Raw genomic sequence first — 288,358 nt, 5'->3', positions numbered from 1 at the left:
TTAAATTGTTTTCCCTTTATTCTCCCAGGTGCCTGTTCCAGTGTTGGCTGCTGTGACGGTCAATCTCTGACTATTCTTAACCTGTACTGCTGCTGCTCTGCTCAATGAGGTACTGGTGTGAGCATTGTATCTGTATTTGTGATTGTAAATATAACTGGTTAATGTTATCTTTACTCTGTCAGGTACAGAGGTGCTCAGATCTATCTCTGGGTTCATGGCTCATGCTGTCTGTCCCGCTACTCACTGCCTGGCAAACTCACTCAGGTACGAACCTACAGTGCTCTCCATCAGCCTGGTTCATCACCACCACCACCTCCAAACAAGCCTTCCCCTTCTGAAGGGAAAAAAGGATCAGAGCTTCTGAAGGAGCGTGCCTTGACTGTCTTACAGGTACAAAAAGGATCTTCTTCTTACGGTAACAACAGAACTTCAAAACACAATGAAACAAATTTGAACACTGTCATCCTTTTTCTCTCTTCTCTTATCTTTAAGCATGCAGGTGAGTTTGGGCGGCAGTGGAGTCAGAGGTCGGCTCAAGCAGCCACTGCCACAGTAAACCACTGGTGGGAGAAGTACGAGGAGTTTGTGGGGCTGAATGAGGTCCGCGAGGCTCAGACAAAGGTCACTGAGGTCAGTAAAAACACGGCGTCCAAGTTTAGTCTGTGCCGACATGACTTAGTGGATAATGAATAAGGAATGTCAGGTGCTTGTTATACAGTTCTCTGACAGATCTTTGTATTTTCCAGGCTGAGGCAGCATTCATGGTGGCCAGAGGGATAGTTCGTGAGGCTCATGCTAGCCTGGAGGCTCAGCAGGGCAGGCTGAAGGAGATCAGAGACCGACTGGACAGAGTCTCAAGGGAGGAGCCACACTACCTGGAACTGGCCACAATGGAGCACAAACTCCTACAAGTGAGCTGAAGCTATTAAAATACACAAAACCCATGTCCTTGAGTCATTAAAAATTAAATGTCTTAAATTTCATGTCGCTTTTGTTGTAATTTGTTTTTCAGATGGTTTGTTTAAAACAAACCAAAATCTCACAGACAGTCGAAAAACCACAGAGATTCACTTTACTGCCATGAGTGACAAGAAATAAAATTAAATACCGTACTGCAGGTATCACTGGTTTGTTGGAGACTATTAAGCATGGATTTAAAAACAAATTTTTTATTTATTTTTAATTGAGGTCAAGACTTCCATAACAACACGTGGTCCATCAACTGTTGGTTTAGGTTTTATAGTTGGTTTGAGGTCAGTAGTGGAAGTGGAAGTGCTTTTATTTTGAGTTAACCACAGTTCACATTATACAATCATACATCATTAATCTCCTAAGACCTGAACTTTTCCATGGCATGCATTTTTAATTACTCTTTGATATTTGGGCGTATTGGGACCCAATGAATGTAAGAACAAAGAATTACCAGGTTTTTATTTTTATTTTTTTACCTGATTTTGGTTTCTAACATTCGTTAGACATTCGTTTAAAGTTTCTATAGTTTCCTCGTAAGTGGATATCAGGCCCTTGTAGAGCAAAATTGAGTATTTTGGTCTAAATAACCCAAAGTGTGATGTCCACATATGTGGACGCCAGGTCCTAGGAGGTTAATGATGTCTGATAAGAAGATTGAATTGAACCCCACCTCTCTGTCACTGCAGGAGGAGCGCCGCCTCCGGACAGCGTACGAGAACGCAGAGGGTTCAGAGAGGGAGAAGTTTTCTTTATTCTCTGTGGCCGTTAGAGGAAGCCACGAGAAGGAGAGGACGAGAGCAGAACGCACCAAGAACTGGTCCATCATTGGCTCGGTGCTCGGAGCCCTGATCGGAGTCATGGGGTCAACATATGTGAACCGAGTCCGCCTGCAGGTGAGGAGGGGTGCTACACTAGGGGACCTCATTCAGTGCACCGATTCTTTTTTTTTTTATTTCTTTTTTTTTTTTTTACCTGAAGCAACTGCGCTGGCACTGTTCCAACACCCTCCCCTAAACTCTAGGTCTTACTAAACACTAACAACAATGTGAAGCTTTGTACCTGTTTTTGAAAAGTGTCTCATATTTTTTTATTAATGTTTTTAGCTTTACTGTTATAAATGCCAACAAGAAATAAGAAAATGAAAAAGATGAATGAGAACAGTTGACAAGCGTTGTTGAAACTGCGAGTCAAATGGAGTAAGTGGTGGACTTTCTCAGGAACTATACCCATACCCAATAGCACTGTAGTTCCTGTTTCTGGAAGGTTTGCTATGCAAAACCTACTGCCATGTTCCTTTAAGAGAGCCTTCATGAGGCCAATTTTGGACTTAAAAACAGGTTAAGTTAGAAAAATGACTGGACTAGCCTCCTTAATGTAGATTTTTCCTTTAATATGTCACCCATCTGTAATTAACACTTGCCTTTATCTGATCCTCACCAAGACAGCAGTTATTTCAGCTCATATACGTTCTCTTTTCTCCTCTGCAGGAGCTGAAGAATCTGCTGCTGGAGGCCCAGAAAGGTCCAGAGAGCCTGCAGGAAGCCCTGAAAATCCAGGCTGGAAACCATCGCTCCCAGCAGGACGAGCTCCGAACGCTCATTGACAGTCTCAGAGTTGCTCTGAGTGAAACCTTCGCACAGAGGAGAGCTGTTCGCCAGGACAAAGAAGGCACAGCCCCACACTCGCCCTCTGTGTCTGTTTCAGCCTTAAAAGATCTCCACACTGGAAGCAAAAGGACCGAGTCCCTCTTAGAGTCCCTGCCACCAAAACTGGGACAACTGGAACGAGGGCTTGGGAAAGTTGAAAGTGAAGTGTCAACCATGAGGAAGCTGCTGGAGACCAAACCACAGCTTCAGACACAAGCTGGTCAGCTGCTACATGAGAGACCAGAGAGAGCTGAGTCTGAGGCAGTGGTGAGGAGTCTGGAGGAGACTCAGAGGACTCTGGGAGAACAAATCAGGACCACCAATCTTTATAATGCAGTGTTTGCCTACACCGCCACTGCCATCACCATCTCTGCTGTCTACCTGCTGCTCAGAGGAACTGGTTAGATACGATACCTCCAGTTTGAATATGTAAATGTATGGGAACACTATCGGGCACTGGGACTAATAATCTGAACAAATGAGTGCAAATTACAAACCGCAGTGAACTCGGTTTATCTAATAAACTGGCTGCAGGTGTTGATTTGGGTTTATTATCTACCTCTGCTGCTTACTGCACTAATGAGGCTGAGGACTTATTTTAACTGCTTCTAAATATTTAAAATTCACTGATCTCAAGCTGGCAGATAAACTAAATGTTGGTGAATGTCACGTTTAGCAGCTTAGAAGAGAATCCCACATTACAACAACTAAAAATGATGTTTGTTGTCTAAACTGAACAAACCGCTGAATCAGACTTCTCAACAAATATCCACAAGAAACTTGAGTCTGGGTTATTATAGTTTAGCATTATAGGTTTAAATAAAAGAATAATAAGTAAAAGGTAGACTTCTGAAGGAAAAAAATTAACTGGTGTGATATTCTGTACTTTTACAGATACAAAACTATAGTAAGTCTGACTCGAGTTCTCCAGCACATTGTTTAGGTGAGTTGGGTTGATTGATTAGCTGATACAGACAAATTCATGGGGCCTTATTATTCCTGCTTCTTACCCATGTTCATTCTCTCGTGTCTTTTGCTGCTAAGTTTTCCACTACTTTTAAAAGCTGGTCTCTAAATGTCTCTGTGTGGTCTTTGGTACTAAGGAGGTCAATACACTTGAGAGCTTTCTCCTCTGAAATCAGCTGCCTGCTGTAGCTGAAAATAATGCTACAACGGCAGTAAGAGTGGACCACAAAGACAGAGTTAGATAAAAAATCTTTATCAATTATGATAACTTCAAGGCTGGTATTGACAAACCTTTTGTGGTGCATATATCCTATGTACTTATCTTTCCATTATACTTTAATTATAAATCAGAAAACACTGCCAAAATGCATCTTACCGTGCAAGAGTTCAGATTTTCTGTACTTTGTGAGAAGGCGGCATACAGAGAACAAAGTAGTAGCTCAAAAATAATAAAATCAAGACTTGTAGATGTCAACACCGTCAAACAGAAGTAGAAATGGGACATAATCAGATGTGGGGCCAGGTGGTTGCAGTGCCATGTGAGTTTTCAGCGTCTTGATTCAGCCTTATACTCGTCAGCCTTGGATGTAGTTAGTTGACCAGCTGAACCTCAGAGGGACCACATCACAGGTCATGATTGCACCACTGGCATTCACCTCCAAGCTAAAGCAGGACGGAAAACTGAAGGGAGCTGAAATTTTAGTATGTAAGGAAAGACATGTTCATTTTGATTTAGATCTGAAAACCTGTATCTTTGATTTCATGGGACATAATATTGTGTTTAAGATGAGGATAAATATAGAAACGAACAATAATGAGAACTGTGTTTTCATTAACATGAGAAAAGTCACTGAGATGGACTTCAAAATATATTTTGTTCTTTAGATAAAACTAAATATTTACCTGAGAACAACCACACCTATGCACTGCAGTGTAACACCCTCTTAACCCTCTCCAGTACTTGAACCCGTGTGCCGTCATGTTGGTGTCGGGCTGTTATGTAGCTGATTATTTGTGCTGAAATGAGCGATGATCCTTGTTTATTAAACATCCATATGAAGAAACTGCTGTTGCAGAGAGTGATTTGCAGGCTAATACTGAATGTCTGTCTTCCTTTGTTTACCTGAACAACTCGTGAAAGAAAAACTGTCTTTAAATGGCTCTTATGTCTGAATAATAACACTAAATACAAATATATTCAGTTTGTTATCATTCATCACAGCAAACATAGAAATTCTTTATGAAGAAAGATATTTTATACACACAAAAAGCCTAAGTTATACATCTGTCGCAGATCAGCTTTTAGAACTGAAACAAAACTTTCAGGCTTAATGTGTAATGCCCTCTGTCACCAGTAGGGGGCAGCCGCTTAACACTGATGGAGCACGCTGCTCTCAACTTTCTCCGGTCTGCTGAACAAGTCGGAAAGGCCGCTATTACGCTGCTTTTTATCGCTGCACAGCATATTGTGCTCATTCAAGGGAGGGGACGCTTATCCTGAATGACCTTATAGTCCTTAAAGACAACCTGCTATGCTCATTACCAGCTCTATATTTTTATTATTGGCCTTTGCACGAGTCACAGTTCAAAATAAAACTTTTTTATTGGTCTGAATTTATTCTAACAGTGTTGCTTCTGGTGACTTTAACTGCTGAAGCATTGTTCATGAAATCTTCACGGACAAAAAAAAACAAAGTTTGTTTTTTCCCAGTCTTGTTTGGAAGAACTGGTTTGTGCGCATTATCTTTCTCTTTTAAAAATGAAAGCGACTGTGAGTAAATCCTTGTAGCTAAAGCATGTCACGTGTTGTGGAAACAAGGAAAGTTTGCATGTTCACGCGTCCAAATTTGGCGCGTCTCTTTGTAAATCTACTGCAGCAGGTGTTGGTCTTTATTTAGAACAAGGACACACACTCATTTTTATTAACTGATTAATGTTGATGGTGATTTGGAAAATAAACTTGTTCTTTAAGCTCTTTGAAGCTCAATAAATATTTTGGGCTGAAAAGGATTAAAATTTTAATCATGGCAAAGACTTTTGGCTTAGAAACAAAGTATTCTGTCCGATTGGCCTCCCTGCTGCTGCGGAGCCTGGGACGGTCTGCTTGCCTCCACCCCGGGGCGAAGGGTAACATCTCTTGGGTCTGGGTTCTGTTTCCCCCTCTGGGGGCGAGGGTACCTGGACCCGGGTTATAGAGTATGTTTTGGGAGTGTGATTGTGTGTACATGTCCATTTATGTCAGTCCTTACGTTGGGTGAGTGCTGAGTGTTTGTATATGTGTGCATGAGGGTGGGAATGCATGTTTGTGTCTGTGTGTGCCTGTTTGTCTGTGTCTATATGTCAGGTCAGGTCTTACTCCACCTCTCTGGGAACTCCCAGGCCCTCCAAGGCCTATCTCCCCTCAGCACACTCCCTGCCGGTGACTGATGCCCTCAGGGGTCGGTGCATTGGTGGTTCTTGGTGTCCGGGGCTGGGCACTCAGGTATGTACCAGCTCACTCCCGGTGGCTACCTGGCGGGGCCTGGTGCCTGTTGCTCGGTCAGGCCTCCTCCGGGGTGCGGGGGGCCCTCGGGCCTCCGGCCTCTGGGCCTGCGGCTCGGTTCATTCTGGCACAGCTGGCTGCCGGCAGAGCCGGCGGGTACGCCGGTGCAGCCCCCTCTAGCTTCTGCTCGGTGGCTACTGGGTGACGCCTCGTCTGGGGATCCTCAGCCCTTCCCATGAGGGTGGCACGGATGCCCCTCCGGTGGTCCTCCTTGGGCTCTCGTACTCTGAGGCCTCTGGATGTCTGGGGCCTGGATCTCCTCCATGCCTGCTTCATGCCCTAGGGGACAGGGCTATGGCTCTCTACATCCTCTTGCAGACCATTACATGTGGAAACCATTTGAATACAAGCGCGCTGATCCACACAGGTGTGCACACGGGTGTTCACTGCTCGTAGACTTAAATTACACCTTTCTTGGCTGCTACTTCAAAGCACATTGTGCGCTGTCTGTCCTGCGTGCTGCACAACAACATTGAATTTTTAGTATTTACTGCTGTTTACACTTAGCTAGATTAATGTGATGGTGTTGTGTTTAGTATATTGCTTTGGGGGTTGTTTTTTTTTGCTTGTTTTCTATTCTTCTTCTCTCAACAGGTGATCCAGGAGATTTTTTTTCTCCCCCCCTTTCTCACTGTCCCTCTCCCCTTCTGTTTTTCTTTTCCTTCCTCTTTCTTTCTCCCTTTCCTATCCCTCACTCATGTCTGTCCCGTCTGTAACATTTGAAAATAAAATATAATAAATAATAAAAACAAAGGTCGATCAAATGGACCAATACGGCAATGCCACGATGATCCATTCGGCAAAATAAATCCATTGGGTATCCTTGTTGGTCTTCAGACAACAATTCTGAGGCTAAAGAACCAAATGGGACAGGCAAAGAAAAAAGAAAAGAAACAAAGTATTCATGGAGTGAGCTCATCAGACCTCTGACTGGGGCTACATTAGCTGCTTCTTGCACAACAAACTGAATCCCAGAGAGAAATGAAGACATTTGAGCATGGTGGGAAACACAGGTGCTGAGGAAGAAGAATGAGTCAAACAAAAACAAAGCATTCCTCCTTAGAGGAAAGAGAGTCAGCACTTAAAACTCAGTGCATGTTGGGTCATCTGTTAAGACGCAAAGATCTCAGTAAAATTTGAAATTGCAGTGTTGCAGAAGCAAATTGAATCGTATCACAAAAACACCACAAAATAAAGATGAGATGCATAAAGAAGTGTGATGCTCACTTTGTAAGGAGAACGTCTATAGTGTTTGACCTTTTCCCTTCTTGTTCCTGACTTCATGCCGAAAAAGGTCCCAAAGACTCACATCCAAGCATCTCGGTGCTGTTCTCGTGACTGAAAGTCTCTCAACAGCAAACATATTGTATGCTTGACTTTATTCCTTGAAACTATGCCATCACAAGTTTCTCTCAAGGCAGCAGCAGCCTCATGATGAGTTTACATCCTTCTGTCTTCTAGAAATGGCTTCATGGAACATGCTGAAAAGTGGGAACACCGCCGTGTTTGTGCTGTTGTTCTATTTTGGGGAATTTTAAATAGAATTGTCTGAATAATAACATGACTTAATGTGAAGTACTGGCCATCTCAGAAATATGTGCTTCAGTTTGTCCACCTGTTATTTAGCACTAATTAGCAGTTATTTGTGTCTGTACATTTTACCTGTGCAGCTCATCGACCAGCTAACCAAGCTTACAGAGTGTCATCTTGTCATACAACAACAAAAACAACACAAGTCCAGAGACCAGCCTGTAAAACAGCCTATGGATACGTTTCAGATTGACAGTTTGGCAAAAATGGTTGGAGTATTCCTATCTTCAGAATGAGGAATACTCATAATTTTGATGCTGGAATTGAAGCTAAAGCTGGAATTTCAGTGGTGCCTCATTCAGTCATGTAGCATGACAAAAAATGTTAATGATATGGTCTCATAATGCTTCATATATGCAACCCCAGTTCCAAACAAGATAAGATGCTGTGTGAAATTTAGATGAAAGCAGAATGAAATGATTTGCAAAGCAGTGCCCACTCCCACACACAGTGCATCCTTGGCACAGTGTCTTTTCTTAAACTTGATAAGATCAAACATTCTCTCTGAGGCAAATTCCAAAAGTTCTCAGACAAGTGTCGACCCTTCCTGAACTATTTTAGGTCATTATAATCTCATGATAGTGCGACCTCACTCCTCGTCCTCCCACCTTTCTGCTATATCTTTTCATTAATTCAGTTCTTTATTTCTCTGTTATTATTTATTTCTTCACCTGATTTTGAAATTAAAACCAAAGCACAGTAAGAGGGGGGAAATGTAAACCTGTCAGTATGTAAATATATCAAACTGAGCATGAAAGAGTGAGAATGCAAGTAAAACAATAAACAGAGAGGAGGACGAAGAGGAACAGAGACAGTGAAGGGCTCCGAATAATGTGAGGGGGAGGGAAAAGTCTAGTAACGTGCCTCCTCACATGACAGCGGTATCCAGGTCACGCACTTCAGCCACTCTGTGTGAGAGAGAGAAAACTCACAATCTGTTCTTTATTGATGAAACGATTTCACTGCACTGTCCTCTGAACTGCAGCGAGTCACACTCAAAGAAGGAGCACAAACCATTTTACTCACAGTTTGTGAGCTCAGGCTTTCAGTGTCGTCGCTTTGAGCCTACATTAAATACATTTAGAAGATTTTTGTCAAGTGCATTAAACGCTAATGCTACAATTTGAAGGGTTGCTCTTTGTGACAGCACGCAATGACAGAAACCAGCAGCATTTCAGCAAGACTCTGAACCGCACGGCTCACCTTAAAGAAACTCAAAGCAAAATCAGTTGAAAGTCAAATCTCCCATTTCTCCTAAAAACTACCTAAATGCCACATCAACTGTTTGAATTAGTTTCAGCAAAAACACTCTTCAGGTTCAGACTGCAGGGAAATTTGTATTTAAATTCAACGAGGAAGATCAATTTTCTCTCGTCTCTGTTCCTTTTCATGGCTGAGCTATTTGTGCTGCTCTAATCTCTGTTTTCCTACAGTGTCGAAATAGTCTCATTCAAAATTTTGCATCACTGCATTTATCCAATAATCTGTCTGCCTGAATTCTTCAAATTTTCTTTAAATTCACTATGATCTGTCCCTTTCCCTCTTGGTACAGCAGTCCTACAGCCTCTCTCCTATCATTCTCCACTTTTGTTAGGCTCATTTCCATCCATTCAAAATCAGGTGAAGATAAAAAGAATGATGAAAACCCTCAACCTTGTCAAAAAAGCCAATAAAAAGGTCACCTGTCACTTTGCCTTGTGCATGAGATACAGAGGAAACCCAGACACAGGAAACCAGCAAAGACGTTTCCACTGCAGATTACTGCTATAGATTACTACTAGCCCCACTACTACTACTACTACTACTACTACTAATAGTAATAATAATAACAATAATAATAATAATAATAATAATAATGATGATGATGATTATGATGATGATAACTTCCCTTACAATATAAGGTGACTGTTGTCATGATTGGGTGCTATGTACATAAAAAAGAATTGAACTGCCTTTAATTCAGCTCCTGGCATCCTTTGACACTGCTTTGATCCTACCCTTGGACGTGGAGAGGTTAGAATAGAAGACACTGATTCTGTGGTCAGGTCAGAATAAGGATCATCAAAGATTCATTAAACACAAAATGATGATGTTTGTAAATCCGTATTAATGGTATTAAGTTGTGCGTGGATACATGTTGCATGTGCAAAAGCAAATTAAAATGAAATCTCAGATAAACTGGGTGACAGTGGTGGGACACCACAGAGACGGTCACAGGAGTGGAGCAGAGCGGGAGCAGGGCCAAAGCCATGGAAGGAGGGATTCAAATAGCCCTGCAGAGCACTGACCCGGTCTTCTGCAATTCCTGTAATCTCAACACTTAACACACACACATACACAAACAGCAACCCTGCAAAAAGACACCACAAATCCAAGCTGCTACTTCCAGACTTACAAAAATGAAATCTTTTAGAAATGATCAGTTTGTATCACAATTTTTTTTTTGCTGATTTTACAATTAGCAAAAAATTTAGGCCATCAATTTATAATTTTTTTTTCATTTCCACTTTGTTGTGTCAACTATGGAACGCCAGGACTGCCATAATGAATTAATTAAATACACCATTAAATAATTAATTAAATGTGGCAATAATTAATTAATTACATGTGTCAATAATTAATTAAAATGTGAAATACATAAATAATTAATTAAATGTGTCAATAATTAATTAATTACATGTGTCATAACTATTTATTTAATTAATTAATTCCAATTTTAATTAATTATTGCCACATTTAATTAATTATTTAATGGTGTATTTAATTAATTCATTATGGCAGTCCTGGCGTTCCATAGTCAACAAACACTGCACAGCCAATGTTAATGCAGCATTAGTGTGGACACTACACAAAAAATTCCCCCAAACCAGCTCTAGCTGTATCAGAGAAAATGCACACTGTGCAACTGCAATAAAAGTCAGTGAGATGATTTAAAACAGCTTGAAAAGCTCTCTTTGCCGTTTTATCACTTAAGGAACATGATGGAAAAGTTTTACTGCTGTTTGAGTGTAAAAACTTTGACCTCAGTTGCTTTAGAGATAAAAACAAAACGACTTGTTCATAGCATAGTTCACTGTGGAAAAGTTTGAAAACCTCTGACTATAAACACAAACAGCACGTAGCATCTATTAAAAAATGATTAATTAGCATATTTATCTTGATTATTGCATTGTCCTCTTTTCTTCTAGTGTGTTTTATTCTAGTGGGGGGGGGGGGGGGGGTCAAGGTTATTATAGTCATAATATGTAATAAAAACAAAACAATTTAAGTCACCTTAAAGAAGAAAAACTAGACTTGAATTCAAATTAACTGAAAAGATATTTTCTAATCGAAAGCTAAAAAACCTACATGAGGTGTAACGCCCTGATTAGCAGGCACATGTGGGCTAAGTTATGAGCAGGCAGATGTTTGGTGAATGCTCTTTAGAGCAACATCTAGTCCACCAGGCTTGACGTGGGCGTCAGCAGGTTGTTTTGTGGTCCTGAAGAGCCCAAAATGGGACACATCAGACATGTCGGTGAACCTCGCTGAGCTGCAGCAGACACACACACACTGACTCAGCAACTTCAATGAAGGACAAATTTGACTCGTAGGGAAATGCAGATGTGGGCTACATTTGGCCCACTGACACATGTGCAAAGTCACATGTTTCTATCAAATGCACCTCTTAAACTTACAGACGCCCTTTTTGTTGACATACTTTAGATACGGTTTATGAACAATAACTGAACCAAGTACATGAAAACCGGTAGAAATACAAAACTGCTGATATTTTGTTACCTTTATGTTTGTAATACTGTTGTTAAACACCTAAAAAGCAGCAGTTTTGCTGGAGGCAAGGAGATCAGATATGTAAACTTTGAACAACAGATTGAAAAAAATACATTTCCAGTCTGTTGAAGTGAGGCACAGCAGTCTTTGTTTGCTGGATCAAAAAGTATTATTTATTCCTCATACAAGACTGACGATCAGTCTGTGGCAGCTACAACCTGGAACAGCTTACCACTACAGCTATGTTTTGTTAACTCTGTGACCTTTTTAGAAAAGCAGGTGAAAGCTTTTCTGCTTAACCAGGCCTTCTGTTCAGATTGTTTTCTGGTTTATTGTGGGTTTTTGCTATTATTTGTATCCATAATGAATGTCTTTTCTAAATGTGTTTTTTGTAAGGTGCTTTGTGACTGTATGCCTGTAAGAGGTGCTCTATAAAAAAATCGTTATTTACTTGACTGTTGATAAGATAAGAGTGCGGAAAGATCAGAACAGGGAACAGATGGGCGAAACGGAGACACATCAAACGCACCTCACTCCAAGCTGATCCAGAGCAACAATCAGGCAGGAGTCAGAAAAATGAAGCTTGCCTTTCATACAACCCCAATTCCAAAAGATATTGGTTGTTGTGTGAAAGTGTGTGTGAAAAAAAAAACTCAATACAATGATTTGCAAATCTCATAAACTCACATTTTCAAAATAGAACACAGAAAAAATGTTGAATGTTTAAACCAATAAAATTTTAAATTTGATGGCAGCACCAAATGTAACAGTAATCATCTAAGATCTGTTCTGCAAAAAATTCATTTGCCCTTCTGCAAACGCTGAAGATCAAAAGCACAACAGGTTTAGGGGTGTAAGCAGAGGTGAGGTGCCCACGAGAAAAACGCTTGTAGTTGCTTTATGTTCATGCCCTTTTGCAGCTGAGTTTTGAGCTTTTTTAAGAACCGTTTGGAGCTCAGAATCCACAAAAAGGAAATATCTGAGTTGAACACATGAATACAGAGGGTTTCACTTCTTTGTTGAAGCGCCGGGGTCAGCAAGTTCAGCAGGCTGAGGGATTAGAGAACTAGTGTGTGTGTTCTGCACGTAGCAAACGTATGTGCGTGTGTGTGTGTGTGACCTGTTGAAGTCAGCTCATTGACAAAGAATCACAAAGTCAAACAACAGAGGGAATATTTGTTTATGTGTCCGTGGGTGTTCCTCTACATTTCTTTTTAATAATCAGTTTAAGTACTGAGGAGTGGTACTGTGGTCTTTGAATGCTCAGGTTGCGTTCACAAGAGCCTTAACTCTCCACATAGCAACGCCATGCCTTTATTTGCTTGAACACTGGGGGCTCTGGAAAAAAACAGGTTGAACCAGGCTTTACATTTTCTGTTATGTAATGTGCTACATTACATATTCAAGTGCTTGCATGTACACATCCTTAGGTATTATGGTATTTGGCAGGTAAAGATCGGTTAGTGAAATTACCCAACTTGGAAGAAATCCCAGCTGGTTTGTACTCTGCGCTCTGGCAGTAGACATATGTGATCATGTGATCTGTTCTGGTGCTTCTGTAGCTCTGAGGGTCTTTGAGGATTTTGAAATGACCGTACAATGAAATAAGATAATACAAGTAACGTTTATGGGAAAAGTCCTTTGTCATAGTAGATGAAATAACAACATCTGCACCAGCATCAGAATTAGTAGCAATAGCAACAGTAAAAATAATATTTTAACTTGTCACAGCAGGAAAAACACAGGTGAGGGTAATAATGGCAGAGCCGGGTTTATTGGTAAACTCATGGAATAAACCAGGTAGATGTGGATATGTAGGGCTTGTAGAAAGGGCATGAAATTTCTGGTGTAGGAGTTTTTATCTTTCAGTTTTTTGGTCCACTTCTAGTCTGAATGCTCCTGGCTTGGTTTTCTTTTCCAGCCCAGGATATTATTGTTTGTACATACACCATGCTTAGACCTTGCATTAGTGCAAATCCATTTCCTCAGCCAATGCTGATTCCAGCTCTCGTACATACTCGCTTTCCAGCCAGTGCTTCAACAAGATGCTCGAAATATCAGTGTCCTTGAGTTTAAACTAATTTATTGTGTTCATAAATACTGTGCATGGGTGGGGCAGACGGGAAATAGGGTTAATATCTATTCACAGTAATAGGGGTGTTTATCTGTCCCTTAGCAACACTGTTGGCTTATTGACCAGATTTGGAGCAACAAGGAAAATGAGAGGAGATAAAAGAGCCGACTGGGCTGAGCTTCAAAAGAAGCAAAACACAAGAGAAATCCAAGCCCTGAACATTCATTTTGTTAATCTGTGTTGATCCATCCCCTCATTAAGACCTGCAGAGTCACCATTACATGTTCAGTCCTGTTGGACATTTGAACTTACCTCAGACTTTGGCTCAGTCCTCTGCAATCTAATGTTTTAAATTAATTGCTCCAATTTTGATTCTTTTGCCTAAGAAAAATATTCATTGACCCTAAAGCTCTTTACCAACATTAAGCAACTGTTACCTGCCAAAGCAAATGCCAGGTTTCTGCTTTGGTTTTGTTTTCGTTTTTATTATTGTAGTTTTCTCCTTCATGTTTCATAGTTTTTGCTCTTTTCAGTGTTTCCGTTTTCGTGTCTTTGATTTAGCAATATTCTGTTTTATTTTATTTTCATTCTCTTTAGATTAATACCTTTTTCCTCCTTTCTGATTGTTTGACCATGCACTCATTGGTTCTACCCGTTCTCAGGTAGTTTCCTGTGTATAGTATACAGTAGTTTTTTCATTTGCTGTCTTCTGTATTGTAACCCTCCTGTTGGCAGTCTTGTTTATGAATTCCAGTTTCAGTTACACTGGCCTTCTGTTTTGTGGTTTTTTTTGTATGTAAATCTGCTTCTGATCTCTGCATTTTGGTAGCCAATGCATTTTCTTATCATGTAATGGTTCATTTATTATTAACTCTAATAATAATATTTTGCTGTATTTTATAGACATGCAGTAAATCTGTATTCTGTTGGATTCTGTAATTCTGCAATCCTGCTTATTTTTCTCCAGGCGAGAGTTCGTGAGCCACATGAACTCCAAATACCCTCCAATATGATCTCAACGAGCTACACGAGGAAAAGTAGTTAAAGAAACACGTTAGAGCATAAAGAGGTAGAAGTAGATTATGAAAAATTGTTTTTCCATTGCGTTTTTCCACATTTAGTCAGACCAGTGTCCATAACTGCTGCTGCTGCAGGCTGTAAAACACAATGGTGATTTAGACTTCTTGCTCAGACAAAAGTATTCATTTATACAAACACTTTCTTGACATCAATTCTTCTTGCTTCCTGCTACAAAAGACAGTAAAAAGTCCAAAACTAATGACCTCCCCCTGCTTCTACAGAGCCAAGAAGTGGGCCTGAGTAAAGCACGAACTATTGGACTAGTTTGCTCTGTGAGCCTTAGTTTGACAACCCTTCTGGAAATGACACAAGTAAAATATTCTGCTTGAGCAGAAATTTCCCGTACTAAGTACACTTGCTTAGTTTTTATTCTGGAATCCCTGACATTAACTGTTTGTTTTTTTCTTTTTAACCATTGTGTGAACTTTCAAGATGAATCCTGCAAAAATACTGCGCTTCAAAACCACCACATAATCCAGAGGAGCCCAGAGATGCTCACAAACCTCCCTCCCTATTTTCAGTGTTTGGAAAAAACCTGTTGCACCACTGAAAAAGGTGGGAAAGCTTAGTGTTAGCCTGACAGCTCGACCAGAGAAAATAAAAAATCAGCTATAAAGACAGCTGTAAAAACTATGATAGTTTTTGTTTTTCTAACTCAGTAGCTACCTAAAAACAAATGAACCAGATTGGAGATAATAGTATTTCAGATTAAGTACAGATAAAAACAGATATGAGTGTTGCAACATTGGTCATTGCCCTCAATGCAGAGAGTAAAAGATCATTTAAAAGTAGAAAGGATGAGGAGGATCTCCAGTATATTAGTGGGGTTATAAGGACCACAAAAACACTCAAGTTGTTGCATAAAGACTTCATCAAATGATGGATTTTGTTTAATTTTTGCCCCTTTTAAAAAAAAAATAATTGAAAAAATGCAAACCTCACATCTAAGTTTGCAGTTGTAATCAATAGCTGACACACTGTTGAAACAATCAATCCAAACAAATTCACATGAACACTGAACTGAAGTCTTGGCTTTCACGAAAAAATCTTTAATGAGTAGCAGGCCCTTCAGTGGAAAAATCTAAGAAAATAGCCTTTTAATGATTAACACTATTAGAGTGGGGAAACTAATGCGAGCAAAAGAAACAAGGGTAAAAAAAAAAGTGCACTTTAGACTCTGAAATGTTAATGTGTTAATCAGATAAGCACAGAGTACTGTGAGAAAGGTCAAACCCAAGAATGGACGAAAGATAAAAAGGGAAAGGAGGAAAGGAAAGTTTGGAAAATTTGGTTTAAAATCAGCAAGAAAGTATTAATGAGTTAGGACGTGAGCAGTTTAAAATATCCAAGGAAATCGTTTTTTTACTCACAAAGAAAAACAAAGAGACTCAGAATGACCAAAGACAGGACAGAAGAGACTGCAAAGTGATTCAAAGCAACAATAAACTGCTTGTGCTGATGACAACAAGTCTCACAACTTTTCTAGATTACTTAGATTAAACACAGTAAGATTAGTTTTCACCTTCTCATCTCGTCTCCAAAAAGGCAAACACTTTGTTTAAAAAGCTGTTTGATGGAGTATTGGTTATATTAAGAGATGTGAAATCTCATAAATCTCTCTTATCTTCCACATACGGAGGCACCTGGCCAGCGTCATTAGAGACTCTAGGCTGCTTAAATTCACTGAAACAGAGATAGCTGACAAAAATATGCATCTCCATCCACTGAATCACAGTCTACAGACTGTAACCAGGTGAGGATTACACTGGAGCGCCTCATGTTGACCCTGGTTTTCCTTCATGATGCCCTGCAACTGGAATAGCTACAAAAATATACAGAAATATTACCTGTGATGTCAGATTACTGCGTATGCACTGCATGGGAGGGGTTTTAGTACACAACCATATGAAAATACATTTTTGGATAATTTAGTAAGAACTCCTTTGCATGCATTTATGTACATTAAAGGTATGCAAACTTTAGGCTGCGAGGGAGAGTTGCAGGGGGATGTGTGCAGTAAAAGATGTGCAGTACTGATGTTGCGTCCTGTGACACAGAGGTCACGTGAAAATTATCAGGTTTTTAAGTTATCTTCAGTATCGCAACAATTCGCTAATTGTTAGCCAGCATACCACTGGACGTATAAACCGGAGCTGCTAATAGATAAGCAGGCATGCTTTTCGGGGAAAATACATTTTTAAAAATCAGGTTCATGTTAAACTTCCTGTTAAATATGCAACAGAATTGCAATTCCCAAACTGGAGCTTATCATCAAAATTTATTCAGTCATTCTTATAGGAAACTTTTGTAAACGTTAATTCAGCATTGCTGCATATACATGTGCATCAAATGCTCTCTGTGTACAATTACTTTTAAGACAGAGAGCAACTTTAATATACTGAAGTAGGAAACGGGACTCATGGCATGACAGTTTAAGATAATATATTTATTTAAAATGAACAATAGTACTGTCCTTCTACCAACAACATGTACACACAGACCTATGTGTGCATGTCATGGGTAACAGAATCCTTTAGAACTTAATTATAAGTTACAATAGTTTTTTTGTGCCTGAAATAGTTAATCTGTCTAACAGAATTTTTTCAGTTACTTAATTACACATCAGCCATTCTAGTGAAAGTCTGACCAGTTTTCTGAAGTTACAAATATTCAGAGTCTCTTATTTTTCTGGTTTCTTTCTTCCAGTTATAGATCAGTATTTCTGTCATTTATTACCGTTTTTCCACTGAATCAATGATCCCAATTTTGAACCAATCCCAAACATTTCCAATAAAAAATAACCAGTAGTAGTTCCCAAAAAATAAAATAAAAAATCAGGTCCAAAAACTCAGGTTCACTGCCAGTGTTTTGGCACTGCAGCAAACAATAATGGCTAAACTCACATGGAGCCTGTGGAGTCTGGCTAGTGATTTTCATTCCACGTAAGTTACCCCAACTGTCCCTAAAAAACACATTAAAATGTTTGGTTCTCAAACCTGCTGAAATGTAGGCCAGCTCTCATGAGTCACCAAGGCCGAACTGGCTCCACACCTTTAAAAGAAAACAGAAAAAGTTAAACCTATGTGTGTTCTTCATAACTTCTTCTAACACTGAAAACACACATTAAGGCTACTGTAACTTTCTGTAATTAGATCTGTTTTCCTCTAATACTAATCTCACATAACACACCAAACAGGCTAGAGCACACTATTTTGTCACTGAAACCATCTCCCATACAAAGGAGAAAAACAAGTTATTTTTTCTACTTATGAAATAGTGATAGCTTAGCTTGATAATCAGACTCACTTCCACGTTGGGTCACTTCATTCAGCTTGTTTAAAAATCACTGAACAAAATCAGATGACTCACAGGTGTCAGGGCTTGAAAAGGCCCATCCTGTTTTTTGATTAAACGGCAATAATCCTTTCTGTCATCGTTGTATTTTTACTCAGTTGTATATAGTATTTGTATTTGTATTCTATTTTTATCTTATTGTATATTTATTTTATTTTATTCTACTGTATATAGTATTTTATTCTATTCTGTACAGTTGTGTACTGTATTTATTCTTATTGTATTCTAATTTTTGCCTCATAACTTTTGCACTGTCCACTTCCTGCTGTGACAAAACAAATTTCCCACGTGTGGGACTAATAAAGGTTATCTTATCTTATCTTATCTTATCTTATTAATCAGACAAGTAACTGATGTTGATTACAACATAAACATGCACAAAGCACCTTCTTAGAAAAAGGGATTCAACCATTTTAAGAAACCTGAAGCATTAAAGCAAATCACGCAACCCTTTCTGCAGACGTCAACCACTGCATTTCAGGAAGTGATTCAGCACAACGCTGAATAATTATTATATAACTCATCTCCACCTGCATAACTGTGGTCTGCTATCAGCTTCAGATCAACTTTTGAATTGACAAGCTGAAAGTTCTGATATGCTTGATGGGCTGGTGGAGCCAATTTAGTTGTTCTGCAAACTTTAAGGTGAATGCTTGCTGCCAGGGCTTCTAAACTTTGAAAGATGTTATCTAAAAGGATCCCTGTCCTCTTTTAATCTTTTAAAACTAAAACATTATATTATATATATTCACTACATCACAGTATTTATATTGTTTAAACTGTGTTAATGTTACTTAAGTAACTTTGCATTTTTGGGTGAATTAGTAATTTTCTGTGAACTGTCCATTACTCTGGAATTAAGCAATTACACAACAACCACAGTGTGAGAAAGATTATACCAAGTCAAAAACCCACATATGCACACTTGCCTTAAAATGCAGCCTTTTTAATTTGTTAAGCCTCTCATCTGCTGTCAGAAGCTTCATGACACCTAAAAAGGGTTGAATCCCTCAGTAGATTGACCGAGTATGAAGGACTGAAACTACTGATTTAAAATACATAATTGATTCAAAAAATAATATCCACGTAAACATAGTATAAAAATAAGTACTTTTTAAAATCCTATGCCTTTATTTTTGATTTTGGCCATTTTGGTCCTCCGTAACTTACGCACACTAAAATGAAAATGTTCAAGAAGCTCAATGCGAGTCTGAGAAATTTAAATGTCACACATTTAAATGTCTCATGCAAATATTTCTAAAGAACCAAGATCGATAGTTCAAACTGTTGCACAAGTTACTGGGAAGTGTAGCTGCTATGTCAACATCAAACATCAGACTTGTTCCCCTCAGCCAAGAGGAAGATGGTCGTTGGAAGATGGACAGTGTTAAGTTTGTGAGAAGGTTTGTTGCCAAGCACGTGGACAAAGAGTGCTGTTTCTGCCCCTACAGCAAAGAACTACATCCACACCAATCAGTCAGCCTCTCTGCACAAAGAAAAAATTAATACATAAGCTAATTTATATAATAGTTTAATCCAATTTTCAACAAACTCCTCTGTCAATAAGAGGGTATGAACCAGACTGAGGCTGGACTGAAGAGAGAGGGAGGGGAAAGGGGTCTTACAGGGTCAGGGGTCAGTTTAGCCTGCAGTCTGAGTAACTCCATTTGATCTACAATTTGATCGCCCATATACCTAAAAACAACTCACCTGGCTGAGCAGTCAGTCTGTGTACTAAAGGCTGCAGTCCTTCTCCAGTGTTCTTTCCATCTCACTCTTTCCCCACTTTCTGAACATGTCCCATGTAATAAAGAAAAAGATGCCCAAAAATATTATATAATTAAAAAAAATATTAATAACATTCCTCACACAGACCAGGCCTCAGACAAGTGAGCTGTCCCAGTTTTACAGCTCAGTCTTTTATTATACAAAGGCCATGTCCAGATGAAACCTGATCAGTTTACAGAAGTAAAAAATAATACATTCTCTTTGTAAAGTATAATATGTTTTTTCACTTTAATTTCATGTTTAATTAAAAATAGCAGAAGGAAACATGATTAGTGATAATACATTTCAACAGATGGTGTGTTTCAGAGAACAAAACTTCTGCAGTGTTTGATTTAACGTTTTTTTCACCAGTCTGAGAAAGACTGCATGAACAAAATTGTTAATAATTAGGTTTATCACAGTAAAATTGCAAAGAATTTGGTCATTTTTACCGCAGCACATAATATCATTAAAATACTTAGAGAATCCAGCGAAATCTCAAAGTGGTGAAAACAAGCACTGAGTGCTATGACCTCCAGTCTCTGCAGCAACGACTAATGTGATTATGTGGTTGAAATCACTGCATAAGTTCAGGAACTCTTTTGAAAATCATTGCTAGTGAACAAATAAATAATAGGAATAAAAATTAACCATGTAAAGAAAAACGCAGATATATACAGAATCCATAAATGTTGTTGTCTGGGTTAAAAAACGTGACTTTTTAAAAGTACCTTTTAATGCAGGATGGGTGAATCTTAATGCACTGCTGGTCCATACGGCAGACATCTTCACAACCTAAAGCTTACCACATTTTATTATCTGTTTTACTCTAAACAAAACCATCATTTACAAGATAAACTTCACAGTGATTAGAGGAAGACTTTAAAAAGAGCATTTAAAATCATAAACCCATCAAGAAAGTGTTTACTGGTTTCATAAATAAACTGAGAAGTTGGGTAATTTTCTCATAGATGTCTCATAGAAGACACTTACAAATGTGGATTGCACAACACTGGACATTATATTTCTTCATTTCCATTTAATACTTGTACAGCTGCTGTTATTGTTCTATATTTCTTCATGCATTCTTATATATTTCTATACTGTGTATTGTGTATTTTGTTGTACAGTTATTTTATTTTCAACTTTAATTTTTATATTTTATTTTATTCCATCCTGGTTAAATTTACCCTTTTTAATTTTCATATTTATTTCCTATTCTATTCATAGTCTTTTTTTTTTCTTTAGGTCACGAGCAGTTGTCTAAGCATTTCACTGCATATCGTACTATGTATGACTGTATATGTGATAAATAAAATTTGAATTTGAATTTGAGATGTCTGTGTGTTGAGATGTGGTTTTGCATGTAATTTCCAGGAAAAGCCTTGAATAAAAAGCGTTTAATGAAGCAGTCAGTAGAAAATGGTTAATTGCATATATGGAAACTGTTAAAGTGAACCTGAGAATCCTCTGACATCTTACATCGTGGCCATCTCGTGTGTGAGAAACCGTCACATCCGTGTAAAAAGTCTTACGTTGCATTTCTCATGTGTTGCTGTTTTCTTTGGTCTGTGTGAAGCTCATTCGGTGTCTGAGCATCACTGTACCTCGCTGTGTCTCCGTCTGTCCCTGGGAAAACGGCAGAGGAGGAATGCTTTGTGTACTTTTAACCCTTCACAGGCCCCTTTGTCTCGCTCTGAGCTGTTCATCCTCTGCCTGTGATCTCTGCTCTTTAAAGCAGATCCGGGTGACGTCAGCTCTCAAATGCCCGCTGACAGACAATAGAAGGCATCCTGGAGAGGATTACGCAGTGACTCACAGAGGATCGCTCGGTTACCAAAAGGCTTCTTTAAACTCACACCGCATTGCTTTTCACGGCACGGCCAGTGAGAGCTGTTTATTTGAAACCTGAATTATTTTTATGAATGGTAACAAAAATAACAGGTGTGTTGTAGATAAACTGAACAATGAAAAATATTCAAATACTCTCATGAGACATGTCAGTGAATGCAAGTCACCGTAAGTAAATGAGCTGGTCTAACGCTTCTCAGTGACTGTGCAAGTATCGTTCCTGGGAGGGTTTCGAATTCTATTTCACTGGAGACCATGCTTTGTAATGAAAATCCCATCAGGGACCAAATATACTGATTATTAACAGTTCAGTTTAATTAAGCAAAATACTTTTTGATTACAGTTGCACAAGCGGGCTATCCTGCAGCCAAGTCAAGCCTGAAGATAACATGATGACACACTGCACAACCCCACCAAAAATCTCATAAACTTGTATTTTCTCCACAATAGAACACAGAAAGCATATCAAATGTGTAAACTGAGAAAAATGTATCATTTTAAGAAAAATATCATTTTGAATTTGAACACATCTCAAACAGTTGGGGTCAAAAAGTAGCACAGCCATTATAGCACTGTGTAACATCCCACCTTCTTTTACCAACAGTCCCTAACCGTCTGGGAACTGAGGAGACTGTTTACTGGACTTCAGGGAGAAGGATGCTGTCCCCTTCTTGTCTGATACATTATTGCTCAAAAGTCCAGCAGTTGTCATATTTTTCATTTCATTGTGTCCCAAATGTTTTCCGTTAATGAAGAGTCTGGTCTGCAGACAGCTCAGTTCAGCTCCTGGATTCTTCTACTACAAAGCCATGTTGTTGTAATAAATGCTTGACGTTGTCTAGCTGAAATATGCAAAGCCTTTCCTGAGAAAGATGTTATCTGACTGGGAGCATTTTTCAGCATTGATGGTGCCAGTTCTATAAGCACTGGTCTACCCCCATACCATGCAGGCTTTTGACCATGAGCCAGACGGTCCCTCTCCTCTTTAGCCCGGAGGATATGGTGTCCAGGTTTCCCTGTTTCAAATTAACCTAATTAGCTGGAAAATTTTCCTCCAGCTGCTTTTATAAACCAACACCTACTTTTTCAGCCCAACTTGTTGGCCCGACGTGTTGCTGCCATTAGATTCATAATGAGCTATTATTATTTTTTCTTTAAATGGCAAAATGTCTTAATTTAGATATTTCATGTGTTTCCATTTTCTACACTCTGTTTTTATTTAATTTTACATTAGAATTGCAGGTGTAGTTGAAAGCCATGTAGCTTACCTGTAACACACAGCCCAGCCTTTTGCACAAAACTGGCTGCATATAAAAAAAGGAAACTTGGCTTTCGCTTTGAGATTTGGCTCAAATAAACTTATGGCGCAGTTGTAGCATTCCTTCCTTATCTGTGCCTCCATGTTTATGCTGCTATGTGGATACACACATCATAATGACCAAGCAAATTCTGTTCTTTGAAATTATAAATCATCTTTGGATCTTTACACTCTGTTAAGACACAGACTGCTCGGTCTCAGCAGAAAATATTTGCCTTCAGTATTTTTGTTTTGTTTTTGAGCATGGGTGCTGCAGAAGGTGTGGCAGTCTGTGTATTGGGCATGTGCACAAGACACGTGTTGCTGTGCCTGCTATATTTACACCTACACATGCAAATGTTTTTGAGAAAGTAAAGACATTGTAAGTTTGACATGTGAGTTAGTGTAGAGAAAAAGCAAATCATTTATACATTTGTTTCATGTTACACACACCAACACATAAAACTAAAGGTATTTTTTTTACCATCCATCCATCCATCCATCCATCCATCCATCCATCTTCATCCGCTTTATCCGAGGCCGGGTCGCGGGGGCAACAGCCTAAGCAAAGAGGCCCAGACCTCCCTCTCCCCAGCCACCTCCTCCAGCTTATCCGGGGGAATACCAAGGCGTTCCCAGGCCAGCCGAGAGATATAATCTCTCCAGCGTGTCCTGGGTCTGCCCCGGGGCCTCCTCCCGGTGGGACATGCCTGGAACACCTCACCCAGGAGGCGCCCAGGGGGCATCCTTGTCAGATGCCCGAACCACCTCAGCTGGCTCCTTTCGATGTGGAGCAGCAGCTGCTCTACTCTGAGCCCCTCCCGGATGGCCGAACTTCTCACCCTATCTCTAAGGGAGAGGCCAGCCACCCTTCGGAGGAAGCTCATTTCTGCCGCTTGTATCCGCGATCTCGTTCTTTCGGTCACTACCCACAGCTCGTGGCCATAGGTGAGGGTAGGGACGTAGATCGACCGGTAAATTGAGAGCTTCGCTTTTACACTCAGCTCCCTCTTCACCACGACGGACCGGTGCAGCGTCCGCATTACTGCAGCTGCAGCCCCAATCCGTCTGTCGATCTCCGGCTCCCTTCTCCCATCACTCGCGAACAAGACCCCGAGATACTTGAACTCCTCCACTTGGGGCAGGAACTCATCCCCGACCCGGAGTGGGCACTCCACCCTTTTCCGGCTGAGAACCATGGCCTCAGATTTGGAGGTGCTGATCCTCATTCCCGCTGCTTCACACTCGGCTGCGAACCGTTCCAGTGCGAGCTGGAGGCCCTCACCCGATGAAGCCAACAGAACCACATCATCTGCAAAAATCAGAGATGAGATTCTGAGGCCACCAAAGCGAAAGCCCTCCGCCACTTGGCTGCGCCTAGAAATCCTGTCCATAAAAATTATGAACAGAACCGGAGACAAAGGGCAGCCCTGGCGGAGCCCATCACCCACCGGGAACGAGTCCGACTTATTGCCGGCAATGCGAACCAAGCTCTTGCAACGGTTGTATAGGGATCGAATGGCCCGTAGCAATGGGCCAGACACCCCATATTCCCGCAACACCTCCCACAGGACACCCCGAGGGACACGGTCGAATGCCTTCTCCAAGTCCACAAAACACATGTAGACTGGTTGGGCAAACTCCCATGCACCCTCAAGTATCCTGGAGAGGATAAAGAGCTGGTCCAGTGTTCCGCGACCAGGACGAAAATCGCATTGTTCCTCCTGTATCCGAGGTTCGACTAACGGACGAACTCTCCTTTCCAGCACCCTGGCATAGACTTTCCCAGGGAGGCTGAGGAGTGTGATCCCCCTGTAGTTGGAACACACCCTCCGGTCCCCTTTCTTAAAGATGGGGACCACCACCCCGGTCTGCCAGTCCACAGGTACTGCCCCTGATCTCCACGCAACATTGCAGAGGCGTGTCAACCAGGACAGCCCTACAACGTCCAGAGCCTTCAGGAACTCGGGGCGGACCTCATCAACACCAGGGGCTCTGCCACCAAGGAGTTGTTTAACTGCCTCAGTGACCTCGCCCCCGGAAATTGGCGGGTTATTCCCCTCATCCCCAGACTCTGCTTCCTCCTCGGAAGACGTGTCAGTGGGATTAAGGAGGTCCTCGAAGTATTCCTTCCACCGCCTGACAATTTTCTCAGTCGACGTCAGCAGCGCTCCGCCAGCACTATACACAGTGCAGGTAGAGCACCGCTTTCCCCTCCTGAGACGTCTGACGGTTTGCCAGAATCTCTTCGAGGCAGTCCGAAAGTCTTTTTCCATGGCCTCTCCGAACTCCTCCCACACCCGAGTTTTTGCTTCAGCCACTGCCCGAGCCGCATTCCGCTTGGCCTGTCGATACCTGTCGGCTGCCTCCGGAGTCCCACAGGCTAACCAAGCCCGATAGGACTCCTTCTTCAGCCTGGTGGCTCCCTTCACCTCTGGTGTCCACCATTTGGTTCAGGGATTACCACCACGGCAGGCACCAACCACCTTGTGGCCGCAGCTCAATGCAGCAGCTTCGGCAATGGAGACGCTGAACATGGTCCATTCGGACTCAATGTCCCCAGTCTCCCTCGGAATGCTGTTGAAGCTCTGCCGGAGGTGTGCGTTGAAGATCTCGCGGACTGGGGCCTCTGCTAGACGTTCCCAGCACACCCTCACTACGCGTTTAGGTGCACCAGGTCTGTCCAGCGTCCTCCCCCGCCACCTGATCCAACTCACCACCAGGTGGTGATCAGTTGACAGCTCAGCCCCTCTCTTTACCCGAGTGTCCAGAACATATGGTCGCAGGTCTGCTGATACGATTACAAAATCGATCATCGACCTACGGCCTAGAGCGTCCTGGTGCCACGTGCACTTATGGACACTCTTATGTTCGAACAGGGTGTTCGTTATGGCCAAACTGTGATTAGCACAGAAGTCCAATAACAGAGCACCACTCGGGTTCAGATCAGGGAGGCCGTTCCTCCCAATCACGCCCCTCCAGGTCTCGCTGTCGTTACCCACGTGAGCATTGAAGTCTCCCAGCAGGACAACAGAGTCTCCAGGTGGAGCACCCTTCAGCACCCCCCCCCCCCCAGGGACTCTAAGAAGGCTGGGTACTCTGAACTGCCACTCGGCGCATAAGCGCAGATGACAGTCAGGACCCGTTCCCCGACCCTAAGGCGCAGGGAACAAACCCTCTCGTCCACTGGGAAAAACCCCAACGTACCGGCAGCAAGCCGAGGGGATATTAGGATACCCACCCCAGCCTGCCGCCTCTCACCAGGGGCAGCTCCAGACTGAGACAGAGTCCAGCCCCTCTCCAGGAGACTGGTTCCAGAGCCCAAGCCATGTGTAGAGGTGAGCCCGACTATATCTAGCCGGTACCTCTCAACCTCACGCACTAACTCAGGCTCCTTCCCCACCAGAGAGGTGACATTCCATGTCCCTATTGCCAGTCTTGGCAGCCGGGGGTCAGTCCGCCAGGGCCTCCGCTCCTGGCCGCCACCCGACACACAATGCACCCGACCCCTATGGCGCCTCCTGCGGGTGGTGGGCCTGCGGGAGGATGGGCCCATGTCTCCTCTTCGGGCTGTGCCCGGCCGGGCCCCATGGACTAAGGCCCGGCCACCAGACGCTCGCCCTCGGGCACCCTCCCCGGGCCTGGCTCCAGGGCGGGGCCCCGGTAACCCTATCCCGGGCAGGGTAAACTGTTCCCTCGGTGTCCTTTTCATAAGGGTCTTATGAATCGCTCTTTGTCTGGTCCCTCACCCAGGGCCAATTTGCCATGGGAGACCCTACCAGGGGGCAAAAGCCCCCAGACAACATAGCCCCTGGGATCCCTGTGACACACAAACCCCTCCACCACGATAAGGTAGCGATTCAAGGAGGGGTATATTTTTTACCAGCAAATATATTATTGTGTGGCATGAAATAGACCAGTGAGATCAAAAAATAAAGCAGTTATTGTAATTACTCAACTTTTTTCTTTTTAACATTTTCCTTTATCTAAAGCTGGCAAATGAAAGGAAAACCTGAACCATTCACTTCTACGGTGATTAGCTCTGTTATGCTGTGGTTCCAAATCTTTTTATCTAAACATGATGTAAAACCACATCTGCATTTGCCATTGTGTAATTTGTGGCTTTTCTAAGTGATCATTTCACAAGAACAGTAGTCTGATGATTCCCTACGAGGAGGTAAAAGCGGAGACGAAGAACATCTTTTTAGCTGGAAACGCACTCTTTGAACAGAAGAGGCAGGCACCTGCAGAAGCTGGTTGGGGGGAGAGAGAGAGACTACAAACAATAAACAGGACAAAAGACAAACTAAAGGAGAGAGAAGACAAAAGTTAATGACACGCAACACATGAAAATAGAGGACTGAAGGAGAAGTGCTTGCTGCATCTTGGGAAGTCCCCCTATAGCCTGAAACTAACTAAGGGAGGATTCAGCATCATATGATCCAGCTCTAACTAGACCAAAGCTTTGTCAAATATCAAAGTTTGAAGTCTGATCTGAGGGCAAGGTTTTTTTATTTGGATAATGTGGTGAAGTCTACTATAACCTTCTGAGGTTTCATGGTTAATGTCCCCAACCTTAAGCCCAGGGGCGTGTCTAGAGGGGTGCATTAGGTGGCACCATCCTCATTTGAAATAGTTCTCTCCCATCCCTCTTCAATGCCATTAGACCAGCGGTCCCCAACCTTTTTGGCGCCACGGACCAGTTTATGCCCGACAATATTTTCACAGACCGGCCTTTAAGGTGTCGCGGATAAATACAACAAAATAAAACTAGTACCGGTACTGAAAAAAGAAGATTTATTCATAACACACGTGAAAAGACCCAGAAAAACCGAGTTGACGATAAAAACGATAAGAAAATAACGCTAAAAACTGATAAAAACCCTGAAAACCATACATTTCACACCTGAGCCTCAACTCTCGCAGCCCGGTACCAAACGACTCACGGACCGGTACCGGGCCAAGGCCCGGGGGTTGGGGACCGCTGCATTAGACCACGCTACTGTTAATCTTACAATGCTCAAAACAGTTAAGTGAGAGCATGATGAGGACAATTGTAAATTAATACAGAAGGAATGTAAATAGACCCATAATAGACCCATTTCTGTAGTATACTTACATATCTATACTATTGCTAATATATATTGTAATATATCTATATCACTAAAGCACTTCTGGATGGATGCAAACTGCATTTCGTTGCCCTGTACCTGTGCATGTGCAATGACAATAAAGTTGAATTCTATTCTATTCTATTCTATTCTATTCTAAATTACTGTACTTTTGTAAAGCACTTATTTGAGTGCTTTACAAAAGTACAGGAAAAGTACAGCAAATGAATTGGCTGCTGTGTTGTCTAATGTTTGCACGTTGTAGGTATTTCCCCACTTTGTTGTGATCTGTATTTGAGTCTTACTCAAAAAACTAATGTATTATACATATTACACAGAACACTTTAATAATAAGTAATGCAGTGCATTATTTAATTACTCCCAGTAGAAAGTATTTTGTTAAACCACTTGTTACTTTACTTTCGCTGTAAAATGACCTGAAAACCACCGTCTCATAATTACCAATTAACAATATAAACCTGAGGCTACACACCGACAGAAATCCCTATCCTAACATATGATCTCTTTCTTTGTATTAACCTTTGAACACAAAGCCGAAAACACAAAGCAAAGATGAAACACAAAGCAAAGCGACTTCAAAACGGTCGTCATGGTGATGAACTGGTAGAAACGGAGGCTGGAGTCTGACTGCTCATGAGTTTGTTCACAGTTGAAGTTCAGGGTCTGGCTGCTGAGTTGGGGTCGGCATTCAGCTTTAACATCACTCTGGGTTCTTGGCTAACCCAGCGTTAGCATGCTGTCCGAGCAAGTGTTTGCAAAGAGCTGAAGTTGTGTTAACAGTATGATATAGTTGTTTCTGTCCTGGATGAAGTTTCCACTTTGCCATTGCACTCTCATCCTTTTGTGCAATAAAATATAAATAAAATGCCCATATCCACTCGGCAGACTGCTCCACTGTTTTCCTTCTCCAGCATATCAGCTGAAATCAGCTGATTGTAACTCAAGTGCAAGTGGAACAAATAGGCAAGCAGACTAACTAAAATGTGTTTTTTCAGTAAATTTGTTCCATTGTAAATTTGTCTTCTCACACAATTTTATTTAAAGGACTTTTACCTGCACTGTGGTGTAAAAATAACAATGAAAAAGGCTCAACTTAGAAGTAATTTTGAAAAGGTTTTTCCTTTAATTATTTATCTCAGGATAATGTTGGTGAAATTCCTGGAATGATTAGTACATCTATGAGTGACATTGAAAGTGTGTGATCATGTATAAGTTGTATAGTTTTAATGTTTTATTTAGGAACAGAATGGTGTGTATGTGTAAGTTTGGTGATGGAGTCTTTATTATGAATGAATGATGAATTTTTATGAATTATTATGTCTATTTTTTTATGTTTTAGGACAACAGATGGAAATTAGCCCTTGGCTATAATCTGGTATGTTTACATTCATGTAATTTTTTTTACATTTATGTTCATTAACGTACACTGTCCTAAATAAATAAATAAAATTAAATACTGAAGGAAAAACATAAACCAGCTTATTTTATGTTGTTGGTTGCATATAGATGAATACAAAGTTGTTCTAGCTGATCAGCTTTGTCCTGACGACACATTTTTATCCTCATGGGAATGATGTGTTTCAGGATTCCCCTCTCCGTGGAGCATGTGCGCTGAATGAGGAAGAAAATTAAGTTAATCGTGTCCTACGACCTTTACCATCACCTGTACGGGATTTGGTATTAACATGTTATGTCAAGTGAAGTGAAGTGCACAGACCTGCTCTGATTGTTCTGGTGACACTTTTTCTTCTTAGTTTGCCATCTTTGTTTTTATGAAATAGCTGAACTCAAACATTTGGAGCACTTGGTGATCTGTTCTGTTAGGAAGGGTTCACAATAAATGGTTTCATGTCACTAACAGTCCTGTTCGTGTTTAAAATAGAAACCCAAGAAGGCAAAATAACTTATTTGCATGGTTGTGCCTGGCTTCAAACCTATAGCTTGTTGTCTGATTATGAGGTCTGGGTGTTTTGGAGATGCTTCTCTGTCGAAGCTTTCATCTCATATTGACTTTTAAAGACTTTGTTTAACTGATTCTGAAGTCCTGTGTTTTGCCTGCTTGTGTTAAAACCCCATTGAACATGATGACCATCACAGTCACTCTTCTGAGTAAGACTTTGTGGGGAAAGTAAAAGCCAAACAAGAAAAATCAATATTAAGATTTAAAAATAGGTAGATTTTCTGTCCGCTCTCATCACATTGGTTGTTATGATAACGATTATAAGGAAAAAGTGGATTTTTTTGTGGTGATTAAAAAAACAGATTCTGTCAAAAATTGAAAGTTACACAAGGACAACCCTACTGCAGGTGTGCTACTGTTAATTTGCACGAGGATCTGTTAAAGCTTGCATAACAGTCTGACTAAAAAAACAACAATCTTGCATGACACAAAGTCATCTAACGTGTTTTGGGATGTATAGCTGTTATTCCATACCAATCACTGCAGAACGTGGAAGGGAAATAGCCACACGCACATCTGAATTCGCTTCAATTTTAGCTCTAATGTGTTACAAAACATATAAAATCGTGCTTTGGGTTCTCAAACGTTAATTTCCAACCAATATTATATATGAATGTAGAAGGAAAAGTGGCCCACAAATGTACAATCTCAGAACGATTTATTTTTTTTATTTTTTTTTACAAATGTATATCAAATAAATAGAAATAGAGGAAATGTGACTCCCTAATAATAAAAATATCTCAGAAACATCAGCTAGACATGAGACCTTTCAGGTTATTAAACTGTCATTATGCAGTGCTCTGTTTCAAGGGCACCTGGTGCTCTTAGAGGGGGAAGAAACAGAGGAGTGGCCACTCTGTTTGCATTTCCAGGAAACTCAAACGCCACATGATGAAATCTGTTTTTTCGGAATAAAACAGTCTTAGCAGAAAAGTTAACGCGACGTCGCTTTAACAGCAGGGTAAACAACAAAAATACACAACCACGACTAAACTTTACCAGCTGTGAATGAAGTGTGGTGTAACGTATGGCAGCCATATTGGAGGAACTCCAGTGTGAGTCAGCCATGAAAGCTTATAGTCTTTTTAGACAGAAGTGTGTGAGAGGTGTGTCTCTTACTACTTTTATTTACTCTATATGTGTACATGGATTTGCTTTATCTTTATGTAATTAAAGTTTAGCTGATTCTGATGATTTAAATAAATCTGAATGCTCAGGGATTATATAACTGTTCCAGTGCTTTGTGGTGATGTTCAGCATGTTGGTTTTGCAGTCATCAGCTTCTTCACAAGCATCAGGGAAGTTCAAATTTTAGGTAAAACAGTCGTTAGGTCTTGTGAAACGGGAACACATCAAATGTGGATCCTGCAAACAGCTAAACATGGGAACAAAGGTTTTCTCATCAGTATGCGACATTTAAATGCTAGTTTTTCATGATACCATTGTTTAAAGAATTATAAGGATGCTTCTGACAGGACAGAGATCAAAGTATATTATATTTAACTAACAAAAATGAAAATAAAAACTAATTAACTTACTGAAACAATCATGTACGCTTACGAAACTGAAATAAAAAAATTTCAAGGAAACATCTTTAGCTTTAGTTTAAGAAAATTATATTAAGGTTATAGAAGAAGCTACCAATAACTCGGAAAAAGTGAAAACTGGAGTTAAACTGAGATTCTCTAAATAATAAACTTAAACAAGCAGATCCACACTGCAAAACGACTATAAATACTGTAAGATTTTTTTAAAAGTCAAAATTTATAATAATCCAGAAGCAGATCTAAATTTGGCCTTTTTTCTCTCTTTTTTATTTATACAGAGACAATGACTATGTTATGCTGTAATAATAAAAGAAATGTGTCTTTTCTTTATTTCTTTTCTGTTTTCTTGTGCATTTATTTCTTAGTTATACAGACACGAGGACTGGCGTTTGTTTTAACAATAACGAAAGAAAATCCAGTCCATCCTGTCGTCGTCTCTCTCCATCTCGCAATATAGACGATTTTTGCTTCGCTTTACGCTGACGACGTAGCAGCGTAAAGATGGCGGCGTTCAGGGGGTAAAGCCGGGGCAGCGTCTAGGAAAGAGGCGTGATTCTTATTGGTCGACGGGGGAGGGGCCATCTGCACTGTTACATTAAACGAGTGAACGTGCTGCACGACGCAGGAGTTTGAGGCTCGCGTTGAACACGTGCGGGGGGAAAAAGAGAAGGCGGCTATAAAAGAAGGGGGCAGAGCCGCGACATGACAGACTGAGAGAAGAGAAGAAGCAGCAGAAACAGAAGACAGACGTGAAACCCTCGTGTCTCCTGAAAGGCTCAAACAGCACGCGGGGGACACAGAGCCTCACCTCCGGCGCGAATCAGTGAGTAGCCCGAGGCCACCATCTTTCTTCTTTATCCATTCATTTAGGTGAGCATCCATTGTGGCGTGAGTCATTGTCCTGAGTTCGTGGAGCGGTTAGATGGTGAGGGCAGGCTCCTGTCAGCCGGAGCTGGGAGCTGTGAGTCACGTAGCTGACCGGCAGGGGAGGGGCGTGGGTGGTCACGACCGGACCGAGCGGGTGCAAGTGCAACGTGGGGAGAGACGTTTCTAGGGTTTTCCTTAAGAATGCAGAGCAGATAACATCTGTAGCGCTCATGCAGACGTGCTGCACAAAAAATGGATTTTTACTGGAAAAAAGTATTTGTTCCCTTTATCTGAGTGTCCGTCATAATCCTGGAAAAGTTTCATCATCCAAAAGTACTCTCAATGCTGAATCATATACATTCACGTGGTACAGCATGCGTGGTTAACTTTAGATAAATACCGAATGATACGTTTATAGATTAATTTTTTAAAAGCACATTTGCTTCCTATACACAGCTATATATAAATACATATATATTAGTACAATTAAAAGTAGAAAATATTTCATTAAGTTTAATATATAAATTATTTTAGGGATACTAAAGATTATCACACCATAGCTAAACAGTATTTTTATAGGAAAAGTATATTTTTATAAGTTTACATTTTGTAACACAATAGCTGGTGAATGATTTGTTTTGGTACTTTGGGTTTTGCACATAGTTTTATAGTTGTTAATGTCAATAACTGCTTCACTGTGCTGAAACAATAGAAACAGCTTTAGAATTCAGTTGCATGTTTATCTTGAGGTGGAGTCGGTGGGTGGTGGTTTTGCTAAAACAGTGATGGCTGAGAGTTCACAGGAAACTGACAGGAAGGTCAGAGGGCTGTCGGGACACCCAGTGCCAAAATCCCTAGAAGGAAACTGAGTAACACAGGGAAAAGAGTTTAGTTTATACAGACAGGTGACAAAATTAAAGAGGGCTTTAATTTATGCTCTGTCATAAAGGTACTGCTACTGTGATGTTCTCATATTGCACCTGGTTAAATTTGACAAACAGGTCAGTGTATGTACAGTAAATTCTGACTGCAGACATTTGAACCCCACTCTTGGATATTTTATGATAATGACACCAAATAGATTGTATCAGGCACACAGCACTGGCTGTCAGCACACAGAAATCCCACCCACCCATTGTTTTAGCCTTTTGTTCATGAGGGGGAGCTAGTCAGAAGACAGCTGGCTGAAAAGGATCAAGAAGTGTGAATACTTATGTGTTTAGTGTTTTAGTTTCCAATACTGCACAGGAACCGATTTGGTTCTCCCTACACTTTGCAGACTGCAGCAGGCGTCTAGGCAGACATAACTGAAATCTCATTAGCCGTCTGGCAGGTGCATATGGCGGATTAGCTGGCCAGATGCTGGAAGCTTTAAGGTAGACGTATGCACAGGTGCCATATTGAGCATTTCTCAAGTATTTTCCACAGGTAGAAACAGATTCATGTAGGGCGTTGCATAAAATCAAGGGGCTCAGATTGAGAGCCTGTATTAAAATAGCAGCAGCAGTTGGATAAGAGTTTAGATAAGCCTTTGCTATATTTGCAGCCTGATGAGTAGAGAATCTGATCCAGTGTCATAGAGATTCAAGCTTCACAGGGGCACAAAAGAGGAGAAACTCACCAACGCTTTGTTTTTTCCCCCCTGTTTTTGTAACTGCTTTGCTTGCACCATTCATCAGAAACGTAAAGCAAAGACGACTTTGCCTGACCGTTGTTTAAAATCAGAAATGGTGCCTCAGTTTCACCCCCGAAGGGCCATCAGTTATTTAAAATATGTCTTTAAATAAGTGGGAGGTTTTCTGCTTTTTAAGTTAATGTTTCGATTTGCTGATTTGAGTCTTTTGCATGAGCAAAACATTTGATTATGTAATGGTGAGCAGCTGATTTAGGACAAGTCTTAACAGGAAGTTGCACCCTGTAGTTTCGAAATAATATGAGGGCTTTCATGGCTCCATATTGTTGTGGCTCTGCACACTGCACACACATACCTGCAGTTGACATAAGTCGAGACACAACTGCTGTGTCATTGTTATAGCTGTGTGGTTACTGAGTTAATTATATACGCCACCTGTGGCGGGACAAACTTTCCTTTGCAGTAAATGAGTCTTACTGCAAGTGTAACAAAAAATGCTTTAACATAAGCTTACGCTCTGTGTTGAAAAGCCTGTTTGGCAGGTAGACATAGGGAGATAGAGGTAGTGATAAAACATATCTGGTTTACAGTATTTGAATATTTGTCGGTATCAGCTGACTTACACAAAACATAAGTCTTACCGTAAAGGAAATACACAACCTGGAAGTGTAGTTGCTTCATTACTTTTTTAAGTATGCCTCTTCTCAGAGAAGGACTGAAAGTAAAACATCAAAACAGGTTCAACATTTAATTTTATTAAGGATTTCGATGACAGTAAAGGTGAATGGAAACCTCCTTTTGGGGGAAAATATAATAATTAAATCAAGGTGTAAAACCGAGGTCCTGTTTTAGGTTAAAAGCACTTCTTACTTGTAACACCACCACGTCTCCAGCTTCTTAAAGCAGTATTTGTAGTCTAACTTAGGACCTTTATGTCTCACTGGCCAATATTGCTTTGGCCAGTGCTTTGATACCAAACGACCTCTTATTACACCTGGAATGGGAATACCGAAATGAACTTGTATAACATGTAAGTCTGAAACATCCAATATAAAAATGGGTGTTTGGCACAATGACTAATGAAAAAAAAAAAAGACTATACTGTCAGGTATCACGGGTCATGAATGATGACTGCTATGACTGGTCAGTTGTGTTTTATCCAGTTGACGCAGTTAGAGTTTATGACTTTTATAACTGTAATATGACCCAGAGATCACTGCAGGTGTGCTGAAGTTAAGCAAACATGCACAGTACCTCATGGCAGACTCATTAGTTTTCTTTTTATATTTAGATTACAATTTAAATGAGTGTTTAATTTGAAAATAAGAGTAACTCTTTACTCTGATAAACTATAGTAATTTGGAAGTACCATACACAGAAGTTGGTACATCTCATTAAGTTTGCTTTTTTTTTTTTTTTTGAGATAACAACTTGGCATAACTGTTATATTTGGTACATTTAATGCTGTAGCTAAAGTCCTCTTTTTTGTAAGCATAAACACTGAAAATAAAGTGTTTAATGACGTCTGTGCTGCACATTAGTCACATTTCCCTGGAAAACACTTTTGGCATTTTGTGCCAAAGAAATTAAGGAAGCGTAATTATCCCCGCAGGTCAATCCCAGGGGGAAACACAGCTACTAGGCTTCATTTATTCATGGACTGTATGTGTGTGCAGCCCGCCTTCACTGGGCTCTCTGCCACCGTTTGGGCTGGATTATGTAACCCTCTATCTTTCTCGCAGCTACTTTTCTTTTTCACGCTGATTCTGGTTCAGTCAATCCTCTTTTTTTTCTTTGCCCCTTTTCAGTGCTTTGCTTATCTTGACCTTGTGTTTTTTGTTTTGAGTCATCCTCTTTTTCCCTCCATGTCCTGCAGTAACTTTCTTTTCCCCTGTGTAAGCATGACTTAGCAGATTATGTAAAGGGCAGGTCTGTGCAAATGAGTAACGTCATACCTTAGCTGACATCATGAGCTATATTACAGTTGTCTGTCTATCTGTCTAGAGTGTCTGCAAAGGGGTAAATGCATTACACTCTTGCACCACGCTTCATAATTTACTTATTGGGCATTCAGTTAAGTTTTAATGAGTTGGGTTAGAGACAAACAGAGTTTCTATGTGGAAAATGACTTGCTCCCATTTCCGTGATGAATAACTATATTTGCAAAGATTTCCTGGTCATTGCATCACAGGGGTGGGAAAAAGTAACTGCACACTGTTTTGGTACAAATAAAGGCACCATTACACCAGCCGCACTCCTGTGTGGCTGCTGAAACTGCAGTTCATGCAAGGTGTTTGGTGCTTTTTTGTTGTTGTTTTTTGTTTATTTTAATGGAAAAAGCCTCCATCCTGTCACCAGTGCATTAAAGATTTGAAATATTTCTTAAAGATAGAAAACAGGGACCCTTTGAGTGAGACCTTTATTAGAGCTACTTGATGAGCAGTGAGCTCCTTCTAATGAGGATGTATTGGAGACCATTTCTTTTACCACCATCTTTTTTTTTTTTTTTTTTTTCATTCATTCTGCTAATTTTGTTTAATTTTAGACTATATAGGCCTATATTTTGTGACCGGTGGAAAAGGGAGTTAAATTTGTCACTTTTTCTTGTGGAATAATTTTTCTAAACACTGAGATTCCAGCAGACTTGATGTTTATTTTAAACCACACTGAGAGGCATGTACCCAGTAAACACAGGGGCGATACGAAGTAAGACGTTCCTCCCTGAATATCAGTTCCTCGGTCGTTCATTTCTACGCTTCGTCCTCCTTGTCGTGGTCATGATAACAGCTGAAGGACACAAGATTTTCTCATTTAATGGAACTCCAAATATTTTTGTTTTTTACCTCCAAATATTTCCTTTTTTTTGTTTTTTCATGGTCACATTTTTGTGTCAGGCTGATCACAAAACACTCAGTTTGAGCCTTTCTCAGTGTCAGACCTGCAAGGCCAAAATAATCAACATCGTCTCATGCTGATAGTCTTTCCTGGAAGTCCTCAAAATAAATTATATCATTCGTTTGTTTGTATCACCTGAAACGGCCAGTCAGAGCTTTAATGAAACAACTTGTAATCGCCAAACTCACATTTTCCCTTTTTAATCGTGTGAGCTCCAGAGGTTGCCTCACTCGTCATGAATACAATCAGACTAAATGGCGCTTGGCTTGTGGTCCTTTAGTACATAAACTGTGCAAAAAATCCTCAGCAAGGTCTCCTTTCAGAAAAAAAAGAAAAAGTTGAAAGTGTGAATTGTTTCTTCATTTCAAACAGATTTTTATTTTAGCATTTGAGGCCTTTGGTTCCTTTAATAAATAAAGTTAGAAACAAAGCAAACACATTGATGCACATTAAAATGAGTGAAAGTGCTTAAAGATTAGCTTTGTGTTTAGAAAATTCCAAGCAAATAAAAGACTCTCCAAGGCCAAATTTGTTGATTTAATCCACAACAGTTAAACTTAACAGGTGAAAAGAGGCGCGCTGCATGTTGTGGGGGTAAAATATGATGTGAGTACAGGTCGTGTGCCCTCAGGCTTTTAAGCATCTTGTGATCTGAGTGAGTTATTACATTTGATTTAATGCCTTTTCACCCTGGGTTAATGTCTAAACTTACAGTGGATGTGTTTTAGTTGTAAAACTGATTCTCGCACTTGACCTACTGCTGTGTGTAACAGATCTAGTTCCTCTACAGCCGACCTTGATGTACTGAGTTGACCTTAATGTCTTGACTTGTTTGTAAACTCAGGAATAGTAAAGTACAGCTTCAAACTTGCAGGTTTGAAAAAAATTAAATCAGAGAGTAAACAAGGAAGAAATTAGCGTCTTCACATGAAGTCTCTCTAGAGACTGTCTTCCTGTGTGGTTTATGGTGTATGTGGCAGCGTCATATCTCTATCTACGCCATCTCGAGCTACGATGTCAAACTGAGGCTCTGCAGGGGAAGTGTGTGCATGTGTGTGCCACAGGTCACATGAAAATGAACTCGACTCACCATTGTTAATGCTGACTGGACTCAACAATCATTAACTGTGTTGAACTACTTTCTCAGTCTTGTATAAAAATGTCTTTTCTCCTCTTTGCAGTTGAAATGGACCTTCATGACAAAGAAATTCTCCCTGGAGACATCTTGCCTGTGGTGATCATTGGTAAGAAAACACACATGAAGAACTGCAGTTTTAATTGTTCGGTTACAAACCTCAAAGGAGCAGTCATTAGCTTTGTTTAGGGGTGTGCTCGATTAAGTTATTACAGCAGTTACTAATGAAGTTCACACCCTAAACATTAGCCAGTAGCTTTGAAATAAACCTGACAAACATTAAATTGGATCGTTGTGATGGAGCTCAGAGGGAACTGCATGAGAAGAAATATACTTCTGAAAGTGAGTTGTGCCAGTTTTGCTTTGTCTGCATTTCTATGGTCTTTTGCATGACTGTGGGATTCCACTTTATAGCCTAATAGTTAGCCAAGGTATTAATTGGTTATAGGCTAAATATGGCTTAGATTTTAAGAGATGAACTCGCCAACAGCGGGAAGCAGATGTTGCACAAAAGTGAGGCAAACAATGCAATACTTTAAAAGAAACCCACTGTGGTTTTCCTCATTTTCAGTTATAAATGCAAACGCTGGCTTTCTTATGGGGTTTTTTTCTACTGTTGGTTCAGGTGAACACTCCTGCAGCATTACAGCTCACTAATGGAAAAGAAGAGCTTTACTGTCCATGAATCAGTGATGAATCCAGATTAATGATTCACAGAAAAAAAATCAGAGTGAATCCTCGCATCAGCAAAGGCTGTTGTGTTAAAAAAAAAAAGGTTCAGTTGGATTACTTAGAGAGCTGAAAGTGGGATAACCTGACTGTGCAACTGTTGTACGTGGTTTTGCTGAATCATTGGCCTCTTGTATGTGCTGTATCCAAACCCCCTGAATCATGCAGTACACTGACTTTAATGTCCCCCTTTCATTGACAGGTTTTGTTTTTGTTTTTTGCAATGTTTCTGTTGGAAGTTAAATTGAGTTATTCAAATTTTCTTTTTCTTTTTTTTTCTGATCTGTGTTCAGCTGTGCGGTAAAATTGGTAATAACCAAACTGCATTTTTTCTGAATGTATAACCAATCACCACCTTACCTCTCATTTATTTTCAGGTAATGGCCCCTCAGGCATCTGCCTGTCCTACCTGTTATCAGGTTACACCCCTTACCTGTCACCTGAGGCATCACATCCAAATCCCCTGCTGCACAGCAAGCTGGCAGAGCAGCCTCACCTGTCGCTGCTGGAGCAGGTAAACGTCTTTCTTTTCTCGGTGAAGTTGTGAAGTTGCATTAGTGCAGTGTGAACAGAGCCTCACAGATGCTCCCTTTGTAGGACTTGGAGTACCTGTGCGAGGGGCTGGAAGGGCGGTCGTCCAACCCCGTAGCGGTGCTCTTTGATTCATTGTTGCTGCCAGACAGCGACTTCGGATTCGACCACACCTCTCCGCTGGAATGGCGATACGAGCCAGAGCGTGCCATTCCCCACCTGGTGCTGGGGAAGGGACCACCTGGAGGAGCCTGGCATGTAAGTTACAGAATAGGTTTTAAAGGCTAACCCATTCTGTTTTGTGTAAGCAGAAGGATAAACAGTCGTCTGTTTAGTCCTTATCATCATAAAATGTTATTTTATAAGATGGCCTGAATTCGATCGTAAAGTAGATATGGTTAGCAAACACATAAAAAAAATGTTTTGCCAGCTGCTTATTTACACACAGAAGTTGATGTGCACGCGATAGAAGGCAAACAGGATTTGAATAACAAAAGTGTTAACAATGTGTGTGCTGTGTGCAGGCAATGGAGGGCTCCATGCTGACGCTGAGCCTGGCTAACTGGATGGAGCTTCCCGGGCTGAAGCTGAAGGACTGGATGAGAGACAAACGCAGGTCTGCTCATAATAAAACCGCCACTTTGTGTACAGAGCGTGTACGACGTGTTGTTTAAACACTCAACAGGGTTCATGAAGTTTTCAACCGTAATAAAGCTCCTGGCAGAGAGGCTTGTGTACAAAAAGATGTCTCCACAGTGGACAAATACTATCTGATTACCTTTATTAATAACAAATCTTGACCACCCGGGCTTATGTTTACGAGCTGAGAACCTAAAGCTAAATGGGGTTTGAGTTTCAATGATGGAGCTGCTCTTGTAGTTAGCTTATACTTGAATTTAATCCCCACAGCCCTGATTATTAAGACTAGACTCAAGCTGTCATTGCAGTGAGGCTGCTAAGAACAAGAATGACTTTTAGGAGATGTATTGGTCATATAAATGAAAATAAATTGATAATGTAATGAAAATTGATGAAATTAAGACTTGGAGGCCTAAATTAATAAGTTTTTTACCACAAAGAAAATACAGTTACAGTACTCTTCTGAGTAAGCTGAGCAGAGAAATAAAAGAACAAAGCCATTGATCTTCATGCCACACTCTTTAATTTGTTTTTCAAATGACTCAGCCCAGCTGGACCCACTTGATTTACATAAAATAGCAATTTGTGACCATAGCAGCAGAACAGTGGTCTTTAATTTCTGTGCGCCACACTCAGACTTGTGTTTCAATATCGCCCCAACAACTCTTTCATTTACAGATTTTTTTTTTTTTAATCAAAACTTCGTTAGTAAATATCTTCTTTCTGATCCCTAATACTCGTCTTCATGTCCTGTGTCTGTAAACAAATACGTGTTTAACCTGTATCCAAATGTATTTTCGTGTTTCTTTCACAACAGAAATGTGCGAAATGACCGTGCTACACCAGCAGAGATTGCCTCCTACTACCAGCACTACGTTTCCCAGATGTCCCTGGAGCAGAACTTTGCCTGTGGGACTTTAGCCACCTCTGTGACCAGGCAGCCTATCAGCCAGGAAGGGTCGCCGCCCTGCTGGAGAGTGACAGGACTGCAGCGGAGAGAGGGGGAAGAGCTTGGAGGTACAGTGAATGAAACTCTCTTGATCACTGTTAAGATTTGTTGTGTTATAAAGTGTTAAAGCACATTGCCAGCTGAATATTAGGATTCTAGGACCGCACTAAAGTAGTTTTGCTTGATTCACTGCTCAAAATCATATTAATATGGACTTCATGCAGCCTCTCAGTAAAGCCGATTTTCACCTATTGATTCTTCTCTCCTACTTTTAGATGGTTCCACGCTTTCAGAGGAGGTACCTTTCTCCGTGTTAGCACGCAATGTGGTGTTGGCGACGGGCACGCATGACATCCCGGCCAGACTCGGTGCACAGGGCGAGTCCCTGCCCTTCGTGTGCCACTCATTCTGGGATCTAGAGGCAGCCATCGCTCGCGGTGAGCTCGACCAGTCGTCAGACCCAGTTCTGGTGGTGGGGGCAGGACTTACGGCAGCCGACGCAGTACTTGCCACCCACCATCTCAACACCCCTGTCTACCACGCCTTCAGACGCTCAGTCAACGACCCAGAGCTCATCTTCAACCAGCTGCCTAAACTGCTCTACCCAGAATACCACAAGGTGAGGAGAGCAGAGCCACTCAATTTCCTGACTGATCGTCATGGCAGCTGAACCGGGTCGTCTAGGATTTTAATCGCCTAACCTCTGTTCTGTACTTTGTCCTCCAGGTTCACCAGATGATGACTCAACAGCATCAACGCAATAATTCACAACAGGACCATACGCAGAATCTTCATCGTTCCAACCCTTCTTCTTCTTCCTCCTCTCTCCCCCGGTACCCGGGTTACCTGAGCTTCCCGCGCCACAGGGTTGTCGAGTTCAGACCTGACCGAAAGTGCGTTCTAGAGTCAGACGCTGGCGAGCGGACGGTGGTTCAGGTCTCTAAGGCTCTGGTTCTGATTGGCGCCCACCCCAATCTTTCCTTTCTAGACAATAACGGGCGCTCGCTTGGCATGAACCCTGAGGAGCCCATCTCATGCCGGAGGAACCCAATTGAGGTGGACCCGTTTACAAACAGGGTGATTGCTGCGAACGGGCCAGGCATGTACGCCATGGGGCCGCTTGTAGGAGAGAACTTTGTCAGATTCCTAAAAGGAGGAGCGCTGGCTATCGCGAGTGACCTCACCAAGAGACAGAAGGAAGAGGCAGAAAAAGGAGAAGGCGAGCTAAGCATAGACAGACTAATGGACAGATGTGTGGACAGACAGACTCGGGCAGATCCAGAGGTTTGCCTTGTGGATGTGTAGCAGATTTTTTTTTTTTTTTTTTAAACTGAAGAAAACCAACCAATCACCACAAATCTGTGATGTCACAGAGGAATCCACACTCAAACGCCATAGGTCAGGTCATTGTCGCCCATTAGTTGCCTATGAAACGGGCAGCAAGTGAGCTCTGACTGCACTCGCACTGGTTTGAAGACTTCTGATTTTCTTAGGTAAAGAAAAGCCTCCAGATGTGAGGCAGTTAGAACAGCTGCACTGTTTCCACCAGAGTCAGATGGCATTTGTAAGTAGGCGAGATGGAGAGATGAGTCAAAGGATGCAGTGGAGGACAGACAAGGGGTCTGTTTGTGTTGTCCCCATCAAATTGTATAGGTAGATATCACTACGTCAACATAAATTTTATTTATAAATAAAAAAGGTTTACACCTTACCTTGATTATTTTGTTTTAGTAATTGTAATTCAGTATAAGCACTAATGTACCCTGCGGCAGAATAACCAGTCATTACCTTTGCATGTCTGCGAGGACACAAACTGACGTGAAGAAGCAGAAAGGCAGACTTGAGCGAGGCAGAGAGTTTATTAAAGACTGACTGGGGACAAACTTGAGTGACGTGGTCCTGACAGCTCGAGTTTCTGGACACTCTGAGAGCCTTATTCACTACAGTAACCACCTGATTAAACTTTAATCAGCCAGCAGCACCATATGTGACCAAACCGACACGTGTCGTCTCATCCTCAGCCTTTTCTACAGTGAGGATAATGAACATGTTTCCATAGCTAATAATTTATTCTGTTATTGCCACTGTCCTATTTAATTTTGTAACACTAACAATATTGTTTGTATATTGAGTTTTGCTGTTTTCTGAACCCGCCAACCTCTCGTTTTTCTATGTAAAGCTGTAACTGTACCCATCTGTGTATCTTTTTACATCCTAAAGTATAAAAATATTTTCTACTTTATACAAAAACAGAACAACTCAGAATATTTTTGTAATTTCTGTCGGTGATGACCTTTAATCTGAAGCTTTGACAACATTCGATTTTGGCTTCACTGTGAGTGAGAACTATTTTAAGCCCTATTTGTATTGAAGTAGTACAACAGTGAATGTCATTTACACATTAATCTACCAACATGTGGATTTCTTCAGTGCACTTTAAAATGTTTTCACCACACAAAGTCTGATTTGCTTAATCAGGATGCAACAGCTCACCTGTGCATTTTTGTTAATACATTTTTTTTTTCTAAAGACTTTTTTTTTTCTTTTCAGTATTACTTCCACTGCAAATAAGGTTTAATGTAATGAGATTGTAGTTTATGTATATATAGATGGCCGGTAGTTTCCATGTCTTCCTCACATTGACTGTTCAAAAGAAATTTTCCATGCATCAAAAAGCTAACTATATGCAGTAAAGATGTTTTGGTTTTTTTTGTTTTGTTTTTTTATACTAATATTTGTTGAAGCTGTAAATTTCTTAAATTTATTTAACCCTCCGAGTTCATCTTTGGCAATCACAAGTACCTGAAACACTGTTTTCAGGCCTTGCTATCTGAATGTAAATTTTGGTTTTGCACATTGTGATTAGCTTGGTACCAAGCGAGGCTCCAAACCAACACACATTCTAAAAAGCATACAGGATCTGTTTCCCAGACAAGGATAAAGTCTGGTCTCAAAGAAAAAACTTTACAGAGGAATTATTCTTGGAATTGTTCCATTTGTTTAGGATCAGGATTAATTAATGTCTGTAAAGTGGTGGGTGGGTTAGACCTCACGGGGTTATCCAGGAAAGAAAGCTTTTGAAATTCAGAATATATTTTACAGGAGTGTTCTTAGCGTGTCAAGATCCACATAACCATTGGCCCTGCACAGGCTGCGTATATTTTCCTATTGGCTGTGCGCTAACCTTACTCCCTCAGACAGATGCATGTCGAGGCTAAACAGCTGTCTGCAAACACTGAGGAGTCCACCTGCAGAAAAGCTAAAATACTAAAGAAAGAATAAAACATTTACCATCGACTTAAAGAGCTCGGATTTTTTTTTTTAGTTTGATGCACTGTACAGACAGTCTGATTTAAACTTGTCACTTAACATGTAAAAAAAAAATGCCACAAATATGCAATTCAACTTCAGATTGAAAGTAGTAAAGAGGAAATCGTGTTTCTTCTTTAGGTGACTATGTTTAGCTGCAAACTGACTGGCACTGATTTTGTTTTCATGGGTTATAAAATAACGCCTGTTATACCATCGCTGTAGTCTTTTGCATTTAGATTGAGCTTCTTATTAGTATATGTACTAACATTTCTTTAAAAAAAAAAAAAACTAGAGTTTCTTTGCTAAGCGCTTAAAATTTAAACAAGAAATGACAAAACCAGAGTTAGTGGTGCAATATTGTAGTTTAAATGGTACAAAGATTTCTGGATCCAGATAACATCTTTTATCAATAAATTAAATTACTATATATATATTTAAGTTCATAAGTTTACAGAGCACAACGTAACATCTATACATCTGTGCGTTTACGACTGCTTCTGAAAAGTTGCGAAGAGATGATAAGTTTGATTTTTTTTTAATGCAAAAACTTAATTTGGTGTTGTGTATTTGGTCAGTTTACTAATGTATTTATTGGCTAAATATTTCTACAGACAGAGTTGGTGTTGTCACCATCAATTAGGTATTTTTGACTTGTATACTGAACTATGATCTATATGAGCCAGCAGTGCCTTAAGACTCATTATTCATGGCTTAGTATTTTGTTTCATAGCAGAGTAAAAACATCTGAATGTCTCTTTTCTAATGCAGTAAAATCACATGGTTGTCTTTAGATGTTATTTTTAAATCACAAAATTGTGTGATTTATAGATCGATAACTTTCATCTGTGTAAAACTTCAATTTTTTTCCACATTGTATTTGTGCCATGGTTTTTATTAAACAGCAGATTTTATGAAAATGTGTTTGTCCCGCTCTTTGGACCTTCCTTGCGTTTTTGTCTTTTTAAACTTGGAAAAAATACATATCTGCAAATAATTTCGCATCAGATCTTTATGATTATGCATACAAATTATTGTCATTTCACTGCAACAGTAGTTCATTACATCTTACATTTTATCACAGATGGCAAAAGTACAGACTTCCTTTACTTTAGTACAAGTACCTGTGTTTACAAATACTCTAGTAACAGCTGAAATACTGTAGCAGCTGTTTTTCTCAAGTAAAAGTGAAATACAGGCTCTGAAATGTACTCGCAGGAAAGAAAAAAGTACTTCTTTGAAGGACAATTCTGCTAACCATTCTTGTAAAAGATAACTGAACCATGCACTATATTAATATAATATAAAACAATATTAGTACATGAGGACGCAAATGCTACTCCAGTCTAAATTCTAATTCTCATGAAAGCTTGAATCTGTTATGTAGGACACATGAAGTGAAAGAGAGTTTTAAAAAATAACAATTTTCTGTTCCTTACATTGTAGATGGTGAATTCACCTCCACACCTAAACAGGAAAATTAGTACAATCGGGAGTTACAGTGGGATTTAGCAGGTAATGATCGAAACAGTTTAGTTGCTCAGCACACGGAAAACAATCACAACTCACAGTAATTTTCTACTGTGAGCTTCGGTAGATTTTCTTAGTGTACATGCAGCGATCAGCTGACCTGCTGTCTTGACTGACGTCCATCCCCTACACTGTTTACACTATCTTTATGCTAGACAGTATACAGTTGGTATAGAGATGAAATTTAGCTAATTAGTCCAAGCATCGTCAACCTAAATGCAATTTGCTACACTTGATGTAACCTAAATCTAAATGAAACCATGAGCACCACAACCACCTTGCATCAGTCCAACACAGTGCTTTACTGTGAATTCGCCACAGTACTGCAAACTAACCTGTTTATTTTGGACAAAACTACCCAGTATTTGAATAAACTAAGTTTGTATAGCTTTGTTTATTTTGCTGGAGATTTCACAAAATGAAAATACATAATTTATCATAACACATATAAAATCCAATAAGTAATTAAAATTATGACATTACATGTAAAATTTAAATCTACAGTTTATCATGTGTCACTGATAAAATTAAAAAGTTGTCAGAAAAATAAAAACTAAGATAAAGTACAGATACCTAAAAATTCTACTTTTAGAGACATATGATGCCACTTCACACTGACTCAAGTCTCAAGTTAGTTTTTTTTTTAAGTTGAAGATGCTACAAAATTAAAGAGTCTTGAAAGTGCGTTGTTAGCTGTTTGCTCAAACTCTCAATATGATTGCACTGGCAAGCACAGCAACATGAAAAGGCCTGAGGACAACTGCAGAAGATGATCACATAATTTTTTCCATGGTTAAGAAAAACAAACTTCACAATCTATAAATACCTTCATGAATGTAGAGGAGGGTTTACATCAAGGCGCAAACCACTGGTTACACTCAAGAAGAAGAAGGCCGGAAATGTAAAAGAGATTGCGCAGTTGCAGAAAAGCAGTTATAGACTTCTGACAGTCACTGACAACAAGAGCTGTTTCAAAAGCAGCCCATGTTCAAGGCGTTGGTTTGTCTAATTATATTTTGAGCTTGTGAAATGAGGGTCTTTGTATAAAAATCTATGTAATTCCTACACAAAGACTTTTTTTCATTAACTTCATTGAGTTAAATTTGAAAATCTGGACTTCAATCACATACTGATTGAAAAAAAAAATTTCGTGGTGCACAGAGGCAAAAAAAAAAATCATGATACATTATATGAACTCATCTTGGTGGATAGAGGCTAAAATAATCCACGGAAGATGATGCTGTCTCTTTAACTGATATCTTCAATACTATAAACAAATTTAAAGTGATGTAGCACCTCTGACGTATGAGCGCGCTCCACGTGTTTCCTGACTTACGTTACTAAAAAGAGGAAGCAGATCTTTTTCAACTGAGGGGAAACTTCAAACTCTGTAAAAAAAAATTCAATATTATTCACCAGAAGACAAAACCCACAGAAGGAGAAGAGATTTGGGATTACTTCACCTCGTTTACGTGAGTTTTTAGAGCCCTAAAAATGTGGAAGTACCTTCTATAGATTAGTAAGTTTCTAACTTCCTGTTTGTGTGGTTTGTTAACAGCGTCAGTCACAGATAAAATGTCGTCTGGAATCCAAGAAGAGCTGTCCTGCCCCGTTTGTCGAGACATATTCAGAGACCCTGTTGTTCTGTCGTGCAGCCACAGCTTTTGTAGAAACTGCCTGAAAAGATGGTGGAGAAAGAAAGAAATACGCCAGTGTCCTGTTTGTAAGAGTGCATCTAAAAAGAAAAACCCACCCTGTAACTTGGTGTTAAAGAACCTGTGTGAGAACTTCTTGCTGGAGACAAATCAGAGTGCTTCAGCAGAGTCCGAGTCGCTCTGCGGTCTGCACTCGGAGAAACTCAAACTCTTCTGTCTGGACCATCAGGAGCCAGCGTGTCTCATCTGCAGAGACTCAAAAACTCACAGCAACCACAGATTCAGACCCATCGATGAGGCTGCGCAGGATCACAGAAAGGAGCTCCAGATCTCACTGAAACCCTTACAGGACAAACTGAAGGCCTTTGAACGAGTTAAAGGAAACTTTGTTCAAACAGCAGAACACATTAAGGTTCAGGCCTTTCACGCAAAGAGGCAGATCAAGGAGCAGTTTAAGAAGCTTCACCAGTTTCTGCAAGAGGAAGAGGAGGCCAGGATCACTGCTCTGAGAGAGGAAGAGGAGGAGAAGAGTGCGAGTATGAGTGAAATGATTGCAGCTCTGAGCAGAGAGATAGCAAGTCTCTCAGAAACAATCAGAGCCACAGAGGAGGAGCTGAGAGCACGAGACATTGCTTTCCTGCAGAACTACAAGGCTGCAGTGAGCAGAGTCCAGCAGTGCCCCCAGCTGGATGATCCACAGCTGGTGTCAGGAGCTCTGATAGATGTGGCCAAACACCTGGGCAACCTGACCTACAATGTCTGGAACAAGATGAAGAAAATGGTCTCCTACTCCCCTGTGATCCTGGATCCAAACACAGCTGAATCACACCTCTCCATATCTGAAGATCTGACCAGTGTGAGCCTTGGAGAGAGGCAGCAGCTTCCTGACAATCCAGAGAGGTTTGATGGCTATCCGATCGTCCTGGGCTCAGAGTGTTTCGACTCAGGGACTCACAGCTGGGATGTTGAAGTTGGAGACAGTCCAAACTGGCTAGTTGGTGTGGCTGAAGAATCAACTAAAAGAAAGGGACAAACAGACTTTAAGTGTCGATTGTGGGCTGTGTGGTTCAGTAAGGGTAGTTATTTCATACGTTCCCCACTAGATTCGTCCTCCTTTCATCCAAAGAAAAAGCTCCAGAGGATCCGAGTTTGCCTGGACTGGAAAAGCGGGAAGCTGTCATTCTCTGATCCTGACATCAACATTTACACCTTCACACACACTTTCACTCAGAAACTTTTTCCATTTGTTTACACCAAGAACGAACTGCCATTGAAGATATTACCACGAGTGTCTCATGACAGTGCAGACTCTGATAGTGAAGGAGATCACGATCGAGGTGGTGAAACAGTTAATGGCATTCTTGATGACGACGATGATGTTATTCATGATGTTGATGATGATGATGATGATGATGACTGACACTATAGCCACATACCAATGTTTTCCCTTCAAGTGTAAAAAAAACCCTAAAACCTATAAAATACTAGGTTGGTTGCAAACTGCAAAAACTGCGCAAAGCAGTTCTTTCCTGCTAATTAAAGCTGATAAACAACAAACTAAAAAGAAATACTAGCTCAACAAAATTGGACCATAAAATCCATAAAACAAATGATATTTTGTTCTGCACTGAAAATGATCTGATAGCTAATTCTATTAAAATGCTAAAAAGGCACTAAGAGCACAGAGTAGTTAGGTCCAGTTCAATTAGTCAAGCACAGAGGGATTGGCTGCAGCTGTCAGTGAAAGTGGCCACAGCGATAAAGAAAGGTAAGTACAACAGAATAAAAAGGAACACAGGATTACACAGCCCTATTTTATGGTGCATACACAAACTTGTATAACACCTTAGTGTCATACAGAGACAGATCACTTAGACACTATAAGTACAAACAAAAGGTTGTATTATGAGGTTGTGACTGTCAAAAACACTGGCTGCAACACATGAAGTAGACTATTTTTTATCAAACTAACAATATTTGCAGCTGTTTGTTATCTTCTAAACGGTAAATATATTTCATTTTGAATTCATTTTTTCTCTGGTTACTCTGTTGCATTTTAACTGAGTATTGAGAGGAGCTTTTGTCTGGTAGAAGGTAAATGATTGAACTGATTTGCAGTAATTCTCATCGACCACTAGGTGGAGACAAACACAAAGTAAACTTAAAGAGGTGAACACGGATAAATCAGTGGACCCTTTGACCCAAAGGAACACTGAACCCCTTTGATGGAGCAGGTTTGACTCGGTGTAAACAATTCAGTGTTGTACATTTGGCCTCAGAGTTTTTGAAGATGTAAATGTTTCAAATGTCAAAAAATGATCTTTTTTAGCTCTTAAGGTAAAACCCCCAAATTCAACATTTAGTTGAAATGTGTAAATAAATCCATACAGACTTTCAAAGTACAAAGTAATCTTGTCTGATAATATTACATTTGGGGCTGCAATAGAAAATAAAACTGCCTTTTATTCAAAAAGCTGAAAGTATGAATCATGTTCACATGATGAGTCCCTAAAAGACTAAATATGCAACAAATCTCTTTTATTAAAAAATTACCTCACAGCTGAATAATTAAAACATTTTTGTTGGTTTTTCTTCTTTTTTCTTGTTTTAATACTCATTTTGTTACTCTGATTGTTACAAGTATTTTGAGCCATCCTACCTGAGAACATTAAGATCAGTGAATTGATTGTATTACACTGAATGTCTGTGTAACAGGGTCATAAATCACATTGTTATAATTACACAAAATGTGTTCTAAACCCCCAAACCGTTCCTTTTATACCTGACTTTTAGGACCTCCAAGCCTGTAGTTATGTTCATTATCAGTTAGAGCCCCTCCTCATCCTTTTCTTCTTCTGGCCGCCCTCCTGCCACGGGGTGAATGGACTCTGGTTTTCCCCCAGGAGCACCCTCCAACCGACTGCCTGTCCTGCCCGCCTACACCAGCCTCGTTCACGTGTGTTTGGGGTGGGGGGTCGGACCACCAGGTGGCTCCACTCACACCCAAGGTTAAGGGAAGTGATGGGGTGGAGGTTTGGCGCTTTTTGTATACGGAGTTCTAGTGAAGCCGTTAATAAAGTTGGAGTGAGACATATTGAGGCCTCTCCTGTAGTCTTTACATACCTCCACAATCTTTAATTTAATAAGACAGCTGTTGTTATTGTTGAGTTTATTTTTTGTCTGTTTCCACGTCTGAACTACTGTACTGCTGAAAAAGCTTTAAAATGGGAATAGTTTAGGAGCACTTTAAAACAGGTCACACCTTTGTCTCCGCCCACCTGACTACGCTCTTTCAGCTATGGGTAAAAAAACAAAACAAAAAAGGAAGCCTGGGCGTTCTTCCTCTGAGAAAAACAAAAGCGTTGTCTGGGTGAGAAATTTATCTCAAGGTTAAAATCAAAACAGAGAAAGGAAAACAAGGCGAAACTAGTATAGTTAAGGTAAGAGTTCATTTGTTCCCTTCTAAGGAGACGAAATATTATGTTTATAACACAAACCAAAAGTGAAAGTAAACCTGGCCGCCTTCCTGTTATACAATTCTGTTCGGTGCATTTTCAGCTTCTCTCTGAGAAAAGATGTCTTTCCAGTCCGAGGAGGATCTTTCCTGTCCCGTCTGCCATAACATCTTTAGGGATCCTGTTTTCCTGTCATGCAGCCACAGCTTCTGCAAGACTTGTTTGAAGAACTGCTGGGCACAGAAGCTGGAACAGCAGTGCCCAGTCTGTAAGAAAATGTCAGAGCAGAGTGACCCACCCTGTAACTTGGTCCTAAAGAACCTCGCTGAGGCCTACTTAAAAAAGAAAAATCAGAGCGCTTCGGCAGGGTCTGAGGTTTTGTGCTGTCTGCACTTTGAGAAACTCAAACTCTTTTGTCTGGACCATCAGGAGCCAGCCTGTGTCATCTGTCGTGATTCGAGAGCACACGTCGACCACAAGTTCTGGCCCATCGATGAGGCCGCGCAGGATCACAAGGAAGAGCTTCAGAAATCCCTAAAACCATTACAGGACAAACTGAAGGTCTTACAAAAAGCGAAGGGAAACTTTGATATAACAGAGCAACACATTAAGACCCAGGCTCAACAAACAGAGAAGCAGATCAAGGAGCAGTTTAAGAAGTTTCGCATGTTTCTAGATGAGGAAGAGAAGACCAGGCTGGCTGTTCTGAATATAGAAGAGCAAGAGAAGAGTCAGCAGATGAAGGAGAAGATTGCTGCTCTGAGCAGAGAGATGGCAGCTCTTTCGGCCACAATCAGAGCTGCAGAGGAGGAGCTGAAAGCTGAAAACGTCGCTTTTCTGCAGGACTACAAGGGTACAATGAACATGGTCCAGCTGTACCCCCAGCTGGATGACCCACAGCTGGTCTCAGAAGCTCTGATAGATGTGGCCAAACACCTGGGCAACCTGGGTTACAACATCTGGAACAAGATGAAGAAGATGGTCTCCTACTCTCCTGTGATTCTGGACCCAAACTCTGCCCAGCCAAATCTCCTCATCTCTGAAGATCTGACCGGTGTGAGCGTCAGTGAGAAACGGCAGCTTCCCGACAATCCAGAGAGGTTTGACTTCTACCCGATTGCTATGGCCTCCGAGGGCTTTTATTCAGGCACTCACAGCTGGGATGTTGAAGTTGGAAACAGCACAGACTGGAAAGTCGGTGTGTTAGCAGAGTCTGTCAAAAGGAAGGGAGAGCCGCAATCTGGATTATGGAGGCTAGGGTTTTATAAAGGTGAATACACCGTGCGCTCCCTGCCAGAGTCTTCCATCGTTCTTTTTTTAAAGGCGGTCAAGAAGGTCAGAGTTCAGCTGGACTGGAACAGGGGGAAGGTGTCATTCTCTGATCCTGACACCAAAACACAAATACACACCTTCACACACACTTTCACTGAGAAGATGTTTCCATACGTAAGTAATCTGAGTAAAATCCCACTGAAGATGTTGCCCGCATCAGTGAAGTAGAGTGGTAGTTTATAGCCATGAAGCCAGAAGTGGTGGAAATAAACACACAAATTGCATGACAACTAGTTAGAGAGCTCACATGATAAAACTATCCTTGTTTAAAATAAATAAATACACTTCACAGTTATGACACATTTATCTCATATTAATACTATTTAACTGTAGAGAAATGATTCAGCTTAGTCTAATGGGGCAGTTTGTTTATATAGATTTGGGGTACAAATCCTTTTCAGAGGACGGTGTTTTATAGCTTTATAACCATATGTAAGGTGGCTTTTAAATTCTGTGATACCAACTGTTACAACCTAAAAAACCTTGGGGCGACTGATTGTAACGAGTCTCAACTGAAATTGAATTTCAGTCCAATATGATGAATCCTTCTTTTGTGTTGTTTATGAGACACTTTGGTAATCATACAAAAGAGAAGTGATAATCTCAGCTTTAATGCTTGAATGTATAAAATGATGTGTTTGTGTAAGTAACAGATTATCTGGCATTTATGTGGATTGCTCCAGTTAAACAGTTTTCATTTTAGGAGGTCAACAGATATGTTATCTACTAAATGTATGAGGTCTGTCTGTTTTTATGTTTGAATTCAGTTATCCAATATGTGGCTACTAAAATACTTTACACTATAGCGAGTCAGCTCTTTATTTCTCTTATGTTGAAATGTTTTCCCAACAATGCATTTTGTTTTCATTTCCTTCTGAATGTTTCTTTCTATTTCAGTTCCTGTTAGTTCCAGGTGTTGTCATTTGAGTGCAGCTTGTATTTGTTTTGGTTTCCTGCACTGTAATATGGATGATTTATCAGGGGAAAACTGATGATGTAATAGGTTTTATAACACAAGTTATCATGTAGACATCCTATTCTCAATAAACATTTGCACCAATACCTGCTCGGTTGGTTTTGTTGACAAACTGGATTAAGTGGGACTAAACCTGAAAAAATTAGCTGGATATTTTATTTAGTTTTCTTCAAGTTAGTTATTCTGTTCCATCCAGTAACATCAAATCACATCTCCGTGACTACAGGACCAGAGGTTTGTGTTATCACTGTTATCTTTAATGTGCTGATTGGTTGGTAATTTAATGTTAATTTTCCCTATGATAAATGGCCTGTATTTGTATAGCGCTTTACTAGTCCCTAAGGACCCCAAAGCGCTTTACACAACCAGTCATCTACCCAATCACACACACACTGGTGATGGCAAGCTACATTGTAGCCACAGCCACCCTGGGGCGCACTGACAGAGGCGAGGCTGCCGGACACTGGTGCCACCGGGCCCTCTGACCACCACCAGTAGGCAACGGGTGAAGTGTCTCGCCCAAGGACACAACGACCGAGACTGTCCAAGCCGGGGCTCGAACCGACAACCTTCCGATTACAAGGCGACCTCCCAACTCTTGAGCCACGATCGCCCCATGTTCTCGCTAACATGTGAAACATAGTTAAAAATACTGGAATGATTGATGGAGTCATTCTGGTGCCTGTCACCAGGCATGGGAAACTTAAACCTGCTATTCTAAGTCTTTTATAAATCACAGGAGACGGCCATGTCGCCGATCATGCCACGCTCGGTCGGATTGCAATCATTCATCAGCAAAGACACTTCCACGGGTTAACCACTTAGTGAACCATTTCCACAAAAGCTAGGTATGACAGCATGAAACAAGAGATGTTCTCCTTTTTTAGTATCACTTCACTGTTCTCAAACCCAAATCTTAATCTTCAAAATGCACGTGAAGGATGGAAAACATTCATGATTTTGTTGTATCCTTGTTTTGGGTGGAAGTGGATATTTGAAGAACTTTGTTCTCAGCAGAGTTATTACAGTTTTGTATTTTCTAATTGGCTTTTATTTGAATTCCATCCAAAAAAAAATTAATTCAGTTTGATTTTTGGTTTGTTTTCTGAGTGGATCTGCTTAGTTATATTATTTGAAAATATTTATAGTTTAAAAAATTTTTTATGGTTACAGTATTAATTTTGGTCCAAACAAACTCAAAAAACAGTGGGTAAACTGACCCCAGGCCATGAAACAAGGACCACAAACAAAAGTAATGAAAGAGAAAAAAAATTCTGACAAACGTAAACATTTCCACAATGGCATACAGCAGTAAATCCAGGGAATTCAGCAACTAGCCAAAAAAGACAAAACAGCAAAACCCATAAATGTCCATGACAGGAACACTGACAACTGACCTTGTGCTTATTAAACTAGCACAAAACGATGCCTTCAAAGAGGACTTACAAATATTGAGTCATTTGTCAAGGGACAAATTTTGTTGGGGTAAACAATGTACTGTACCAGATGGTAAACTCAGTGAAATATTCAGTCTGTCTGAATGTTTGTTCCTTGATCTCATATATGTCTGCAGATCTACTGATTGCTATAAAACACAGTTTTATAGGTAATTAATGTTATGTCATTTATTTTATTTTTTTAAAAACCCATACACTTACCACCTTGCCTCCATGATTTCAGATGATTTCAGAGGCCTAGAGCCATATTACCTCAAACAGTTTACCTCTGTCCCCCCACCCCACACTTCAACCAGGAAAATTTGTCCCAAAAGATCTGCATGCTGGGAAAACGTGGCACAGAGTTCAGTATGTCAGAGGAAGTCGGGAGGAGATGGACTAATGAATATCTGTCAAACATCACCCATAGACACTTGTTTCCAGAGTACCAGTGTGTGAGTGTGAAGCAGTGTGATGATCTTTCCATAAACTCCACAGGAAACACATTCATTGCTCTAAATCAAATGTTAAACTCTAAAATGCACTGGATGGATGAAGATCATTTTGTAGGAGATTTCTTTAGAGATTTTCTTTATTTGGGATTCGATATTTAAAGAACAAGATGCAAGAAAACATTTGGCAAGCGTGACATGTTTGTATTACAGAGGCTTGAGCACAAGTAGGATAAAATGTACAACAACAGAATTAACAGATTGTAGCTAAATACTTAAAAAAACCTCATAAAACCTCTTTTGAAAATACCCTCTCTAGACTCTGTTGGATAATTTTAGAACCATTTCCAAACTCAATGTACTGTATCCATAAATTAAACGCTGGATGCCATAGAACTTCCTGCAGCTAAATGGGCAAAAGACAGAATAATCATGACTGGTTCTGATGTGTCCAACACACTCACAGCAACACTTATTAATGGCTACCTATCAATTTCTAAAATAGATTTTATTTGATGTTGCTGTCCAATCTGGGCTCATGCCACTATATATTTCAAATGTCCTCACATCGTACGAGCAGGTCGTAACCTGAGGTCCTCAGCCGAGGCTCTGCTATCCCACAATCCTGTCTTTGGAACAGTATCTCTTTCAGGCTTTTCCTGTGCCTCCACACCTCCACTTTGAGCATTTGTTGTCTTTCATAATTATTTAAATTATCTTGTCTCAGTGATCATTTTAAATGTAATTTATTTTTTATATTAGCTTTAATTGGCTGATTTTTCATTCTCTTTATTACTCATTTGTATCTCCTTTTACTTTTGTCTCTTGTAACTTTCTTTAGAAAGATGCCTTATAAAGTTATTATCATTTTTTAAAAATTCAACCATTTCCCATTTTTAATAACATTCATATAGCAATATAATCTTTAATGATTAGTCTCATAACTACATTAGCTAATTGATTTAATTGTGTTACTAATGGGAATAATTTAAGTCTTTCTAAAGTAAAAGTCAGACTATTCCCTTTAGCAGTTAATCACTTCAGGCTTTAGCGGGCTTCATGGCCATTGCGGACTTTGCAGATCTTGCTGCAGTCCATATAACCCAACAATGTGCGACAAATGAGGGCTGTGTTCTTCCAACGGTGCTGCCACTGAAATGGGATACAAAAACATCTCCTCACCAAAAGCCAAAGTGGGATGCATGTCAGGACCTGGGGGAGGACACATTATAAATAAATCAAATTGGTAAAAAGATGAGATGCTTGATGTCAGACTGTGTCACATACCACTCAATGCGGACATGCTGGCAGCACCAGCTGATGTGGCATGGACTCTGTAGGGTGATGCTGGGATGTCATCACCTCCATATTTTATAATGATGGTGTACCAGCCGTCACGGTTGAGGACGTATGATACCCGGTATGTACCGTCCCCGTTGTCATGGATGCTGGCCTGCTTATCTTTACCACCCTGGTCCTGAAGAGGAAGGAATGGAAGTTAAAGTGATATCTGTTTTACCGTATGTATATAAGTGTGTCTGATACAGACCACGACGAGCACGCTCAGTTCACCCTGGCCAGCATCTTTAGCGTCAATGTTAAACTCAGCGGGAAATGTGGCAGAGACACTGCTAGTCAGCCCAGGGCCGCTGGCTCGTACTTTGCTGGCATCGTAAGTGGACAGAATCCAAAACCTGAAGAGACCGAAAGATCAGAGACAATCAGCACAGACTCTGATTCTCAGGGCACAACAGTATGAACCACAGCAGCAACCAGATATGAAAATGCCCAGATATTTTAGCTACAACCATCTGACCAGTTTATGCCAACTGGCAAGAGATATTTCTTTACTGGTGTCCGTTTAAATCCAGAATATTATTTAAAATCCATCTCCTCACATACACGGTCCCAAATAATCAGTGTTCATCTTACCTTAAAGACCTGATAGTACCATATCACCCCATTAGAGTACTTTACTCTCACATCGCAGGCTTACTTGTTGTTCCCAGAATAATATAAGTAGAGTTGGAGGCAGACCCTTCAGCTTTCAGGCACCACCTCTGTGGAGCCAGCTCTCAGATTGGACTGGGTAAACAGAAACCCTCTCTACTTTTAAGATTGGGCATAAAACTTTGTTTTTGGCAAAGCTTATGGTTAGGGTGTGATCAGGTGACCCTGAATCCTCCCTTAGTTACGCTCCAATAGGTCTACGTGTTTCTTCTTCACTCACCTTGTGTTTATACCCCGCTCTACATCTAATCATTAGTTATTATTAATCTCTGGCTCTCTCCCACAGCATGTCTTTTGTCCCGTCTTCCTCCCCTTACCCATACCCAGTCACACCAGATGGCTGCCCCTCCCTGAGCCTGGTTCTGCAGGAAGGTTCTTCCTGTTAAGAGGGTTTTACCTTTGCACTGTCGCCTTCATTTGATCGTTGAATAGACAAATCAGAAGCACAACCTCTAAATTAGTTATTCATTATCACACACAAAAAGATTCTGATGCTGAACTTTTTACTGTGTCTAATTTTGAAAGGTGCTGAATAAAAAAAGAAAGTGAATTTTAACCCACCTCAAAATAAAATGTACAAAGAAGAAGAGACAGGACTATGTACTTCATCCAATACTAAAAAAGGCCCAAAACGTAGATCATCAGATGGCCCACATCAGATTAAACCCAGTGAGAATTAAGTCATCAAAGCAGGTAATAATAGTATCCTAACACTATCAGTCATTTGTATTTTTCTCCTAAATCCCAAACCCAGTAGATTTTTTGTTAGTATTCTCAGGAATATTGACCTTACTGGAGTCCACCACACCCTTTAGTGGGAATTCCTGTAGACAGAAAAATTGGATACCTTTCTGGCTTGTCAGGAGACTGGTGCCTCTCACTGGTCAGATCTTCGGAGACGGAGCGTTCTGGATGACCAGCGTTTGGAGTCCCAGGAGCGTAAAAAACCACCCCCTTCATCTTGTTCCAGATGTTGTAAGTCAGGTTTCCCAGGTGCTTAGCCATATCTATAAGAGCTTCTGAGACCAGCGGTGGATCATCCGTTGAGGAATACTGCTTGACACTTTTCAGTGTAGCGCTGTAGTTCTGCAGGAATGAGACATCTTCAGCTCTCAGCACTTCCTCTGCAGCTCCTATTGTTTGTAAAAGAGATGGCATCTCTCTGCTCAAAGCTGCAGTCTTCTCCTTCATCTTCTGACTCTTCTCTTGCTCTTCCTTCTTCAAAGCGGTGAGCCTGACCTTCTCTTCCTCGTGTAGAAACTGGTGAAACTTCTTAAACTGCTCCTTGATTTGTTTCTCTGTGTGTTGATCTTGGAATTTTATGCGTTGCTGTGTTATATCAAAGTTTTCTTGCACTTTTTGTAAGACCTTCAGTTTGTCCTGTAATGGTTCCAGAGATTTCTGAAGCGCTTTCTTGTGATCCTGCACAGCCTCATCAATGGGTTTGAACTTGTGGTCGACGTGTGCTCTCGAATCACGACAGATGACACAGGCTGGCTCCTGATGGTCCAGACAAAAGAGTTTGAGTTTCTCAAAGTGCAGACTGCACAAAACCTCAGACTCCACTGAAGCACTGATCTCTCTCCTGCAAGTAGGCCTCAGCGTGGTTCTTTAGGACCAAGTTACAGGGTGGGTCACTCTGTTCAGATATATTCTTACAGACTGGGCACTGCTGTTCCAGCTTCTGTGCCCACCAGTCCTTCAGACACATCTTGCAGAAGCTGTGGCTGCATGACAGGAAAATGGGATCCCTAAAGATATCATGGCAGACGGGGCAGGAAAGATCCTCCTCGGACTGGAAAGACATCTTTTCTCAGAGAGAAGCTGAAAACACAGGTTTTCCTTGTCGTCGTCTCTGTCGGTCTTCGGTCTTTAAGCTGAAGCTTCTCTCTCGCACTGCTTGTGCTTTTCTCAGAGGAAGAAGAAATTTCTGGTTTGGATAACCAGCTACAGATTGCAGTTTAACGAGAACAAAGGTGCGTTTTGTTAACCAACAACTGCGAAAAATATTTAGATGGTAGATGTGTCACTTATTTAATGTTTAACAGTGATTGCGAGGTACTGTCAGTTGATCAGAGCTCGTTAATAGTACATCCAATGTGGGAGAAAGTTAGAAAACTAAAACTTGACATTCCTGGCAGTGCGTTTGCTTCAAACTTGTTCATGATGCCTTTAACACAGCTGTTATTTTTTTTCCACAAATATTGCTTTAGCAGTTTGAGACAATCCTTAGGCACAATAGAACTGGTTGCCATGTAACAACAATCACTGCATAAGATGTTACACAAATTGTCAAACAATATAAAGGCAGAAACATGCTTCAATTATTTCCTAATAAAGAACCAAGATTTCTGAAATGTGTATAGTTAATTACCTTTGCCATCAAGTGAAGGTGGGTGGGTCTTTATTTTTTATATTAAGGCCCCCCCACTATCACATCAAACATTAGCTCCAACAGGCACAGATGGGTTTTTAATAGAAGAGGGAAATAAAAACACCACTCACCAAGCAATTTCCATAATACCCGAAACAATGAGATTTTCTGCTCTTACCTTTAAAGTACAATAATGTGCTTCTTGTAAACTAAGTCTTTACCTTTAAATGGCACTGGATAGATGAAGGTCATTATGCAGGGATTTCTTTAGCTCTGGGTGGAAAGGATATTTTAAAGTACGTACTTAATTTGTGATTGGTCCAAAAATACTAAAATATATTTTTCAGCTATTTTTTGTGACAGCATGTGACAGAGGAAAGAGGACCCCGTTTATGAAAAATTAGTGGATTATGGGATATTGACAGAGTACAATCAGAGAATTTATGTTACAATGAGGAATTAATAGGTGCGTCGATAAAATTTAAACTTAAAACCCAATGTAAATAATAGATTTTTCTCTTGCTCCTCTATTCATTTCTAATCCTGCCCACTCTGGTCACTCCAGCACAAATCATGGCACCATAATCCTGCTATACAAAATGAGGCACACCAACATTTGGCACTAAAGACAGTTGTAAAAACTCCTGCCTGCCAAATAAAAGGCAGCTTTCCACTTGCATTGTGTGCCAATCCAATAAAACTGGAAGACAGCTGGAGACATGACATCAATGAAATGAAACACTTAACTCTGACATTCTAACTGTTCTTTATTTTAATTATCAAATGTACATCATATCTCAGGGTTTAGTTTCACATTAAAACACCAATTCCCCAATACAAAATGAGAAGTTTCACCTTAAACCCCACAAACAAAAAACAAAAGAACCCCACAACTTTCATCTCTTAAGTATCAAAAGTAGCAGTGATAAGGCAACATTAAATTCATGTAGATTTTCAGATTTACACAAAAACTAAAGTTCTGGCCTTTAATTTTCCATCTTAGATCTGTTTTCAATCAAAACTGAGTCAGATCTGCTCGTATGAAAATACAAGAAGAAACAAGCGAGAAGACAGGAGGACATCTAAACTCCAGCACATAATTAAGTAGTCTGTTGAACAGTGCAGGAAACAGTAAGGCATCTTAAACAATCATTGACTCGTTATGGCAACCTTTAGTACACGTGGGACTCTGGCAGCTAGTTTAGGCGCAAGAAACATTAAACATCAGTAGTTGGCGTACAGTTTGACAGTTTAGTTTGTCTTGGAGTAAATTAATGACACGGACAACACAAAAAAAAAACAACTCAAAGACAAATCCAGTTCTCCTTTTTTGAGATGATCACTTTTCTTTTTTCCATCACAGTGGTTCAGTAATTTTGTTGAGGAAAGGTTCTGCACAGACGTGGTGATAACCGCCCGGTTCCCAGCTAAACCAGTAGCATATTCTCTTCATCGTGCATTTAAACTATAGGAAACCTCATGTCAAGGTGAAATTCCAGTTATGCATATATCTTTTTGCACATAGGTATTTAAAAGCTTCGGATCTACTCGTTTCACTTCAAACTTAACATATTCAGTTCAATACCAGCTGATGTGCAGGTGCATTAACTACCTGTGTAAAACCAGCAAACGTTAATTCACGAATCTAGGATAAAAATTCAAGTGCAAAATGAGCCAATTGAAAATTGCAGGGCAGTTTTAAAATCGACAGATTTTAGATCTTTTAACCTTCAGTCAGTTCAATCTAGTAAACTAGAGTACATCTACCATTCCGCTTCAATGATTCACTACCAGAAAAGTGTCTAAGAGTTCAAAGTCTCTACTCAGTGGTGCATTTATTTTCTCTAATGTTTTTTTTTTTTAATTCTGACATTGTTCTATATCAAGGAGAAACATTTCAAAATGTAAATGAGTTGCTTCAGAAAATCCTCAAAAATCATCTGATTTGAGCTGAAAACAAAGTTAGCAGAGAAAACGTTGCTCAGCAGCTTGTTCACTGGACAGTTATTTGTAGTGCAGCTAATGTGTCTTAACTCAAATGGGGATGCAAAATGGTGCTGGAGGAGAGACGGAAAGTTTCTTGGCTCATCAGGGGACGGCGACGTGGAAGGGGGAGCCCGGGATGTGGTCCTCACCCCACTTGACCACCAGGATGTAGTTGCCCCGTTCCTTCAGCACGTAGCTGACGTTGTACTGCAGGTTGCCCATGTGTTTGACCAGCACCTCATCACAGGGGACCTGTGGGCCGTGCACACCCACCAAAAGCATGTTCTTACCTGGGAGGAGGTAGAAGAACATGTATGATAGCAAATTAATCTTTAAATATGTGACTTTTCATCTTTGTGAGTTTTAACCTGTGCACTGAAAGGAAATACTTAAGTTATTCTCTTAAAAGATGGCTTCTACACGCAGTTCCTCCGTACCTGCTTTGCTGCAGTCGACAGTGAAGTTGCTCCTCTGGCCCACAAAGCCCTTGCTCAGGCCAGCTCCTCGGCTCACCACCTTGCTGGCATCGGAGTCACCCAGCCTGGGCATGGCGCTCTGCGTGAAGCTGCTGGATGCCCGAATTGCCGGATCCAGTGTCAGGGTTGATGTCTCGCTGGCGTTTGTTACATTCACAAGGCGAGGACCTGAAAGGCAGGAAAAAAGTTTAACTTTACCATGTGGTGCAGGCAGATTCAACAGCCATTTCTTGTTATGAACCACTGCCAGAGAGGTTATGTGAAGTCTGCAGTTTTCGATCCAGCAGTTTATATTGCTTTAAAACCAGAATTTGGGCTTGGATGAACTTGAAAAGTGATCCAAATCTGAATCACGGAACATTTGTAACCAGCTTTAACTAAGAGCAGCATTTTACCTGTGACTTTGGCCTTGAAGGGACTCCCAGTGATGTGGTTTGGGCCTCCGTATTTAATGCTGATCAGGTAGTTTCCAGGTGCCATGGGAGTGTACTGCACCTTGTAGCCTTCGGGAACCTCCTGACAGTCCATCTTTACTTTTGACGGGCCCTCGATGGTCACAGCCAAGGACCCGGGGCCTGCCTTAGTGTTGTTAATGATGAACTCTGACTGGGTACCTGCAAGATTTAAGAAGTGATGTTTTGTTGAACAACTCCAAGCTGGTAAAACCGAGCAGTGGATAAATCACACTGAACTTTGCTCAACTTTATGCTCTAAACAGGCTCACAGCAGTTATGAAGTGAAAAATTTAAGGCTGCAGCAGGTAAAACAGTTACTCACCTGTTGTTCCTCTCTCCAGTCCTGATCCGTATGCTGAAACCAAACCAGGCTCTCCAGTCTGTCCTGGTTCCCCGACTCGGACCTGGAAAGGACTTCCCGGGATGTGAGAGCCATTGAATTTGACATCAATGGTGTGGACGCCATTCTCCCTGGGGATGAACCGGATAGCGTACTTGTCTAGAAGACAGTACAGAAGGGTCTGTTAGCTGCAGCGATTTCATAGTATGTGCCTTTGTTCTTATTGAAGTTTCCATAAATCCTCTGGAAATCACTTTTACAATTAAAAAAAATAAACAACAACAAACAAACAAAAAAACAACAAAAACAGGCACGCGCACACACACACACACACACACCTCTTTCCAGCTCTGTGACGACACACTTCTCCAGAGCTCCAGAGGGACTGTGGACTTTGGCATCCATCTTGCCTTTGGCTCCATTTAGACGCACCGCAAAGGATGCTGGGTGATTCACCTTCAGACCAGACTCCTGTCGGTTTCGCACAAAGTCAGTGTACAGGACGGACATTTGACGAACAGGAAAAACATCTTAAACACACACACTCTGGTTTTTGAAGATCAGAGTGCTAAAGACAAATAACTTCAGTGCATATCCTCTGCTCTACTCTTACCTGAGCTCCACTTAGTGCAACTCCAGCAGACAGACTCAGAAGGGTTAGACTGTCAGTAGATTAGTCTTATTGTTTCTAATATCTCTGTAAAGCACTTTGAATCACCTTGTTGTTGAATTGTGCTATACAAATAAACTTGCCTTGCCTTATTATGAGGAAAAAATGTCATAAAGCTGATCTACTTTTTGGTTTAAAGTGTTTCCATCTCCTTGGTCTTACAGTAGTGATTCATTATTCTCATTAAGAACCGAGATCTTTATCTTCTGTCTGAACTGCAAGAGCCAAAATGAACAAACATAAATAATGCAGACTCAGAGCAGAAGAATGTCTCAAGCGATAGACAAAAACAAACTACAGTCTCTAAGAAGACACAAGGAAGTCTGTCTGCTGCAGCTGGGACACCCAGGAGCTGATGAAACGGATGATTGTACTGTTAAAAGCCTTTAAATGAAACACAAGAGAAACACCAACAGTTCCACACCAGACAAAGCGAGGGATGACCAGAGCCAGGCAAAACTGCACGGACGACTTCCTGACCACAGGTACCCAAACTCAGCCACTCGAAAGAGCTTTTTACTTTACATTACATAATAAATCTAGTACAAACCTGTGAAACAGTGGCCACCCTTAAGATAAAATGCACATAAAACTCAATTTATAAAAGAAATTTCTTCATCGTCTACATGATAAAGTCCTTCAACCCAACAAGCATCTGGAAGCTTTGCTGGGATGTCTGCCATTCAAACCCCAATTACCATGTTTATACTGTAGTATCTAAAAGTCCACACCTGACAAACCCACACCTGTATTATAATTACATTAAATACTAAAAACTGAACACTTTCAAACAATTAATAAGAGCTAAACTAAAATGAGTAAACCCACTCAAGACACCAAGTGAACCTAAAGCGGACTGAACCCTTTTTTTAGTCAAAGTGGAAACTGTATGCGTTTGCCTGGCTGCGGTCATATCCATGAGAGCAGTTGCATAAAGAACTTTAGTTTAACTTGAGTATCTGTGCAGCTGTTGAGGATCGACTGACTCGGGCTGTTTAAGATGTCGCTTTGAATCCAATTTAAAATCAATGATTAACAGCCCAAACCATTCGAGTCCTTGCTTTGGTAATGAAGTCACATTTTTATGCAACTGCCTCATCAGCACCCTTTAATCAAGCAGGGCAGGCTGGGTGTGGAGGTGTCTCCTCGTGCCTCACCTGAAGACCTGCAACAGAGAGGCGACGGGCGTCGTTCACTGGAGCGACAACAGGAACCAGGTAGGGGCTGTCGGGTATGTGCTGGTCGTTAAACTTCACCGAAACCTCATAATCACCTGGAAAAGGAGGCGGGAAGAAGGAAACTCAGTCTAACACATCAGCAAACAGCCAGCAGGTAAAGCGTGAGCGTGTGTGAATCATCTACCAGGCTCCTGAGCGACATAAGAAATGCCGCAGGATCCGTCCTTGCGGTCATCGAAGGAGATCTCAGCCCTGCTGGGTCCCTCCACGGCAACCGACAGACCACCAGCTCCTGCCTCTCTCGTCCAGATCGTGAATTCAGCTGGTGAAAAGATACAAGAAAACTGAAAATTCACAAGGCACAGATCCTTCTCCATCAGTCCACATTTTAAAAGTACTTGTGTAAAAACCAATGTAGCACTGTGTGAACCTTTTTTTGACAACAGTGTTGCCTGTGGCACAGAGGAACAGGATGAGTTTCTTTAATTTTGACATTTAATGGACAGACTTTTGGATCCGGTGTTCTGTGCGTACCTGGCTCTCCTGCCAGTGCTCCCTCCAGTCCTGGACCTCCGGCCCTCACCTTGCCAGCCCCGCCCTCACCCAGCGGCCCCACAGTGAACTGGAAGGGGCTGCCTGGCACGTGCACGCCCCTGTACTTGACGCTCACGCTGTGCACGCCCATCTCAGTGGGCACGAAGCGCACACAGTAGGCGTCGTTACCCGTGGCCACGAGCTCTGCTGGCTGACTGGCTCCAGAGGGGGAGGTGACCTCAGCAGTGACGTCCTGCATGTCGATCGCTGAGAAGAGAGGAAGGAGACATTTATACATTTACATTTGTTGACTGATTCACCACATGATCATTCATGAGTTTGTCATTTTATTTGTTATTCAGATCAAATTAAAGCTGAAACATACCAGAACCGGTTGCTGTGACCGTAAGGACAGGCATGGCAAATGAGAAAAGGAAAAGGGAGGTTTAAGGAAATTTAACTCAAATTAAACTGTGCTACGACCTCCAAGAGACATAATCAGAAGTAACACAAGGTCCTTCATACAGTGAACAACTGCGAGGTTGCTTGCACAGTGCAAACTTTACCATCCAGTTCACAACTTACTGATCAAATGCAACCGTGCAAGTTACCCAAGAACACCTACCTTGAGGGTCACAAGGGTTGCTTTTATACATCTTTAACCAGTTGTCTTTATCAATATCATAACACAAAAATAAAAAACTAAAGTTCCCCTAATCTTATATTGGTGCTGCTGTAGGTAGGAGCAGCCAAGCACTCCCTTGTTGCGTGTGTGATGCAGAAAAATTACTCTGTATCAAAACAAACTGATAAAAGATGAAGTGGAATCTTTCATGCCCACTTAAAAAAAATAAAGCAGTTAAAGCTAGTTTTACAACGCACCCTCCACCCTAGCACTGCGTCCCAAATAGGGGGCATCAACAACCCAAACACCCCTCACTGCTCTGGCTCCCCCTGCCAGCACCAGACCGGAGAGGCCAGAGACTAGCCGGACACAGCCAGGAGACAGGTTCTGATTCCGGGTAGCAGCAGAGGATTGAGTCATGGGAACGCTGGATCTTCCAGACCACCAGAGAGAGCAGTAGGAGCGGTAGGTGGTGTGAGAAAGGAGCTGCCGAGACAGGACGAGGAGGAACCAGCTCACTGGAGGAAAAAGATGAGGAAGAGAGCATACAGAGGAAGGGAAAGGATTGAGGGGTAGGAGAAGGGAACAAGGCAGTAGAGGAGGAAACGAGGAGAAGCTGAGGAGAAGGAGAGACATGATTGACAAGAGAGAAGAAAAAAAGTAAAAGATCGATGAAAGATAAAAGGCAGACAGGAAATAAGATGAGTGAAAAGTTCTCATAGAAAGGGAATGATAGAACAGGGAAATAAGAAAAGTTAAATGTCAAAGAGACTACAGAGCAGCAGCGAGGAAAACTGGGAAAAGCTGGAGTTTCAGACAGAGCAGCTCTGATCTACTTAGAGAGACGGCCCAAAACAAAAAAAAAAAATCCATTTGGTTCTATTTTTCCTGAAGTTTGTGTTACACACACGCAACATCATGAACATAGTCACCAAACGTCTGTGTACCTGGTATCTTTAGGCTGAGGTCGCACACACTCCCGACACTGGCGACAGACGCCGCCTTCTGTCGTCTGGTGATGCTCTCCCGAATACGACCCTCACCCGTCACCCTCACTGTGAACGGACTTCCTGTTGACGCCACACGTTCGTTAAGTTGCACGCTTCATTAGAACACTGAACAAACTGTTTTTCAGCTACTTTTGCTCCTCTCTACCTGGCACGTGCTCCTCAGCGAAGCGGATTGAGACGATGTAGTTTCCAGGTTCGGTCGGACAGTAAGTGACTCTACAGGTCCCGTCCTCCATGTCCCCTGTTTGGATGTCTACTTTACTGGGACCTTCAATGGACAGAGCCAGACCGCCATAACCTGGAAACAGATCGCCATCATTGGCATTGATGTCATTATTATTAGTGCTTCAAAGGAAGAATTTTGAGTTTATATTAGAAAATAAATGCATTGTTTAGAACAGGCTGACACTGACCTGCCTCCCGCGTGTCGACTATAAAGCTCGAGTTGCTGAAGGTGGTTCCCTGGACGAGGCCGTCACCGTGAGCTTTGACTCGACTGGCGTCGCCAATCTCAGACTGGACGACCATGATGGTGATGGGACTGTTGGCGACATGACGACCATTCTTCAGGATGCTGACCTGGTGCTCGCCCACTTCCCGGGGGATGAAGGAGATACCTGTGAGGAGGAGAAAAGAGTTGAAGGTGAGAGGAGCAATTTCGGTAAATGTTGTACTCATTTGTTTCAAATGTGCCTTTGTGGATCTTACCGATGTGGTTGTTGGCCATCCTCTTCAGCAAGCAGGGCTCGTCACGTCCAGAGGGCGACCTGATGCTGGCGCTGAGCAGGCTGAGGTCCGTCTCATTGATGTCCAGAGAGAAATCTGCAGCCGAGCCCAGTTTGACCTGAGAGCGCCGCTGGTTGTCCTCTGAAAGACGAACAGAAGTAAGAAGGTAAAGTGTTAGATGACAAAATATAGCAAACCCAGTGTAGACTACAGTGGCTAAATTATTGAGACGAGAACTGTAAAAACCCATTTCTTTAATGTTTAAAAAAAATAATCTGATTTCATGTCTACATCAGTAGCAAAATAATCACTTGTTTAAACAAGCTCAACTTTTTTTAAACAAGTGAGCTAACAAGCTACACTGGTAGACAATTTACAGTACTAATATTGTGCATTGGTGCCTGACCGGTAATCCTGGCAGTGAACGGGCTGCCAGCAATGTGCTCGTCATTGTATTTGACCAGGATGTTGTAGTCTCCTGGCAGCGTGGGCAGGTAGCTGACAGTGCAGGTCCCGTCTTTGTTGTCCACACAGCTGATCTCTGCTTTGGACGGACCCTCGATAGCCAGGTCCAGACCTCCTGGAGAGAGAGACGGGCTTGGTCAGCGAGACTGAACTGAGTCAAAACAGACTGTTAAATAATGAAAAATAAAATGTATAACCCGTACCTTCAGAGGCGTCCTCTGTGAAGACTGTGAAGGTAGCCAACTTGTTGGCGACACCATAACTCAGACCAGGACCGTAAGCTGTGACGTTGGGACTGCTGGCGTGATTCACATAGAACTGAAGGGGAGATTCTGCAACACAGAGTGAACCTAATTACAGCAAACTAAGTTTGCAGTAGTAGTAGTAATAATACTGTGAAATTCATGAGCCCTCAGTAAACCCAACCAGCCACTTCAGAACTCAATTCATACACCCCACCAAGATTTATCCTGACAAACCGAGGCCCCTGTGAGGAGCAAGCTCAGTAGTTATCACTATAAGGGTTCTAATCATGGTGCTAATGTCACATGAGTGTGTGTTTACCTGGGATGTGTGTGCCGTTGTATTTGATGTGCATCTCGTGCAGACCGGCCTCAGTAGGAGAGTACTGCACTGTGACCGTCCCATCCAGGTTGTCTGTGATTAGAGGCTGAGCGGATTTACCTGAAGGCATCAACACCTCACCTGTAAGAGAAGTTTCTTGATTAGCCATTTTTATAATGGAAGAGTCAGACTGTCCATTTATTGGTCAGTGTCTTAAACTCTGATCCCCTTTAACATATTAGTTTGTACAGACTGTGTCATTTCTAATAACTAAACTGATTATATTAACCCATGAATGTCTCATCCACATTTCAATTTACTGGTTACTCACATCTGTCGATTCACACACAAAAAAAATAATATACTGCTGCAGGTGGCAGAGTATGCAGGTTTTGTACCGCAGAGAAACCCAGAAAGCTGAAAATGTGTCCTCAGCCTCTGCTGATCTGAATAAATTGCATTTCTTGTGTTTAATCACTTACCGTGTGCAGTGAAGTTTTAAATAACTTATGAAAATTTTTCTAGAATTGCTGGTGCTTTTTTTTTGTTATGATAAAACCTTGTGTCTCTCAACACCTCAAATAAGCACAAATTCACTGAGACCATCCATCCCTTTCTTCCTTACCGGTGATTTCTCCCTTCCTGAGTGCGAAAGGAATCACCATGTCGAAAGGTCTGAAGCCACTGCCGTTAACGCTCGTACCATCTAGCTGGTAGCTTTCAGACTTCACCTGAATACAAGACAGGCACAAAGACAGACTTTAGCATGTCAGTGAGGGGGGAAAAAAATAAAATAAAATGTTCTCAGCAACCTGAAATGCAAGCATGCTGCCTCCAAGCCCCGCCCACACAAGGGCATCCTGAAAAGGAGTTGTGCAATGAAGGAAGGATGAGGAAGGAAGAGGTGGATGACTGTGATGATGGGGTGACTGATGCAGCCACAGTGATGAAGAGTGCACCAAGAAAGAAGAGGAGCAAAGGTTACCACCACAACACCTTTGTGCAATGCATCTCGCACACAGATGGTGGTTTGTGAACGATGGCATGGAGGAAAGAAAGTGTTTGAGTGAATACACTAAGGAGTGCAGTGAGAGAGAAGTTAAGTGTTCAACCAGCAGCCATTCACCCGCAACAGAGAGGGTGTGTGGGAATATAAAGTGTGTTCTATAAATACTGTCCTCCAAACAGTGAAAAAGACGACCTAAACCACACACTGCAGCACAGCCTTAACCAACCCTGGGGCCTGTACTACAAGGCAGGTTCAACATTCCCAGGATTTCTCTCTTATCTGGTTCAAGCCATCCTGACAGAGTGATCAGACTAAGCGGTCACATGAAAATGGACAGGTCTTAAGAATAAAGCCTATTCCAAAGGATGAAAGCTCTCAGCTGTCAACAGATTTATCAGTATCAACTATAATTACAATTGTATATTATCTTGCATCATAAAAGGAACATGGTGATCATTTTTAGTAGAAAAAGTCATGACGTGTGGGTTAACTGAGTGAGTGGATATCCAGTTTCATGTGACCGCTGATCCAATATGAGGCTAAAGGAATCCAGATAATAGAAAGATCCCTGCTTGAATAACTTAGTACAGCGCTCAGGTGAGCTGAAGAACATTGCAATATCTGTGTCTATAAGCTTACTGACAGACCTGCACCTCCAAAGAGCTTCTAAAACATCTGATTTCTTTTGCAGCTCACTCGAATAAAGACTAGCGTCAGTGATTATGCCCAAACTGGTAAGATGTAACCCTCCCCATTACCATTATTATTCAAATCATGAACCAATTAATGTTTCTAACCCCAGTTTAAGGCCAATTGTTCTGCTGCAGAATAAAGTTGGAATCAGATGTCTCCAAAGGACACTAACGATCTGCTGAAGGGCTTAAAAACATGTGTAAGTGTGTGTAATGGGGTACCCATGGCTTGAAGCCAGCCCCAGGGGGAGCGGCCCGTTGCTGTAGAGATGTCTGCCCTTTCATCATGGGTACCTCATCAGTAGCCTGGTGACATGACAGTAAGGATTAACACATCTCACACACATGTGGGAGTCTCTTTACACAAAGTCCATAGTTATGTTTGGAGTGGAAAGCAAACACCTGCGATCACCACCAGCAGTTTCCATTAATGGCTAGAAACATCTTACGTGTTCTGTCCTTAACATTAAGAAATTACATCAAGTTCTCATATTTCCACCCACTTATCAGGCTGGAATAAACTTTTTAGGAATATAAGAGAAGAATAGCATCAATTTCCTATATTTTTTTTGCCCTCCATTTTTGAGGACCTTTTCAGGATATTTATTTCTAATTAGTTATGCAAGTTTCTCTAAAGCAGAACCATTGTGCATTCGGCCTTTATTGTCCAGCCAAAAATTTAGGCATCAGACTGCTCTAAACACCATCTGATATGAAGTCAGATATCCCTGATATGGTCTGGGCAGGCTCTGGCTGTAAGCACAAAAGCCAACCCATTTTTTTTAATCCACTTAAAATGTAGTCTTCACATCTGATCACATCAGAGTTCAAGAAATACCATTTATCTGTCTGTGCAGCCTAAAGACAGCTGCTTTGTTAAGACTGAAATACGCATCAGTTCAAATAAAATTTCTTCCACTGTGACATGACTTTGTGGAGAAAATGATCCCTCCCACACAAACAAGGAAAGACGATGAAAGGCCCAACGAGCAGGAAAATCAAAGAAACAAAACAAACAGTCAAACTAAGATGAGGTTAATCAGTGTACAAGGACATGTTTGATACTCTGGATGACCGCGACATCTGCTTTCAAAGTGTTTGTCTAATATGCGTTCTCTTCTCACCGTGACTTTGAAGGGACTGCGTGGGATGTTTTCCCCTCCAAAGCGGACGTAGATGACGTAGTTGCCAGGAGCTGGCGCAGTGTAGAAGATGTCAAAGGTGCCATCTTCATTCTCCAGCACCTCGGCCTCCACCTCTGTGCCATCGGGCTGAACCACCACACAGCTCACTTTCCCTTTACCAGCACCCTTTGCATTCACCACCAGACTCAGCTCCTCACCAATGGCCACAGTGGGACCCACGCCCGAACCTGGGAGAAGTACACGTTGTGAATTAATCAGACTCCTAAAAATAAATGAGATTCCTTCTGTCAGACTCCGATCACATACCGGTCACGGTGCACTTGCTGGCATCACCAGTTGCTGTGGCACGGACTCTGTAAGGTGATGCTGGGATGTCATCGCCACCATATTTTATAACGATGGTATACCGGCCAGCACGGTCAGGGATGTATGATACCCGGTATGTACCATCACCGTTGTCATGGATCCTGGGCTGCTTAGGTTTGCCATCCTGGTCCTGAAGAGGAAGGAAGTGAATAACAATCTGTGTGGGGTCGACTTTAGTGTGTGTATGCTTATGTGTGTGATACTGACCGTGATGAGCACGCTCAGTTGGCCTTGGCCAGCATCTTTAGCGTCGATATTGAACTCAACGGGGAAGCTGGCGGGGACGCCGCTGGTCAGCCCGGGGCCGCTGGCTCGTACTTTGCTGGCATCGTGAGTGGGCAGAACCCGAAACTTGAAGGGACTGAAAGATCAGAGACAGTAAAGACTGATCAACGGTATGAACCACAACAGCAAGCAGATATCAAAGGGACAAAAATTACCAGCGATAGAGTAATACAGTGTTCACCTCTGGCTGTTAGAGTGAATCGACTCAAAAGGTCTGCTTTGCATGCATTTTTTTCTGGATAATCAGTCACTGTAGTTTCATATAATCTTAAATTTAGCTTAAGTCCATCATTTGAGGTGTCAGCAGTTCAATTAAAACAAACCAGAACAAATCAAATGTATACATTTTCACAAAGTTGCCCAACTCCTTCTGCTGCTGTACTGCTACAGCTGTGTACCTGTGTGGGACGTCCTCCTCAGCATATTTTACAGCCACCGAGTACGGTCCCTCCACAGACGGCGTGTAGGACACTGTGTGAGTCCCGTCTCCATTATCAGTCACTTCCGCAGGCTCTGCAATGCCTTTGGGAGCAGCGACTGCCACAGCCAGGGGCGCCACGCCGGCCTTCCTGCAGTCCACTGTGAAGGATTGCGGGATATTGGCCCTGACTCCTGACGCCACTCCAGGACCAGAAACTTTGACCTTACTAGAGTCCACCACATCCTTAACTGGGACCTTAAATGGACTCCCTAAGTACAGAAAAATAAATTAGGTGTAAACACAACTAGCAAGACTCGTAGCAGAGCGTGCTGTTTGACACTTTAATGTTTGTAGCACATGCAGCAGAGACATCACAGACATGTAGACAGATGTGCAGAGTGAAGCCACCTCTTAATAAATGCTAATAAAATGCACTCCTAGATACTGGATAACTGTCTGACAACATGTCTGTGAATCACTCCACAAATGCAAAGTTACAGAGATAACAGTGCTGCAGTATCTGCTGAATGACTCTGCAGAAACAAAGTCATCGCATAAAAGTTGTCAAACAAAGAAACATGAGAACTTTTCAGACCACAGTCGAAGAAATTTAAAACTGTGACATCTTTAAAACATTAAGCCAAAACCCTCAACATGTCTTCAAACAACCAATAACAGCATTTTTGTAATGTCAACTAAACATTAACTGCACCTTTTATCATTAGCATCTGTTTATAGGTACAAATGAGAGAAAAGGCAAAGATCTTTAAGAGATGAACACATGTGAAACAGCTTAGTGAAGCTGTGCTAAATTAGTTTATTCCTGTTTTTCATGTTGATGAGAACCATTCCTCCTCCATTCATGAGCCTTCTCACATTACCGGAATTAAGTCTGATTAAATTCTTCTCTCTTTCTGTTGTCAACAAATCTCAGAAAACTGACCCAAACCATCTGGATCCAGTTCCTGTTTATCTGTGGTCCAGAAATACTGATCTTTCCACCCTATTTTAACCAACTCGCACACAAAAGACTCAAATGTGATTAACTTGCAGTTGAAAATTGTCTCAAACAAATGAAATGCCTTCTCCATTCACTCCTTATCCAACTTTGAGTTGCAAGGGCAGCAGTCTAAGCTAAAGGTCTTAAGATGAAATACACTCAAAGAAAGTTGTTTTATAAACTACAAGGGTTGTTAAACTCAAACTCTTCAGGATGCTGAGGTGTTCCCTAAACTAGCTCAGAGAAATAATCTTTCCAGCGTGTTCTGTGTCCAGCGTGGACATGCCTGAAACACCTCACCTGGTTTACTCTGAACTGTTTCTGAATGCTTGTCTTTCCATTTTTAAAAGGTAGGGTTTTTCCTGCACGCTTTACAGGTTTAACCATCCCCTGTGCTACAGCTTATTATGCTAGTAAGGGAACCAAATTAATAAAAATAAAGATCATCTCACCAGGGATGTGTTCTCCTCCATAGGTGATGTTGACGTCGTAGTTTCCTGGTGTGAAGGGAATGTACTCCACACTGCAGCTGCCATCTTTGTTGTCTGTGCAAGACATCTTAGACTCTGATGGACCCTCCACAGTGATGCCAAGGCCACCAATACCTGCCCCTCTGAAGGAACACCACATCCAAATTATTTGTACTTTAATTATCTACCAAAATGTTCAAATGTTTGCAGATGATACAGGATGATTTACATGATTTGATTGCCAATTTTGTCATTTGCGCACAAATGTTGTGTGCAAATGACAGAATGTTTACCTTTTGTTTGTATTGGCTTAAAAAAAAAAAAAGAAAAAAGAAAAAAAAGACTGAAACAAAAAGGCATAATGCCTCGTCACACATGGTGCATTTAAAAATATAACCAAAGAGTCTTAAATTAAATATTCCCTGTAAAAGTGTAGTTTCAGTTTTCTGTCAGTTAACTATAATCTTTACTGACTCATACAGTTATCTACTTTATTGCTCCTTATTTATAAGGATATATGTGCATACTTTATTGCCCAGCAGTACCTGGTGAAGATGTTGAAGTTGTTGGGCTGGTCAGTCAGGCCTTGTTCCAGCCCGGGGCCAGTAGCCACCACCCTGCTCGGGTCACATCCCTCTGACACAGAAACCCTGAATGGGCTATTGGGAACTGGAGTGTCATCATACAGAACCTGGACGCTGTGGACGCCTAAAATAAAGATTGACACAAATGAAACGGACTTCACAACAAAAAGGTTTTATGTTGAGCAGTTCAGTTCTGACTGGATGCGTTACCATTTTCAAAAGGAGTGTACTCGACACAGTAGGTGCCATCGGCCTTGTCTGTAACCACACAGTCTGTCAGAGCTCCAGACGGGTTCTTGACCGCCGCCTTTATGTGGTCGCCACCCCGCCGGGTCAGAGAACGAGCATCCACTGTGAACTCTGTGGTGGCTTCTCTGAAAACAGCTGGAGGGAGGGAAACAGAGGAAGGCGTGTTTTAAGCAGAACTCTGACTGGGCACAAGAGGTTTTTTGATCATCACCAAACTTACTCAGGCTGTTAAGTCATCTCTACCTGTTGACTTATGGAGTTTTATCAAGTTGGAAATTACCCCGATATCACAAAGGGATTTAAAAACTATACTACATAAAATACACACAGTCCCTCAACACAAAATTCTTCAATTCACAAAAAATGAAGAGAAGCACTGAATATTAACACTTCAAAGTTCAGCACAATAGTGGAGTCTCTCAATTAAACCCAGTCTGACATAAGTCATTTTATCTCCTCCCCCTGTAAGGCCACCCTATTTAAAAAACTGTTTTGTGATTGGCTGCCCCTCAATTAAACATAAGCAGGTGGGTGGAGCTTATGTACTCTCAGCCGTGTGCTTGGGATGATCATATTAGGTTCATTAACCACTGTAGCGAATGCTATTAAGTTGTATAATTCACTTTCTATGACTTCTAACTTGTATAATATTCAACTGTGCAGGATAATGCAAAGCAAAAGAAACCAAACAGGAAAAAATAAACAGTACTGCTCAACTTGAACACCACTCATTTAATTATTCTTCCTAAACTGGATTTGTATCAAACTAAATATATACTGTACCTTGTCCCTCCACTCCAGGTCCAAACACTTTGACTTTGGAGGTGTCCACAGCAGGGTCCGCCATCACCTTAGCAGGGAAACCAGGGACCGTCTTTCCTCCATACTTCAGCAGCAGGGTGTACATGCCAGAAGTCAGAGGGATGTAGGTCACCGTGTAGGTCCCGTCTTTGTTATCCACAATCTCAGTCTTCGCTTTTGCACCTGGAATATGAAATTAGAATTTGTGCTACATGGAGAACCACCAAAATTTTTTGCTTTAAAACAGAAAACCTGGAGTTTAAACATACAAAATCTCACCAATGAACATGTCTGTTGACAAAGCCAAACGACAGCTTTCCAGCCATATTTCATGATATTAAATAAGCTCTACACTTACCCCCTGGTGAGGCATGTTAAAGAAGCAAAGGGGACGAAATGGAAACTTTCTTCACTTGAAATAACTGATCATCAAGTATTCTTTTAAGTCTCTAAATCCCAATTTTCATAAACAGTGAATAATGGCTGGCTCTGCCTTTATTTGAATACAGCTTTTTAAATGTGCTTTTGAACATGTATAACTTTTATATGACTGAATTAAATAGTTACCTGAGCCCAGGCCTGAACCAGTAGGGCTGCTTGGGGGTGAATCTAGCGCAGCCTCCAGGCTGAGTTCACCCGGTCCAGCTTGAGAGCAGTCCACATTTACAACACTGGTTTCCCCAACCTGAAGAGACAGTAACATGGATCAGACTTTATGACTTTCAGGACAGGAGAGTATTTTAAAGGATGAGTCAGACTCTAAAGCAGACACAGGACAGGATGAGATGAGATTAAGGAACTTAAAAAGCAGCACAACTTTCAAACAATGAAAAACTGAACTTGTGCCTATTGCATGAATAAATTCTGAGGAACTTGAAAATTTCTTCCTGGCTGCATTTCAGCAGAGTCCACCACATGGGTGCGTGTGGGTGAATGGGTGGATGACTGGATATGTAAAGCGCTTTGGGGTCCTTAGGGACTAGAAAAGCGCTATATAAATACAGGCCATTTACCATTTACATACATATTGGCTGACCGGGTGTCTCAGTTCATGTGGGACACCCTTTTTCATTCCCTAGTTAGTCACACATTTTGACTGGCACTACTTTTCAGAAGTCACCACTTCACACACACCTTCCCTAAACAGAGGAATGAATCCACTGGCTGTAAGAAAAGCAGGAAAGGCTGCCATCATGGATCAAGTGCAGGTCAATTTGTCACATTTCTCGCTGCTTGTAACACACCCAGTGGAGGAAATTACACCATACAGTCAAAAGCTATGAAGATTTTTGCGCAATATGACGGAAACTCCCACTAAGACTGGAAAATGCTGCTACAACAAAGACTGGAACATATTACTGGGTGAAGTGGGGAGGAGGAGGTGGTTCTGCATTCCTACTGAAACCCAGAGATCACCACATAAAAGAGCAGCTAACTTTACAAATTTAAGATTAACGAGCCAAAATTCTGAGCTGCAGAGAAATTCAGAAGCAGTGTTGTAGCAGCATATTTGTTGCACTCATCCAGATTTCACTCCCCCTGCAGACTCACCTTGGCTCTCTTCAGGCCCGATCCTGAGGCAACCACCTTGGAGGGGTCAAAGGGCATCTGGATGTCAGCTCTGAATGGCGATCCGGGGATGTGGACATTCTCAAACAGGATGTTAACCAGGTAGTCTCCAGGCTCTGTGGGCAGGTAGGAGACTGAGCAGGTCCCATCGCCATTATCTGAACATTCGATCTTGGCCTCGGTCGGCCCCTCCACCGTCAGCCCCAGACCTCCAGTGCCGGCACCTTTGGTGTCGATTGTGAACTCAGCTAGGTTCCCCACTAAGCCTCCCTTCAGACCAGGACCGAAGGCTTTCACCTAAAACAAGATGTAACGCATTATTAATCATAGGAGGTGTCTAACATGTTAAAACAGACCAAGTAAAATTGTCAGCTTACAGAACAAACTGATATTACCTTGCTGGGGTCTGGAGGCAGGTGGGCCTCCACAGGAAAGGGGCTTCCTGGGATGGGGTGTCCATCATAAGACACGTTAACAGCATACACTCCCTCCTTTGTGGGGGTGTAACGGACCAAACTGACATCTGCTTTACCGGGCTGAGGCTCAACTTTACAAGGTACTGCCTGCTGACTGGGACTCAGCTAACACCACATATGCAGAAAGAAAACAGATTTTCCAGAATTTAAAATTTTTGGAAAAAGTATTTTCCTTATCCAACCTTAATAAAAAGACTGACTCTTACTAACAGTTATATTTTTCCCCACACAGGTCAATATGAGGTTTCTCTGACACTCACCAGTTCTACCACCAGGTGACCTTGACCTCCAGCACCCTTTGTGTCCACCATGAACTGCTGTTCCTGGTTAACCTCCACTCCTGAAAGACATTAGTCACTTATAAGTGGCTGCTCCTGAAGTACCTAGAAACTTTCTGTTAACACCAAAACTGGTTTCAGGCCCTCTAAGGTATGGAGGCCTATCTCCCCCCACCACTTCCCCTGACAGACGCCCTCAGACATCAGTGCATTGGTGGTTCTTTGTGTCCGGGGGTGGGCGCCCGGGTACACACCGGCTCACTCCTTGGTGGCTGCTTATGGCCTGGAGCCTGGGGCTCGCTCGGGCCACTTCGGGGGGCGGGGTGCCCTCGGCCTCTCGGCCCGGGGCTCGGTCACTCTGGCACAGCTGGCTGCCGGCGGAGCTCACGGGCACATCACTGCAACTCCCCCTGGCTTCTGCTCCGCGGCTGCTGAGTGAGCCCTCATCTGGGACTCTCCTCAGCTCTCTCTGGGACAGTGGCGCGGCTGCCCCTCTGTTGGGCTTCCTTGGTCTCTTGTGTTCTGGGGGCCTCTGGATGTCTGGAGTCTTGCTCTCCTCCATACCTGCTTCATGCCCTGGAGGACGGGGCTGTGGCCCCCCCACACCCTCTAGCAGATCATTACATGAAGGAACCTTTTAAATACAAGCGCGCTCATGCTCACAGGTGTACACACGGGTGCTCACACACACAAACGACACCCTTTTTGGCTCCCAGCTCAAAGCACAATGTGCGCTGTCGATCTTACGTGCTGCACAATAATGTTTAATATTTACCGTTATATTCCCATACATCATTGCAATGTTGTTTATTGTATTGCTCTTCTTTTTTCTTCTGCTCGTTTTCTTTTTTCATTCTCAACAGGTGATCGATATATGTATTTTTTGTCTGCTTATTTTGTTGGTTTTTGTTTTTTGCCCTTCATCCCCGTCCCTCTTCTCCGCTGTTTTTCTTCCCCTCTTTCTTTCCCCAGTCAAGTCTGTCCCGTATTTAGCAAGTGAAAATAAAATAAACAATAAAAGGTGAATCAAATAGACCATTACGGCAAGGCTGGGATGGTCCATTTGGTAAAGTAAATCCGTTGGGCATCTTTCTTTGCCTTTAGACAATAATTCTGATGGCAAAAGAGCCAAACGGCCAAAAAACAAAAAAACAAACACTAAAACTGATGACTGATAGAACGGGAGCTCAACATCCAGATCACTCTTGTACAATTTCTGTTGACTGTCACTGTAACTTTAATTACAGTCAAACATTTGTACAATGCTTAACTTTGATTTCATCTCCGATGAAAAGTACTCATCAATTCTCATTAGACCCTGGAAGCAAAAACAAAAGAAAAACAAAACACAAAACCAAACGACTCATGTACCAGAAATGGGAAGGAACCATCCTGAAGTTCCTTGCATGTTATAAAAGAACCAACAGCAAATCTGCAGGTATTCTTTTTTTGCAGAAGCATAAGCAGTCATTTGTTATGCTTTACTGCTCATGTCAGAAAAACAAAATCTTGTATTTATTTTTAAGATATAACTTGTGTTCTTTCTTTGCCAGAGAACTTTTCTAAACAGTTGAGGAAGTTAACAGAAGAGGAAGTCAGCTTACTTCCATCCATGTTATCCACAGTGACTTTGCTGAGGTCCAGTGGTGCAGCGACTCCAACTGTGAAGGGGCTCTTGGCAATGGGGTCGCCTCCAAACTTCACCACGATTGTCATCTCCCCCTGCAAAGAAACTGATCATTTACTCTGGAACAAACACTAAAAGCACTATGTTCATTTACCATCATGACTTTGGACAGTTTGCAAGATCTGTGACACTCTGACATGACGAACCTTAAGTGTTCGGTTTTGCCAAAATATAAAAAGCACTAGAAATAATCTGATGTACCTGTTGTGCAGGTGTGTACTTGACAGTCTGAGAGTAGTCGTAGTTATCGATGATGTCAAAGTCTTTCACGGGAGAGGAGAAGGTAACATCCAGCGGTGCTTTACCTGCTCCTTTAGTCAACACGGTGAAATGAGTCGGTTTTCCGCTCTCCACACCTGGACAGAATAAGAGAAGGGGTTACTTGTAATAATGCTCTCTGTATACTGTCACAGTCTCGCCTACAAATAGCAGATCATATCAAGGACTAACCTTTGATTTAAAAGACTGGGCTCAATGACAGATTTTTGTTTAAGACCTATTCTAATAAATTTAATGTCCCATTAAATCCACTCTCTCACCAGTGCGAGCCAGTCCAGGACCTTCTGCTTTGACCTTTGATGCATCATGTGAAGGATCGACTTTGACACTGAAGGGGCTCTGAGGAACTTCCTGTGTTAAGTAACCAGAATAAAATCACAGTAAGACCTTTTTTTCTTAAAAGTGGACATTCTATAGCATAGCTTATGGAGCGAAAAGAAAAGCCCAAAAGGTAAACACATTTATTGGCACGTCATATTTAACGCAGAAAAATCGATGCATTTCTTCATACAAGCCTTAAATCATGAGGTCAAACAGATTTTAAGAGACACTCGCTCTTTTCTATGTTGTGTTTCACCAACATTAGACTTCTCCCGTAGAAAAAAAGTGAGCTATTTCACTAGTGGTATACAAGTAGGAATCAGAGCAGGTTTAGCAACTTAGAAATGATGAAAACATTAAAATAGAAAGATGTCTTTTTGGCACTCATTAATTCATCAAATCTGACTTCAAGCAGACTTAAAACACTAGGGGAAAAATTAGTATTTTATCAATTGATAGAAATTATCTATACTTTGCAGGCAGTTTATGGAGTAAATCATGCTCTGCATTCCACACTCATCTAAATGTGATCACTTCTGACTCCAGACTGTGGACAGCGAGCACTCAGACCAGAGGGCGATCCTTTCAGGAGTGTGTTTGTACCTTGTCAGTGAACAGGACTTTAATGGTGAGCCTTCCAGCAGCAGGAGGGATGTATTTGACTGTGAACGTGTCGTTGGCGTTGGGAATGATATCAAAATCCACGTCAGCCTCTTTGTCGCTGATCATGTTGGCGTCACACTTAATCCCAACGCTGACATCACCTGAACAAACACAGTTGACCATAACCATATCGTGAACATACAGTTATGACTCAGACTCCAAATAATCTCATTTCTTGGCCGATGATAGTTTCAGTGTATACACCGGCTGCCACAAGGTGGCGCTGCCTGCTTCAGTTTCTGCTCCTCAGTCAATCGTCTCTTCTCAGAAACACTTCACACCTCCGGGATGGTGCATTGCCAAAAACTCTAATATAAACAATAAGCCACCTGTGCAACACAATCGGCACTCCCTGCAGCACAAGACCCGAGCTATCAATCACAACAGAGGAATTCAGAGTATGAGAGATAAGAAAAGGACAAGAAACCATGTCAGACAACAGAAACTGCCCACCCCTGAAGGGAAACCACTGATAACCTGAAACCACTCCTGAGAAACTCCTCAGAAACCCTTTTTCTTTCTATACAGAGTGTTAGCAGATGACCTTCACAATTCTCTCTTGTCCCAAAGAAAAAGCTCAAATTACCCCACTGCACATACTGTAATGTTTAAGAATTTAATTCTAGAAGATTAAAACAAATGCAGTTTTTATGTGCACACACACACACACACACACACACACACTAATATGAGCATCACCACTGTGGCAAAGTTTTGTGTGTTTTTGGTGGGGGGGGGGGGGGGGGGGGGGGGGATTCATAAAAGAAGCGTTTCCTGTCATGAAAATGACATGGAAGAAGAAAAATAAATAAATCTACATAAGTGTTACTTTCTCCAGTTTGAACATACTGATACTATAATTTGAAAATAAATAAATTCTAGTAGCATTTGCAAATAATTCTTTTAGCCTTTTAGAGCAGTTTACTTTTTTGCCCCCAGGCTGAATTGAATTTCAACAGCTCTTTTGGCACAGAGCAGAGTAAAAAAAAACAAACACATTGTTTGTAACATGTGCATTCACTTTAAAATGAATGTAGCCTTTGAATGATACTACAGTAATATACCCTACACCCCGACCCCCCCTCTCTTTCCTCTGGTATGTCATGGCAATGATCTCAAGGCAGAAACATCCCAACAGGAAATTCATCCATCTGACCCTTCCTGAGTAGTAACACAGGATCATGCTTCATCACCCGCATGCACCGGCCTAAACATGCTCCCCACCACATTAAAAGAATATATGCACACTCAAACCTGAACGTGTGCTTTGTCTCTATTCACTAATGCAGTGACAAATACTAGTCGTCCTCAGACTTGTTTGAAGTGCAAGTTTAGATAAGAGTTCATAAGATGCAGCAGAATGGAAATGAATGTAGGAGTGGGTACCCTCTGATGATGAAATCAGAGGGGAAAAAAAAAGGAGAAGGCTACTCTCTCGAACGTCACAGAACAGTCAGCGTAACTTGTTCATGGAAGTAGTTTTTCTGCTTCAAATCTTTTCCAGTTGATTCATTTTAGAATATCCAAATCTGAAGTCTGGTGTTGAACCGGCATATTGGTATCAAAACCGGTTGTTTTACGGTTGTGATACTTTGTTAGCTTTTAATAAACTGCTGCTTGGACTGACACTGAAACAGAACACACCTTGCTTACTCCTAACACTCAAACCCCAAAGTTTGTGAAACAACTTGACCAAATACAAAGCACAAAATTACAATTCCCTCTCTCCCCCCCCCCCCCCCCAACTCTGGGTCTAAATTAGAAGCTATTATCTTGGTTAATGGCCACATCAGGCATATCTACTCTGTGACACCACAGAAGTACAAGTGGATCCACCACTGTTTAAGGTTATACATGTTAATGTCCCAGCCAAAGAAAAGCACATCCCCTTTAAGCAAGTTCTTTTGAAGTGTGATAAAACAGTCAGGATTTCCTGTCTAAATGATTCTTAGTGTGTTCGAGTTACCATCTCCAGCTCCTGAACAGTCCACAGTGAAGTGTGTGGGCTCGTTGGCCTTCAGTCCACTCCTCTCCACTCCGGGACCAAACACCTTCACCATGTTGGGGTGGCTGCCTTTACCCACATTTACCTACGGGCACCAACAGGAAGTGACATCACTTATTTCAATCTCCTTAAGGATGTGAGGCAGTCAAATTTTGTAGAAATAAAATAAAATTAAGACGACAATGAATGCTATAATACAGAGAACCACAAGGCTCCAAACTAGATGCACAGCTTTTCATTTTTTAAATTTATTCTTAGCATATTTACTGCAACACATTTCAACATCACGTTTATTAAATGCTGGCTTCACACAGCTATAACTTAAGAGGAAAGCAGGTGAGGAGGATTCAATGTTTCCAAAAAGCATCTGAAAGGTGTAGCAATAAACCAGGGTGGTGGCATTAAACAGTGAATTCTCTACAGGCAGATCACATCTACAATGTACACAGTTGTGCAATTTTACTCTAACAGTAAAGAGCATTTCTAATAAAACTAACTGATAATAAAAAGACACTGAATGAAAAGTGAAACACAGTAAATTGCCTAAGTGCAGGTTAACAACTTCACAGGTGCAGAAAACTAACTGCTGGGACTTCAATATGAATTTCTGGCATTTAAAAAGGGGGAAAAGTCCAACTAATAAATGCCATAAATTTACTTCATGATCATCAACTTGATCCCATATGAAACTCTAGTGTCTTGATGTGATATTAAAATTTTACCACCATCATAAAAACTTTTGTTTTTTAAGAAACAAAGTCTTAAATGTCCTTTGTGCCATTTAGATAACATCTCCAGTGCAAGACTGTACAATAATTATTCCACATCACAGCTACAGTTACTGGGTCCGATTCAGGATTCTGACTTTGTTTTGCCTGGTCTTTGGTCACTTCCCCCTTTCCCTGCATTTGCATGTAGCGTTTAGATTTTGTTGTACTTTGTTTTGCTTTAAACAAGAAATCAGTGAACGAGTGAAAGAAAGAAACTGAATGAGCAAAGCCTAAGAAAAAGAAATGAACCAAACAGAACAACATTTAAATAAAATGTTCATTTATTTTGAAATCAACTTCCACTTGTGGCAATTAAAGTGTTTAAGTGCTTTGTTGTTTTAGTACAGACTGAAATTAAAGTTGGTTTCAGTAAACACGTTAGTTACAGATTTACTGGGAATATTTTAAAACAAAAATGCAAGCACAGAAATCTCAAATGAGGTGCCAACGGAGGGGGAAAAAAACAATTCTGCAAACTTCTAAAAGCTGATTTAAAGGATTTTAAGTCACTACAGATGTTTAAAAAAGGAAATCTACTCATTCTATATAATAAAAGTAGAAATCAGTGCAATGAGTGCAAACAGTTTCTGCAACTTGTGTTTAAGCTGATGAGTGCTCTTTTCAGACTTGTTTTTAAAGCCCAACCCAAGCAGACTGTCAAAGGGTGTAGAGGTTGATTTATTCTGCAACTACTCCAGAGGATTAGTCACAAAAGAAGCCGGGAGATAAACGATACGCGCTCTGACACACAGCAGGCAGCGGTAAACCGTTCGGCTTAGGGAGCGACAGACACCATGTCCACTCACTAGTGGGTAAATTAGACAGCATAAAAAGAGCTGCTAACATGGTGTGGACTTTATGTCGCAGTAAACACTGGAATCAAACTGCTTTAGTCATCCGAGAGAACTTCTAAAAATAACTGCCCAAATAAGTTCCCAGAGGGATTCAGAGATGGACTTTGCACCTTAGATACAATGTGTGTATGGAAGCTGCCTAAGTGAGCTCATTTTGACACAAAAGAATCAACTTTCTGCTTCAGTTTCTGGCTTTTAAACAGATTCTTTACTCCCTCGTCTGTAGCTCACCAGCACAGCAGTGGACAGTTTACACTGAGCCAGATTTGAACCATGAACCTCTTTCCCATGCTGGATTCTTTTCCTACACGTTTGATTAAAAAGGTGTCACTGCTGTAGGCTCCCAGCAGTGCTGAGAGCTGGGTGCGTCTGTTTGCATTTTATCCACCCAAAGTATCTTCACTGAAATTCGAGAAAGGCGCAGTCAGAACGAGGAAGCCTGCACGCAAGTCGCTGCAGCTCAGAACAAGCCTGCTGAACAATCAGTGACTAAGACATCACAAGGTGTCCATCGGCTGAAGTGATTTATGGACCACCGTGAACACTACAGAAATCAGTCAGGTTGTTGCAAAAGCTTCTGAAAGTCTAGTCTAGCCCTAAACACTTTGAAAGGATAACAGACGTGCAACAAGCTGAATGTCTTTGCCTGCTCTTCATGCTTGCTGGGATCTTCATGAATCTCAGACTCTACGGCAGTTTCTCATGGGACTTGTGTGTAATGTATGTGGAACTAAACTTGTATCAAAGAGAAGGAGAGCCGATAAACTGCTTCAAAACAAACAGCAGCAACTCAAACAATGATTTCAAAAAGTAAAATAAAAGGTTTACAGACTGGTTAGTAAACATGAATGGAAAAAGAAAACCTTTTCACTCTCAGTTTTGCCCTTATACTCAAAATCATGGGTCAATTGTATCTGTGTTCAGAATGTATGTTTGATGTGGATGACTTTCACACGTCAGCAACTTTACACTGAAAGTGTGTGTTGATCTCATTAAATACACACATGGAATGAAAAGGTTTTCCCTGAACATGAACACATTTAACAGGAGGGAAAAACAACAAACATGCTGTTAAAAATTCACTTATCTGAACCTCTCTGGCTTTGCAGAGTATAAATGTGAACTCTAAAGAATGCTGTCATTCTTTAGAGTTCATTATTTTGAGTCTTATAATTTCTGGTAAACTGAGGCTAAATCCAAAATCTTTTAAACCAGCTACACCGGAAAGCTTTGACACGTTTATACCAATGATGGGAGTTGCTTTTGCATGATCTCTCCTACATTTTTAGTTTGTCAAAAATGAAAAGAAAACATTTTTCTTTCAATTTTCTGACAGGAAACCACTTTTGTGACTAAGACATTAGTATTTTGCTAATCCAATCCCATTAAGGGTTTTAAAAAAGGATCCACCCCCTTGAAGAAGTCTACTTTTAAATGATAACCAAACATTAGAAATGTAGTTAAATCTTAAGTGCATGTACTTAAAAAGGCTGAATGTAGTCCTGAAAGCGATGTCATCATGAGGCTGCTGCTCACTTCATGCCCAAAATCAAAATCTGAGATGCCAAAAAGCAGCCCTCGTTTCTGTGACATCATTAATACTTACAGTAAAGAGTTTGTTTTTTCTTTAAATCAAAACTGGAGCTTTATCTGTAACCCGAAGAATAAAGTTTGGCTCACAAAACTGATAGTTATTGGTATATAGCACCACAGGGGTCATTACATTGTAGACTATTTAGTGAGCACTGCCTAAAAAGTTTGAGCAAATTCAGTTTAGGATTCTTCTTAAGGGTTATGACCCATGAATCTAGCTGGTTTATATGGTGAGTACTGACATTTTGGAGATGATGACTGCTGATACGTCAAAGCTGGTTTGTAGCTGGGATCAGAAAGGTTCAGGTGAGTGATTTTCAGGTGGGACTCAAACCCAAAAAGTGTTACACAAAAAAAATAAAAATGCATGGACAGTGGTTACAGTGCAGAAGACTGGTTACATCAAGAGTCTACATAACAAGTTTTAAGATTAGGGGTTTTAAGTGATAATGTGAAGGACAAACAGCTGTTACAGTGACAACATTACTATGACGGAGTTCATTAGAACAGTGTAAACTAAAACATTTGAAAAGTCAAAAACATTTCAGCTTCTAAATTTTTGATCAGACACGAGATATTGATTCCTTCCTCTAACAACCATCTGTTGATGATTGTGACGCTTTACAGATACACGCTGAGAGAAAGGTTTGCTTCCTTGACGAAGAAAACAAACTCACTAACCCAAACTACAGATATCCTCCCACGTCCAACTGAACACATTTATGAAGGTATATTGAATACCAGATACTTGAATGTAAATGTAATGAGCAATCTACTGAGTTACAGGCTTATCCATGCATCTCAGTTTACCATTTCTTCATGTGAAGTGTTTAATTCTCATAATATTTAAAGTTTTTCTTAAATTTTTTGTTGTACGATGAACCTCTGTGCACCTAAACTAAGAGGTGTACCTCTCCTCGATAGATGTAGTTATGATAATCAGAGGCCTCTTAGTTTTGCAGCTCTCATCTGTACTTTTTACCTTCAGCTCTGACTGAACAACTTCTACTCTCTCTGTCTTAATTAAATGCTCCGACTGAACAACCTTGATGCTTTCTGCCATGGCAAGATGCTCAGATTTGGGCAGGGAATTATCATTTCCTGTAGTAACGGGGTTCTGTGATTGGCTGCTTACCCTGAAGGGGCTTTTGGGGATGCTGACTCCCGCCCAGGACACAGCCACGGTGTGCTTGAGAGAGGAGGTGGGTGTGTAGGAGCAGCTATACAGTCCATCACCTTTGCTCCTCATCTTGACCTCCACAGGAAGCCCCTCTGCGTCCTGACAAACAAACAGGAAGTCAGTTAATCAATAGGACAAAGATGGGTACAAAAAATATATTTGAATGAATTAAATGGTATCGTTTTCTCTTGTTATAATGGGAAATCTGATTAAAGTTTCTTTAATTGAAGGATTTGTTATGAAACCATAGGTAACATGAACATAGTTCAATCACATGACAGACAACAGCACCAGGAACTAAGCAGGCAGACAAACTTGACAACCACATCAAGCAAAAGCACATTTCATCCATTTGTTCGTTCATTTCCTGGCAGTCTATTCAGCAGGGCTAAGCAGACTCCCACCACCATCTTCAGGGTGACACTGAAGCAGACCCAAAGCAGCAAGTCTTCCCTGGGTCTGATCTCAGGGTTTCACACTCAAAACACCACCACATTGAATTAACAGCTTCAAAAACTGGGTCACCCCATGGCTAAGCAGTTTGAGTGGCAAATGGTCAAAAATGTCTTAACATTTAACTGCACTCACACACTTTGCATGCAACCTGTGAACTTTGATTTAGTTCATCTACATGTAGCTCATAAACCAACATGAACTTCACCATATGATCAAACTATGAGGAACTGGATGCAAAAAAGAATTCCACACGTTTATTCCCACAGTCATGTTTGGAAACTTTGTTACAGTAATTAAAAAATATAACTTAAAGGTGAACAAATATTAAGCTAATCTTTGTTTATAATGGTAGGCATTATTGCAAAAAAAAAAATATATATATATATTATTATTATTATTATTATTATTATTATTATTATTATTATTATTATTATTATTATTATTATAATAATAATATATCCTTAAAAGTTTGGGGCAGGATTTCTGCTTCTGACCTGAGCTGTGATGTTCAGAGGTCCTTTCCCAGCATGCTCAGCGTTCACAGTGAACTCGGCAGGCTGATTGACGACACAGCCGCTCTTCTCAAGCCCCGGCCCGTAAGCCTGGACCTGCAAACGCAAAACAAAAGTCATTCCCCAACTTAAGTGTTCATTGTTCAATTAAAAACACCTGAACATGTGCTCGTGTTTGTTCAGAGTCTCATTGACCTTATCTGGGAAGCTAGTGTTGTTATCAGGGATGATCAAGGCCATGAAGGGGCTGTGTTCGATGTCCTCTTCATCACAGGTCACATGGACGGCATACTCGCCAGGTTCTGTTGGCCAGTAACGAACGTCACATGACCCATCATTTTGGTCCTCGCACTCGATTTTGGCCTGTGAAGGTCCCTCGATGGCAAAACCTGAAGACACAGCAGGTTAGATTAAGTTAGTGAGGGTGTAAAGAACTGCAGGTTGGATACATTCAGTGGTAACATTTCAGGCTCAAAATTGCAACCAGTACTGAAGTGGCAACATCCATCTTTTATATGTAGCGTATGATTTTTAACCCCTTCACTTGTTTTCAAAGCCCAATCCCCCTTCGGGAGAAGGTTTATGGATGTAGTGAAGGAAATTATGATTGGTGAAAAGATTTGATGTCTTCTGCTGGTTCAGCAGCAGTTTGATAAATACAGGTGAACCTGAACCAGGTGTGATCACTCACCCAACACTCCCACATCGGTGCCAATGGACTCCACTACAAAGGTGGCAGGTTTACCCACAATGCCTCCTTCCAAACCTGGACCCCAGGCCCTGATCTGCTGAGGCCCCGCCTCCTGACCAACTGTTACTTCAAATGGACTGGAGAGGGGGAAAAAATAGAAATCAGATCACACAGTCTGCTGCTGTTTTGGTAATGTCACAACATATGCATAAAAACAGCATGGTATGTGTGTGTGCGTGCGTCTAAATACCGCTACACAGTTTGAAATCACCCAAAAGACTGTCAACAAACAAGCCAACCACAGTGCCCCACAGGACTGAAACCCGACACTGCAGTTACAGTGTGTGTGCACAGAGTCTGCTGTTCATGTCTGTTGCTCTCCAAATAAAACTGCCTGTGCGGATTTACAGTTTTTCCCCTTTAAATGTTCCACTTTCCCAGTTTTGTCTTAGCCTTTTGAAACTTATGCCCACCAATGGCACAAACCATGACTATGCTTACTGGGCCAAAGAGGTCACTACAAAAAAAACAAAAAAAAAAACAATGTACCTCTACATACTTTTGAGCATCAATCTTAAAGGGCAGGCAGACATCACTTCAGTAGAAAATTCCAAAATTTGGAAGTCTTAAACTGAAATAATGAATAAAAGCACTGCAGTACAGAGGCATTACGTGAAGGCTGAGGTCACCGGACTACCTATGCCTGGGAGTTTTGCCTCTCGGCTCATCCATCTTCTCCACATCTGGACTTACAGACACTGGTGAGATTCAAGATCAGCTATAGTTTATATTCCTTATATAAAGGAGTTTCTTCCTCTGAGCTTAGTTTAGCGAGCTAATGGTGAGTGCCGGATGAAACAAAACAGAAACCTGTTAAAGGGGTTCTCAACTCCCCTGCCCCAAAGATGTGAAGGCTGAGGGAAATTTCTGACCTGTTGTGACCTGTGAAGAGGTCTAGATTTTAAGACTGAACTACACACAGTTCAGTTTTATCCCTCAGATTCATGTACATCTTCTGATATATGTTCTTTGCTTCTCAGAAACCCTACACCATTACTAATATTCACACAAGGAAAGAGGGAAGAAAAAAGAAAGAAAAGCAATCTGCTTCACAGAAAGGTGACAAAAAGAAAACGAGGTCTTGAACATGAGGTCTCCTGAGGCCCCAGGAGACCCAGTCATTCAGATCAGATGAGGTAATGTGCTGAGGTAATGCCGTGAAACACACAGCATACAAGCTCACCTCTTTGGGATGTGCTGACCTCCCCAGGTGATGGAGACGATGTATTTCCCAGGACTGCTGGGGTGATACTCGTAGGAGAACACCCCATCCTGACTGGAGAGCTGCTTCACTGGCTCCTCGACGCCCTCTGAAACCACACACAGATAATGTGATATGTCTGCACATCGTGGAACGGGACAAACTTGTGTGCTGTAATATGAGGCTATATAAATAAAACCGAGTGAGTAACAAGCTTTTAAATCACAGTTGAAATAGCAATGTGACATTTTGGAAAACAAACATCCAGAAACATACAATGGAAACTGAGCCGGTGGATACAACATGAAGCCTGAACGTGAAGTCACTAAACAGAAAATGGACAAAAACTGCAGTGTCTGTATGAAACTGGGCCAATGAGATTCTGAAGGTGGCTCTTTGTTATTAGGTCTGAGCTTATTTCACTTCTCTTAAAAGCTTCTAAGATATTAACCGCACTCACTCGGTCCTTTGACTGTCACTTTCAGTTCTCCACTGCCAGCGTTCCTGGTGTCCACCTTGATATCACCGACCTGTTTGACCCTCAAACCTGATGGCTGGAGACCTCGACCTGTCGCCCTGCACGCTCCCGGCATGCAGGCTGCCAGTGAAGGAGACAGCACAAGTAAACAGGTGATGACTCTTTCATTTAAAGGATTTAAGCTGTGCAATAGATAAATGGGAAAAACAATGTACTCACCGGGGCCCACGTCCACACTGAAGGGGCTCTTGGGGATTCCAACGCCTCCGAAGGTGATTGTGATTGTGTGCGGGCCACCCTGCGTGGGTCGGTAAGTGCAGCGGTACACGCTGTCGCCTTTATCCTCCATCATCACCTCCACAGTGTTCTGCCGGCCCTGAGGATCTTTGATCATGGCTGTCACGTCTCCTGTACCGGCACCTACAGTGACGATTTTTTAATATCAGTGTTGATTCTCCATAAAAACACCACCTCTGTATGTAGAAACATTTTAAAGAGTGATTTTTCTTCTTGTGTCCGACTGCTCTTACCTGCAGTGTAGATGTCAAAGTAAGTTGGTTTGTTGGCGATGTTGCCCACAGGTTCGACTCCCGGGCCTTTCACTGTGACTTTGGAAGCATCTCCAAGCGCTTTATCCACATTCACCTCAAAGGGACTTTTGGGAATCTCTTGGCCCGCAAACAACACAGTGACCTAGAACAATTTAAAAGTAAATATCTAGATTCTGCTTTAAAAAATATATATTCATAATAATAATAATAATAATAATAATAATAACAATAAATAACAATATCATAAAAACAACTCGTGTAATTTTAAAACTTTTCATTACACAGCAATGAGAAAAAAACCTGGCATTAATTTTTCCAATAAATCCAAATTAAAAAACTATTTTTACTGGTACTGCATTTTCCAATTAAATTGAATACAACTGTATAAATATGTATAAATTTTCTTTAAAGGTTAATTTCTTAATAAGAAATACATCGAACCACAAATCTTCACTACAGTAAAAAAAGTCCATGTATTTCTGGACTTCTTCACTCAGAGTCGTAGAATAGAAAAACTTGACGTGGTGAAAATTAACACTTTCTAGGTAGGTGACAGTGTTTTCTAATTCCAAAGGTTTGACTAATACACTGCTTTTATCTGCTGGTCGTTTTTCTGTTGTTGAAACATAAGCAAATTAGCGTATTACACAAGTTATAATTCCTAATTAAACATCTGCTGAGAGGAACAATAACCTTTAGGTTTTGTTTTTTTAAATAAATACTTGCCCCACGACACACAGAAAGTGGGTTTCTTCTGTCCTGATTCAATTATAATAACGTGTTCACAGTCAAAACAAAGCCTACCTGGTGGGCTCCCATGACCTGAGGAATGTAGGTGACACTGTACGTCTTCTTGCCCTCGTTAAGCTCCGCATTCAGCTGATCGACACAAATGCAAGTGGATGTCATGCAAGTTTAAGGTAGTTAAAAGGGGGACCAATTAAAAGGAAGTAAAAGTATACACACAGGTCCATGAGTTTAGCGTTTGTGAAGTTAAACAGCTATAAACACAATTTCACTATTTTTTTTTCCTTAAACTTTGGCTCTCTGGGTTGCCCAGCACAGTCCAAGAACAAAAATGCATATCCATAAAGCAAAATATGTTTATGCCTGTCATTAGATGCTACTCTATAATGCGGAGGTGGATTTTACCTCCTCTCTTGTGCCGTCTGGATGATCCAGGTAGACTGTGACCTGCCCCTGACCCGCGCTGAATGTGTCCACTGTGAAGACAGCAGGTCGCAGCACTCTGTTCCCTGTGGGCTCGATACCTGCAGAGGACGACGGTCAATTCAGGAACTTTAGAGATCAACAAGCGGCACATTTAATCCCAATCAAAACCTTCTGCACACATATTTGAACCACAAACACACAGGATGGATTTACAGTGACATGAGTGATTAAGGGTTCTTCTATGTGCACCGTTTGATTTACAGAGTCCAGCATCAGATTCCATAATGAGTGGGTGTACATTTACTAATCTGGACGTACTGTGTTTTAATTGAATTTCACATTGTCACAAACGGGTCTCCGTACTTTTCCCTTTCAAATTGTCCTTATTAACATGCTCTCGCTAGTTCATCTCTGACCACAGATTAAAAGCTCAGCTGAAAGCATTCAAATACTGCAATTTTCAAATTCTAGACAAGAATCCTGTGAGGGAGCAGCTGCTGCAGCACACAGACTGCTCCTGACATAATCATTTTATTATTTTATAAATATTTAAATCTTTTGTGCTTTTGTTTTTCTAGCACAAGCCGTCAGTCTGTAGCTGCTGTGGGCGTGTTGATGTCTGTGTTGCCTTGTTATTAATTTCCTGGTATTTCCTCCTCACAGTCCAAGTTAAAGAACAAATGTTGACCTCACCACCTTGTGTTTGTGTGGATCAGATGTGAGTGCAGCCCATTGTTTAGATTATAGCTGCTTGTTTCCTCGCAGCGTGTCAAGTGCTCAAACACAGTGAGAAAAACAAATTACTGAATCGTAACCAGATGAACTCGAGTGTTTTCAGAAGTGTTAAAATCTTTATTTTGTGTTGCAAGTTTGTGCGCGTACCCGGTCCGTATGCGCGGGCCTTCTTGGGGTTGAGTTTGGGTTTGAGTGGAGCTCCGGGCTTCAGTTTGGCTTTGGGGAACTGGGACAGGTAGGTCATCACCGACTGTTCGTCCGCACTGGGGTCGATGATTTCCTCTGGAGCGATCACCTGCAATCGCACAAACCGTTTACAGCTGGTCCAAAATAAATAAACCCGACTGTCCCTAGAAGTCAGAACTTGGCTCTCAGTGTGAAGGCAGCTTTCCCTGAGCACTCTGGTTTGGTAAACAGGAAAGCAGAATCTGAGTGTGTGTTTATTTCTACCACCACACATCTCCTGTTCTGTTTAGTTCTTGAGGATGTCATTCACATGTGGTTATCTGATGATGACCAACAGGATTTGTTTGTTTTTTCCCTGCTCAGACACAAGACTGCCATTAAAAGCTGAGAAACTCTGCGCCATCTTCATAATTATGGCAATTTAACTGAAATAAACAAAATGAATTACATTTGATATTTCCTATCGCAAGATAAACTGATACACATAACTCTGCCATTTCCACGTTAATCTGCAGTCATCTCTACATGATATGGTAGCTTCAGGATACGATCTTTTACCAAGTAATCAGTCAGAATCGGAAACTGCGCAGCAACCACACAGGCAGTCAAACTAGATACAAAGGAAAAAAGCTAATAGACGAACATGTGATAGTCGAACGAGATTTTGACAAGGCGATAATCTGTTGTTGGTTTCACATTTCCTTCCAATTACAAACCATTTATGCACCAGAGCAGTAATGAGATCCAATGCTGGCGCTGCATGAGGAGATGTCACTTTTTTTTAGCCCAAATTTATTGAGCTGGCTTCATTTCAGGCATCTCTACAGATGAGTTCAGTTCATTCACACCAAACTGGGAAAGCCATTTCCTTCTGCGCCAGGCCTTGTTCATGAGGGCATTGTCATGTGGAAACAGGAAGTTGGGGGGGGGGGGGGGGGGGGGTGGGCTTTACTGCACCAAGGTTTGATGCATGCTGTTAAAAATATAATGAAGCATTAATATTTCCTTTCATTGGAACCAAGAGTCACTATCCTGGAAAATGGAGCTCATTGTTTGGAGCGTGTGTGTAAACAGGGTGTACACACAGTGTATGCTGAATAAACACACACACAACCAATGGTGGATGCATAAATTAAACATGGGCAATGTTTCAAGTAATGACATCAGTGTGTAGAAGTAACCTCTGTCAAAACCTCAAGTTTCATGCTGTTTTTTTTCTACTCTTGGATCTGTAAGATGTCATGAGGAAGAGGCAGACACCTGCAGCCAATCAGAAGAAGAGCACCAACATAAGACACGTAAAGATTATTTTGGACAGAATGATTCAAAGCTATTCTAGTAGCTTTAAAACAGATTAAGGAAAACTCAGCAGTTTTAGTGAGGAGTCAAGTTCATGGAAAACAATTCGGACTTGTTTATGGGGAAAATGTCCCAATGTTTAAAGTATGAAGCCTGAACTTTTGGTTCACAGGGGTTACTTTTACACCCCTTGCATCATAATTTGAAACGCTGGTCTAATGGGGTTTGCTCACATTAAATATGCGACTACTTCATCTATCGAAATGCAAACAGACTACTTTGGTCTGATATTCTGGCTCAGTCGCTTCAGACACAGAAGCATTAGTGATGACTTCAGGTGGAAATGTGGATGTGAATGAACTCTGACGCCGTGAGTCTTTGGGTTTTCGTTTACTCTCTAAAGAAGACTTCTGTTTGAGTGTCAGCTGACTGGAGGTGAAACAGGAAACACATCAAGCATCAACCATTTTCTTTCCTTAAGATTAAAAATGAGGCTGCAGAGAGAAAAGTATTTTGTTATCCTCAAACAAACATCTAAAACACCAAGTACCCACTTCCAAAAAGATGAAGACACTTTCCTAATCACTTCCTGTGAAGTTTCTTCATTACAGAAATGTTACAGCTGTTAAACTCTAGGCTTGCATTGCCTCAACCTCAGACAAGCTTGTGTTGAAAAATGAAAAAGCTTCCTGTGTTGCAGCAAAAATCAGGAAAATAATAATCTGACCATGTTCTTGACCTCTGACCTCTGGCAGCAGCTCACAGAGTAGCAGATTCTGCCTTAATTGGGCTGCGTGACACAAAATGCATGGCGTTGTAAGAACTGCAGCCATTGTGATCTGCTTGTTTACACTAAAAGCCTCTTGCATTCCTCACACTTGGATGCTAAAGCAAGCAAAGCGTTTGACTTGAAAAGCCAACTAAAGCTAGAAAACAAAGTAACAGTGAGTGTCTGAGGTGGAGACAAAAGTTCTGGCACTAAATGACGTCACCTGAATTTTTAATGTCACTGAAAATGCTTTAAAGGTTAATTTAAAGGTCAGAGCAGTGACGGCAAACAATGGAGGGAAAACCAACCTGCGGGATGCCCAGCCAGTCATCAGCCAGCTGCATGGCTTCGGTGGCATTCTCCACTGGTCTGACTGGATCCCAGGTCTCCCAGTCTGGACACAGGCCTGCAAACAACAGAAACAAAACAATTAGTTTACAAAGAGTTGGGCTTGTATTAGCAACACTTACATGTTGTACACAATAAGATAAAACTCATTATTCTTTGTTTAAAAAGTAATCTAAAAGACAGTGTTTATAATTCTGATGTTTTCAGTTTGGCATTTTTAGGAATCTCATACATAAACATGGAGCCTGGCTTTCACTTCGATTTCACACACAGGGTAATTAAAAATACCAGTGTGGTTAAACTCCAAAGGAAACACACCCATGCTGTGAGAAAGCCGCTCTTACAGGCTTGCTGCATGCCAAATAGTTCCAGCTTCACCCAAAAATGCCATCTGACGATACAGTGTAATAAATTTTTGCTAATGAAGTTTGTTACGGTAAACTTCCTGCACAGCCTGGAACAACAAGGCGTACCTGGTGCACAGCTGTCCACCAGTGCTCCCAGTACTTTGCCGTCCCTCCAGTCCTGGCTGAAGTTGGTGATTGGTAGATCGGGGACTTTGTGTTGGATCCAGCCCAGCAGACGCTGCTTGGGTGTCTTTGACTCTGCCTGAATACAAAAGCACATTGCAGTTAGAAAGCTCCTGAAGAAGATAGCTTTCCATTTACAGCCACAAAAACAAGTGATTTTTAAAAACCAAACCACGAGCTGGACGTTACCTCTTCATCCTCGCCTTCCCAGACTGGCATGGAGATGGAGTAGTGTAGGATCAGAGTCCAGACCAGACCCAGGATCAGTTTCAGGTTCCCATCTACAATGGCTTTAGAGTCTGAAAGAAACAGGCAGACCTCAGGTCAGATTCAGATCAGTTATTTGCCCCCCTCCTTTAAGATGTCACCAAGCACCACAATCCCATAAAAAGGTTCATCTCCGTCCGTCACATCCCTCCGTTTGTTCAGTTCAGTTCATTTTTATTTCAAACATTTCAAACATGTGCCTTCACAATCATTACAAAATATCATTCCATTATTTGTTTGAAAAGGAGTAGGCTGAAGTATTTACTTATTTGTCCCTACCCCAAGTTTTACCTCTCATTCATTTAAATTTTTTTTGTCTTAAATTAAACAAACAACATATGAAACATATAAACATATGAAGTAAAACAAAACATAACATACATAAATCAAAAACAAGAAATTAGCAAGCCCCACCACAGTATAGTTTCTTTCATATGAAAAATACAGAATGTGTATATTTGCAGATACACAAGTTATGGAAAAACAACAAACCAAAACAAAACAAAAAAACAAAAAAACAACCAAAAAAAGAACCGCAACACCATTACCAGCAACATTACCGTCCTGGGTTAACCCCGTTTTCTTCATTCTTATACTTATTTAAAATTAGGTTTTTATATTTTACTTTAAACTGTTTTATGTTTTGACTGTCTTTTATTTCTTCTGTTAGACTGTTCCATAATTTAACTCCTGCAATTGAGATAGACATAGTTCTTAAAGTGGTTCTAGCACTTTGTATTTTTAAATTCCATTTCCCTCTTAAGTTATACCCACCTTCTCTTTCTATGAACAATTTACAGATTTCTTTGGGAAGCAATTTATTTCTGACTTTATACATTATTTGCGCTGTTTTAAGCTTCACCAAGTCTTGGAATTTAATAGCTTGCATTTTGACAAAGAGTGCATTTGTATGGTCCCTGCACCCTACATTATTTATTAATCTAATGGCCCTTTTCTGTATTATAGTTATTGTTTGTGTGTTACTTTTGTATGTGTTTCCCCAGACCTCTACACAGTAGCTCATATATGGCAGTAGTAAAGCACAGTATAAAATGTGCAGTGCTTTCTGATCCAACATATGCTTTGCTTTCCCCAGGACGGCAATGCCCCGTGCCAATTTCCCCCGAACATAAGTAATGTGTGGCTTCCAACAGAGCTTGTGGTCAATGATCACCCCAAGAAATTTTATTTCATTTACTCTTTCTAAATATACATTGTCAACACATATTTCTACTTCGATGTTTTTCTTTTGGTTTCCAAACAACATAAATTTGGTTTTATCGAGATTCAATGATAATTTATTTATATCAAACCACTTCTTTAATATCGTTAATTCCTGTGTGATCATTTCCAAAACCTGTGGCAATTCCCCACCTGAACACAGTATATTTGTGTCATCTGCAAATATTACAAACTTTAAAATCTCTGATACTCTGCAGATATCATTTAAGTACATAATAAACATTTTTGGACCCAGTACTGAACCTTGAGGTACTCCACAAGCTATATCCATCAAATTAGATTTATATTCATTTATTTGTACATATTGTTGCCTATTCCCTACATAGCTTTTTAACCATTCCAAAACCACTCCCCTAAACCCGTACTTTTCCAGTTTTTTTAATAGAATTTCATGATTAACAGTATCAAACGCCTTCTTTAGATCTAAGAAAACTCCGAGCGCATACCTCTTATCCATACATTCCGTTATCTTTTCCATTAAATCTATCAGTGCCAAAGCTGTTGATCTGTTGTTTCTGAACCCATACTGACTGTCATTAATTCATATTTTTCCACAAAACTGTCAAATCTTTTTATGAAGAGTTTTTCCAGTATCTTAGAGAACTGGGAGAGTATTGACACTGGTCCTTTTATTAAATGTTTATTGGCTCATTTTCCCCCCCTTTAGTGAGGTTTCGTGATTGGTACAGTTTGTTAGCAGGATTACAAAGTTATGGATGCAATTACGAGAAGAAGTTACCACAGTGAGGCTTGGATGGACTTAAAATTAACTGGAGAGGAAACTAATCATGATCCAGGAATTTCTGTAAGGATAATTTAACACCGTAAGCCAGGACACATTTAATCCCATCTTCACACAAATATGACACACTGATCTGGGTCCAGATCCAGATCCTACTGTCGTTAACCTCCAACCAGCAACATTCATATTTACAACGTGTCCCACTTTCCTCTGCTGCCACACAGGACTGGATATTTCACGCTGCAGAATTCATTTCACAGAACTGTGCAACACTGAGCTTAGCTGCAGATCTGAAGTGCAAGCCAGCAACAAACCTGCTCCTGACTTTGTGGCTGTAAACCTTTTTAGCTCACAGTCTGAACAAAGCGCTGCTGGGTAACATTTCACATCAACCAGACCTTACTGTACCAGCTGGTACCACACAGCAACATGAGTTCATCTTCAGCTGCTGCACACAGAGTTCAGACCACAGCAGATAAAATCATTTTATTCAGAGTCTCTCATAACAGCAGCAAGTTGTTAAAGCAAGCGTGTGATATTTAAATGAAGGTTATATTTAAGTAAAAGGAACATGTTGGAGAAGACATGTTTATAATGGTGTATACATTTATAGTTAAAGCAAATGTAATTAATATTTTAAAAAGTATTGGACTAAACATCTTTAAAGAGTGTTTTATAGTTTGAGGTCAAACCTTTTGCCCATCATACTTTCCAGCCTCTCAAAGAAAGCCATATTATGGTAAAGCTCAGGCTTAGACTGCTCTAGAAACAGTTTCAGACTTTGTCTTTGAGTACTGGATCTGTGTGATGTCACTGAGAGTCCCCATTCCTAATATGCTCATCTAATCCAGCTGCTGCTCAACTCTGTTTGAGAGGTGACATTGGCTTAGATGGAGAGGAGGAAAAAACAACAACATTTGGTTTCAGACTGAAGATGAACCGATATTGATAAAGATCATTTTGACTCATACAAAGCCACTAGCAGAGATAATCAGAAAAACTTGTTCTAATGAGTAACTGCTTATAATCCCATTAAAACATCTGATATCAGGCTCTTTTGAAGCAGAGCTGCACGAGGCCGCAGTCTACCTCTGCGAAACGACTTGTTTCATTTTATCCACGCCTTATAAATGGCCTGTGTTGGCGTTTTAATGCGAGCTGTTGACACAGTCGCGACACAGCTTATATCCGCTAAACACGCCACCACAGAGTGTGGGAAATCCTGTGATCCACCCCGTGAAACTTCAGCTCCGCTCCACCGCCAGCAGGACAGCTGTAGTCCCAACATGTTGCGACAGCTCAGGTTTAGGTGGAGCTTTGCAGAGCTGCCGCCTCGCCCAGTGACAACATTTGACTGTGTGCATTGCGACATCCTGCTTTCTACATTTTTTAAAAAAAAAATTATTATCTCCCTTTTGTGTCCTTTAGCCCTCTTTTCCTGTTTCTCATTGTTCAAACTACATTTGCTTTTCCTCCATCCATCTCACTCTCCCCACCTGCATGAATTATTAACATACAGCTTCTTATCTATGGTTTCTCCCTTTCTTCCCTTCTTTCCCACTCAGACTGTAATGCCACACCTTTAAGTATGTGTGTCACTACGAACTGCAAACACTTTGCCAGTGAACTTTACCCCCAACTCACATATCCACCCAGCTTACTAACGGTTTAATCACACCAGCTGTGACACTTTCTGCATTAAGAATTTGTGAGTAACAAAGTGTTACATCAATGCATGAGAAATGCATGATTCACAGATCAAGACCATCCTTTTCTCTCCCACAGCGAGCTTTTGCACAGCCCCTCAGCTCATGAAAGTTGCCATTTAAGGCAGCTTTTGTCTGATTGGCTGTCTCTGACAATTAGAAGGTTTGTACAGAGGTGTGTACATGACCATATAATGACATCCCTACTTTATGATCAGATTCAGAGCAAAGACTAGAAATCAAACTGTCTGGATCAGAGGGACTTTTTAAAATTGTGCATGTTTCCTGTGTTTATATGGAATCGTGACCATGTGTAATGCAACGATCCACTGAACATAAACATTAAACTTCACGTTAAAATTGTGAGACAACAGATGATAGAGTTCGATTTGTGCAAATGAGACAAAGCTACCAGACGAAAACTGTTTTTACCTCAAGACTGAGCGTTGAGTGTTTCGAGTTTCTTGTGTACTGTGAGGTAAAAACTACCACTTTTGTCAATGAGTCTGGCGAAGTGGAACAGCTTATCTTTTGTCAGAACCAGTTCAAAGAAAAGCCAATGAGGAACCTTGAATCCATCTCAAGGCCAACAGATAGCAATAGCTGTAGTTCCAAAAACACTTCTTTTCCTAAAGAAGGGCACTGAAAACCAGCTTCTACACCTCTGTAGTAATTTTCCTGCTCAATTTATGGGCTCACTACTTATTTTGGACCATACCGAATAAACAGTTCGTAATAATCTTCATACCTCATTTCAAACTGGAGGACTAGCTGTAGTGCTAAACTCCACGCTCATTTTTAGGATGTAGGTTGGCTGAACCTCTGCTCTAACACTTCACATCAGGCTGGGAACTAAACACCGTGTGTGCGCCGTTGTCGACACAGTTTTGTGGGTAACGAGGCTATCACCATGGTACCCCCATTGTTCATATAAAGGTCGAGAGTAGCAGAAAGACTGGAGGGCTTGGGGGGGGGGTTTAAAAAGCAGCCAGTTAAAACGATGACAGAAGGAGCAGAGACAATAAACCCGAGGACCGTTTGTGGCATCTCCAGAGTTCAGCTCGTGTGAGTGCCACAGAGAGCAGGTTACAGACGGCTTTAACCGCTCTAATAATCTGCTGCATTGTTCCCTGCCGGTTAAAGTCTGAGCCCTCCTTTCCCTCCCTCGTGACAGACTCCAAGGTAGCGCTGAGGAGAAGACATTACTCCAGCAGCCAGCTACAAGTCTTCAGCTAATATTTCAAAACAGCAAGAGAAACTCATTATAAACCCTGATGTAACGTTCTGGGTTTGGTCCAAAGAACAAAGCCATAAATACTCCAGCAGCAGCAGCTTGCCAACTGAAACGCACACCTGGGCAGGTAAAGCCAAATTTTCTCACCAGTTCTTCATTTCAAGAAATGACTGAAGTTGTTAACTGTGGCAATGATTTGACTCCATCCAGCCCACAAACCAAGAAATATGAGTCATTTTGCAGTGGTTTTCATACAATGGATAAAGAGATTATAGCAGGATCAAAACAGTTCTGCATGACCCGACCTACAAACCTGTATATCAGAGCCCATTTGGCCTTTTTATTATCTGTACCAATCACACTCCAAACCCAATCCTCTGTTTTGCTCGACACTACTTTACCCTACTCGACAACAAATGTTTGTGAACTACATAAAGTCCCGATGCAAACCTCGTCACACCTACATACAGAATCTGCCGTTAAAACAAAACAACAAAAAAAAAAAAAAAACTATTAAAAGAGCTGACATTTTTAGGCTTGAAACTGGCCAAGACAGAAAACAAAAGCTGCACTCAAAAGAAACTAAATTTAAATCTACAGCAGCATTATTTTGGACCAAAGTCAAACTTAAGACTTTGTTTTTTAAATAGATGTGACCGGTAATTCTGTGCATGCGGTTTATGTCCCAGTGACCAGCAAGTTCATTCAGATAGTTCTTCAATATAACGGACCGTATAAACTGGTTTTTTTTTTTTTGTTTTTTTTTTTCAAGCCAGCTGCTGATATTTGAGACTCTTCTAGAACGACTGCCTTCTCTCCCATGCACAGGTCCCGACTTTGGTGTCACATTATCTACAATCAAGACTGAAACTGCATGACTGCATTAAGTCATGGGAAATATTTTCTCTTCAGTCAAATCCACTTCTGTGATTATCTACAGTTTAAAATACTTTTTTTTTTTTTTAAACCCCTTAAACAATATTTTAAATAGTAAATTGAACCCATCTCCCTTCTTGTACCTGTCCCTTACACCATGTGTAGAGCAGGTGAGTGCACTCAGTATTCACAGCTAACATGCCGTAACCATTAAAGGTTGACACGAGAGGTCTGCCTCAACTCCTGCGCCCCCAGCGATAAGAGACCACTGCAGTCGCCACCTCTTTTATTCTGAGATTCATCCATCCACAGCTCCATTCACAAAGTGGCTCACATTTAATACAGCCCGGATCTGCATCACATAAACAATGTTTTTGCCTCTCGGCAAGATGCTCTTCCTGCCCATACCTGCTGATTTGACCAGCTGCTATGGAGACAAAACAATATCAACACAACAAGGACAGGACTGGAGAAGCAAGTACTGGGATAGTTTGAGTTTGCATAAGGACAGACAAAGAAACGTGGAATTTTTTCCTTTTCATGAAGAGAAATAGAAAGCAAAAGAAGGACTGTGATAGCATAAAGGTGAACTGAACGAAACTAAATGCCTTTCTTATCTGTGAGTCAAACCTGGACTCTTACAGAAAGTTGCATAATGAGCCCTGAGCGCTTAAGCTGAACTAATCAACCTACTTGCTGACCTAGAACTCCAGAAAATCCTCATCTCACACCCAAGTTACAGACAGGATGGAGAAGTAAACAAAACGTTTACACATAAGAGCCACAATCAAACCCTGAGATCTCTCCATAACTGATTCAGGTTTCCTAACAAAGTAATGTGATGACCAAAGCTATCCCACCTCTACCTATAAAGCTCAGTGCCAGGTACAACAGGTAATTAAATGCAGGTATGGAGAAAAAAAACAAAAACCATTACTACCAAGTCAATTTGGTTACATTTTGTCGCCACAAAAGTTCTGATCTATTTAAATGACTCTATACTCATGACCAAGTTGTCTCCCTTCTAGGATTGCAGCAGGTATTTAAGCTTTCATCCTCACATTTCGCATAATAAAATGTCTGACTTCTAGTGAAACACGACTCATGTCTCAATACGAGTAGAAGCTCCATCATGCTGCTTTGGATAGCCTCAGCAACATCAATTCATTTACTGAAGAGGAGCTGTGTCCCAACTTCAATAATGGACAGTCCAGGATTAAAGTCTTTCGATAGACAGGAAGAACTGGGCACTGCGTTCACTGATGGAGTGGAAAACCTAAACGCCGATACAGTTCAAATCCAGAGATTTCACTTTTCTCCCATTAGACTCCGTAATAGATTCAACTGTATTTTACTGCTCTGTGTGGAGGCTTCAGTGGGGCAAAGAATGGTCCCAACAGTTCTTCCAGTGTAACAGATCAGCTTGTCTGGGGCACTGATTCAATTTTCACCAAGCCTTTTAATAGAGTCTCCCCTTTGCCCATCTGCTGTGGTGAATTAAGGAATGTCAAAGATCACAAGCACAGAGCATCTCCACTACGAACAAGTACGACTGCTACAGTCCTGGAAATCTGAGACAACAGACATCTGAGAGGTGGCTGAAAAATGAGGAAATGTCCTACGATTAGACAAAAATCAGACACACCCTGTCAAACAAAGACCGTTGCACCATGGCAACCAATCAACAGTCCGATCAAAAAGTTTAACCGTCTAACAGATATTAAAATGTGGATAGCTTGTACATCTTAGTGTTCTTGCATGTTGTACTTAAACTAAACATTAAACCTCCACCCCCAGCATTTTGAGCCAACTTCTTTTAATGACTTCAATTTAGGAAATATTCACACAGCTTCAAAGAGGTAGGGAGACATGATAGTTTCAATAAAACCATCAGTTTTAGGTCTACAAAGGAAGCAGAGCATCTGTTTTCTGATAATTCACTTAAGAAAATCACTACAATACAAACTTAAGGGTCATATCACGTCGGACAGCTGACCGCTCAAAACAAGTCCTTTCATATGAAAAGTCACCATAAACCTACGTTGTGATACCAGGCTCTTCCAGCTTTGTATAACTCAAATGCGCTGCGGTTGTTAAAATAAATAAAATTTGTCATAAGCAGAGGTCACTGCAGTTCACTTTCTTTCTAAGCATCTCGCCCTCAGAGGCACGGCTGCTGCACCGCTTACAGCTGTTCCTTTGCACGATGACTTGCAGACACACATGTTCAGCTTCCTACCCAATAATTTACCGCTCAACAGTAGAGAACAGTCTATGCCTAAAGCAGATCATCACACTGATCTCAGCCAACCACACCCCGCCTAAAACATTCACCTGGATGTCCAACACCGTAAGGACTGAACACTGAAACGGCAAATTCCTGTAAATATAATTTAAACCAAATCTTTTAAACCTGGGGCTCTTACAGGGTGACCTACAGGATGTCTGAGCAGTTTTCTGATGTTTTTGATCATTCAAGACAAGCTAAATTTTCAGTTTGAGTCAATTAAACGCTACTAGCCCACAGTCTCACAACAGTCCTGATTCTTCCTTTGGTGGAAGTCTAAAATCTCTTCAGTTGGTGCCAACATGCACGAAGACGCACGGAAGCAGCAACGATTTTAACGATGTCATGCGGTGAGATAACGGCAGAAAATCAAGAGAAATAGCCTGAAGACCAGTGGATGTGTTCAATTTCCTTTTCACCAACACACTGGCCTCAGAATTATAAACTCCAGCTTCAAACCATTTCAAACTTGTGCTTTGAGATTCACCACAGTAAACAATACGACAAAACTTGTTAACCAATTTTATCATTTCCACTTTTCTTGCTGTGGTTAGAGGCCACATGCCTGCTGTTAAATATTACGTTGGGTTTTACTTTGTGCTTCAGTAAGACAGAGGGGTGCTATTGTGGCAAATGTCTGCCAACACCCAAGAAGAAATTGTTAAGAGTACTTTATTACCCAAATACTCATACATTTGTTAATATAGTGTTTGGGGTTCCTCTATAGACTTGTTGAAATCAGTATTTCCAAAGAGTCGAAAGTCTCCAAATATCTTTCAGCATTAGTTGAATTAAACCTGCCCCAGCCTGTCAGGGAGTGACTGAGGTTATTACAAGGGGCATGAGCTGTGCCAACCAGACACTGCAAGGACCCATGTTGAAAGCGAAGTGAACGAATATGTTTTAACACAGATTTTAAAAGGAACCATTTTTATGGCAGGTTGCAACATCAGCAAAAAGACAAAAAAGTAAATTTAGGTGGAAAAATAAATTTGAAATTTGGTTGCAAAAGTAAAAGTTTGGGTGGAACTGGACAAAGGATACCTGCAGTGGTAAACAGGATGTGGAGCTACCGCGTGTGTGGTTTGACCTCTGCTGCACAGATTCCTGAGTGGTGAGATCATCAACTCCATCGCCCACCCCCCACCCATCCATCTACTAAGCCTGTAAATCACCCTCCACCCTGCTGAGGACCAATGGATGGTGGTAGAGGAACAAAAAGCCACACACACACACACACACACAGTATACATCTGAGCTTCAGTTTAAAATAACTATAAACACACACACTCAGCAGGAAGCCTCTGCTGCTGTCAGATCGATTATTAACACAATTCACACAACACACTGCCGGGAAACATGACACACGCAAACAAAGACACAAAGATGCATGACATTCCTCTGTGCTGAGAAACGGACGACACGTTCAGCGATAACGACCGTCATTCACAGGGTTTGGTTTGGGGGTGGATGTGGTTGAAATCAGGGTTGCAATAATAATTCCTGAGCAAAAATGTGTGCAAATGTACATAAAATAGTCTTAAAGTCTTCATTTTTGTAGAAACAAAGTCGTTTTAGGGGCTAAAGTTAAACCCAAACAAACTCCAATCACCACATCGTGGTGGTCAGCTGCAGTCACGATCCTGGAGCCACATCAATGACGATCCCACAGATGAACGTTTAAAATATAAAAGATTTTGATTGTTTTATTGTAATCAAGCGTTGTTTGCAGAATAAAATAAAATAGTTGGAACCACTTTTTCAAAAAAAAAAAAAATGCATTAAAAATAAGCCTTTTTCTCCGCAGACATATCTACGAAGTAGCAGAGATGAGTAAAACCTTTAGCAGATGTTTATAAAAATTAGTTTTTAGGTCTCCAGTGGGGGTTTAGTGAGCTTTAAAATGACTAGAAATCAGTTTTCAACTTCCACTGCTAGACATCAGGTCGGTGCTCCCAAACTGGGGCACCCATTGATGACATCACCGCATGATGCATTGGTGTAATAAGAGTGGCGCCTAATAGGAGTCACATGAATCATGCACCAGCAGCTCAGAAGGGGTGATCCCAGCAACAAAATCCAGATTACAGGCAGAGAGAAGAAAGCAAGAGGCTTTTAATGTCTTTGATTTGGGTAATGAGCGGTGAGCAGGATACAGAGTCTGTGTCATTCTGTCTCTCTCTCCGTCTTTAATCTGGTTTTGGTTGGGCACAAACAGCTGCACAGACACAGATCAAAGACTAAGTTTGCTCCCATGTTCTAGAGAGTCGTTCACAGGGATTCCGAGTGAATGAACCAAATGATGAAAACTGGATAGCGTCCAGCGTCTGCAGGCAGTTTACCAAGCAGCAGAAATGCAAGAGCTTGTGCACCACAAACAATAACAGGCCTAAAACTGAGCTTTGTGGGACACCGCAAGCATGATGTGCAACACAGCAAACAACAAGTATGATATGGACAAAGAGCAGAAGAAATCTGAAGGTCAGAGGAGTCACAAGAGCTCACTAACCAGCGCAGAGCTGCCCTGTCATTAACACACAAACATCTGGCATGACGTCTGCATGCATAAACAAGACGCACACTGACAAACACACTGCAGCGTTTAGCCCTGCATGACCTCACCCTGCTGGTTCCCAGGCAATGATGTCATCACAACCAGACCTGCCATGTGGTGAGGAAGAAGAGGTTGATCGAGAAGAGAAGAGAAAAAAGGGAAAAGGGGAGAAAACTGGAAAAGAGTTAAAGTGGACATGCAGCCACAAGCTCGCACACAAAGACGAAAGCAGCTGAAGGTTCAAAAGCTCCTTGAAGGGTTTGACAAAACCCTCAGGTGATGGTTGTGGAGGGGGAGGTTCAGACTATGTAACAAGTCCAAATATAAGAACGCACTTTTGTGCAGCTGTGCTTCATTTTCCACTTCGATGGATTACAGCTTGTGTGACAGAGCTGGTGATGAACATCAATTAAAATAAAGTCAGTAATAGAAATGAGTCAGTTAAACTACCGAGTACACCAACACAAAGTCCACTGGAGTGCACTGGACAAACCTGTCATTACCTCATATGTATTAAATAACTTGAGACCATTTGTCTTAAAATTTAAAAAAAAAAAAAAAAAAAAAAAAAATCCACCCCAGCCCAACATTACTCTACAGAAATGATCAACTTATTCACAGTTTCTGAAGTTAAGGCAGCCTAAAAACAGCCAAATCCTTTAAAACTCAGATAGGAAAATAACTAAAACCAGACTTGTTTAGTGACTGGATCATTTATTTATTTTTTTTAATATATAGAAAAACAGGAGGAAGAAGAAGAGGGGCAAAAGATTAAAAGATGAAGAAATGGAGTGAGTAAGATGAGAAGCATTTGGGATATTTGCAGCTGAGCCAGGCTGCAGGAGGTTCACCGCAGTGATTATCAGTGAACAATCCTCAGTAAACCATCACAACCCCCCCCCCCCCACACCTCTCAAATTAAACCTACAACTAAATCTAAAACACGCACTGAACTCAGTCTGCCTGCATGTGCATCTGTGTTTTCAGACCCAGCAGTGTATCGTCTTCCTGTCATTCTGATAGTCATCATTAACTAAATATTTGGCACACAGTGGCTGCGCTAAACTCTGCGTCATGTCTGCTGCCACTACACCCAGACAAAAGATCACACTTCCTGCATCAAAAACAGCTCAGCACCAATTCACAATGACAGACGACATGACAATAGCTCCCCTTCATAAATGCATGATCAGCTGTGAGACAGTCCAGCGTCTGTGTGAGTGTGGGCCATTTTTCACCTCTGATGATAACGCAACATAATTTAAATCGGTCTCCATTGTTCCTGTTCACAAGTTTCATAGATATCTGAAAACACCCAAACAGTCAGCTGATAGGATAGTTGGACACGACGATCAAACCTTTATTGGGTTCAGGATACTGTGCCATGTTTTTGTTTTTCCAACATAGCGCCACTTAATCTACTGTAGCCGCATCACTACAATACCCCAAAATGAAAAACAATCTGCACAGTTTCCTGTAAACTGAAATCCCTTTTTCTAATCATGTCTATTCAAACCAAACCAAAAGATTTCCACATGCACATGCAAGAGGTTTCAGTCAGAGAAACACATTGGGCACCTTCTCAAAGAGGTTTTAACCAGAGCTAAAGGGAGTTTGGGGTATTGTTATAAATCTTTCTTTACTATAAGTGAACAAAGTGTTGGTGATCAGCCCCAGAGGCTCACAGGAGTCCCAAAAACCTGGAGTTCGTTTTCTGTCTGGGTACCCAGCCATCGTTCAGATCATCAGAAGCTCCGTCCACCTTTTATGTCACCATTGGAAGATTCCTGAAAGCAGCCAGACCAAGAGGCCAGTAGAGGAACTGCAGCTTATAGTGCTTCCCACAATGGCTTCATTTTATTTTCCTCACAAAGGCACCAGTCTTTGTTGGAATCGGACTCGACAGGTGAGGAAGTGTGTGAACTTACCACCCATAGAGCCACAATAGCCTTATTAGGGGGAAATAAAAAGCAAATATCCTTAAAACGGCTGATTTTAGAGCGATTGTGTTTGTCATTCTGTTCCATGCTGACAAATTTCCTTCAGTGCTAAATAAAATTAAAAGAACCCAATTAGAGGAGCATAAATAAGTAACAAGTCTCAACTGTGACAACTCCAATCAAAAACAGGTGAAACTGTAGTAAAACCTCTAAATGTTTGGTGGATTTCAGCTGACATGTGCTTCTTTAAAGCTTCTCAGTGCAAAAACTTTTTTGTTGCATTTACAGCCGAAACAAACAAAGGTACTTTTCTGTGTGCAGAGAAGGGGCGAGCATGCGTGTAAGTCGATATCCCGGCCGCTCTCGTGTTACCTTTTCTGCAGCCACACTGAGGCCCGGGTCTCACACACATTAGCGTGGGAGGGAACGAAACTATAAACACCACAAACCCTTTATTTATGTGTATACATTAAACATCTTCAAGGTCGACATCAAATGCTACAACCGCACCGGGGGATCGTCCAATCAGAGCGCGCTGCCTCACATGTTCTCAGGCGCAGAAACTCGCCCTGGGGCCAGTTTTTTTTTCCTCCTCTCTCAAATCCTCAGTTTGAGGAGATTTCAGTCACATCTGAATGAGACATTTGGCACACGGACAGCACATTTTAGCTTTGTGTGTTGTTGTGAGGCTACACTGGATTTTAGAAATGTCAGCACTTTGTGTGTTGCATTGTTACACTTGTTATTTAACCTACTTTGTGCAAAGACAGGGAGGAAAAAAAAAAAAAAAAAAAAGACATCCTGTGAGAACACTGACATTTTTAGACAAGAGCCTTAAGTGCAACTCCTATAGTGCAGTTGACCAAGAAGCATCCAGTCAGACCTTTAGATACTTTGAGTTAATACGACATTTTTAACTCAAATTTTCACCACCAGGACAGTATTTTACTAGCACAGTTTTGTTGTCAGGGTGTGTGCTGCTGATATTTTACTTTCGTTATTTTTGTTTAGCCCTACCAACATTTTAACAAGAGGCTTTGCCTTTTCTTGGGTCAGTATCCCAAAGAATGAGTAATTTTAATAACATGATTGCTTCATACAGGCAGCTGTACAAACTCCCGGGACTCTGGTGAACCCATGCCAATAGTAACAAAAATAAATAAAACAATACTAATAAATGAATAGATGGACATTGAGCAGTTTTAAAAATTTAAAAAAAAAAAAAAGGGGGGCAGAGAACTACGTACTGGGGGAAATCCTCATTACAGAAATGTTCTTATGACTCGCCTGGTTGATTCATTCTGATATAAAGAGCAGTTTTTAACTTCTTCAAATTTCTTTAACAGCTTTAGATAATTCACAATGATTTAAACCTTCTAGACTTAACAAAAACTACCTTTACCTCTTCAGACAAACCAGGATTACACCAGTGAGTAAACCGACCGTCTATACTTAGACATTATTGCTTCTCAGCGAGGAGATGCGTAAGGTGGAGTTGAAGCTGGACCCCTTTGGATCAACAGTTTCAGCTGGCCTAAAGCCGAACGACTTTTCCCAGTAATTTTAGTATCAGACAAATGCTGTAATGCAATAAAATCATGACAGTTTCCCAAAGTTGTGCCACTTTCCCAACACAAGGATTTGAGCAAAATCGTGAAGAGCTCCTCCAGTTAAGTCAGGAATAGAAAAAAATAAAGCTCTTACTCTGAGAATCTTTGAGCGTTTCACAGAAAGTTACTTCTTCCAGTTTGCCACTTATACCATAACCTCACAATTTTAGACTAGACCAATAACACTGCAAAGAGTTTACATGGTCCAGAGTTACCCGGTCTCCACAATAACCTCAGTTCACAGGCTCTGAGGAAGAAATGTATAATTAAACCCACCGAATGACGAGGAGAACTTGGGGAATGTGCTGGTGTTTTTCGCACTGGTGGTTTTTATAGTGTGTTAGCGCGAGCTTGCTCTGACAGCGAAAACATGAAAGCAGTTTTGTCTTTCCCTACAAAAAGAGAGAAAAAAAAAGTGCTTTATGTTCCAACACCTTGGGTCATGCTTCCTTAATTTCTCTAATGCCATCCTTCAAGGTTGAAGAACCAAAGAATAAAACACTGCAGATGTTATCCAGATTTATCTAGTTATGCTTCTAGTTTTGGACTTATTGTATGTGACACATGCTGTGATCTGGTTGCAATTACTGATCTGGTTGCAGTTATTCTCAGTGATGACACACAACTCTACAGAGGCTGTAAACGGAGCTGAGGATGAGACTGCGGACTTGAAAACAACCTCATCTGGATGGCCCATGTTTCTGCTCCTCTACATGCTGACACAGTTCAGTCAAGCCACAGTAGCAACATCTGCAGCAAAGAGGAGCGAAGGCCGGAGCCATAAATATGACACCGCCATGATGGCTTGTTCTCCTCCTGGAGGATGGAAACCAAGGAAGTGAAACAGATGAAGGAGCAAACAGGTTTCGGTAAGAGTGGAGCGATGAGGTTTCAGTGAGCGCAAACACGGCCAACTTAAACACTCCTCCGTCCAATGACTCAGACACAGGAACCCTCCGAGAATCCTAAAAGCTCCAGTTTCCAAAGGAAATGAAAACAAATCATGAACTCTGCACTTAATTATGTTTTAAGTGCTGTGCTCAACTAAAAATCCACTGCTGTTAAATTTAGTACGAGTGTGAAACTGATTCTCTTAAAAAGAACATTTAATTTTAGAAACTTGGTTCTGGAGACTGACGCTGGTTAGTCAGCCCAAACCAAGTTTCTGTGAGGTCACCTAAGAAGATGTGCGAAAGCAATCCTCATCCAATCAGCAGCTTACACGACTGATGTGGAAACTTAAAACCAGCACAGACCTTTAGTCATTAGGCTGATATAGTCTAATAACTGAAAAGTTGGGTTTAATTTATCATTTGTAACTTTTTTTTAATATTTATTTATTTATTATTAAATGTAATGAACACCAAAGATCGATGGGCAGCTGTGGCTCAAAAGGTAGACTAGCTCATCACTAGATCCTTCAGGCAAGGATGCACTGAACAGATGTTTGGATCACCCATTGAGTGATTGGGTATCCGAGACAACGGGCCTGATGCAAGGTCTTTGTCCCTCAGAGCACATCAAGAACTCAAACTGATATCCACCCACTTACATTTGAATGACAGTAGGATAGCTCGATACTGTATATGAATGCATTTAGAGAAAACTGGCAGGTCTCCATTTCATCCACAACAGATTGAACGCATCTAATCCAAAACATTCAATACTGAAAGTGGTCCCCAAGTGTATATGGGGATAACGCTGAAGGAGAGGATCAGCCAAAGACAAAGTGAAAAGCATTACCTGGTTTCTGTCACAGAACTTCTACCATCACATCTCACAAGAGTTCTTTCCTGAACACCCTGAAGAAAGTCTTCTGCTCCCATCAAATACTGTAATAATTTTACACCAGTTTTCTGATTTATACAAGTATCACATACAGTTCATTAAATGATCAGAAATGACAAGAAGAGGTGCACATTTATTCAGATAAATTTTTTATACTTCTTTAATTGGATGCTACAAAAAGAGTGACTAAATGTTCTGTAAGGTTGTGATTCCCGTGTGCTGCAACGTCACCTGCATTTCCTCACAGAACAATCTCTGACCTTTCTCATGGTACCTGAACACATCATGAGGCATGCTCTTAATGCTCCAAGTTACGTGACACTTCCTGTTTATTAACACCCATACTCATCCGCCACCCTCAGGTTACTTCGGCCAATCAGCAGCTCTGTTTACTGAGGTTGCCATGACAAGTAGGAAGAATGCGTCTCACTGGCCCGACCTTGAGGCCTTTCTGCCAGTGTTATCAATCACTCCTCTGTGTGTGTGTGCGTTCAGCCCCCACACCTCCATCTTTGCCTCGATACCGACTGTTCTTCACAGTGATGAGACTCAACAACAATGTCACCAATTCAGTTTCAGCCATTTCTGGTTTCTATGAAAGTGTTCATTCTGGAGCCACTGAATAACTAACCTTAAGAAAGTCTGTCAGTGAGCCAAAAATCACAGAGAGAGTCTGTGGCTGAAACCGAACATAAATGAGGATATTACAGTTTGAATTACTGTGAACTAATCAGAGTCAGGATGGTTGGGTACCAATGCTGCTGCACTGTTTTGGTTTGGTTTTTTGCAGTCATGTTTTCCCCATTATTCCAGGAAAACTAAGAAATCTCGGTCAGAGACTTTCTATAAAGTCTCAGTGCCTCATGCCATCTTTCAACATTTAGATGGCAAAGCTAATAAGCAGCAGAAATATCGGCCAGTGGCATCAGTACATGCCATCTTAGTGAACCTGTCAGTAGTAGTTGCTAGTGTTAGCTGATAACTTGACCCTCTTGTACAGGTATGGTCACTTCTGACTTTAAAAATAAATAAAAATTTTACAGCAGCCAAAACTCCAATGCCGACACCACAGTGGTCATGTCCACCCTTTGCATTAAGCATAAGGTGTGGCTGATTCTCAGTTATTCAGGTCATGGTGATCTTACGAGCTTAAAAGGAAAATACTTAAGTCCAGTCACTTAAGTTCTAAAACCAAAAAAGGTGGCGAGTCCCATGTATTTACCCTAAGGTATGAACCCTACAGAAGGTCATTGACCCATTACTGATCATCTGTGTTATCACATCAGACAGCGTGGAAAAAGGTGGGCGTCATTACCACCAGAGGTTTCGGGTTAAACGAGTAGATATCCCACCAAATCACAAACTATTGAGGTCACCTGACACAAGTTGCGAGTTGGGGTTGAGATGCTTGAGAAGGGATCTCAAGTCTGCATTTGTAGGTGGCTGTGAGTTTGTGTTATTCAGGGGACAGAGACGGCCCGTTTCGCTCGTCTTTCAAACCAACCGTCTCCTCAGTCCAAAGTGTGAATTCTGGCATCCACGAAAGAGTGGCCTTTGTCCTTTAGATGTACAGCTGAGTTTGTCGAGATGATCTTCTCACACAGCTGCGTTTCTCCCATTAATGTACTCGCCAGTTTTGCTGGCATCAAGATTATGATCAGGTCCAGGCCGGCGGAAGATTATAAAAACCGCAAGTAACATGACGTGCATGAACAGTTTCAGAGTTTGTGCTTCAGTGACTCTTCGACTGACAGCCGTTTCTCTTATCTGTGTTTTGAGCTCTGATAAAAAGTTTAGAGTGGTAAACTAACACACAAAAATGAAAACAGAAAACACGTCAGAAACAGAACATCCAGAAATCTGTGTCAAAGCCTGAACTTTAAACCGAGACCTGGCAGACAGAAACCAAACATCTATCAGCTGTCAGAGTTCAATGAGGCGAGCTGGACGTGGACTGTTGTTGATACACATCACCATGGCAACAAATGGCCAAAAGAGAAAGGGTGAACTCAAGAGTGTGAGAGTGCGTGCACGGTGAGGTTTCTGCTCCCAGAGAGGAGCAGCCAGCCAGCAGATTAGCTAATATCTCACCGAGGGAGGCAGCACTAAATGCGCCGAGAGCGGCCCGACGCTCGTCAGCAGATATGAAGACGATGCGCATCTTCATTATGGATTTATCTGTCAATGATTAGTCATGTTACAGGAGTGTCAAATCCATTTAGTACAAAGTCAAGACTCAGAATCAATAAGTCTCGACTCCCGTTTTTCCAGGAAGTGTCAAGTTTTAAATTCTTTCATTGGAACATTTTTAGAAAAGCAGAAGCCTGACTGGATGTAAACGTAATTGCTGCGCACTCAAAAGAAAAAGTGAACATTTGTCTAAGATACTGAAGGGTACAGACTACACATATACAATATTGTATATTTGGGTCAGAAGGACTCAGTTTCGGTGTAAAAAGCTAGCTATTCCAGGTGGCATTAGATGAGTTTTTTCCCCAACTTTCAAAACATTAGTCAACATTTTCCTGTGACAGTTCCCAGAGTCCTAAGGCATTCCAGTCAGTCGTCCTTCCACGCAGGTAGCAGTAAAAACAGCAGGACAAGAAGAAATCTAATCTTGCAGATCCAACTTTGTGTCAAGGTCCAGAAAGACTAACACTTTCAATACAGGCGATTCTTTTTATACAAGTGTGGCAGCTCTGAATTCACTAAACGTCATACAACAAGTGTGTTGAGGTCTTCTATGAGTTTACTGAACTCTATTGAGTTCCATGTCTGATCAGTCACATTCAGGGGGTCACGCTAGGTGAAGCAAAGGATAAAAGCAGGATTTTTTCATTTTTCCCCTCATTTGTGTCTCCATCCCGCCCATGACCTAACAGTCAACCTCAGTACGCCATGCTCGAGTACAATAATTTCCTAAAATGTAGCTGGATGACAGGAGCCAACAGAGGACACAGCAGTGCATCTTTTGCAGAACAGTTTTAATCTTTGAGGTATACTGTCAATTAGGCGTGGCATCGAGCAGGACAAGAGGAGGAAACAATTAGTTCTTTGTTTTAATAAACCGTTTCAGTCCCTTCACTGTGAGTGTGGGGCATTTTGATTAACAGTAGATCAAAGTATAAAGATTTCACACCATCTCACATCTGTTGTGAGACATGAGAAACAGACTCGAAAGAGCACAAAAAACCCCAAAACAAAAAGCAGGACTGATTGTCTGCTGCCGATTGAACAACCAGGAAAGTTTGACATTCTGAAAATGCAAACAGAAGTGGAAAAATTCTCCCACTGAAAGCTGGGGTTGTTCTTGGAAAAACAGGGCCTGGAGGCACTACAGGGTTAACTCTGCATGTAGAAGAGGTCACGCCGCCTGATTAAGGTCACACCTGAAAGCTACAGATCCTGTCAGGCCTGTTCTCACCTGGTTCCTCTCACACTGAGGCAGATGTAGAACAGCACTGCAAACGGGGACAGAAACCAGTTGAAGGCAGGATTATTCAACTAAATTTACCAGCACAGGTGACGTCATATTCCTGACACAATAAATGAAGAAACACTAATCGGGGCAAGCACAGGCTAAGAAGAGCATGCAAGCAATGCTAGCTTGTAGAGTGTTAGTAATGATCAGACAGGGACATAAAACAGACTACAGCTACTTCTCCATTCCCAAACACAAGCTTCCATTATATGATTTTGTGCAATTACACAAAAGCTGCACTAGAAACAGGAAGCAGAGACATTTCAGGCTTCCATAAAAGAAAAACGTTATTTAGAACTTAAATTTTGCTCAAGTGACAGAACTGTCACTCTGAAGGCAAGGCTGTGAATATTTAAAGCTACACCTAGAGAAAGAAGCACCACTATCTTATGTGCTCTGGTGCAAGGTTATCCTGGTAGCAATGTAGCTATTTATCTTTCACAGCATGCAACCATCGAGGTACCCGTCTCGTCTGCATTTTACTTTAAACATAAAATGTTATGCAGAGCGTGTGAATTTATCCAAACAGTTCTTTTGTTCAGATGTGTGTTTAGTTTTCACACTTTAGTCACACCAGTAGCAGGAAAGCCACTCAAGGTAATTATATGCACTGCAAGTCATTTATGCAGCTTTAATGTTGGACATGTATAAAAAAAAAAAAAAAAAAAAAAAAAAAAAAAAAAAAAAGATTAAAAAAAAAAGTATTTGGCTCAAGGCTAAATACTTACCTCTGCTCGCCTTACAATTTGTCCCAGGTGGTTTGTTTAATTGGTGGCGTTTAGCACTTCTGTTATGCATTCACGCTGGTTTTGCACAGATTTCCATCCAGTGTTTCCAAATCCTAAATTTGTTTTTCCATGCAGTTATTCCTCGTTTCAGCCTCAGCAGAAACCTGATAAACTAGATGTACACAAACTGCTAATAACAACGCAACACCTCCATTACACCCATCGTGATTTTTTTCCAACTCCATATTGTTAGTCTATAAGCTTTGCATGATTCCCAGTTCACACTAATGCCATTTGTTTCATTCAGGGCCACAACACATCCCCTGGGTTCAACTGCCTGAAACTATTGCCTTTCGGCCATCTTTCTACTGTTTGGATGCCCCTCATGGTCAGACATGGCCCATCTTTATAGCAGTTTGAAGCAGAGAAGAACTACTTGTACAAACAAGCATGTTTTAATGAGCATGCGCTGTCTGCACACACGGGGGACTAATAAAAGCGCTATACAAATACAGGCCATTTACCATTTACTGTGTCACAATGTGTATAAGGCAAAGAACAGCTAAGAAGCCCCAGTGACTCAAACTGTTTTAGCCAACATAGGATTAACAGATGAGCAAGATAATCCAGATGTTTTTCTCCAACTTAAACTGATCACGTCACAGCTACTCCATAAATCCATCAGCTTTCCCAATCATGATGCAGCACACCGGTCTGCACAAGTGGATGGGCCAACGCCTTTTGTACACAACACCTCTCAACTCACTGGCCAATGTCCAAAAAGAGGTAGGCAAAGAAAGTGTGCATATAAGGTGTCGCAATCTCAGAATGATGATTCCAGCTCCAAACAGACACACAAGGTTCATTCAGGGATAGATTTCTCTCTAAGGCGGTAAAGATTTGCTTCTTAAATCAAACTCCTGTCAGAGGATAAACACGGCCTCTGCAGAGATTCGGGAACCTGCAGAAAAAGCGTTACAACACGGCAACTTCGCAAGCTCCAGCTTCATGAACAGTTTTCACCTGAACCATGCTGCAGAAACAAATTAGTCATCTGGACCAGACATTTAGCCGGCTGCATTAAATGTATTCATTCACACATACACAGAAGTTCAACTTTCAAGTCCAGTCAAAGTTTATTTTTAAAGCACATTTTAAACAACCTCAGTTGACCAAATGTCTACCAGTTAAAGAGAATGTACACTATAAAATAACCACTAAACACAATATACACTTAAAAACCAAACAAACCAAATAAATAAGAGACTGTTCTTGCTTGTTTTTGGGACTTGCTGAGCAGCATATACTGGCTTTTATTATCCACATAAGTTTTTAAGAGTGTTGAGGGCCTGGGCAGCTTATATGTGAAAAGGTGAGTTGCTCCTAAGATTAGGAGCTACCACTGAAAAAGCTCCATTGCCTCTGCTTTTAAGCCCGGATCTGGTAGGATTGTAGGGTTTCACTGCGGTTGCACTGCCTAACGAAGCTTAATAGTTATTCCGTAAACTATTAGGAGTTAAATATGAGTGATTTCACTTTGATTGTCCGGCATATCTAAAGGCCACGATGCATAGCTGAATTAAGTGGAAGCTGAGATGCAGAGGATGGGGACAGAGGCACAAAGACAAAATACGCCAGGAAACCGGTGGGTGTTCCTGTGTTTGCTGCTCTGCTGCCAGCTGAGGAGGAAACCCGCTGCTGTACAAAGTAGTGCTTTTTTTCCCTTCGTCTTTTTTGGTCAGCCAACCCAAATTTAGCATTGTTGGTGTGACATTAGCTCTGTAGGAAATAACTACATCTTCAAGCTGACGCCAGTGTACGAGTTTCCAATCGCCAGAGGTTAAGAAAAAACAAACTACGCCACAATCAAATGACTTTAACGTCTAGACGGCTAAGCTCGTGATCTCTCAGTTCAAAGTCCAGGTAACTTGTGTGACTCCATCCTCCTGCTTACAAACACCTTCTCTGTGACACTGCTTGAAAACTGATAGGCCTGTTCTAAAAATCATACCCTGCTTTATCCTCTTCGAGCACTAATGAGGAGGCAATATTTACTGAATCAACATCACCATGCTGTCAGTGAGACTTGAAACCAGCTATTCAGACAATAAACTAATCAGGAAAGTGTTTACCAAGGTCGTAAATAAGATTCAAGTCACTCCAATTCTGATTTTATGATAAAGGAAATTTCTTTGGCAAATTAAATAAAAGACAGAAAATTTAAGATTGCGGTGAGAATCTAAGCATACAAAACCGAGCAGCTGTGGTGTAATCGATGTGCTTTATTGCTACCACTGTGACATTTGGTGTTTAAACATGACACAGATGCCCTGAACCCCGGCAGTCACTGAAAGCAGTCGACTGAGGAACTATTGATCTGCCTGGAGCTCGAGGAGAGGCAGAAGAGAGCCTGAAAGCACAGCGGCAGCTGTCCCTGAACCAAAACTTAAAATTAAACAAAGTGCATTCAAGCTCTGAAGAGGTCGCACGCACTGAAAATATTCAGTGTGCATTAGAGACAAAAGCCAGGGGCCTTCTTCAGGGGTCCCCACACCACAGCAATACATTAACAGAGCTGAAAAGGATGTGGAGTTACATCACTTTGGCCACATGCCAGTCTGTCTTCTCCACCCTCCCAGTCTGATGAGCAACTCCGTGTGGAGTCACTTCTGGTTGCTGAAGGGTTTCCTAACTATGGGGCTGGGTCGTGATATGAGCTACGAGCTTTGAGATGGCCTCGCCTCTGTGACGGAAACGAGCTTCCAGTATGCAGTAAGTCACATCGCCATTGGAGGAAATTCAGTTTTATTCAGCTCACCACTTATTTTTTGTGGTGGGAAATTAGCTTGTCCCTGAAGCTTGCACTGAATCTGTAGTTTCTCCTTCAACCAAACCCTAACCAGCTGCTCACCGACTGAGTTTTAACCCTTTGAAAGCAGAGTGGGAGCAACCTTTTCAAAGACCCAGTGGTTTCTGGCATATTTCAGCCTGCTCATGTAACAAAATAACTGTCTGCGCATCAGAAGTTAAAAGAGTCATTGCTGCAGTGTAGCTTCCCTTTGAAAAACACAAAAAACTACTGATATATACTGAACTGTGAAAACCCATCATTAAGGCTAAAGGGGAGGTTGCCTTAATGATGGGTGACAAGTCACTTTGTGGTGACTTTTCAGCTTTCCTTTTTGACATTTATAGTTTAGGACCAGTAAACTCTTCCCTAATCTTTCAATAAGACATTTTTAATCTTAACAGATAGGTTTAGTGAAACTTTGTGCTCCATTTTTGTTTTATTTAAGAGTTTCCTCCACACGAGACGCAAAACATGCGCTGCACTTGTGGCGTGGTCTCAGGTGCAGACCCTTAACGCAAACACGTAAATGGAGTGAAAGTGTGCAGGTGAGAGGGTGATGAGTTTAAGGCTATGTCTACACTAATCCGGATAAATTTGAAAATGGCGTTTGTCTAAAAACGCTCTGCGTAATCTTAGTTTTATTGGTCACGACTGCAACACATGACTAAAATACGTCATCGTTTTCGAAAAGGCTCCAGGTTCGTGGTCCACACTGACGTGAAAACAATGTTTTCAAATGTATCTGCTTTGGAGAGCATTTTCAAAAAGCTCAGTTTTCCTTGACCAAAAACGCCGTCTCAGTGTGGACGGAAGGCCAAATCTGAGAGAAAAAGATGAATTTTCAAACGAAAGCGTATGAGTGTGGACATGGCCTAACCGAGCTTCCACACGCCTGCCCTCCCTCACCCCTTCCTACTTGGCTCATATGCTCCACCTGTCATGGTGGTGAGGTATCTGACAAGCTGTCGGCACCTGTGAAAACACACCGGAGCCTCTTAGACGTCCAGGTGGGACCTGAGCACATTTTCACACTGATGTCGTGTGGACTTTCTGTAAAATGCGTCACAGTGAACTCAGACTACCGAGTATTGCACTGACATGCAAACATTTGTGAGATGTTACATGTGTTGCGAAACACGACTTTTAAAACGAGCCAGTACTACCTGTGCCACAGATGGCACGCCCTTCAGACTGCAGCTGAACAATAAAAAGTGAAAGCAGCTGGAGCGCTGCGCATAAATGAACAACCAGACGTGCAAGAAGGTGGTTTTGGATCAGCTCCAAATGGCCTGTCTGAGATCTGGACATGCTTCACTTCCACAAAACCAGAGTCAACGTGCCGTTTAAGCGTTCATTTAAAAAGCTAATCTAATGTTAAATCCACCTGGTGATTATGAACTCTCCACAGCTAACAGGCTCCTTTTACCCCATGAAGAAAAATGAAAACAGGTTTGACCCAGAGATGTGCTGAAAGTACATCATTCCCTTCTCCTTATCTGGCTTCACTTATTCCAACATCGATCAGGTTAATTGGAATAACCGATAAGCCAGCTCAGGGTTTATCAATGTAGTTATGAGCACGTTCACCTGAAAGAGGAAACCATGTGACTGCCCAGTAGGCAGCCGTACCTGCTGATCTCTCTTCCTATTCTGAACATAACGTGCGGTGGAGCAGGTGAAGTCTGCAGCACAAATTCCCCCCCCCCCCCCCCAATATGAATGAACCACATTTTTAAACCTGAAAATTCAGGATTAAACCTGAAGTTCACTCGCTGAGCCCTCAAATCCTGCTTCATCGTGCAGGCCTCTGATGTCCTACTCTGTATCTGCAGGTTTACGAGGGCCATTAAAGCAACATGATCACATGAACTCATGACATCACATCAGGATAAGAGATGGATGTCAGAATGAGAGATCAGCAGTTTGAACCCTTTCTCTGTTACAACAGAGATATTCCTGAACACACAGAGTTCAACAACTTCTGTTTTGGAACAAATTTTTCGACCAAATTTAGCCATCAGCTAACCCTTTTGTATTCAAAACACTTCCTCAAACCTAAACCCGTAAGGCAGGCCGATGGTTCCCATCACTCAAGATCTTTGATAGAAGAGAGCTGATCTTCCTTCAGCTCTCTCTCTCACCAATAATCAACTACTACTTAAACAAGAGTTTGTTATAATGAACACACTATAGGTTACATAAAGTCACTGTCAGCAGGCACTGAATATTTGCCTTCTTCATAAAAGGAGGTAATCACAGTCTTCTGCTTCATGTCTGGAAGCTGAAACAGGACCAGCTCTGCCCAACTGTGTGCACGTCCCACCCAGTCAGGCAGTCATTTCCTTTCAAGTGTGGAAAAACCAACTGTCCACCACAGCGTTACGTAGCTGAACGCACTCCGACCTCAGCTCACTCGGCGTGGTTAGTTTTTTAGGTGTCTCCCTCCCTCTTCAACCAGAGTTCAGATGGAGACGTCTGATTAGGTATAAAAGCTGCTCTGGTCTCAAATGAACTCAAAAGCAGGCTGTACGCAGCTCAGCTGTGGAAACGCGACACATTCAGGCTTCTGAGAGACGTTCTGGACACAATCTGTTAGTCTAAAGTTAACCACTCGTTTAATCTCAGCAGCGGCAGGTCATTGAGTTATTTTAGACTCAAACTGCACTTTGATTTTATTACGAAAACTGCTTTCTTACATCTCAGAAATATCACCAAAGCCTGACTCACTGTTGTTATTAAAAACAGAGTGCATTCATCTCTAGCTGGATCAAGGTGATCCCCCCCTCTTACAAAAAGATAACCAGCAGCTTGTTCAGGACTCTGTCAAAACATTAAAATAAATGAGGTACAGCTATTAACTCATGCTCTGAATCCATTTCATGTAAGTAGTGGTGCTATTTATAAGAGCTGAACAGGCAGGTGACCTTCAGGTGAAAACGGCAGATAAACATTTCGTCAGTTTGTCAAGGACTCTTATTTTTCTGTGTTTTTGTTATTATTATTATTAGTTTAAATATTAGTGACTTTTGTCTGTTATGCCCTTTTCAGCCTTTAAAGTATGACACTTATAAAAATAGAAAAGGCTAGAATAGCCCTCTACTGTCATTGTACAAGTACAATGAAATACTGGCACTGACTCGACTTGGTGTCACGTTTTGTGTTTTGTTTAACTGAACGATTCTTGAACAGGATGTCGTGCTGGACTGAACGCAGCTCCAATGAAAAGACCAAAACTCACCGTCTGGGAAACAAGAACCCAGACTACTCGTCACATCACAAAGCACACACACCTGGTCCTGCCAACAGGTAACCACAGGGAGGAGATGAGATCATTTTGCCTCAGAGATGACACTGACTCAGGCTGTGAATCAGCTCGTTGACACAGACCAAGGATGGGCACCAACCTCGGAGGACAGGAGTGAAGCCAGTGCACAAAGTGCAAACGCATTTAGTGAAAATCAAACGGCAGCCGCCGCTTTACTCGGCACTGCTGGGATGGAAATTTGAAAATACCAGTGTTGGTGCAGATGACTAAATTCTTCTTTCATTTTGTTTGGGATTAAAATCTCACATTTTAAATGTTGAGATTTTTTTTTTTTTTTTTTTTAAACACAGGAGTAAAAAAGAAAAATCTTTGACCAGTTTGACTACAATTCCCATAACAGCTGGGAGAAGGTCCAACTTTCATACATGATGCCTCCAATTTGTTTTAAATGTAGGTTTTCTGTTATGAATGTGTGAAAGCCAAACTGAGGGAGCTAAAACTCATGGGGAAAAAATATATAAAGAAAATACACCTCTATGAAAGATTGGAGAGATTCTTCTGTTATTTTGTCCACCATTTACACCAGTATGAACAGCAAAACAGCTCAGCACCCTCAAAAAACATGAGCAGAGAGCCAATTAAGCAGCTCTCTACCTGACACCAAACACCTTAAAATGTCTCAGAGAGCAGAAATAACCATCCATATGCACAGAGGATCCAGAGACCATGAGTTTAACTCATTTTCATTCATTTCATAAATGAAAACTCAGGTACAAGAACAAAAAGGTGTCCTGGGAGTAACGAGCTTTTGTTTTTCCAAACTTTCAGGGACAGGTACTCTTGCTTCATCAAGTTTATGCTGATTAATCTAATTATTTAGAGCATTTAGATTTGCAGTGAATCGCCAAGCACTGAGATGAGATGTGCAAAACAAGCTAAAAGAGAAGCAGAGGGAATTCCCCCCCCAACTTCCTAGATCACTGGGTCACTTCTCAGTCTGAAGGAAAAGCATTAGTCAGTGAAACATCAATAAAATCCCTCTTTTTAAAAGAACACAAATTTTTTTTTGTCCAGATTACTCATGACGAGTGAAAAGGGGAGAACAAAAACCCACAGATCGAATTATTTAATCCATTTCTCTCAGATGCTATGATCAAAGTTTTACCAAAGTCCCACCAATAACCAAAATCCAGATATTCAAATACAAGAAGCTGAAACCAGAAATTTGCATGGCATTTTTTAGCGCAAAAAAATTAAATTTATTTTCTCCTCTATATCTATCTATATCCATTTCCTCCCCACTGACTCATCAATTTCATGAGTGATGATTAACCCTCTAAAACATTACCTTAAGGGAACAAAAATCTATTTACAAAAGGGACGTAAACTACAAACAATGGAAATTAAATTCAGGTGTGGTTAGTCACCCAGCAAAGAGCAGCTTGTAAAGAACACGAAGCAGAATGACTGCAAAGCAGATCAAAAAAAAAAAAAAAAAAAAACTGGAAAGGGGGGAAAGAGCTCTTGAACATCATTCAGCTCTGACTTTGATTTCTTTGAGTCCGAGGGTGAAATATTTGAGAAGACTTGAGTTCTCCACGAGGTCGGCCTCATTAACACAGGTGTGTCCTCACCTCTGTGGGAGACTGCTCATTAAAAACACACTCTGCACCCACAACACGCCAAACTCAATTCAGAAATCTGTCACTTAACGCTGCTGTTGACAGAAAAACAAAACAAAACCATTCACTTAATCAGAAATTACCCTGAATGCCAAGGCCAAGTTTACACCCACGTTTCTACGACTCTCACACGACCCAGATTTAAACGTTAAAATAAAAATAACCTAAATTTAAAAAGCAGTCCAAGTATTTTTGATGAGTTTACGCCGTATTAAAGGACATCCGCTAGTTCTAAAGGTTTTATTAAATCGATTCAACATTACTTTAATATCGCAGATAAACGCGCGACATTATTAAAAAGATCATTTATCGACGACGTTTTGCAAGGAGTTCTTGTCGTACACTGCTCTACACGTACAGAAGCCACCGGGAATGTGAATTTATTAAATTACGGATAATTTAAGCAATAACGTTTCTTCTACCTTTCGCTACAGGCTTACTTTGAGTGCATAATGGTGAACTTTATCAGCTTTTAAGAGACTCAAGTTCCCCAATGCCTCACCTTGCTAACCAAACGCTACCAAGCGGGCAATAGCGGCGCCGTGAAACTTACAAATCTGATATTTTACAGAGAATATTTGTGCTATCTGGGTTAAAAATCTCTGCCGAATTGAAGAGTGTGTCCAAAATTATCAAAAATCTGCATTTGCAGTCAGGTGCGACGTTTGTTCTCGCATAGAAAAGCCAAAGATATAAAATGCCTGAATTTTAAATGGTAGCCCGTGCATTCCAGGACAGAAGACGGGGCGATGAGGCTTTAAACCTGGAATAGTGAGTGAAAACTGGATGAAAACTTTACTCTGAGAAGAAATATTGGATATTCCAGTATCCCTGTCGTGTGCGGACTCTTTTATTATGTTACAAAGTTTTGTCGGAGGCGCACAGCTGAGGAGGAAGCTTCCAGATGAATGAATGGACCCGGTACTCACCTATGGACACAAGCTTTATGTTCTCCTTTTCCAGGAACTCAAGAGCCACCGACACGTTTTCCAGCTTCATCTGCCTGAAGGTGGGCCTCGGGTGGTACTTTCTGTACATCTTCTTGTGACTGAGGACCTCCAGCAGGGCGATGAGCCTCAGGCCGTCGCCCAGGTCCAGCTGCAGATCCACGATCCGCTTGTTGACGCACTTCAGGTGCTCGTTGATCCAGCGGGTAAAGGTGTTCTGCTGGATCTTCTTCCACGGAGCGTCCTCCGCCAGGTCCTTCTCTGTGGCCGGCATCTTTGATAAGTTTCCTCGCTGACTGTGTGTAAGTCTTCTGGCACGGAGATGGGTAAGAAATTACAGAAAGTTAACCGGTAAGCCTGCTGTGTTGCCGCGTTGTTTCCTCGGAGCTGCTGCAGCTCGGTCTGAACTTTCTCCGCACTAATGCCGCTGCGTTCAGGTGCTGCTCGGATTAATCAGCTTCTTCTTCTTCTTCGCGTTTGTCTGAGTTGCTAGTCACCGTCAGCGACGTTTTACCGCCTCCCAACGGCATTGAAGTCCATTAAAGTCTATTTATTTTCCGCACCTTGGACACAGATGCAGACACTACACACAGAGTAGTTATAGATTCGGTTTGAATATAAATACATGTAAAAACATAATTTCATATTTCTTCTAGTTAATAACCTTTGTGTCAATGAGTTTCACCTCACATTCTGTAAATTTAGTTATTTATTTTGCATAAACCTTCATTAATTTGAGTTTCAGGCCCTCACACATCCATTTGGGTGGGTTGAAATTCGAGGCTTTATTTTTTCCAGCATTTTTAAGCCCTCTTACCTTTTTATTACTGTGGTCTGGCAAGGTTACATGTGAGAGGATGGACCTTCATAACACTCAAAGCATTTCCCATTTATTTGTTCATTGTGGAGAAATTGTAGCAAAGAAGATTTCCAGCACATTAAATATTTTTTGGAGTGGAGAGCAGAGGGTTTGGTCCTGCTTACTTCCTTCAGTTTATTTCCAGTGAGTGTAAGTGCCTTACACCTGAACTCTGTCCAGCAGAGGGCGATTCCACTGGTTATTTCCTTTTTTGTATAACACTATGTGGAAACTGCCCTTCATTTTTTTTATAGTAGCTCAGGTGCTACTATTACTGAGTACTACACAATACTTTGTGTATATCATTCTTTATGAGAGTGAAACAGGAGGATGGAGAGTACTCTGATCAGCCAATAAGGATGCAGCGTTCACTGGTTTAATAGTTAGTACCAATCCTCGTTCGTCAAGTCTTCATTTCAAAAGGCTAAGCTATTTATGATGAAAACCCTCGGACAGAGGCTTCATAGCAGGACTTCACTAACAGATAAGTGATGTCACTGCTGCTACGTCCATCTTTTATTTACAGTCTGTGTCCATAAAGCTAAGACTAAGATTTATCTAAGTTTATGACTTTGGGGTAAGTTTATAAAAACACTGATTTCAGTTGGTTTAAGCTCCTTTAGACTCTGAGAATTTCCCAGCTGTTTTTTCCACATTTATTTCTTTTTGACTTATCTCTGCTTTGCAGCACATCTACACGCCCTTGTCTGTGCTCTGTAAATACTGCAGTGATTATCCCATGTGATGCTGATTGATGATCCACTTTATTAGCACCAGATGTGACCACATGTGTCCAGTGACCGTTTGGCCTCCCCCACTTTATAAGAAGCTTATTGTCATGAAACACTCCCTCTGCCCATGTCCCAGTATTTTAAGTTTTACCTGAATCAAATCGTGTCTTACTTTTCTTTTCTTCTGACTCAGAATCAGACAGACAGAAATATGAGTACTTTTTATTCTGTCTGCATGTTGAAACCATCTCATAAAAGGTGACATCATGCTCCGGATAGATGATTGATGCGTGTTTGTTGTGTGACGACATTCAGCTTATATCAAACACACACACTCATATGCAAGTCCAGACCTGTGTTGTCTAATTGTGCAACCTTTGCTTCTCTTCATTATTTCATGTCTGCATTACATCACCTACAGCTCACTCTGCCTTAAAGGGACAGTTCACCTCAAACTCACTTGACCTGCAGTGTTTTTTAGATGAAGATTGTTCTGGAAAGATCTCAGGCTTCTCTTGATATGGAGAAACCTGGGAGAGAAGTAAACTGCACTCGGTTTGAGGTGCTCCAAGTAGCAAAACACAAAATCAAGAGACTTCTTAGAAAAGTGTCCATAAACGTTGGTGTGAGCAGGTTCCACCCACGGAGGAAGGCTTACAGCTCAGAACATGATGTTTGGATTTTATCAGATGGATGATTTCTTCTGCAGAGCAAAAATAAAGTGATTTATTTTTCTTATAAGGAGTTGGCGTGCCATAGTTCCAGGGTTTTCAAGTGTTTTGTTTTTTGGTTCTTTTTGTTCCTGTTTTGACTTTACAGTTGTTCTACTGATAGGTTTCAGTTCTTGTCTTGATTTCTGTATTATTCTAGTTTCCCTAGTGTTATCTTTCAGTAATGTCCTGGTTTACTTTGAAGGTTAGTGTCTCCTCCTGTTTTTACTTCCTGCCCCTTTTCCTCCTCTGTGATTGGCTGCTCCTCTCTGATTCTGTCCTCTTGGGTCAGTTGGTCTTCTGTGTACAGTATAAACTGCATCATCTCTTGCTTTTTCAGGTCCTTTTGTTGTACCAATGGTTATTTTCCATGTGTTATCTGCTTGCAGTGCTGGCTTTGGCCCATTGTGCCCTTTTGGACTTCTGTTTCCACCAATAAAGTTTATCATTTCTTTTGCGGCCAGCTGTTGTCTCATGCATCCTGGTCCTCCTATCACACCTCATTATAGGGTTTTAGGATTTTATGGAAACCCAAACAAGAGTGAAAAAAAATTACATCTGATCGCAGAACTTTAATTTTCATTTCAAACATCTTAATACCTAAAAACAAAAACAAAAAAAAGGGGGGGTCTGAACATGGGAATTATGTGATGTGTTCACTTTCAAGAGGACAAAATATTGTTATTTTAGGTTTTTGCTCTGAGTTTTCATCACCCTGATAAACAACCATACACAGAGGAACATGAACATATAGCACGTGAAAACATATATACATCAACCAATAATTTATTTTTAGGCATCTTTCTTGGTTGTCGTCATAGAAAAGCTGTATATAATAACACACATAAACACACAAAAAGAAAACATGACTATGATATGATGTTTATTCTTTTTCTCTGAAGATTCAACCAGAGATACTTGACTGCAATTCTGTAACTTTAATGAAACAAAAGTAAAAATAATAAATTAAGGGTTTGTAGCAGCACACGTTTGGATTTTAGGTGCTGATATTTCAAGATTTTTCTTAAGGATAAAGCAACTTTAACAACTTTGAGATAATTTTGTCTTGAAAACTTTACTCTAACATTAGTTTCCCTTAAAAAAAGCCACTTCATTAATCCTGTATCGATCAAACTACATATTTTATAAACATTTTCTTGTACTTGGGAGTTGTTTGTGCACTACAAAATCATTCAAATTCACAAATCAGTTTAATATAATGCTCCAATCTAGAGATTTTTCAGATATGAAGGCATTCATACTGATCTTTACCTTTCTTCTTGCAGTGTTTTAATCTAGTAAAAATGGATTAAAGAGAATTATGTTTTCTTTAACACAACAGTCTTCAAGAATCTGGAAACATTAATATTTAAAGTGTCTTATTTGCATTTAATTCAGAACCACAAAGTGCACACCATCTCTACACGATGCAGAGTTTTAAATCTTGTGAGCAGTTACAGTAAAAATCCCTTTAATGTCCTTCCTGCTGTTGCCATTTCAAAATAACAGCATGCAGAAGCCAGATGGGGAAAAAACAGGATAGTTTCAACCTTCTGAAGTATTTATATTGACCCAAAATGAGTTCATCTCTGAGTGTTTGTGAATAAAGACACAGGAAGCAGGTTTGGTGGGTCAGCTTGCTACAACTTTAATCCAAACATCGCTCTGCATATTCAATACATCCTCATCATATTCTCTACATAGCTCCCTCTCATATCTCTAAACAGTTTTAACAAAATAAGTCTAGTAGCACATCAGTCGATAACATTTTATCTTACAATTCTCTCTCTGTTCTGTAGTGTTTTTTCTCTTTACACATCAGGAGTATTTGTTCATTGTCTTATTTTAGTTCTTTTTAAACACGGAGACGAAACGGAGTACACGAACGATGACGAACGCTGCTCAAGAGTCCAGACTGTGAACCCACACACACACATCCCTGTCTACCAACACACACACACTTTGAAATGATTCAATGTCTCTCAAAATATTTCATCAGAGGTCTGACGTCTTGTGTGTCATTAAAAAAATGAATAGATTTTGATATTTGGCCCGTTAAACATTTTTTACAAATTTTCTTGTTCCTCCTTTTAAACTTTGCTCTTCGGGTGTTGTATAGTTGGTTAATCTGAATTCTGGGAAATTCTCAGACATTTAAAGAGCTGTGATTAAGCTGAAAGCCCTGGAAAAAGCAACCTCTGACTGTCAAACCAAGTGTGTGTGTGTATATATCAGGGGAGGTGTGTGTGTGTGTGTCTGCACACATACACAAAGTGTGGTGTTAGTTACATCAGAGGCACTTTGACCCCTTTTCTCTGTGCCCCCAACATGGAGAAAGAAAAAAGTAAACCCAACACAAAATAAATCAGATTTTATTTCAATAATTTGGCTTCAAGTTTCAACTCAGACCCCAGAATTTCCCCAAACAGAAACAAATGAAAATAACCCCAGAGAAAACGCCAAGTTAGACATCCAACATGGCCGACTGAAAGCAGAACAGGGCAGAGCTTCCTGAAATTGCTTCAGCGCGAGAGCTTCCCAGCAGCCTCGGGTTAATCACGATGACATGGTGCACTTCGTCATCATTTGTGCTTCGTTTGTGCTCTTAGAGCCAGGATCACCCCGAGTCTATAAACTCAGACCTGCTCAAGCCCGATGTGATGCACGGTCACATGAACTCACATTTAAGGCAGAACACCTGAAGTCACTGAACGAACGTCTATCTGACCAAAAACAGATCTTAAAGCCCAAAGCATTCGAATTACTCTAACTCTAGTGAAACTGAGATGTTAGCAGGAAACCAGAGAACGTTTCTGTTTTTATCATTTTAATTGTAGTAACTGTAGCAATCGGTGGAGCTGAGGGATGTCGCAGCACCGTGGGCCACTTTACTGGTGTGCCCATTCAAGTACTACAACCTTGCCCTAAAATAAACCTCCGCTGTGGTTTAACTACACTTCTAACCTTTAGTTACTGTTTGGAAACAGCTGCTATCAAGGAAGTGCCTTAAATTCTTGTTTCATCTGTTTTGGGCATTTTATCAGGGAAAACTAAAATGAAATGTGTGGTTATTTTGTGTCCTGAAGGAGATTCAAAAAGTATTTATTAGTATAAATCGAAGATGGGTACATCCCCTGGGTGAATTACAGCTGACGTCTGTAAACTGGGATCAAGAAAAAGTGGCTCCTCCTCTAGATCTGCTCTAACACAACGAGCTGGTTTGAAGAATTTAGCAAGTAAATTTAAGCTGAATGTGGAGCTGTGTAAAAGAAAAGCCATCTCTTCTTCAGAAACTCTGTCCTCAGAGGTAAAGGTGAAACAGACAGATTTACCTGTCAGTGACGTTCGAAGCTGCTGGAAAGCGCCGGGTTAGCATTAAGCAGGTTTTTGTGTGTATGTGGAAGCTCCACCTGCTGGAGAACGTTTTGTTACCTGGAAATCAGCAGAGAGACAAAAAAAAATGGGGGAAAGGGGGGGGGAAGAAAAAAAAAAGAAAAAAAAAAAGGAGCCCCCCACCAGAGCTGAGAGAGCGGAGAATAAAAACAACAAAACTCCCCGCCGCAGGAAAAACAACAACAACAAAAACCCAAAACAAAATAATCCAAGAAGCTTCTGAGTCCTCTGTAGAAACCACAACCTTTATATCCCTCTACAATTATGTACAATTAGACTTTATACAAGTAAAGCAGTGACGCTCTCCTCACGGCGCTCCGTGTGTGTGTTCGCTTGTGTTTTGTGTCCTAGGTGGAGCTGCTCTTGGAGAGGTTGGGGTAGAGGACGGCGGCCGTCACGGCGACCATCACTGCGACGACCGGCATCCAGGGGCTCCAGCCGCTCTGTTGGAGAGAGATGAACGAAAAAACACACACGAGACAAAAACAGACGAAGAAACGCGTGAATAAATAAAGTTAGTTTGAACATTACGAGTAAAAGTGGACAGAGGCAAAGACAAAAGAAGAGAAGCCACTTCAGTCCAAAAGATGATATTTCATTTCTTTTTCTCGTGCAAAAATTCATCTGATTGAGGAAAAAAAAGGTTATTTAACGAGAACAACGTAAATGAATCAGTCAAACTGCATGTAAGTGACAAAAATGTCCACCTGAGGCTGGCTCCAATTAAAATGTAAAAATGTAACTTTTATAGCGCCCGCTGCAAAAACATAGGTTTGACCTCTGATAGTTTGCTGCTTCTGACAACTACACAGGATTTTTCAAATAACTGAGGCTGAGATTTTCAAGGCTGTGGCTGCTTTGACCAACAGCGCAGAAACAGGTGGCTGAACTGGACCTCTCAAATACATTTATGCCGTTTCTTAGCTTTTAACATTATTTTTTGGCCTTTTTTTGGCCTTTATTTGATTGGACAGGGAAGATTTTTGACACACAAGTGGGAAGAGAGCAGACGGCCTTCAAACCCAGGCTGCTCAAAAGGGTCAGCTAAACTTCTTCCCCTTCAGAATATTTGTAATGTCATGATCTGAATAATATGGCTAATCAAATTCAGTATTTTATCAATGGATTGCCCACAGAACAATGGGTGACATCACGATGGGTGCGTCCATCTTTTATTTGCAGTCTGTGGAATCAAAACTAGTGTAAACATGTACACTCATTTATTCATGTAGTTCCAAGACAACTAAAACCAGTTAAAAATATCTTTTTATAGTAAAGTTTGTTTCAAAATAAGAGGTGAAAAATGAAAGGAACCTTTTGTCTAATCAATCTGAAACAATAAAAGTCCTATTCACTATAAAACATTGCTAGTTTAAGGGAGAAGCCTTGAGTCTAATTTTGTAGATTTGAATTAAAACAGTGACCTCTGACAGCAGCAGATTTTTTAAAGGAAGCATCACTAGTTTGAGACAGCAGCTCAATGTGAAGACGGGATGCCCGTTGGGACTAAAGCTGCCAGTTCAGCACTGCAAGGTCCTTATAAATGCTGCTCTTTGAACTTGTGGTCAAAGAAAAGCTCTAAGGGGAAAAAAGGCCTTTTCAACTACAATCAGGTTATTAGGTATCTAGAAAAACGAATAATTTTTACAGTAGCCAAATAACCTTCAGGTATTTCAGGATTCATCCTTTATTTTTGGTGAGAAACAACAAAGGTTTTAACTCAAGCAAGTCAACATGCCAAGTACAATTTCCTCATTGATTACGTCCAATAGGGGCTTAACGCAACTTCCCTTTTATGCACCAAATATGTAATTAAGGCCCAAGTGTGTGTTGCTTCAAATTCAAAACAGTTTTTAAATCCCTGCCAAGGACAATCGAGTTTTACTCGAGTTCTCTGCTGGTTTGTGTATGAACGATAAAAGGAAACAAATTTAATCAATATCATCTTTTGGGACTTCAGGACAGGTGGAGAAAACAAGTAAAAAAATAATTACTTAAATTAAAAAAAAACAAAAACAAAAAGCAGCAAAATAAATTAGGTTACCTGAGCAGAACAACAGAAAAGTTACAGAACATTTTCCCCTCAAAGCAAACAACAACTGGGCATACTGGTCAGACGTTCCCGAATAAACAAACAAGCAGCAAACACAACACAAACACGATGGACGTGATGATGGATGCTTCAGAAATAAAGAAAGTAAGAATGGCTGCAGAAAAAGAGACAATAAAAAAAACAAACCAGTAACAGATGAAAATAACTGAAGTTAAGCAGCAGCTGGATGCAAGAACACAGAAGAAGAAAAAAGATTAATAAATGAAATTAAAAACAAACCCTGCAAAAAGAAACATGAGAGAACAGCAACATGTAATTAAAATAAAGCACCGAAAACCTAACGGAGAGGAAGAGGAGAGTGACTGAATGAGGCAGGTGGAAGGAGAGGGTTAGCCTTTAAGATGCGATGGTCAGAGCACGCCTCTTTAAAGGGGAACAGAGTGCAAATAAACAGAAGGGCGACCTTTAGAAGTTTCCACAGATGAATTAAGCTCATCTACATTTCTCACAGACTTTTCTTTGAATTAAAATAAAACTGAAATGTTGTTGAATTCTTCGGGTCGGGGAGAGATAAAGTGACAAATCAAAAGGAGGATCACTGTAATTTATTTAAGATTACTGGGCTGAACATAAACATTAAAACGCTGTGATTAACTTTTTTCCCTTCATTTCTGTCATTTCGCTTCTTCTTAACTTAAAATTTTAACACACTGCTGACTGTGAACGGTCAGGAGTGAGCGGTTCAGCAGTCTGTTTACACAGGAGGCGTTCAGGTGCTGCTTTCAGTGTGGGACAGCCACGTTTTCATATATGATGAAGTAAAGCTGCAGTAAGAAAATGGATGATCTGATATCCTCGTGTCGGTGTTGTTCCCACATCATCATAATAAATATTGTTCCAGGTTCAACATTGCAAGTGACCAGTCACATTGTTGTGACGTCATACTTTTGCAAGCCAAGCCATTCATTCATTTATGGAATTCCAGTGTTGCAAGGACAACATGTATAATGCTTACCGTTTATCAAAGAACCGTATCCTGAAATGCAAAGAATTCAAATTGCTGGATCAGGCGGTGTCTTGCTAGTCAAGTCGATTTTTTTTTAAGGCGGTTTTTCCCAAAGTCGCAAAAGTATGATGTCACAACAATGTGATTGGTCACTTGCAATGTTGAACCTGGGACAACATTTATTATGATGATGTGGGAACAACACCGACACGAGGATATCAGATCGTGCTTAAGAAAACAGCCGCAGGTGCATGTGACGGGTGTTTCACACCAGTGCTGTGTACAGCAGCTGGATTGGTAAACACAGAAACTTATTGTTCCTCTAGTCGTGGCTCTAGTTACTGCTCCTCACAGTAATTCATTCATTTTAATAAGTTTGACAACTGAACTTTGCTTAGGTTAAAAACCGATCTGTGTAATATTGTGACGAGCCATACTCCTGCAGCACAGCCAATAATACGTCACTCCTTTTTGTGTGAAAATCAGGTAAGCGCACGCTTCCTGGTGCAGCTGTTAGCACGCAATGGAGTCTAAAGACTAGAGCAGAGATCACCGGTCCCACTGTACTGTATACATTTTCCCACCAAAATGAAAGCTTTCTTTTTGTTTTGTTTTTAAATGCAAAAAATACATAAATAAAATAATAATTTGGGATTCTTTTTTTTTTTCTCCACTGTGTTTTTTGGGATTTTCAATTTAGGTTGCTGACTGACATTACCAGGATGGTCATGGTTTCTTGCCTGATCATTAAACTATCAAAGTAGGCAAAGCTTTGAAGTAGTACAGTGTGCATAGATGTACAGCGGTGACACAAAATTTGCATCCATCATACACATCTAAACACCCTGGAGGCCTACGGTGCCTTCGATTTCAGCCAGGCTGTTTACATTCCTCTCATCTAGTCAGTGGATTTGGAGATGGGTGGATTATCGGCAGATTGATTTATTTATGCATTTTTTCCAGAAAAATAAAGTCACTACAGCCACATACCTTGTTTCAATTCTCTCAGAAATCATTTGTTTTGATCTTACATGACATACCTTTCTGAGATCACTTTGAGCATGTAAATAACAAAATAAAATAAATAAATAAATGGCTGTGTCCAACTTGGTGAGTCCTGATGTTGCAGCAGCTTAATTAAAGATCTCAGTGCCATCACAGACTGTATCTAAAAGATGGATGCCACCTATGTTTTGTTTTTGTTTGTTTTTTTAAAGTCTATTTTTTCTGCAGTTCTTTGCTTTGTTTCAATCCATGCTCGATCATCATTGTAAGAAAATTACAGTAAAGTTGAATCAGCTTATCTGGACGTTGCATTTTCATTGGGAGAACCATTTTGTCACTCATCCAAGTGACTTTCAGTCTCAGCTGATTTTCCCAACCTTAAACTAACCAGTAACAGTAAATTTCCATAATGACTGAATCTAGTATCATTGCTTCAGTAAAAACCTTTAATGACTCCTTATATGTCAGCCGTATCAAAACCGCTAAGAAGCATTTCATTAAAACGCAGCGTTTCTGTGGCTTTCAAACCTCAAAACACACTACACTAAAGATCAGTCAACCACAAGGATGTGTTTCCCCCGCCACAAACACAGTAATATAGTGTACACAGACGGTGGCTGTAGCTTTAAGTCATCTGCTAATCGGAAGGTTGTGGTTTGATCCCTAGCTTTTATAGTCTGCATTCCAAATAACCTTGGGCAACATACTACCTCAAGTTGCTAAGAGTATGAATGTGTGTGAACGTTAAATAGAGAGCACTTACATAGAAAAACATATATTAAAAAAAAAGGTGCTTGCATGAATGAGGCAAGTTGTGCGAAGCGCTTTGAGTGCTCAGAGTGGAAAAGTGCTATATACCATCTATAGACTGTCGTGATTTTATACATCGGGAAAACCAAACAACCTCTGGCTAAGCAGATGGGACAACACAGAAGAGCTACTTCATCAGGCCAGGACTCTACAGTCTATTTATACCTACAGTCCAATGGCCACTCTTTCAATGAGGATGTGCACATCCGGGACAGGGAGGAACGCTGAGGTTTGAGTGGTGGGAAAAGAGGACATTTTTTGGTGATCTAAAAAAAGTGATTGCAGCCACTCCAACCACAGCTGGAGTACCATTCAGAATGGCACTCATGGCCATTGATCAATTAACTGAACTCGCAGCTGGTTGTTAGTCAGTGGTGCTAGTTTTGGTCATTATCCAAATGTACTGTTTATAAGGTTGGGTAAAGCTACAGTTAACAGAGAGTGAAGAAATCCTCCGATTTAGTGAAAAAATATTTCTCACTCTGAAAACACAACGTCCAGATGAACAGATTTAAGGAGTCACCTTGTGTCGAACCTACACGCGTCGAGCGAGGGTTGGTGTGATGGAAAAACTGAGGGGCACTGCAAGCTCACATGTCAGTTACAGAGTAGACACGCCCTGTTTTATAACACCCTTTTGACTCCAATTGTACCATCATTTATAAAATAAACATGGTGTTCCATTTAATAATGTGTTTACTGAGGTAGATCAAGTGAGCTGAAGGGTGATTTCTTCTAGACACCCGGGCATCCCTTTACAGCCAAAGGAGTCTCCCCCTGCTGGTCATTAGAAAGAGTACAGGTTTATTGCACTTCCATACTGTATTTAAAGACCTGGAAGCTAGGTGCCTCTTTTATGTCAAGTCTACAATAAGAAGCCTTGTCTACCCGTTTTTTTCCCTGCTACGATAGGTCAAACACCGCTGCTGTGAAGAGCATGAAGCATATGTACAAGGCTCCCTTTAAATGGAGGGTCTGTGGGTGGAGGGAGCCCCAAGAGCGTGTTAATGTTAGCTGCAGTGCTGCACACATTACTGAAGCACTTGGAACACAGGAACACCTATGCACGGCTCCTCTTTGTAGACTACAGCTCGGCTTTTAATACCATCCGGCCATACAAACTCCGTCCCAAACTCCACCAACTGGGACTTAACTCTTCTCTGTGCAACTGGATTGTGGACTTCCTCACTAACCGTAGACAGAGTGTCAGAGTGGGTAAGAACACCTCTTCCACCCTTGTGGTCAACACCGGTGCCCCTCAGGGGTGTGTTCTGAGCCCTCTGCTATACACTCTCTTCACCCATGACTGTATTTCCTCCTGCGCGTCCAATCTCATTGTTAAGTTTGCAGATGACACCACAGTGCTCGGACTTATATCCAACAATGATGAGACAAACTATAGGACAGAGGTGCAACAACTAGTCATGGTGCCACGACAATAACTTGGTCTTAAACACCAAAAAGACCAAGGAGATCATTGTAGATTTCCGGAAGAGGGGTCATAACAACCATCTGCCTCTCTTCATTGGCAGTGAGGCGGTGGAGAGGGTGAGCAGTTTTAAATTCTTGGGGGTAACTGTGACCGAGGACCTGTCCTGGGGCAACCATATCACCTCAGTTGTACGGAAGGCCCAACAGCGCCTCTTAGGGATGGGTATTGATAAGATTTTAACGATTCCGATTCCATTTTCGATTCTGTTTAACGATTCGATTCCTTATCGATTCTCTTATCGATTCGTTTTTTAAAAAAAGGAGAACACTAAAGTCGATTAGCTTAGAACTGTGTTTTATATCTTCTCTTTGAACAAGATAGAAATTTAGGAGTAACATGGCCTTACAAACCCAACAGTGAGATCTTAAGAGATCCAGCCTACGGCTCTTCAATGGGGTGTCACAGGGTCCCCAGGAAAAAAAATGTATATGTAAAATAATAAAATAAATATTCTCCTGTAGCAATAACAAAGTTTAACATAAATTATTCTGTAGCAATTACACAAGAATATCCAGTAATGTCCTGCCTACAATTAAACACATTCACTTACCAAAGTGAAATCGGGGGCATCTGCTGTGGCAAATGGGTGCAAGCCTTTGACCACAAACTTAGACACTGCTCGGTGACATTCGTCTATCCTGGCCTGAAAGGAGATGCTACCGGTAGACTGCAGCGAGAACTGCCAGCATCTGAGCCAGCCAGACTCTGTCTCTCTCATCATGGTTATCTAAATGCAACGCACAGTAATAGCAGGTTTTGTAATAAGGTAAATCGCGCTAACATAATGTGCAATGCTAATTGATTAGTTACCTGCAGTATTAACGGGAGAGGACGTGGAAACGCTACCGCTGCTGCTGGGTTGAGCTTCGCTAGTCCGGAGCGGATCAAAAACACGACATTCGTTGAACGCAATCGCGTGTTTTTTGAGCAAATGCTTTTGCATGTTCGTAGTGTTTCCTCCCTTTGATGAAATCTCTACTTTGCAAGTATTGCACGTTGCCCTGTTGTCATCCTTTCTCATAAAGTGTAACCAAACTTTTGAGCGTTTGTGCCGCTCAGGCGCCGTATTTCCTACTGGGTAAAAGACGCTACTCAACGTGATGACGTCATTCGGGGCGACTGGAATCGATAAGGGAATCGTTATAAAAGTGGCAAACGATTCCAAGGAATTGAAACAGTGGGAACCGGTTCTCAACAAGAACCGGTTTTCGATACCCATCCCTAGCGCCTCTACTACCTGAGGGGACTGCGGAGCGCACACATTCCCAGATCTCTGATGTTGAACTTCTACAACTGTGCCATCAGCAGCGTTCTGACGTATGGATTTCTAGTGTGGTTCCCCAGCTGCACCAAGGCCGATCAGCAAGCACTCCAGCGGGTGGTGAAAGAAGCTGGCAGAATTATTGGAACAAGTCTGCCAGAGATCAGTAATATCTTCCCCACTCGCTGTCTGAGGAGGGTGCACAGTATCCTGCGGGACCAACATCACCCTGCGCGCCACCTTTTCCATCTGCTGCCCTCAGGGAGAAGGTACAGGTCTATACAGGCCAGAACATCCAGACTGGCCAACAGCCTGTATCCACAGGCTGTGAGGCTCCTGAACTCTCTGCCCCCCTCTCACGGACAATAACCATATCCAACTTCTTAATAGCAATGAACTGGTCTGCATTGGTGCATCATATCTTTATTCTCTTCCCCCTCCTGCCCCCCCCCTCTCTTTCTTAAATAGATAACTATCATATCTGATATCATATCTCACAGTACAATAATATTGAATGGGTTGCATTGTTGTATTTTGTCATGTTTCTCAGGTCTTTGTCTGAATTTCTACGAACATTATTGCTAAGGATTGTCTTATTGCATTGGAGTCACACTGGGTTAAATATGTACACTTGGGTTTTAAGGGGTATTTATTATTTTCTTCTTTTTTTTGGGTTGTATGGAAGCCCCAAACGCAATTTCATTGTTCTCGACAATGACAATAAATAAATAAATACTAAATAAATAAATACTAAATACTGCAGCAGAACAGAAGCAGAAGTGAGACTGACTGGCAGACGAACAGGCAGACTGACAGCCATGCAGTTAGTGGTTCTCATATCAGAAGACGAGGGACCAGACGCCGTGATGATGATGATGATGATGATGGCTAAGATGATCCTTAGTCTTAAATGGAAGTTTAGGAGGTGAAGAGAGCGATCTGGTGATCAGAATTCAGAGTTCAACAGCTGGGTTACCTTTATGTATCATCACCCTGCACCGCAACACATCATCATCCTGAGCTGTTAGCATTCAAATGGTGAAAGATGTCGTTTAGGAATATTTGGATGCTTGCCAGTAATAACCTGCTCCTTACACTTACATTCCCTCCTTATTTAGGTTAATTTGTGACTGAATTTATGACCATTAAAAAAAAAGTGTGGACATATGGGGAAAAAAAGGGAATGCACTTCTGGTAGCTTGTTTGGAAGGAGAGACTGACCTACAAATTTGCCTCATATCAGGTACAGAAAGTGTTCCAACTTTTTGTTTATGAGGGGCTGCCAAACAAAAAACAATTGAATTAAAGTGGGCGGAGCTAAAACAGCAGGATTCACACTTAGGTTCTGCATTAAGGCCCAGTATAAGAAAATCATGAGTCATGCAATGCTTCTCTATTAGACTTAAAGAATTGTAATAATATATTTATGTGTTGGACACGTTTACAGGAGCTTTCACTTTCAACAGCAATGCCTGTAGTTCTTATTTTCAAAAATAATCAGCTCTCACGGCGGAAACCTGTGTTGAGCTCAGAGGGAGATTTCTTTTCAATTTCAGCACGTCAGTTTTCCAGCTGAAACTCATGACCCTGAATTCATCACAGATCAGAACGACCCTTTCGCCTCTGACACCTTCCAGTGATGACAAACAGATAGACGCATCAGAGACAGACAGACAGGACGGCAGAGAGATAGACTGATGTCATGTCGGTGTGTACCTTTCTACCACAACTGGCCGAAACACCAGTAGAGCAGAGCCAGGACAAGGCCCATGAATATGGCTTGGACAGGCTGCAATATGGATGGCTAAAAAGGAGAGGGGTTGGAGGGGGAGAGTGGATAAGAAGAAATCAGCCAGCAAATCAACCAAAACCAACATGGAGGATGGAGCAGCTACAGCAAGGGGGGAGGGAAGAAAGGGAGAGAGGGGGTTTGGGTTTGTATCCAATCAGCCGTTTTCTACAAAGCAGCACCAACATTTCTACACATTCAGCAGCCACATTCACAATCACCACGGAGGAGCAGCCATCCGTCACCAGGCTCTTTTAAAACAGCAACACTTTTCTGCAGCAGGAACAGATCTCCTCCAGCTGCCGTCTGTCAGCTGGTTTCAATCTGATCTTTACAGCACGACGGACACCGGTTCATACAAAGAAGCCTAACAGAAATGCACTGAGTGAAGAGAGGGTAACTCTAGTTTTTTTATAATCAGGTTCTTATTTGCTCCATTGCTATCAGTGCTAATTAATGCAAACAGTGGTTAATGAGATCTGGGAACACAGTGAAATGAGATACAAATACTTTTGTCTAGAAAATCTTTTGTAACCCTGATGGACATTTCCAAAAACACTTTTAGCTCACATCAGTGCCATTCATCTTTCCTTCCAAATAAATCAATCAAATCTGGAGTTTTGTTTTAATCTGCCTAGTTGAATAAAAAATGATTTCTATCTGGAGATATCTCAAATGAAACTTCACTCATCCTGCATTTTAGTCTCCACAAAAGAATTAAACTGGTCTTGGACAAGCCCCCAATTATGTTACAACCCAGTTTATAAGCATCATTAGATCAATAGTTAACCTAATTTAGGATGGCAAGGTCCAGCAAAAAGTAGTGGAAGACCTTCCAAACCAATCGTCACATTCCATTATCCACACTGTATCAGCTACAGACCACTAGCAGTTTAGTCCATGCAACACCCAAAGACGATGCACTGTGAGGATAATGAGAATTGGAGAAGACCATGAAAGAAAAGTGGGACAGGAGAGAATCAGTTCACTTAACATACAGCAATGGTGGATTTATTTATTTATTTTTTTATAATAGATATCAATTGTAGACTTTGTATCAAAAAATACATAAAATAAAAAAACAGAAACAATGAGACTTTCTAGTGTGGCCTTCGTGTTCCCAGATCTCAGATATTGCAACATTATTATTACCAAAAAAACTAAAAAAGCAAAATTACAAGGTTGTAATGAAGAGAAATTGGCCTTTAGATATATCGTGTTTTAAGAGCTGAGGGAGGAGGAAAGGAAGAAAAGAAGGGGGGTGGGGGTACAGAGTAGGCTGCTCCGCCTCACTGATTTTCTGATTAATGTTTCCAAGAGTTTTTATCCATCAGCTTATTTATCAGAACAGGATATAAACCAGGAGAGACGGTGAGGTCACATGTCACCTTGGCTAGAGGAGTCAGTTTAAAAAAACAAAACAAAAAAACACAACTGCTTTGAATGTGTTCACAGAGCTGCATGAATTCAGTTAAAAATCACAATTTAAATGTTATTTTGTTACCTCACCAGTTATTATTTGGCATTATGAGCATTTCTACTTTCAACAAAGATGTTATTGGCCATTAGACAACACTAACGCTGTGTGACATTTCTCACAGGTCAGGATAAAAATGCAGCTTCACCTGCATAAAAAGCAACCTTAAAGCAAAAATAAATTATGGTAAAACTTAAAGCTGAGCAAACATAGATTACAAAAAAACAGTCCAAGCACAAGTCTGTGTTTTTTATCATAAAGGAACAAAGAGTGTTGGTGTGGGCACTCACAGAGCTGGACTTGTCCTGCAGCAGCTTGAGGCTGCTCCTGCACTGCTCCAGCTCCTGGTGGATGTTCAGCTTCTCCTGCTCTGTTCTCTCATAACACTGACGGAGATCAGATAGCTGGGACTGTGTGTCTTCATACTGCAGAGACAGACAGACAGACAGACAGACAGACAGACAGACAGACAGACAGACAGACAGACAGACAGACACACACACACACACACACACACACACAGGCCACTGTTATTTCTATGACCACTGTCATTTCTATGTCCATTTGCATAAAGGGTTCACTTCCAGGTAAAGTTAACCTCTTTGGGATATCCCTTTCTCCTTGTGACATCATACAGATCCAAGAATAGAAAAAAACTGCCAGAAAAGAATAACAGGCTCCTTTAAAACTGATGGAGAATCCACCAAGTGCCACATTTACAAAAGCTCACTAGCTGCTGTTACCAATAACTCAGTCGACAAACACTGGACTTTTTATACAACTATCTGACAAACACTATTGACCTGCTGAGTTATTATCATTTTGCTAATGCATTTTGGTAATGCCGAGATTGATGTTTTTCCTTCATTTTTTACAACTTTCAATTACCCAAAGCAAACATATAATCAATAAATCACCAACTTGTCAATTAATGTCACTTGATGTGCTCCACTGAACAGATACTGACTGCAGCTTGCTTGTGTAGCTGTTTGTCTATCTTAAAGTTCTTTTTAGCTGAAACCTTTTTGGGGGGTTTAAATAAAAGAGCTCAAAAATTCATTCAGGCTGCTGCTTGTATGCATTTCCCCCACTGTGGAGATTTTGGTACATTTTATTTTATTTCTCTGAGAACCCCAGTGTGGTTTCCTCTCTTTATTCACATCTGCCTTAGGCATCTGCTCAACCACCTTCACTCATGCTGACTTAAGTCTCTCTGGATTTATCAAAAGACTCATTGATCCATTTCCAACTTTTATTTTTCATCTCTTCCATTTGTTCTGTTGTTTCTCACCTGGCGTTTTCTGTGTTTTATTTTTATTTTTCTTAAATCCCATTCTGTGTGCGTACCTCTTTCTGCAGTGTGTGTGTGTGGGCCTGGGCCTGGTCCAGCTGGCTCTTTAGCCTGCTCGCGTCCTGCAGGTGCTGATTCTCCAGAGAACCCAGTTTGTCCTGCAAAACCTCCTCCCTCTTCTCCAGAGACTCCAGACTGCTGCTGAGGACCAGACTCTTCTCCCTGGTGCTGCAAACACACCAAATCACACCTCGACTCAGTAATCACTCCACTACGTTTCTCAACAATGTTAGAAACTCTCGAAGGATTTGCGATGCTGTGACCTTATTGAAGACTTATGAGACTCATTTCAGGCTCCTTTTTTTTTTTTTTACTGTACTCTGGAGTAATTTATACTTGCCTTGGCGCAGGCCCTCAATTTATCCGGTCTGAAACAAGCTGTTTTAGCTTCTCTCTATTTAGACTAGCTTTTTTCCCCCATAATTGGCTGTGTCTTATAGACAAATGATTTAAACACCCTTTGCGGGGCTTCTGTGGTCACAATTAAAGCTGTGATTTTATTAGTATCATGTAGATCCAATGGTAGTAAAAAAGTGCACCTCTGTAGGAATACTGAGAGAGATTACTTTGTACTCTGTCCAGACGCCATTATAAAACAAAAAATATATAAATCATTGTGTGTAACTGGGATACCTTACACATGATGTACAACATTTTTAAAAATAATTTTAGCAAAAAAAGGCACAAACATTGCATTTCCCTTTTTTATTATGAAGAGTGAGACTTAATGTTAACAAATAGTCGTGTCTTCTCAATAGTCATGTGTTCACCATCACTGCTGGTAAACAGATGAGTGCCTGGTTCATACAAATGACCAAACTGTATGCTTTCTCTGTGTCTGGCTTCCTGTCCTGCTTATCTGCACTATGCAGCTTGGTGCACCATCCATCAAAAATAGACTAGGGGTATGTTTTTGGCCAAGTCCTCAGTGTGTCTCGGCACTGACTGACCTCATCCATCTTACAAATGCATTATGATATGGAAAATTATGTGCTGACGGGAATTCTTTTATTGACAGCGAAGATTTTGATCTGATAGAACATTTTACTGGAATTTATACTGGTAAATTCCTTTTGACGTAGCTCTCCAATATAATTTTCTGCTTATAGAGCTACATGCAACATAAACTGGAACATGGAGTTTATACATGTGTTTATAGTTTTGAAAACCTTCTGTCCAACATGTGGATCAAATCCTTCGACTGGTACTGTAAACAGTGATTTCTGTATTTAGCTTGTTTATGTAAATGCTGCAACAAAATGTCACAACATTAAAAAAACACTCTGACTTGTTTCCCTAAATGTCATCAGAAAGAGTTCAAATGCAGAAATTGATCCACAAACAGCAAAATCAAACTTTGGAAATGCTGACAACTCTCATTAGTGAGATCTCTTTAAAGTGGTTTTCAGTCTTCTCCTGGGATTTGATAACTTTAAAACACAGGAGAAAAAAAATGCTTGATTACTTCTGAGTGCAACTGTAGTTAAAATATATGTCGAGCTTGCAATTACAAACATAACTACACTAGACCTTAATAAAAAAGTAAGCCAACAAAGTAGTCCCAAATACTGCAGTTCCTCTAACAGCCACTTGAGGCTGGTTCCAAAAGGGATTTCCAACTTTAGAGCAGAAATAAACCTGTTTACAGGCTGGTACAAAACATGGTTCTGACTCTACAGGTCATTTATCTTCCATAACAACTAAATAAATCTAAATAAATTCCTTTTTAAACTTTAAAGTTACAGTGTGTAAGATTTCAAAGCTAGTTGTCCATAGATTTCAGTCAGTTCAAATTGTTTGCTTACTCCTCCCAAATCAACCGGATCATTCCTGCTGAGGTGGCTGTTGTAGGAATAATGTGATTCATTCAGTCAAAAGATCAAAAAAACATTTATATTAGATTAGCCCATAATGGATGTTTACTGTTTGTTTACAAGAAAACGTTTTTTGTACATTCGACCTGAACTTTTTTGAATAATATCAACAACAGTAATAAACCAGGAAATACAAAACAGATGGGTGTGTAACTATCTTGCAGTATCCTATTTTTTTATCCTTTGAATTACCTCAAAAGCTCTGACCACCTTTCATCTGTAGTGAGTGTACTCAGACAGCAAAGTGACTCCGAACTGGATCCAGCTTGGAGGTTTTTGCTATCTGGGTAGGCTGTCAGTTCACTGTTTACCTCAGCTGTCAATATGCCGGATAAGAATCGTCCATGTCCAAAGTGCATTCATCTCTTTGTAGAAAGTCAAAAGATGTGTACAGTTTATTGTAAACTAGTAAAAAAAAAAAAATTGTAGCTGAAGCGCAGATAAAATCCTGCTGAGGACGTGGTTGTGGTGAGAACATGCAGCAGTGTTTTCTCTCAGTGGAGAACAAATCTGGCAGATAGTCTCAGTGAGCTGTCAGTCAGCTGTCATCTCCTCGTCTTTCTCTGCCTGAATCAGCTGGACACCATGTTTCCTTCTGTCAGTCTCGCCCTCAGCCTGCCCTTTAATGCTGAATCCAAACTCTGAACCTGATCTGTCGACTTGGCACTGCTCCCGAGAGCCGTCCTGGGCCAGAATTCATCAACTCGATCACGCCTGTCAAAAGACTTTAACGTCCACCTAACAAAGTTTGATATGTTCCAGGTTTCGAGACTCTCAGCTTGAGATCCAGTTAAGAGAATATAAGTTTCAAAGTGGTGTTTATTTAGTAACGCTATATTCAAAATGGTTTATAGCTGTGTGGATCTTTTTTTGACAAATAATTAAATGTGATCTTGTATAATTCTGACAGCACTGCAGTATAGTAAAATAAATAAAATAAAATAAAACAGTGGATTCAGATAAAAAAATTTAAAGCAATGTGTGTGTACCTGCTCAGCTCAGCCTCCAGGCGGTGCAGTTTTTCTGTGAGTGTTTTCCTCTCAGCTCTCAGGCCATCACAGTCGTGCTGCAAACACGTACACCGCTGGTGCAATGCAGTGCACTCCACTGTGGCAGCGAGACAGAGGATGCACAGTTATGATTAGTAGTGATTCAAAGACATGAACAGACAGCCTCAGACAAACATGCAGGCAGTGCTCACCCTGCAGCTCGCTGGCAGCAGTCTGCTGCTGTTCCTGCTGCGTGAAGGCCTCCTGCAGCCGGGCGATCTCCTCCTCGTATTTGGCGGCTGTGTTCCTCCAGTGCTCTAGCTCGGAGCGCACACTGACCAGGTCTGCCTGCAGGACAGTGATCTCACGCTCCCGCTCCGCCGTGGCCGCCTCCATAGCGTGTCGCAGGACAAGAATCTGAGAGCAAAAACACAATCGGTGGTTCGGTCACTTTCTCATGAGACTACAATTTGGTGCAAACTGACAAACAGGGAGGCTTTTTGCATAACGAAGAATGAGTGACAGAGACTCCAGGGTTCCTGACTCATTTAAACAAACAAACAAATCCTTATAATGTTTTTTATAAACTTAGAAAGGACTATGAGCGAACAATGTCACATTGTTTACTATTTGTCATTTTTAAAACAAGAATGTCTAGTTACAATTTCATTTTTATTAGTTTCAATGTTTGTTATTATTACAATGATTTCAAAAGAAAATATTTTTAAAAATATTTCCTCAGGCAAGATGTAAGATGTAGGGGTGCAACGATACTTGTATCGATATTGAACAATACAAATTTTTTATTTCTTTTATCAACTTTTCTTCTGACGATGCTGTCTGTGTTGAGCGCTCAGTGGATCTGCGTTCGACTACTCTGCCTAGGCTGCACTGTCGAGCGCAGATCCACTGAGCGCAGCACAAGCTAGCAAGACAAAAATTAAGCTCGTTGCAACATGGCAAATTGAACCTCCCCCACCCTCATTCAGATTTGGCGTTTGGAACTATTTTGGTCTTCATGTGACGTATGACCCTGATGGTAAGCGAGTCATGGACAAAAGTAAAACAGTATGTTGGATGTGCCACGCAATGCTCAATTACATTGGTGGGAACTAGTGCGTTAGCGCAGTTAGCTTGTTAACGTGTTGACGCCGTCCAGCCCCATGCACGGGGCGATCTGCGGTAACTTGTTAACGGAGATTTGCCGCGTTATGGCGTTAATGTCATTTTAACGAGATTAACACTGACAGCACTAGTGGGAACACAACGAATATGACTGCACATTTACACCGACATCATCCTAGTGCAAATTGGAAGCAGACAAAAACAACAAGCACGCATGCTACAAACTTTACCCGAGTCATTTAGACAGCCGTTAGCACCTTATGGGGACCTGATATGTTTAATATGCTGCTGAGAATATACCCCGGAAGAAGAGTATAGTATAGCTTTTATTTTGGAAAGAGCCATTTCTCTGTAATAAACTCTCTTTTCCAAAGATGAGTGATTCCTCAATCAGATAGATTTTTTTTAAATTATTTTGTTGTTTCAGCATTAAATTTAAAAACTGTACTTTTGAGTTAAAATATATATTTATAATTTCAATAAATAACAAATTAAAAAAAAATTTGTATCGGAGTGTGACACCAAAGTATTGAACTGAACCGAACTGAACAGTGAATTTTGTGTATCGTTGCACCCCTAGTAAGATGCACTAAAACCTCCTGAGGACTTGTGTGTTAAAAAAATGTAACCAGACTGAGTAAACCCAAAGACATTCCCTGAATATTTTTAATTGCACACAATGTTGTTTCAGTTTGTTGTCTTATTTCAGTTAATTAAAATTTTCCCTTTTATTAGTTTTAGTTCAGTTTTTTTAGTTAGTTTTTTTTAAGCTGTTATTAGCAATTTCAACTTTTAAAGGGTTATTAATGACCCACTCAAACCCTGGAGTCCATGAAGAGTCTGACATGTTACACATTAGCCAAGAGAGGTTTCAAGACAGAATGGAAGAGAAGTAAGGAAGAGTTATGATGAAGAACTGGAAGCAACAGTAGGTGAAGAGGTACCTCCTCCTGGGCAGAGTAAAGCTCCTCTCTGGTGCTACAGATGGTGCTCTCCCTCTGCTCCCTCAGTGCCTCCATGTCAGCCTGAAGCTTCCCAAGCTGAGCTAAAAACACACAAGCACATAGGAAGTGAGATGTGGCAGCTAAATACTTATTGATACAAATCTATAGTACATATTTTTCTCTGTATTCACTCACTCTGCAAGAACTGGATCTGTTTGGTCGACTCCTCAGTCAGCTGAGAGTTACTCCTCCTCTCCTCCTCCAACAGAGCTGCACACCAAGAGTCACACAGTCATTATGTTTATACCACTGTTCTTTTATATTTTCATGCAACGTATAATTGAAGCGATGCAGGGCAAGAACTGTAATCTCACAAACTCAACAATACTGTAGTAAAAATGTATGAGGTAAACTTTAATTCAAACAAAGTTTGCGAGCTATTAATTATAATTAAAATTCTAATTATAAAATATAATCCACAGCATTGTGAGAACACTGTTACCTTGTAGCTCTAGACATTTCTGCTTGCCGGTGTTGGCTAATTCTTGGGCCTCCAGAAGCTCTCTGTGGAGATGGTGGATGACCTGCTCCGTGTCTCCAGGCTCTAGACCGGCCCGATGTAGCTCATCTAACCACAGACACATACAAAATGTTAAGTACATTATTTATTATTATTATTATTATTATTATTCAATGACAAAGTCAGGGTCTACAAATTATCTGTATTTTTATTCAAAAAACAGGAACTTTCCAGACTTAACTTCTTCACTGTTCAATAAATACATATATGAATAAATGACTGAGCACACGGTGGCAGTGTGGATATCAACTTACTGAACATAACTGACTGGACTATTTTATTCAGTCAGTCAGGAGTGTAGTGGGTGGGGGCGGTGGGGGGTGTCCAGCTGACTAGATAGTAGCTAGTAGATATTTTATTGAAAAGACGGATGAAGTTGCTATGACGTCCTGGTTCAGTTATTCAGATTTACATGTGTATATTAGACATAAGTAAATGCAATCCCAGCTTTAAAAAATGCGCTTATTTAAAATATCGCCTGAGACCACAAACTGCAGGAAATAGTTTACTGAGGTCACAGGTCATGGCAATGAGGCCTTTTTCCCCCACTCATATTTAATACACCTAGACTTCTTATTGCACCCAAAGGCACCCCCTGCTGGCCATTAGCAGGGGTGAGAGTTTAAGGCACTTCAGGCTTCGCTTCATCCGCCTTTTATACAGTCTGTAGACACAAACTCTAAAATGGAAAAAACACCAGGCCCTTCAGGGACCAGCACAGCTGAACATCTTCCTAATGGTCAGTTAAATACAATAATCAAACTGGGCGGCCCGGTGTTTTGGGGTTTATGATCACAGGTGCACGGCCACAGTTACCTTTGAGCAGAGCTACTCTGTTCTGGGGTTCATTCAGCTCTTGGTCGTTCATGTTTCCATCTGAAACACACAAAAACGCGTAAAACTCCTGTGGCTGCTTTAGGATCTATACTCCAGCAGTTTCAAGGCGAATCAGATACTGACATAATAAACTGCTAGAGAGAACAAGCGATTTTAAAAGATACATAACACAAATCTCTTTCAGGCAACTCATTTATGACCCTCAGGAAAAAATCTAAACATTCTCAGTAATTTGTAAAGCTACTCTATGATTAATTAAAGATTGAAGAGCAGACAGTGTGAGACAGAACAGCTAAACTTTAAACAGATGTCAACGCTATTCGAAATTAGGTGGAAAAGAAAAACCTTTCCAGTAAAACTGAGAAAACACAAGACAAATTTTGGAATTGCCAAAATTAGACTTAAACCGATGAGCAAGAATGTATGGGTGTTTTCACTGACCTGACGTGTCGTCACTGCTGCGGTCTTTGCTGGGACTCAGAGTGTCGGACATGTCTGACTCTTTGGCATCCATCTGATTCCCTGTGGACGTACACACGAAAACAAACATGCACATCAGCCAGGACTAACTAAAAAACTACAGTGTAATCACTTGACAGTCAACATTTACTCGTGCCATCAAATTCAAAACCAATAAATTACTTTAATCAGCTGGAACACATGCACAGTGTTCAGGTAGATTTATACTTCTACTTAAATCAAATGTAATTTTGGGATCATTAAAACTGAACATTTAAAAAAAATAAAACAATATCATAAAACCTAATTTCTAACTCTGGTGTGTTCTCTACCTTTGAGTCGATCAGGGCTGGTCAGGATGTCATCTCCCGCCGTCTGGTTGTTCTGTAAGTGGGCGTCCATCACTTCAACAGAAACATCAGGGTGAAAATTTCAGTTCAGGTTTTAAAAAACAGCAATCCATTTAGCTTGCTTTTGTTCATGGATGAATCTATATCAGGACTCAAAAAACAAAAGAAATCCAAAAGAAACTGAGTTATTAACTTACCATCAAAGTTGGCCAGTTTGTGGAGTGAATCACTGACGGTCTTCTTTAGCTCTATGACAGCTGCAGAGAGAAAAAAAAACAGAAAACCAGAAGGAATCAGTTTAAAAAAGTCAGAAAATAAAATCTGACTGCCACCATTATCAGCTGGATTAGCAGTTGGTTAGTAAAAGTGTTAGTATACAAATTCAGAAAAAGTAATGTTTTATTTCAAACTTCTCAAACTGAACAGCTGAATCAGAGATGAATCATTTTAACACAATTATCAGATGACAGGAAAAAACGTGTAAAACACTGAACCAGCTGACAGCTTGAAGTAATTAATCACTACTGCAGTGACATCTCACTTATGTATCCTTACATTCAGTATGATAAATCCAATGACATTTTTGTACAGCAAAAACTAACTGAATTCAAATGTGGAAATAAAGTTAATAAAAAATAAATACTTAATGCAATCGAGACCCTTGAAAAAGCCAAACTACGCTTACCAGCTGTTATTAGCTGTTCACACAATAAATGTGAAATTAAACTACAAAATTAACACAGCTCACTTCAATCAATTCCAAATGACCTTAAAACTAAAGCTTCATCTAAAGTCCTAATCTCCATCTGTGCATTATAAACCACACCAGAATGTGGCTGACAGCTGACAGTAAATGTAATCAACCGACAAGGTACAGCAGCAATAAAAATTCCACAGTGGATGATGTTTCCTCAAATGTTTTCACACACTTGCTACTCAATCTGTTTCTGGTATGAGTGAAGACATGGTCAATGTGTAAAAAGGTAAAATTTCCAAAGTTATGTGAATTGAAGAAACTAGAAGAGAAGGAAGACGAGGGGGGAAAAAAATAGAAGGGAGCAAAAAAAATCTGTTTCACGTTAGTGAAAAGTCATAAAAGCAGCATGCAGGAAAAAACACTGCTCCAGGAGAAGAAGAATAAAAGATGCCATAAGGAAATCAAAGCAAACAATATATATGTGTGGGCTTTTTTTTTAAAAAAGAGGAAGAAAGAGTTCAATATGCAGGAACATTTGGTCAGTGAAACATCACCAGGCTCCAAATGTAATCTAATTATTCTCACAGAACCATGAAAAATAAAACTGAAATTAAGGCTTAGGTGGGTCCTGGTTCCTCATGATGAACCTCTAGTTTCACAATTTTTCAGCTAAAGCCTGCTCAAATGATCTGACAAATGGTATTAACACTTTAACTTAATCTTCCCAATAACACATATTTGCTCTCTTCATTCACAACAGTCAAAAACAACAGCTGTGCTGTGATTTTAGGAACAATCACAAAGAGAGCTCATTCATGTCTGTACCAGCTGCAGTGAGGTAAATTTCATGTGCTGCTGCTGACAGAAAAACAAGATGTCGCTCTTGCAGAGTAGCATAGACTGTTTTTTTTTTTCATCAGAAAAAAACCATCCATCATCTTCTTTATCTGGGGCCGGGTCGTGGGGGCAGTAGCCTAAGCAGAGAAGCCCAGACTTCCCTCTCCCCAGCCACCTCCTCTAGCCTATCCGGGGGAACACCAAGGCGTTCCCAGGCCAGCCGAGAGATATAATCTCTCCAGCGTGTCCTGGGTCTGCCCCGGGGCCTCCTCCCAGTGGGACATGCCCGGAACACCTCACCCAGAAGGTATTCTTGTTAGATGCCCGAACCACCTCAGCTGGCTCCTTTCAATGTGGAGGAGCAGCGGCTCTACTCTGAGCCCCTCCCGGATGGCTGAACTTCTCACCCTATCTCTAAGGGAGAGACCAGCCACCCTTCGGAGGAAGCTCATTTCCGCCGCTTGTATCCGCGCTCTCGTTCTTTCGGTCACTACCCACAGCTCGTGGCCATAGGTGAGGATAGGGACGTAGATCGACCAGTAAATTGAGAGCTTCGCTTTTACACTCTCTTCACCACGATGGACCGGTGCAGCGTCCGCATCACTGTGGCCGCAGTGAAAAGAAGGTAGAATATTCCCTCCAAACAAAACGTATAAATTCTAAACACGCAAATCAGTCTGTGCATAATCACATTGCTCCGCCAATAAAAAAAAGTCACCTGCATGAATATATCGCCTATCATCGGTTATTGGACTGGAAAAATTTTACATATCGCCCAACCTTATCTACAACTTTTCTTTAAGAGATCATCCTTTGGTGTGGCAAGGATAATAGAAAATTGTGCTAGAAATCGATGTTGTTTTGTTTCTTGTGTTGTTTTAAAATCATACTTTATTTTTATTCTTTACTTTGTACTACATGATATTTTGCAGTGAACAAACTAAAAGACCCACAGCAGCAAAGAACATTTGATTGAAACCATGAAAACACAAACATAGCCATTAAACAATTATATCTGCATAAAATAGTTTGGCTGCTTAAGGTTTAAATACTACACTTAATACTACTCAACCTTAAAAAGTTTATGCTGCTTAGCCCATCTTTATGAAAAGAACACTTGCAGTTTTCTCAGAATACTCTTTACCAGCCTGTTTCACACAAAATAAAACTGCTCTGAAGAAACATCCAATTAAAGAAAAACAATCTTCATCCAAAAGATTTAATCACAGTTCACTAGTTAAGTAAAGAAGAATGAGCAAGAACAGAAACAACTTTAAACCAGGAAAATCCAAGGATGCGATGATGTGTTAAGGCATGTGAAGAATGAGTAAGAAAAATGTAGATTTCATTACATCACATCTCGAAATTTAGAATTTTTAAAATCATTACAAAGTGGGATATTATGGTATTATTGGAATTTAGTGGAAGAAATTTTTAGTTATTAAATGTTAGTGTCCAGATCTTATAATTCTGAGGAAAACAAAATAAAAATTGCCTAAGTATAACTTAAATGTTGTGCTTTTCATTTTATGACTTAAGCGCTCTGACAGTTTCATTTGGCTTCTCCTGGCATTGTTTGGCCTCCGTGGGAAGAAAGTAAAGGAAATAATGAGGAAAAAGTGTTTCGGTGTACAGCAGAAATGGATGCTTGTACTCACGCGGACAGTCAATTAATTGTTGGTTTCTAGTCGAGTCTCCTCCGCTGTTGTTAACATGACAGTTGTCTGATAGAAACACAGAGAACTGACATTACTATTAAGACTATCAGAGCAGAGCCCGGTATTTCTTTTCGATTTTATTGATTCTGCTTATCAATGCCAGGGTAAATTGAACCATGGATTTAACGCAGATCGATACAATTTTTTTGAATTTCTGGATTTTGATTTTTTTTTTTTTTAATTTGTCCTGATTCTAAACTGGTTTTATTGCAATATTATATTGAACTGCAAGACAAGTGGGTTTACTGCATCCCACGTGCTTGTGCCCGTGTAGCCAATATAAGCACACTGAAGAGCAGACCATAAAACTTAATGTTCTGGATTAGATAAGCAGAATCACAAAACATTGTCCTTAAGGATCGACAAATCTGGAACAGGATCCAGTGGAGAATTGGCTCTCCAGACCCAACCCGGTTTTAGACCAGACAGGTAGAACCAAAGACAGAAATCATGACGGACAAACAGGTAGAAGCAGGTAGAATGCATGAAAGAACGATTTACAGAGAACTATGAGGACAGATAGATGCACAATAAAAGGATGGAGCTGAAATTAAAGCCAAAATTGGTCTCTTCAGACAGAAAGTTATAACACAAAGGTTCTGGACAGATACCACATCAGACAAGATGTGGACAAGCAAACAGCAGACAGGAAACAAAGCCTCCCAGCAAGTTTTCATTTCAACATCACGCACAAGAAATAACGAGTTAACCAGCCCAACAGTTTTCACAAGTCCGCTCGAACTTTGAAGAAATAATAATAATGATAATAATAATTCCACCTCATTTTTGCATCTAAGTAGAGACTTTTCCAAAACAAAGTGAAATCAAAAAGATGATACAGTTTAACTCCCAAAATTCTAACAAATCACAAAAACTGAATTCAAGGCTCGGATCAAACAAGTTATCATTTAAATGTGCAAAATATGAGGCTCATTTTAAGTAAAGTATCACCGTCTGAAATAGGTTATTTCAAGAAAACTGGAGGATAGTCATGCGTAATATGATGTGGCAGGAATGTTTAACTGGCTGTTGTTTAAAAAAAACAAAAAAAAAAAAACTTGGATAGTGTCTGTGATCTTAACCCACTTCATTAAAAAAAGAAATGGAAAGGGGAAAAAATCCAACACATTTTGGACCACTGTGGGCACCAATTTAGGAGATATTGTGTCATTACACAGTATGCAAACCCATGAACAGAAAAAGCATTGATCGACTGGCCCAGAAGGCAGTGTTCAGTTGAATCCTGAATCCTGCCAGAGGACAGAAACCAAACCAAGCACATGATCTCCTGGTTGGAGTAATTAGAGATGGCAGATTTGAACGGGATTAAGGTCACTCTGCACTCATAAATTACTAGGTAAAACTAGTTCCTCACTAAGAGGGTTTAAAGGAGTGATTAAAAAAATAAAATGCATTTTTAAATTAGAAAGTGTTTGTCTGTATCCTAAAATAAAGATCAATGTTAAAAAAAATATATGAATAAATAAAAAAATAAAAAAAATAAAAATCTAAAAACCTGGGGAACCCCCCCCCCCCCAAATAATATCAAGAGCAAATTATTCCCTAAATGCTTTTCTAATTATTTGTATTACAATAGCATTTTGTTTTGTTAATTCTGTGAAGGAAAACCTTTTTAAAAAACAAGCCTAGATATAAATTAAATAGTTTATTATTATGATAATTAAACTACCATCAGCATCTTCATCTTCCCCAACTGCACCATCTCCATCTTCCCCAACTGCACCATCATCGGTGTCTGTATCCTCCTCATCATCGTCTTCCTCCTGGCTCTCGCGTATCTGCTGTGTGGAATCTCTGTCCTCGACAAGCTCCTCTACTGGTCCGTGGGGGACAGTGACGACATCTGTCATGTGACCAGATCAGATATAGACGATTTTGTCGAAATGTCACCAGAAATGTTGAGCACAGAGTCTAAATGATGGCGGGTTCCGTCATAAGGTGATTACTGTGGCGAGGTGTGCAGTGAGGCAGTCACCCGCAGCATTCATGTTCAGAGTGTCAGGCATTCAATGACCAGAAGTCAATCAGTGACCAAGGCTACTTTTCCCCCCACAGGAAGAAAAACAAAGCAGTGGACAGTTTGGAAACCAGAGAAACAGCCCAGATTATCCAAAAAGCCCCAGAAAAAAAACTTCCATCACTATCACCAGTGGATATACCGACCATCGAGCTATTTAAAGGACATGAAGCCTTGTACAAATCCTACGGGCTTCACACAGAGCTGAAACTGAAGGTCACATGAAACACTTTGGCTTCAAAAGACTTTAGAATCAGAATCAGAATACTTTATTAATCCCTAAGGAAAAGATGTACCCCTGAACAATCATTAAAAAGAAAACGCTTTAGGCGGTGTGACAACAATACCTCATCAGCCTTTTACGGCTGAGGGGTAAAAACTACTAATTTAACATAAATTAAAGTTCAGATCACCAGAGCCACAGCATCAGCAAACCTTTGGTTGTTTTAGGTAAAATATTTACTCGCCTTAGTTTCACGTCATACTTTTTTACCTGTTCGTCAGAGACCCACTTTCACATTTCAACTCCCAGTTTCAGAATGTACCAAAAATAATAATAATAACCCTATCTCGCTCACTTTTCTCCAAACGACATTTTTCTTCCTCTCACTATCTCACAGCAAAGTTAAACCAAACAGCTCAAGCTGCCATTTAAGGGCGTCATCAAGCTTCCCCTCCATTTCTTAATGGCATCAGAAGAATCACAGCTGAAGAGTTGAGAAACAAACAAAGAAAGTTTTTTGCTCAAGTTGCTCAATCAATTCTGAACTCGCCTCTATTCCCTCTATTCTCGTTGCCTAGTGCAACATCTTACATCAGCTGGAATCATTGTAGAGATATATGTAGTTACACTATAAAACTGAGCTGCTTTATTGGTGAGCGAACCGTAAAAATCTCTGGAAAATGACCACAACGTTTTTTTGCACAAGAACCCACATACTGTATGATGGATGCAGCTAGTGTGCGGTGCCTTAATCCCCTAATTTGTTTTAACATGCAGTGTAAAGCTTTACTATTTGTTTACTTATTCAAATAAGTCATAACTGGAATAATAAGAACAACCTTTACAAAGTTGGAAATATTTGCTATATTTCATACTGTAATAAGCATAAATGATGCTGGTCCTACAGCTCCCATTTCTGGTGACTTATGAGTTAGTCAATAATGCTGCAGGGTGCGCTCATGTGCAGCCACTTTTCATATAATAGGTCTGTATAAGAGGAGAGGGCTGCAACTGAGCCTGACAACCATGCCCAATATATTCTCCACTGATTTTCAAAACTGGATATATTCCTGATAAATTATTTTAACTTCCTGTTAACCCCCCAGTAATATTGCTGTGTAACATCGTATTTCTATAAGTAACATCACCTAAAACTAATTATTATAAACCTTCCTAATATTTGAAAACTTAAATTTAGGTCATTTTATCTCAGTGTTTATGTTTCTGATTATAAACGTGGAAAAAGATGACACTTTCTGAATACTCTCAGGACTTATTTGAACGCTTCAGTTCCTGCACCAAGATATAAACTACCGGAGGAAATGGAAACCCGAAGGCTGGATGTCATGCTACCATAAACAAGACGAAAACAGAAGACACCCAGATTCCCGTGACAGACAGATAGAAGTTCAGTGATAAGAGCAGCAAGCAACAGGAAATTACATGGAAATCATGCAGGAAGCTGTCATGCATCATTAGTGGAGGCTGAGGAAGTGATAGAGATACACAAACAGACGGTGATGCAGATGACGCAAACCCAGGACATGTGGACTCACCCAGACTGTTGTTCTCTTTAATGCTTTTCTCTTGTAGCTGTTCTAACCGCACTGTAAACAACAACAACAACAACAACAAAAGCAGAGAGAAGTGTTGACTGACAGGAAGTCCGAGCACAGGTCGAAGACATGATCTGACCTGCACAAGAGGCGCTATGTTATTAAAGTGACTGGCGTAAAGGGATCACTATGCCAGCGGGTTAAATAGGACAGTGTGTTTGCTCTGTGTATAGTTGTAAAGATGCAGATGATGCAGATTGATCACCAGGTGACTGAAAAACCATCATTTAATGTATCCAACCTATCATGAGTTTAACCAGGCCATTCAGTACAAAACTGAAATTGGCTATGATGTTTATAAATATTCTAAGTTACTGGACCACAAAGTACACGAGAGGGCTGGCATTTTTTAAGCTGCGAAAAGGATTATGACTAGAGGATGAGCATGTTATTAAAGCACAGGTAAAAAGGAGACCTTTCATTTGTTATAAATTGTTTTGACCAGCCACCTGTCTCATACTACAGTAATATGACCTCCTCACAATTTAGTCAAAATACACTTTTTGTCATTTTCTCCATTAACTATTGCAAAACAGATCCAACATCCTAATCGGATGCCTAAATACACTCAGATGTCTAATTGCAAGTAGCAGATCAACTCTGAGCTCCTCCTGAATGAGAAGTTGCTGTCCAGTTGCTTTTATTACATTTTGGGATCAAGCTTTGATTTACGCAACCATATGATTGGATTAAGCGTCCAAGTCTGTGTAATGCCACATGAATTGAAGTGTGCGCGCGCGTGTGTTTGTACCCTGCAGGGCAGCGAGCCTCTCATTGGTGAAGTCATTGTCTGCCTGCAGAGCCTCGATGCGAGCCTGGAGAACCTGCTCCTTCTCCTCCATTTCCTCAATCCGTAGTTCCAACTCCCTCTTCTCTGTCGCGCCCCGCTGAGTGAGCTCCTCTTGTCTTCCCTCTGCAGCCTGGAGGAGGAGAAAAGGACGTAGGAGAGGTTAGCCAAAGGAAGGAACAGAAGAGGACAAAGACAAGGGTAAAAAAAAGTGGAATAAGGAGGGAAATGGGGAGAAAGCAAACAGAAAAAAAGATTATATGCTACATAAAACACAGCTCCCATTTTTGATAAATAAGGATTATTCTGAACTATAAATAATGCAAAGCTGCTCTAGCAGAGTCTAAGGATAAAACACAAAATGAGCTTAAAATGAGCACAGATTCCCTCTACTGAATTTGTAGATAATTTTATTCTAAATATATCTCCCAAAAACACATTTAAATAAAACTTGTTCTAAAATAAAGTAATGCTGCAGGAAAATAAATAATTTTTCCTTGACTGTTACCTTAATTTTGTCAGTGAGCTCTTTGATCTCATTAACGGCCGCGTTGTACTTGTTGGCGAGCTCCCTCAGCTCCTCCTGACTCCTTTCAGACATCTCCTTCAGGTGGGTGCACTCGTCCTCGGTGTTACTGAGCGTGCGCTGCACAACAGCAGAGATGGCACCAAATGTTAAGCTTAGAAATTTTAATTAGTTTCATTCTGTGCATACCATATACACATGTGTATTGTACCTCCACCTCTGACAGCTTCCTGACCACCTCAATCTTCTCCTGCAGAACTCTCCTCAGAGACTCCTTTGCCGTTGTCTCGTAGTTGTGTTTGTCCTCCTGAAGAGCCAAGAGTTCCTTACGGATCCCTTCCTCTGTCTGGGACTGAAAGAGAATTTTAAAATGCGATGATCATTTTAACTTTGCTTTGATTCATTGTAGAAGTATGCAGCCATTTTTTTATGTGTATGTATACCTTAGAGTAAGCTTGTAACTGACTGCCCATCACCTCCAGCCTGGAGAGAAGACGGTCCTCATCAATCAAAGCCTGTAGGAGACACACACTTAGTTTACAGCAGTCCTTATCACATTAGATACCATCTATAGATGAAAACAACACAAATTAGTTTAACTAATCGCAGCGTAGTGTACTAAATGACCCTGATTAAATATGAGCAGTTAGATATGATGTTGCAAACTCGAGGTGAATCCAAGTTCACAACTCTATATAGGCTCTATTATTAAATAACCAATGAAAGTGCTGTGCCTCATTTTGTTGTGCTCATATTTGTGATTTGTGGGAAACACTATACTTATATGTTACTAAAAAGACTAAATGCTGAGCTGCCAGAAAGCATGATCACAGCTGCACTTGTTCCTCAACTTGTGAAGAATGAAACGTGTTATTTCCTACCTGCCAGCTGCTCTCTGAGGCCTCCTGAGTGGTGGCTAACAGACGCTGCAGAGTGGCTAACTTCTGCTCCAACATCTGCTCTCTGTGTAAGGCCTCCTAGAGAGTGAGAGGGAGGTCGTCGATGAAAAATAACTCAGCACAAACAAAAGCTTACACAGTTATTTATGACAATGTCTGATTTTTATCCACTAATATTAGTGCACCAGTTAACTTCAGTTAGCTGCTTTTTCTTTGCGGTTTATTGTAATCTTTGCTTGGAACCTTCCGAGGGAATGAGGATGCAAATTAGTTCTAAGCCAACTCTGGTACAGTGCATCAACATTTATGATAATATTATACATGGTTCCGTTTTTAGCTACAATCTTAAGTGATTGTAGCTAAAAACGGATAATATAAAAATTAAAAATAAAAACAAAACCAGTAATCAGATTTTTTCACTCTTCCTTTAGAAATAATTTAAACATGTATTCTTCATTTCAGTTCTTTGTGCTTTATAGAAAGTTGGTTTTTAGTAATGACCTCTGATGTATGCTTTTCATTATGTAATCTATTTTTTTATCAGATAAAAATTCACATCAATTTCACATCAGAGAAATACTCCTGTCAAGTCTTCACATTACCAATGTTGTCTTGTTAAAGCAGACCTATTCTGTTCATTTCCCAGCTTCATAACTTTAGTCCTTTGGGGTGTAACAGAGTAAGCCTGCATTCTTCTGATTGGCTCCTGTTGGTAAACACAAGGGTTGACCAGCAGGTGGGTGGAGCCTTCAAGCCTGATAACTATATGAAGGATATCCCTCTGCATGGCATCATATAGATGGTGCAAAAACAGCCATAAACCAGCTGTTTAGAGCAGTCCGAAGCCTGAACTTATGGCTCACCATGATTATTTGTATGTGAGCAAGCACCAGTTTAACTGTGTTTGTACATATTTATATAAATAAGAAAATAAGGAGAAGCACAATCACATTTCAGACTCATTATTGTTAGTGTAGTTCTCAAATATGTCCAGTAGGTGTCAGTGTGTTACCTGTAGATACTGGGAGAGCTGGAACAGTTCCTGAGAATACATACTGGGAGTGTTGGCTGCAACCTAAAAAACGAACACAAATACAAACCATGGAAACATGCTGACAGTTGTCTGAGACTCATTCAGCCTTTTGTTTGAATGCAAGGAGTCAATAAACAGCTGAAAAACCAAAGGTTAAAGAGTAAGCTGACCTTAACATACAACAACAAACATACATGAAGACAGAGCACAGGAACAGTGTCCACTTCTGTCTGACTACATCTCTGATCATTAAAACATGACATGAAATATATAATTCTCTGCTTTCATTGACTCACTTTGAGCTTCAGAATTCTCTGAACGACTCTCCGTTAATAACTTTCATTTCAATATCTGTTTGTCAGTCAGTAATGTTTATCTATGCATCTATGCAACTGTTACTGTTGTAGCCACAACTTAATTTTTACCGCTTTCCCTCTGATAATGACAAATTACTTCAGTATCAAAAACGGGTCAGAAAATGAATAATGTAGTGTATTCTTCTTAGTTCTGTTTGTTTTTTTTAAGTTGTATAATTTACAACATATTTATTGTAATTTACTTCTGGTGGCCTACATGCAGTACCTTCACAGCCCCATGCTTTTCCACACTTTAAGCCTGGGTCAGTGCTAAGTTGTGTATCATAGAATGGATGCTAACTATCTGCTACTGACTGCCAGTAGCAAAACATATTTAGCACAAAAAAGTGTTAAAGTTAGTACTGCTTTTCTTTTTGTTGTTGGAGGCTGTTGAATTTAACGAAAGAATCCTTAACGAAACAAATCTAGTCAAATTTCAAATAGGTCTGCGTGATAGCAAGCAAAGTGATGAAAACACTCAATACAGCCTACAAATAACCACACTGACATATTCAGGTTCTCCAGTCATCTGAAGAAAGATTTCATGTACACCTCATTCATTTCTGTATTTTATGTATATAAGTTTAGATTCGTTATTTATAGTTGGTTTACACAGCTTTGTGTATGTATGTATGTGTAATGTGTGTATATAGACACGTGTGTGTGTGTGTGTGTGTGTGTGTGTGTGTGTGTGTGTGTGTGTGTGTGTGTGTGTGTGTGTGTGTGTGTGTGTTTGTGTTTTACATTGCTGTGCTTGAGAGCCACCATCTACCGGAACCAAATTCCCTGTATGTGTCTGCACATATATTTGGCCAATAAACACGATTCTGAAAAGCTCTGTGGAAAATTAAACTTTAAGGAGTGACTGATAACGAGTACTGATAGTGTCCATTAGTGTTACGCTCAGCTGGATTTCTGTTAGCCATTTCCATCTGCTTGCTTCTCACAGACTTTACACTTACACAGTATTTTAATACAGGCAAATAATAAATATGTTCCTGTTGTCAGACAACAGATTAACCATGAAATATCAAAGCCGCATGGTCACCTTTGTATGTCCACAGCTATTCCTGCTGGTTGGTTTTTATAATAGATCTGTGAGCTGGTTTTCTTTTATCCTTGTATATATGTGTACAAATCAAATCAGCATGCCCTTTGCTATCGATGTTTTATGTTTGTTACCAGTATGAAAACATAATGAGGAAAACACCTTTTACACTTGTGGCGCTAACCTACATAAGGTTTAATACATTTATACACACACACACACACACACACACACACACACACACACACACACACACACACACACACATATGACTGTGTGTTGAGACCTGGGAGATGTGAGGATCCTGCTTTAGAACACTTAACTATGTTTAAGAATGGCTCAAATGTAATCATAGCTCCTCTCAGGCGTGCTCACACACAAGCCTACATTCCTCAGACAGGTTATACTGAGTCTTTGCTGCTCTGAGGAAGAATCAGAGCAGGGCGAGGCAACAGAGGAAGCCTGGTACAACACACTATGGGTAAACAATTAGTCTGGTACTGCACTGTATGACACATAGAGTTACATTACATTACATCTATATAATGTGTTTAAATAAATTTGTTAAAGTACCATGTGTCTACATGATCACATGTGGTGTGGTACAGGAAACTATAGAAAGGTGTTCGTTATGATATGACAAAGATTTACTCGTTCATTCAAATTACATGATAAATTATCCCTTGTGTGAACACAGCACTGGGAGCCAGCTGTTGCATGCGGACTAATTCAACTAATTGCAAAGTAGCTGTAAAACAAACCAGAGCAACTAAAGCTCGTAATTTCTACTGATTTCATTTTTTTATTTCTTTTTCAAATGGTTGATACCTTATTACTGGAACTTCTTGATACCAGTACAGGTTTTTACATTCTCAAAACGGTCCGTGTTGCCTTACTGAGCATAAATCTGTGCACTTTCCTAATATTTTATGACTATTTGCAAAAAACCAAAACAAAATAAAAAAAGACAAAACTTTATTCTAAGGAAATCCCACTATTAAAACAAAAACAAAAACCACTGATTAAAATCAATATTTTCATATATCTAAAGATTTTACTTTGTGGGAAGCTCAAAGTCTCTTGATAAATTCCAATATTTTTATATGCAGAAATTATCTTGTAGTGTACATACAATACATTGGTACTAGTCAATTTATCAGCTAAACTCTAACAGCAAATTTCCCAATTACAGTACTAAGGAATTTTCCCAATGTTACAACACTGAGGTTAAAGAATCAACCTCAATTCCTTCTGGAACTTTAAAAGAAGTCTATATGACTGAATTTAGCACCTGACTTGTAGAAAAAAAAAAGTGTACTTTAAATTGTACAGGGTATTTTGTTTTTGGCTTCATTCATGCTCTTTGATGCCTGTCTGTGTAGGTTTGTGAGACTTCCTGGAACAGCAGCTTTCAGTGTTGCAAATTTTAGCATCTTTTAATTTGGCTTGGAAATTCACCCCACATGGAGAGGCAGATTCCAAGAAGCATGACAGGAATGACCAATATTACTGTAAATTGGGAAAACCAAATTTTGAGTGTTAGATTTGCAGGATTGCAAATCCCACCAAAGCTGGCCCAAATTTAAACCGTGCAACTGTATAAAAGATAATGTCCCGCTGTGTGGATTATGGACATTATCTGTGAAAAGCAGTTTTTACACACAATTCAAACATTAAAACATTTTTTAACCCATCCCATTTAACCCAAACACAACCGGAGTCAAGGCATGTGTGCAGTCACAGCACAGCTCAGCAACTTAGCTGCTTATTCACCCCTTCATCTCTCCTTACCGTGAAGACACAGGAGAAGACTTTAAAGCACACTAAAATAAACAATGGCAAGTCGAGTCACGCAAGTCTGAAGTGTTCCACATGCTGATGTAGACTTTGGTAAAGCTAGAATTGATTTTCATAGATATGAATTTCCAAATCAATAACTGAAATGTGAAATGCTGCAAATAACGGATCTTTCTAGTGAGGGGTTTGTTACGTTATAATATTATTTTATGCCATGTTATACCCCTAATTAAAGATTGTGAATTATTATGTAGTTTTAGTTTGCATTATTCTCCTGAATTAGAAGAAGCTGATAACTATTGCATTAGTTAAACTGATTTGCATTACATTAGACTGCTGATTTATTGTGGATGAATGATATTGTTTTATGATGTTATAAGAAATACTGTTTGGATTAGTGTTGTTATTGTGGTTTTTTTCTCTTGTCTCCATCCCCAATTTTTGAACTCGTAACAGGTTACAGATAACTTTTCATCTAGAATTGATTCAATTCCAATTCACAAGGTCCCGCATCGATTCGATCCACGATTTGATTCGAATCGGGGAAATTTTGCCTCAGGCAGTCAGAAATATTACAATTCTGATCACTTATCAGTACATATCTATATTTTTTATATCTATAAAAAGAAAGCTGACACTTGTGAGACTTTATCAAAGGTGTGAGCATCACAGCAGATTCCTTTGTGTCAAAGTAACTGAGGATAAAACACAGAAAAACATGAAGGCGGTTTTCCTGGTCTGGGTTTTTATAGCAGATGACCTTAAACATATTGTGCAGTCAAAAACAAAGTGAAGCAGAGCAAAGTTACAGAGGTTTGATTAGAGACACAGCTAAGCATTTTGAAATTTTGCGTAATTTTAAGTTTAAGTTTACATTTGTTCAGTATTGAACAGCAGAAATGAGGCTTTGTTGTCGGAAGTAAGTTAACAAAAAAACCCCAAAAAGAACCAGCAGACTGTAGACTGGTGGGTAATAAGTAAGCGAATAATGCAAAAAACAGATTTTTAGATGGGAAACTATTCCTGAGAGAGAGAAAGAGAGAGAGAGCTCTACATGAAGTGTGATTTTATCGTGGTGGAAGCAAAACAGCAAAAGTAAGAGGAAATTCGTGACGATGTTTATGTGAAGCGAAATGTGAAGCGTAGTTTGGATCGTCTTTGGCTGCTGGTTCAGTCAGTATTGTTTGGAGAGAGATAAAATCTGCAGCTTCAGAATCTAGCGCAAAAAGGACGTAAACACAAAGTGCCCGCCAACGCTTCAAAATCAGTGAGCTGTTGGCTTTCAGCCCCGACGGCGTGTCAGCGTACGTGCGTCAGGTGAGAAAGACGACAGCTCACTGATTCGGATGCGTTGGGTCTGCGTTTTATGTTTACGTCTTTGTGCAGAATCAGTGTACCTGCTGTCATTTACTGTTTTAGCTGTTTGGTGGTTGTAGAAATTTTGTGAGGTTTAACCTGAGATTCTGGTATTTCAGGCAAAATAAATTTATATTTAAAAATCGATTCAGGAGTTTAATGAATCGATATAGGGCTGCTCGATTATGGCAAAAATGATAATCACGATTATTTTCACTGAAATTGAGATCACGATTATTTGACGATATTTATTTAACCCTTTAAGACCTACTATAGAACCAAGTCCACCAGAGCTTATATTATTTTTATTTATTTTTTTTACATGCTGTAGTGCCATTTGTGGGAGCATTTCAAGTTGCTATACATCAATACAACTGTTATAGCCCATATTTTAATAATATGTATGCATTAAGTGCATAGTAATTACATAAATTGCAAAAAAGTGCAATAAACTACAAAAAAAATTGAAAATCGCTTTTGTTTTGTTTACATATATTTCTACTTGGAGAAGTTTAAGAGGTTTATCCCTCAAAACTTTAAATACAATAAAGTTGCAAAAAATAGTTTCCCACCACAGGAAATTTATTTTGAGTGTCTTCATAGTTTTATTTTGGAGATACAGCAATTTTTATATACTGCAGGAAAAACAAAAAACAATCCTATGATGCAAATTTGCAAAGAAAACAGCATGTGCATCATTTCACTGTGGGAAGTGTTACGAACAGCTGATAGGAACGGCAAAGCGTGTTTCTGGAATATTATGTTTTTGTTCCTGCAAGCGCTTTTTATGCAGTTTTTGCAAAGCTATATGTGGAACGAAACCGTGACCGAGGACAAGCTGATGGCATCAGATGTAAGTACAACTCCTCCGGTTTCATATGCAAAACAAATTATTGCGCTAGCTTACACGGTTCAGGTTCTACAGGGATTTAAAAATAGTTACGCAAAACGGAGCATGCTGCTCTGACCGGCTTTAAAGGGTTAACAATGACTTTAAAAAAATAATATAAAATAGTGTGCAACACCACTGAAGTTTTTTTTTTTTTTTTTTTTAACTCTTTTCAACCAACGGCAGTCACTCTCCAAATAACTTCTGCTTAGCTTTCCGAGCTTCCCTCGGGTCCTCTTAATCAGCGGTCTCCACCCTTTTTTGCGCCACGGACTGGTTTATGCCCGACAATATTTTCACGGACCGGCCTTTAAGGTGTCGCGGATAAATGAGGGAGGGGCTAATAATCGGCTCAGTCATTTTTAATGATCGTTGAAAGCCCAGATCGTAATCGTGATTAAAATTCGATTAATTGAGCAGCCCTAAATCGATATCACGTTATCCAAGCCAGAATCGATTTTAATTGATAAATCCCACCCCTAATTATGAATCTAAACAAATAGTTGATCTCCAAAAGCATTGGGACTTCAGTTTAGAGAGGTCACATCCTAGCTCTGAGAACATAACAAATTTCTTTTTAAACTTGAGTGGACAAACATCTAAATGTATGTGAAACCACAGCCTGTACAGTGGCAGAAAAAAGAAATCCTGCTTCTTGATGCACATGAAGGATTTCTGTAATGCTGCAGCACCAACTGGCAGGGATCTCTGCATTCCTTTGTCAGCTGACTAAGTCCACTCTGTGTGTTTAAAGACCACTTATGTGTGTTAGAAATACAAACACACACTCTTAGATGCTTCTCTGAGGTGTAGCCCTACATGTGAGTGAGTGAGAGACACTTTGACATGGGACAGGACAACACTAACAAAAACACGCACACACATACATACTTCTGTTCTTACCTTGTCTATAGGTAGTGGTAATGGAGGCTGGATGACACTGAAAGAGGAAGAGAGGAGAGAAAAAAGTTCGTCACCATAGAAACACCAAAGAGCAAAGACACGTGGAGTAACCACGGAGACCGAAATAAAAAAAATGTTCCTGGAAAAGTCTTGTGACATCGGTTTTTCAGCTCATTTTAATAAAACATTCATTCTATTACGACCAAGTCACTGGCAACAAGGAGTCCATTTCCCACACCTTTCTGACATTTCACCAGGTATAAATCACTTGATGTAAAAAATATCCACTCAGCAACTGAGCCTTGCAACAATTTTTAGATGGGAAGAGCAGAGGAAAAGACAAAGGAAAAAAAAAACCTAACTTTTCAGACTAAAACTTTGGTTATGTTCATAGGTTATTTATGCAACTGGGGAAAAATAAAAAGTGAGCATTTATATATTACATATTTATGTATGTAATTTAATCAAGCAAAAACCTCCAGGTCTGAAAAATGAAGTCAATTCATGAAGAAAATAACTGCAGTCCCTCTAATGGCCACTTAAGGCAGGCTTTTAAAGTGAGTTAGTTGGCACAGACTCACATGTTAAAATGTCTAACTTTGCAACATAAATAATCATGTTTACAGCCTGCAACAAAACCTTTGTTGACAGGAAAGTCCATAAAAGGGTGAAACTAACAAGAAAAGATAATAACCTGGTTATGACCAAGTGTGTGAAAAAAATCCCAGTCAGTTATTAGTAGTGGTGGTAGCTGTAATAGCGGTAGTAGCAGTAGGAATAATTATTGTAGTATTAGTATTTTTTTATTACCATTTTTAATAGTTAACCTGTTTTCACACGTTTCACAGCCCACTGAGCTCAGCTAAATGCTCCATCAGAGACTGCACTCAGGTGGGTTTTATGTGACATACACTAATAACAATACTCAGTATCTCAGTGATACTTTTATAGGAAGATGAGTGGATATCTTTTGTTTGTGTGTTTGCTTTTGGAAAGACATGAAATCACACTGTCTAAATTCCTAAGTACCCTGCTATACTGGAACAAAACTGAAACCTAAGAGTCAAATAAATATTGCCATGTGTTACTTCAAAATGGCAGATAACTGGTTTCCTTTTTTTTTTTTTTTTTTATAATATTATTAGTTGACTAATTTAATTCACATACTCATTATCAGTTTCACTTGCAGCCTGAAAAACAGTCAGACACATATGTGTTTTTAACTTTTAGTGAACTTGCACTGAATCACACTGCAGTGGCTGCTGTGTATGTTGGATCAGTGTGGTGTGGTTGCTGCAATTACATCAAACACAGTCAAGTCAAGCTTAAGCCTGAGAGGATTTCCCTTAAAGTACAGGAAAAGTCAGAGATTGATGCGACTGTTTTCTTGCAGACAACACCTTGAGGCCAGTCTCAAAAATATCCTGTTACATAAAGTCTGACTTTAATAACATCTCAAACTCACATATATGGACCAATAAAACACCAAACAGTGCATTGAAACGTTTCACTCAAATCAAGTGAGATGTGTAAGCACAGGATACAATTACTTTACTACAGTTTGCAAGGTTCCAAAAAAAGATCACTGTCTGATGAAAACAAACAAACAAACAAACCAAACAAACAAAGTCTTCAAGTAGGCCTGGAAATTAAACATTTTCAGTCAGACCCTGTAAATCAACCATGTAGTTGACTATACAGTTTTGTTAAGGTTATACTGCTATCAGTTGTAACATTAGCTACAGGTAAAAATTTAAGCTAAAATTTGTGTACTTTCAATGAGATAAACTTCAATGAATTCAGAAAATCTAATTTTCTTTAAGAAATAAACAGAAATTAGAGTAGGCAAACATAATAACAGTTTAGAGTGCATCTACTATCCATTTCCTTATTTCCTGTCATGTATAGTTGCAGTGGTAGATGTTCATATCAAACATGGCCAACGTTTCAAATAAAGTCATCTACAGTACTGTGCACCAGTCTTAAGCCAATCATTTCTTTACATTTTGCTAGAAAATGGGAAATGGGCACATTTGAAGTAAATGATCAAGTGCAAAAATAAAGGAAAAACAGATGCCTGCCATTTGTTCTGTTCTGTCAGGATGATCCCACAATGCTTCAATAATGCTGAGGTCCAGTTCTCTGGGGAGGTCAATCCATGACTGATGGTGTTCAGCTGTGCATTTTTCCACTCAGGTGATGCTTTTACTGCATTGGCAGTGTTTGGGATCACTGCCATGCTGAAAAATGAAGCTGTTACCAATCAGAAGCTTTTAAGATGGTATTGCAACAGGCCCATAAGACTGCCGCCACTAATTTTCAGTCCAGTTCTTATGCAATTTGGCATACTTCAACCTTTTCTCCCCTTAAGCCTTTCTATAAAGAAATAAAGGATGGCTCAAGAATTTTGAACACACATGATCCCTGTGAACCAAAAGCTCAGGCTCATGAATATCCTGATACAGTCTCCTCAAGCAACAATCATTGTATTGTGTCTGCTTAGGTAGGTACCCAAAGTCAAATATGTATCTGCACTTTTAATGGTCACTAGGATATAAAAACCATTCACTTGTACTAACCAATTACCATATTAGCCACAATAGCATGTAGACATACCAGCCATACAGTGGAAACTGTCATGACCATCTTCTGTTGCATATGCATAAGCGCAACAAATGATTGGCTCATCTGTTTCCTGTTTTGGCTATTGGTTGGCTTTTTAGAGACAGTGGCCACCATCTTCTATAGCTTTCCATTTAAATTATTCTTTAACAGCTTCACTTTTCTTGTAATACCATGGATTTAACTTCGTTATTATAACTGAATTTTTCAGTAAACTGTGGGATTCATATTGTAAAGATATGTAGGACACAGCAGGACATAGCAGTCAGAAGATGAATGCATTCATTTTAAAAAAAATCACAAACCAGTGCAATAAATTTGTAGGTCACTTGTTTTAACACTGCACTGCTCCACAGGATCACATTTTTCCATTTCCTTAGGTCAAACCATGCATAATAATATAGTACAGTCACTGTGAGTCGCTTCCACTGCTCTCTGTGTTGCATTAATTAAAAAACACAGTAGTTTTGACAGGAGCTGAATGAAGAATAAATCTAAACCAAAACCACAGTGTGAAACCTTCAGTTGCTGCCCTGCAGAAACAGGGCCTCTGTCATTTTGTGCAGTGTTTACCCAAAGTACTGTAATCTTACAGCATAGCAAGGTCATGCAGGTTTGTTTGAGAGACAGTGTGGAGATTACGTAGAAACAGTCACAGTTCAGGAATGTAAATTCAACTCTGGGCAAAAAAATAACTCAACACTGTTAATGTGTCACTACTCCCTGCAGAAATGTAGAACGCAGCAGCTCCTTTAACAAAAAACTCACGGGTCGCATGAATTCTCATGACAAAAACACATTTTACAAATCAATAATTGGTTGTTTTTCTATAGGAGACAAGAACAAGCTGGACTTCAATACATTTCCTCTTATAAAAAGGATTGCAGCACACACTTCAGCTGAACATACTTATAACTCCAACTCAAATTTGCTTGGTTACTGAGCTGCATGTAAAATTCTGCTCAGAAGAATGAAGATGCAGAAACTATTGTACATCGATTTTATCAGTTAGGGGCAACTCAAAGTAACAACAGGTGCACTGAAGAAGCCACAAAACAACCATGAACAAGGGAATGGTTTAGCCACAGACCACTGCTGTCTTACAACAAAAATAAAAGCCAACAGTTTTATCTTCACTATTTTTAGGCAACTTTCTTCTGGATGGCAGTACCTCACAAACTAATGAGATGACAATACACGACCAGAAATCTGCAGTGAATAAATAGATGGGTTGAGAAAAGCACTTTCATTAACCTCAGTTTGTACATAAGGCCAAAACTGCAGGTCAGAAAAATAATTACAAGCACTTTAAAAGGTTAAGGCAGTGATTTAAAAGGATTTTTGTACATTTAGGACCAGCAGAGCAGGTTCTCTGCAGAGATTAGAGCAAACAGCTTCCACAGAGCCACATCGTCAATCACAGTAAACACCCAGTACTTTATGTTGAGTTGGGCGTTTTCATATCAGAGCTCCACTGCCTGCTGATCACATGACACCCAGCAAGAAGAAATGGAAAAACTGCAATCCTCCTAAATATGTCATAACATTAGATATTTTAGTCTTTCATACAGTATTCCATGTTTCCTCTTATCTTGTTAAAATCTCCTAGTCATATTTTTAAACTGGATACCAGCAAATAAGCATTGTAACACTTGTACGCTGGGCACTGGCACTTCCAGAGGACTCTTGTCCTGAAGGGATGATGATTCTTTTTCACTGTGTTGTTCCAACAATTTGTTCCTGCTGCATTCATTCAGTCACAGTGCTGTCACATTTCTGTGCATAACAGCTGGCAGCAGTTCTAGTATTCAGATACCATCTTCACATCAGCACTGCTCATGCTAATGATTGGGGCGACCGTGGCTCACGGGGTTGGGAATCGCATCTGTAACCGGAAGGTTGCCGGTTCGATCCCCGGGCTCTCTGTCCTGGTCGTTGTGTCCTTGGGCAAGACACTTTACCCTACTTGCCTACTGGTGTTGGCCAGAGGGGCCGATGGCGCGATATGGCAGCCTCGCTTCTGTCAGTCTTCCCCCAGGGCAGCAGTGGCTACAACTGTAGCTTTCCTCCACCAGTGTATGAATGTGAGAGTGAATGAATAGTGGTATTGTAAAGCGCTTTGGGTTCCTTGAAAAGCGCTATATAAATCCAATCCATTATTATTATTAGCCTTTTGCCTCTCTCTTTACCCATACATAACAGAAATATGGGTTTTTGTGATAGTTTGTAGGTTTGGATTAATGGCTTGTGTACAGTGAAGACAATGAGGTTTCTTAGATACAACAGAACATTATAATCCATCTTCTTCATTTTGACCATTTGAAACCCTGATCCAGGCACCAAAAATGTTTAAAAAAAAAAACAAAAAACAAACAAACACGTAAATAAGCCAAGATAACTGTCCTTTAAAGAAACTACACCTTCAGGTCATTAAACTGCACTGCTTGCAGTTTTGGCACTTACATTTTTTGTACGTTTTCTCTTTTGCCAATTCATGACCAAAAAGCCTTTTTTAATGAGAGTTCACATACCAAACTTTACTACAGTTTTTACTTGTTCCCCTGCTTGTTTTACAGAGAAGAATATTTTATGTATCAGGGGATATTTTGGGCATGTTTTGCAAGAAATTTAAATATAAAAAATAAATATGGGAATTCCTGTTATACAGGTCTGTTTATGGCAACATAAATAGACCTTGAATCATTTGCTAATAGGCTGTTTGTTGTCATTCAGCTACATCATGCTAGCAGATTAAGCCTTTAAAGGTGAGCAGACACCTGTTTTCTCAGGTGTGATTTAACATTTTTCTATTCAAGTTCCTACAATAAAGGCAAGTTAAACTCAAGTAAAGTTAAACTGAGGAGTTTGTCATATTTCAGGCCTGCTTACAAAACAAAATGACTACATCAGAAGTTAATAAAGGGTGGTCTCTGGCTGTGCAGCTACCCTTGGAAAAATGGAGAAACTTTTCTAATGGTCGTCAAACCATGTCTTTATTGATATATACTGAGAGGTCAAAACTCATCATTAAGAGTAAATGTCATCTTCATAGGGGAAGGAGTTAACATCATCACAGTTAAGTTTGCAGTTACAATGTGTCTCTCCAACTAATAAAAACACATCTATTTAACTGATTCCATTAATTTGGATAATTGGGGTACATTTACTTCAGCTTGAAGGCATTTTATTTATCAAGTTACCAGAAAGAACAAGAAAAGATTGCTATCCACTCAATGCCAGGAAAAACAATTACTTTAAACTTTTCTTCTTTCATTGGTATTGTTTTTTTCTTTTAATTGTATTTCATGTAATTTACTTTATTTATCCAAGAAAGTTAGGAAATTATTATGTCACAGCAGCTAAAGCAAATAACTCATAACAAAAACAACACAACTGAAAGTCGAATAGCTCATTAAACTAAATATTATCAATAACGTAAAAACAATTATAAAAAAAGAGCATGACTGAACAGTAAAAATACAGTATTTAGATAAATCTCTTAATCACAATCTGATTAAGCAATTATGCCTTCTCTTAATAAGCAAATAAAAAAAAAGTACAGTAAACATGCAGGACAAAAATTTATTGTACAAAGATCAGGAAGGATCAGAGGCCGGTTCAGGGGATTCAAGAGGCTCTGCAGCAGTTATTTACAGCAGATTCTGACTGCATCAAGAAAATTACTCATTTCCAGTCATCAAATACTGCCTGCACAGACCAGACCAGCATGGCTCCAAAGCAACACATTTTTAAAAAGATGGAACAATATCTACGCCATCACATGATCTAATTTCACAGCTCTTCAACTGTGGCTCACAAGAACATCAAGTCTGCCTACACGGACACACAAAGTGCAGAGCAGAGCAACAGGAAAACAAAAAGGCTGAGTGTTTTGCATGCAGTCCAGCAAAAGGCTGCCAGTAGTTTCCATCTGCAGCATACTCACATGTTTTTAAAACAGTGCGGGAGAACATTTCATTCTGTCACAAACATAGCTCTACATGGTCATCTATTACTTACTAAAATATGTCTGCAGCACAGACTATTAAAAAAAAAAAACACACAAAAAAAACCCAAACGTGGTTGAGGGAAATTCTGGATCAAAAGACTGCTTTTACATCAAAGTTTTAACAATTAATTTATTAGTGGGACATTTTTTTTTTTTTACAAAGTAAACAAGGAAGCGTAAAAGCCTGATTCATTGATTCCTTCTTTTCTGTTGTTTCTTTATGTTCTCGTCAATATTGTGCTATTTTATTATACTATAAAAACAGTCCTCGCAATTTAAAGCATAGTCTTTTATTGAAAACTCAATCTTTTGTTCACCTTTTTTCTTTTAAAGGGGATTTTGTAGATTTGTTTGTAGATTTATTTGAATTTATTTAAGGTGAAACTAGAGATAGATCCATTGATTAGACATTCGGCAGCAACACAATTGTACGTTTAAAAACAGTTAATAACACCAGTTAATAACATTCTCAAAGTGGGAGTAAATAGCATAGAGAGGTGTGACACAAGAGTTTGAACTGAACATTACGAAATGTTATCTAGATAAAGAAGTCAGCTGCAGGATAACAAAACTGACATTTTATCTTGACCAAAAACTCAAAACCATCCTCTGCTCACTTGGGCCAATCAGTGGGATGGATCCGTCCACGATTATCTCAAGTCTTATCATAGATGTGATGGAACAATTCACATAAAAGGTTACAAGACAAAATAGTTGATAGGTGGATTTCTTTGGTTCAGTGATAGATAGGGATGGGTATTGATAAGATTTTCACGATTCCGATTCCATTTTCGATTCTGTTTAACGATTCGATTCTTTATCGATTCTCTTATTGATTCTTTTTTTTTTTTTTTTTTTAAAGGAGAACACTAAGGTCGATTAGCTTAGAACTTTGTTTTATATCTTCTCTTTGAACAAGATAGAAATTTAGGAGTAACATGGCCTTACAAACCCAACAGTGAGATCTTAAGAGATCTAGCCTATGGCTCTTCAATGGGGTGTCACAGGGTCCCCAAGAAAAAAAATTGTAAATGTAAAATAATAAAATAAATATTCTCCTGTAGCAATAACAAAGTATAACATAAATTATTCTGTAGCAATTACAGAATATCCAGTAATATCCCTGCCTACAATTAAACACATTCACTTACCGAAAATCGGGGCATCTGCTGTGGCAAATGGGTTCAAGCCTTTGACCACAAACTTAGTCACTGCTCGGTGACATTCATCTATCCTGGCCTGAAAGGAGACGCTACCAGACTGCAGCGAGAACTGCCAGCATCTGAGCCAGCCAGACTCTGTCTGTCTCTCTCATCATGGTCACCTAAATGCACAGTAATGGCAGGTTTTGTAATAAGGCAGATTGCGCTAACATAATATGCACTGTTAGTTGATTATTTACCTGCCGCATTAACGGGGGAGGATGTGCAAACGTTACCGCTACTGCTGGTTTGAGATTCACGAGTCCGGAGCGGAATTAAAAACACGACATTCATTTAAGGTCATCGCGTGTTTTGTGAGCAAATGCTTTTGCATATTCGTAGTGTTTCCTCCCTTAAATGAAATGTCTACTTGCAAGTTGCCCTGTTGTCATCCGTTCTCGTAAAGTATAATCAAACTTTTGAGCGTTTGAGCCGCCGTGTTTCCTGCCAGGTAAATGACGCTCCGCAACGTGATGACGTCATTTGGGGCGACTGGAATCGTTAAGGGAATCGTTTGCAAAAATGGCAAACAATTCCTTGGAATTGAAACAGTGGGAACCGGTTCTCAGCAAGAACCGGTTTTCGATACCCATCCCTAGTGATAGAAAAAAATGTATTGTACACACAGCACATTTCTCTTCCACCTCTAATAGGTTTGATATTGCTCTTCATCTCTGTTGCACTGGCCTTTTGATATGTCTCACTGGTGTAAAGCTTCCAAGACCCATGTATTTCCACTGTCAGTGAAGAAAAAGAAAAAAACCATTGGAGTGGTAATCCCATTTTTTTTTTGTTAACCATAAAAAACGTCAGGAAAGTATTTAAAAATACTAAACCCCTGGCCTCAATACAGTCCCCCTAACCAGCATTTCACCGCAGGAAGTGCAGGCAATAAATTTAAACTCTGGGCCTCCAACGGGCTTAAAAGGATTCCAGATCAGGAGGACAGCATCAGGAGATTAACCTTAGAGATTACACTTTTGATAATGAGCAGGTTGTTTCTGAAGCGATAATGTAAAATGCCAAGAATAAAAAAAGTATAAAGAAGCTCTCTACACAGCTGCCACATCAGCTTTAAGAAACCCAACAGTGACCTGTACAAACAACCAATCAGGTCCCTTTTTAGATTTCCAGCTTTAGTTCATTTTAGTTTTGTTGGCAACATATAGTCCAATTTCATCTCGAGTGGTAAAACAAATAAAAATACTGCACACAAACATTCAGTATCCATTTAACCACAGCCTGAGCGGGCTTTTAAAAAAAATGACCAGAGTTTAATCAACAAGTCTTGCTGCACATGTGTTAAAATTTATAGAGCAAACATTCCTATGCGAGTTAATATGGAACTAAAACTAACAACATCTAGAAAATACTTCAGTTCCAGTACTCTGTAACAATGCTGGCATCCACACACCAGGAACAGCAATGACTTCACTGAATTTTAATATTTTGCAAAGCTAGTTTTAGTTTCCACCAATTACTTTTTACACACACAGACTTTAAATGCCTGTGGTTCCCAGGTATAATATGTATTCGGAAGGGCTCCATCTTCATCACCTTAAACTGCAGCTGGTAACTGTATTAGTTGTCCTTGCTGCCTATCCCAACCACAACCAGCATCAAGTGGAGAACTGGCTCATGTGCGCTGAGGTCATTAACAAAACAACACAAAACAATGCTACCCGCAGACCAAGATGGTGGATCTGAAGTCTGTCTACGAGCTGAGAAATCAAAGATGCATCTAATTAATAACTGTCACAAACAATATAAACTATTATTCATTAATTTATAAAAGAAAGCACAGGTTGGTCGAACGGTCACACAGAGAGCCACTTCCCCTGTCACCACCACATACAGAAATTCAATGAGAAACACTGAACAGATACAATCAGCAGCTGCAGCGACACACTGTTGTTTAGACACAAACTTTAGGTCATGGTACTATTTGACTTTAAAGCTCTGTAAATATCAAAAGCATGAAAACAGTCCGACCAGTGTTGCCCAGAAACCTGCCTGAAATTCTGGACCTCAAAGACCTTACCTGGGAGGTATTCTCCTCGTACGTCAGGTAGTGATTTGTCACAGGCCAAAGTTCACCTTTCAGCTAATACCTCACCCTGACTATTCTGAGAAATGCCTGCCCCCCTCCACAGCTTCTAACTTTTACTTCATTTCTCTTCTGGTTTCAGAGGAAGCAGCTGATTCTTCTCTACTTTTCCACGGAGCGCATGAAGTCTAAGACTAACTTGCTTTCTTCGTCTCTCCGCTCCTCCCCTCTGAACAAACAGCTGAGTTTCTTCCTTTAACTTGTGCAAGGTACTGTAGCTCCACCCCTCCTGGCACTCACTGTGAGGAAACACTCCTCTCTGCTGCAACTATGACTCTTCACTACCTTTATCATCTTGTGGGAGGTCAAAGGTAGCCTGGATAAATCACTTGGCAACTGATTTATCATCTTTAATCCCAACCTATTTTTGAGCTGACATTTTATTGTCCTGCTCACCTGGCTGGAAGAGCAGTGAATCTGAAAATGAAACACCCCCATTAACCACATGACCACAAGTATGCGTGAGTGTTTTACGGAAATACGGACAGCAGTAACAGACTGATAGGGGAAACAAAGAAGTACTATTGTTGTGATCAAAACAATGACACGAGACGCATGCACAGGCCAGACTTTAATAATTCATAGCTCAATGTTTACCTTATAAAATTAACTTTCATTATTTTAAAGAAGTAGTTCAACAGAGCAATGCAGGAACACTAACACACAACTTGCTCGAATTTATTCTTTGGATCTGTATGTGTTTTTCTGTGTCTCACCACATAAACAATATTGTGGGAAAAAAAGACTTCACAAAGGCAGAAAACTGCTGATCCTCACTTACAAACATTTCTGGCCACAAGTCATCCAGTGAGGTCACAACAGGTGTTTTAGATTAGATGGAAGACCGAATAATAAGGAAACACTCCCACGTTGTTACCTCCTATTTTAAATGAACTATAATTGAAGCGGCTCCAGGGAGCTGTGCTGTTCAGAGGACTTTATGGAGACTTCTGAGCATCAAACAGCAATAAAACTCAATACATTTTCATTGATCTATAAAAAGTATTTAATATTATAGAGAAAATGTTTAGAGTAAGAGATGACGGCTAAATAGTTATCAGTATGTGGAAATGGATACTGCTGAAAAATACTTATGGGGAAGCACAAAGTCCAGTCCTGTGCCTCATATGTTTTATATTATATAATAATGACATTGTCAGTTATCAAAACTACTTTATTTGTCAACAACACTAATTTACATCACTGTGGGCAAAGTCTAGCACAGATTATGTAAACAAAGTTTTCACATTACTAAAAAATTTTTATTAATGTTTATTTAGTGGTTGTTTGAAATTAGAAATGCAGTATCAATGTGGAGAAAGGGGATATTAAATAAAGATGTAAATCTGAAAATGGTTCAGTTTGGGGAGTATCTTTAAAGGGTTATAAGGAGAGTGGAGTTCATTATATAGATAAAGATGTTCATAAAATAAAATTGAAGCATAGTTATGGTTATGAAACTGTCGTTTTTCGTCTTCTGTGCATTTTCTTTGGTCTTTGGGTTTTTTAAATGAAATTTAGTTCTAAACGTGCTGCTATATAAAAAGTGTAATTTGCCTTCTTTCTATTTGATTAATTTCTTTCTTGTGGACATTTGTCACTATCAAAGTTTTCAAAGACCCAGCTTTGGTTTAATGTAAAATTGCAAACACAGTAACCATCTTTATAAAGCTGTAGGCAGATCTCCAGAAAGCTAATTCTAATACCAGGGAGCTGAGACATTCTTCAGCTATTAATAAATCTTCTGACATCCCTCCCCTTCAGCAGCACTCTAGAGACAGAGTCCAACTGTTAGTTAAATAAGAAGAGCTGTTTGATTAAAGGAAATGGTAAAAAAAAAAAAAAAAAGTGAAATTTGACCTGTTGGAGGTAAAAAAAAAATGTCAAATGTGGTCCTGAGACAGAAGGTAGCATCATTGCTCTGTAAGTCTATGATGCCGTAATTGTTTGTTTTGTTTTTGTTTTCTTTCCTGCCTGTCCCGTTTGGTTCTTTTGCCATCAGAATTATTGTCTAAAGGCAAAGAAAGATGCCCAACGGATTTACTTTGCCAAATGGACAATCCCGGCCTTGCCGTATTGGTCTATTTGATTCACCTTTGCTTTTATTGTTTATTTTATTTTCACTTGCTACACATGGGACAGACATGACTGGGGGAAAGAAAAGGGAGAGAGAAAGAGAGGTAGGGAAAGAAAAACAGCGGGGGAGAGGAACTATGATAAAGGGCAAAAAACAAAAACCAACACAACAAACAGACAAAAAATGCTGTAATTGTTCCCGTAATATTCCAATATATTGGGAATATAATATCAGATGCTGAAGGTCAAAGGTCAAACTAGAGACTACAGTCGTTTCCCCACAGAACATGTTGGACGCTTCTTTAGATCTCAGGTAAGCACCATTCACTTTCATGCATTATTGACCATGTGGATAAAATACTACCGTTGGTGTTAATTGATGGACTTCTTAAACCTGTGCTGAACTACAATCCAAACCTGCACATCTGAAAATAAACCAGGACAATTCTGTTACGGCCTTTTTATTTTACTCAGTTTTCGTGTGGGGGCTTGTGTATGTTACTCCCCTCCTGCCGCCTAGCAGAGGGGGTCGTAACAATTCATCACAACTCACCACTAAAATACCACACATCTGCAGTGACAGAGAGACAAGGGAAAAAATTACAGAGACTGAAATGATTTTGTTCCTGTGCAAAGACATACTAGAAACCAGAAAGTGACTGATGATCACTTGTTCAAAAAGCAAAATTACTCATAATTTCAAATCAGAATCCTGGTAACTAATATCTGATGTCTCACAAATGTCTTAATGGATTATTCCATCCAGGTTATTTTTATATTCCAATTCTTATTGATTTCACTTCCTAGTTGTGCATCAGAATCTTCACTTTGTGAAGCTTTGTTTGTGACAAAAAGCAGTTGTAAATGAAAAGCCGTCTTTCCAGGTTGGGAAAAATGTATCACACAATGTCCAAATTTGGATAAACAGTCAAAGTAAGCTCTAAATGCATCCCAAGACCTCAGCTTTATTCATTAGACAAGTGTGTGGCCTGTCATCTAGAGATTTAAACATTTGATTTCAGTAGTTGTCAGTAGTAATGCTACGTGGTTACTTAAACAAAATATTCATATTATACTAAGTAGAAAACCAGTTAACTACCAGAGGTGACATGTTATGTAGCCACATGGCACAAGGTAGGAGCCCCTCTCTTTCAGTGACAAGAAGTTCAGTGTCAGAGCAAACTGAAATAAAACCACTTGACCACAGCAGTGTTTTCCGGTCCTCTGTGTGGAAGGAAGTGCTAGCACTGCTAACATTAGCTAGACTTGGCAAACTAATCTTAAAGTCCTGCACGTGTGACAACATGAAAGTGCCGCACATTTTAGCAACATGTAAAATACAGTTTGATTCCTGAAGAACGTGATTAACAGTTACAAATAGATCTCAAACACACACATTTTTAGGAACAATAGTCGATCATTAGATTGGGCTTGTTTGAATTATTTGTGAATGTTTTCATACTGTTAACAACTAATTCTTGGTGTCCTTTAGTTTTGCAACCCAGCTTTTTGTTTTCTAGCACAGACAGCATGAACAAACCAGACCCAAGACTCCGGTCAGCGTGGCTGATGGGTTTACCAGACTGGAAGCTGAGCAGCATGGCAGCATATGGCACTGCCCAACACAGCACTGAGCCCCAGTAACACTAATGCACACGTCCAGCCAATTACAAACACACAGACACGCAAGTGGGACTCTGAGTACAGTAGGAAGTTCCATGCTGGGTCAGCGGCTGGTCAGCTACAGCCCATTTAACACAAACACACACAAAGAAAGGCAAAGATACATGTAAACACTCAGCATGAGTCAATATAAGAAAAATGGGGGGGGGACCCTAAAACTCAAATGAACAGTTGATTCAAAAGGTTATTACACAGGCCAGAATTATTAACACACACTCGCAGACCCTTATCCTCAGCTCATTAACTGCCCTCATCGTCAACTAGACTGATAATAATCACATCACTACACAAGCAGAAATTGTGTGTGTGTGTGTGTGTGTGTGTGTGTGTGTGTGTGTGTGTGTGTGTGTGTGTGTGTGTGTGTGTGTGTGTGTGAGAGAGAAAGCATTTAACCTTAACCAGACAACCATTAAATCAGCAACAACATCTGGTTAAGTCTGTATCAGTATACTTTTGCTTTAATGAGCAGCAATAAATCCCAATTTTTCAGAAGAATGTGTAGTGTAGAAACTGTAGAAAGCTTTGTTAAAAAATATAGTCTGTTATTACTACATAAACAAATCTTCATGGATCAATGTGAGTGGTGCTTACTCGCTTCGTCGGCGTGCCTCCATCCCATCAGGTAGGAAGAGTTTGATTGTTGACACGATGCAGCCATGGGTGACTGCAGACAAAAAGAGAAAAGACACTTCAATATTGTTCATATGAAGAAAACGAAATAAAACAGAGCAGAATGTTTACATATACAAAGTCCTGGATCATCAGCGAATATAGAGACTCTAGAGAATCCATGTCAAACATGCATCCCGGGCTGACTATGTGTCAAAGTTCCTAATTTTTAAGGAAAAGATTTCTGCCTTTCTGGCCCATATTAACAAATCCTATGAGGTATCAAATTTCATATTATTGAAGGTTTTCTGATATAATTAGGTATGGTTCAGAGTAATCACCAGTAGCTCACGAGTAAAAGGCAATTTTTTCACCAGTAGCTGCAGAGCTGTTGTATTACCACTACCTTCAGCCCTGTTGAAGATTATTCCACAGATTGTCAAACACATGGTGAGTCAGTGCCTGAGTGTTTGAGCGTATGTTGCTTCTTTCTGGGGCTGTGCGATATGACCAAAATCTCATATCCCGATATAAGACCTCTATCATCCCGATAACGATATAAATCACAAAAATGTTACACTTTCTGAAAATTCTGTGAATCTCGGGCAGCTTGACTTGCGTGAAGTGTTTTCAGCTGGGCGTCGTGTACATGGAGTCGAATGTTTTAACCAATGCATGAAACTATACATTTTTAGACATAAGTTGTAATGGCCGCCATTTTCTTTGTGAGTATTTATTACACGGCATGCTGCGGGGAAAAGCCTGTTCTAACGTTTGAATCTAAGGTTTATTTTTTAGCACCTGACGGCTCTTTTTTGCTTCTCATCCGTAAACACTATGCATACTCTTTCACGTGATTCAGTTTATTTTAAAAAGTCTCAACAGGATCTTGAGCTTTATTCTGAAAGGTTTATGTGGAAAATAAACAAGCAGACACGCAATGGTTTTGCCGTCGCTGTTGTTAACGACAACGTGTAGAATAGAATAGAATAGAATAATCCTTTAATTGTCCCACAAGGGGAAATTTGGTTGTAACAGCAGCCAGAAAGACACACATACAACAAACAGTACACAGGACACAGAACAGAAACAGACACAATTTTTCTTACATATTTACAAAAACAGGCGCTTGTCCGTCCATAGTGTGGTTATATTAAATATAAGAGAAAGAGAGAACTTTAAGAAATTAATATAGCCACTACAGTGACCATCAAAACGGTGAAAAAAATAAAATATTGCCATAAACAGTAACTGCTACCAGGTCAAGCTTGTGTCCTGTGTGTCACAACAAAGAAGTGGTTTGTTTTGAGCTAAATAAAAGCACACGTGCTGTAGTGCCTGGATCAGCATGTGAGCTGACTGTGTGCAGAGGCACACAGATGGACAGAAAAGAGGGAGTCACATGGAGGGACTGGGATTTTTAGATCAGGTCATCCTGAACCATGCCTTAGTTATGCGACAGACTCAGGTGGCTGGGGGACTTCCCATGATGCACTGAGCATTTCTTCTTTACTCCCGTCTTTTCACTAACTGTACGATAACATGCCACTATCATCTCTATTCTTGTCCGTTTTCTCTTTTCCCTCCTCTCACCCCACAACTGGCCACAGAAGATCCTGCCCCTCCCCAAGTCTGGTTCTGTTTGAGGTCTCTTCCTGTTAAAAGAGATTTCTTCCTCCTCGCTCTTGTAGGGGATCATTTGATTGTTGGTGTTCTCTTTCTCATAATTGATGGGGTTCTTATAGTACAAAGCAACTTAAGACAACTATTGTTGTGAAGGGGTAGTGTTAATAGAATAAATACATATCCTATTTCCAGTATACAGAGACTAAATTTGTTTAGACACAGCTTTTTGTCGTTTTGCTTATTTTTTTAATGCATAACAACAGTTCCCAGAACACACTTCTCTAAAGCTATCGGGCTTGTCATGCATGCACTGGCGCAAATCCAGGATGTGAAAACAAAAACGTGTTTCTAGACCCTAGTGACTTATTTTCATATTGCTGATAAATTAAAGTAGTTATGAGTCTCTTCTGGTAAAACAAACTGTATATTTTTTATTATATAATTTAACTTGATATAATCTTCTAAAATCTGTAAAAAGGCATAGATCAGTCTTTTTTTTCATAACCTCTGACAGAAGTTTAATGCCTGTTGGAACTCCAGTATGAAAATGGCTTAAGTAGAGCTGAAAATCTGACCTTAATATGCGCTCTCTGGTGTGTATGTATGCATTAGCTCATATGACCAAAGCTAAATGAGCCCAGAGCCATCCTTGAAGGTTAGTCAAGTGTGATTACTTGACATGTGTGCATTATTAACTGTAAGAGTAAGGAAAAATCCTCTGTCCATTATGTATGCTGACTGAGAAGCATAAAATATGTGCTTTGCCCCATAATACATCACTGTATGTCATCATATTCCACATGTGATCTTTGTACCTTTGCGTGTGTTCTCAGTGACGTCGACGCCAAACTGGATGATGTCGCCGGAGAGGACCTCACAGGGCGGACTCTCCTCCGAGCCACGACTCAACCTCTGGCTGTTGATGAATGTCCCATTGCTGCTTTTAGTGTCTTGCAGGTAGAACTGAAACATGCAAAACAACAGGTCACAACCATGTGAAGAAAACTGACACTTATAAACAAACATGAACAGAAAACTCTAAATTGAAGAAGAGTCGAGTTAAAATAGATCCCCAGATTAAAAGAGAGAAATAAATTATGACAGGAAATATGAAGCTACGGCTCATAATGGCAGAAATTATATTTCACAACCTTTTGGTAGTATGATTTTCATATTGTCAAACAAATATTAAGTATTTATCAGTAATCAAAGCCAATTAAATAGTATATTTTTGGAAAAGAAATGTCTGCATAAACTATTTCCTTGTTTTCACCAGTGGTAGGATTTAACATGTTACCAACTACACCCTCTGGAACCTGGACACTGTTTGCTATTCACCAACAAAAACAACCAATATAAAATAAAAATGCACTACAAATGACCAGGCCTCAAACTGATAAAAACATGTACAATACAAAGCTAAATACTTGGTGTATCCAAAAAACAAAAAGAAAGCAAAAACACACACAAAATGATCTGACCCCCGTCCAATGAATTTCACCAGAACATAAAACTGAAACTCTTGACATGAACTCCCCTGGAGCAACGTGGGGTTAGACGGCACCAAAAAAAATATTCTGCTTTGTTTACCTAATTATTCATGTCACCCAACCACAACATAGCCTCACAGTTACAGAGCCACCTGTCACCATCGATGGCTGCAGTCTACCTCCTTGTAATACACAGATTTTACAATGTTGTATTACCGTATTTTTTGGACTATAAGGCGCACCGGATTATAGGGCACATTAAGCGAAACAAAACAGTCAGATAAGTCAAAATTTACTCAACCCATTCTTCTTGCTTCCTCCACTTCCGTACCATTGATTCATTAATGTTGAATTCTCTCACAGCTGCTCTATTCTATGTTGTTGCAGTATATTAATGACTAACCTCATAATGTGGATGGATTATCTCAGTTGTTCTCCTGACTGAAGTTTGGTCCGTTTACAGCATCCTGCAATGCGATTGCATTTGTCCCTTACCATTGGGAACCTTCGCGTTAACTTTTATTGACTAGAAAGAAGTTAGCGTTCATCCTGCAGCTTCACTGTGTTTATGTTATGCTAACATAGATGTGTCGCTAGCGATCACGAAGCACATCATTACATGCCAGCTAGCCCAACTTCAGTAACCCTACAAAATACACTCCTGTTTAGTTTTCTGTCTTCATTTATGTTGGAAGTGGTAGCAGTGCTGTACGTTTTAATTTTTTCAGAAATCATGTTTAGGTGGAAAATAGCGAGCGCCGTGTACCACATAAAATTGGTTCGAGGTCAATAAGCACAACCAGGATTCATACATAAGGTGCACCGGATTAAAAGGCGCACTGTTGATTTTTGAGAAAATTAAAGGATTATAAGTGCACCTTATAGTCTGAAAAATATGGTACAAGCACAGCAGCTACCCAGAGATGACCCTGGTGAGGCATAGGCACAAGGTTTTATTTTTCAGGGGAGAAAGAGGAACTCATCTTGGTTTGTAAATTCCCCACTGTAAAACCTCACAATGAGCATTATTTGCCATCAACATCTTTTTGTTTTAAACCAGAGGTGAAGAGTGAGGGACACTGGATTCTTGTATGTCAATCACAAAGTAGAGGGTAATGGGAACCACAGCCAATAGCATGTTGTGTTTAGTAAGTCTCACGGTACTTTGTGAAATAGTCAGGACACAATTTTCATCAGACCAGATGTCATATCAACTAGAGATAGACCGATCCGACATTACGTATCGGTATCGGTCCAATACTGACCTAAATTACTGGATCGGCTATCGGAGAGAAATAAAAACTGTAATCCGAGCCATTAAATATCACAAAAGCACTTCACAAAACTTGCGACATGGCAGAACTCAGCTTATAACTTTAGCACATCGGAGCAGTATGCGTCACGTGGTACAGCAGCTGTGGCGTGTGAGACCTCTCGGCGGTCTGGTTGAGCATTTGGAGCCTCGCTACCAAACCGGAATTTCATCTCTGAGAACGTTATCCCAGAGAGAAGTAAAGCAAGTGTGTAAGTTCATCTCTGAATGTTCATAAAGCATTCCCACGTTAAGCTTATGACTGCCTCTCATTCTCTCCCCCTCCCTCTCCTGCTGCTACTTCAATCATGAAACTAATCAATGATCAGCTGATCGGCTTTTCAGTCGCGAGTCCCGTCTCTCTTGTCTGTTTTTGGCCCACTTTGCATGTTTATGCTTGATAAGCTGTTGTTAGAATTTATTTAATATTACTTTCTACACCAGGATCCTTTTCTACGTAGCTGACGGCTGGTAACTGTGCAGGGGCAGGTCTAGCAAGGTTTTGCCAGGGGGGCAGGTAGGGCGTTAACAGGGAAAGGGGGAAAGAAATACTTTTCTTTCTTATTCTCATTTAAAATGTCTAGCTTTTGATAAATAATTATCTGAATCTTACACCCAAAGTTTTAATCTGATGTAAAATGTATAGAAGTCTATTACTAAATATAGTAACTATTAAGTCTAATATATACCCTAGTAAGCTATAGTACTTTTACCTTTGGGAAGGTACCATCTGTGCAGTCTGCAATTCTGTTGAAGAAAGATGTTGAATCTATTTAATTATTGTAGAAAAATAATTGATTTCTGTGCAATTTTTTTTTAACATTTATTTTTTATTTTACACGTGCATTAAATTAAAGTAGATTACGTCGATTAAGCATCACAAGGCGGGGGGGGGTTTCCCTATTCATTTATTTATGTATGTATTTATTTTTTAACCTATTAGTTAGGTTGTTTAATATTTCCGCTAAGTACTCTTTAAAATACCAGAATAGGGAGGATGGTGTAGGCTTAAGTTTATTAGATTGATCAGTATTGCTGAACTATGAAATATTTTGGGTGCAGTGTATTTTTTGCATACAGATATAACAGAATAGCTTTATTGTTTTGTTTTTTAAAACTTGAGTATGAACTTATACAAAATGCAGCAAAATATTTAAAAAACTGTTTTATTGATTAAAAAAATACACTATATCGGATTCATATCGGTATCGGTAGATATCCAAATTTATGATATCAGTATCAGACATAAAAAAGTGGTATCGTGCCATCTCTAATATCAACCGATTTGCATCCATGCACATTGATTACAGATTTTTTTGCCCCTGAAGGAGGGATGTTCGATATAACGATATATATTGGATGACGATATAAAAACGTATATCGTTTGTTTTGTGGCGTCGTAAAATAAACTCTTTACAGCAATATTTTTTCATCGTTTTGATGGTCACTGTAGTGGCTTTATTAATTTCTTAAAGTTCTCTCTTTCTCTTATATTTAATATAACCACACTACGGACGGACAAGCGCCTGTTTTTACGTGTTGTCGTTAGCAACAATGAGTGTAAAACAAGGTAACAAGTCCGCTTGTTTGTTTTCCACGTAAACCTTTCACAATAAAGCTCAAGATCCTGCTGAGGCTTTTTAAAATAAACTGAATCACGGGAAAGAGTATGCAGAGAGTTTACGGATGAGAAGAAAAACTTCACGCAAATCGAGTTGCCCGAGATTCACAGAATTTACAGAAAATATTACATTTTTGTGATTTATATCGTTGTCAGTAAATGTCTTATATCGGGATATGAGATTTTTGTCATATCGCACAGCCCTATCCTGAAGGGCAAAAAAGTTTGGAGGCTCATATCTCATGTCTTTCACAAATCAGAGATGTCATCCTCTGCTAACCATTACAAAAATGTCATACTTTAGACCACACGCCTTATAAATCGTGCAGGTTGACACCCACCAGGCCCACAAACAGACAGACATAGCTACTCTGAAATCACCCAGGGACTCCCGCAGTCCTGTTTCAAAGCTTTAAGATGACTGTTTTCATCATCACCATTTTGGCATTTTATAATCAGATGTCACAAGCGAGGGTTTGTGACAAGCAGAGGTCGATGTTTTGAGAAAATTCAGGCTTCTCCCTGTTATCCATCTTTTATATACAGTCTATATACACAGAGAACACCCATGATGGTAAACCATAAACAAGAAGCCAAAATCATGTTCGTTCATATGATTCAGGAAACCCATGCAGAATATCTTGATTGATATCAGACAGGAAACAACCAGTCAAAACAAAACACAAATTAGAGCAAACACGGATATTAACAGCTAAAATTGAAACACAAACGAGCACACACAGATAAAGGTAACACAGACACAGCAAAAATTACACACACACACACACACACACACACACACACACACACACAGATAACGATCTGATCTGGATGCCCGGGGCCTTTTTGCCTGTTGTTCCAGGAGTTTCATTCATCAGCTTTCAGCTCTCCGTCATGACTTGAAACGCTCTGTCCTACCAGAGAGAGAGGAAGGAGGGACTGAAGGAGGAAACAGCAAAAAACAAGCCACGGAGAGAGAGAGAGGCTGAGGCTGACTGGCTCACTTCGCTGTTTATCCCACTGCAGTGTGAAACGAAAAGCTAGCAATTCACACCTCATGATAGCTATACACTAACACACACACACACACACACACACACACACACACAGTTACCTCCTGTCCCCATGGTAACCTGGAGATGGGGAGGGAGGGACCTAACTATAGAGCTTTTCACCCAGCAACACCGCACACACACACACACACACACACACACACACTATGCGTCACATATGGCTCTCGCAGACTTACATTCTCACGCACATACACAGAGAAACCATGACATCATCCACCTGTGAGCTGCAGACAGCGAGTTCAGTCTGCTGACTGTGACGCCTGATTTCTCATAGAGCACCTGAGACGCGGACTTGTTTCACAACATATATTACGACATGTCACACAACCAGGAAGTAACAATAAAGCAGAGCACAGAAGCAGCAGACATGGTGAGTAAAACGGTGCCAAAGTCATATACACAGAGCACAGCAGGGATAAAAAGAAAATCGCAGCAAGAGTTTCATGAAGAAAAAAAATATGCCAAAAAAAGTTTTATATCAATATAAAATGCCACAATCCCACATGTGGGAAGTGGCGGGTAAAGTGAGGAACGTAGAACTGCTTTTGGCTCCTCCTTTATTCACAAGGGGTTGCACTTCGATCTGCACTTGCGTAGACTGATTTTTTACACTCTTTGGCCCTCAGAAGATAACACTCTCAGTTGTTTGTGTCTTGTTCTCAAACCAGGAACCTTTTGTGTACAAGGCAAATGTGTTAAACACTACACCATAGAGCCACTATACTAATGCCACTATGTTAAAAATCTAAATCTGCAAAATAATTATGTCACTAAATCTTTGAAATAAATCTTAGTAAACCTTTGTCCCCCCTTTACATCCATGTATCTATGGGGGTCATCTGGTCACGAACCAGGATGCTCAGATGTGCACCGTGTTGCTGATCTATTAAAGGTTGTTTTTGTTGTTGTTTTTAAACAATCCTAAAATTAATCATTCACCATTTGTGTGTCAACCAGCTCCAGCTTCACATTATACTGTCACAGCGCCATTTTTACTCCTTCAGTCTTTTTCTTGAAAATAACACAAGAGGTTACTTGGGCTGAATGTTGTAATACTATGTATTCACTTGCACACTCCTAAGTAGTGTCTACTTTGAGTCTTTCTTTGATTAAATTTGGTATTCAAATTTAGGAAGTACTGGGATCAAATTTCTGATATCGTCATGCATCTACCCAGAAGTAATCAAAGCAGTCTGTGAGGCATCAGCCACACTGGCCATCATCCATTTCACTGTCCTGAAAACTTTCCATAATGACTAATAAGTGGCTAACTATTAACAAATGCGTGAGTGAATGAGCCATTAGTTTATTACCAGGTCACTGAGAGGAGAAAACAGACCAGCTGGCTGTTTTAAGGCTGAATTTAAGTTTGTTGATTGGACATTTTATCTGATTTAACATTCTGAAATGAAGACACAACAAAGAAGATTCCAGAGTGACGCACTGTGGATATGAGCTGAGATTTCTTCCATGCATACCAGTATGAGAGAAGGAATTCTTTCCCAGTTTAATCAGTCTGCAAACTCAAATACCACAGAGCAGGATGAGCTACTGTCTTTTCAACTACAGTTCTGCAATCTCTTCTAAAGGGTCAAGAAACTCAAGTAGAAAATGAAAATAATGTTTGTCAAATATAATATTTGTTTAATAACATGCAGGTATATATGTTTGTGTTGTATAGAGTTGTCCACCTGCTTTGTTGGGATTTCTTGGAAAAAATAGCTATGTGTTGCGTTTTGTTGTTTGTTTAAATTTTGACAGTGCTGGTCCACAATCACCAAAAAAAGTAATAAAAAAAAAGTAATAAAAAAGTAATAATGAACATTTAAAAAGATTGATTACTAGAACAGTTTCTTCCCCCCCCCCCCCAAATCTGCACATCATCATCATATGAATGAAGCACTTTTTAAACCAGAAGCTGGACCACCAGCATTCCTGCAATACCTCCACCCACCATCAGAGCACTTCTCAGGAAAACACTGCATCCCTTTATCCTTCTATGTCTGTTCTCTCTCCATGTCCCTTTTCATCCATTAGTAGTGCCAGCTAAACAAACATCATGCTACTCCGTTTGGATTTTACTTTGCTCTTAGCTTCCAAAAACAGTACACACCATCAGCTGGCAGCTAGCCCTGCAGGCACAACAACCACTTAACCAGTCAGCAGGTCAACGCATGACACCAGTTTGTATCAACACTACAGACAGATTTAAAGAAAGTAGCAGTCACCTGATGGATAAACCCTCCCAGAATCACTCGCAGGAGTCACCCTGACTCCTGGAACAACTAAAAATAATTCCACCTTAGAGCAGGACATCCAATATTGGGATTTAATGCAAACAAGATCCAAGGTCTATGAAAATATGTATACTAACAAATAATTAGATGACCTAATCTAGTCAATACCTTAAGAAAAAATAGCAAAGATAAACCCAGACACCAAATAATAGTATTCAAGAGAAATTCCAGTGTAAATTCTTCAGTTTCCAAATCAACTAGAACATGCACATATTTGTTTCATCACTAGCACTGCAGCTCCCATACAAACAGATAAAGCGGATTATTCCTTCATTAGCAAAATATGACAAAGTACTTTTACAAAAAGCAGCACCAAACATCCATCACTGCAGGAGTCTTGGGCCAGTCAAGACACATTTCACTCTCTAGGAGGCTTGATAAACAAGTTCTTGAAATGTCAGTGCCAGTCATAAAACAGAAGCAAGGTGACTCTACCACATGCAAAAAAACTCATACAGGGTTTAAAGTGGGCCTGTTATGCTATGTTATTTCTCAAATGCTCAAATTAAACATGGCCAAAGTATCAAATAATAAAGTCAGGGTATTTACAAGTATTCCCTGTGAGCCATCAGTTACTTTAAATTTATCTAAGCCAGAGACACAATGAGAGCAATCAGTGGACAACTCTACATCAGCAAAGATGGTAGTAAAAGTTCCAGGTGAAAAGTTAAAATTTTAAGCTTTTATTAAAATCAGACTTGACTAGTAATGTTATCAATTGCATACAATTGTTTTATGTTCCAGTAGCAAAAATTTAATTTACATAGCTGGTAGGATGGCTGTCAAACAGAGGTATTATTGCACAGCCAAAGGTGTCAAACATTGTTTTGAAAAATATTGGCGCAAAGATATTTTAAACATGTAGTAAAATAAAAAACAAAAGTGAATTAGGAGATGAAATCACATATTAGAGAGCTGTGCTATAAGGTTAGATGTTAGCTATCAATCTGATGCTCAACACAGAAAGCACTGATGAGTTACAGTGGGGCAAAAAAGTATTTAGTCAGCCACCGATTGTGCAAGTTCCCCCACTTACAATGATGACAGAGGTCAGTAATTTGCACCAGAGGTACACTTCAACTGTGAGAGACAGAATGTGAAAAATAAATCCATGAATTCACATGGTAGGATTTGTAAAGAATTTATTCGTAAATTAGGGTGGAAAATAAGTATTTGGTCACCTCAAACAAGGAAAATCTCTGGCTCTCACAGACCTGTAACGTCTTCTGTAAGAAGCTTTTCTGTCCCCCACTCGTTACCTGTATGAATGGCACCTGTTTGAACTCATCATCTGTATAAAAGACACCTGTCCACAGCCTCAAACAGTCAGACTCCAAACTCCGCCATGGCCAAGACCAAAGAGCTTTCGAAGGACACCAGGAAAAGTATTGTAGACCTGCAGCAGACTGGGAAGAGTGAATCTACAATAGGCAAGCAGCTTGGTGTGAAAAAATCAACTGTGGGAGCAATCATCAGAAAATGGAAGACATACAAGACCACTGATAATCTCCCTCGATCTGGGGCTCCACGCAAGATCTCATCCCGTGGGGTCAAAATGATCATGAGAACGGTGAGCAAAGATCCCAGAACCACACGGGGGGACCTGGTGAATGACCTGCAGAGAGCTGGGACCAAAGTAACAAAGGTCACCATCAGTAACACACTACAACGGCAGGGAATCAAATCCCGCAGTGCCAGACGTGTTCCGCTGCTGAAGCCAGTGCATGTCCAGGCCCGTCTGAAGTTTGCCAGAGAGCACATGGATGATACAGCAGAGGATTGGGAGAATGTCATGTGGTCAGATGAAACCAAAGTAGAACTTTTTGGTATAAACTCAACTCGTCGTGTTTGGAGGAAGAAGAATACTGAGTTGCATCCCAAGAACACCATACCTACTGTGAAGCATGGGGGTGGAAACATCATGCTATGGGGCTGTTTTTCTGCCAAGGGGACAGGACGACTGATCCGTGTTAAGGACAGAATGAATGGGGCCATGTATCGTGAGATTTTGAGCCAAAACCTCCTTCCATCAGTGAGAACTTTGAAGATGAAACGAGGCTGGGTCTTCCAACATGACAATGATCCAAAACACACCGCCCGGGCAACAAAGGAGTGGCTCCGTAAGAAGCATTTAAAAGTCCTGGAGTGGCCTAGCCAGTCTCCAGACCTCAACCCCATAGAAAATCTGTGGCGGGAGTTGAAAGTCCGTGTTGCTCGGCGACAGCCCCAAAACATCACTGCTCTTGAGAAGATCTGCATGGAGGAATGGGCCAAAATACCAGCTACTGTGTGTGCAAACCTGGTAAAGACCTATAGTAAACGTTTGACCTCTGTTATTGCCAACAAAGGTTATGTTACAAAGTATTGAGTTGTATTTTTGTTATTGACCAAATACTTATTTTCCACCCTGATTTACGAATAAATTCTTTACAAATCCTATCATGTGGATTCATGGATTGTTTTTTCACATTCTGTCTCTCACAGTTGAAGTGTACCTCTGGTGCAAATTACTGACCTCTGTCATCATTTTAGGTGGGGGAACTTGCACAGTCGGTGGCTGACTAAATACTTTTTTGCCCCACTGTACATGTAGCTGACCAGCCAGCAATGCCTCTCTCTCTCTGTCACTTTTCCCCACCCATCTACCCTAATACTGCTAGCCCAAGTTCAGAGGAGGACTGCAGCTTTGAGATGAGTGATAGTGGTGCAGCAGTGCTTGCACTACAAAACCAGGCTCAGATAGAGGCTTGCTGCACCTTCCTTCATATGGAGGGAAAGGGGGCACGACTGTTGTTTACATTCAACAGTTTCCTATAGGCTGACTACTTCTTGTTGGTCCTGGTTTAGGATATTGAGAGATCTGTGCTTTAATTCAGACATCTGTAACAGCATTATTTAGATTATTTAGATTAAAGTGTACGTTTTTAAGGCACATACACAACTGTGCTACCGTGCAAATTAATTATGTTTGAGAAAGGCAAGGAAGTGCATACTCTGCATGTGAGTGTGTAGTCTGGGCTTTAACTGTCTATGAGCACAGAAGCCCCGCCTACAAATGAATGAATGAATGAATGAAGTAACCATCGTTTTATTTATTTGTTTTAAACACACACATCTTTGTTCTCTACAAGTTCCACGTTGACAGTGATACGTTTTTTTGGCACTGATCTGAAGTCCTAGTACTCTGACATTCTTGATATAGAGTCAGAGCCAAGATTTACTTAAACGCTTTTTAAACAGCACTATGTATCTGACATTGTAAGCTGTAATCTGAAACACCTGATTATATTTAAATATTTTTAAAAAGTCCTTGTTGAAAAAAAGTGTTTGATAATCTTAAATTATTGATAAGATATGAGTTATAGATTAGCTGGCAGGATACAAGTCTTAAAACTGATGTGATGCAATCAAATGGAGAGAAGATATGTCACCGTGTTTGTGTACTACAGCAGCATCAACGCCACACTGAGGTGTACCTCAGTAATACTAGTTGGCTAGACCCATGGCAGACCAGACAAGCATTCATTGGCGTCATCTGAATAATTGGTTATCAGTCACATTTGTAAGTCTACTTTAAAAAGACTTTAGGTCCAATCCTGAAACAAACCGTGGCTGAACTATGGAGCTCGTTTCACTTAACAACAACAACAACAACAACGACAACGACAACTTCTCGAGGTTATTGCAGCAAAGTTTTTATTGTAGCCTTTTCCAACAGTCTGATCCAGGATTTTTTATTTTTTTATTTTTTATAATTATCTCTTTTATTGGGACAGCTGTTGAACATAACAGTAGTTTGCCTTTTTACACTTTCTTTGCTGTCACATTTTAACTTATAATTGAAAAATAAAGAAGACAGAAAAAGAAGAGAAAAGAAAAGAAGAAGAAAGAAAGAAAAAACTAGGTTTAGGAGGCAGCAGGGCAGGTAGGTTTACGTAGTACTCAGGGTTGTAACATCATACACAAAATCACACCTCATATGCTTAACATAGTCTGTCCATTTAGACCATATTCCGTAGAAGGTATCCCTCTGAAGTTTAAGAGAAAATGACACTTTTTCCCCATGGTATAGATCTCTTGTACAGAATGTATCCAGTCTTCTATCGTTGGTGGTTCAGGCTTAAGCCATCTTCTCGTAAGAGGCTTTTTACTTGCGGCCAGAAGGATATACAGGAGTCTTCTGTCATTGGAATTCAGTTTATCCACTGGTGCATTGCACAAAAATATGGTCTCAAAAGTTGAAGGAAAAACAAATGAAAAAACATTTTGTAAATGATCATGGATTAGAGACCAATACTGGCGAATAACTTTACAGCGTTAGCGCCGTTAGCGCCGTCTCCCCCACATCTCCAACATTTATCACCAATTCCTCGATATCTTTGTTGAGCAGGGGTAATGAAAAATCTCATAATGCTTTTCCAGCAAAATTCACGCCAAACGTTAGACCCAGTGGTAGCCCACTGTATCTTGCATGCGTGAGCGCAACACTTCTCTGTAATTGTCAAATTACCCTCCTTTTCCCACTTCGCTTTAATATACAGAGTGCTGTCGTTTTTACACCGCCGGATGCTGTTATATAATTTAGAAATAATTTTACTTTGCACAGGATTTTTTATTAATACATTTATTAGTACTGTATGGAAAAAAAAATACAACAAAAATTGGCCAAGTAGCCAATTTGCTTCATCTGAGAATCAACCAGTGGAAATGCCATCGATGGCCCAAAAAGGCTGGCAGCTGGGCAGTCAATTCGATGCCACACTTCTTCTTTTTTTTTTTTTTTTTTAAACTTAAAAAAATGGTTCTGTTGAACCCTGTGAAGTTTTCTCTCTCTTATGTTCAAGATTTCTTAGCTCCAAGCCCAACTCCATCAACTCAGTTTCACTTGTGATGGCAGCGCACCCAAGTATGACTTCGACAGGAATTTAGCAGAGGACTATGAAGACTAAATTCATCTTTCGCCAATAAGAACCCCTGAACACAAACCTAGATCTGCCAATAGCTGTTCTTTGGATCTGCTCAGGACATAACTTGTTCAAACTCTAAAAAACTATTTTAAGTAACTTTCACATGATATTTGCCAACTTCCACATGAGCAAAGCCAGCCATTCAAGTTTTATACACATTTAGTACACAGATGGCAGTAGCATGTTCTGCCATCGCTTCTTTGGCGTTTAATGAGCGATTTGTACCCAAAGTCAAATACTTTTTTCTCCCTCAGCATGGAGCTGACATGTAAACCCAACATTCACAGGTTATAGAGCATGTTTCAAAGAAAGGCTGCAGATGGAGAGAGAGAGAAAGCAGGAGAGCCAGCTGACTGGAGACTGGACTCCTGCCACCATTTCCATAAGAGGCCGTTTGCTGCTGCTGCTGGCAAACAAAAAGAGTGTTTTATCGGCGTGCTCATTTCTGCAATAGTGTCTGCCTTACCTTCAAAGGTGAATCTTAGTGCACAAATGTTTTGCTATAGACTTCACTGTCTTTAACAGTTAACATTACCTCCTTAATTAAGTTACACATTTTTCCATACTGAATATAAATTTAAGACAATAAAGAAACAAAAAAAAAGTGCCAGAGGCTTTCTAGTTTCCTCTCCTTAAAGTGTGAGGATTTGACTTTTTTCTTTTTGGGGCATTTTTTAGACTTTATTGGACTGGGACAGTACAGAGCAGACAGGAAACTAAGAAAAGAGCAAAGAGGAACAACATGTAGGAATCAAGCCCAGGATTCCTGCAGCCTTTTGTGATATGGATCTCCAGCTCAACCAAGTGAGCTATAGTGGCATCCCATTTTTGCTTATTTGTTTTTTGTTTGTTACACTTAGGAAACCTTTCCATTTTTGACCTAATATATTAAGATAGTATTCTTCAAAAAGAAGATCTCCTTCAAGGAAGCTGGTGGGAATCATTTGTAACTAGAGCTGGGCGATAGAACGATAACGATATGTATCGCGATATAACTTTTACTCGATAGAGAAATTAAGCTATCGCGATAGACCTCGCCGCTCTTGTCCTCTTAAAAAAAAAAAAGGTCAGCCAATCCAAATTAAGTAGCGCAGAGCCGAACCAATCACAGCCGCAGCGTCACGTCGCGTGACTTGTTACGTACAGAACAAGTGCCAAGCCGCACGTGTGTTTGTTTGGGAAGCAGCCAGCGGGTAATGGAGCCAGCGCGTAATGGAGGAAATGAGTGTGCCGACTAGAAAAATCAACCGAGCGTGACCGAAGAGAAAACAGATGATGGTTCCAATGCCGGAGAGATTGTCGAACGGAAGAGCCAAAGAAGTTCCGTAGTGTGAAGGTATTTCGGCTATTTCAAGTCTGACAAAAAACAGAGTAGCGTGCACTGTAAATTGTGCCGAAAGCAAGTCTGGAAATACAATAAACTGGTGCATGCGTCACACTGTGCGCCACGTTATTGTTTCGGTGAAATGAATTTCTACAATACTGTTACTGTTAATTCTACTCTCTGCAGTGTTTAAATGCTTACATATACACACAGTTACTGTCCGTCCACACATACGACTCTGTTCTGCTTCTATGCCCCAGCTTTGTTTACTTTTTCCCACCGAGGCTTCTAGACTTCTGATTGGCCAACATTTCTGCACGGTTAGGAATCTAGCGCCACCTGCTGCTTTGGCATGTTCATAGCAGCGTTTTCTTTCATTTCTCCCTTTATGTGTGGACGGGATTATTTTTAAAACGAAAACGGAAAATCTCCGTTTTCAAAAATACCCGTGTACGTGTGGACGTAGCCTCAGTCTCTGACTGGAAGCGCTAATTCGTCATTCGGCTTTTGTCAGACTAAAGTAACTGTTAAAACTGTTTGAAAAGCTAAGCTATACAACAAGGAGAGATTGAGAATTTCCTTTTAGTTCTCAGTTTATTTGATATTGACAAAAGTTAGTCAGTTTTGTCTGTTCTTCTGTAAAACAAACTAAGATTTATTTTTAGAATTAATATTTTGTTTCTAAGTGGAATTGACAATTTAGTCTGTTTCGTTTGTTCTAGTTTGAAACTTAAACGCTTTAGCGGCTGCCTTTTGTGTAGTTTGCAATATTTGCCTTTATCTATCTGAAAAAGTCTCATGTTCCTTAAGTACATCTACCCTGTTGAACTTATTATGGGAAATAAATATTTAAATAAAAACAAGCTGCTGATTATTTCACATTTTACTTGTGAGCAACGGCACATTTAAATCTTACAAATATAGTTATTTGGCTTATATCGTGATAGATATCGTTATCGCCTGAAATGAAAAAAACATATCGTGATATGAAAAAATCTCATATCGCCCAGCTCTATTTGTAACCATGCAGACTGTTTTATTTACATACAAGCCCATATAAAGAAGAAGGTATTAACTTTGTTATTACACCTTTGAGGTAGCAGTTGAGATAGTAGCAGAGGCAAATCCAAAAATGACCCCTGACAAGAAAGCTTAATTTCTCCTGTTCAAGAGACCAGGCTGGGAAAATCTCATTCATATTGTTTCTGTTATTTTTCATAGTTTGACATTATGGCATCTGCTGTGATGCTTGCATCTCTGATGAAGTCTCACAAGTGTCAGTTTTGTTTTTATAACTAGATGGTTTACACTGAGTTTGTAACTGCAGACAAATAATCAAATAATTTGGAATACAATATTTTTAATTTACAAGGTTGAGATGGCTCTTTTGACAGTACATATCCAAGATAAATTATCATAATTGTAATATTTCTGACACAGTCAAAATTGAGTTGAATCAAGTACAATCAGGGACCTTGTGAATCAGAACTGAATAAGTTGTAGAAATCAGTGACAATACCCAGCCCTAGTGGTCACTGTAAAATGGTAAATGGCCTGTATTTATATAGCGCTTTACTAGTCCCTAAGGACCCCAAAGCGCTTTACATATCCAGTCATCCACCCATTCACGCACACATTCATACACTGGTGATGGCAAGCTACATTGTAGCCACAGCCACCCTGGGGCGCACCGACAGAGGCGAGGCTGCCGGACACTGGCGCCACCGGGCCCTCTGACCACCACCAGTAGGCAACGGGTGAAGTGTCTTGCCCAAGGACACAACGACCGAGACTGTCCAAGCCGGGGCTCGAACCGGCAACCTTCCGATTACAAGGCGACCTCCCAACTCTTGAGCTGCTTGGAAAGAAACACAAGGGTACAGGCTGTATTTAAAAAAGGAGAATTTATTTTTTTCTTAAAAAAGAAAAAAAAACAAATTAAAAATACACACAGCCACAGTGGCACTCTTTCTAACTCAACATTTTGATTCATCAAAATCAAAAGAGTCATACAGTAGTGGCAGAGTAGAGTCAACCATACTCTGTTGCTAACAAAATGCCGTTATTAAACTGCATCCATAAACCATACAGGTGCTAAGTAACACACTAATAAAAAAATCTAGAATTTAACTCATCAAAACTGGAACATAAACTTCTTGGATCGTCATTATCAAACAACAAGCCATATTGTTTGCCAGACGATGTGATTTAAAATATTTCTGAAGACACAGATATGGTGGACAGGTCCAATTCAGTACCTTAAGTTAGCAGAACAGGTAGCTTATGGCTGTCCATGTATTTATACCTCATAATCAGACAGTGACTCCCCTAAATTCAAATCTCAAAAGAATACAAATAGGTGAGTAACTTTCTATGCCAGAAGAAAATCCTGACAATAGTCTTACCTAAAAGTTGCTAACATATAAACCAAACCAGGTTGACTTCTAACAAGCTCATGAGGATTAACTGTTAACAGCATCATCATTCCTATTTGAGGAAGTACTAAAAAGCTGAAGATGGGTTGCATCATCTCTGACCAATCAACTGGTTCACCTGTTAACTTGAGTGAACAAGACGTTTACTCATTCAGCTCTTCCACAATAATCTTCCCACAAAGCTGGTTCCTGTTCAGCTGGAGTTTGTATGTTGATCTTGGTACACTGGGTTCCTGGTATAACCCTCACTGACTTAGCACACAAAAAGACATGAATAGAGTTGGTGTAGAATAGGATAATGTAACACACATACAAATAGTAAATGGGCTTTAACACCCCTACAGTCTAAAAATAAAAAGCTCCCAACAGCTTGCATCGTGTCTAAACAAGTTATGAAGACTGCCTCTAGCCTAACATGTTTAAATACTAATTAAAATGTACTAAAATCTGCAGCAACATGTCAGGATCAGTCAAAATTCAGACAGAGAAGAGATAGAATGACATACAGGACATCAGAATATCTGCTGTTCCCATTGACAGTGGTGATATCAGAGCCCCAACACTTAAAGATACATTTTGGAATTTATCCATCTCAATAGACTATCCCAGCTTTTTACCAGCAGCTGTTTAAAGAGCCAAGGCAAAGGAGATGTTAAAGATGAAACCAAACTTCATCTGCCATGTTTTTCTCCCAGTGAGGGAAAAAAAATATTCACATTTACTGTAACCTGGTTCAAATTCAGTCATCACTTAAAGCCAATAAAGAAAATCTGATTGGTCATTTAAATATGTCGCTGATTCAGGATGTCAGCTCATACAATTTGTTTAGTTATTTTATTTTACTTTGCTTATGCTATTTGTATATGTACAGCACTTTGTGAACCCTGGTTTTATGTTAAAGTGCTTTATAAATAAAGCTGGTATGGTATGGTATGGTATGGTATGCATTAAGGAACAGGAAAAATACATTTCACCTAAAGGCTACTGGATGTTTTGGGTTATTGAAAAGCTGTTTTTAAAAAGGATGTAAATAAGACATCTGTCCTAGTTTCATAACGGTCAGAAACTGCACTTCTAAAGATCCATTGTGGTATCCTGCTCCAATATCTGGAAGCAGCACTCTATCACTAAACACATGAACGATGCCAAAGCTGAGGCTGCCAGGCTGCTCTTCTTGCCAAAAGAGTCTTATTCCTCCACACACGTGCTCAGATATTAAGTGTACTACAGATCTGAATCCACTCTGTATAGCAACGTTCTTGTGCCTTGTTGGCATTCATGCTGAGGTTATTACCATGCCGTGGATTATTGACACCAGACAACAACTCTGCTCTGCTGTCAGCACTGCTTTCCACCAGCTGCCTGGATGACTGACCAGCTCTTTGGCTGCCTTTAATCATGATCTAACTACCAATGATGCTGTGTTAAAATCCACATTGGCTACCTTCCTCATCATTGACTTTAGTTTTATGAAAATTTTGTTTTATGAAAATGGTAAAAAAGTATTTAACATGATTCATATACAGAGCATTCTCATTCCCAACGCGTGACATACCGACGTAGGGCTGTGTGATATGACCAAAATCTCATATCCTGATATCGTCCGATAACGATATAAATCACAAAAATGTAACATTTTCTGTCAATTCTGTGAATCTCGGGCAACTCGACTTGCGTGACGTTTTTCCAGCTGGGCGTCCTTTACCTGGAGTCGAGTGTTTTAACCGATGCATGAAACTATACATTTTTAGACATAAGTTGTAACAGCTACCATTTTCTTTCAAAAGTTTGAGTCAAAGGTTTATTTATTTAGCACCTGACGGCTCTTTTTTGCTTCTCATCTGTAAACTCTCTGCATACTCTTTCACGTGATTCAGCGAGGTCTATCGCGATAGCTTAATTTCTCTATCGAGTAAAAGTTATATCGCGATACATATCGTTATCGTTCTATCGCCCAGCTCTATGTTCAGTATAAATAAAAATAGAATGATTTACTTTTTTTTTTAAAACCTACAACAAGCAGATGTTGACAGAAAAAAGAAAAGAAAGAAAACAAGAAGAGTTGGCTTGTGCAGTCATGTCTATGTCCTGCAGGATGCTAAGTCTGGTCTGATCTGGTCTACTGGCACGTGTTAGGGTTCTCAGCATACAAACACACTGGATGAATGAATGACTGGTGGGATAACTAGTGAGTAATACAGCTGTATTAGAGGGATCACCTCACTAAGTCTAAATCGGATTTAATCTGACAAGTATCTGCCTGCGAGTCCATCCGACTGACAAACTGGTCAGTGGCTACAGACACTGACCTGTAAAAAGAGTTAGGAAAATGGACAAATATATTGGCTCTCTTCACTATTATGACCAACTCTTCATGTGGTGGTGTCGGTGGTAATGGGTGAGGTTAGGCTTTTACTTTTACCAATATATCAGCAATTGTCTGGCGGAAAATTTTAAACACACTGCCCAACCCAACTGGGAAAACTGTTCCTATGATTCATGTCAGTGAGGTGGGACGTAAACCTGATATAATCTGACGTAAAGCTTCCTTTATTTATATTATACTATATAAAGTCCACCCTATTTTTTTGACTACCATCTACTTAAAAAGGCTGGGTAGGTTTGAAATATTATGACAGTCATACAGTCCTGCCAATGGGGAAAATGGAAAATAATTTTATTTTTCATTTATTAAAGCTAAAATTACATTTATGGTTTTCAAACTGGCAAAAATTGGTTCAGACAAAACTGTGCAAGAACCAAGTCTGCTTATGTATATATTCACTCCTTTAACATCCATCCATGAAACAAGGAAAACTGTTAATATTCAATTATATATAAATCAGATTTTTAATATTCAGTCACAGCTCTTTACACCGCCCTATAAGCAGCCATTCTGATCCAAGACAAGTCTGCTAAGAACCATTTCTAATTAGGTAGGACATGTGGTTCTCTGGGGCCACTTTGAAGGAAAATTATTTACATTTGTCGTTTCTAGATTAACTTATAACATTATAATAACCCTATTCATTCATTTATAACATTTTGGTGCACTACCCACATTTTTTATGACATGTAAACAAAGATCAGGTGTAAGAGTAGTGAGTAATGACAAACAGCGGGAAATTTAATGGGATATGTGCACAGACAGAGTGTTATCAATCAGTCACATTTATCAGGAATTTTTAAAGCGCTTTGAGGAAAGTAGAAAACATGACTGACTGACATATCCTCTTGCTACAAATCAATCTGTCTGACTGTCTGGAGCTCTTGAAGCCATACCGTTCCTAAACTGAAGTCCCAGGACCTCCAGGGTTAAGAGAGAAGCAGCTGGGTCGAGTCTGACCTTCCCATGATGGCTACTACCTAAATAAACACTTCATTATTTTCTCTCAGAGCCCTTCAGATATTCATCTCACCAGCTGCGTTCATGTCAATTAGCTCATCCTTCCTCTGCAGTAGTTAGCGGCACCAGGAGTCCACGGCATAGCGTGCAAGCATAGAGTTAGTCTCTCAGTCTGACTGAGACACTATAACCTGACCAAATGTAAAAGGTCAGTGCTCCCTGTCTGCTTGAAGTCTAGGGTGTCAGACGAATCAACTAAGTAGAAAAACCAGCAAACACTCACAAACATTAGTAAACTGACCACAGTCAGGTAGATGACGTTAAACATTGGCCATAAAAATACTGCATGTGTACTTGAGAGCTTTGGTGATTGTGGCTAGCAGAGCTAAAATCAGCAACCCTCATTTCTTGCAGGCTAGATCCATATACATGTGCAGAATATGGTTAGACATGTTTATGTCAGTTTATTCTGACATAGTGGGCAATCATTGCCTCTTTTTGTTACATATGAAATATGTCCCTCACACTCACAGATCTCAGACAGAAAGTGATAAAGGCATTGCCGTCCTGACTACTATGGGAGATGCTGAAACATCTTTGAGTCAATAGGCAACTGCTATTATAGATTTTTTTAAAAAAATTTGTTTAACAGGTGCAAATCCACACTAATAATGTTCAGGACTATGTCTGACCTGGTGTGCTCTTTCTGCCAGACTATGAGCTTCTCACAGTCAAGTTTCAGAGACGTTAGAGGTAATTAAACATGGGCTGCAAGTTCAAAGTGTATAAATACACATGAAGTGATTAGAAACCACCTCAGAAAGAACTTCTTCTTCTAGCTGCCCCTCTGTTGGTCTTCCTTGGTCTCTTGTGTTCTGGGGGCCTCTGGATGTCTGGAGTTTTGATCTCCTCCACACCTGCTTCATGCCCTGGAGGACGGGGCTGTGGCCCCCCCCCCCCCCCCCACCCCACACCCTCTAGCAGATTATTACATGAAGGAACCTTTTAAAAAACAAAAAACAAGCGCGTCCATGCTCACAGGTGTACACACGGGTGATCACACCCACAAACTACACCCTTTTTGGCTCCTACCTCAAAGCACACTGTGTTCTGTTGATCTTATGTGCTGCACAATAATGTTTAACATTTAGTATTTACTGTCATATTCCCATATATCATTGTGATGTTGTTTATTCTATTACTCTTGTTCTCTTCTGCTTGTTTTCTTTTTTCTTTCTCAGCAGGTGATCCAGGTGATTGATATATGCATTTTTTTTTTCTCTGCCCGTTCTGTTGGTTTTTGTCTTTTGCCCTTCTCCCCCGTCCCTCTTCTCAGCTGTTTCTCTTTCCCTCTTTCTTTCTCCCCTTCTTTCCCCCAGTCAAGTCTGTCCCGTATTCAGTAAGTGAAAATAAAATAAACAATAAAAGGTGAATCAAATGGACCATTACGGCAAGGCTGGGATGGTCAGTTTGGTAAAGTAAATCCGTTGGGCATCTTTCTTTGCCTTTAGACAACAATTCTGATGGCAAAAGAGCCAAACGGGACAGGCCAAAAAAAAAAAAAAGAAAAAAAAGAAAGAGCTTCTTCAAGCAGTTAAGATTACCTTCATTAATGTGAAGAAACAGCCCAAAGACAAGTCTGAGGTGAGGTGGGAAAGAATAGAATATGGAAATGATCGTGGCTCAAGAGTTGGGAGTTCGCCTTGTAATCGGAAGGTTGCCGGTTTGAGCCCCGGCTTGGACAGTCTCGGTTGTTGTATCCTTGGGCAAGACACTTCACCCGTTGCCTTCTGGTGGTGGTCAGAGGGCCCGGTGGCGCCAGTGTCCGGCAGCCTCGCATCTGTCAGTGCGCCCCAGGGTGGCTGTGGCTACAATGTAGCTTGCCATCACCAGTGTGTGAATGTGTGTGTGAATGGGTGGATGACTGGATGTGTGAAGCGCTTTGGGGTCCTTAGGGACTAGTAAAGCGCTGTACAAATACAGGCCATTTACCATATGGAAAAAAGAGAAAAGAAAAGCAATAAAACACAAACAAAGAGAGCAGAATTGACAGAAATGTTATAGCTGAAAGAGAACAAAACAAAAAACCTGAGGTAAGAACAATATAACAACCAGTAGTTAAGGTCACTAGTAGTTCCAGTTTTGAAGTGCATAAATACCCCCATCTCTCTCAGGAGTCACTGCACCTAGTGCTCCGATTACCACTGGGACCACTGTTACCTTCATCCTCCACATCTTCTCGAGCTCTTCTCTGAGCCTTTGGTACTTCTCCAGCTTCTCGTGTTCCATCTTCCTGATGTTGCTGTCATACAGAACCGCTATATCTATCACTATGGCCGTTTGTCTACCACCACTATGTCCGGTTAGTTTGCCACCACCATTTTGTCTGTCTGCATCTGGAAGTCCCACAGGATCTCAGCTCAGTCATTCTCCACCACCCTTGGGGGCATCTCCCGTTTTGACCTCGGAACTTCCAGGTTATACTCGGCACAGATGTTCCTATACACCATAGGTGTCAAACTCTGGCCCGCGGGCCAAATTTGGCCCGCAGCCTAATTACATTTGGCCCGCGAAGCCATACCAAATTACTATTAGAGCTGGCCTACTGGTATTATACAGCTAATATATATATATTGTTTAGTATTAAGCTATGCTTGTTCCAAATTCAGTTTTCCAGCTAAACTTGTTTGAGTCCATAAGAAAAGATTCATTTTTATATCTGGAGGAAGTTTTTTTTTAAATAAATATTAATGTTAGCCCGCGACTTTGTTCCAGTTTTGAATTTTGGCCCACTGTGTATTTGAGTTTGACACCCCTGCTATACACTATGCCGCCCACTTTGTTATGGCGTTCCATGTATGCCTTGCCTGCTAGCATCTTGCACCATGCTGTTATGTGCTGGATTGTCTCAGGGGCATCTTTACACAGCCTGCACCTGGGGTCTTGCCTGGTGTGATAGACCCCAGCCTCTGTGGGTCTTGTGCTCAGAGCTTGTTCCTGTGCTGCCATGATTAGTGCCTCTGTGCTGTCTTTCAGTCCAGCTTTGTCCAGCCACTGGTAGGATTTCTGGATATCAGCCACCTCCTCTATCTGCCGGTGGTACATACTGTGCAGGGGCCTGTCCTTCCATGATGGTTCCTCGCCATCCTTCTCTTTCTTGGGTTTCTGCTGCCTGAGGTATTCACTGAGCACGCTGTCAGTTGGGGCCATCTTCGTGATGTATTCGTGGATGTTCGTCGTCTCATCCTGGACTGTGGTGCTGACACTCACCAGTCCCCGGCCTCCTTCCATCCGCTTAGCGTACAGCCTCAGGGTGCTGGACTTGGGGTGAAACAAGGAGCTTCCTTGTCTTGATGTCAGTGGCTTCTATCTCCTCCTTTGGCCAACTTATTATACCAGCTGGGTACCTGATCACGGGCAGGGTGTAGGTGTTGATAGCCCGGATCTTGTTACACACGTATACACACGTATACACACGTGTACACACGTATACACACGTGTACACACGTATACACACGTGTACACACGTATACACACGTGTACACACGTATACACACGTGTACACACGTATACACACGTGTACACACGTATACACACGTGTACACACGTATACACACGTGTACACACGTATATACATGTGTACACACGTATACACACGTGTACACACGTATATACATGTGTACACACGTATACACACGTATACACATGTATACACACGTATATACACACGTATACACATGTATACACACGTATATACATATACATGTATACACACATATATACATATACATGTATACACACATATATATCTCCCAGCCATGTATACATGTATAGTGAATAACCAAACAGCAATCACTCCTCAAACCCTTTCACATTAGACTGATTTTTACAAGAACTAAAACTGCAGAGTCATGTGACACACAAACATTGTTTCTGCAAGAGGAAACTACGGTTATGAGGTACAGGTTAGGCAAGCCACTTTTAGAGTGAGTGAGTGAGTGAGTGAGTGAGTGAGTGAGTGTGTGTGTGTGTGTGTAGCATTATCCTAATACATATTTCTGCTGCCTTAGTCCCATGCAATCTATGCGAGTTAATTGCAAAACAGGTAATAATACTAGAACGCAAGGTAGTGGTCATTCGACTTCATATACTACTGGGAAGCTTAATCTATAGTAATACTGTTTTTTTGGAGATATGAACTTTTATATTTATAATCCAAATATGCGAGAATAATTAGTATCTACAGATATATATTTTTTTATATCAGTGGATGGAAGCAGAAAAAAACATCACTTTCCTTCACATTGAAACTCTCCATGCAGGCAATTTAATGAAGGATTTATTGGTCTTTTGATGTGAAAATACTGACTGTAAGGGAAAAAAACTCTTATTAGCGTGCGTGCATGTATACCTGTTTGCTTCACAAGTAAAACCAGTGTGAAGCACTGTGAAAAGTTAAAAATAAAGAACCTAATGAAAAACTGCGAAACATTACCTGACACGGACATGCTTGTGTGTGGACACATGCCCTTTGCCCCGACACCGCCACAAACAAAACCTCATTCTACAGGAAAAGAATTATCTAGGTCCTACATTTATTACATTAAAATTCAACTGACTGTATTAATCACACATATAGAGAGCAAATACAACCTTTTCATGAGCCATAAGAAAAAAAACTTCCCTGGTAATAATAAAAACTCAAGTGATAAACCAATAATCTCAAATCATTACTCCCCTGTTTCAATACATTCAGCAGCATGTGTGCATGGTAAGATCCTACAGATCAGTGTGAGTCTGCATGTGCGTTTATTCCTGAACAGAGGAAAGGATGACGCTGCCAGTGTCGTTATAAATAGCCTGTGCTGCCTTTACACACACACACACACACACACACACAGACATACAGAGGGTATTTCAAAGTCCCTGCATACCACAGTGCTGGGTAATCCCGTGGCTGTCTCAGCCTGTTTAACCTGTTCAGCAGAGAAACTACAGATGCAACAACGCACAGATTTTATATGCCCAATTTACATTCAGACCTGTGCCTTTTAACGAAACAACAGTTTGGCTCCCCTGAAAGGGATTAAGTCTAATCGTAGACTGGAATGTGGGCTGCATTCAATGAATATCTGCTTTGAATTTTGGTTAGCCCTGGACTAAGTTTAGCCCCTGGTCTGAAAAATGAGTCCTACAACTATTTTTATCTCATTCTCTGCATTTAACAGATTCTTGGCTTTACTGTCCACTTTCTAATGACAGAAATTACTTAAATAATTCAGAAGAAAGACACATTATTTATTTAAATAAATAAATAAATAAATAAATACATCCCATTTATAAGAAAACCTGGCAGATACACTAAATTTTCATTTTATCTTTTTGGTTTAGAACCAAGAGCACTCTTAATGGCTAAGAGTGCAACAATTTAGATTTTCAGTCCATGTATTGCCTGATCAAACTTAAAATAAGTGAGAATAAATTATCACTTTCACATGAGTATTATGGTATGAAATGATGGTCCCACACTATGAGATGGGAGAAGTTTGTATTGTGATTTCAACCTCTGTTTCAGTTATTGGCAGTTATACATGTCCAGGTCCAAAGTCTCCTTCAGTTCCCAAAAATCGAACACGGGGACCATACTGACAGTTAAACAGTCCAAACTCTTTCAGCTCCAATAAAATGATTAGTGTGGCTGTTACAATAAACTTTAACACCAAGTCATCCATGAAAGAGAGAATTCACAAAGTTTAGCCGAGTTAGGAATCCACTGGAAGTTAGTCAGAAGTATTTATTTAAAAAAACAGAACGAAAGAAAAAAAATAAAATGTACAGCTGTTTTATAAGTGCAGATATAAATGAAAACTAACATCTAAATAGCAGCAACATTTGGAGGGCTCCTAAGTTGGGCCAGTTGACATTTAATAATGTACTGCCTGGCTACAGATTTAGTAAATCGTTCTTGGTGAAAATCTTGCTTTTTAGGGTCCCTGATGGGCAGAGATAAATGCCATCATTTGATAGAAAGACAAGTCTGAGTTGATGCATCCATAATGCCAGGTTAGTCATTAATATGTTGCTGCAAAATTTGGATTTGTAACTACAAAAAGGTCCCAACTCAGTAGAGATGCACCGATCAACTCCCCAATCAGGAACTTGGCCAGCGTTTTCTGCCCTGACTGAGAAAAGGCTAGTTCATGTATGCACAACACATGCACACAGCAATGCAGACAAATCATCATATGCACATGCACAACCACACACTATGTCAAAACCATCTAACCTCCTCACTGCAAGTGAAGACACAGTTCGCCAAAGTAAAACACAAGAGTGAAAAAGCTCATAACAACAATCCCACTGAGACAAAGAACCTAACAAAGGAAAAGTGGTTAAAGCTACAACTATCCAGATCTTAGAGCCAGACACAAGCCAGCAGCCTCAGCGTGAGCAAAAGATCAAAGCAATTACGAGACAAATTACGGAGATGAGTGGGAAAAGAGAGAAGGGTCAATGCCCTGTTATCTGGTGAAGTTATAAAAATACTAGGAAATGATGCAAGTACCTGACATTTGGTTTGTTATATAAATCTGTTGAACTTGACATTGTTTGCCTACATAAAATATGACAGGTAAAGGTAGGTGTACAGCACCTCATTTTCATTCAATTATTTGTAACTCTTTCCAGTGACGGCAAACTTTATTTTCAATTTTCCAATGAGAGAAGATCTTGTAATGTACTGCAGTTTGGGGGAAAATTCTTAAATTTAACAATTTATTTTATTATGAAAGTAAAACGTTGCATTGAAGCAGAGTGGGTATATGCTATCAGTTAAAATTGAAGAAAATTCCAACTGGTGCATCTTTAAATCCTGATCCTTTTCAATTATGTAATTTTAGATAGCAGGTTAAGTCAACTACTTTAAATTTAAAAACATATGTGTGAAGATTTTCTCCAAAGTCGTTCAGTCACATCAGTCCACAGAACAAAGAGTTATCAATTAAGTGGTTTTAAAGCCGTATTTAATTTGCTGAAAACTTCCTTTTTTAAAAATTAAAAGCTGGGCAATATCAGCAAAATGCACACATTTGTTAAGTAAGCTACCCTACCTCAACTACACACTCACTAATCCTGCTTAGTGCCCCAATCGCTTAAAAGTTTATTATGAACCAGAAAAAGCCCCGACTAGTCACAGCATCAGCTGTTCTTATGGAGGTTCCTAACAGAAGTGACGAGGAAGCAATAAGAAGAGCTGGTTGAACTCTCTAAACTGTGGGCAGAAATACATTTTCCCAAGGGCTCACGTGAGAAAAAGAAGAGAAAACTGAGCATATCTGAGTTCAGTTTATTGGTGTGGCCCTCCACAAGGGTCAGTTTCTCATGTGGCCACCTTGGAAAAAATCAATTTCCCACCCCTGCTCTAAACACTAAAAACATGTGCTACAGCACTTCCTTTATAACTAAAGAGACAATGCCTCCCCACAATTCATAGTGACACAAACTAATCCATCAGCATAACTGACACAGATAGTGACACAGATTATTGTCACAGATTATACTGTTGTTAACATTGCTTTTTCATTTCATCCCACAACCTGCTCATATATTTCAAACTTTGAACAGCAGCCTGTTAAATCCACAGCAACACTATCATTATTAGTATTAATAATGATAGCTGTATTAAAATCTGCTACCTGGATTCATGAAGGTAAAAATGATTTATAAATATTCAAGTCAGAATTATAAGGCATATTAAATTATCCCAAGTTGATGTAAGGGTTACCATGATTCAGTTTGGAATAAGTTGGATCTCCTGCAACATTTTAAGCTCTTAGGTAATAACCTTATTTACACAGTAAAAGAAAGGTTGTGAGCTAATTGGGCTCATTCATGGAAAATATAAGTAAACAAGATGAGCAGCTAACATTGCAAAATTCCTCTTTATAGGGCTTTTATTCCTGTCTATTTAAAGATGCAAACCAATGAGGTGATATTTCTCACTGGTGGTTCTCTTTATTTGGCCAACCCATAAGAAGACATGGAGTAAATTTAAGTTAGTCCAGACGCTTTTCTTTGCAAGCTCCTTTGACTACGATGACCTGGATGACTGAGAACCTTCACAGACACATGGAGTAAAGTAACTATCTACTGTAGTTTCAGGCCCACATAAAAACCAAAGTAAAGCAATTTAAGTAAAGTAATTTTCAGTGCTGTTGCCGCTTACCTTGCCAGTCTTGTGGTCAAACCACACCAGAGCGTGATTCCTGGACAGCACCTTGCAGTCGAAGGTGGCGTTGTTCTGGGCTGGCCGGCACCGAGCCACCGACCTGCCGATCTTGACGGGCTCATCCAGGTACACATGCCGCTCCTGGAATGGGTGCGAGTTGGGTCGGCAGGCGAATATTGCCAGCGCTGAAGGCATTGATTTTGGCTTGAGAGTATTACTCCAACCAGTGACGAGGGGCAAGTTTTCTTGATCCAGAGTGGCAGGTTTTTCTGGTGGAGTCCCTCCTCCAAAAAAAAATAGGAATAATCTACGATATCTGCGGCCTATCTGTAGGCTGAAATGTTAGTCCTCTAATCTTCTAGGCACTAACTAGTAAACATGGTCCTCTCTTGTGTGTGAGAAATAAAAAACAAACCAACAGGTATAAAAAAAGACAGGACATTCCCCTCACTGACTGCCCACCGAAGCTACATAACGACGCTTATATGTGACAGCAGGCACTATGTACAGACCAAGCTGCCATGTGTCAAGACATACATGAGTGAGTATAGCACTGACAGCCCCTCACGTCCATCAAACTCCTTCTGTGCTGACTAAACTGTCTGTTTAACGTATATCAAGAGCAGTAGGTCCAATTATTGCGCGCTTCTGAGCTGTGTTGTCTTCTCTTGCAGCAAGCTAACAGCAGGCACACACCCCAGCGTTCATCACCCTATACACACATACACACAACACACACGCGTCTGTCATTTACTAAAGTGTCATCTATAAGTGTAGTTGACATGTATGGGTCTTCATAATCTGAGTGACCTTGTTGCCCTGATGCAGGGAACCTTAGCTACCTTCCTATCTCTCTACCTTCACCACTCCCTCCACCAGAGAACACCTAGCGAGCCCGAACGCCAAAACACCCCTGAGTTATAAAACTAAAGCAGCTCAATGCCCACTCTTCGTCTGAATTAGTCAGCGGAGACGTTTCAAAACCATCCACCGGGATGAACAGGGGAGGATTATCTGGTCGTCTTGTGCAACTAAAATGCTAATTGGCTAACTCGCTGGTGGACAGGCGAAGCGCTAACTCTCTTTTGGCGTTGTACTAGAAAGCTAGGTTAAGCTAGGCTAGGCTAATGAGTACTGACAAAGTTATCTTCCAGGTCCACAAATTTTTTCTCCCCATCTTTTTCAACCAGTCCGCTTACCGAATGGATACGGTATACCATCCCTGTCACCTGGAGTAAATAAAAGCAACACGCTAGCGCTTCTTTTTGCTAATATAGAGCTCTGCAGGCGAGCGTTAGCATTGAAGGGAGCTACCTAGCAGCTAGCCGGCTAACTGACAGTCAAAGCAGAAACCGACGCGGAAAAATCCGGGGAGTTTCTTGACTGCGGGTCCTCACGCATCACACACCAGTCCGATTATTTTCTGGGGAAAGCCCCAGTAAGAAACACAAGTTATGCCGCTGTCGTCTGTTGCAGTGTACCTCGTGGTTGCCGCTATAAGTTTTATATTAATGCCGTCGCCTTCCAACAGTTTTGTGGAAGGAATCTAGAAGAAGTTGTCCTCCTCCGCAAGTCCCAGCCGCCATACTGTAACTAGAGAGCAGACAGCGGTGGTGCGTTCACTGAACGATAGACAGCCGGAGGGATGCGTTCACTGACCAGCTGACATGAGCACCACCCACTGCTGAGCTCGTTAAGTCAGACTCGGAAAAAGTAATGAGCTTAAAAGATAAATACATAGATACAAACAGAATTATGAATTATTAAAAATATATAACGTGATTAACACTGACGATAAAAATGTAAGCACTTTTTTAAATGTAAAAAAAAGTAGATACGAGTAACGTGTTACAAAGTTGGTATTAAAGCACAACATATTTCACATACAAACACCTCTTCAAATAATAATGACAAAGAAAATTACTTTATACCAAAATCCTATAATCTGTTTACATCCTCTTTGCAAGAGTTCACATAATAATCTAAACGTATTGCACAAAGATTGCAGGACTAGAAACCACCCAGACAGTGAAAATACCTCAGATTAACGCACAAATACAAATATGGCTAACTCCCTCAGAGCTCAAAGGGACGTGTGAGGAAATTCTACTATAGACCCAAATCTATTTCTACTTAGTTTATATACAGAAGAACACAAATATATAAGCTAACATAAAAGCTAGAAGCACTGTTTTGGTGAAATAAAACCCTCATAAACCAAACGTTAAACACAAGATAAAACAAATGATGTCAAATCTTCCATGAAACGGTATCATGAAAGTCAAAAGGGCTGAATTTTGTTTAGAATATGGATCTATGAGAAAAGATGCTTTTTTGTAAACCACACAATTTCTCTGTTATGTTGTTTTGTTTTTATCCTTTGCTATGGTTTAAAGGTTAAGGTTAAGGTTAAGGTTCTTTATTTGTCACATGCATAGTTATACAAGTATAACACACAGTGAAATGTAGCCTGACACGCTCCTCGACATGTGCAAAAAAATTGGGGGGGGGGTGTAGAGGAAAAACATTATATATATATATATATATATATATATATATATATATATATATATATATATATATATATATATATATATATATATAAAAACACCCAGCACGCCCCTGCGGGCGGTTTATCCTTCAAGCTCGGGTCCTCTACCAGAGGCCTGGGAGCTTGAGGGTCCTGCGCAGTATCTTAGCTGTTCCCAGGACTGCGCTCTTCTGGACAGAGATCTCCGATGTTGTTCCCGGGATCTGCTGGAGCCACTCGCCTAGCTTGGGAGTCACCGCACCTAGTGCTCCGATTACCACGGGGACCACCGTTACCTTCACCCTCCACATCTTCTCGAGCTCTTCTCTGAGCCCTTGGTATTTCTCCAGCTTCTCGTGTTCCTTCTTCCTGATATTGCTGTCATTCGGAACCGCTACATCGATCACTACGGCCGTCTTCTTCTGTTTGTCTACCACCACTATGTCCGGTTGGTTAGCCACCACCATTTTGTCCGTCTGTATCTGGAAGTCCCACAGGATCTTAGCTCGGTCATTCTCCACCACCCTTGGGGGCATCTCCCATTTTGACCTCGGGACTTCCAGGTTATACTCGGCACAGATGTTCCTGTACACTATGCCGGCCACTTGGTTATGGCGTTCCATGTATGCCCTGCCTGCTAGCATCTTGCACCCTGCTGTTATGTGCTGGATTGTCTCTGGGGCATCTTTACACAGCCTGCACCTGGGGTCTTGCCTGGTGTGATAGACCCCAGCCTCTATGGATCTTGTGCTCAGAGCTTGTTCTTGTGCTGCCATGATTAGTGCTTCTGTGCTGTCTTTCAGTCCAGCTTTGTCCAGCCACTGGTAGGATTTCTGGATATCAGCCACCTCCTCTATCTGCCGGTGGTACATACCGTGCAGGGGCCTGTCCTTCCATGATGGTTCCTCGTCTCCCTCCTCTTTCTTGGGTTTCTGCTGCCTGAGGTATTCACTGAGCACTCGGTCAGTTGGGGCCATCTTCACAATGTATTCTTGGATGTTCGTCGTCTCATCCTGGACTGTGGTGCTGACACTCACCAGTCCCCGGCCCCCTTCCTTCCGCTTAGCGTACAGCCTCAGGGTGCTGGATTTGGGGTGAAACCCTCCATGCATGGTAAGGAGCTTTCTTGTCTTTATGTCAGTGGCTTCTATCTCCTCCTTTGGCCAGCCTATTACCCCAGCAGGGTACCTGATCACGGGCAGGGCGTACGTGTTGATGGCCCGGATCTTGTTCTTACCATTCAGCTGACTCCTCAGGACTTGCCTGACCCTCTGCAGGTACTTGGTGGTTGCAGCTTTTCTTGCGGCCTCTTCATGGTTCCCATTCGCCTGTGGGATCCCCAAGTACTTGTAACTGTCCTCTATGTCTGCAATGTTGCCTTCTGGTAGTTCAATCCCCTCAGTTCTGACTACCTTCCCTCTCTTTGTTACCATCCGACTACACTTCTCCAGTCCGAACGACATTCCAATGTCATTGCTGTATATATATATATATATATATATATATATATATATATATATATATATATATATATATATATATATATATATATATATATATATGTGTGTGTGTGTGTGTGTGTGTGTGTGTGTGTGTGTGTGTGTGTGTAGTATATACATTGGGTGAATGTGCAGTAGTAGCAGCAAGCAGGTGAATTCTGTACATTAATATGAATAGACATCTGACTATTTTACAGGATAGACAATATAAACATATTTAAAATTAAAGGAATTGAAACAGGTTTCCCTGTTTTACTGGAGTGGGTTTTTTTCTTTCAAGAACATGGACTCATTTGTGTTAAATATGAAAACTGGATTATTGTTCAGTCTTTTTTTCAGAACCTTTCTTCTTGTTTTTTGTTTTTTTCATTGTCCATTACACAGGCCTGAATATATTAATTGCTTAAGAAATATGGAAGTCCTAATAAATGGTATAATCTAACTTTACTTAAAAAAATCACCTGGTTTCTTTTCAAGTACCTTTTTGATTCTCATCACCTGCAGTTTATTAATCAGAGCAGTATATTTGAGTTTGCATCAGACGACATCATCCCAGCAATGCAGCTTAGGGAAAGGACAGCAGGTTGGGGGTGGTTTTAGAGGAGATCATATTCTGCTTCTGGCCCCAGAAATGTCCCTGTGGTGCTCTGGTGAACAGACAGCTGAGAACAAATCAATGGTGGATGAGACTGTAAAGCAGATAAAAAAATAAAGCAAAGCTTTGCTGTTTTTTCTTAGATTCAGCCATAATTTATAGGACATGTGACTAAAGTATTCATAATTACTCTCCATAAGTGTTTGGAATTTTCTGCATCAATTTTTTTATTGGCTGTAAGGAAATATAAAAATTATATAATTGTTGCTTCTAGCAGCTGAACTGTGACCAGGCTTCAGTCTACACACTTCACTGAGAAAAGAAGGGCTAAAAGTTTAGTTGAACAGTTTGAACACTAACTTTTAAGAATGGGGATGTTGTTGTTTCATCAGCTTTTGGGGAAAAACACTTTTCTTGAAAGAGACAGACAGGTTTGGTGCTGTTCTCATTCATATTAAGTTAGTCAAGAGGTCGCAGGCATTTTTTTTATATTCCTTAAAATGAAGGAACTTTTTTTCTGTATTGAAACTTTTTCTCAGAGTTTATTGAGTTGTTGCCAGTTTCCTAACTAATCTGAAGCCATTGTTGCTAGTCCTTCTTGTTTTCAATCAGCCTCAATAATACAGCAGAGCTGTTACGAAACATGCAGAGACTTTCCAACATGATCAGAAACATATCTGAACCATTAAAAGTGCCACGTGCACATTAAAGCAAATGACTTCCTCAAAACAAGAAACCCAAAAAGCAGCCTGATGTCAGACAGAGTTATCAACTCCTTACACTCTGAAAGTGAGAAATATTCAGTGCATTCCACATTTTTTCCAGTTTCACCTACTTCCAAAGTGTATGGAGAAGAACAAGGGGCTAAAGAGGTTGAAGATGTAAAGCATTGCAGCCTGTGGCTTTTAGTGTCAGGAATAACACTGTATAACACTCCACTTAATGCATCCCTTCTCCAGTGATCAAATAAAACCTACACCCATCCATTCACACAGACTGAATATATAAATATTTGCTTGTTTTTTGTTTGTTTCTTTTTTGTGGTAAAAATGTTTTGTTATCTGTAAGTAATTCCTCTTTTCCTCTAAATGTCCAAGACTGGGTAGGTTTGATAAGATCAGAATATTTAAATTCTTGCATGGCTGTTTAGCTTAGTTTTCCCTCATATTACTAAAAATCAATCTTCACAACAAAATCCCAGCAAGAAAAAAGTATGTTGAGCTATGTAAGCCAGTCAATTTCTTCATCACAAGAAAAGGGCATAAGACCTTGTACTGTTGCTTGAGATCTCAGTAGGTCTAAGAGGGCAGAGGATTGAAACAGGATTCACTTTGGGATCAGACTGATCATTAGGCTGTTCCAAATATACCAGAGTGAAGGACGAGATAAGAACTGAGTGACTGACAGACTCCTGCGATGTAAACATCAGACCTTATAGGACAGTGATATTAAAGTCATTTTAAACTGTGGGCCACAAACATGCAGCCCATTTTGATGTGAAGTGAGCTGGACCAGTGAAACAGTATTTCTTAGTTTTTCTGTATGATAAAGAAAAGCTGCAGTCATAGATCAAATAAATGTGTCACTATGACTGTTTGGGCTTAAACTGTAAGAAATAAATGTGTAAAATTACAGAAAAGGTTCTGGTAGATCATTTCCCAGACTGTGCTGTAAAACAGAAAGGTTCTGTTCTTTACGGAAAGATCATAATTTCTATAGCTGATAGTAAAAAAAAACAGGACCTTTTCTGTTATTTAATTTTGTCTGTTACTTAATTACAGATAGTATGGCAAGTTTATTTATATAGCACAATTCAACAGCAAGGTGATTCAAAGTGCTTTACAGAGACATTAAAAAACAAAAACAAATAAAAAAGCATGATTTAAAATGGAAAAAAAGAAAGGAACAGTAGATAAAATCAGTAGTTAAAATGTAAGTTTTGAAATATAATTTGAAGTATAATTAAGTCCAGATCCCAAATTGGATTTGGATTATAATTAAGTAACAAATACTATACATATACTATAAACTAATAGATTTTGCACAAATACAGCAAATACTTTGGTGCAATACGAATGGCCATGGGAGAAGTTTATCAGCAAGAGGAACAGTTAAATTTATTAAAATACAGCGCAGTCCAAAATGTATGCCTTACTTCACATTTTCCAAAGCCGTCCAGTGGGCCAGATACTGTAGCGGCCCAATTCTGGCTTCTCTGCCTTATATTTGATACCCTTGTTATAGGTTTTCATTTTGAAGTTTTGGAGTTTTCCTGTAAAGTGTTCCTGGTGCAGGTTTTTTTTTGTGGGATAGACCCCATCGTGGTCCCTGCGTTGCCTAGCCCTCCTGCAGAGAGAGCAGAGCACCAGCTGTCACTGTGCTAACAGTCTGACTATTATATGAGATTTAACAGCATCTTACTGTGTTTAGCTTCTTAGCCCAGTTTGACATCACTATGTCCATTTAACAGAGGCTGTTTGTGGGATACAAAGCCTTAGAAGCTGAACTCCATTACATCTTAGTTTAATTACAACACTCTTTAGTGATCTGATAAATGTTGGGGTTTGTGTGCTCCCAGACCTCATTCATTGCATTTCATTATCTATCAATGCAAAGTGTTGTTTTTTTATATTTAATGTATTATCACTAATGTCAGGTTATCAATGTGAATATTTTATATTTGAAATTGTATACAAAAACATAAGAATGTATAACTATTACATTCATTATAACTTACATGTTTGTACCATGTGATATTTGAACATCCCCAAAAAGGCCTCACTTGGACTTTGGATTTTTTTTATTAATTTATTTTCTGTTTAGTTGATAACTTAGCTCTTTAGTATGCACAGGTGTTTCGTTTTGTTTCGTTATGTTTTTTTTTTCTTGGGATAAGATATACTTTATTTATAAAAAAAAATACAATAGAAAAATGGGAGCAAAAATTACAAAAAATCATAATAAAACACGAAAAAAGAATAATTGTGTTAAAAAACTAAACATATGACAATAAAGTATGTAAAAAAGCAATGTACATTTACATTTATTTAGTGACAGATCAAATACTGTTTTCTGTGGCTCAAGATATAAAATGCAAGAACAATTAAAACCAAGTCATTTAGTATGAATTGGTTTAAATTTGCATTACTTTACTGAAATCCAGTACTGCTCATTTTGTGGAAAAATATCTTATTGACTTGATTACTATTCTTACCCATAAGTAGACTAATTTGCATCACAACTTAGGCCACCAAGGTTTGTTTGTGCCCTCTGTTTGCAGTTTGGTTCATCCATCTGCTTGCTCGGTGATAGAGCTATTAAAGGATTTAGATAAAGCTGATTTACTGCCTTCAGAGTCAGGCTGTAATTGAAGACGTGATTCATTCAGTGATGGGAGTTATACTTAGCAATGTGGATGTGTGTGGGGGGGAGGTGGTGGAGTGGGGGAGTTCAGATCACAAAGAATGAACTGTAGCTAGCGCTGCCAGCAGCAGGTGTCACTAAGGAATATATTATCGTATATAGTAATATGAAAATGATCTTAATCATCAACATGTCTATCTACAGGTGGTCTGTAGTGGTACAACTGAATCATTTGACCACCTACTCAATTCATCAATGGGCTTTGATCAGTGGTTGTTGATCAATGGTCATAGAAACTTGCATATTAATGCTCAAGGAACTGGCCTCACAGTCCATTGTTCATTGAATGAGCTAGTTTCAGTCATTGTCCAAATGTACTGTTTAGGTTGGGGAAACCTGCAGTCAGCTGAGACTGAAGAAGTCACTTGGATGAGTGATGAAACATTTCTCCACTGAAAACGCTACGCGCAGATGAACAGAATCAACCTTTTGGGATTTACTTACCTGGATGACTAAGCATGCATCAAGACATTTTTTCAGTGTTTTTATTACTGCTAATTTCTGCAATTATGTCATTCACCAAAAACAATTCCTTTACATTCATAGCAGACAAAAAACACTTCTTCAGAGCCATGGTATAGAGGACCTGCTTTGTATGTTTTGTCTCAGTGTAAGGAGTATAAATATATAACCCCAATTTACCACTTCACTGCCTCCATCTCTTCCTGTTTGCAGTGTCCTTCTCTGTCACACCAACCCCTGCATGTGCCTACTCCCATGAACCTTCTCTGTGCTGTTCCTCTTTTCCTCCTGCCTGGAAGCTCCTTCTTCAAAATCCTTTGCATAGTATATCCAACATCTGCCCTCCGCTCATGCTCAAACCATCTCAGCCTGAGGTGTTCCTTTAATCTCGTCAATTCTAATGTCAAATGGAAAAGAAATAAAGTTTTTCCTTCATTCCTCAGGCATCCTCTCACTCTCCAAGAATGTGTTAACCAGTCTGGTTAAAAAGTCCCCTGTTCTCTCTCCTAGACATCACCATTCCTTTACAGGTATGTCACTGGACCAACTGCCTTTTCACTCTTAATTTTCTTCATCGCTCCCTTCATTTCCTCCTTACCGGTCCTATGCACTTCCTGATTATCTTTCTCTCTATCTGTCCTCCTCTCTCACTTATTTTCTTCAGTCATCTGCCTCTTGCTAAAATTGTTTATTTCAGCCCAATATGTGCAAAACATACAAAGTTAATTTGCACAAAAACAACAATCAAACAAAAGAACTTTTTGGATTTTACCCAAGGTTCCTGCCAATGTACATCTTACAGCTTATTTAGAAAAAAAATACACCAAACAAACAAAGACGTTTAGCTTTTTTTTTATTATTGCATTTTAATATATGGTGCAGATGTTCCCCTTAATCAATTGCATATACTGTCATAGGTCTTTCGTGTATTCGTAGTATTTTAAATTTTGCAGCTGTATCTCTTATCTTAGACCAGGAGTGTTTCTGAGCCAGTTCAAGTACAATCTGAAAACACCCAGCTGAGCCACTACCAAGATCTTAAGAAAGATGAAACCAATCTGGTATCAAAATGAGGAGCATTGAATTTCTGCTACTGAAACACTGTGATAACCACTGACTTCATCGCTTGCACTTTACAGTGTGTTGAACTACACCTGTTGTCAGCCTGTGTCTGGGTTTGGCCACTGGGCCATGTTTGACACCTCTTACTTAGATTATTATCTGTATAAAGCACTTTGTGACTTCTATTTTTGAAAACTGCTACATAAATAAATAATTTTTTAAAATCTCATAAACATCTCTTAATTTCTACATATAGTTTAGGTTTATATTTAGGTTTACTAGCTTTGAATTTTTTGCCTTAACTAGGTTATGCTGTGACTTAGCAGGTCTAATGTTTGACTTTGGATCTCATAATTTTGATTTTAAAAGCTTTGATTTGAAAAGAAAAATCTCTTCTATCCTGTTTTATGTCTTTTTAAAAATTTCTTTTTATGTCTGTGTGCAAACCATTTGGAAAAAATTAGACCAAATATTAAAAACAACTACGTAATTATTTGTTTATTGATTTTATATGGATTATTTAATACGGCATGTAGAAGTCAGCTCAGGGACGTTTGTGCGTGATGACGTTGCACAAAGAACGTAATACGTTGCTGCTGAAATGCTAATTGGAAGCTAAGTGGCTACTTTCTGCACCCTCCTTGTCTCCTGTTGTTACCTGCGGACAAGTTGGCCTGAAATACCATTAAACATATTTAGGAAACGGTTAACATTCTTCAGAGCATCTCTGTGTCCGGTGTCGGGCCGTAGCTATGGCTCTGCAAGGCCCGGAGGAGCTGGGGGAGCCGGTCGAAGAGTCGGAGGATCTGGACGACCAGGACGCTAGCAGCATCTCCCCGGCGGAGGAAATAACGCTACCCCCCGGGCCTGGAGGCGACGAGGAGACGGAGGAGGCTCTTCTGCTGCCCTGGGACCGTTTCTCCGCCTGGCTGCACTGCATTTGTGTGGTCGGCTTCGACCTGGAGCTCGGACAGGCGGTGGAGGTGAGACAAAAGTATCCGCCGGGGACAGCGGGGTCATGTTAAACTCAGTGAGGCTACAAATGTCTAAGTTAGCAGTTTTTTAGGCTTGGGCTAATTCTTGGAGGGGAGTGAACAAATCACTTTCATTAGCTGCTTTCATTTTGCCACTCTTTGATTTAACAATGATTACACGAGTACACACGCGCTTCACAAAACTAGCAGAACATTTTACTGTAGGATCACTTTATGACAATGCCGAGCTTACGGGGAAGCGTGTTTGGTGTCCTTAGCTGAAGTTAGTCCGTCCCAGCAGCCACTGCATCACTCAGGCTATAACTTCAAATGGACGTATTTTGCAGAAAGTTGCATATTTAAAAAAAAAACAAAAAAAATAATTCAACTTAAAACGGTACCCAAATGTTTTGAATCCTACTGAAGTCACAAAGGCTAAAAAATTCCCCAACACCTGTTGACCTCACAGGAGTTATAGAAACACACATTAATCAGTTACCTGATAACAATGTTTAAATGAAAAACAACTATGCAGATTCAGACTTCTTCAGGTCTTTCTGTTTCACTTTCTCCAGGGGACTGAGCTACACTAAGACTACAGAGCATTTCATCATTTTGATTTACTAATTGGATATAGTACTTAGTACGGTAAATTCATCAGCAGTACTATCAGCAGTGCAGCACATGGATCAGCATATTTGTTTGTTTGTTTTTTAATGGGTATATCAAAATTTTACTTGATTTGAATTAGTAGTGGGGGGAAATCAATACAGCATAGTATCACGATACTGTAATGATATAGGAATACCAGATACTGATTTTTAAATTAAATATTTAAAATACTCTGGGAGTACTATGAACAAGATGGCTCATTTCATGCTTCACCGTGCTGAGGTAACATTAGCTGAACAAACTTAACATTAAACTGGTTCAACCAAAACCACTGGACACACTTAGCTTGACAAAGCTAAGCAGTTCAGGAGGCATCCTTTCTGCAGACAGTTGCAGTCTGACTTGGACTGACTGAAAATCGCTGTCAGAGAGACTGTCGAAGGTATGTAAATAATTGCTGTCTAATTTATAAATGCAGAATGATTGCCAATGTTTGTGTAAAGTTGGTCAGAAGGTTCCTTTGTGAGTGTGCATGCGCCATTAGCGTGCTGCCTGCTGTAACCCCTAATTTCCCTCGGGATGAATAAAGTATTCTGATTCTGATTCTGAAGATGCTGCTGTTGCTCTGAATGAGTCTTTGTCAACGAGCACAACTGGAAGGGACTCAACTCAACTAGCTGCTAGCTGGTTAAGAGCAATTATAATAGTTGAATATTAATTTCTGTCTAGGTAGACATTAACAGATGTGATTTTTGATGGTGTATAACAGTTAATTGTGCATTATCAGAAACAGATTGCATGTAATTGCCAACTTGACCTCATTCAATCACAGACTGATAGCAGGCTTACTCTGACTTACAGCAACATTTGTGAGTGGTTCTAATGACCATTTTGGTGTAGTTGAAGATAACGTTATCTTATTAGATAAAATATAAATATTGACAAAGTTTAACTTAAGGAGATAATTTGCTGTTTTTTAAAAAAGTGATAATTCGCAATATATGTTGTGAAAATGCAGCACATCACAAAATGTTAAAAATAGCAACAGTATCATATTTTGAGAGAAATATTTTGTTAATATTGTATCGAGGGGTGTCTGGTGATTCCCACCTCTAACTTGACTATAGATAAAGTTCAATATTAAACTTTTAGATAAATGCAAGATACATTTTTTAACTGGGCAAATATTAACAAATTTTGCCATGAAAAACTGAAAGGACTATAAAAGTTTTGTTTTAAAATGTTTAATAAAACATTTTAAAACAAATCTCAACACAAGTATTAAACCAAAATGTTGTCATTGATACATTTCTAGTTTGAAAAATATAAACACTGTAGATTGTTTTTATACTAAAGGAAATCTAAAATTGTAAAAGTACAGCTATTTTTTTTAAGTGCTTAAAATGGGAACACTTAGAACTACAAAAATTGTGTGTATTGTGTAAACAATTAACATTATTCAGTAGTTTAAAAAAATTATTTGATTGAATTTGCTCACTTCTGTGTGTGTTTGTGGGTTTTTATTGGGTTGTATTTATTTATTTATTTATTTATTTTTATGGTGTAAGAAATCTTCATTGTAAAACATAATTTAACTTTTATGTTTTAGTTTTTATCTTTGTCTCTCAGTCACATTAAAATCAGTTTATAACATCCTTGCATTGTATTACAGTTTTCCAGTTCTTTTTACAGTTTAACAACATAAGCACAGCACATAATAGAGGCTGACCAAAGTTTTCAGTTGTGCGTTTGTGAGATTCTTCTTTGGGTAAAGTGTTGTTTGTTTGTTTTTTCTCTTTCAGGTCATTTACCCTCATCATTCCAAACTGTCGGAGAAAGAGGTGAGTTACACTGAATTTATTCTTTATTTTTTTAAAGAAAGGTTTGTTTTTGGAACATTTATCGACATGTTAAAAAGCATCACATGTTGATGGATTGATTCACAAAGGCCCATTCTGAGGCAGGCAAAGCCTAGTATGGGTATGTAAACCTGAGCTGATGTAATAAAAGAGGTAAGGACATAAACTAAATATTTGCTGTTCTTTCAGAAAACAAGCATCTGCTACCTTTCATTCCCTGACTCCAACTCAGGTGAGTTTGTGTTTCAGCCTTTTTCTCTTATCTCGCATCCACCAAACTGGGGCTGGAGCTGGTTCTAATGCAAATCAAGATCCAGTTTTGCCTCGTTGCTTTTTCAGAACCATTCTACAGTTTGACAGGCTTGATGACATAATTAAGTACCGTTACTGTCACATGTTATTGAACCAAAGCATGGCGGATAAAATCTGTGGCCTGAACTAGGTCATCTAAAACGGACAAATACACGCACATCCTCATCAGAAGAGCTCACGCACTGCACGTTTTTTGATTTGCAAACTAGATACTATACAAAATAGGCACTCTTTCTGCACCTCTGTAGTCATGAGAGAGACACGTTACATTATTGTTTTTTTTGTTTTTGTTTTAACAGCTTTCAGATTTTTCATCAGTGATGGAAAAATTTGCTAACATCTGGTTGGGTGCTGCTTGAAAAGACCTAGTTTATACAAGGTGTTGGCTGTAATGCTAGGTGCAGCTCTTTCCAACTCTGTGTGGGATGTGTATAAAAATGGTTGTAATTCCTAAACAGTCATTCCTGTAGTTAATGCAATACTCCTTCTAAACACTTTGGATTAAAGCTGAGAGTCTACACTTCAGTCACATCTTGATTGTTTGAAATCCACTGCATAGGTCCATAAATATTTGGAGAAGTAACTGTAGGTGGATGGATATCAGCTGAACAGCATTAAGTCATAAAATTTTTTACTTATTCTTTTTTTTTTTTTTTTGGTAACTTCAGTATCTTTTTCACTGATACTCTTAGATTTTTTTTAAATTACTAAAATATTAAATGTAAGATAGATTACGGTATAGTGGTTAGCGCACTCACCACACACCCATGTACAAACACCACTGTGGCTTTGTGTGTTTGCCCGCAGGTGTGTGTTTTAGTTTACTGAGTCAGAGGGGGGTGAAGCTAAAGGAGCCTGCTGCCCTCAGTTTGAAGACAGGATTAGGACAGACTGCTTACAGGGCTGCTATATATATCTCTCACTGTAGGTGTTTGTCAGAGAGAAAGGGGGAGAGAGACATTAAACTGAGGAACTGCAGCTCTCTTTCTCTGTGTGTGTGTCGTCCATAATTTAGCCTTACATCCTGAACAGATTTGGCATAATTTGTCATTAATCCACTTTGGGAATTCAGAATAAATGGTGACAGATGAATATTTTTTTTGTGCTCTTTATTTGGAAACTGCTGACTCTTCATGCGTCTCATACCCAATAGAGCTTTATAAAACAAGTTATTGTGCATAAATGAATAGGCCAGTAATCGGATCAGATGTAAGGTTGCTCTACATTTGTGCGACTACCTCCATCCGTTTCCTTCCAGGCCGAGCAAGCAGCAATTTAAGTGGAGATGCTCAGACCTGCCTCTTCTTCATCTGTACTGGGGGAGGGGGGTAAAAAGTCAAGTCATTTGTAAAAACGTATTTAATTCTGATGCTGCCTGTCCTGTGAACTCTACGTGGCATTGGTCAACTTGTTGTTAAAAGGGGACTGATGTGATTTGTGGAAAATAAAGCAAAGAGCTTTAAAGTCTTTCTTTAAGTACACAGAAGTATTCGGACTGTGTTTGAGTGACTAGAAACTCAAAATTAATTCAGAGCTGTGGTCCGGCAGCAGTGGCCTGTTTTCATGCTGTGTGGTCTTGAATGCAACCCGACTGAATGATGTCATGGAGTCTTGGCTGTCCTTTTCTGGTGCTCCTGGTAGTGTGTGCTTATGTATGCGTGACTTATGAAGTGGAATGCTTTTAAGTCTACCAGCCTGAGCTGAAGTGTTTGTCTTTCTTTGAATGTCCTAAAGCTCATTTTCTCTGTCTAAAGATGTGTTGACCTCCTGCTGAGGTTAACTTCTGGTTCATGGCTTATGCAGGACTTCCTGTTTCCTTTTTTCTTTCGTTTTCCTCTTCCTGTTTGCCTAAAAGACCAGAGGATGCAGGCTAGAAGAGCTGACCAGTGCTCATCGATGTCACATTTTTCTGCAGCGTACATTTTTTAATTCTTTATTTTTACAGGTGTGCACAATGCAGATGTGTACAGAAATAGGTTGTGGTGGATTCTGCAGTGTTTTTGTTGTTTCTCAAAGGTGATTTTTTTTTTTTAATCTATTTATGATCACACTTATAATCTTAGTTTAAAGTTAGCTGAGGACAGTGCAGTTTTTCTTCTTCAGAACAAATTAAGTTGTATATTTTTTGATTTTCATACACAAGAGACTTGGGTTTAAAGAATAATTTAGTACAAGTTTTTGAATGTTCCTAAAGTTTTGTAGCAGTCCTTTGCTAATGTGTCTTTATGAAGTGATTTTTATTTTTTCCCCAGCTTATGTATATTTTGGTTCTATATGCTAGTCTGATCTTAGAAAATACTGGAATATACATCCATATTTATATGTATTCACCATGTTTATCTGCATAGTGTTTGGAAGCTGGGATAAGCTGGGCTTTTAATGAAATCCTCTAAACACTGCAGCCATCTTGGATTAAATCCGGGTGGCTGTCTGGATATTTTATAAACAAACGTTTATTTAAGCTTAATTAAATTAAACCCCATGCATCACCACAAAAACATGATTGGTTTCCTGTGTTTGCTGATTTTCTCCCATATGTTTTTATTCAGGTCTTAAAATGTCTCTTGTTTACTGTGGGTGACAATCGGTCATTGCTCTGCCCTCTTTTTCCAGGTTGCCTTGGTGACACACAGTTCTGCTTCCGGTTCCGGCAGGGTTCCAACAGGAAGACGTCACTTGGCTGCTTCTTGGAAACCACTGACAGAGATGCGCCACCTTGTCTGAAGGTTAGGCACCGCTCATTAACACACACACAGCTCTGTAGGCACATAAACTGCACAGTGTAGAGTTTTGTGTGCTGAGAGTAAAATAAGAATCTGTGAACTGATAATTTGCTGTGTGTGTGTGTGTGTGTGTGTGTGTGTGTGTGTGAGACAGAGGGAGCAGGGCCATTACTATGGTTATGTGTACTTCCGTCAGGTGCGAGACAAATCTTTGAAGAGAGGATACTTCCAGAAGGTCAGTGTCAAACTGCAGGAGGACTAAATGCAGCCGGTGATAGAAAACTTAAGCATGAACAAGGATCCAGCACACAATGCACTGTGTTAAAAAATTTGAGAGAGATTATGCTTCCTGTTACCACAATAGGATTTATAATGGTTTTAAGCGATTTTTTTTTTCTCCATATTTCAGAGATTAAATGGTTTCAGCAACACCTTTTGGTTATGATTTTAGGCTTACAATAGTAGTACTCCCACTTCAGGCAAGGTTACATTGTGATTAACTGTATTAGTGCTCTCCTTGATAGAAAAACTGCATGCATGTTAAATTTGATATATATAATTATCTAAAATGATTTATTTTTACCCGACGCTATTTCAAAAGGCTTTTTTAATGTGGTGCAAATGTAACATTATACTTTATCATGACCGCAGGTATACAGAGGGTTAAAATAAGAAACAAAGGCCCATGTCGAGCATATACTAGTTCAAGCTTTGGGTTTGATTCTCAGTTTTTATTTGCAGTTTTTATTTGCTCTTTGGGGTTTAATCTATTACTAGACAAAATGAGGGATTGTCGGCTCACTATATTCTGACATCTTTCAGACAAAATCAAAATCAAACCACTAAAAAAAATTACATACTGATGAAATGTCTGAAAATACAATTCCCTCTTTTTTTTTTTTTCTTTTTTCTTTCTTTCTTGCTGTGCCTGTCTCTTTCCAGTCTCTCGTCTTGATCAGTCAGCTGCCCTATGTGACCTTCTTCCACTCGCTGCTGAAGATTATGGCTCCTGAATACTTTGAGAAACAGGAGCCCTGCCTGGAGGCTGGTCAGTTTGATTACCTGTCTGTATGCAATCATTTGTGTAATCCTGTCTCAGCTCCGTGTGGTCCAGAAGAGTTAACTACACAGTCCTTAGTTCACACTTTTACAGTGCTTTCACATCCTAGTTACATCTAGTTTCAGCATTTTTATTTTTATGGCACAACGTATCAGCTTGGCAGCAGGTCCGCTGTACTGAGACTTCTCAGTTTATCAGATGTCATCGTAAGCTTGGTTGGCCTCTTACAAAGTTTAGAGAAACCAGTTTGTTGCACATTTAATCACAAGACATGTATTTTATATCTGTTCTCAGGAATGAGTTTCCTCTCGTCTGTTTAGGTTTTGAGGACTTCAAGAATACAGCAAAATGAGATTTCATTGATATGGTCAGACTTGAAAAAGATGTTTTACTTAGAACTAAGGAACAATTTAAGATGTTGACAGCCAAACCAAACTGTCACTGTCTAATTCAGAGAAATAGTAAAAAAAAGATAAATATAATTTTAAAATGACTAAAACGGCTTTTGTTTTTTGTTTGTTTTTCTTTACTTTCATTAACCAAAAACCACAAAATAGAAATGTCCTCTTAGAGCAAGTTTTTCCCTCTAAAGTCAGTGTCTCTAGTATTTAATATCTAATATGTGTTGGAAGTACTGCTTTTCAGTAATTTCATCCAGGCTAGTAACAAACAAGGAGAGCCCACGCACAATAGGGTTTAATTAGTCAGTCAAATTACCTAATCAATAATTGGTGCAGTGAGATGTGAGAGTATGGTAAACGGTACTACCTAAGGTGTCTCATTGAAAAAGTATCTAAAGTTGGATATGGCTGCAAAAACAAAATAACCAAGAAAACCAAGAGAGGATTGTGGATAAGTGTGTTTTCACACCTGTGGTGTTTAGTCCATTTAGTTCACAGTAATTGGACTTATGTATAGACCAAAACAGCTGCACTGTGACCCTTTGAAGGAATAAACCCCAGAGTTGTTTGTTTATGGTGTGATGTGACCATCATCCGAACGAAATGCAAGGTGTATGTTACAATTTTGAGATTAAAAAAATATCCCATAACCACGTATGCTTTGTATTCTCAATGTGGGAAGGTACTGCAGATGTGCAAAGGTCTGTAGGGGCTAGCAGCTAGATGTGAAATGAATGTAAATTCTCCATGTTCTCCAGTGGTCCAGAATACAGCACCTTCTTCCTGTATTTACTTTTGTTGCTCCGCTCATTGCTCCTGGCCAGTGAGTGGATTCATATGGGCTCAAATTGTGTTCATAAATATTTTGTACTTGTAAATCAGGATGTGTGTGTGTGTGTGTGTGTGTGTGTGTGTGTGTGTGTGTGTGTGTAAAAAAACAAACAAAAAAAAAACCAGATTTGTGTGTGGACTTAGCCAAAAAATACGTGTGTTTGGCTATTGGAGGGGTTCTTTATGGAGCTTCAGGTCCTTGAAGGGAATAAATGCCTTTTTACATGCCAGCCCAGTGTTTTCCTTCATCAACACGAAGGAAAACAGTCTGTGGTGGTCTCAGTTTGGTGATTTTTGTGTCACAGGTTTATGTGCTTAATACAGGGACCTCCAGGGCCTTTCCAACAGCGCTGCGGACCGGGGGGGGGGGGGGCAGTATTGTGGAAATGACAGTCTTCACTAGTGGGGATAGTTACAAAGCTTTCTTCGTTATTAATGAGCATACATGTTTTTATTGAATATTTGAAGAACCAGCAAAAAAAACAGAAACTCTTGAAGAGGACATAAAGTCAGAGATAGAAACGACAATGAGCAGGTGCATCTAGTACAGGTAGAGCTGCTGCAAAAACCCACAGAGCCCAGCAGCCAGTGCAACAAATTCTGGATCCTTGGCTTTTAGTTAGCATTAGCAGCACATGCTGCGTCTGATGTGAAAGTACCTTTATGCTGCACACTGTGACTCACAGCCATGGTCCCAGGCAAGCCCTGACTTTGTGTTAAACTAATCCTAAAGTAATAATGGTATTTCTAACCACTGATATACCACAACTTTATCCTTTCAACAGCTACTGAAAGTTAGGGGACCTAGCTTCTATCGGATATTTACATAGAGATCCTCCAGCTTCAAACTGTATTACCCTTCAAGGACCTGCAGTTCAAAAAAGCGCTCCTCCGACAGCCAAACCCATCTGTTCTCTGTTTGGATAGTTAAATTTGGCCAATGTCGTGTCAATCACAATCAGATGAAAGGAAAACAGGGTCAAAATTCGTACTTGTAACTTGAAACTTGAGTGCAGTTTCACACCTATTTTAAGTCCACACACAAATCTGTTTTACACTCACACAAATTCTTTTTACACATACAAATCCTGATTTACAAGTACAAAATATTTATGACCACAATTTGAGCCCATAGACTCACATGGTTTGTAGTGATGCATTTTGGCTTGCTTGGAGTTCCTTATGTGAAAAAAACACCAAACCAAACAATGTGAAAAAAGTTCTAAACTAAGTTTACAAACTCATCAGCTGATTCGGACCAGAGTATATGAACTATAAGTGGAGACAGTGTGGACTAAAAGAGGGGTTGTCCTGTTGGGCACTCCCACCTCTCAGGTGCAGCCATGGAGGGTCGGCCAACCCACTGTTTTACCCATGTCTAATTGGAAACTATTTATAGGGATTGTAGATTCTAGTTGATTATAGATTAATACCGACCAGTATAAGGCAATGATGCCATCTTTAATTTGGTAAGGGATGATCCCCTTATTTTGAAAGTTTGATTGCACATTGACTAAGGAATTGTAAATCACAAGTGGTTTGCCAAGTCAGAAAGCAGTGACTGTAGCTGCTGACCAGTCTCCATGATTGTGAACTTGTCTTGCCACAGAAGATGAAGAATATCAGAGAGGCAGCCAATTATTTCTGTATACTTAAATAAATCCTTTTTCTGTTTTCAGAGAAGATCCTTTTTAATTCAAAATTGTTGTTGTGTTTGATAGCTTGTAATGACATCGATCGCTGGCCAACGCCTCATCCTGGACGAATCCTGACGCTGCCTATCATGGGTGTAGTCCTCAAGGTACACTCACGCACTAAGTTGAAACCAGCAGATGTTTAGTTTTGACATGTCGTGACAGGTAAAGAACAGGTCGAATTAATAACTTTAAAGATGGCTCGATTCAATTTCCCACGATAGGCAAATATTTGTTTAATCAGGCAGTCTTGTTCAGGTAGAACAAGAATGCTTCGCAGTCAGCAGTAACCTGTACTTTAAAGCAGCATTTAGGGGCTTAGTGAGGTAACTTCAATGTTTTCAATGTTTTGAAGTTGGTTCACTACTTCTGTGTCCTTCATGTCTTTTATTTTGTTTTAAAGAGTACAAATTGGTACAGTTCTGGGACTGAAGGTTTGGTTTAGTTAAGTTTATCACTTTAATGAGTGTTTTAATACATTTGTATTTAAAAAAAATAAAATAAAAATCTGATTTCAAAGTGCTTTAATTCAGCAGTCGTTCACTGTTAATGATCAAAACGTGTTATTAGAGTGGGTCTTTGAATTTTACGTGGTTGCTGGTAGGGAGCATAACAACAGCAGTGGCTACAATGACTCCAGACATGCTCGTAAAACTATGAAACGAGTTTGATTATTGTAAGGATGAATGTTGTAAGTCTAGGGTAGGGTTGTAACTAAAGATTATTTTCTTCAATTACTCGATTAGACAACGACTATTTCAGTAACTCTTATCTCCGCTTCCTGTGGGCAGACCTTCTGTTCTATGCTCCATCACCCTGTTGTCTCGTCCCACAGCAAATTAAAATAAAAACCCAGGAAGCATATGAATTTGAAAATAATCAAATGTATTTCTAACATTTCTCAATATGACAGAGTAAAAATGAAATAAATAATATTATTTAAGTAATACAAATTAAAGTGCTAGTAGTATTTAAACAAAAAAATAACTGTAAACAAGAAACTAAAAATAGTTTCTGTGTAAAAGTTCAAACAAACTTCAAAGCAAAAAGATTTTTTCCAGTCCAAAAAGAGAAGTTTCCAAAGTTTACAGATGATTCAGTTCATGAATTTACGATTGCACTAAACATAATGTGGAGTGAGGTTTGCTCCTATCTTTGAGATGATGTTCCCAACTGCTGCTAAAGATGCACTCTTTCATGACTTCAGCCATTTAAGAGTTGCATGATCCTCTTTTCAGGACAAACTCTTCCATATGCCTGTGGATAATACTAGTAAGAAGGACCTAAACAGAATTAGAAAAGGCCGTCACTAATTACAAATGTCGTTGTCTATCATTGTTTCTCTGATGAAAATCTGTGCTATGTGCTGCAGGTTCGCATCCCAACCTCTTATGATAAACCAGGAACGTCACAGCTGGTCCAATCCGCCCAGGTGATCTTACACTCGCGTGCGCACAAACACTCAGTGTCTGTTTGTATGATGTCTGATGACACACTGAGCATTATGTGAATATTAAAGCTGAAAGTGTGTTTTTGTGTTTTAGAGTGATAGCATGGTGTCCATTGTGCTCCCAACAATTCATGAAGTGGACCTCTTCAGGTGAGTCCTGCAGGTCAAGGCTGATTTAGACTAAATCTTTATAGAGCCTAAGATGCAACCTATGTTACGTAATAGTCTCATTGCAACATTGAAGCTTGTGATTGGTGTTAAGTTGCTTGTTGTCATGTCCCAGTCTGTCTTTTCGTGCAAGTCTTGGTCGCCGGCATCCATCCATTCTCTTCTGCTTATCAGGGTGCTAGAGTGTATCCCAGCTGTCATTCACACCTATAGAATCATCAGTTAACCTAACCTCAATAATTGCATCTCTTTGCACTGTGGGAGGAACTTCACGCAGAAATTCCACCGTACTCCCAGATGGTGGAGTCGAACTCGGGACCTTCTTTCTGCACCGTGCTGCCAGCATATTTTATGTATTTTACCATTATTGTTGTGTGACAATGTCTAGATTGGATTAGCGTTATTTATATGTTAGGATTGTTTAGGTAATTTTTGGATATTTTTTTTAGTGACTTGCTTTGGTATGATAATGTATGTTGGGATTGTATTTGGTGTATGTTATCTGATGTTTGGGCCCCTATTTTATAAGTCGAGAAAGGCGATCTCCATCCATTTGTTACAAATGTGTGTCATTATATTGCTGAACTTACATCGAGGTAATAATTGTTATGCTCTCACTGATCTGTTTGAAACCTGGTGCGTGGCACTGAACGAGCCAGTCGGCTGCAAACTGCATCGGTGTGAATTTCCAGGGACGTACACGTCAGGTTAAGGTGTAACGTGTACCTACAGGGTAGCCTTAACACAGAAATTTAAGTCCTCTGTCACAGTGTTCTTCTTGCTTCGGACATGTTTTGTCCCCACCTGCTGCTTAATCATGGTACTGTCACTGAATCAAGAACAATATCACTTAATGCTTCAGCTGAGGAGAACTGCTTATCAAAAAAAACAAAAACACTGAGAGAAAGTGAAGACAGGTCTTTCGCAAGGAGGGTTGATTTCAGTGTTTAGTTGGCGTCTCTGAAAACTTGCTTCTACCTTGTGTCTCTGTGGGGGAGGTGCAGACAAAATGAATAGTCATGCCCATTATTAAAAGGTCAGAGTTACTGTTTTGGGTGCTCTGCTGTGTAAATCAGCATATTCTGTATTCAGGTAAAAAAAGAATATTAATCACCCAGCTTGGTGGTTGTGCTCCTGACCAAATCTGCTGAAACCTTTTAAGACCTTCAGGTTCTGAGGTAAATTAATAAAATTGAAATCTAGCAGTTCAACAAGGTTCAACCTGAGAATGTAACACAGCCATGTGTCTTTGACGTTGCCAAAATTGACTTGGTTTGAAATTGGTTTGCAAACAGTGGGAAAGAGACTTACTCCACTCATTGTCGTGTCGTCCCCCCCCCCCAGGTGTTTCTATCCAGTCTTCTTCCATCTCCAGATGCTTTGGGAGTTGGTGTTGCTGGGGGAGGCACTTGTTGTCATGGCGCCATCACCAGCCGAGTCATCTGATACTGTGCTAGCTTTGGTCAGGTAAGTTAGCAGCGGTTATTGTGCCAGGATAATATATAGACCAGTACTTAACAACAAACCCAAAGCTAATTTTTATATAATTTTGTGTCTTCATGTTCAGGAAAATTTGATGTATGACACCTAGACATGTCTTCCTGTTATAAATGTGTTATAAAGTGTAATTTATAGTCCAGCAAATGAGTCGGTCTACATATGTTTCTGTTTGTACAGTGATCAGACAGGTGTTTTTCATCCAACGCACACTGTCATATGCGTCGGTAAAATGCTGATTTGTTTAGGCCAAGCGCATTATATTTAAAATGTGAATACTTGAGATGTCTACAAAATAAGTGTGATTGTATTAATAAAAACCCCCCAACTTAATCCTGTCGCCTTCACGTGTTTTATGTTGAAAAAAGTCACAAAAATGCCAGATGTACCAAAACTTATAAAAATTAAAATTCAAATATTAAGACTGACATTTACTTTCTTCTTCTTTTTTTTTTTTTTTTTAAATTTGTCAGAAGGTTCAGTAAACACTCTAGTTTAAAAATGTTAGAAAATGTTTTAATGTTTTTTTTCCCCCTCTGCAGCTGCATTGCTCCTCTGCGTTACTGCAGTGATTTCCGGCCGTACTTCACCATTCATGACAGTGAGTTTAAGGAGTACACCACCAGGACGCAGGCTCCGTAAGTAAAAATAAAATGACGCCATGCTGTTGTGTCATTGGTATTAGTAGCTGGGATAAATTTGTGGACAGTGGAGCGATCAGCTGGTGAAGAGTCTGTTGCCACGAGTAGATTTGTAAAACAAAAAGTATCTATTTCACCTTCAAATAAATCAAAATGAGCAAGGAAAATAAATCAATTTAATCATGCAATAAAGTCCCTAAATTAATTTTAAATATAGCAACAGGAGCTGCTGGAACAGGCTGCCACTCCATACAGCAGCTGGAAAAAAGTGATGATAGGGCGTGGTCATTCAGGATGTTTGAAATTCTAATTTAAAAGGGAGCCAATGAACAGAAGTTACTTTGTTAGAAATTTGTTGAGTGTTGAAAATTGTTTTCTGCTTATTGGTGTTAAAAGTTATTAATCTGTGTTTCCGCAGGCCGTCAGTCATTCTAGGAGTGACCAATCCTTTTTTTGCAAAAACGCTGCAGCACTGGCCGCACATCATCCGCATCGGAGACATGAAACAAGCAGGTAAACGTTACAGCTTCAGCAAACTGAGACATACAGGGTCTCAAACCTGTTCAAAAAGATGTCTCTGTGCAAAAAGTGTGTTAATGAAGTAGGTAATGATGTATTGAAATGGAGGAGAAATATCAACCTGTCTGATCACTCTTTTCACCACCTGGCACTCACAGGAGAGATGGCCAAGCAGATGAAAGTCAAGAAACTGAAAAACCTCAAAACTCTGGACTCTAAACCCGGTAGATATTTCACATCCCCCTTTTATTCTATTTATTTTTCTGTATTATAAAGATTTTTTACTTTTTTTAATATTACATGAAATCTCTCACTCACTCACACACTCACACACACACACACCGACAAATTGTGCAAGAGGTCCCGCAATAACTAAAAAAACAGTCTGATAAGTGTGTGTGTGTGTGTGTGTTCTGTAGGTGTGTACACTGCATATAAACCGTATCTCAACAAAGATGAAGAAATCATCAAACAGCTTCAGAAGGTGAGATATTTCCCATTTTTAAGCATCCCCTTATTCATTATTGAAAATATGAAATATTTTTATGTATTTTCTTGTTTTGCAGGGTGTTCAACAGAAGAGACCCTCTGCAGCCCAGAATGCAATTCTTCGGCGCTACTTCTTAGAACTGACACAAAGCTTCATCATTCCACTGGTAACAACCAATTACTTTATGTATGTGGTATCCTCCAATCAGATCCAAGAACTCTATAATGAATGCTGTGTTTTTTAGAGTTGAATCTGAGTTTGAAAGATTTCACAGAAGTGGATTTAACTCTGATACATCGGGCTATGAAGCTGTAAATATGTGATTTTAATTTTACAAATGACAATAAGCATTTTAGGCTTCAACTAAAATGATTTGTTCGTGTGGTGCAGGAGCGGTACGTGGCCAGTCTGATGCCTCTCCAAAAGTCCATCAGTCCCTGGAAGAGTCCTCCTCAGCTACGACCGTTCATACAGCAGGACTTCATGAAGACACTGGAGAAAGCTGGACCTCAGCTTACGTCCAGACTGAAAGGAGACTGGATAGGACTCTACAGGTGCAGGCATAAGCCTTTATTAAAAAAATCTATCTGCAGAAGTTAATTTATCACATGGAAATCTGTATTTTTAAGTTCATAAGCCATAGAGGTTTTTACTGGGTTAAGTATGAATGGTTTGATTGTAACACAGACTGAAAGGATGTCAGTAGTGAATCACTGACATGTTGTCGGAATGCAGACTATCCCGAGTGTCATATGAACTCTCTCTTTTTTCTTTTTTTTTTCTCTTCTTAAATTTAAAGGCATTTCCTCAAGTCTCCCAACTTTGACGGCTGGTTCCGCAACAGGAGGAAAGAGATGACGCAGAAACTGGAAGCCCTGCACCTCGAAGCGCTGTGTGAGGAGGTGAGGAGGAGAAAGGCTTGGAGTGTATAAAGATCGGGCTGAGTCTGTCTGAAACATTATTTTAGTGTTTTATGCTTTTAAGTTAACTTCTGATTGGCTCCTCAAGGTTTGAACAGCAGGTGGGTGGAACTTGAGGGACCATGAAAAGGCAATATCCAAAGCATCATACAAATTCAAGATTAAACTAACTGTGTTTAGAGTGGTCTGAGGCTTTGGCTCTCTGAACATAAAGTTGAGCATAATTATTATTATTTTCTGTTTTTACATAGATGGGATGTTAGAAAGTAGTTAAGTGATGCCATTGGCTAAAGCTCTGTATATCTTAATGGCCATCAGTCAACATCGACTCAATTCAACAATATCAGTGTTGAATTGAGTCATAAAATGTAATGAGTACCCTTGAATTGAGTCCCAGACACCTTTATCGATCTCCATGTCATTTGTTCTTCTGCAGGATCTCCAGAAGAGAATCCAGAAGCACACAGAGGTGGAGACAGTCGATCTGGTCCTGAAGCTGAAAGACAAACTGGTCTGTAAAGATGATTCATGGTCTATAACTTTAATATTACTGCCTCTACTAAAACCTCCTGTACTTTTACTGCTAAACTACGGCTCTGCTACTAGCACAACAGCTAATAGTCCTGTAGCTTTTCTCTTTTCTTGCAAAGTTAATAGATGTTGAGGTCAAAAGGTTTTGGGCACGGACCAATAAAAATCAAAACCAAAATGTGCCTGCATTATCTGTTCATTCTCAGTCAGCACACACATGACATACACCCCAAACTAGGTTTTTTGTTTTACATTAAATATTCAGTGCAGTGTCAACATGCTGCACATCCACCATAATTACTGCACTGGCTACAGGTCTTCTGGCTGGGGTGTCATTTATTGGGAGGAGTTAAGTGATGCTAACATGGTGCTAAGTAAGCTAAATAAGCATGTGAATATCTGGGAGAAACTTCAGCTACTGTAAAACTGCACTGAATCTGAACCATAGGCAACATGACCGGTTTATCTGTTGGATTAAAGTGTGTGCTAGTGTTTTATAAGGCAGTGAAGTGAGTGCGTAGCATAGAACTTTTTTTTATGTGTTGCATGGATGGGTCGATGGATGTATCATAAGAAATGAAGAACTGACATCATTCATGATTACAAGCCTTTTTAAAAAAACTAAAATAAATTTAGGAGGAGTGCCAAAGTCTTAAATCTAACCGGGCTTAAGCTGTGGGAACCCAGCTTCTTTCAGGTCTGGGAGCTGTGCAGTTTAAAACTGATTTAAAACATGACATTCAGGTTCACTTGAAGCAGAAATTGATCTTTGTAAAGTTCTATTCTCTGTAAAGTTTGAGCTGTGTCTGAAATTGCAAAACACACAGTGCAAATGGTCAGAACAGGATGCAGGCACTGGAAGCTGCCTGAACACGCCCAGGAGGATGACAGGTTAAAGGTCATCTTCTTTCTCGGGCAGATGACCTTCAACTCAAGGTCCATCAAATTTAAAAAAAAAATAAAAATAAAAAAAAATAAAAAATTTCTCCCTGCCTTGAATTCCTCCTTCTTTTACTTTACTTTTACTGACACAGCATACATGGCTGTGCTTGTTAGTAATCCCTGCTGATGCACCTGGTATCTTGCATCTGCTGCATCTTCAGCCTGTTGAATGAAGCATTTTTGTCTCACTGTGCTCTTTGCTGCAGACTCAGGCAGAGAGGGAGAAGTTACCAGTGCATCCCGGGACCTTGGAGAAGCTGAGAGCCCATATCGAGGGTGTCATCCTGACCTTACCAGAGGACCTGCAGGGCATCCTTCACAAGCCCACCACGCTCTGACCTCTAACCCTGCAGGCTGCAACACTAACCCCCAGTTAAAGCTTGTTTTAAAGTTTTGGGTGGGGGGGCTTGGTGGCTCTCCTCCCAGTCGGTTTCCAAGGTGAGGGTGATGTGGACCCTTTCACTCAGACTGGGTGCCAGTTTAAATCTGCTCTGGTCTAAGATGGAAAGCACATACTTGGGTGCCAGCTCTCAATGAGTCAGACTAAACAGCATGTCAGTGATCATGTGGGTATTTTTTTTTTTTTTTTAAGATGACCAGTCAAACCAGGATCGACCAGGAAGTGTTTAGAAAGTGCTACTTTTTTTTTTTTTTTTAATCACTGCTACATTACTACATGAAGAAAGCCTGGAGGGCTCGATCCTGATAGCATTTTCTGAACAGTCTGAGGCTGCGTGCGCAAGCAACAAGAAGATGACTTTTACTGACCTTTGACCCTGGACGTTTTTACCTCCTTAACATTTTTTTTTTTGTTTGTTTGTTTGTTTTTAAACATTGATGGTGGGTCGCTGCAGTCTAACTGAACAAAATCTGGAAATGTAAAAAGTTTCCCGAAGAAGTGCACTTCATCCATAATTGGACCAGTGTGCCCTTCTCACACCTTTATGCAAACAAGCTGAGCCAAGCAGTGCTTTATAATGTGATGTTACTAAAACACACACAGCACTAACCACCAGCGACCCCTGCAATAACTCTCTGCAGGAGCCAGTCATCTTTTTTTATCCATGTCACATGATCGTTACATGACCTATCAAAATGAAATTCAGAATGGTCTTTATATTTGTTTGTTTTTCTGTTGTTGTTTGCTTTGCTTTGTTCTTTTAACATCTGAAGTTTTGTGTCACTCTTGTGTAAAATCATGTAGAATCTCCTCCGACAGGCCCGTATCCACCAAGAAAGAAAAATAGATCATTTGAAAAATACTTGCAGAAATGCAAATTTATAAGATATCTGTTCGGGGTTTTTTTTTTTTTTTTTTTTTTTTTTTTTTTTTAATGAAAAGGAAAAAAAGTTTTTCATTTGAATGAATGAGAGGACACCAAAAAATATGAGCTAGACCCCAAAGTTTGATTTCTAGAGATAATTATTGTTTTATGATAATCGGTAATAATGAGAGATTGACTTTCTGCGTGTTGTTTGTGAACTTTCTTCTTTTCTCCTGATTAGTGTCACTGTCATAATCAGGTAATTCCTGTATCTTATTGACTTCAATTTTAAAGGGTTTGCAAATTGTTCTTAGAAGTTATTTGGCCATTTTAACACTTTTACTTGAAGTATATTCTAATTTCTTATATTTTTAAAAAAATTTAAAATGGTGGAATGGACTTTTATTGTGAAATACTGAAGCTTGAGCCTTCCTTTCTGTCTCGAAAGAAAGGAAGGCTCTGGGTCATAAAAGTGGGGGATCACCGCAGCAGTTGGCGCCACATGTTTGATTTGGCATTTTTAAAGCGCAATTCTTAAACGTTTGTTTCTCATCGCAGCATCAAACCGTATCCGTTTCCGCTCGAGATCGTTCATAGAAAAATAAACTTTTTAAAAGCCAAAACAACTCTTTTAAGCAATTATTTTAATGCACTTTCAAGTCCTTGCTATGAACTGAAATAAACTGTCAGTTGTTTTGATTTTAAAAAGGTTTATTTTCTATATTTAGTTTAGTTTTTTCCTGAAAATTATCATCAACTTGTATAAAGATAAATAGAAGCTGTTCTGTTTTATTCACCTGACAAAAAAATTCTTGATTGTAGAGCAGTTTGGATGACACGAAGTCTGAGACTCAGTAAGGGTGGAGTGCCCCATGTGGGTTGGGAATAAGTTGCTACCTGAATTGGAGGGTTTTTGTGTGTTCTTGTTCAGGAGTGAGGGTGGAGTGGAAGCAGAGCTGGGCAAACAGATTTGTGTGGAGTCAGCTGTGGTACTGGGTGTTAAACTGAAGCTGCTTATCTACATTTCTACCCTCACTGTTGTGAGTACTGAGTGATGGCTGCAGATACAAGCTGTGAGCTTCCTCTGAAGTTTGCTATAGGGTGCGAAGCTTGGTCAGAGTAGAGCAGCTCTTCTCTACATAGAAAGGAGGCAGTTGTGGTGGTTCATCGGTGTAAGATGCCTCCAGAGCACCTCCTAGATGAGGCGTCTTTGGCATGTCCTACTGGAAGGAGGTCTCAGTGCAAACTAGGACACGCTGGAGAGATTGTCTCTCAGCTGGCTTGTGAACACTTGTGTCTCCCCAGAAGTGCTGGTGACAGGGAGTTTTAGATTACTCTGCTGAGGCTGCTGGCCCTGTGAGCTGGTTCCAAAAAAGAGGCAGAAAATGGATAGATGGCTGGGGAGGGGGTGGAGCTTTCAAAAATGGCACTGCTGTGCTTTAAAATGTGTTCATTCTAATGACTAACAAACAATGAACTTTCTATGTATAATAGTGGTCACGGTTGCTCAGGATAATACACAGATGCTGATTCTTCACATTATATTTAATTTTAGGAGGTTTAAATTATTGTGAGACTTTTTGTTTGTTTGCTTGTTTTGCCTCAGACCTTTCAAAATGAGTTAAAGCTATCGAACACATTGCGAACAAAAAACACTTTGACTAAAGAGATCTCAACTGGCTGCCCTTTATGTAATACCACTTTGTATCACAAGATGGTGCAGTGAGTCAGTGTAACCTTTAGTTAACCTGGCAGATTATTTAGAGCCCATATTTACAAAATGAAAAGCTTTGTGCAGAAATCGATATAAAGCTAAAAATTTATATTAAAAGTCAAGCTGCAACAAGAGCTCCTTCATAGCACACGATGATTAAACATGGAAATGAAGAAAGCCTGCTAAATGTTGAATTTTATGATTGCATCACTATGATCTGTGATATTTCAAAGATTTCTGTACATTTTCTAAAACGTAGAAGCAATAATGGTTTAACAACTTGGCAGTTTGATTTTTCAGAAAACAAATTGATATGCCTCGCTCTAATTTTTCTGAAAGAGATTACATACGTCGGCACATACAGTTGTTTTATGTTTGCGTTGTACATCATCGGAACATTGAATGGACTTGCAAGCTTGTGGATTTGTTTTCCTGCCATCATGTAACAGCTGTTTTATAAATGCTTTGAATTTTGCCTTTTTTATTGAGCAGACAACTGTAAAGACAAAAAAAATTTACTGGTTGGATAAACCTGTGACATCTGGTTGTTGGGCAACCATGCAAAATTTATATTTGTATTAAAAAAAAGTAATATTTTACAACTTTCAATGTTTTAATGGAGGGCTATTCTTATTCCACAGTGTAGCAGCTGAGGAGTTTTTTTTGTACATAAAGCTGTAAAGTAAAATGTTCGCCCACATATGAGGATGTATGAGAATTATTTTGCTATTCAAACAGATGTCTTTGCTAATTATTAACTATAGTGACACCACTGCAGCGATGAATAGCTTTTACGAGAATATTTACACTGCCCTGGAGGCACAGGGACATCTTGAATTTGTAGATTTTTCTCCAAAAGATACAAGTCTCTTACCAACAGAGGTGTGATAAGAGACTGGAACATCATGCCATCAAAAAACCCAAATTATGTACAAATAAAGAGATGAAATCTAAGAGTATTTATATGAAAAAGTAGCAATAATGAAGTTTTAAGTTATTCTGTAAATTTGCAAAAATTATAAGAAAGAAGTTGATTAAAATCAAAATAGTGCAGTGAGACGCTGAACTACAAACAGTTACACCATTATTTACAATATTATCATTTAGCATTATTAACATGATATTTAATTTTTAAACATTGTGTTTATCGTCAGTACTTAAGTGTCGTGTAGGGTGGCCAGATCCCAGTAAACTACGTTAAGATAAAAATGTTTAGTTTTAGGTCACATGTTTGACTTCGATCATGTGACATGTCATTTGAATGCATTTCCCCTGATTTTGAGAAGCATAAATTGAAGCTGATGTTTATTTCTGTGATCTTGTGTCGTGTTTCCTTTTTCTTGTGTTAAAACTGCTGTTCTGTCTGATAAGCAGAAAGGTTTTTAGACACGTTTCCTCTGAAACACGTGCTTACTTTAGTAAACTTTAACAAACTATGTGGAGAGTGTCTCAAAATGTGGAAGAAGGGAGATGAAATTTAAATGACCTGGTCACCCTATTCTTAAGATACTCCTAGATATAATCTGCTTTTTTACAGCAGGTCTAAATCTGCTGCTTCTCTCTGTATGAGGTAAATGCAAGTTCCTGACAGACAGATGGTTAAAATAAAAATCTGTTTATGGCAAATAATTCTGGTTTGATGGAGGATGGATGTCTCAAACACCTGGTTAAGGTTAGACTTAAGCTTATGTTTTAAATACTGTCTTATGCAGCTGTGGCACACATGTAGAAATTAGATTTAAAAGTCTCCTTCAGAGGCATTTTCCCCTCAAATTAATATAAAGTGTAGAGAAAAATGACACTACAAATTCAAAATGTCTCAAAGCCATTGTTTTTAAATATGCATTTTTGCTCCATTGACTTTTTATTTTATGTTTTTTAAATTGAAGCCATAACCACTACGCTCAACCGCTCTAACAGCCTGAAGCACTGCAGCTGTGGTGATGAGACTCGTTATGATGAAAGTCATGCTGACCTACTTTTTTAATATAAGCAAATGATTATTGAACTTGTTTGAGTGGCCTTCCTGTGGTGCATTTTTCACAACATTGTTTTTGCTTCTGAAACAGTATTACAGTGAAACAAAATTCATCCAGCAGCTGTTTTTGAATGTTTGTAAAGGTTGATGCAGATGACCTACGGCTGCTGCTAAAACTCATGCAGCATGTCGCTGTTTGATTAAATGTTTGAAAAGGCTGCTGTTTGGATGAGGTCAGAGGATTTTTCATGCTACATGTCTCGTTCAGTGGGGTCACTGACGTTAACTGGTGTGTTTTGTTTTGTGTCATTAAACTGACTTCTTAAAATGTAAAGGATCTCTTGCTTGTTTTCTGAGGAGCTCCTATCAAAGATTCTCCAGTGCTGTACGAGGGCAAGGATTTCTTTAGAGTCACGTTTTGGTCTTTAATGATCTGTAGGGGCCCAACACAGATGCAGATGAGTAAGATCTGCCTTGTACTAAAGGGTTAATTGTTGCTGAAGAGTTTATTTTAGTCTTTTTTCACTAAATCCATTTAAGTACCTTTGTTAGCTTGTCCTAATCAAACTGCAACAAAAAACCCTGCTTCATATTAAAACTGTCTTCCTGCCATCTCTTGATTACAATCTGGATTACGTGATCAGTAGAAGGCCAAAAAGGACTACCAAAACTGGATCATTTTTTTTAGATTGCACCTTCTGAACAACTGGACCCTGGGTGTAAACCCCCCTGCTGGCTCGGGTCTTTCTCGGAAGACTTTGTACTCTCTAAATACTCTGAATACTTCCACCCAAACGTCAAAGGCATGCATATTAAACTTAATAAGTGCTAGTTTCCCATCACTCACTGGGATGGGTTTCAGCCCCAAATTTGTTTTTCCACTAAAAATGTTAATACAACTAATAATCTCAAACAAAGTAAAACTTTTTTTGAAGTTTGTTAAAATTAATTTCCTTCTTTGTATTTTCTTGTAGACTTAAGCTTCACAATACCAAGTGTCTCAATGGATAAATTTCACAATAAATCAGATTCTGTCTACCACCTCTTTAATTATTTTCTTTAACAAAACACAGATGTAAAAAACAAACAAACCCCACAGTGGATACAAATGAAAAGAATTAGCTTTGAGATGGCATTAATTAAATCTGTGTCTCAAATGGAGTGCTTGTATACAGTATTGAGTACATGCAGTTCAACTCCTTGGACAGTGTACCCAAACCAGCTGCATACTTCTCATCCCTGGTGGTTGCCAATTTCCAGTCAGTATGATGAACACGTGTTTACAGCCTTGTATGAATACCATTTGGTCTTTATGGATAGACGACTCCTTCATAATACCTGTAGCTCGTGGCACGTGGACACTGCAGTGCTAACTCAGTGCGCTGAGTGAGGCCTCACTTCCACTAATTTAAGTCGCTGAGCTGGACTCTTTGCTGTTGGTTACTTTAGAGGAAGTTTAGCTTTTGGAGAATGAACAGAAAGACATGGAGCAAAAGCCTCATACTTTTAATTTCATATGATCAGTGTTAAAGAAGGAAAGAATCACTCTTTTTGCTTTTCTTTTTGTGCTGATGCCCCTGTTACGTCTTATAACACCTGGGTCTTTTGGTCCTCACTCATTCCATCCTTCTCCACGCTGAAAAACTTCAGCTTGTCTTTCTTTGGTCCGTGCTTTCGCCCCACTTTCCTGATTGGCTCTTTGGCCTGCATACCATAGGAGTCCTCCATGACTACTCTTCCTCTGAGAGAGTATCTGATGTAGGACCAGGAGAGGACGGAGCCGCTGTAAGACCTAAAAAACACAGGAGCATTATTAGTTATTGTTATTACACAAGCATAAAAGGAAGTCCAACATAAATGGTGCTCGAGTTTCACTCAAAGACACATCAGCAGACAAGTATAAATCCACACCACGAAGAGCCACTGCAGCATTGGCTGATTTGATAAAGACTTATTACTGTTAAACCATTTGCAGTTTGTTATCTATCACAAATGCACTGTGCCCACCTCTCCAGGGACACAATACACCTGGGAAAGGTACACAACAATCATGCTGGACCAATGAACTGGACTTTGGACACCAAACTTGCTTGGGCAAGGTACAGGTAATCGAGTGTCATTACGCCCTAAGTTTGAATATGTTTATAAATGGATTCCCTGTTAGAGTACTCTCTGAGTTCAGCGTAAGTCGATGTGCGTGCACACACACAGACACACACACACACACACACACACACAGGATCTTACCCATAATAACCTCTGTTCATGTAGTAGAAGATTTCTTTATAGCGGAGTGGATAGTCCCACATCTGGATGTCTGTCAGCTGACCATCAAAACCTGGGAAATCAATCACAGGCTCACCTGACCACACATACTGAACACACACACAGGAGACAGACATAATAGAGACAATGAGAGAAATTAAAGATGATTACATAAAAATAAGTAAGGTGCCTGTATTCTTTTAGAGTCTAAGCATTTATATCTGCAATGAAGGATTCATCGTCTCATCATTTTAACAATTTGTTTCTTTGCATTTGTTCTTTCTTTGGTTCTTCTTTTCTATCTGTTGTCATCTTTGATGATTCCCAGTTTGCACTGAGGTGATTTGCAACAGTGTGAAGCTACAGAAATTAAAATGAGCACCTCCAACAGACCCAGTAACAAAACATAACTCAGTACATCTACTCAAGCGGTTTACAGATGTACAGTTTTTCTTACAGAAGGAGGGAAAAACACATAAAACAGAAACACATGAAGCAATAACTTAAACATTCAAAATGTTTAAGAAAGTGGATGGAAACAATCCATAAGTGTAGTCTGCTATATCTGCCTATAAGCCGATTTCAACCCTGTTCTCACCTGAGACGGCAGCACCTTCCTGATGCTCATGTTTGAGCCGCTGAACATCTGTACCACACCCTTCCTGGTGTCCACAGTGAGGCACACACTGGTCCAGAAGTCCAATCCGATGTTTGGCCAGAACTTGATGAGGGGCCGCAGGTACACATAGTTGTAGTAACCGCTAAATGTCAGGCCATATGAGTTAGGGTTTGCCACCAAACTCAGAGGGGATCTGTTTGGACTGAGGGTGAAAAGCGGGAAGCCGGACTGTAAATTGTCAGCCATGTAACGCAGACACACGGACACACCTACAGGAGGAGAGCAGGATCACAAATTTACCAAAGAAGAGCAAAAACTTAACAGCTTCTATAGTTGAATCTCATCTGAACACATGCATACAAATTTATAACAAATTTGTAATAAATACAACATACACTTGATTTACCACATTTTTGTACCTATGTTGGACTGTACTCACCTCTAGTTGGACTCTCTGTTGTCCAGGGATAGGTCCAGCGACGGTTGGTGGTCCAGGAAGGAGTAGAAAGGGGGGAGTAACGAGTGGAGCCCCAGGGACTGGTGGTGGGAGGTGTGGTGGGGATCCAGGAACGGGTTTTGTGTCTTCTGGTTGGGTAATCAGTGGTAGAAGGCGAGACAGAATCATAATAGGGCGGGTAGAAGGTTACACCTCCATAATTACGAGACAAAGTGAACATCTTCCCTCTTAGATCTAGTGCAGAACTTCCTGGAGACAGAAACACAAACAAGTGGTCAACATGATATGAAAATTTCTTTTTACTCATTAATATAAGTGCTTTTATGAACAGTCCATCATCCAGGATGAAGGTGGACTAGAGCAATAATTAAAGCCAGGAATGTGACTCCAGCCTGTTTGAGACTGGACGGATGTGCGGTTTTAGATGCAACTGTAAGATGGAAAGGTGGCGCAGAGCACCTGGTGTGCATCTGCTAATTAACCTCTCTCACCTGAGGTGCAGGGCAGGAGGGGACAGAGTGTGTGAGCACAACAGGTAGGTGTGCTGCAAAGCAAACAGTCAGTGCTCTGCAGCTGGGCTTTACAGTGGAGCAAAGGTTATCTTCTGTTTTTAGAAGCTGCATAAATAAAGAGGTACGTGTGGAGCTCCAGTCCTCGCTGATGAGAACTCAGTGACACAAAGATATCAGATTTTCACTACTGTGACAAGACGAATTCACTTTAACTGCAGAGATATATCCTTAAACATCCTTAATATCGAGCAGCTTTTTCAGGAAGGGAGCCAACACTTTTTCACATTACTGTATGTCCTGAATGATTGGGCCCCAACATACAGCTCAGAGCATTATTCCACCAGAGCACTTGGCTCTCCGGCTGCAGCCATACTTGTGGTTTGCAGAGTTTGGAAAAGCAGCGTAGGAGTCAGACCCTTCAGCTGCAATCTACACAAAATAAAAGCAACAGCAAATCTGACTGCATATCACATGGGCCTCTTTAAATATTGTTAATAAAGACCATTGTTATAGTCCTTTGTCTTTACTGCATGCGCATGATTTTAATTAAGAAATATTTTCACTGCTGCAATTTTGGTAATAATATTTGCATTTAACCACATTCTTTTCTGTGTGTGTACCTGTTGTTCTTGGCCATGAATCTGGTTGTTCAGATGGAGTTGGTCCACCAATCACCTCCATAATAACCATCAGAAAGGGAACAAGAAGCAGCTTCATCTTTATGCCTGACACTGAGCGTCCCTGCAGTGAAGCGTGTGAGTGTCCTCGCTGTGTGGATGTGTTTATCTCTTTGCTTCCTCTCTGAGTCTGAGCAGGCTCCACTTCAGCTCTGTAACTTTCAGTTTACTGGTTCAGACGTCAGCAGCTGCTTTAAGTTTCATTTCTGTAAACAGAAACTCTCCCGAGTGTCCCTGTCCCCTCCTTTCCCCTCCTTTCAGTGTTGCAAGATTAGACAGATAGCAGCAAATGTGAAGTCACAGGGAGGTCACATTTTCTGTGTGTCCAGGACAAAGGGAGTTGAAAAAAAATCGGTACAGTTGTAATGAAGTGGAAAACCATATATGGAGTCTAAAACTGTGAACAGCAGGCTGCAAACACGCTTTTTAATGCTGTGAATTTGGACATTTTAATCTAATGGGGTTGACCAGGGACAAAAAACGCAGTTTCTGGCATTTAGGGACATTTCATTTTCACCCCTCCCTGAACCTGGTTATGACAGAGGCTTATTCACCCCCCCCCCCCCCCCCCCCCCCCACACACACACACAAAAGATAAATTATCTTTGGGTTGGGTTTATTGTTTATCTTTGCTCTAGTTAATATTTAATTAGTTATCTGCAGCTGTTCCTATAGTTTAGACACTGCCTACGTCTCTGAGTTTGCATGTATAATATGTAATACTTATTGTAATGTGTTTTTTTGTCCAAACTGTGAAGCATTTTATAACTGTGTGTTTTCAAAACTGCTACACAAATAAACTTCTTCTTCTTCTTCTTCTTCTTATGTTAACTGTCTTTTTCTTGTATATATTTTCTCAGTCTTCCTTTGTCGTGATATTTTTGCAGCTGTGAGTTTCCTCGCTCTGTGCGTCCTGTATTTGCATCCCTTGCGACTTCTGGTATTTGGACTCTGATATTATTCCTGTGTGTTTTGGGCATTTTGGACTTTGTTTGCTTCCTGGACTATCAGCTTTGAAAGCTTCCTTTGAGTTTCGTGCCTCTCCTGCATCCTATATTTGGCTCTGCTAAAGTTAATCAACAATCCACACAGCACAGTGTGACAGAAACTCACTGCTCAAATACTTAAAAAAAACACCAATACAAAGGCAATGGACCTGTTTTTAGAATATTTGAGTAATTGATAATGTGTCAGTAATCCGGTTCAGTTCACTGTGCCGTAATTGTCTACATGGAGGAATCTATCATGAAGAGGAGCGTGTGATGTCTCATTGTGCTGTCCTGAACCGCAAACACACCTCAACCATGGCTGCAAGTTCAACACAGAGGTCATGACTGCTGTGCGGTATGAATACAGTCCATAACGGCTGATTCCAGTCTATTTAGACTAAAGTAACACTAAAAGATTGAGTAGCTCTGCTCACCACAACAGCTTTTCCACATCATTTAACAAGAGGTAAAACTGACACAAGAACCAATACTATATGGAAATTCTTAAGTTACTTTAGCTTTCATTAAATCTGTATGTGAGCTTTTACTTCCTCTACTCAAACCAGTGCTGAACTTTATCTCATATTAACAGCTTGCTGTGTCTGTAAATTTCATCTTTCACTTCCTTAAACTCGTCGCCCAAACTTTCACACAGAGCTCCAGAAACGTTTCTGAGTGAATATACCAGTTTACTATGAGTACATTAGTCAAGACACATTTATTTAAGAAAGAAGTCTGAGAGTATCAAGAAACATTTTGATGCAGAGTGATAAGTGTTACTGTTCTGTGCTGCTCATGTTGGCCCTTGCCTCAGCTTTTGATACTGTTGGCTATCACATTCTGCTCGGTAGGCTGAGGTGCTGGGTTGATGCATGAGGATCTGCATTTTCACTCCATAGGTTAACTGTCATGGATCGCTGTGTGGCAGGCAGGAGGAGGACCCAAAATGCAAAACTCACAGACACGGGGATGAACTCAAAAAATCACAGCTTTAATGCTGGAACGGCAGAACGTAGGAAATACAAAACTAAACTGGGAAAAGTAAACTAACGCTCGCAGAGAGATACAGGGAAATCCACGCAGCATGAGGGAGAACGCGACACAGAACTGAGGGAGACGCAGACATAAATACACAGAGGGTTAACGAGGGAAGTGGGAGCACACGGGGAACACAGGTGACACTGATAATCATAACAAGACACGGCAGGAGTGAACAACACACTGGCGGGAGACGGGCAAAGTAAAACAGGAAGTACAGAGGTTCAGACAGGAGGAGAGAGAGCACGGGGAAAACACAGACATAACGGGCTGGGGAAAACATAGAATAAACACAAAGAGAGACGAGGGCTCATGACTACACAGAGGGGCACACAGGGGGTAAGAGTCACGAAGGGAAAACACTTAGGGAATAACACACCAGGGCAACTCAGGAAACATGGCCTAAATAAGGAACAAAATACAAAAATACATGAAAACTAAGAATACTGGGCCAACATGGCCCAGGACCATGACATTAACACCATTTGGGTTTGGCATTCAGGTGTAGGAGATCTGGTAAAACAAAGTGGAGAGAGGCAGATTTCTATTTGCTGCAGTTTTTTTAAAGTTTACAAGCGTTGATGCTAGATCTCTGAATAAACTTAAGGAAATGTTGCCTCATCTTCTTATTTGTGTCACTCAAAAACAAATGTTGAGATGTAAAATCATCGCAAGTAAGCAACATATTTCAAACAGGAGCAGGAAGGTTTGAATGTGTGGAAACGTGAAGTTTTATCCTGCATGTGTGCGCGTATGTTGATGCTGCGACGATAATGATTCTCAGTACAGAATGCTAGAGAGCCTCATTTCATTATATTTCAGTGCGTATATTTACATCTGTGAAATCAGTAATGCAGCAAACAGATCGGTAAACTGATTGTTTCTGACACACACAGTTTTTGTAGGAGGACCACAAGTCCCACCTAACATGAAACATGAAAACAGATCGAGCGGTAACCAAAATAAATTTTTAGTTCCACATTTTTGTTCTTGAGCTTTTGTTTTGTTTCCTCTGATACTGAAGCATTTTGGAAAGAGGATATAAGATTCCAGAGGCTGTTTTCAAACCTTATGGCCACAGAATAAACTAATAAAGTAAAAGGGCAGAACTGTGAAAATGTTTTTATGACACTGGGTAGACTGATGTTATCTGCACGTTATCTAAAGACTCTTCATGTTGTATATATATTTTCTTTCATTTTTTGTTTTAAGGTCAGAAATGTAAGAAATAATATCTCTTCCTCAGCATCTGTGCAGACGGTTGTCACATCAGCTCGGCCTGTTATCTTAGGCAGTTTTGCAACAGTAACGAAGCTTTTTGGTACAATGACAGCCTTTTCTTGCTCTCTGGACATTTTAACTACACCTTTGTTCGAAAGTGTCTTACAGTGCATTGGTTCACCTGCCTCTGGTAAGGTCTTATTAAAAGCCAGTTAAAAACATCTTTTAAAATCAGCTTTTTATTAATTTCTCTTATTTTGTTTTTTTATGCATTGTTGGCTCCTACGACGTACTTATTAAGCACTCTGTAATTTTATATCTTGAAAGGTGCTTTATAAATAAAGTTTTACTTATTTACTTACTTGGAAAATAAATAACATGGCTATGTTAGAAAGAGAAATCCAACAGTGAGACAGGTCGGCTGAGGTTAGGCTGGAACACAAGACAGTTTGTGGCTAAGTTTATAAGATAAACCTTTATTAGTCCCACAAGTGGGAAATTTGCTTAAAATAAGCACTTTTTAGTAATACATTATAATACACGTGACTAAGAACATAATTAAATGTAATTTCCATGTATGTTATTTACAGTTACAATTAAATACCTACAAATAATTAAAGCTAGGCACACTAGAAATAGTTATACTGTAAGCAAATTATGTACTGCACAAGTACTTAACTTAGTATGCACTCAAGTATGTAATGTGTAAGTCATCTTCGGTAGTAAATAAGTAATTTTAGTAAGTACATGACTTCAGATGTTTTACAGGTAAGGAGAGACTATTCTGGAAGTCATGTGAAGTACTGTGTAAGTGATTTTAAGTTATGCATAAATTCATGTTTTATATGCGAATGAAGAAATTATTACATTGTAAGTAAATTTAGGTATTTCTTGGTAATTTTGGGGAAAAAAACAATATTTCACCATCTTACATAAACTGTGTATAGTAGGAGTATACTGAGCTTTTCAATGGTTTAACCTTGCCTAATGTCATAATCCGGAGTTTGTGACTCCGTGTTTATGTTTTAGTAGTTATTATTATTCTGGGTTTTGTTTTCATGTTCCTATGTGTTCCCCAGTCTGCGTGAAGTTTTTGTGTTGTGTCATTGCGTGTATGTGTTTCCTGTTTTATTTTGAAGGTCTGCATCTTATGTGAGTGTTTTCAGTTTGCCTCCCTAGTTAACCACTCCCAGCTGTGTCCCCCACCTGTGTGTGATCTCCCTGTGCTCTCTGAGTGTTTTTAAGTCTTGTCTTCTTAGTCGTTGCTGGTTCGTCTGTGTTGTTTCCCCTCGGTCTCCCTGCGTCTCTCCGTATGTATTTCCCCGGACCTCCCTGCATCTTCATTTCTGGTTTGTTTTGTTAGTTTTACCCAGTTTAGGTTTCCGGTTTTATGTTCACCCACCATTGCTGTTTGTACCCACTCCTGTAAATAAATACTCACCTGCACCAGAGCTGCCACCTTTTGGGTCCTTTCTACAACTCCACATGTCTGCCACACCGGACGTGACACCTAAATTCCAGATATTTTACTGCTTTCCTGTACACTCATATTTGTACGGTGATTGTGAAATTTTAAAATACATAAACAATTAAGTTGGACTTGGCTCTATCATTATAAGGCCACATAAGCCTGCAAACGTTGATTATATTGATTTTTTCTTGTAAGTTGGTAAGGGACAACAGTGCTAATCACATTTACATAGCAATATAAAAGCACAGTTGAATAACAGAATATCCAACATGCACATCAACATACTGAATATTAAATAGAGATGTAAAAAGGCAGGATTAATCCACTTCAGACTGCAGCCCATGCCCTGAAAAATAAAGGAAAATGTTTGTTTTTCTGTAAAGTTACCATGAAGCTGTTGATAACCGAAAAGTTTATATTTTCCACAATTTACAATATCATTTTCATTTTCTTACACAGTAAAAATGGCATTTTGTTTAATTTACTGATAATTTCTGTTTATTTAAGTCATAAAGTAAATTAGTGAATCAGTGAAGCCAACAGTGTCACTGCTCATGCCGACAGACTTCATCATGGAGATGAAAGCTTTAATTATTCTCCCACCAAAACTGATAATTTTGTTTAGATGTTTTGGAGGAATGATGTGCTCACTTCCTGAAGTGAAGCTTGTTTTGGTGTCAGCAGACTGTGCAGATTGAACACTCAGCACAACCTCAGCAAACAGCTGCTCTGAGTTTTCAGTGCTATCCTTGTGGCCCTGATCATCTGTTTTCAAAGTTTCTGCCAAAGGCTCTGGAAGTATGGTACCCATGTTGTCCAAAACAGTCTCCTCCGACACGTCAATGTTGGCATTCTGGGCGATCATTTGAAAGTGTTTCGACGCAGTTTCAATGATCTCTATAATGGCCTCTGGCAGAAGAGTCTTAGTGGCTATGTCGGGGTTTCCTGATTTAATGGAACGCCACTGTTCGGCTGTCATGTTTTCAAAAAAAGATTTGATGACAGGACAAACACGAGCTGCTGTCAGTTCCTTAATGTTCTCTGTATTTAGGAATTCTTTTTCAATTTATAATATTTGTATATTAGGCTGGGTTAAATGATTATTTGTTAGGTTTTGAGTTGAACGTGTCTTAAATGGACTTTCACGTTGAAAGCGTGAAAAATGTAAGTTCCAAGTTTGCTATTTCAAACACAGTTCCTGTCCTATTTATGGGTTTTGGGGCTGTAAGTTTTTTTTAGCCTGGAGTTCGCCTCATACTTCTTTCAGAAGCCAATTTTGGATGTTCTGTGAGCATACACAAATGCACTTCATGTTTAATTTCTTAGCTATGCGGCTAAATAATTTGTGAATGGTTATTTGAATGTAAGCTTTACGTACCGGATCTTCTAGTGCAAAAGGGTCCGGCTTTGAATGGGAAGATGCAACTGGGATGCTGTTGTCTGTGGTTCTGTTGTTGTCTGTGTGCCAAGTATTGCAAGCATTACGCTCAGACCATGTCTCTCAGCCTGGGTTTATAACCACCATCTCATGAGTGCCAAGAAAACTTTGGTCTTTCTTTTTATGTATGTTCTTCTGAAAAGATCAGGTAGAGTTTCAGATGCCATGCCCTGAGAAGCATATTTGTTGAGCATGTCTGTGAGCACCTGGGTATCATTAACAAGCTGCTCAAGCAATTCACTGCTTTCAACTTTACCCTTTCTCAGAAATTTAGCCCTGGTGTTTTTGGCAATGCGAAGAATTGTTGCTTTTCCAAATTGCTTCACAAAGAATATTTTGATCTTACCCGAGTTGTTTTCTAACGACTGCTTAAAATTTCTCTTGAAATGATGTAGGAGTGATAACTTTGCCACTCTCTGCAGCATTTTCAATCTCTGCCTCAACTGAATGAGTGAGCTGCTTTGCAAGAGCTCACTTTCTTCAGTTGTTTCTGATTGCACCTTGTTATACTGAGGATCCTTAGGTTGATCCAAAATTGGTAAAAACTCTTCAACAGCCTTTTTGATGGCAAATTCCACAGTTTTCAAATTTGCAGTATTTAAGCTATCCTGGGAGCCTATCATGGGTCTTTCATGTCCTTGATCCAGTTGATCTTTTGGACACTTTGACTATCTAAAGTTTTAGTGTCCTCCTCTGAATCAGTGAAGCAACGGGTATCAGTGCTCATGTTGAAAGAATTCATCTTGGAGATGAAAGTTCTAATCATTCTCCCAGCAAAACTGAGCATTTTGTTCTAGTGATGGGAATTCCAGCTCTTTTTAGTGAGCCGAGCCGAACCAGCTCTTTTGGCTCCCAACCGGCTTTTTAGGTTGTTTTCTTGCTTAATTTTAAATCATGCTTTTTATTTGTTTTTGTTTCTAATGTCTCTGTAAAGCCCTTTGAATCACCTTGTTGTTGAATTGTGCTATATAAATAAACTTGCCTTGCCTTCAGTTAATTTATTATCACCAACAATATAAAATTATAGAATTACTAATGTAAAAAAATGTGGTTTTATTTGTATATTTTTATATATAAACATATACAGTGGCCCCTAGAGACAAAGCAGAGAGTGAAAGAGAGCCAAGGACAACAATAAGAGACAACATCATCACATTAGAAAGGCATAGTAATCATCCACAATTATTTTCAGTTCCAGATGATAAAGGATTCAGAAAGTTTATTCATGCAGTCAATCCTATGTATGCAATTCCAAGCAAGAAAACACTCTACCCCAAAATCATCCCTGGCCTATATGACAGAGAATGTGCATATTCTTTTTGTTTTGCACATTTCAATTTATATTTTATTGTATTGTGGTTTGCAGTGTTTTGTGTTGTTTCACTTTAAATTTCTTTAAAAGGAAAAAGTTGAAAATTTAAATAGTTAAAAGTTGAATTGTAAATAGTTGGTTTTTGTATTTTATAATTTATTTATTACATTTTATGTAGTGTGAATAAATAAAAGTATGTTTACGGCGGCCCCTAGAGAAAAAAGCACGTACAAATTCCAAAACACATTGCTAGCATTAACTGAACTTCCAAAACAGAGCTACCTAGATCACTTAAATTACACAATTGAAAGCATATGTGTATGGTTTGTGTATTTATACACAAACACTCATATATATTCAAATAATTTAAAAAAAAAAAAAGTTCATTTACCTGTTACTGCCACACACCAAATCTGGTCCTTGGTACTTCCTGGCTTGTGTAGCCACTAGGATCCTAGAGCACTTCCGTTGTGTTTTGCAGGTTTCACGTGCTTTGGAGTTTGTACGTGCTTTGTATCTAGTATACTTTTATTTATTCACTCCACATAAAATCTAATAAATAAATTATAAAATACATAAACCAACTATTTACATTTGAACTTTTAACTATTTAAATTTTCACCTTTTTTGTTTTAAACAAATGTAAAGTGAAACAACACAAAACACTGCAAACCACAACACAATAATATATAAAGTACGTGTTTTGGAGTTTGTACGTGCTTCAGAGTTTGTACATGTTTTGGAGTTTGTATGTGCTTTGTCTCTAGGGGCCACCATAAATATACTTTTATTTATTCACTCCACATAAAATCTAATAACTAAATTATATAATACAAACAGCAACTATTTAAATTTTCAGCTTACATACATAGGATTCACTACATGAATAAACTTTCTTCTTTTTTTTTCTTTTCTTTTTCTTTTTTTTTTGGCCTGTCCCGTTTGGCTCTTTTGCCATCAGAATTGCTGTCTAAAGGCAAAGAAAGATGCCCAACGGATTTACTTTACCAAATTGACCATCCCAGCCTTGCCGTAATGGTCCATTTGATTCACCTTTTATTGTTTATTTTATTTTCACTTACTGAATACGGGACAGACTTGACTGGGGGAAAGAAGGGGAGAAAGAAAGAGGGAAAGAGAAACAGCTGAGAAGAGGGACGGGGGAGAAGGGCAAAAACCAAAAACCAACAGAATGAGCAGAGAAAAAAAAAATGCATATATCAATCACCTGGATCACCTGCTGAGAAAGAAAAAAGAAAACAAGCAGAAGAGAACAAGAGTAATAGAATAAACAGCATCACAATGATATATGGGAATATGACAGTAAATACTAAATGTTAAACATTATTGTGCAGCACATAAGATCAACAGAACACAGTGTGCCTTGAGGTAGGAGCCAAAAAGGGTGTAGTTTGTGGGTGTGATCACCCGTGTGTACACCTGTGTGCATGGACGCGCTTGTTTTTTTTTGTTTTTTTTAAAAGGTTCCTTCATGTAATGATCTGCTAGAGAATCTTTAGGGATACGGGCCCAGCACTCGAGGCCTGGAGTTGCCTACCCCTGGTCTATATGATCTGGTCAGAGAGGCTGACTGCATCACCGCTGATGATGAGTACTAGCGGTTCTGAGACAGGAGAATCAAGCTCTTCAGGTTGAGGACCAAGATTCTCCTGTGTCGGGACCACATCAGTAGATGGTTCTGAGACTGGAGAAACAAGCTCCTCAGGTTCAGGAGCATAAAGAACGAGCTGACATTTTTCTCATGAAACCAGCGATCAGCTCAACAGACCCTCAGTTTACCTGCATGCATCCTCCTCCTCATCAGTCAGCTGTTTAACACCTGCTGCTAATTCAAGAAACACGCCTACGTTACCTAGTGATAGTAACTGGGCAGCCGGTGCTCGATATAAAGCAATGTCAGCGCATTTTTCTGCACAAGATAAGTAAATATAGTGTTTTCCCAGAGCTGCTGGAGCTTGTTTCCTTACAGAGCACTTTATAGGCGAAGCAGCTTCATCAGCGGCTGATGTCCAATCACCGGCACACAGCTTTGAAACCTCACCTTAGTTTTAGCTCTCAGTGGTTAAACGCATGACTTCATTCACTCAGGTTCTGTCTGTCGGGTCACGTTTACTTCGCTGTTTTATTTACAACTGAGCAAATCGGTTTGGCTGAGGTTAAAGTTACAAACTCAAATTGTCGGAACAGGTTTGCTCGTTTCTTGGATTCATTTGGTGATTTATTAAATGTATAACTGTTATTCTAATCTGCTGCTGAGTCTCTTACACTTTTCTTTATGCTATATATTTTCACGTCTCTGGAATAGTTGGCAGTTAGATAGTCAGCTGGGAAACTCTGTGTTAACTCATGGAGCTGAGGATATCGTGGATATGCTGACCTCGCTCCGTGGTGTACAGGGCCGTTTACCCTCATGATTAATATTCACAATAAAAATATTAGCCGAACATCATGAAGTCTGTATGTGTTTCATAGTGTCGAACAACCTTTGTACAGTTAAAGCCAGCAGTTACTACATGACGGAAACACCAACGTTATCTCTTTTATGCGTTTATACACAGGTCACGCTGATTACTGAACAAAAACCCAAAGATCAGATGTTAAACAGATTTATTTGCTCTCTCTCCTCCTTAAACATGTTTTTAATGTTAGTTATAATTCAGAATTGGCGACTGAAACACGTAGGACACATAAGAACATCAGGAAATAAAACACTGATAAATATAACCTCAGTAAAAGAAGTCAGCGGGGGTTATTACAGCTGTGTACCGGGGGTCCAGCGATGGACTTGTGGTTCTGTGAACAGCACAAATGCCAGGTGACTGTGAAATAACTAACAGCACTTCTTCCACAAATGAAGCCAGTAACTTACTATCCTAAAAGATTAGCCCTAGTTGCTTGTGCTTTACCTCCATGCGTGAGATCAGTATGTGCAGCAGCTTAAGCTGTACAATGTTTCAGGAAATAGTTCATTTCACCTTTTGACACTGTTAGTTCCACACGAGGTAGATGTCTACTACTGCAGACTAAAATTACATTTCTGTTACCTACAAGACACTTAATGTTACTGTTACTCTCACTCCGGTCTCATGTATTCATGTCCAGGTTTGTTCATGTTCATGTCAGGGTTCTTCATGTTGCGTTTTAGTTCACCCAGTTTAGGTTAAAGTTTAGTTTTGCATCAGTTTGCCTTGCCCCTTTCTTTGTACCCTTCTATCAGCCTTATTGAAGTGCTGGAGTGATGATCATCACTCCATAAGCCAATGAGATTATCGCATGACATTTTCGAATGGGGATATTTCTTTTGAACTGTTTTCAATTTAACGTAATATTTAAGTGTTTCTTAGTTTTAGACTAGCTGGTTAGTCTATTTCAACGTTTTAAACCATATCCCAGGGTTTTTACTTCACCATTGATGGGGTTTTAACAAGCAAATAAAAGACAGAGCTTAATTCTGTAAAGATTAGATGAAAAATACTCAAAGGATAAATTCAATTGGTTTATTATTTTGTTACATAAGTTGGAAAAAGGAAAACAAGTAACTACAGAAACAACAAAAGAAAAGTTAAACAAGCAAATAAGTAAATGAAGGGGGGAAAGAAGGAGGGGAGAAAACCCCAACAACCCCCTCTGAGCAAGCACGAGGCGACAGTGGGGAGGAAAAACTGCCTTTTGACGGGCAGAAACCTCCAGCAGAACCAGGCTCAGGAGGGGACAGTCAACTGCTGGGACTGGTTGGGGGGGGGAGGGTGAAAAAAGAAAAAAGATGAAGAAGGTGGAGAATATGTGTTAGGGGGGACAGGAGAGGTGAAAAGTAAGATGGATCACAGGTGGAGGAGGACGAGGCTAAATCATCTGAATAAGCGGCAGAACCAGCCTTTTTTCTTCTTTTTCAGGTATTTTTCCATGAGCTCGTTCTCCAGGATAAGGGTTCTCAATTGATCATTTGTTTCTGCATTCTGCTGCTCGAGTTGCTGGCATCTTTGCTCCATTTCTTTTAAGGTTTCTTGTTTTTTTCTAAGCTTTTCTGTCAGGTCTTTGTATGCTGCCTCCTCCATTAGATTTTCTAACAGCTCATTTTTTCTCTGGATTTCTTGACTCGTACGCTGCAGGTCTTCATGTATTTTCTCTTGTTGTTGCTTTTGTGCCTGCATTTCAATTATTTGGCTCTTCAAGTCACTGGACTTCAACAACATCTCCTTAATGACCGCTGAGTGTTTCCTCTTCATTCCATCAATCCTACGCTGCATCTTTGAACATCGTTTTTCCAGTATTTCCTTTTCTCTTTGCAGTTCATTACAAAATTCTAGATTCCTTCTCTCAAAGTCCCGGAGAATACGTTCTTCTTCTTCCTGTTGCTTTTTTTCTTCTTCCTGTTGCTTTTTTTCTTCAAGAAGCTTTTTATTTTTGAGCTTTGTTTTAACAGACCACACTATCAGATCCTTGTACAATTTCTGTGTGGCTTTGAGTTTGTCCTGCATTTGTATTTCCTTTTCTCTTTGCAGTTTAAGTGTTTCGTCATGTTCTTTATTATAAAATTCTTGCAATTCTAGATGCCTTCTCTCAAAGTCCTGGATAATACGTTTTTCTTCTTCCTGTTGCTTTTTTTCTTCAAGAAGCTCTTCATTTTTGCACTTTGTTTCACCAAACCTGACTATCAGATCGTTGTACAAGTTCTGCATGGCTTTGAGTTCGTCCTGCATTTGTATTTCCTGTTCAGTCTTCTGTTGGTGGATTTTTTCAATTGTTTTCTCCGCTTCATTGAGCTTTCCTCGAAGCACCTGATTCTGTTTCTCAATGTTTTGGAGATCCCACTGTATCTCCTCAATATTAGCTTTCTTTCGTTGAAGCTGGGCAGATGTTTCTTTTAATTCAGCACTCTGTGTTCCTGATGAAAGAAAACGAGAAAAGATCTTCTCTCGTCCTTCATCAAACTTCACTCCCGAGCCCTCATTGATCATTTTTATATCAGGCTGGCGTTGCTGTTTTTCTTCCAGGTCTTTATTTCGTGCTTCCAGTTGTCTGCACTTTTCCTCTAGTTGAAGCTTCTCTTCTTCAATTTGTTTAATTTTGTAATGTAGGTCAGATTTTTCCTTCTGACTTTCATGTAATGCTCTTTGGACTGATAAGACACCATCCGTGGTCATTTCTCCTGGAGAGATTGGCCGGCCAGAACACAAAGGACAGGCAGCATAATCTTTTTGTGTTTGTTGGCGTTTTTGTGCAGGCATGTTGGAGCCTGTGCACAGTGACTCTGAAAAGGCTTAGAAATATTTCCAAATGTATCTCTGGTCGAACGTTTGAAGGCTGTGAACAAACTGATTTTAAAATTGCTGCTTCTGATCCCTATTTATAGACTTTCGTGGCTGCGAATTTGACGTCAGCGCTCTTTGAGCCTTTGATCCTTTGTTCGATCACAGGATCACAGGATCACATGACAGCTGTGCGTAATTCTGCGCATGCTCAGAGAATACACATTGAGATGCACGGTTTTGTTTTGTTTTGAATTTTTTTAAATACCCTGAAAACAGTGTTGCCAACTTAGCGATTTTGTCGCTATATTTAGAGAGTTTTCAAACCCCCCTTAGCGTCGTTTTTTTTTTTTTTTCTAAAAAGCGACTAGCGACAAATCTGGCGACTTTTTCTGGTGTTATTGGAGGCTTATTTATGACGACTTTTGACGTGAAAGCGCTTGTTGCTCTTACTATCAACAAGCAGCGGGTGCTGCCGTGGGCACATCGCTCGTGCCAAAGCGCTCACAGGCGGAGGATAGTCCTCCTCCAGCCGCTACACAGCAAAAATGCCAGTGTTGATTTTTCAGTGTTAGTAGATTTCAACAGAGTTCCGAGTTAGTTCAACACTTAATCGAGTTAAAATAACACATCGGGAGTTGATTCCTGAAAAGTGTAAGTGTAGATTTTAGTCGTTACTGCATTTTAACACTGTGGGTGTTAAATTAGACCACACCTTCATTTCCTGTGGAGCTTCGCAATCCAGAATCTTCGGTCGCCATTTTTTCTTGCTGATGCGGTAAGTTTTATTCGGTTAAATATTAAGTTTTAGATTGATGTTAGAACAAGTAACATGATAACTAGTAAAAGAAATAGTATTTATATCAAAATACATCATCTTTAAGTGTCATATTTGAATTTTAACTGTTTTTGTTAAGCTGGGCTACTGCTAGCTAGAACTCTGCAAAGTACCAGTTTCTTTCCTAATATTCATTTAGCATAATCTGGCTATTGGCAGACTGTAATGAATATTACATGTTAATATATTTCACAGTTTTTATTAAATGCCTTTTATTTATTTTCGAATTAAACTGCCAAAGCCTTAGGGTCAGTGGTCTCAAACTCGCGGCCCAGAGGCCACTCGTGGCCCAAAGGCCACTTGCGGCCCACGTCAGGTGAGGTGAAGAAGTATAATGCAATTTGGCCCTTAAAGTGACTTTTTTTTGTCATTAGCCAAAAATGATTTAATATAAAGGCAATGAGGGCAGAGTGTTACCGGCCCTCATGGGTAGTGTAGTCCGTGCTGCGGGGAGAACGTGTGGAACTGCCCCTCCCGTTGTGTGTTTGAGCGCGAGAGAGGGAGAAAGTAAGAGCTGTTACCGATGAGAAATGGAAGAAGAGAGCATGTAAATATAATAATAACCACTGCCGCCAAAATGAGTGCCTGGTTGTAAGAAAGCTGTTTAGATTCGACTGTACACTGTGTTCGCTGACAGTAAAGCTACAAGCCCGACAACCCAGCGTATTGGCCAGAGGTGTCATTACCACGGTTCAGAGCCGCGGACCTGGCCGAGGTAACAAGAGAGTACAAACATGTGGAGGGATTGGCTTTGTTAGTTCAGTGAGAGTCAAAAACTAATGTGTACACTTATTTCTGCATTTTTATTTTGTTAAATATGAATAAAATTACAGCAGAAGTGCTGCAAAGTGTCTGACCAGAAAGAGAGGACCATTGTGTTAATTTGGTAGTTCAATTAAAGGCATCGGTTAGTTAAGAGGGAGAGGGGGGGATGCGTTCATATTTGCAGTTTTGTCTTGTTATACAATATTTGAAATTTAAAAACGAACAAACCAAACGCTACATTGTCAGGAATATTTGTGGGGAGGGTTTTTATCGCTTAAAATATATAAAAAATAATAAAATAGAAATATGGTTCCTACTAACCCCTGTGATAGTTGAGAGAATACTGTATTGCAGTCATGTTACACAGCTTGTACTACTTAAAAAATGGATCAAGGATGTTTTTCTTAACAAAATTAATTTTAACTCAGTCTAAAGGGACTAGACATGCTAGATATTTTGCAAAGAAATGGTGTTATATGCTGGACCTTATTTTACTCTCGGCAGGTGGTGATATGCTGGTTCCCGAGAAGAGATGAACTAATCAAAGTCAGCTTTTCAAGACAGCCCCAAGACTCTTCGCAACTTGTGTTCAAATGTGAGGCCGTTGTCAGGTGATAAATGCAAGGAAGAGGCACTCAACTGACATGAAACATGTCAAAGACAACATGAAGGTGACATTTCAACATAGGCAAAAAGTGGTTCAAGAACCTGCCATAGCTTCTACTGTCCTGGACCTTTTCCCAAGATTTCTGGATACACCTGGCTTGGTAAGGCATAAAATAATTTAATGACTGCTTTGTGGTTCCTTTGTTTGTTTTCTTGTTAATGTGTTGTTTCTGTTGTTACACTTTGTGTTTAAGATTGACCAAGACTTCACAATGCTGTTTTTTGGGGAGGAAGTGTCTGGTAAGTTCCTTGCAAAGTGGCCAACATTCTTCAAGCCAAGGATCATCAAAGATTGCAAAAATCTGTCCCAGAGTACAGAATTGGATGAGCTGCTCATTTCTGCACAGCGTTACTCTAACGAGGCTGGTAAGTGTAAGTTGGAAATGGTAGATTTTGCATGCCTTTACAGCATTTGCTTAATTCCCACAACACAATATATCACTCATTTCTGTATGGTATGAAAACAAGCTTACAAACATGTTAAACCTGAAATGACATTTAATGTAGTTTGAACACAAAAAAAGTTACATAATCTTACTATTGTTATGACTCGATATCTACTTCACTTGGTGGCCAGAAGATTTTAAGTCTCTAGAAATGAATTTTTATACCAAGGCGCTGGAAAACTGCCTTATTAGAAAAATTATCAGGTGTCTAAAATGTCATCATGGTATTACATAACGTGGAAAAATGACTGCTGTGATCCTTTAAATGACAGTAATTGTGATGATCTTAATTTCTATTCTGTAGTTTGGGACTGCGAGGCGGCTGCCCTCTTTTGCTGCTTCACTTCACTCCATCATCTAAGGGAAGGACGTCTTCAAAGATTAGCACATCAGATGCTGCTCACCACCTAATGAAATTCATCAAGGTATGCTTTTTAGAATTGTATATTTCTCTTTTGATGAGAACAGATGCAAATTATCAACGGCTGATATTTTAAGATGGCAAGGTGATCCAACCTGCAGCAGATGTATCTATCCCAGACAAGCTTGGTGTTGCAGGACTGACATGTCATTGTTTCTATTAAAACTAAATGTACACATTGAAACAAAAATAATTGTGCGCGCGGAGTGAAACATTTTAATATTGTCATAATTTCAAACAGCAATGCCTCAACATCAGATTATCAATTTTGTTTAATGTGAATCACTTGGTTTCTTTCTCTCCCTCAGGTGGGAGGTAGCACAGAGGCTTTTCTTAAGGCTGGCCCCACTCAGCCATTCGTCCTGTGGGTTGGAGAAAGAAAGAACATCATCCAAAGTTTCTACCCAAAGTTTCTACATTGTCCTAGATCAAAAGGTCATTCCCTGTGTGACACAGATGGGAGATGCAGGTTTTGACAAGGCAAAACTTTTCAAGGCACATTTTTTAATTTGCCGTGTCCTTTGATAAGGCATTGGACAACTTCTACACATTCATCCAGACCATCAAGTGTATGGCATTGATGTTGGCAGCGTGAAGGACAGTCCTCGGGTCAATGAAACAAGAGGAAGTCTTCACTGTACGGTTTAAAGATATCCACTATTCAGCACTTTGACTGGAAATGTTCATCTGTTACATTTGCAAGATACACCACACAAGTTGCTCAGTGTTATTTAGACATTTGAAGTTCCAGCATGGTTTGTACCCAGGAAAGTTTTTACGTTTGACCTGTGGAGAGCCTGGATGTTCATTTATCTTTCACACGTACTCTGGTTACAAGCGGCACTTATTCCGAGCACATGGAGACTGCGTTCACTCTGAGGTCATCAACAATTTTGAGCCTGTACCTAACGATGGAACCTCTGTTTCACAGCCTGTAAATGTGGCTCATCCCATGACAATAACTACACCGGTTCCAGTTGAAAAAAGGCAAATACTGAACATGTGCAGCTCTGTTATTGCTCAAGTACAATCATCAGGAGTTCCTGAAAGTACTGTACAGTGTTTAGTTGGTTCATTGGAGGAACTGGTTAATGACATCCATGCACATGCAAAACAATCTGTTGTCGACTGTTTGTCAACTGATACATCAAGAGAAACCTTAGAAAAAGTTGAGGATTGCTTTGATCAGCTTGAAAATCCATTTTCATGTCTTAACACAGAATCTAAAAGGATAAGATATTTTGAGCAAAAATGGAAAATAGTTGAACCCATAGAGCATGTTCTTGGTGTGCGTTTTGATGTACGCAAAGATAGAACAACAGGGACATACAGGCAAGTTCCTGTCAATGATAAATTCATGTACGTTCCTATCATGGGATCCCTTTCATCTATGTTTCGAAACAGTGAACTTTGTAGCAGTTTCCAGAAAAAAAAACTAAACATGGAGGGATTGTACAGAGATTTAAATGACGGCTCCTACTTCAAAAATCACAGTTTATTCTCACAACAAGAACATGCTCTCCAGATCCAGCTCTACTATGACGATTTTGAAACTGCTAATCCTTTAGGCTCAAAAAAGGGGGTGCACAAACTTGGTTGTATTTATTTTGTTTTGAGAAATTTGCCACCAGAGTTAAATTCTGTGGTGATGAACATTCATCTTGTAGCCCTTTTTCATTCAGAAGACTTAAAAAAATATGGGTTTGATCCTATCCTAAAGCCACTTGTTGATGATCTAAAGATTTTAGAGACTGAAGGAATGCAAGTGCCCTTTTCAGCCACACCTGTGAGAGGTTCGCTTTTTCAGATTACAGGTGACAACTTGGCTTTACATAGCATTTTTGGTTTTGTTGAATCATTTAGTGCAAACTATTGTTGTAGATTTTGTTTAACTGATAAGACAGAGTTGCAGTCAGTTTTTAGTGAAGATCATGTAGGCTTAACACTGCGTTCCAAAGAACTTCATTACAAACACTGTGGTGCCATTCAACAAAATCCTGCTTTGGCCTCAACATTTGGTGTAAAAAGAAATTGTTTACTCAATTCACTTCGGCTGTTCCATATTTCAGACAACTATGCTGTAGACATAATGCATGATCTACTAGAGGGAGTGGTGCAGTATGAGTTAAAGCTTGTGTTTCAGTACTTGATTAAGACCTCTTAATATCCTTGAATTCATTGTCACAGAGAATTATAAGCTTTAACTACGGATATGCACAGAGAAGGAACAGGCCAGGTGGGCTAAAACTGGATGACAACAGCAAAGATCTTGGGCTTAATGCTGTGCAGTCATGGTGTCTTTTGCGGAATAGCCCATTGATTTTTGGAGATATCGTTTGCAGAAATGATGGACATTGCAACTTGCTACTTTTGTTAGTTCAAATTGTGAACATTGTTTTTTCACCCATTATAACTCATGGCATGACTTGCTATTTGAAACATCTGATTGCCGATCATCACAAGGCTTTCAAATCTCTCTTTCCAGAACGGAATTTGATTCCAAAGCACCATCTAATGATCCATTACCCACGCTGCATTAGAAAAATTGGGCCACTCATACATATGTGGTGCATGAGATTTGAAGCAAAGCACAAGTTCTTCAAAAGATCTGTAAAGAACTTTAAAAATATCACAAAAACACTAGTAAAAAAACATCAGAATCAATTAGCCTTTCATTTTGAAAATTTTTATTTTAAAAGATTACAGTTCGGCCCCATTAATGAAGTCTTGGCCAGCAGCTTAAAAGGCAGTGAAGCACTGAATAAAATGTTTGATGTTTCTTCTATTGTTTCTACAACTTCCTGGGTCAAAAGTTATGGTACAGAATATCAAGTTGGGATGTATGTTTGTTCTGGTGTTGAAAATGAGATGCCTTTGTTCAGTAAGATTGTCAGTATAATTGTTAGCGATTTCAATACTTATCTTCTAACTTGTAAGGTCTCAACAGTATATTTCAATGATCACTTAAATGCATTTGTTATTGAGGATGGATTAGATGTCTTTGCACTGATCTCTGTAGATGATCTGGTGTACTATAGACCTTATGATAGGCAATTTTCAAATGGCACTGATGACAAAATGTACATTGTCCCATACTGTAATTTTGTATGACTTGTTTACTTGTGGTGTATCTGAATACAAAGTATTTTGGAACGTTAATGTCTTGTATTTCTTTGTAATGGGTGGATGTTGGGGGTTAATTGTAGCAGTAGAGATATCAGAGATTAATGGGAGTTTATTGTAATCTGGTGGTATTAATGATTTGACTGACACTAGTGTTAGTGTTAGAAAATTAACACTATTCAGAGTTGAATTTTTTAACACCAGGGCTAGTGTAAAGTACCACCAACACTATTCGGTGTTAATTTTTAACACTTAACACCAGTGTAGAATATTTTTGACACTGGTCAGTGTTACTCAGTGTTAATTTTTAACTCTGTGCAGTGTTAAAATAACACTAGCTCGTTGTTAAAAATATAACACTTTGAAAAGTGTTAATTTAACACTCAAAAGAGTGGACACATATAGACACTTTTCTAGTGTTAAATTTAACACTCACAGTGTCAATTTAACACTGGCGATTTTGCTGTGTATCAGGGCAGGAGATGTTCACGTGCGTCCAAACTGCAAATGAATCGCGCACGAGCAAAGCCGCCGCTCCCGCACTGACTGTAACGCAGTCAATTCTTCTTTTACTGTTATGCTGTTTTGTGGATCACAAGGTTTAAAACTACTTGTAAACACACACACAGTAACTCCACCCTAACCTGCAGCTGCAGCGCAAATAACAACGAAAATTGTTTGTAAACGTGTCCTGGAGTTTACAGGTGCAGACAGTGCAACAGCTTCCAGGTCATTTAGGCTACGTTCACACTGCAGGTCTTAATGCTCAATTCCGATTTTTTGATCAAATCCGATTTTTTTGTCTCCTCGTCCACACTACAAATAAAATGCGACAGCAAACGCGCTCTAGTGTGAACGCTCAAAGCGGCCCGCATGCGCAAAAGAAGATGTCACACACAACGCGCTCTGTTTAGACCAAGAACAAACAGTATTGTTTGTTAAGTGCGCATGCGCCAACCAGCGTGCAGCCTGTTACAGTCGCTCCTGCTTTTCTCTTAGTTTAGCTCTTTTTTCTTACGTATTCTTTTTTTTTTCTGACTTGTATTTTCCTCCGTTTTCTATCTCTTACTCAATCATGTGGATTGAGAGAGTTTTTGTTCTTCTGGTGGCCGTGGAACTGTTACTTTTATCATGGAACGGGACCGCGGCACATCTCCTACACGCACGGACTGTTTACTCCAGAGATCAGCTGATCGCCCTGATGCCGGCCGGCTCGCTGGCCAGGCCCGCAGAAGTGCCCGCAGAAGTACCAGCTGAAATTTGGAGGAAAACACATCGGGGATGCAGAGGTCAAGGACAGAAGAGAAGAAAAAAGGTGACGGTGAGACAGCGGAGGCTCGAAGCGAGGAGGAGGTTTAAACCGTGTCTGCCGTCTATCGTGATGGGAAATGTGCGATCGTTGGCAAGTAAAATCGACGAGCTCTCAGCACTGGTACGGAGTCAGAGGGAATACCGAGAGTGTAGCCTGATGTGTTTCACCGAATCATGGCTGCACCAGGTCATTCCCGATGAGAATGCTTCCGTGGAAGGCTTCCACACTGTTCGGGCGGACAGGGACAGCATCGCTAGCGGTAAGCGTAAAGGAGGTGGGCTTGCTGTTTTAGTTAACAACCGGTGGTGTAACCCTGCCAACATAATCAAAGAAAGGATTTGTTGCCCGGACACTGAACTGTGTGCTGTTGGACTCAGGCCGTATTATTTACCCAGGGAATTCTCTCACGTCATCTTGGTGGCTGTTTATGTTCCCCCCTCTGCTAACCCCACAGCTGCATGTGACACTATCCACTCTGCCATAGCTCGGCTACAGACTCAGCACCCGAGTGCCTTTATTGTGATCTCGGGTGACTTCAACCATGTATCACTGGACAATACACTACCAACATTCAAACAATATGTGGACTGTCCCACCAGGGGAGAGAAAACTTTAGACTTACTGTATGCTAACGTCAAGGATGCATACAGCTCCTCCTCCCTCCCCCCACTTGGTAGGTCAGATCATAACCTGATTCACCTCACCCCCCGCTATGTGCCAATTGTGAGGAGGGAACCTGTGACCACCAGGACTGTTAGGAGGTGGTCAGAGGAGGCAATAGCGGAACTACAGGGCTGTTTCGAGGTGACCGACTGGGAAACACTCTGTGAGCCTCACGCCGAGGACATCAATGGGCTTACTGAGTGTATCACAGACTACATAACTTTCTGCACCGACTCCATTGTTCCAGCTCAGACTGTTCATTGTTACCCAAATAACAAGCCGTGGGTGACTAAGGACATCAAAGCCCTCCTCAACAACAAGAAGAGGGCTTTCAGAGGGGGCAACAAAGAGGAGGTGAGGAAGGTCCAGGTGTTACTAAAGGACAAGATCAGAGAGGCTAAGGACAATTACAGGAGGAAGCTGGAGTGGAAACTCCAGCAGAACAGCATGAGAGAGGTGTGGAGGGGCATGAAGACCATCACTGGATTCAGGCCAACCAACAGCAGGGGAGCTGAGGGAGGTGAGAATAGAGCCGACGAGTTGAATCTGTTTTTCAATAGATTCGACACCAGAGTGTCTGCTCCCACCCCCACAACCTCACCTGCAGTCAGCCTGGAATCCAGAGCCACACCACTGTGCCAGCCTCTCTCTTCACATGTTGCCTCCTGTGAGATTCCTGACACCCCTCCCCCACCCATCACCTTCACTCAATACCAGGTTGAGATGCAAATGAGGAGACTTCACTCAGGCAAGTCTGCTGGACCAGACGGAGTGAGTCCCCTTGTCCTCAAGGCCTGTGCCCCCCAGCTGTGTGGAGTCTTTCATAAACTGTTTATGCTGAGTCTGAGTCTGCAGAGGGTCCCGGTGATGTGGAAGACATCATGCCTCGTCCCTGTACCAAAGACGCCTTGTCCCAGTGGCCCCCAGGATTACAGGCCCATGGCACTGACCTCCCACATCATGAAGACCCTGGAAAGGCTCATCCTGGACCAGCTGCGACCCATAGTAAGACCACATCTGGATCCCCTTCAGTTCGCTTATCAGCCTCGTCTCGGAACAGAGGACGCCATCATCTACCTGCTCAATCGTGTCTACACCCATCTGGACCAGCCGGCGAGCACTGTGAGGGTCATGTTTTTTGACTTTTCCAGTGCTTTCAACACCATCAGGCCGACCCTCCTGGGTGATAAGTTAGCAGCGATGCAGGTGGATGCTTCTCTGGTGTCCTGGATTGTTGATTACCTGACAGGAAGACCACAATATGTACGTCTCCCACAGTGTGTGTCTGACAAGGTGATTAGCAACACAGGGGCACCACAGGGGACTGTCCTCTCCCCCTTCCTCTTCACCCTCTACACCACAGACTTCAGCCACTGCACAGAGACCTGCCATCTTCAGAAGTTTTCTGATGACTCTGCGGTGGTTGGATGCATCAGCAGGGATGATGAGACAGAGTACCGGGCTGTGGTCGACTCCTTTGTCACGTGGTGTGAGCAGAATCATCTGCAGCTCAACGTGGCAAAGACCAAGGAACTGATCGTGGACTTCAGGAAGACCAGGAAACACTTGACCCCTGTTTCAATCCAGGGGGTCAGTGTTGACATTGTGGAGGACTACAAATACCTTGGAGTACACATTGACAATAAACTGGACTGGGCTAAAAACACCACAGCACTTTACAGGAAGGGCCAGAGTCGTCTCTATTTTTTGAGGCGACTGAGGTCCTTCAACATCTGCCAGAAAATGCTGAGGATTTTCTATGAGTCTGTGGTGGCCAGTGCGATCCTCTATGCTGTTGCATGCTGGGGGAGCAGGCTGAGGGTCGCAGATGCCAACAGACTTAATAAACTGATCCGTAAGGCCAGCAATGTTGTGGGGATGGAGCTGGACTCCCTCAAGGTGGTGTCGGAGAGGCGGATGCTGTCCAAGATAAAGACAATGTTGGATAACACCTCCCACCCACTCCATGACATGTTGGTCAGTCACAGGAGCTCGTTCAGTGAGAGACTGAGATTACCGAAAAGCACCACTGAACGACACAGGAAATCATTCCTGCCTGTGGCCATCTCCCTGTACAACGCATCCACTTAACACACTGTTTGCTGCTACAACTACACATGTTTCTTTTCCAAATATTTATTTATAAGTGACTTATGTATGTATGTATGTATATATTGTACTATTCTTAGTTAGCGTATTGTCTGTCTTGTCTTAATGTTGGTTTAAAATGGAGCACTGTAACAAAAAATAATTTCCCCCAGGGATCAATAAAGTATTCTGATTCTGATTCTGATATGAGGACAGGATGAAATTAATTTCGAGACTGCCTCTGGACCATTAGAAACAACCCTTGAGCCAATAGACACCCCACCCGAACTGTGGCTCGGCAATACGGAGGGTGCTAGTTTTCCAAAGTCAAAGTCAAAGTCAACTTTATTTGTCGATTCTTCCACATGTACAGGACATACGGAGAATAGAAATTGCGTTACTCTTCAATCCCTAGATAAATAGCAAATGAACATTTAAATATATTTAAATATAAAAGTGATTTAAAAAAATGCAAGTAAAATAATTAAAAAGTAAAAATTTAAATAAATACAATTTTACATATAACAAGGAAGCTATACAATATACAATATAATGGGTAAGTGACATTGAGTGTAAACCAGGCAGAGTAGTGCAAATAGGCAAATAGTGCAAATGGAGATTTAGTAGTGTACGGTAAGAGAAAGTGTAACAACAAAGTCTTATGAGGTAAGTTTTCCGAAGCCGTATTTAAAGGAGAGTGCCTGCGATTGTGCAGAGGGGCCTGCGAAGGAGGCCGGGAACGAGGAACGCGTTCCCCATCACACTCCCGAGCAAAATGTCCAGGTTGCTGACAACGACGGCATATAATGGAGTCGCCCCGTCCTGAGCGAGGCATTCGATGGGGGCCCTGCAATCGAGCAATGCTCTGAGTGAGCTGATTAAGTTGCTCCTGCTGGCGCTTTAACAATTCCTTCATCTCGCTCATCTCAGACAAATGGGTAGACTGAGCTATTCCTGAGGGACCGCTATGGACCCCATACTGAATGCCATAAACAGAAGGGACAGAACTGCTTCTATGCCTAACGCCACTAGGCAACCCTTCACGTTCCCACCTAATAGCTTCCCCTCTAATCTCCAGCAATGTCAGTGTTGGCTGCCTCCTTACTAGCTGCTTTAACTCCCGCCGCAAGGTACTATCTAAGACCTGTTCAACAAATTGATCTCTTAATAAAACATCAGCATTGGGCATGCCATTGGGGGCACTCGATTTAACTTTTTCCATAAGACCCAAGAGAGCGAGGGAAAACTCTTGCAGTGTCTCACTTTCCTGCTGTTTTCTAGAGAAGAAAGCTTCCTGCAATGCTACATAGGATTCTGAACAGCCATAAAGTTCTTGCAATATAGTAATTATCTTAGCAGGATCAGTCCTCTCTGCACTAGAGCGATATTTAATCTCCTCACGTGCTTCTCCTTCTAGGTGGTCAAACAGGAAAAATGCTTTATCAGCCAAAGACAAATGACGTGCTCTAGCACAACCTTCTAATTCCTCCAACCATTCATTCAACCCTATACCTGATTTTCCTCTAAACATAGGGCATTTTCTGTCACGGGGCACAAAAACTAGTCTCTCTGCTACAGAGACACCAGCCGTTGGGGGGTTCACAGATGATGCAGTTGAAGTAGAAGGTGTAGCACTAGTACCTGACCCAACAGCCCTCTCCTGACGCAGCCTCTCGTTGTCTGCTTTCAGCTGCGCGATCAAGTCCCGGAGTTCCTGTAACTCTTCCTCCATCTCTGTAACACAGCTGTGAAATCCCACACCAAAGTAGCTGCTGCTTTGCCTTTATTCTGTACAAAATAATATAAAAAAAAAACAATTTACGTTACACCAAACAAAAAAAGAAGAACACACGTCTCTGTTTTAAAGAGTATATCCTGTCGACAACGCCAAGTTTGTGGCGAGACGAGGTTGGGATATAAAGTAAATACTCTTCAGTTTTAAAGAACGACAACGCCACCCTGGGAATTTCACCCAGAGAATACTGGAAATGACACTAAATCACCAAAAAGGCACTTAGGTTCGCTATACTCAATCCAGAGACGAGGTTCAATAATAAACAAATTGACAATTTATTGGTAATTATTTAAAACACCGAATAAAAACAATCATAAATATTCAAATACAAATATGCTTAAAAAGGTATTCAGAGCTGAGGCTTACCAGTGGAGGGGCAGGGATGCCACACACAACTAAAGAAAGAAAACACACCAAAACACAAGTGCAACACACTATCACACACTCACACTAATAAACTAGACAAGGCAGGTGTGTACACTCAAGGGATCCCACCACCAAGGCACCCTAGTCTCCTCCACGTCGGCACTCCGCATCTGAATAAAAGAAACAAAGAAAATGTTAATATATTACAACAAACTAATGTGTAGCACCGGGGGACAACCCAACTGCAGGACCACACTGGTGATCCACAGCTAGAAAAAGGGCCTCCCACCAGTGGTGTAACAGAGAATCCAAACTACAAATCAAAAAGCAATAAAACAACATACAATCTGAATAAAACTCTAAAATCTGGAGCAAACGGAATCGCCGTACTGCTCCAACTTGCCGTCCACACGACGATAAGTTAACAGTCAATCAATATGCACGCCAGCTGACTCCGATAACCGGCATGCATATGGCCGTTGTCCACGCCGACGTCCACTGTAAAAGCTGACAACAGCAGGGAAAGAATTCTCACAACGGGAACAGACGGTAAAAGCACAGCAAGGCAAAACAGCAGCACTTCAGTTCGCGTAGCTTGGCGCAAAACTAAGGTCCACACTTCCTGCGAAACATAATAAATAATTACTATAAAAGAACAATAGAAGGCAGAGAGCGTAACAAAAGTTGATTACGTACCAAGTAAGCCGGGTCACAGAACGTAAGCAGAATAGCTCAGAGGAGGCTTCTATAGCTACGACCAGCCGCGATGGAGACTTTAGAGGAGTAACCCACAAACGATCTCTACCACACCGAGGAAGTCAGGTGACCAAAAAGGAGATCACAGGCAAGCGATGCAGAGACACTCAAATGGCCACTATTTATACCAGCGCCCCCTAATGGGCCAGGCTGAAAGTGGGTTCATCCTGCCACATTAGCAATTTAGCAAAGTTGATGGTGGTGGTGTGTGTGTCTGTGTGAGTGTAAGACGGAGAGAGAGAGCGCGACAGATTTTCTGTTATAACCTTCATTTTATGGAGGCACAGTGTGAGCACTCAGGTCGCATCAGAGCATCGGGCGGTATAGTGTGAGACCTGCATCGTGACCTACCAACTGCGAGTCAATCGTGCAGTTTGAGCAGGAGCTGAATAACGTGACTGAAAAAAATTGCACAGTGTCTGCCCAGCTTTAGGTTTACTGTCGTCCGAGACTTGCACCGCAGTGTCTGCGTTTGTTTCCCTGTTGGCCATGCTTCTTGTTGTGGTCATTTGTTGTCTTCCGGTATTTTCTCCGTAAGCAACCTTTCCTCGACCAATGAGATGAGTGGTAATCTGAATTGTCATACTCGTAAGTGTGCTGTCAGCTCATTGGTCACAAAGCAGGAGAGGGGCTGGGAATTATGTTTTCAAACAAAGCGTTAATTCCATTAAAAGTTATAGACTACTTTTGATTCTCACTGTATTACGGGACAAAGTGCGTCCCTTATTAGCTCAATACGGGACGTGTACTTTTGTTTCGAAATACGGGACGATTCCGTATTTTAAGGGACGGTTGGCAACCCTAGTTCTGACTGAGAGATTTCTGAAAAAAATCAAACGTACAGCTCTGCTATCACTTCCAACATAAATGAAGACAGGAAACTAAACAGCAGTGACGTTTATAGGGTTACTGAAGTTGGGCTAGCTGGTATTTAACAATGATGTGCTACGCTATGCAAACTTTGAATCACCTTGTTGTTGTTGAATTGTGCTATACAAATTAATTTGCCTTGCCTTGCCTTGCCTTGCCTACGTGATCGCTAGCGACACAGCTATGTTAGCATAATATAAACAGTGAAGCTGGAGGACGAACACTAACACTTTTCCACTTAAAAAAGTTAACGTTAAGGTTTCTGATAGTTAGAGACAAATGCAATCGCATGGCAGGATGCTGTAAACGGACCAAACTTCAGTCAGAAGAACAACTGAGATAATCCATCCACAATACGAGGTTAGTCATTAATATACTGCAACAACATGGGAATAGAGCAGCTGCCAGAGAATTCAACATTAATGAATCAATGGTACAGAAGTGGAGGAAGCAAGAAGAATGAGTTTAATAAAGTTTGATTTATCTGACTGCTTTGTTTCGCTTAATGTGCCTTATAATCCCGTGCACCTTATGGTCCGAAAAATACATACTGCACACTGCAGTTTAATGTTGCAAAGCACCTCTTTTTAACTTCAGTGGATATTATACATGGTTATGCTCAGGATATGTCAGCCCATTTCTACTGGAAATGCCTTTTGGTTAAACTTTCAGCAAGGAATTTGCATTTGCACTGTTACAGTTTTATAAAGCTTTAATGTACATAAAAACCAGCTTCTTGTTTAAGTGAAAATAAATGGAAGGTTGTCTTTTTGCGCTAGTAATGTTGTGGAGTTGTATTTTGTCTCGCATCAATTATATCGTCAGTTATATCGTTATCGCAAATTTTCAAATATATATCGTGATAAATATTTTTGGCCATATCGCCCTGCTCTAACGGGTAGGACGTTTTGTCAGAGTAGGGTATGATGGTTTCTCAGAACACCAGCTCGTGTCACCGGTGCATAAGGTACACGGGATTATAAGGCACATTAAGCAAAACAATGCAGTCAGATAAGTCAAACTTTATTCAACTCATTCTTCTTGCTTCCCCCAGCACAGAGTGCTTGCTAGCGCTGTGCTTACGTGATGAAACAATTGAGGAAAAAACGCCGCGTATATATTGTTTATCATGACTCTGGTTTTACGTGGCCTATCAACACAATTTAAAAACTGTCTTTAAGTGGTCATGTGATTGGCTTACCAAGAATACTTTATTCTTCCTCAGTCAAACAGCAGCACTCATGTGATTGTTTTGCCCCCTTAGCTCCAGGTGTTGTGCTAGACAGTGATCGTGATTATCGTCTGCGGGAGCGCGCAGCTGCTTAAAGCTGTAGCGTCCAGATTACTTACGTAGTCAGCTACTTCCGTGCAACTGCTTACCGCATTTGTTGAAATGCGGTAAGCATTTGTTTGTTGAAAAATAGTAACGGACCGCGTTTCCTTGTTAGTAACTGTAACGGCGTTGTAACAATAGGAATAGTAATTAGTTAGATTACTCGTTACTGAAAAAAAGTAACACCGTTAGTATCGCCGTTGCTTGTAACGCTGTTATTCCCGTCACTGATAATAACGACAGCCCACTTGCATGTTCTACAAAAAAACTGTGCTTTGGTGGGTATCTGACCGACAAACACCAAACCAGTTCTACATCACTGAAGTTGCACCATTTTTACAAACCAATTCTGGTTCATCTGTTTCACTCAACAATTCACTTTCCCCCCCCTTCTCATTTTCCATTGCCACCATGCTTTTTCAGCCATGTGCGTATGAAAGCAAAGGCACTGCGCATGCGCGTTTGACCCATATTTTATCGCGATATTTTATTTTCTTATCGTTGCGTAACATTGTACCAGTATTACCGTGAATGGTATAATATGGCCCAGCTCTAGTACCAAGTCTTATTATTATATATATTTGTCTTATTATTTTCTTATTTGTTGCAATTCAGGTTCTGTGCACACAAGCAGAGGTTTTTGCTTGGGAAGTAACTGTGACCTCGTTTTCAGAGCCTTGTCCAACATTTAATGGTCTTTGTGACCAAAATATGTGTTGTATGCACTTGACCAACAATGGCTTCTGATACCGTCTAGTTGTAGACCCCTCATTATGCACCTAGCACATACCCTTCCCTTGCGCAGGTCATCTGGGTTGCCAAAAAACCTATATCCAAGTTAGCTCACGTTTCTTTTGGCCGTCAATGTACACAGACATAAAAAAATATTGCCATACATGCCCTACCTGTCAGAAAACTTCTCCAGCCCGCAAGTCTGACAGGGCCCTGCTACAGCCACTTTCTGTCATCTCCACCCCGATTTGTTCCCCGGTTCAGATCACAGACAAACAGTATCCTACAGCTGTTTATGTTTTTTAACCCATTTTGCACAGAGAGGCATTTTTTGAAAAATGTATTGATAGCAATGTTGAATATTATTACACAGGGAAAAAAACAACTACAGTAAAATAATTACACTGTGAGGCCTCTGCCTTTCTAAATGGAGGGACTGTAACTGCATGTAAAACCTGAGGATAGTCAGATTAACAGTAACAGTATTTCGTCTCTATCTGCCATTCGGCAATTCATCTCAGGTAAACAATAACGTGGCGCACAGCGTGACGTGAAAAAAGGCACATACCTTTGACGTTGTGTGACGAACTCTGTATTCCTCGTCCACATATAAAGGCAAAAAAAGGGTTTTAAAAAATCTCTGTTTTCAGTGATTCGAAACGCCTTTTACGTGTGGACGAAACAGCTACGTTTTCAAAAATACCGTGTAGGTGTGGACGTAGCATAAAAGAGTTAGTAGTTTATTTTAATACTACCTGTAATTTATTGCAGATTACTTGTATTTGCTTAATTGTTTACTAACTGTTTGAGGTGTGAAATAAACCGCAATGGAGCAAAATATGGGTGTGTGTGTGTAACCGGTGTGATTCTGCGTTGTGTCTGATAAAAAAGGTAAAAGAAAGAAAGACCTCCAAGTAAATAATTTGCCCACTCCAGCTCCTCTCCCACAGGGGAATTGTAGAAAAAGGGGCTGGCATTTATTTTTTACATTAAACATAAAATATGCATTTACACGTAACATATTTGACATAAGATAAAACAAAAACAACAACATGAAATCCGACATACCTGATAAAAAAGGTAAAAGAAAGAAAGACCTCCAAGTAAATAATTTGCCCACTCCAGCTCCTAGACCAAATACAAACAGTGGGGAAGAGGGTTAGCTCAACCCATCACAGCTCCCAAGCTAGCAAGGAGTATATATTCATTTATGGCGCCTAAAACACATTTATGATACACACATACTACACACTTATAACATCTTACAAAAAACAGGCTCAATAATGACAATAACTGAACTAACATCGCAATCATAAACATCAGGGTGGCTAAATATGAATTATGTGTGTTTTAAGGTGTTGGAAGAAATGACACCCACCTCTCCCACAGGGGAATTGTAGAAAAAGGGGAGAGGCAAAAGGGGTACACTGTATTTATAGTATTGCACCAAAGAAGAAGAAGAAAAGAATGAGGAGGGGCTCTAACTGATAATGAACACAACTACAGGCTTGGAGGTCCTGAAAGTCAGGTATAAAAGGAGCAGTTTGGGGGTTTAGAACACATTTTGTGTAATTATAACAATGTGATTTATGACCCTGTTACATGTGGTTGGAGGATGTGTTAGTGCGTGCACGCGGGGGGGGGGGGGGGGGGGGGCATTTTTCATGTAAAACAAAGGGGGGCCCAGCAAAAAAAGTTTGGGAACCACTGGTCTAGTAAATGACTTCATTGTGTATGCCAAATTTTTGGTCATGAGTTATTTAAAAATGAATTTGTTCTGTCACACACAAAGAAATTACTTGATCAACAGCTTATAATAATAATAATAATGGATTGGATTTATATAGCGCTTTTCAAGGAACCCAAAGCGCTTTACAATTCCATTATTCATTCACTCTCACATTCACACACTGGTGGAGGCAAGCTACAGTTGTAGCCACAGCTGCCCTGGGGCAGACTGACAGAAGCGAGGCTGCCATATTGCGCCATTGGCCCCTCTGGCCAACACCAGTAGGCGGTAGGGTAAAGTGTCTTGCCCAAGGTTTGTTGATATCCTTGAGTTTGAGGATTGGGCAATCCTTCCCTTAAAAAGATTCTGAACAAAGTATTAAAAATTATTTTTAAAAAGTTTGTGGGTTTTTTTTTTTAAGTCTAGTTCCTCAGTATTTACATAGTAATTGTAGCTTGTTGCTATGTAGAAAGACTAGTGGGAACAAAACGGGAAGGTGGAACATGCAGGAAGTTGACGCTTGAATGAGAAAACTGAAAGCAAACAAGCTGAAGTGCAGCCTGCTCGGAATCAGGGAGACAGCAGAGAGATAAACACATCGAGTTAACTGCAGGGTTTGTTTTATAGATGAAGATGAAGCTACTTTTTGTTCTCAGTCTGATGGTTTTCATGCCAACGATGGTTGAACCAGCTCCTACTGAAGAGCGACCCACGTGGCCAAGAACAACAGGTAAACGTACAAAAGAATCTTAAAGGCATTTCTAGTAATTGCAAATACATGACAAAAAAGTGTGAAATTACTCAACATATTTTAGGCTACGTTCACACTGCAGGCGAAAGCGCATCAAATCCGATTTTTTTTTACCCTATGCGACCCATATCCGATCATGGTATGACAGTGTGAACGGGACAAATCCGATATTTTCAAATCCGATCTGGGTCACTTTCGTATGTGGTACTGAATCCAATACATATCCGATGTTTTAGTAAGCGACTACTTATTATGCATCTCAGGTCATCCCCCTGCTGCAATGGTGTAACCCGAATTTGAAAGCTAAGTGGAAATCCATAGAATTCAATACAACCCCAAAATTTCAACTACAAGCTTCAATTGCGGATAAAAAATTGGCAGACCGTTTAGAAGATAAAGGACCATGGATAAGCCACACTTTAAAAATATGGAATAAAGTGACTAAAATATGTGGTAGTGAACGAATACTAAAAGTATTTAGATGGTGTGCTTATGACACAGATTTTAAACCAAATGAAAGTGATAATAGATTTCAGTCCTGGATAGAGAGTGGACTAACAACATTCCATTCCTTCACACATAAAGGGACACTACAGAGTTTCCAGTCTTTACAAATAAGAAATGGCTTAAGACAAGTAGATTTCTTCAGGTTTCTTCAAATGAGGGATTACTTTAACAAACACTACAATATCCCAAACCCAAATATGGTTGAGTTAGAAATTTTTAAGATAGTTAAATTAGCATATGATAGTTCTCTGAGAAAGGCAATCTCCAAACTATATGATGTGCTCCTTCAAGCAAGGAAGGATACTACTCAAAATGTTAAGATTAAATGGGAATTGGAATCGGGGATGGGTATAACAAACGAGAACTGGGAGAGGATTTGTAATTTTCATTGGTACTCAACAAGTTCTTTATCTTGGAGAGACCACTGTTGGAAGAACATTATTAGATTTTTCAAAACCCCTCATCAAACTAAATATAAAAATGGGACAGCAGAATGCTGGAGAAGATGTGGATCAGAAGAGGCACATCATTATCATATCTTTTGGGACTGCCCTAACTTAAAAAATTACTGGCTGGGAATTCATACAACTTTGTGTGAGGTTTTTAAGATAAAATTTGACATCAATTTTGTAAATTTGTACTTGGGCTCGGTTGCTGGCTCGGTCCGGGGAGGGGACACAAAACTCTTACAAGCGCTATTAGCGGCCAGCAAAAAATCAATAACCAGAAAGTGGTTAAATCCAACTCCGCCAACACTTGAGGATTGGTTTAATGTGGTTTTCGAAATATTTAAAATGGAAAAATTGACATTCTTTTTTAAAATTCGAAAAGACAAATTCTACAAAATATGGAATAAATGGATTAGCTTTGTGTCCCCCATCCACCCTGAATTTAGGTAAGACCAGCCCTGAATTGGTGTATCTCCCATGTATCGTACAATGTCAGGTTGACCATCAACTTCATAATATGTACCTAATGTAGTCTTTGTAAATAAGTTAAACATGCTGCATTATGTAACACACTGTCAAGCAAACGAGTTAATTTTATTTTTTTTTGCTATCAGAATGTAAAACAAAAGGACTAAGAAAAAGATTTTTTTTCTTTTTTTGACTAAATAATGTCAATGCACTTTATTGTAACAAATCCCTTTTTTTTCTTCAATAAAAATATAATTAAAATAAAAAAAGCGACTGCTGTTTGAACGGTCATGTCGAGACAGACCGTTGGGAAACGTAAAGTCCGAAGTCTTTATATTAAGGGCCATCAGTCAAACAATACTGTTTACTCTGGGTCTAAACTGAGCGCGTTGTGTGTGACGTCTTCTTTTGCGCATGCGGGCCGCTTTAAGCGTTCACACTAGAGCGTGTTTGCTGTCGTATTTTATTTGCAGTGTGAACAAGCAGGCAAAAAAATCGGATTTGATCAAAAAATCAGAATTGAGCATCAAGACCTGCAGTGTGAACGTATCCTTAGATGCTTTGATTACTGCTTTGCGCACTCTTGGCATTCTCTCGATTAGCCTGATGAGGTCGTCACCTGAAATGGTTTTCCAACAGTTTATAAGGAGTTCCCAGAAATGCTGAACACTTGTTGGCCCTTTTGCCTTCACTTTGCGATCCATCTCATCCCAAACCATCTCATTTGGGTTTATGGTAAGGTGACTGTGGAGGCCAGGCCATCTGGCACAGCACTCCATCACTCACCTTCTTGGTCAGATGGCCCTTAGACAGCCTGCAGGTGTGTTTGGGGTAATTATCCTGTTGATAAATAAATGATGGCCTAACTAAAACTGGTGGGATGGCATGTCACTGCAGGATGCTGTGGTAGCCATCCTGCAGCCATCCCATTTAGAAATTTAATTGCATTCTACAGACGCAAAGAGTTATAAAAAGAACAAAGAACTAATTTGATTCCAATGTGAGGATGAAACATTACAGATATTCTTCTGTCACCAGAAAGGAAATAAAGGAGCTGGATTTTAGTGTTTTTAAAGGTGTAAACTTTTGCAGAGGATTGGGGTGTGTGCTGTTTAGTTTTTACTAAACCTGCTTTTGGGAGCAAAACCCCAGAAGTCAACATAAAAACACATATAATGAAGGAAGAAGGAAGGAAGGGAAACGTTATAACGGCTTTTTTGTTGTCTTTTTGTCTGCAGGAAGTTCTGAAATAAATCTAGACGGGAGGATGTTCACTTTGTCTCGTAATTATGGAGGAGTAATCTTCTATCACCCCAATTATCATTTCCAAACTCCCTACCCAACCAGAAGCTACAAAGTCGGAGCTCCAAACACCACCAAACATCCAAACACCACCACCACCACCACCACCAAACCTCCAAAGACCACCACCACCAAAGCTACAACCACACAGAGTCCAACCAGAAGTGAGTATGTACATTCAAAGAGGTGGTGTGGACGCAGTCAGCGGTTTATTCTACTGGCATTAGATTTACTGGTTGTACAGAGAAGGATTAAACAGCTACTTTGATCTGAAGCAGGACTGGAAAAGTCCTCTTTTTTGCCCGTTTAACTACACGGTTAATCCCAGAGATATTTGAATATATGAAAAAGAAGTGTCTGTGAAGGTTCTCAGTCATCCAGGTCATTGTAGTCTAAGGAGCTTTGAAAGAAAAGCATCTGGACTTCTTTAAGGTGCTTGAAGACGTTTCACCTCTCATCCGAGAAGCTTCTTCAGGGTCCTTTTGTCCCTCTTGGGGTGACACTCCCACAGGGCTTAAATCTGGGACTCTCCACCATTTGACCCTAGAACTAAAGAAGCTTCTCAGATGAGAGGGGAAACATCCAGACGCTTTTCTTTCCAAGCTCCTTAGACCATGAAAAAAAAGTTTCAAGAATTCATCTCAGGTTTTCGGCATGATAAAAAATTGCTGCTTGGGGCTTGAATTGCGAGAAATAAATTTGAAAAATTACATGAAATATTTCTGTTAGCTCGGCGAGCTAATTATAACATGAAAAATTTTGTTAATTGACAGAATATTTTTAATGCAAACCCACTGTAATCTTTCCATGTTCTGTGCAATATTTTTGGCTCATGTGCAATTATTTTGGTCCCAGTCTGTTTCAATGTTTCCTACACATACACCATGTATATAGTTCCACTCACATATGTATACATATACACTGTTTTTTATTTTATTTTTATTCTATTTATTTAATTATTTATTTATTTTCCGCCTTCGTTGTATATTGGTTTCTCTTCTTCTTACTTTAGCACCTTTGTGGTTCACCTACCCAATTTCGCTGTGCAAGAAACTGCACAATGACAATAAAAAGCTCTAAGTCTCTAAGTCTAAGTCTCTAATAATATAGTTAAAATATAATATTTTCATATAATATTTTCATTCATATTTTCATAATAGATGGTGAAAAAACAGGAACTTTCTGTTAATAGTTTTTCTTTTGCTTATTTATGTTGGTGAAGTGTAAATGGCCATAGAGGAGGTCTTTATCAGTAGGAAAAGCTGTAAAACTCATGGAAACACAGTGAAAAGCATGAAATTTACGTCCTCCTCTACACTGTACAGACTGCCAGATTGTAGTCTTTTGCAGGCCAATTCCAGCACCCGGGCCTTATGCTTGACACCCCTTGGTTTAGTCTGTTTGAAGCCAGACAACAAAATTGGCAAAAGTGCTGACTCTGTAAGTGTATAATCTTATAGACTGTAATTCCATTAAACTAATAAAATAAAAATAAAAAACACAAACAAACAGTAGTGTAGCATTACCTTATTATCCAGAAGTCCAGCCTGTGCAGCTGAATGACTGTGTGCACTGCAGATCAATGAAATTGATCCGCTGAAATTGGTACAGTTTATATTCACATTGATCCTGAGCAGGTAAAATATCTTGCAAACCAACTAAAGGAAAGAAAACATTCGTCAAAGCCCGATGCAATCATTTTAAGGAAATGTGTTGTCCAACCTGTTTTTGTTACATCTCTTGCAGGTGTGTCAGTGTGTCTGCGTTACATGACTGACGCTGTGCAGCCAACCTTCCCACTCTTCACTCTCAGTCCAGACACATCCTCTCTGAGTCTGCAGCGTAGCTTTGACACATTCATGCTTTCCTATTATGATTCCTTCAGTGTGGACCTGCAGCCCATTGTGCACTTATGGCCAGACATTAAGCAGGACATCTGGACCAGTGTCTGCCTCACTGTGGACACCAGTAAGAATGTGGTCCAGATGTTCAGTGGCGGGTATATGAGCCCCAGGAAGGTGATGCCTTATCAGGTGAGAATGTTGACAAAGTTAGAATCAGCATGTTAAAAACTGTGTGGATGCACAGACAGTGTCATGGTCCTGGGCCATGTTGGCCCAGTGTTCTTAGTTTCCTTGTATGTTTGTATTTTGTTCCTTGCTTAGGCCATGTTTTCTGAGTTGCCCTGTTGTGTTGTTCCCTAAGTGTTCTCCCTTCATGGCTCTTACCCCCTGTGTGCCCCTCTGTGTATCTGTGAGCCCTCGTCTCTCCTTATGTTTTATCCCATGCTTCCCCTGCCCATTATGTCTAAGTTCTCCCCGTGCTCTCTCTTCCCCCTGTGTGCCCTCTATGTATTTATGAGCCCTCGTCTCCCTTTGTGGTTGTTTCATGTTTCCCCAGCCCGTTATGTCTGTGTTTTCCCCGTGCTCTCTCTCTCCTCCTGTCTGAACCTCTGTGCACTTCCTGTTTACTTTGTGACTCTCACGCCCGTACATGTCATGTTCAGTTCACCCCGCCCTGTCTCGTTATGATTATCAGTGTCACCTGTGTTCCCCGTGTGTTCCCACTTTCCTCGTTAACCCTCTGTGTATTTCTGTCTGCGTCTCCCTCTGTTCAGTGTGACGTCGTCCCTCATGCTGCGTGGATTTCCCTGTGTCTCTCTCTCCGAGTGTTAGTTTACTTTTCCCAGTTTAGTTTTGTATTTCCTATGTTCTGCCTCTTCAGCAATAAAGCTGCCCTTTTGAGTTCATTCCCTCGTGCCTGTGAGTCCTGCATTTTGGGTCCTCCTCCTGCCTGCCACACAGCCGAGCCTTGACAGACAGAAAGACAAATTCACTAAACAGAGCAAAGTAGTGTGCGAGTCCAGGTGTGCAGGAAGCATTCTGGTCAGATTAATGAACCACCTCAGGTATTTATTTATTTGAGTATTTTTAATTGAAATGTCTCTCCAATGAGCGGAACCCAGACACCTTTCAGAGGAAGTTCATTTTCCTCACTTGTATCCATGATTTTCTCACAGCTCGTGGTCACAGGGAAAAATAGATCCACTGGTAAACTTAGAGCTTTACCTTAATATTCAGCCATCTCTTAGTCACATTACAGTCTGTCTCTCAAGAAACAAGACCCTGAGATAGCTGGACTCCACCAGCTGGAACAGTAACTCCTTTCCACCCTTTTTGTGCCTGAGACTTCAACAGAAGACATAATAATGACAACATAGAATCTATTTTTGTTTTGTTTTGTTTATATCTAAGTGAAGAAAACACTCAAATGACTCCTTCATTGTAATCCAGATTTCTGAAAGGCTTTAAAAAGTAGACAATATTATTCTCAAAATCACTTAATCATCTTTAATTTTGATCTTCTCTTTTTTCTGTGTGTTCAGTATGTGTGGTCAGGCGAGCCTGTGATTAGTTTCCCAGGTTTTGATGGTCAGCTGACAGACGTCCAGGTGTGGGACTATCCTCTGCGATATAAAGACATCTTCTACTACATGAGCAGAAGTTATTACGGGTAAGATCTCTATGCTGAACTCACACACCGACCGTTTAATCATAACCACAGTATAAATGACAATATTAAAGATATAAATAAAGTAAAAAATTCATTTAAAACAGGCCTTGTCTTAAATTTGCTTTTTAATGTTTAAGCTTTGTTTTAAAAGCTTGTTAAAAGCGTGTGTTTTGTTGTGGTTTTAGGTCTTACAGCGGCTCTGTCATCTCCTGGTCCTACATCAGATACGATAACAGAGGAAGGGCAGTCTTGGAGGACAACTTTGACATGCGAGCAAAAGTTGAGCAAGAGAGTAGACGGAAGGAAAAGAAGATGAGATTCTTCAGTGTGGAGGAAAACAAGCTGCTGCTTTAATGACAGAAGATGAAACTGTCCTGTGAAGCTGAGATGTCTCTTTTCCCAGTGGCTAAAAACTGGAGGGTGGTCCCCTTCTTCCCCTTCTTCTTTTGTATTAATGTATATATCAGAGTTCACTTCATGCAGCTGTACAGTGTAATCCATTATCTTTTATCTTTTGTTTCATCAGCCTTTTTTGTTTTTGTTTGTTTTTTCGATCATAATCACTTGAAATCTGAAATGTCGGTGGAAGTTTTCACAGAGGTGAAGGCTGAGGTTAATTTTCCCTTTGACTTCTAAAGGACAGTCTTTTTGAAGCTACGGGAGTTGCCATATGAAAAATTAAAATTTAATGCACTGGCAAAAGTCCCGACTGTGAATATTTAATCTCTTATTTTACTTGGAAGTTTTACTTTTAAAATATGAAACACCATAAGAAAAAACAACAATGCAGCTCAAATTTATAAAGGAATTCTGCTGTAGTCAGAGAAACCTGTCAGCAAGACTTACTGGGCTTACCCTGTAAAGGAAATGAAGAAATAATTTACTTTATGACTTAAATATCTATCTATCTATGAATTTTTAAAAAATGCTGTTTTCACTGTGTAAGAAAATGAAAATTATATTGTAAATTGTGAAAAAATTATTATCAAAAATGATTTACACATTACTTAAAATTACTTGCAGTACTTAATTTGCTTGCAGTATAACTATTTCTTTGCTTCCAGTAAAGTTGACTGTCACTCCCTTACTCTAGTGTGCCTAGCTTTAATTATTTCTGGAGCTCTGCATGAAAGTTTGGGCGACAAGTTTAAGGAAGTGAAAGATGAAATTTACAGACACAGCAAGCTGTTAATATGAGATAAAGTTCAACACTGGTTTGAGTAGAGGAAGTAAAAGCTCACATACAGATTTAATAAAAGCTAAAGTAACTTAAGAATTTCCATATAGTATTGGTTCTTGTGTCAGCTTTACCTCTTGTTAAATGATGTGGAAAAGCTGTTGTGGTGAGCAGAGCTACTCAATCTTTTAGTGTTACTTTAGTCTAAATAGACTGGAATCAGCCTTTATGGACTGTATTCATACCGCACAGCAGTCATGACCTCTGAGTTGAACTTGCAGACAGGTTGAGGTGTGTTTGCTGATAGTCCAGGAACCAAACAAAGTCCAAAATGCCCAAAACACAGGAATAATATCAGAGTCCAAACACCAGAAATCACAAGGGATACAAATACAGGACGCACAGAGCGAGGAAACAAAGAGCTGCAACAACAACACGACCCCAACCCAAAGGACAAAACAGGACTGAGAAAATATATACAAGAGATACAAGAAAACACAATCAACATAAGAAAAAGAAGAAGTTTATTTGTGTAGCAGTTTTTAAAGCACACAGTTACAAAGTGAACAAAGTGATTTTGAATAAAATCACATTACAATAAGTGTACTTGTTATACTTCTTCTTTTATAAACATGTGTCTTGTTTCATTTATTTATTTAGTTTTTAATAAACAGTTTAGTTTTTCGTAACATGAACGCTAACATTTCAGATTCAGAATCACAACATCCTATTTAGTTGTTTGTGCACTTCTGCTTAATACCAGCTGATTGCTGGAGGTAACCTTGTGTGCCTTTGCTTTGTTGGTAGCAGTTGAGTGGAGGCACTGGTTCAACATCAGTGACCGCATAAAGGAGTTGGGCACTTTGATACCCGAGTCATCAGACCTGTAGGTCGTACTGGCGCTTTCATTTTCCACTGCTCACATAAAGTTACACTGTTTGAATTTTAAATGCCAGGGGGCCACGCATTAGGCGTATAAATCATGATCTTGTCCTCTGCCTCTGTTGTCCTTCTTATCTTTACTGACATCGCAACAATGACAGAGAGATGCGCTGGAATAAAGGCACCATTCTCAAGGCTTCTGTAGACTACATCAGGAAACTGCAGAAGGATCAGCAGAGTGCCAAGGATGCTGAGATGAGGCAGAAGGAGTTGGAGCAAGCGAACCACTCCTTATTAATGTTACATGTCCGGGTCAGTTCAGTTTTATTTATGTAGAGCTGTTTCACAGGAATGGTCATCTCAAAGTGCGTTTTGTTATAAGCTAAAGACATTAGTGAGAGGATCCTGACAATCAAATGAGGCTGTATGAGCAAACACTTGGTGGCAGGGAGGAAGAAAGAACTTCATTTTGACAGCAAGAGATCTCTAACAGAACTATTTAGGTCGTTGGTTTGTTACGTTGATTTGGTGGGTTTGCAGTGATATCATGATATGACTTGATCATCAAGGGTTTGCCAACTGTGGATTTTACAGCCATTAAAAAGAATATCTACTGTGGACATATATGATCTCTTGATTTTCATCAGCTGAAGGCTTTTCAGGGAGCTTTTAGAACAGCCTTATAATAAGTAATTCCAATCAATAGTGCATCCTAGAAGCTTCAGTATGTCTCTGATTTACTTGGCAGAGGAAAGAGGGCATTCTTAGTT

General features: G+C 40.2%; 9 protein-coding genes and 1 long non-coding RNA gene across 14 annotated transcripts in view; 7 read left to right on the top strand and 3 right to left on the bottom strand.

Moving 5' to 3' along the window:
- Positions 1–3,203, top strand: part of ccdc51 (coiled-coil domain containing 51) — a 3,697-nt gene extending 494 nt beyond the window's left edge. Inside the window, exons 2-7 of the mRNA XM_085354439.1 lie at positions 29–109; positions 183–390; positions 493–630; positions 747–911; positions 1,659–1,865; positions 2,460–3,203. Of these exons, the coding sequence (XP_085210565.1) occupies positions 105–109; positions 183–390; positions 493–630; positions 747–911; positions 1,659–1,865; positions 2,460–3,023 (1,287 nt within the window). The 5' untranslated portion in view covers positions 29–104 and the 3' untranslated portion in view covers positions 3,024–3,203. The remainder of the gene's footprint in view (positions 1–28; positions 110–182; positions 391–492; positions 631–746; positions 912–1,658; positions 1,866–2,459) is intronic.
- A 28,985-nt stretch (positions 3,204–32,188) lies between these two features.
- osgn1 (oxidative stress induced growth inhibitor 1) lies at positions 32,189–43,176 on the top strand. The gene is made up of 8 exons (XM_085354438.1): positions 32,189–32,372; positions 38,126–38,188; positions 39,186–39,322; positions 39,406–39,597; positions 39,864–39,955; positions 40,796–40,995; positions 41,203–41,546; positions 41,654–43,176. The coding sequence occupies exons 2-8, from the start codon at positions 38,131–38,133 to the stop codon at positions 42,230–42,232; spliced, it is 1,602 nt and encodes a 533-aa protein (XP_085210564.1). The 5' UTR covers positions 32,189–32,372; positions 38,126–38,130; the 3' UTR covers positions 42,233–43,176.
- A 4,165-nt stretch (positions 43,177–47,341) lies between these two features.
- Positions 47,342–48,841, top strand: LOC146632504 (zinc-binding protein A33-like). Its single transcript, XM_085353519.1, has 2 exons — positions 47,342–48,491; positions 48,525–48,841. The coding sequence occupies exons 1-2, from the start codon at positions 47,342–47,344 to the stop codon at positions 48,839–48,841; spliced, it is 1,467 nt and encodes a 488-aa protein (XP_085209645.1).
- A 2,155-nt stretch (positions 48,842–50,996) lies between these two features.
- Positions 50,997–52,376, top strand: LOC146632503 (E3 ubiquitin-protein ligase TRIM39-like). The gene has a single exon (XM_085354437.1). It carries the CDS (start codon positions 50,997–50,999, stop codon positions 52,374–52,376), a length of 1,380 nt encoding a protein of 459 aa, XP_085210563.1.
- A 9,036-nt stretch (positions 52,377–61,412) lies between these two features.
- flnba (filamin B a) lies at positions 61,413–125,778 on the bottom strand. Its single transcript, XM_085353378.1, has 49 exons — positions 125,354–125,778; positions 96,361–96,470; positions 96,115–96,250; positions 95,602–95,699; positions 93,187–93,334; positions 92,284–92,402; positions 91,936–92,010; positions 91,111–91,273; positions 90,800–91,000; positions 90,563–90,700; positions 90,085–90,211; positions 88,842–88,978; positions 88,346–88,539; positions 88,133–88,246; positions 87,138–87,281; positions 82,747–82,870; positions 80,721–80,881; positions 80,057–80,147; positions 79,719–79,873; positions 79,435–79,552; positions 77,813–77,892; positions 77,472–77,657; positions 77,059–77,373; positions 76,075–76,192; positions 75,490–75,690; positions 74,668–74,841; positions 74,419–74,581; positions 73,856–74,016; positions 72,381–72,672; positions 71,905–72,058; positions 71,638–71,827; positions 71,311–71,558; positions 70,409–70,492; positions 69,111–69,216; positions 68,486–68,626; positions 68,125–68,253; positions 67,863–68,036; positions 67,439–67,597; positions 67,144–67,347; positions 66,876–67,028; positions 66,668–66,790; positions 65,096–65,362; positions 64,746–64,883; positions 64,541–64,656; positions 63,052–63,184; positions 62,696–62,872; positions 62,314–62,532; positions 61,880–62,086; positions 61,413–61,732 (listed from the first exon to the last, which is right to left on the bottom strand). The coding sequence occupies exons 1-49, from the start codon at positions 125,643–125,645 to the stop codon at positions 61,545–61,547; spliced, it is 7,845 nt and encodes a 2,614-aa protein (XP_085209504.1). The 5' UTR covers positions 125,646–125,778; the 3' UTR covers positions 61,413–61,544.
- A 3,525-nt stretch (positions 125,779–129,303) lies between these two features.
- On the bottom strand, positions 129,304–211,544 carry slmapa (sarcolemma associated protein a). 5 transcript variants are annotated; one of them, XM_085353372.1, is made up of 26 exons: positions 211,213–211,474; positions 183,939–184,086; positions 181,480–181,552; positions 167,190–167,226; positions 160,820–160,882; positions 159,790–159,885; positions 159,352–159,423; positions 159,120–159,260; positions 158,891–159,028; positions 158,347–158,515; positions 157,536–157,586; positions 155,409–155,582; positions 153,659–153,724; positions 150,664–150,723; positions 150,449–150,520; positions 150,099–150,179; positions 149,637–149,696; positions 148,743–148,868; positions 148,436–148,510; positions 148,241–148,341; positions 146,384–146,588; positions 146,172–146,289; positions 143,305–143,476; positions 142,248–142,382; positions 140,408–140,495; positions 131,451–131,507 (listed from the first exon to the last, which is right to left on the bottom strand). In XM_085353372.1, exons 1-25 carry the CDS (start codon positions 211,408–211,410, stop codon positions 140,412–140,414), a joined length of 2,715 nt encoding a protein of 904 aa, XP_085209498.1. In that variant the 5' UTR covers positions 211,411–211,474; the 3' UTR covers positions 131,451–131,507; positions 140,408–140,411. The 5 variants fall into 5 exon arrangements, with proteins under 5 accessions (XP_085209503.1, XP_085209499.1, XP_085209500.1 ...); XM_085353377.1 differs by lacking the exon at positions 140,408–140,495 and having other exon boundaries at positions 129,304–131,507; positions 211,213–211,544; XM_085353373.1 differs by lacking the exons at positions 140,408–140,495; positions 155,409–155,582 and having other exon boundaries at positions 129,304–131,507.
- A 9,850-nt stretch (positions 211,545–221,394) lies between these two features.
- Positions 221,395–239,701, top strand: dennd6a (DENN/MADD domain containing 6A). Its single transcript, XM_085354436.1, has 19 exons — positions 221,395–221,769; positions 224,175–224,213; positions 224,421–224,463; positions 227,157–227,269; positions 227,421–227,501; positions 228,209–228,314; positions 231,280–231,359; positions 232,625–232,684; positions 232,797–232,852; positions 234,215–234,337; positions 234,910–235,005; positions 235,427–235,521; positions 235,686–235,751; positions 235,947–236,011; positions 236,094–236,183; positions 236,408–236,571; positions 236,817–236,919; positions 237,374–237,448; positions 238,617–239,701. The coding sequence occupies exons 1-19, from the start codon at positions 221,539–221,541 to the stop codon at positions 238,746–238,748; spliced, it is 1,818 nt and encodes a 605-aa protein (XP_085210562.1). The 5' UTR covers positions 221,395–221,538; the 3' UTR covers positions 238,749–239,701.
- A 4,705-nt stretch (positions 239,702–244,406) lies between these two features.
- LOC146632499 (uncharacterized) lies at positions 244,407–248,114 on the bottom strand. Its single transcript, XM_085354435.1, has 5 exons — positions 247,841–248,114; positions 246,691–246,957; positions 246,231–246,520; positions 245,615–245,742; positions 244,407–245,159 (listed from the first exon to the last, which is right to left on the bottom strand). Exons 1-5 carry the CDS (start codon positions 247,935–247,937, stop codon positions 244,955–244,957), a joined length of 987 nt encoding a protein of 328 aa, XP_085210561.1. The 5' UTR covers positions 247,938–248,114; the 3' UTR covers positions 244,407–244,954.
- Positions 248,115–260,936: 12,822 nt separating this feature from the next.
- LOC146632498 (uncharacterized) lies at positions 260,937–267,015 on the top strand. Its single transcript, XR_014906198.1, has 5 exons — positions 260,937–261,414; positions 262,744–263,006; positions 263,100–263,271; positions 263,656–263,776; positions 264,081–267,015. It is a non-coding gene; the product is annotated as an uncharacterized LOC146632498 (long non-coding RNA).
- A 7,812-nt stretch (positions 267,016–274,827) lies between these two features.
- Positions 274,828–285,883, top strand: LOC146632497 (jeltraxin-like). The gene is made up of 6 exons (XM_085354433.1): positions 274,828–274,848; positions 279,167–279,269; positions 281,953–282,180; positions 283,763–284,049; positions 285,402–285,529; positions 285,715–285,883. The coding sequence occupies exons 1-6, from the start codon at positions 274,828–274,830 to the stop codon at positions 285,881–285,883; spliced, it is 936 nt and encodes a 311-aa protein (XP_085210559.1).
- The last annotated feature ends 2,475 nt before the right edge of the window (positions 285,884–288,358 follow it).

The sequence above is a fragment of the Diplotaxodon limnothrissa genome, linkage group LG5 (genome assembly GCF_057381915.1).
Source record: "Diplotaxodon limnothrissa isolate DT_005_m linkage group LG5, D_limnothrissa_male_GT1.1, whole genome shotgun sequence".
Lineage (NCBI taxonomy): Eukaryota > Metazoa > Chordata > Actinopteri > Cichliformes > Cichlidae > Diplotaxodon > Diplotaxodon limnothrissa.
This window is presented reverse-complemented; position numbering and strand designations above follow the sequence as displayed.

What these genes read in the sequence shown, in the direction of transcription:
- osgn1 (XM_085354438.1), top strand. Translation starts at nt 38,131, where the DNA reads ATGGACCTTCATGACAAAGAAATTCTCCCTGGAGACATCTTGCCTGTG. An exon ending in ACCTGTCGCTGCTGGAGCAG is followed by an intron (nt 39,323 to 39,405) that starts GTAAACGTCTTT and finishes CTCCCTTTGTAG; the next exon opens with GACTTGGAGTACCTGTGCGA. An exon ending in TGGATGAGAGACAAACGCAG is followed by an intron (nt 39,956 to 40,795) that starts GTCTGCTCATAA and finishes CTTTCACAACAG; the next exon opens with AAATGTGCGAAATGACCGTG.
- LOC146632504 (XM_085353519.1), top strand. Translation starts at nt 47,342, where the DNA reads ATGTCGTCTGGAATCCAAGAAGAGCTGTCCTGCCCCGTTTGTCGAGAC. An exon ending in ATTGTGGGCTGTGTGGTTCA is followed by an intron (nt 48,492 to 48,524) that starts GTAAGGGTAGTT and finishes GTTCCCCACTAG; the next exon opens with ATTCGTCCTCCTTTCATCCA.
- LOC146632503 (XM_085354437.1), top strand. Translation starts at nt 50,997, where the DNA reads ATGTCTTTCCAGTCCGAGGAGGATCTTTCCTGTCCCGTCTGCCATAAC.
- flnba (XM_085353378.1), bottom strand. Translation starts at nt 125,645, where the DNA reads ATGCCGGCCACAGAGAAGGACCTGGCGGAGGACGCTCCGTGGAAGAAG. An exon ending in ACCTGGAGTGGAGGGACAAG is followed by an intron (nt 74,842 to 75,489) that starts GTACAGTATATA and finishes CCCTCCCTCCAG; the next exon opens with CTGTTTTCAGAGAAGCCACC. An exon ending in CGCTGAGGAGCACGTGCCAG is followed by an intron (nt 66,791 to 66,875) that starts GTAGAGAGGAGC and finishes TGGCGTCAACAG; the next exon opens with GAAGTCCGTTCACAGTGAGG.
- slmapa (XM_085353377.1), bottom strand. Translation starts at nt 211,410, where the DNA reads ATGCCTTCAGCGCTGGCAATATTCGCCTGCCGACCCAACTCGCACCCA. An exon ending in CAGCCCTGATCGACTCAAAG is followed by an intron (nt 150,180 to 150,448) that starts GTAGAGAACACA and finishes GTACGTCCACAG; the next exon opens with GGAATCAGATGGATGCCAAA. An exon ending in TGCAGGACAAGTCCAGCTCT is followed by an intron (nt 131,508 to 142,247) that starts GTGAGTGCCCAC and finishes TCTCTCCAACAG; the next exon opens with AGCGGCTGGAGCCCCTGGAT.
- dennd6a (XM_085354436.1), top strand. Translation starts at nt 221,539, where the DNA reads ATGGCTCTGCAAGGCCCGGAGGAGCTGGGGGAGCCGGTCGAAGAGTCG. An exon ending in AGAGAGGATACTTCCAGAAG is followed by an intron (nt 227,502 to 228,208) that starts GTCAGTGTCAAA and finishes GTCTCTTTCCAG; the next exon opens with TCTCTCGTCTTGATCAGTCA. An exon ending in TCGAAGCGCTGTGTGAGGAG is followed by an intron (nt 236,920 to 237,373) that starts GTGAGGAGGAGA and finishes GTTCTTCTGCAG; the next exon opens with GATCTCCAGAAGAGAATCCA.
- LOC146632499 (XM_085354435.1), bottom strand. Translation starts at nt 247,937, where the DNA reads ATGAAGCTGCTTCTTGTTCCCTTTCTGATGGTTATTATGGAGGTGATT. An exon ending in GGAAGGTGCTGCCGTCTCAG is followed by an intron (nt 245,743 to 246,230) that starts GTGAGAACAGGG and finishes GTGTGTGTTCAG; the next exon opens with TATGTGTGGTCAGGTGAGCC. An exon ending in ATGAACAGAGGTTATTATGG is followed by an intron (nt 245,160 to 245,614) that starts GTAAGATCCTGT and finishes TGTGTTTTTTAG; the next exon opens with GTCTTACAGCGGCTCCGTCC.
- LOC146632497 (XM_085354433.1), top strand. Translation starts at nt 274,828, where the DNA reads ATGCAAACTTTGAATCACCTT. An exon ending in TGCAAACTTTGAATCACCTT is followed by an intron (nt 274,849 to 279,166) that starts GTTGTTGTTGAA and finishes TTTGTTTTATAG; the next exon opens with ATGAAGATGAAGCTACTTTT. An exon ending in ATGAGCAGAAGTTATTACGG is followed by an intron (nt 285,530 to 285,714) that starts GTAAGATCTCTA and finishes TTGTGGTTTTAG; the next exon opens with GTCTTACAGCGGCTCTGTCA.